The sequence below is a fragment of the Hydractinia symbiolongicarpus genome, chromosome 11, assembly GCF_029227915.1.
Source record: "Hydractinia symbiolongicarpus strain clone_291-10 chromosome 11, HSymV2.1, whole genome shotgun sequence".
In the NCBI taxonomy this organism is placed as follows: Eukaryota; Metazoa; Cnidaria; class Hydrozoa; order Anthoathecata; family Hydractiniidae; genus Hydractinia; species Hydractinia symbiolongicarpus.
In genome coordinates this window covers 13,025,699-13,269,491 of record NC_079885.1, presented here as the reverse complement: position 1 = coordinate 13,269,491, position 243,793 = coordinate 13,025,699, and the positions used below count along the sequence as shown (strand labels likewise).

At 36.2% G+C, this 243,793-nt stretch overlaps 6 protein-coding genes across 8 annotated transcripts; 3 read left to right on the top strand and 3 right to left on the bottom strand.

The window, feature by feature from the left end:
* Positions 1–2,936: 2,936 nt before the first annotated feature.
* Positions 2,937–32,587, bottom strand: LOC130613810 (RNA-binding protein NOB1-like). The gene is made up of 7 exons (XM_057435153.1): positions 32,328–32,587; positions 32,094–32,227; positions 6,746–6,814; positions 5,775–6,068; positions 5,103–5,200; positions 4,834–4,978; positions 2,937–3,229 (listed from the first exon to the last, which is right to left on the bottom strand). Exons 1-7 carry the CDS (start codon positions 32,557–32,559, stop codon positions 2,972–2,974), a joined length of 1,230 nt encoding a protein of 409 aa, XP_057291136.1. The 5' UTR covers positions 32,560–32,587; the 3' UTR covers positions 2,937–2,971.
* Positions 32,588–32,613: 26 nt separating this feature from the next.
* On the top strand, positions 32,614–134,332 carry LOC130613808 (nibrin-like). 3 transcript variants are annotated; one of them, XM_057435151.1, is made up of 19 exons: positions 32,614–32,730; positions 35,014–35,131; positions 54,959–54,995; positions 55,339–55,392; positions 59,646–59,719; positions 102,298–102,446; positions 102,649–102,737; positions 124,827–124,900; positions 126,176–126,285; positions 126,417–126,534; positions 127,164–127,354; positions 127,631–127,722; positions 128,297–128,379; positions 129,647–129,729; positions 130,243–131,209; positions 133,074–133,253; positions 133,422–133,529; positions 133,832–133,881; positions 134,011–134,332. In XM_057435151.1, the coding sequence occupies exons 3-19, from the start codon at positions 54,959–54,961 to the stop codon at positions 134,054–134,056; spliced, it is 2,505 nt and encodes an 834-aa protein (XP_057291134.1). In that variant the 5' UTR covers positions 32,614–32,730; positions 35,014–35,131; the 3' UTR covers positions 134,057–134,332. The 3 variants fall into 3 exon arrangements, with proteins under 3 accessions (XP_057291134.1, XP_057291133.1, XP_057291135.1); XM_057435150.1 differs by lacking the exons at positions 32,614–32,730; positions 35,014–35,131 and adding an exon at positions 32,777–32,938; XM_057435152.1 differs by lacking the exons at positions 32,614–32,730; positions 35,014–35,131 and adding an exon at positions 54,600–54,838.
* Positions 134,333–147,882: 13,550 nt separating this feature from the next.
* LOC130613451 (ankyrin repeat domain-containing protein SOWAHD-like) lies at positions 147,883–162,377 on the top strand. The gene is made up of 13 exons (XM_057434794.1): positions 147,883–148,163; positions 148,316–148,367; positions 150,755–150,807; positions 154,990–155,091; positions 155,427–155,438; positions 159,034–159,120; positions 159,535–159,681; positions 159,784–159,856; positions 160,064–160,144; positions 160,222–160,245; positions 160,571–160,722; positions 161,305–161,381; positions 161,811–162,377. The coding sequence occupies exons 1-13, from the start codon at positions 148,128–148,130 to the stop codon at positions 162,079–162,081; spliced, it is 1,167 nt and encodes a 388-aa protein (XP_057290777.1). The 5' UTR covers positions 147,883–148,127; the 3' UTR covers positions 162,082–162,377.
* Positions 162,378–182,301: 19,924 nt separating this feature from the next.
* Positions 182,302–185,239, bottom strand: LOC130614497 (uncharacterized). The gene is made up of 2 exons (XM_057435925.1): positions 184,785–185,239; positions 182,302–183,451 (listed from the first exon to the last, which is right to left on the bottom strand). Exons 1-2 carry the CDS (start codon positions 185,177–185,179, stop codon positions 183,355–183,357), a joined length of 492 nt encoding a protein of 163 aa, XP_057291908.1. The 5' UTR covers positions 185,180–185,239; the 3' UTR covers positions 182,302–183,354.
* LOC130613450 (uncharacterized) lies at positions 182,901–183,323 on the bottom strand. Its single transcript, XM_057434793.1, has one exon. The coding sequence runs from the start codon at positions 183,321–183,323 to the stop codon at positions 182,901–182,903; it is 423 nt and encodes a 140-aa protein (XP_057290776.1).
* A 19,213-nt stretch (positions 185,240–204,452) lies between the features above and the next one.
* Positions 204,453–210,723, top strand: LOC130614208 (regulator of microtubule dynamics protein 1-like). The gene is made up of 8 exons (XM_057435631.1): positions 204,453–204,593; positions 204,918–205,286; positions 205,394–205,483; positions 205,672–205,727; positions 206,310–206,397; positions 207,721–207,751; positions 207,833–207,966; positions 209,807–210,723. Exons 1-8 carry the CDS (start codon positions 204,513–204,515, stop codon positions 209,843–209,845), a joined length of 888 nt encoding a protein of 295 aa, XP_057291614.1. The 5' UTR covers positions 204,453–204,512; the 3' UTR covers positions 209,846–210,723.
* Positions 210,724–243,793: the final 33,070 nt, after the last annotated feature.

Genomic DNA, 243,793 nt, shown 5'->3' with positions numbered 1-243,793 from the left:
GGAAATCGGCTTATACGCGCGGAAAATACCAGACTATTCTTTTTCTTGTGACTATGGTGAGTGTTAAGTGTGGGTGCTCATTTTATTGCTTCGTTTTTGACAATTTCTGTTAAACGTGAATCTGCGTGTAAAATAACAATATGACAATATTGTTTGACATTTTGGGCAAAAATTTAAGTTTTTTACCTTTTGGGTTAAAGTTTTGCAGAAAAGGGTGGTATATACCTTAAGTGGATAAATTTTGGCGAGGATTAAATTTGGCGAATTTCGGCGAAATTCGTTAAATTAAATACCGGCCAAAATTTTGATAACTGACTATTCGCCAATATAAATACTCGCCAAATTTACCATAATTTACCATTCGCCAAATTAAATCTCCGCCAAATATTCCGTTTTGGTCATTCGCCAAATTAAATACTCGCCAAAATTTATCCACTTAAGGTATATGGCTGTCCTTTATATTGTTCGTGCTGCTTTTTTTTTATTTTTGTGGAAACTGTTGTGAAAATGGACCACATGCAATATACTAAAAAGAATTATATTTTACTGTAAGCTGTTGTGTTAGCTGATGTTTCTTTATATTTTGTGTATATAAAGTTTTGTTGGGGAACTGTATGTGATGTCAGTTTTGCTGGTAAAAAATTCCATGATTTCACATTTTTGTTCTTATTGAGTACAGTGGAATTTCTCTATCTCGAACTCGCAAGGGACCAAAAGATTTGTTCGAGATAGAGAAAGTTCGAGATAAAGAAAGGAAAATACCTTAGGCGGCCCACAAAGGGACCGAGACTTTAGTTCGAGATAGAGAGAAGTTCAAGTTAAAGGTTAGTCGAGATAGAGAGATTCCACTGTATATATTTTACAATATTTTAATCTGAAATGTAAAAGGAGAACAACTTGCAAGAAGTAAATTTAAAATCAACAAAAATCAGTTCATTTAAATCTGGAAATTAAGTCATTTCTGTACTTTATTGTCACAATTTTTTATGAGAAGAAAAAAATACGGTTTGACAAAGTTTTGCTGGAATTAATATTTGGTGATGATCAAAAATTACTGAACTTTATGAATGGAACTGTGTTGTTGTTTGTTTTTTTTACATTTTTTACAACTTTTGTAACGGAGGACCATATGCAAATATTTGTATGAGTGTATACATACTAAAAAAATTAAATTTTATACAATAAGATTTTAAACCTTTAAAGTTGTATTTTTAATATTTTGTATAAAATCTAGTGGTCCAAGACTATAATCAATATACTGAAATGACTCACTGACGTGTAAAATGTTATGGGTAAAGACAATATAAAACATGGCGAATGAACCGATTTTGGTTGGATTTGATCCTCAGAAGCCGTTCTGTTTTACATTTTGTATAAACTTTTGTAAGGAAGGACTGTATACAATTTTTACCTAAATGAGGATCTTTGTTCATTTAAAATTTTCTCCTTCTTTAAAATTCATTTAAAATTTTCTCCTGTTTGGTCATAAGACATAAATAATTTTGATTTGTTAATTGGTTGATTTTTACATTTTGTGTAAATTTTTATGCGAGAGGATGGCATGCAACTGAAATGACTGAGTTTTCTAGATTTAAACTTGTTTTCCAAACTATGGCTTCTATTATGCACATATTTGAGATTTAAAAGACGGGCGAACCCGTGGATTTTTCCACGGGCTAACGACTAGTCTCCTTAATAATAGCCGTATTTTGTCCGTGTCCGCGAGAGCCGCGTCCCGTACCGGAATCACGAAATTTTTAAAATGCGCACCAATACCAAATGCGATATATTGTTGTCCACTTTGTTGCGACGGGTAAATTTAAAGAACGGGCGAACCCGTGAATTTTTCACGGGCTAACGACTAGTCTCTTTAATAATAGCCGTATTCCATCTGTCTGTTCGTGCGTCTATTTGTATTTTTGTTACGGAAACACGAAATGCGATATATAAAGGACGGGCGGCCCCGTGGATTTTTCCACGGGTTGACGGCTTCTATATTATAATACCCGTATACGTCTGTCCTTCTGTCACGCAAAATGGTACTGAGAGTAGCGAGACGCACGCTATGCGGTTTAAAAAGAACGGCAAACCCGTGGATTTTCCACGGGCCACCGACTAGTTTAAGATATATTCATACAGGAATTGTCGTTTCAGTATAATAAATTGACTGCTTTCCAAACGAGTCCTGTGTTAGTACAAAATGAAAGTATGTAAAACAATTTATTGTCGGTGTCAAGAAGATTAACCAAAGCCTAGAGAACTTGAAATATTCAAACTTCAGAGTAGGTGTAGGGTTAAAACATTTAAAATATAAATTCGAACTTTTTTTCATTTTCTTCAGTGTGCGTTATTTCTGACGTCGTTATTATCAGTGTTGTGACTGTCGGTGTCGTAACTGTCGGTGTTGTTACTGTCAGTTTTGTGAGTGTCAGTGTTTGACTGTCGTTGTTGTAACTTTCTATCGACTAGATTTTACACCTTGCAACCTGAGTTTTTTATATATTGTGTAAGTTTTGTGTGAAAGTTTTAATGCGATTTGACATTTGACATTCTGTGATCTTTGTGTCTTGACAGGTCTTTGGTGACGTCAGCAACATTTTTAAGCCCTTATATCTCCTTAGGCGTTCGGCGGAAACATATGGTCCTATACATTATTTTGATCAGCGTTTCAACTTCTACACATTACAGGCAAAGAATAAGCTAAATTTTGCAATTTATTTTTTTGTTCTGCACTGCTTACGTCATCAAAACATCGAATACAACCGATTTTCCATTGTCCATCTTTGCCTAAGTGGGTTTTTCCACGGGCCTTATCGATTAGTTCCACACAATTCGCAAATCTACGTGTGTTTCTCCTATTAAAGTAAACATTCTAAAATCTTACTGCCAAGACGGATTTATCAGCAAACAGGATTTGTGAAATAAAAAAAAATGAGTTTCTAGCAAAAGGATTTAATCCATATAAATTTTATCATCTTTTTCTTCCAGATTTTTTCTTCTTGTTTTCGTTTGGATTTCTCGGTTGCAGGTGTTTTACGTGAAGTCCTAGCGTAAATGCACGACTATTAACGTCATTCACTGCAAACGGGTTTGAGCGGGATACATAATCCGGATCCAGAGGATTTACTTTATCTCTTCCTCTTGGTAAACGATTTTGACTTGTTTTTTGGTCTTCTGTTAACAATATTGTTTTAACTTGCCGACCTCCCTTTGGTAAAGGGATAGAAAACTAAAAGTGAAGAATTAAAATATTAGAATTTCTTGTATTTAAGTTAGAATTTCAGAACTTTTGTTTTTCCCTTCGTCGTGTAAGTGCATTAAAGGGAAGAAAAGAATGCAGAATTAATGCTTGCTAATCTGCCTCATTTTGGCGAACTTAAATTCCGCATCTTTTAACCAAGGAAGGCCAATATTTTATTCCGCATATGGCACAACTTTCGAGGTCCAATTTCGCAAAATGTATTCTCCTTTTTTTCTTTCGCAAACAATTTCTTCCCCTAAGCTCATGTGACTAGTATTTTCTTATTAATCCTGCTACATTTAATTTTTTAAACCAATGAATATACAGATCTCAGATATTAAAGGACAAAATCGTTTTGGTGATCAGGACATTTTTTCAATCCAATCACTAAAAAAATTTTTTTTACTCACGCCGAAATTTGTAAAATAAATAAAGTGGTTAGCTGGCTAGCTAAAGCTCTTTTTTTCTTTTATAGCCTGTTTTTTAAGTGTTTTTCCTATCCAGCTAGCTAGCCACTTTCTACAAATTCCCTAAATTTTCTTCATTAAGAATTTATTTAATGTGTTAGAACAATTCGTTAGTTGTCCAAAATGTTTTTTGTGAAAATATACACCTAACACATACCTTAAACTTTTTTACAACAAATTGGGGTTAAGTAGTGCATTGGAAAAGTTAATTGGCTAAACCGTAGTTGCTATTTCTTTGGACGCATTTCTGGAAAGTCCAAAAACTTGTGTAAAAAAATAAGATATATATTGGCTTTTAACTTCTTATTAGGTGGTTTTAGACCAATCTGAAGGAAATATCATAAAAAATAATAATTTTGCATTGGTTACAATTTCTGAATTTTATAATTTAGGCATTTTAAAGGAGGCTGATAGGATTTTTTTTAAAAAAAAGTATAATTTGTGACCACACCATAACTATTTTCATGCAAAACGGTTCTTTTATGATCTGGAAATTTTGATTAGAAAATTAAGCACACAAAATGGACTATTTAACATATTTTTTAGCCACACAATTGAGCTGGATCCATCGTAAATTTTATATGCCCTTCCACAAAACGTGTTCCTGAATTTTACTAATTTTACTAATTTATCTAAATTTTTGCTATCTTTTTTTTGTGTTTTTGTATATACATCCAAAATAAGTTGACTAAGAAGTGTGCAATTGTAAAGCTAAATTTTTGTCAACAGTTTGTTTTGAAATTAAACCATTTCTCTGTAAGTCTAATAAACACCTGAACTTATAAATACTTTATAACCACCCGTTACTTGTTCCTTAGTTAATTTTAGAGTGGAAAATTTAAAGTAAAAGTAACAACTTTTCCAACTTAATGAACAAGTTAAGCGTTTGATTTTTAGTCCATTTTTACTGCTGGAGGGCGTTGCAGGGCGCTGTCTGTTGGAGGAGGGGGTGGGCTTACAACGCGAACGATCGATTTAGTTTAAGTTATTTTGCGCCACTTCAAAAAAATCCTAAATCTGCCGCTGACTTGTGTGTAAGTGATATACCAACTACACTATTATTGGAGGTTGGATCGAAACTCGACCACTTTGCAACGTACGCAGTATTAAATAGGCTGAACCCACCTTAGTACCACGAATGTTGTGATTACGTTTTCTTTTCGGATAATGATATTGTTTCGTTCCATCGTCACGTATAGTTACTGATACTTTCTGCAGGGTTTTGTTACCGCATGATTGACAAAACAACTTTTCCATATCAGTTGTTTCTCTAAAAATACAAGGAATGAAAACTGATGTAGAAAATCATTTCCTTATGTACAAAGTCGTCGACGATCATTTTCTGTTGTTTTACAATATTTTTGCAGCACATTTAAATTAGGATTTTGACTTACTTGTAACAACCAAAACATTTTTGAATGTAATTTCTTGCTTGCTGAATAAGCCTTCCTTGCACAGATAGTACATGCAATCCCATTTGAATTAGCACATTCTAAAAATTTGGCATTTATCAAATTTCGCTGGGATGAGATCCACGAAACCCACAAATAATTTAAGATTGGCTTATCTGCGAAATTAAATCCCTGTGAAATATATTAATTTCCAAAGTTTAATTTGATTAAATTCACAATAAGGAAATATGCTAAGGATTTTTTCAAGCTGGTCTCATTAACTAGCTGCAAAAAAGCTAAAGAATTTCAGGACAATAAATTTGTTTGAATATGCTGACCCTGGTGGTTAATGTAAAAATATATAGGTTGGCCGTCAGTCACAGAACAAGTGCCAGGTAAAAACCTTTTAATTTTCTCCATCTAAATGTCAATACAACCCAAATGAAATACACCCAGATCAACAAGAACGTTATTAAATCCTTTGCCTTACTGACAGCAAGCATTATTCTTTTTACATGCCAAAAGGAAACTAACGGGTCAACCAACAATCAATCAAGCTATACGACAGGATAAAGCGAATTTTATAACATGCTTGACAATTTAATACACAAACTCAGTTGCAAATTATATTATAGAACACACTTTAACGCAGAAATAGCGATGTGGAAAACGAACCTGCATTGCAAAATCTGTTGTGAGACAAACACATTTAACTTTATCGTGGTCTATACTAAGCTCATCTTGAAATCCCATTTTTTGTTTAACTTTGTCAATATTACCAGATGTAATCCAGCCATCGTCGTCACCATCCTTATCGACAATATTATTACCATCCTCCTCCTCATCATCATCATTAGAGATGCTCTCATCTTTATCAACAATCTTTGCTCCACAACCTACATCTTCTTGTGTTTCTGACTGCATACTGCTCTCACATAACTCATTGAAATTTACATCTGAACATCTTGTCTAAAGCCGGAAGTAACTTAAAGTAAAACAATATTTTACATAATTAGCAATATGCAAATCATAACTGACAGTTAAGAGAACGCCCTAGAAATCAGGCAAGTTTATATTGTCCAAATAAATTTTCCAGCTTTAAATTTAAGATTTCCTTCACTTCTGGGCTATTTTTCGTAGTTTGGATCAATGTAGAAGTCTTCTATAAGGGTTATAAAAGATTTCTATATTATATATATGTCCAGCAAATTCATTCGTGTATTCTGTAAATATAAATGCACTCAGTATTGCTCTCTATTGTTAGAATATATAGCTTAAGCTCCCCAGAGTTTCTTTCAGTTACCCATGCTCTGATATCCCACTGACAAGGGCCGTAAGGGTCGAAATACCAACTTTGTATGGATTCTCACGATTCTTTTTGCCGACGACATTGTTTAGTGGATAAGAGCCTGTGGTACACCATGGGCTGCAGAGGCAAGAAGGATTCGCGAGACTCCTGCAACTTCACCCTGATATTCTGTAAATATAGATGCACTCATCATTGCTCTCTTTTGTTGGAATATCCCGACTAAAAAAGTTTTTTGATTTCCTTTGAAATTGCAGCAAAGTTATTAAATTTCCCTATTTTTCACTTGTTCCCTGATTTTAGTAGTTTCGTAATTTCGTAATTGCCATAATGGCCATACCTTTTTTTCCACATAAAATCCTGTTATTTCTTTGCCTAACTGAATCTTTGTTTTCTGAACAACTTCCATCTAAAGAGTAAAATAAAGTTATTGCATACTTATTAACAAATGGAATGTTCTTGTCTCCCGTTGCATCACAACCTTTATATAACGGCCACTAAAATAAGATTGATCGATGCTGAAGTATGTGAAATTAGTGACGGGTTAATTCTCTTCTACATTGTTTTTATATCAATACTTTCAGTTTTACTAAATTTTTAACCAATCTGTTTTTTTTATTTTTGACTTTTTTCAACTTTACTAATTTTTTTTTACTTTTTTGAAAAAATGTTCAAGTTTTTGAGAGCTAAGGTGAATAAAAATAAGCGAATCAAATAAACGAAAAAAAAAGTTACGTCTTTAACCATGAGATCAATTTGCAAGCGGTAGAAAAAAATACATTTTTCGATCCTATTTTTGTGGCGTTAGTAAACATAAAGCAATGTGTTTTTTATCACTGGAGTGGTTCTGCCCATAATCCCACTACAAACTTTCACACTTATGTAATTGTCTGATGGCGATACGGAACACAATACGGGTAGAGAATACACATGTTTTCTAAAGGTGCCAGTGGGAAAAAACAAGTGCAATTCATTGCATTTTAGACATGTAATTTCGCAAACCCAAACACATTTACATTTGTTTGCCAACATCCCAACAACTGTAACATCAAAAACCTGATCTAGACGGCCAAAACTAAAGATAGTTGTTAAAGACACTGCCTTAAACAGCCAGTAATTTTGGCTCATACAACTCTATTTTGCATAAAAAGGAACTGTTCTACAACGTTTTATATGAAGCAAAAATGGCAATTTTAAAGTATTTCATCAACTGGAGAAACATTGAGAAGCAAAGTGGATGTTTACCAAAAAAGGAAGATTCACAACAGAGGCGAAGTGAAACAAAAGTGATAACCATGGAAATAATATTTAGGAAATTGTCCGTTTATCAGCTCTTTCTCGAAATAAGCAAACTGTATCACTTGGTCAGTGCTCCAACTTGGCAGGGGTGTAGACTAAGTGATCAGGTTAAAACGCGCTAGCCACACTTTTTCCCAATTTATTGTCTAAAAAACAAGTCAAAATGAACTAACTAACCCTATTGATTTAATTTATTTCAACTAATTGAAACCTGTGGAAAAATGAACTTAGGCGGAAAAACAATAGAAAACATCCCCTCATTTGAATTTTGATGACGTCATCATTGACCCGTCAATATACAATTTTTTGCCTCAGAAACTTGTTTACCTTTGCTGCGTAAAGTTTGAAATGCCTCCTAAGAAAATGTATAGGATCACGATCTTTTGACGACCAGTTCCAAAAATAATGGGGTTTAAGTGTTTTTTTATCACATCATCAAATTTAGGAAATTTTGGTCCCAGGTGGTCCTAGTTATCGTTGCAGGAGATGATATAGATAGGGTTTTAAAGAAAGGAAAGCTTGTAGAACGGATTCACCTACAAGTGGTCCACAAATATGAGAATGGCATTTGTATCTGGTAATACGTTAGGGTTTGAAATTAAAGTTTGGACAAAAGCTGCATTTTTGGAAGATGACGAAATAGAAAGAGAAATCTTCATACTTCGTTCTGATAGGTAGCTAAATATGGCTTGAACAATGCACCTGAAATGTGGTATAAAAGGGTTGGAAAAGGAAAACAGAGTTTCTATGGCATGATGACAATGACCAACTATCCGGTATTCTGGTAACTCATGTTCATTGTTTCATATTCTGTAGAACAAAGAAATGAAAAGAATTTATCTTCAAGATCTTGAAATTCAGTCAGTTGGTGAGTGGTTCTTCTGGGTACATTGGATTAAAAATTGGCAAAACATTTTTTGTTAACCAAGAATATAGAACTTTGAAACAAATTGAGTTGTCATATTAAAGACTGCGAGACAAAGATGACCAATTGACTGAGGTAAAAAGAAATCATCGCAGTCATCAAGTATGATGAGAAAATAATAATGATGAAGAGGTCAGCTGTTGTGGGTTACAACACAAACAAAACTTGATGGTTTTTTTGACAGACTAGTCGTTAGCCCCTGGAAAATCCACGGGTTCGCCCGTCCTTTTTATACCGCATTCTGTGCTTCTCGCTATTGCGCAGCTAAGCTACCATTTTGCGTGACAGACAGACGGACGAACGGACAGACGTATACGGGCATTATAATATAGATGTTGTTTAAGTGACTATGAAAAACACCCAACTATTAGAAATATAGTACGAGCAATCCAGCTAACTTTAAAAAAATTACATCTTGATAATTCACAAAACCTAAAGATTATTGTGATGGTGATACTACAGCTGAGTTTTTTCAAGCGCAAATTGTATCTTTAAAAGGCAATGGGACATTATCCCTAGAAACATAAAGTCCTCTGGTATCAGAAATGATGGCTCTAAGTGAGTTTGCAAATGCTGGATGGTGCATTGCTTCAATAACAAAAGGTGTTTTTGATCTGAAGAAAACTCTTGAAGTCTTGTGCTTTACAGACATCAAGTTACTAAAAGAACATATTCAGAGCAATAAGATTGTGAAAGATTTACAATTGCGGGTTGACATACCAATTATTTTGTTTTGTAGTACCCTAGCAAACAATATCTTAGAGGTGTCATCATAGTGCACTGGATTACACAGGGAAAGAACTATTTTACTTATCTATAGGGGTAACAATCTGAGTCTAAGACAGAAGAGGAGAATCATATATTAAATCATGATCAAAAGATCCTATACATTTTCTTGATCAGCGTTTCAAGATCTATACGATAAAGGCAACAGGCATAAAAATTTCTGAAAAAATTTTTTTGGGTTTAACCCGGCCATTGCTGACGTCAGCAAAATTTTTAAAACCTTGTATCTCATTAACCGCTCATCAAAAGCACATGATAATATACATTTTCTTGATCAGCAATTTAAGCTCTACACAATAGAGGCAACGTAAAAACAAGGTTCTAAATTATTTTTTTTTAAGGATGAGTTGCTGACGTTATCAAAATTTAAATGACGCTTTTTTTTCGTTTTTAATCTGCACAAGTGGATATTTCCACGAGCTTTATCGACTAGTATATTTTTATTCAAACACAAACAATCAATAATAAATAATCAAATGCCGGCGAAACAACACGTTGACTTAAAAGTTGTTGAAGAATTTTTAAGAAACAAAACATATCCGAACGATAGAGCAAAGAATAAAGGGAAAAAGGCAAATTTTAGAAGAACATGCGGAAACTTTTCACTGAAGAATGGAGAGCTTTTTTACAAAGACTTAAGGAAGGTTGTTTTTGAAGAAGAGCAAAAGATAACAATTATTCATGACATTTACAAAGTAATCGGTGAAAGTGCGAGTGCGAAGACTATGGCTAGTCATCGAGACCATGAGTCAACGTATCAAAGGTTAATTGAAAGATTTTTTTGGTTTGGAATTGTGATGATTACATCAAAAATTGTAAAAATTGTCAACAGGAAACATGTATAAAAAAATTGCCCCAGAACTTCATAGTATACCAGTTCCAAGTGAAGTTATAAAACAAATTGGTATCGATATATGTAACCTAACAGACGTGGATGGATACAAACACCTCATTGTTTGTATCAACTATTTTTCTAAATGGTTGGAAGCAAAGCCTATCAAAGATAAAAGCACATCAATAGTAGCACAACATATACGAGATCATCTGTCGCCATGGCTGTGTAAAAATTCAAATCAATGATCAAGAGAAGGAGTTTGTAAATGAAGTCCTGACGACCCTACATCTGACCCAGGCACAGATCAGCAAGTTACATCTGCATACCATCCTCAAAGCAATGGTCTCTGTGAGCGTTAAAATCGGACAATAAAAGACTCTTTGATGAAAGTTCTCGAAGAAAATCCGAAAAAATGGCCTAGTATTATCGAGGGTATACTTTTTACACATAGGGTTAGTGTGCACTATTCGACAAAGTACTCGCGTTTTTCCTAATGTACAATCGAAATCCCGTTTTGCCGATAGATATTAAATATGATCTTGTCGATGACGCTGTAGACATTGATTCAGAAAATGAGCCTTTTGTCATTGCGACGTTTCAAGCTGTTCTCTACTCAACAGCTAAACTTAGAGAAGCCGCATACAATCAAGCTAGTCTGAATATAAAAAAAGCGCAAGCTAAGCAACAAAAGGACTATAATAATCGTCATCGAACACCAAAAGTCGCGTTGCCTATCCGATCAAAAGTTCTTATGCAAAATCACAAAACGTTAAGATATGAAAGGAGGAAATTTTTTTTACAAATGGATGGGACCTTACACTCTAGAAACACTTACCAAAAGTGGACTTTGTGCCCTTGTAAATAAAAGGTATTCTGCTAAAGTATAACGTAGGTTTGCTGAAACCTTTGTACTCAAACCGAGAACCCCGAAACCCTGGCAACCAAGACAATGAGGAACAAGGTACTACGATAAATCTTGATAAATTACCAGATGAAATTCTCGAAATGATTTTAATAAATGGCACAGCCTTGGACACATTTGCTTCTATTATTAATACATGTAAACGCTTCAAGTCTTTATTAGAAGGGAGAAAGGAGGATATTCTTCCGATGGTACATATTAAATTTCTAGAAAATATGTAGAAACGATCAAACAAAATTAAAGTCAACGTCAAAGAAATTTCACAGTGTTTTGGTCAATCTAGTGGTATTATTGAATGCATAAGCAAAGGCATTGGAAAAAAGAATTGGCGCTCAGCATGGTTGCTGTTGGAGAAACTAAATCACAATTGATAATTTAGCGGGCATTTTAAAAAAGGAAGACAGTTCTTCAGAGTAATATCCAAGAATCGAGTCAACAATCAGCTTTTGATGATGTAAAGGTATTTTGGCTACGTAACGATTTGTGTTTTCTGAAGCAAGAGGATCATCGCATTTTGTTGTCAAGCGATGGATGGTTAAATGACTGTATTATGGATGCAGCACAAAAATTGATATGGAAAGAAATTGGTTCAGATGATTCGTATCAATCAGTGCTTAATTCTGAAAGAAAAACTAAAAACCAGTACTATGCAGTTTTACAAGAGCATGTTCAGCTCCTTCGTGATGGATCAAATCATTGGTTTCTAAGCTTTTGCTCAAATTGGCGGGTTCAAATTTGTGACAGTCTTAGATCAAAGTTAACTCGTTCTTCAAGAAAATCAATTCAATCGCTTTACTATATGGCTAATGGTGAACAACTGATTACGTTTCTTCCCGTTCAAAAGCAACAAGATGGCTACAATTGTAGTCCATTTGCTGTTGCATATGCTGCAGAGCTCTTTGATGGTTAATCTCCTTCAGAGGCAGTATTTAAAGTCGATGAAATGCGAAAACATTTGATCAAATGTTTAGAAATTCGAAGTCTTTCTCCGTTTCCCAAAGTATCTAGTACTTGGAATATTTTTACATTTTAAATTCGTCTGTTACACAAAGCAGTATTATTTTCTTACTGCTTTTTTGATAATTTATTTATTTTTGTTCATATCTTTGTTTTATCGATTTTCTAATCTTAAACAGTTCTTCTTCTATGTTTTTCTAGAGTGTCAAGCTCTAGTTATTTTTACTTTGTTTGATACATTTTTTACACTCATACAACAAATTATTATTATTTACTTTAAAGCATAATAATGTTCATTTTTTATTTATTAAGATAGGGGAGTAAAAATTTCCTGCGGGGGGGTAATAATTTTCTGGTAAATAGATACTCCCGCGAGTAACAATATTCCAGGAAATAAGTACTGGGAGTACTTATTTCCTGGTAAATTATTACTGGGGATTAAACTTTTAGGGGAGTATATTTTTACGGTGACCCTGGATTTTTAATATGTGGGCGGGATATACGGATTGTGAGCATTTTAACCAGTTTGTAGCCCCTTTAAGTGGAAGAAGAACTTGCTGTATAACAACACAAAAAAATTTCTTGGTGCATAACTAAGTTTTTGAGCATGTATTTATTTTATCTTTTCACTATGGCAGCTAGTTATTTAATAGTTCAAAACAAGAGAACAAATTTATCCAGACATTCTTTTTAGTGAGACAAATTATTGTTCTATGGCTTTAGCCGGTAGAACTTATAAACTGGTCTTTTTGGTTCCGTTTTTACTACAGAGACTAGTGTAGCACAGAAGGATACCAGTCTAGTGTAGTGTTACGGAAATTATTAGTTTTTGAGACCCCGTTTACACGCATTTTTTCATGCCGGCATGAAACTCCTACCGGCATGAGTTCATTTCGGTGTCTTGAGGAAACCCCATTACTGATCGCATGTCAAAGCCGACATGAAATTTCATGCTGCCATGATTACATGCCCGTCCTTAAGACAGGCATAACGAAGCTGAATGACACAGAAATCAAAAGCTATATGTTCGTTTATTGAAGAAAATTTTTTTGTGCCAGTGCAATGGCCAGCATGTATTTGAGGCAGGAGCGATTTGTGTGCACCAAAAAAAATTTCATGCTGGCATGAGTTTCATGTCGAGTACGTGTAAACAGCCTCTGAGTGTTATAACAGACTACTCCGTTGCACAAGGTACAAAAACCTATCATTTTTACAAATAAATCATTTGACATTATTATTTTATATTTAGTTGGTTTCGCTAGTACCAAACTACAATGGTTGTTTTTTATCTTTTAAGTGATCTAAAATTTTAAAAAGCTAGATTTGTATTTCGTACAACAAGTTTCAACAGGCTAAAATTCGTTTTAAAAAACGAAATAAATCAAAAATGTAAGCACCTTTTATCTATGGACAATTTCAGGATCAAACAAAACGGACAACCTACTAAAATGTGCATCAAATGCCTTGATGCTCCAAGGGCTGATACTTTAGAAAAACGTCGGAAAAAATATGGTAATGGTATAGTGTGTCTCTATTGCAAAGAACCTAAATTTGACTTTGAGTATAGGATAATCGACAAAAAATGGCCAAGATTTAGCACAAATTGCATCGAGTGCCTGATTAAGAATGTGAAGAAAGCAGAGGTATCCCGACAGAAGTATTTCGACTGGGTGTATCGGGGCATACTACCATAATGGTCTTACTATATGTTGGGAAATACCCTAATTCAAAATTTTCTGTCCATCTTAAAATTTATTGATAAATAAAATGTGTATATAATAAAGAGACAAAATTAGTTTTTTTTAGAAATGCAATCAGCGCAATATACAACGCTGTATCAGCACCAGTAGCATCCACTACCAATGCTCTTACCGCTCGATTGCAGAGTGTGCGGGATACTGTTAGTGATTATTACAACAAAATAAAGGATGGAGTAAAAAAACGAATTAACTTAACACTACATAATGAAATCGAAGCTGAAGCACAGGAAGACTATCATGAGCCCGAAGACAATCAAAGAAAAAAACATTGATGAAAATGATATACAAATGTTGGAGGATGGGAATCGTATCAAGACATGGCGGTTCAGGAACCTTAACCAACCGCTTACGCGTCCTATAATGGATAAAATCACCCCTAATTTAGACATGCGCATAAATGTTTCTGTGATATTCACAAAGGTGGAGGTGGTGTATCTCTCCATCACAAAACTCAGAGCTCCAAGTCGCTACCAAGCATCGCAGAGATCGAAGCATTCATAGAGGAATGTGAAATGAAGCATCTGGATCTGGAGGATGGTGAGTTTTGGAGTAAGGCAATATTTACCACCAGTCAGAACCATCGAGGCCCCAGGAGCATATGAAGGGAAAATCATCTTTGATCATGTGCAGATCAAGATCATAAGAACGCGGATCCCTTCCAGACTGGCTGTGAAAGAAGAGATGTACATACGCTATAGATGGTAAAATGGAAAGAACAGACAATCTATGCTTCTGGAGATGTTTAGCGGTAATAAATAGGGCTAATGTAGAATGTGGAGCAGAACGCCTAACAAAGGAAGCTTTTGCATTAGCTCGAGGGTACTGTGAGGACTCCAAGCTAAAGAGTAAGGACGTGTGCCCTACAAAGCAGGTGGATCTGGAAAGTATTGCAAAGCACTTTAACATCAACATCAAAATATATGAACCTAAGACAAACAACGAGAAAGAACCATGGCTACTCGTTTATGGTCAGAAGCAGCATAAAAAAGGATTAGATGACATCACTATTAGAATGTTGAAAGGCCACTGCTTCGACATTAAAGATATCAAGGTGTTGACAAATACATTGGAATGTGAGGTATGCGGTCAACTCTTCAAAAAAGCCTGCCACCTTTCGCGGCATAAGAAAGATGAATGCAAAGGAGTCAAGACAACAATCATTTGTAAAGGAGCGAAAGTGAAACATATGCCGAGCAAGTCGGAGAAGATATTTTATGGTGAAGGTAATAGCTATGATGCATCTAAATGAATAGAATACATGTTGAGGGAAACTTGAAGACATATACATCATGCTTTATGTGGTCATGGTGGTGAACGTGTGATACGTGATGAAAAAGGAAAGGAGTGGAAAGTAGACGGTTATGATCCTACAACAAAGACCGTTTACAAGTACCACGGATGTTACTGGCACGGATGCTCGTGTCAGCCAGAATGTTATAAATAACGCTATGAACAAACGATGAAGAAGGAGGCTATGATAGAAAAACAGGGATACAACCTCATCACAGTGTGAGAACGTGAAAATTCTCCCAAGATCAACCAATATTTCAACAAAAAATTCATCCGGTATCCTCATTATATAGTGTTTGATTTCGAGGCCATCGCGTCTTCTTTGAATTCCCAGCTAAAAACATCTGATTTGACATACCTTTTGAGGCATATACCGGTAAGTTTTGGTATTCACAATAGTTTGAATGATAATCCAACGTTCGTAGAAAATGAAGATCATAAAATTTTATTGAAACTTTTTATGGAGGAGTTAGAAAGGAGACACACTCTTATCGTCGCCAAGGTGGAAATAATGTACCAGAGACCTACAGATTTCGACATGCTTCACAAAAAGACCCAGGATGCATGGAACGAATGGGTAAACCAGGTAGCTGTGATTGGGTTCAACAGTGGGAAGTATGACTTAAATATAATCAAGCAGTATTTTGTTGAGCAAATTGCTCAAGATGAAAGTGAAAAAATAAAAGTAGCCCAGAAAGACAACAATTATATGTTCGTGACAACATCTAAGTTTAGATTTCTAGACATTAAAAATTTTCTTGCTCCTGGTATGAGTTTAAAGCGATTGTTCAAGTCTCTGGAATGCAAGCTTCAAAGGCTTGTATTCCCTTACAACTGGTTAACGAGTTATGACAAGCTGATCCATGTCGGGCCTGTCGATCACGAATATTTTTATAATCAATTAAAGGGTAAAAATACGATGTCACCCAAAGAGTATGAAGAATTCTGCACAGAATTCTATAATCGAGGTTGTGACACAATGATGAACTGGTTACGTGAATACAACATGGGTGACGTTGAACCCTTCATCGAAGCAGTTGATAAAACGAGACGTCTATATTACGGAGATGATATTGACATTTTGAAAGATGCAGTTAGTATCCGGGGGATCTCGATAAGGTACATGCTGAACAAGAATCTAAAACTAAACCCTAAGGTAGAGCTCTACACTCCTGCCTGTACCTGTACGGAATGTACGAAGGACGAGGGTTATGAGCTGTTACAAATGGGTATGGTAGGAGGTCCAGCTATCGTGTTCACTCGATACCATGAGTGTGGTGTTACAGGTATTAGATCACATGTATACAAGAAACCAAAACAGTGCAAAACAATCTTGGGACTAGATGCAAACATGTTATATCCTAGCACACTGATGTATGACTTCCCCTGTGATAAAGAAAAATTGTTCAAGATTGATGAGCCTAAATCGCCGGAAAACGTTGATACACTAACACGACGAGTGCAAGCAGCTTCACGGTTTGCGTTTGCCCAAGTGGACATTGAAGTACCCTAATTGCATGATAAATTCTCGGAAATGTCACCTCTATTTGTGGTAAGGGAGATACCAGATAAAAAAATTCCGGATCATATGCAAGATTATTTAAAAGCTATGGAGCACAAGCATATTCCTGGTACACGTAAGCTCTTGGCTGTGATGAAAGCAGAAAAATCTTGTTATATACACCTGTTCTAAAATGGTACCAAGATCATGGTTTGCAAGTGACAGCGATCCCCCAATTCGTTAAGTATGGGCGAGGTAAACCATTCGCTTGGTTCCCTCAAGAGATTGCGGCTGGTTGTAGGCAAGCTGATAAAAATCCAGACAAGCGGATAACTGGAGATACAGCCAAGCTGAAGGGTAACTCGTTCTATGGGAAGATGATCGAGGATCTAGCAAGGCATGTGAATACGATGTTCATGAGTAACGAAAAGAAGGTTGATCAAGTGATGAGATCTCCATATTTCGAAGACTTGGAGCCGATAGGCGATGCATACAAGATTAGAGAAGGCAAACGCAAGTGCAGCATTGACAGAGCCTACCAATGCGGGATTGCAGTGTACCAACTAGCCAAGTTACGTATGCTTGAATTCTACTACGACTTCCTCAATAAATATGTAGATCGTAGAGAGTTCGAGTATATTTACATGGATACAGACTCTGCCTATTTTGCCATCTTTGGAGAAGAATTGCGAAATGTTGTGCGTTCTGAGCTGCTCGGGGAGTACGACAAAGATGTGAAAAACTGGCTGGTGACTGACGATCATTCAAAACGATCAGGAGGATTATTCATACCAGAATTTATCGGGTTTAGGATGATTGCTATCACCGCTAAGTGCTACTTCGTCAAAGGGAAAGAGGACGTCAAGTTTTCATGTAAAGGGATGTCAAAAAGCAAAACGAGATCACATGGCAAGGATATATGGTGTTGAAAAGACATCTACACACTGCGAAAAACATAGGTTTCCAGGTACACAGCCAGGGGGTGATCACCTATGAGCAAAGTAAGCTAGGGCTCTCAGTATTTTACGACAAACGTCGCATCCTAGAGGATGGTGTACATACAGTACCTTTGGAGTTGTAATCGCTATATCTACACTACGAAGCACAACCTGGAGTCACTCCTCATCAGTATGAAGCGGTAAATACAAGATCAAACTCATTAGCCTCATCTATTCAAAAATGTTTACAACATTTCTGAATAATCAAGGGTTTTCTGTATGATGCGCAAATGAGATGCCTGGTGATGCGTGATTTGCCAGACATGCAATACTCAAGGTATACTCAAGAATTGTGGTACCAGGCTTAGTCCTTGAGGAAGGGTAGGGATGTGCGGGCGAGAGCATGACTTACCTTGAAGCAGCCGTCTAGCCCCGGTCTGTACCACACTGTGTCATGTTGGTTGTGCCATGTCAGTTAAAAATTGTGCCAAAATGTCAGTAAAGAAAAATGTGCAGGAAAGGCCTCCGAAAGTTCACACCTAAAAAAGGTGTGTTCATTATTGCGTACACGACATTCTGTATAGAGTATCAAGAGCAAGTAGGCTAAGCCTGCAAAGCAGGACAGCACTGAAAACCATCTCAGAGATGGAATGCCAAAGGCTCTGAGTGGGATACTCGCAGAATCAAAAACCTCTGGGTTTTAAACAACAACAACAACAACAACAACAACAAACAACAATCAAAAACCCAGAGCTTCTCCTAAGGGAGTTTTGGTATTTTTCTTCAAAAATAAAACATGGATGTATATCTATGTATTGTGATAATTATACCTTATATGAATGTACTACTCTGTTTTTTACGTTTTCGATATATAATAAATAAAATGACTGAACTTGCTAAAATATTTGATGTTGTTGATACTCCTGCAGAAGCTCTGCAACAACAGGAAATACCAATCAATAGACGCCAATTATTGAAAGATGGAATCAGGGAAGGTAAAGCACATTTTTTACCAAAAAAGTGTACTGAAGGCTTCGTAGAAAAGGCACCAGACGATGTCATCGAAAAGGCATATGCCGAGTATATTCAACGAGAAATTCAGGATAAAGGGAAAAAAAACAGGCCAGGCGTTATCTGAGCATGTAGTAAACTTGTATTCAAATGCTGTAAGCAACCTGATTTGTATCGACTCTGTTCAAAAATTGAGGAAAATTATTAAAAAATCCATGACTGACCTCGGTATTGTGTTTCATGTTACATTTGGTAAATTTTTAGCTCCACTTTTGGTTTTGGCGCACATTGCAAATCATACCAAAGTGCTTAACGAAAAATATTTGAAAGCATCAGGCACTCAGCTGTCCAAGAAATATAAACGGCGAAGATCGAAAAGAAGAAAATAATGGGAAATAATCTGACAAAATTAGCTTTAGGATTACACGAATTATATGATCAAGACATTGCAGTAGTGTCGCGCTTTAAGTGTAGGAATCGATGGAATACAAGCTTTGACACATGGCTCAGTCATACTCACTCCACCTGTGGGTAGGTTCCCGCCAAATGTCTGTGAGTTGGGATTAGGTGAACAGTTTTTGAAATATGTTTATGAGAACTGAAGGAGAGCTTTGCAGAGCGCATGGTACAGCACAAAGCTATTTAAATTTTATAGAGGTACATCTTCTATAAAATGAAGATCGCGTTGCCGACGGTAAGAAACTTGCTGAATGGAACAAGAAAAAAAAGGAAAACCTGCACAAGAAAAAGGGTGAAAGTGGTCAAGTACCTGAGAGTAGTACTTCAACAAGTACCTCACCAAGTACCTCATAGTAGGCATGGTGTTTGGTATAAATTTTTTAAGCATAAAAAACAGCAGCAGCAACCTGAAAAATCATCAGAGCAGCCGCTTCCTGTTGAAAAAAAGTTCAACCCCCAAAAATAGACATTTTTTAAATGCGTTGAACCCTATAATAAATGTCAAAGTTACACCACAAGAAAAAGAGATAATCGATATGTTGTACGAGACCTTGCTAGATCTCGGTTTCACTTTTGGATATGCCCTGGCAGGGAAGAAATTTTTAGGGATCACACAACCCTCTGCAAAAATGGACACAAATGATGTGTTGAAAAGCACAATGGGTACGTGATCGTCAAGCAAAAATCGACTGGTATAATAAACAACAAGAGCTGAAGAGGCAACCCATGGAAGATTTGAAAGATCTTGATAAAGGGATGCGTGAATTCTATATCGCTACGATCGATAATGCACCCAATATTTCCAATTTTTATGTACCTTCCAAACATCAATAGGACGGTGAAATCACTTTCATTGTAGGATCCCTAGTTCTTCTGTGGTTTGCGGCGTATAAATATTTGTAATAAAAAATACACATTTTAACATGTAATAAACATGTCAAAAGTAAAGAAGTCAAAAGCAACGCGCTCTGCAAAACATATCGTCACAGAAGAAGAGGCAGAAAAATTAGGCAGTATTTACTATCAGCCTGAACATCTTTGGGTTGGAAGGAAAGCCATCAAACTACTATCTGACGAGAGTAAATTACCACGTAAAAGAGTCGTACATTGGTTGTCTCGCCAGCTCCTATGGCTATGACATATTCAGGGCCAAAAAAAGATTGATTACTCCCATTTTACAATTACAAAACCGAATGAAATGCATCAATTTTATCTATTGTATATGCCTCGTGACAAAGTTTATAGAAATGTCTATAGATATATCCTGACAGGCATTGATGTCGCTTTAAGATATAAGGTAGCGAGACCATTGCGTACGAAAAAAGACAGTGAGGTCACAGACATGCTTAAAGACATATACAAAGCAGGACCTCTGCGCTATCCTACAATTTTTGAATGTGATAACGGCTCAGAATTTAAATTTGATGTGACGAAACTTTTGGAAGGCAAAGGGGTGGAGATTAAAGGGGTGGAGATTAAACAAGCTACAACCAAGTATCATCACACCCTTACAGCATTTATTGATTCGTATAACAAATTGCTTGCGAAAAAAAATTCAAACCTCAAGATGCACAAGAGTTGGTCATTGAGGACTAAAGTAAAATATGGGTGAAAAACTTATATCCTATGGTGAAGAATTTAAATAACACCAAGACTGCAATGATTGGAATGAAGCCTTCAAAGGCCATCAGGTTGGAAGATGTACCACTTGTAAAAAGTGAAGGGTTCCCTGAGGAAAAACCTTTTCCTGAAGATGGGTTGTATTTATATTTGTTGCGGCCCGGGGAGGAACATGGTCAACCAACACTTTTTGGGGTAAGAAAACGTATAGATTAGATCGCATTGTGGCGGACCTGAATAGCCATGTGTTGTATTATTTGAAAGACGGACCTGACCATAGTTTTGTTGCAGAAGAATTAATGCTAGTACCAGAAGATGTAGCAATACCTCCAGACTATGTAAAAGGATTGTAGATTTCTTGCATTAACCTTTGATGTTGATCTTGGTTGATTGAGACCTTTTGTTGTGACTCACAAAAAGTCACACAATTATCGCCTGTGCTGCTTACACCATATCGATGTTAAACATCCCTTCAAACAGCTCTCACGTATCTTCATCAGGTAATGTGATGTGGTTGTGGTGAAAGTTGTCTGTACCAAGAACATCTTCCTTGAAACGACACCATGCATGAACAGCATTGAGATCATCACATTCTGGTTCCCTTGCTATCATATTAGGGAACTTTACTCTTAAATCGTTTAGCGTTTTTGTGAGTTTTTTGGGTTGGCATCCGATCACATAGTGGTTATGTCTGCCTGCTTTTCCATGCTTGTGAGGATCGTTTTTGTCCACTACGCATAGCACCGTGTCAATAAGAACTCGATGTGGTATGTGTCTTTGCCGTAGCTCCAAATTGTCTTGCTCAAGAATAGCAACCTGTCTATTTCTTTCATTAAGATCATCTCCAAGGAGAGCAATTGCAGCATCTTTTTCTTTATTTAGCTCCTATAATTTTTCAACACCTTTTTTTGCAAGCCACCTGGTAAATTGCGCCGCCTTCGGTTTTCTAGAATGACACACAATCTCCAAGGCGCCATCCAGTGTCACGAACAGATCGGTGGAGTTTTTTGAGCTACCACAGACGTAGTCGGCGAGTATACCCTATTTCTGCCCGCGATGCTATCATATGGTGATTAAGGCTATACTGCCTAACATTTGAAATCCCTAATAATCTCCAAAGATCGGCACTCTTGAAACGAGGTCGTAAATGCTTATCGGATAGAGTCTCAATATTTAAATTAAAGGATTCCTGGATTACAAGAGATATTTTTTTCTTGTAATCTTTTGAGCTGAAATTTTTTTTTAATCCAAGATAAAAAAAATATATGTTCCGCATTGCTATCATCTTGTAAGAAACTTCACTGCCTGCTATAGAGATAAATTTTGTTAATGATGTGAAATATGGAGAAATATCGGGCGCATCATGGTTATATCGTATAAAGGTGCATCCCAAGTCTTGCTCGATATGTTTTTCTCTTTTTACTTCGTAGTCAATATCTCAATCAATATGTCCAAATTCATCACAGCACATTGACAGCTAATCTGTACTTTGGGAAGTACATGTAGATCTTTCATCCATCGACATGATGCTGCAAACCATATCTTCACCATCAAAACCATTTATTTTTCGAATTTCTATGCCACAACGTCCCGCAATTTTAATAGTATCCTAACTTTTGCATCGCACCAAGATTTCCATAGCATCCTCAGCAAAAATGAATATATCATACCTATTTTTAAACGAAGCTGATCGGGAAAGTTCATATCTGGTTCGGCCTTTAATATTTCTGTATGTTCTTTGTATATCACGAATCCCACAATATTTACCAACTGGCTTCGTTTAAACCATGGAACCTGACAATCGTCATATATAATTTCTATGTGTGGGGCAAGCACCATAACAAGCTTTTTGGAACACATCTTTTTGTTATATCCTTAGGTCGAACAGCGGCAATAAATTGCCGACAACATAGTCATTTGCAACGGCAATCCCTCAGCAATAATTTGTCGACGCGAGAGAGTGAAGCGTCACCAATTTTGAAAGTTCTAATTTTTTAGTTAGTCTTACTTACCTTTTAAATATCAGTCTTTTTCAGGAGAGGCGTGTGATTAATCGCACGCCTGAAAAATAGAGTTTTCAAAATCAATCTATAAAATCCATTTTGTAGCGTGTGATGGCAGCCCTCAAAATAATTTTTGGACACTCGTCAAACAAAGTTTCCTGTCACATTTCGTCGGACAAAAGGTCTGATAGATTTCAGTCTTGGTCAAAAACTTTTAGTCTCAGAATTATTGAATAGTCCTGGTCCTTTTAATCCACGAGCAAGCCTATTCATAGTCATCCTGACCATCCTAGCTAATTCACCGACTCCTAACTTAGTTAAAAGAACTACGTAGACATAAATCTCTTTTGCCTGGCCCCTTCGTCGTTGGTAACCAGGTCTTACACAAGAAATCCAGCCATGCGGTTCTTAACTAATGCGAAGGTCAACACCGACGGAGCACGGATGAATCAAGTCTGCAAAACTGCACTTACATGCGGAACAGACATTTTATCATGGATTTAATTGTAGATAATTTCTTCATTTTACAAAACAATTGGAAACCATAGCAGGTCCGAATTTAATGGATTTTCTTTATGCCGCAAGTGTTATTCAAACAATTTTAAAAACAAAACCCACGTGTGGTAAAAAAAATTTTGTTAAAATGTAGCTGAACTTTTCGAATGAATTTTGAAGTTTTTATTTAAGCCACGAGGATAAAGATTTTTTGTAATTTGAAAACGAAGAATATTTTTGCCTACTGGCTAGTGATGACCTGAAAAATAAACAATAAATTTATAAAAGTGACAGTATAGTCATGCATACTATTTCGGAAATGCAGAAAAGGAAGTTAAGATTGAGAGTTTGGGGTTCACGATTCAAAACATCCCCCACACTTTTCTACCGCAAAATGAATGCGCAACAAAGATTAGCCTCAGCATTTTTTTGCCGTCGCGAAATTTCGAGGGCTGTCGAATCAGATTTTTTTGTATAGACAAATCTATACAAAGCTTAACATACTTTCACGCGTTCCTCCTCCTGGCGCCATGTTATCACAACGAGGTATCATTTTCATGTCTCAAAAAAAAGCAATAAAGAACAGGTTCTTTCAGTAAAACTGTGTTTGGTTGGGTGTACCAAGATTTGGGGACACCCTCCGAGACCAGTAATAGTGTCACCTAGCCACATTTAATACTTCTCGGGAACGAGTCGCTAAAGGGCTTTTACTCCTTCTCGTTTATTTGGCACAAGCGCTTGGTGAATTGACAACACGAGCAATCACGCCGTTTTGTGGACTAAATCGATCCATAAAACCACCATTCACTCGAGAATTTTATAGCTTCTAGGGTCTTTAACCTAATATACAAGCACGCATGTTTTGATTCGTCCAGTTGATCGTTGACATCTTTCAAATTACTCTCATTGATCATATTGGTTTCGTCATTAATAAGGTTCATATCAAGCGCTCGTGCGAGTACCACACAAACAACTGCTTTTTTTGTCTTCGAAGATTTTTTGGTAAAACTGTATAGGATTGTGTTAACAGCCACAAAGAGTGCTTCCTATGCCTCCCTGAAATTGCTAATTCAAGCAAGGGTTGTCTTTTTTTATCGAGAGATTCGTCTGCTATACAGTCATTGATAATTACAGGGTATCTTCACCGACTAGTCGCGACGATAATTTTTCTATCAATTCAAAAAGTTGATTCTTGAGATTAATAAGAAACACATAGTCATCTTGCCAAAGTGAGGATCTCTTGAGATAGGTGCTATTCCATTGTATAGTTGGGCAGAGGATAATGATATTGTGAAAATGCTTGTTGTACTCACCTTCTAGAAGGTCTAGAACACCCTGTGTTTTTCCACAACTAGTCAGGCCAGAAAATATCGCCATATGTGGATCTAAAACAATGTCTAAGCTCATTTATTTGAAAGCGATCTGCGATTAATACTCCACACTGTGGTATTTACCATTGAGAATATTTAATTGAGCGTCGCTCAGCAAATAGACATAACATTTAACATCCCCTGTTCCATCCGCCTTCTTTGTCATATGTAGAGTAATACCGTCCAACAATCTCTGTAAAGGGCCCCCGCTACCATGTAGGCTATGATCAGAAGATGAACGAAAATCTACAAAAAGTGCATATTTTTCAGTCGCGAATTTCCCTATCGTAACTGTTGAGTCATGTTTACCGAAGAGATTCACAATTTGCTCATAATGATCTTTTCTAAGCATGGCATGAGAGTAGAGTTCATTGGGTTCACCCTCAACAGTGATCAGGATTTTTTCAATATTGGGGTTGTAAAATATTTCGTTAGCACTGCTATAGGGATTAACTTTTGATGGATCTACACAGAGCAATAGGACTCATTTCAAACTTTTTGCAGGGGGGTCAATTTGAAAATTGTTACTGGTATCCTCCTTCTTCATTGCGATCACCTTGCTTCGAAGTACTCTTGAAGGGTAGTGCTAAACAACTGTACCGTGATACCATTTCACCTGTAAGCTTGTCGTGGTTTACTTTATCAAACTCTGGTGCAATATTGCTGATCTTGTGTGCAGCATCTGCCGCTTTTGCTGCCGTAGACCCTGAAGCCGCTGTACCTGCATCTTTGATAACATCTCCATATGATGCAAAATGTATCACAAATTGTAACCGATTGTGTAATCCAGGCTGGTAGAATGGTAAACCTCGGGTCAATTCAAACATTTCTCCCAGAGGGATACAGAACGTGTTTCCATACAGTACAGCCTTTTCTTCATCAGTACCCACATGATCGCTAACTTTCACCTGCAAAGCACAGATCGTACCATCCTTAGGGTTTATACCTTCTTGAATCAATTTGTTTTCAAGTTCAAATTTAGAGAGCCAGAGATCGCGATAGACAGCGAAAACTCTGTAGTCGTTGATACTTTGCACATGGTTTCCATTTAATGTAATGAGCAGGCTCTCCACCAGACTCTTGCCAATATTGCTCATGATAGTACGTTTCGTGTTTGTACCAGTTAGCTCCAGATCAAATAATAACCGAAGACTTTCTGGAAAAATGACATCATTCTGCCCCATATTGGGAACATCCACATACAAATCCTCAATCTGATTGATTGTCGATGGGACATAACTCACCTTCACACGCTGTTTTTTTGCTTTAATTGCGAACATTGTTTTAAGTTTAGCGTATGGATCGAGCGTTTTTCCAAATATGTTAGTCATACTTTATTATTACTTGTTTTTGTTTAAAATAAATGGCTGATAATCCAAATTTGAAAGGAGATTTTACACCAGAGAAAAATATTCCAGATAATCCTGATGATGTATCTTTTAGTAAACCCGAGGACCTTGCCCAGCCTGGCACCAGTTCAACGCCAACATCTGAAGAGCAAAGAAAGCAGGAGGGCACCAAGCTAAGTAGTCAGATGGAAGAGATCAAAAGATCAAAGGTCAACTCTTTCTACAAACGTCTTGGCAAAGAGTTGGGGTTACCAAATGCGAGACACTACGACGACTTTAAAATAGGAAAGAAGAAGCAACGTAAATCTAATCAACTCCTCTATGATGGGAAAAAACTAACGATAGAGGACGGTAGTTTTCGTACAATCAACATGATAAAGACGGATCTACGCATAAAGTGTCTGAAAGCCATGGATTATACTACGCCTAACAACACGACCAAGGAAGACGAAACTACGCATAACAGGAGCAAGGAAGCGGCTCAACAACTTGCTAGTGAAATAGATGATATCAAAAATGCTGAGAATATAGAAATAAGGCCAACTTCAAACAGTGAGGGGGAACTTAAAACTATTGGAAAGTAAGACGATTTTCTATGATAAGATCGCTAAGGCAGAAGCCAAGGTGAAGAGACTAGAAGAAAAAAAAAGAACAACCTGGAGTATCCAAACAACAGATAGAGATTTGAAACACGGATATTGCAAACAGCAAGGAAGACATGGAAAATCTACAGGATCAAAAAGGGGCCGTGCGGGTGGCCCATGGTTTACTATAATCCAAGATTCAAGGCCAGCTCACTGTAATTAAAAACACACTTATGAAAATTGCGAAAGACGATACACTGCTAGCTGAAAAATTAAAGATCTTGATCAAGGAGCAGGGGATCACTATAGCAAGCATTTTTTCAGCCGTAGGCTTGTTAATAAGCAACATTGTGCTGGCAGCTGCAGGAGGTGGAGCGGCAGTTGGTGCTGCAGCGGAAACTGGCGGTGGTAGTAAAAATTTTTTACAAAAACAACTAGAGACCTGGAAATTTTTTAAAATATTTGGCAGGGAAAGCAGGGGTGGCTCTTCCCAGAATTGTAGGGACGGTAGTATCCTTTTTTCGAGTGGCAGCAAAAGTTGTTGAATTTGTGGCTAAGCACCTATACATGGCAATTGCTGGTGCTGTTGAGATTGTTGTGGCCTATGTTGGGAAGAGAGGTAGATATAGTCTAATTTGTTGATCAAACACACTAGACTACATATTATGCTAACATATGTAAAGCAAAATAACACCTACCCCTGTTGAAATCAATGCAACCTTAGTATCATCGTGTTGCCCTGCTTTTACCCAGTGCTTCTCTTGCTTAGGTGGTGTTGCTGTCACAGTCTGCGTCTCTGACGTGTGACTCACCTGTGGTGCCCGATGTTTCATCGAGGTTTTGCACTAGCATTAATCTTTGGATACTGATAGAGAAATAATCCTTGCTGATCAAAATTTTGTTTGCAAAATTCACGATATTTCCAATGTGCAGGTTCATATCACTGAGTATCATATACACACCATGGGCAACACTAAAATAAACCTTGGATCTCGCATACTTCAAGACATTTTGGAATTGAGCAATTTCCTGACCCGTATCGCTAGCAGATTTGACTAAAATCAAAACGTGTTGTAGAGACCATCACTGCCGAGCAACGACCGTGAAGCCATCTAAATCTCATTTTTCACAGCAAATCGCCTGCACTTCTGATACCCCACCTGTCAATGTCACATAGCCTATGAAGATCGACCAAAGTATTATTTGTGATGGGTTAACCATTACAAATCATTATCTGCCATAGTCAACCTCGTATCCTACCACTTCACCAGTATCTCCATTGGTCACTAGGTCCCCATCATGTACTACACGTCGCAATTTTTTAGCGAGTTGTCGCAAATATTTTTCAAGATTTTTTTCATATGCAATTTCAACGCAAGGTTTGCAATAAGGACCGTGTCTGTATTGAAGCATCCTTGTATTTGATTTTCCGGGTTGCCTCAACAAGATCTTCCTTATTCAGTGTAGAATAACGAGGAACTTTCATTAATTTGGCTTCTTTTCATACTATATAAATGCAGGTGATGCAAATAAACTATAACTCAGTACTCTCATCATCCTCAGATTCAGATTCTGTAAGATAATTAGCACCATACCTTTCAACCTCTTTGTATTTACACTCTTCTAGGTAGGCTTGTACATAATAGTTGCAACCCTGTCTATAGATGCTCCCTATTTTAATGATGGCCGTATTTTCGTATGGTCCTCCTTGAGGTGGTTCCCTTTGCTTATGAAAATTTGTTCTAATTTTACCTTCCCATTCCTTGATCTTAGGATTGATATAACGGTCTTTTTTCACAATTATGTTGGTGAAGCAATAACCTCCCAAATCCTCCACTTATTTTCAGTATGTCCTCGTACTTTTCTAACCATTCAGGATAGTCACCAAGATCAAACGACATAGTGAAAGAGGAAGTCTCGGTGTATTGAGAGACACCCTGGGAGTAGCTATTTTTAGGGGTTTTTATCAGTAATGCTGATAACTCGTCTTGGTCATGATATCCAATCACAAACCTTTTATTTTTTGGTCAATCACTGTTATATATAGTGTATTCATGATAACAAGGCCAACATAAAAGTTTACCTTTCACCACAAGTTTCCTCCCACATTTGCACCTATCATATATATCAAGTATATATTCACAATGACATGACACTGTTCTTGCATCGTTTTATCAATATTCTCTTCTTCATCAACCTTACCCTTTATTTTTTCATTTTCTATTACGAGGCCTGCAACCATAATTGGCATATAGAGCCCAATAGAGATCGCAACGCCACTAAAAAATATTTTCACCATACCTTTAAATGTATTGGTACTACTCATTTATTATGTACAAATTTTTTTATCAATTACTCCCACAATTTTGAAATCTCTTGCTTCTCATCCTCCGTCATACACCAATCCCAATATCGATATGGATGCCAAGCTACACGGATTAGCTCTTTGGATAGGCTGTAAAAGTATTCCGCTTTATGCATCGATAAATTATAGTCATCGGTCCACATCTCAAACAAGTCCTCTTCATATAGCTGGCTGAATTTATTGTGAATATTTCTCATCGCCCTCTTCAAGAATTTAGCCCATTGCTTATCAAAATAGATCGCCGTGTTTGCCATTCTCTTTATTATAAATTTTTTGATAATTTTTTTTTAATTAGGGTATTTCAATTACTCTCACAATTTTGAGATATCTTGCTTTTCATCCTCTGGCATACACCAACCCCAAAATTGAGCTGGATGCCATGTTAATGGAAGTAGTTCATTTTTAATTTTAGCCTCCTGTGCTTTCCGCTGGCGATATGTAGTCTTGATCCGTGAATTGAAATTTGAGAGATGTTCAGTTTTTTTCAAAATTTGAGGCGTAATAAACCAGTCCGGAATATACGTGAGCATATAGGGATCCTTTTTAACTGCTTTGTTGCACATTTCCTGCGTTTTAAAGCAATCTGGGACATAATTTATTATGTAAGGTTCAGACATAGTGGCTTTATTACACATCTCTTGGTTTTTGAAGCAATCTGGAATCTAGGTGAGCATTCAAGAGGATTTTTCAGAGGGTTTGGTACACATCCCTTGCGTTTTTAAGTGATTTGAAACAAACGCAAGCACATAGGGATTTTCCTCAACTGCTTTGGTGCATACAGTACTGTGAAAAGGTTAGTTAACATCGTGTTCATGTAACAAGCGTGGTGCACACGAACCACGATAAAATCGTGGTCTTTATGTATAACAAACATTCAAACATTCTATCGTGGCCACCACGCTAATATTATTATTTCCATGAAGGATCGTGTGTCCCACGATTATTTTCGCGAGCTCAACGATTTTTATAACCAGTATAATTTAATTTTTTTCTTTTCAAAAAAGTCTTTTATTAAAGTTAATTTGTTTGTTTCAGGTTTTATCAGGTTAAAAAAGCATATTCGTAGTTTTTGCTTGGTGTATACTTTTTCGTCATAGACGCGATCGTATTTTTACGAAATGTCATTTATCTAGAAAAGCTAAATTTGTCTGCACGGATAGAAATGTTTTTTAAGATCGCATTTTAAAAGTTTAAAACGAATAGCGGCGACAGAAATGTTTTTTAAGATCGCATTTTAAAAGTTTATAAAAGAAAACCGGCGATAGAAATGTTTTTTAGATCGCAACTTATAAGTTTATAAACGAATAGCGCCAATAGAAATGTATTTTTAGATCGCATTTTAAAAGTTTATAAACGAAAAGCGGCGATAGAAATGTTTTCTTAGATGGCATTTTAAAAGTTTAAAAATGAAAAGCGACGATAGAAATGTTTTTTAAGATCGCATTTTAAAAGTTTAAAACGAAAAGCGAAGATAAAAATGTTTTTTACATCGCATTTTGATTCACGAACGATTAAAATCTATTATGTAGCTAGCTTTATGACAACAAATTAAAACGTGTTAATTTATTTTTTGCCATCGGTTTTTTGATTTAATTGATAAACTAACGGTCTTTGTTTTACAATAGAAATTATCTATCGTGGAAGCCACGATGTAATATTTAATTTTCGTTCGTGTAGTCCACGAAACATGATCGTGAGGTCCATGGTTGTTAAAAAAATGCGCATCTTGGACTATCGTGGTTCGTGCGTTTCATGAAATAAACACGAAGCACGATGTTAACAAACCTTTTCACAGTACTGTATTTCCGGAGTCTTGAATCGATCTGGAACATCAAAAAGGCACCAGGGTATTTCATCAACTGCTTTGGTGCACATTTGAATTCATCTGGAATATCCCGGGCATATAAGGGTTATCTTCAATAAACCTGCCGCACATTTCCTGAGTCTTGAATTGATCTGGAACATTTTTAAACCAACTCATGTCTCTTTTATTAAAATTTTATTTATCAAGAAATTTTTACACGAACAGAAAATTATTTTGCTCCACTTGCGCATGATGACGTCAGAATCTGTCGGATTTATCGGATGCCGTTGGGTTTTCCAAATTTATTTGCGCATGCACAGATGGGGTGTAGGGGGAGAGAGAGAAGTGGGGGTATTGGAGGATTTGAGGGTAGCTGCGCAGATACGTGCAGGTGGGATTTTCTAATTTATTATATACACAGTTTTACAGGGGTGTAGGGGGAGAGAAAGAGAAGTATTGAGTGACCCCCTAATCTACTGATTTTGGATGGGTCTAGACTTTTTTGGGCAGTTACAGACAAAAACCCTAAAAAAAAACCCAGAAAAACGCCCGTGGCTGCCCTCACATATACAACGTTTTCGGCGAGTTGGCACCCTCGTGCAATTCAATGGCAGAAGTAACTGATCTTTTTCTTGGAAATCGACAAAATTAGATTGCAAATTTAATTTTTTTTCCTTTGAATTGTAATAAAATTTTTTCGAATTGCTAGTCCTTGCTAGAAATTGCAGAAGAAAAGATTGTGAATTTTAGCGATAGTTGCAATCTTTAATTCCGCAATTTTTTCATCAGCAATATTATCTTGCACCGAAATTTTAGGACTATGACATTAAGGAGGGGACGCACCAGATTCTTATGTTAGCATTGAAATGATGCAAATAAATTTAGGGGAAAATGACATGAACCGTGTGGGAGAATTTAATATGTTAGTGCCCTTTTTTAGCTAGCTAGCTAAGGCGGACGTCACAAATATTTGGTGTTAGAGTCACCCAACCGACCCTAATTTTTGATCGAAATTTTTGATATACTGAGTCGAAAAAACTAAAATGGCAAAATAATATTATATTCTTGTTGTCTTCCTACAGCGATTACCGACCATTATTGTTGTGCTTCGCTTAAAAATGCGAAAAGGGTTCTGAGAACGGCGCGCGGAAACTATTTGAACGAGGTGCCAGAGTTATTATTATTAAATATCGGCGATTTAATGGTGCGCGTTAATGGTTAGATGGTTGGATATAATTTTTTTATTTTTTGAGTTATCATTTGCCGACCGACGGACTCTATTTTTGGTGCTCAAATGACTAACACCAGATATGTGGGACGTCCGCCTAACTGGGTTTTATGCTGTATAGCTAGCTACCTAGAAAACTGAAAGGTTGTGTTTTAAAATAAAAAATGTAAAGAAAATGACAACTTACTCGTTTTGATGGTTCTAATTTAACATGGGTAACATCACAAAACTCTTTTTCAAGTTGATAAGTTAATGCAATAACTCTCAAATCAACAGCTGATAAACTTTTAAAATCGCCAGTTTTCTTGGAAAATTCAGTTGCTAAAAGAAAAGTTCAAAGGTAAGATGCTTAGCTTAAGGCACAAAGCTAGCTAATTGCCATTAAAAATTGCCTAAATGTCTAAATATAAAGTTTGCTGACCAAAAAGAATTGACTCAGCGGATGGTTCTCGGAATGTTATTTCGTACGGTAGGACGGCTAGCCGCTGTCTCGTTGCAGCATCTCGGATTTCACTAATAACTTCCCTTATCGTAAAAACACCATTACAAAGGTTTTGGAGGTCCACGTTTCTTAAGAAAGCAGCAGAATCTGCTATCAAACATGGAAGTTTGTCTTTTTCATCAGCGTAGACTACCCCTTCTTTGTCAGCCATGTTTTGAAAGAGGTATATGTATTTCGCGGAACAGGAATTCAACGGAAAATTCTTGGAACTGGCGCGTGCAGCCCTCTCCTCAGCGGCTGGGTACAGACCCGTCCTGTAAACAGATTACATTCTGAGAAGAAAAGGTTACACAAACTAGATCTTTTTTACCTAAATTTAACGGTATGCATTTCTTTTCTTTTATATAAACTCATTTTATTTATAGCTATAAAGCCATAAAGTAAGACTTCCAACAGGCCACTCGCTTTATACTGTAAATGTAATATCTGAAATATGTAAAAAAAAACATATCTAAAAAGTGTATATACTACGACGGAAGCCCATTGGGGACATGTTATACTTTATATTTAGTTTACACTATGATTTTGAGGTAATTTTTCTATCCTAAGATAATTTTTCGATCTTAGATAATTTTTCAATCTTAAGATAATTTTCGATCTGCAGCTAATTTTACGATCTGCAGCTAATTTTACGATCTTAAGATAATTCTACAATCTTAAGATAATTTTACGATTTTAAGATAATTCAACGATCTGCAGATAATTTTTGTGTGTCATTTTGGCAAAAAACTTTATGTTACTCAATTCACCTTTATATATAAATCTAGGCTGATAATAGAAAATGTCAAAATTTGCTATTAAATCATAATTTATGCAGCAAATGTGAATATCTTGAGAACGAACAGAGTTTTTTAAAAAGTTTAAAAAGTCTTGTGAACCAACCTTTAAAGCTCTGTAATATAAGTCCAACATCATTTTGTACCTTGGGTTTCCTTTAAGAAAATATAAAGTTTAAAGGTTTAATAGACACGGATAAAAAAACGGGCTGTTTGCTTTTTTAGGATCACAAAACAATCTAAAAACGGTTAAACTTTTCTTAACATTTCTTTATTTTTGGAGATATTTAGTATTACATTTTTTCCACAATTTTTAACCTATAATCGTCAGTAAACTTATTATAAGCTGTGCTCTGCTTAAAGGCACGTAATCACCCTTATCGAAAAAAATTAACATATCCATTTTTTATATTTATTTCAAAGTTCAGACGGAGTTATGACTTTCCTGAAAATTTGAGGATATAAAACCTACTAGAAGTGGAAATATTGAATTTATTGGGGTTTTTTTCCAGCCGCCATATTTAATGGTCTTATTGATCTCTTATTCTCATCCAATGAGCGGGCCGTCACAAAATGTTCGTGTGAAACCGTAGGTAAATAAACGGCCTTATCTTTAAATGAGCACTGAGATGGAGTTCGATAAAATCGCCATTATGGTTGGCTCCATTCACGCTGTTCTTTTTGGCTTGTTTTTCTTTGTAAAACATGGCATCAAAAAGTGGAAAGAAATTTTGGTTCTGTTTAAAAAAGAGGCTGAGTGTAAAAACATCTGTATCACTTTCTCCGCTTAGATTTAATTTTCTTCTATTCTATTTGCCATTGTTTTTGGAGATCAGACAAAACAAAACAGAAAGAAGAAATCACAGCATTGCCTCGTGGCTATTAATTATGATAATTAATGCTTATCACGCTCTTTCTTTTTTTTATTAGCTGACTGGGATTATTGCATATTATAGGCAAAAAAACCCAACGGGGAGAATGCTCATTGTGATAGTTGAAGATTGTTGAAGCACTATCGAGATAAATAAATTTAGAGCATGAAAGGGGAAATTCTGAATATTTAGGTATTCTAATTGTGTAGATTTGATACTGTCTCCATAAGGAAACGACTAACTGTTTGAACAAAGGAAAATAATCAAAAAGTAAGACAGCTAGCGAGGCGAAGCTGTCTTCAGAAACAACAACAAGAAGTGGTCAGTGTTGCAAAGAAGTCTGATTTCAGTAAGTTAAAATGTTTAAATAATAAAGAATAACACAGAAACTTCGATTGATTTATCTGATTTATCATGTTCGGAACTTTGTTGATACATTTGTAAAAGCATTACGATGGAAACACAGCTACGGATACTCTCCCTTCTTCATTATTTTTTCTGTAATGGCATGAATCCAGCAACCATGTGATCGATTTTGCCGTGCGTTTATTATCGCATGATTCGTGCAATGAAATGCAATGGCGGTTCTGTAGGCGAAGAGAAATTGGGGTGAGTTTGTTATTTACATGAAACATGTGAACATGTTCTGGTTGTCAGTTTTCAATAAAATTTTCTGGGTAATGTTTTCTCATGTATATCTTTCAATTTTTACAATAAAATAGGCACCTCAAGAAAGTTGCCTACAGGGTGATTACGCGCCTTTAAACTTATAAAATGAAAAAGAATCATTTTCAGATTAAACATTCATCTCGACATTAAGCATGCCCTTCACCTCAGAGCTTTTATAGTTTTGTACAAGAGGTCTAAAACATTGGAATACTCTATTAAAAAAATAACACTGAAAAAGAGCTTAAAAGTTTCTAACAGAAATCTTATACTTCTGCATAATTTTTTTAGGCTGCTGTGTTTACATAATTGAGTAGTAAAAATTGATACCCAAGATGATTATGTGGCAACAGATATTTGATCTTTATCACATAGCAAAAAGTATTTTTTAAATTTGTTGGAAAAAAATGTAACTTTTTTTTATTTTTTATTTATTTCCTTATTTAAAAATAAAAAAAAATGTACCTTGGTTAAAATTCTGCTATTCTAATACGGGGTCCCCACACCTCCTAAATATTCTAAAAAATCCTAAAAAAATAAAGTCCTCCTAAATAATCCTAAAATATCCTAAAATTTTCTGAATTTTTGCGAATAATGCTAAAAATCTCCTAATTTTTTTAGAGAACAACTATTTTTGAAAGTCTCTTTGTGTAATGGATTTTTTTGTGGAATATAAGTCAGAAATATGTATATTCTGCATCAGTTATCCTATATCAAATTCTCCTAAAATCTCCTAAATTTTTGTATGTCTTTTCCCTGCTTATTGGAAAAATCTCCTAAAAACAGGTAAAATAGTCCTAAATTCTCCTAAATATCCTAATAAGGTTACTTGCAAAATGAGTGGGAACAGCCATTATTTAATAGCTATCAGATAAATCAACCAACTTTGAGTCCCAAGAGCCCAAAAGAGAGAAAAAGTCCTGTGAATTAGGTTGTGCAGTAAACTGTTTTTGATATCCACCCTCTCATTTAAAAAGGTGAAAAAATGAGTTAACAAGTCTGTTTTGCTATCAATACATATAAAAACACTCAGCAGTTGAAACTTAACAATCCTACGAAAAAGTAACGTCATTGCAAGGTTATCTTCAACACTAGGCATAATATTTTTGCAAAAGGCGTTTTTTTAATTATTTCTCAAAATGGCCAAATGGACAGTAATCTGCAGCTGGTGTGCTGCAAATGTATTATTTGGCAGGGATGTTGACCGAGTAACCAACATTTAAAAATGCTCTGAGTTGCCCTCTTCACTGAGTCTGCATAATGGAACAACCTGCTTCATGACCCAGAATTGTCCGAAAAAAACAGGAAGCGAGTCAAAAAAGAACTGTTTAAGATGTTGGATCTAACCAATTAGTTTAGGCCATAACTCCGCTGTGAACATTGACAAGTCAATTTTGACAAGTTTGGAGTGCGTGTTATGTACATAGAAACGGCTTATTTAATTGCTTGTGGTTACAGACTTTGATATTCTGCCTTCCTTTTGTAATAATTTTTTGGGGTTGTATCTTTTCATCCCTGTCCTGTCATGTCAAGAAAAGATTAAAGATGTGCTAAATACGAGGTTGATGAAAGAGGTATTTATTTGTGTATTTATCGAACTATAACATAGCACATTCGGTCGATTGGTAACTACCTATACGCTGTTCTTCTCATGTTGATCCTTCTTTTATTTGATGTTACTAATCAATTATACAAGCAGTGAAGAAAATTAGGATGTTTCTTAAAAAATATAAAACACACCAGCTTTTTTAAAATGGTTTTAACGAAAATAAAAAAAATGTGGGAAGCGTACTGATGGGTTGATTTAGCAGCCATTCACCCATTCCAGTGTGTTTATCTGGTCTTGGTTTCTGGTCATTACGTCACAAACATATATTGCATTTGTTAGCGAATTCAAAAAAAGCTGTAATAGCGGTCATTGAAGATCACTCTTGAGTATAATTACTTTATTTTTATTTTCAAATAACTCGGGAAATATTAGGAAGTAGGTGAAATAAAGTATATTTTCTTTCATTGTTTTATAATATGAACTTATTCACATTCATTTGATTTTGCATGGAAGGATCCTACTAACACAACACTACTACTACTACTACTACTTCCAATTTATTCCGTAAAGCAGGTTGAAATACAGTGTCAGCTAAAAGCTGATGTGAACCTACAACAAAATTTAAAAATTAAGTTTACAGCAGGTGGTGTGCCGCGCCCATTTTGAAAGGCACTGTGCAAATTATTTTTAGCATTTTGGTATATGGATATTATAATGGACTTATAATGGACTAGGTTTATAAGTCTGAAGTTTATCAAATAACTTGCGCCCTTCGCTATTGCCGTCCTTTGACGTCAGTGGACCTTATTTTTTTATTTTTAGGGAACGCCCACTTTTTTTTTTTAGTTTTCACTAATACTGTGATACCTGCGTTGCTGGTCAATAATTTTTATATGCTTTTCTCATTTGATTGTAAGCATTTCTCAATAAAAAATGTATAGAATCAATCTTTGAACTATGTCTCTAGTCTAACCAGATTTGCATATATATTTGACTTATTTTCAAATGTGAATAATATTTGTTACATTGGCACCTCAAAGGGTCTTAAACTAAGCCAAAATAGCTAAAATGTTTGTTTATTAAAATTAACAGTATTTTCAACATTTACAATAAAGACATAAAAATCTACTATGAAGCTATACACAACTTCAAAAAAAATGCAAGCGTCAGCAAAAAAAATTGCTGACAGTCAGCATTTGAGGCATGATTTTTAATTGTCATGTCCGTTTTATAAGTTATAACCTAATACAAGGGAAGTTATGGGGGTAGGGCATTTTTTGCCCCCCCCCCCCAGCACTACACTCAGCCCCCTATACTCTGGCCTGAATAGGGTTAAACAGACAATATTTAAAGGGCCATATTTTCAAAATGGCGGTTTTGGTAGGTAAACAAACTAAAACCGTAATAGCTGTATGTACAGTTTTGTCCCGTTTATGAGGGGAATTGATATATATTATATCATTAATAAGTTATTTAAAGAAAAAATAGAATTAAAGCTATTAGTTTTTAATATCTTACTCAAAATAAATCCTTCTTATATAAAAAAATCTTTTCTGTGAAACTTAAAAATAAAAAAAAATACAGGGCAATAGCGAGAACAGGGAAGAGAGACAGGTATCCTTTTTAGCATGCGACATGCACTAGCTCGCCCACAATTTTGTTCGCCCACAATCAAGGGCCCAGGCCGCGCAGTTAGCAAGTGTATATTTTACCGAACGCTTTGAAATCGGCATAAGGTGTATTGGAAAACGAGAGGACTGTTAAGGATTTGTTGCATTCTAAAAAATAATAATAGATAGATGCGATGGAATCTTTATAATATTACGCCAGTTTTATGTGTCTATCTGTCACTTTTGCAAAGTGGATTATATTCTTCACATTTTTATTTAAAAAAGTCTATAAAACATCACCTATGAATTTGTTCTGTAAATTGCGTAACTTTGATGTTAAAATAATGTTGACGTCAAAGGAAATTAAATTAAAAGGCCAAATAACTTGGAAACGAGGTGGTGACGTCAGTCATTTTTCACTGCGTGGGTAACTAGGGACCACCTGGGACCAATTTGGATAATTTTCCCAAACCTGGGTCCTCATATCCGTTCCTGAATGAAGGGGTTGATGACGTCTGGGGCGGATTTAGCTATGGTGTACAGGTATATATACACCAGCAAGAATTCTGCTCAAAAAATTAAGGTGTATCTCTGTGAGCCTTTTGCTCTCTGATTTTTACGCCCATTATTAAAATGAACTAGAGTTAACAGCCGCCAGCGTCCGTCGCGTATAAAACTGAATTTTGGGGCCCCGGTCCCTCGTTTTGGTTTTGTGGTCCTGTTTTTGTGTCAATTTAGCCGAATGCGGCTGTTTCAACCTGCGAAATTTTTGATATCCTAATTAGTACCAGCTTCACTATTTACACTAATTCAACTGGTGTAAGCTGCGCATTCTTCTAGGCAAAAAATATCCTGGTGTATTTCTCTTGGGTAGCCAACTGGTGCAAAATGAAAATTATACGACATGACGATCCAGGACGTATATTCAGGTGAGTGATCTGCAAACTTTCTCTTTTACAATCGCTGTGAAACAGGTCAGTGATTTTTTACTTGATTTATGTCTTCGAAGATTTGGAGCGAGATGTAAAGGTAAAGTAAAGCACCATGTTTCAACATGTATTGGAGAAGTATTAAATTTGGACGCAAGAGTTGGGAAGAAAAAGTTGGACTGAATCTCACAGACACTACTGAATGCTCACTTGGTAAAATTTCCTACAGAGTCTATTTGTAGATCTTTAAGGTAAGAAATTTTATTTGTTTGCTTGTGTATTTTTTAATAAAAATTTTAAATACAGAAATAGTTACTAGCTACCTACAATCGTTGCCAAAAGTGTTGAGACACTTTTTGAAATTTGAATCATTTCCACAATTTCACTCCCGCACCCCCCCCCCCCCCCCAGACAATGTTGCACTCAGGTTTTTTGAAGTCGGAAGTTTGCTGCTATGACTCTTTACATTGTGTAAAGGGGGAGGAGATAAAAAGAGTCGTAATTCTGTATTTATTGCCTTTTCTGCCACTAATGGTCAGTTTTTGCATTTGTCTCAACTACTTTTGGCAACGGTTGTCTGAGTTTTTAAAAATTTAAATGGAGTTTACGGCCAATGCACTGTGCTATTGCCTATCAAACTTAGGGTGTAAGGTGCTGGGGAAAAGGGCTTTCTGCACAATTTGTTTAATAAAAAAAATCCATAATGGTGACTTAGTTGTGTGAAGTTAGCCGTTTTCAGTGAAAATTGGCAAAGTATGAATTGAAACCATTCTTTTTTATTATTTTGTATCTAAAAATGCTCCTTTATCTTCTATTTCTGCACATTAGCAACTTTTTAGATATTTATTGATATGTTAAGCTTGGTTACGGACTGTTTATTGCTGCGATACATGTTGACATATTAAATGCAGCTGTACCTTGAAACATTTTTGGCGTAAAAAAGTTTGTAGCTACATAGCTAACTATCGTCTATAAATAATAGAAAAAAAATTTTTATTTAGATCTACTGAAAACGACAATGTTTTATAAAATTCTGTTTCCATTAATTGTTGGAAATGAGAGCTTTTGCTATCTACTTCGAGCTGCCGTTTCAATTGAGCTGCGTTTACATTCAAACTTCTATGCTTCACATAATGTTGACAAAAAGATTATGGAGAACTTTCCTCGTAATGAAAGAGGACTTTTTGCATCAATATTTCCTCATGATGTTGCTGATGAATTTACAGGAAATAAAAACTTGATAGGAAGTCATGTGTCATCAAGGAAGCAATTATAATCCTAAAAATCAAAGATTCTGCTCTTTAATGGATATGCTTGCTCTTGCAATAGTTATACCCTCATGATATAGATGACATCCATGAAAGTTTTGATAACGGGTTGATTACCCCAAGAACAAGTACAGAATATACAAGCGAATGAATAACCATTATGTACTTTATTCCGAGAAACTTTTGCGACTCCAAAAACTTGCTTTGGATAAATTTTCGCGAATTTGCAAATTGAAAAGTTTTCGCAAGATAAACTTTTGCGAAATCTGAAATTGGAAAGTTTTGGCAAGATAAATTTTCGCGATTTGTGATTATAAACTTATTTTTTGTTCTTATAGAAAAGGTGGCCTATGTTTCTTATGATAGAAAAAGGAAGAAGTGTTTTTAACAATGTAATTTTCTTTCTAATGGTATGTAAAAACTTCTATTTACAAATTGGAATGTGGTCATCGTCTTATTCGCCATGCAATGTGGTCATCATCTTATTCGCTAGTAACTCAGCTATAAGCATTCCGCTCCTCTTCATCAATTCTGCAAGCTGCATTTAGATCAAAGCTAATAGGGGGAGGGGGAGGGGAGGGTCTTGATCAACCAAGGGATCAATATCATGGAAAGGATCTATCGTCGGTAGCTTATTTAATCTAAGTACAATGGCGTCGTATACTCCAGCGGCTTTCAATCCATTAATGATGATACCTTTACCATCGGCTGATGTTATGTAGTTGTAAAAGGCAATCGTCCAACCAGCATGCAAAGACTTCAATGTTTCTCTTTGTGAGGGGATGTCAAGAAATAACATTTAAAACCAGCAAATTTTTTTTAAATTTTAGTGGATAAAATTTCGTGAATCCACAATTTAAAAAGTTAGTACTGAATAAACTTTTGAGAATGGCTATTTTTGAAAGTTTTGCAAGACAAAGTTTCACGAAAAAGGTCAAAAACGTGAAATTCGTGAAAGTTTCTCTAAATAAAGTAGTCAAGAATGTGTGAGGTGAGAAAAATGCCATTTGGGTTATTTGAGCCAAATCAACTTGTATATATCTCCTACCACCATGAAAAAAGACAAAATGTCAGCAACAATGAATTTAAATGGGAAAGGTTTAAGAGGTAAGAAGTAATTTATTGCTTGTGTTTTTAAACTCAACCAATAAGAAGTCAAGTGTGCATAGTGTCAGTTCTTCTACAAAAGTGACTATAATATATACAAACTACAAACATATAAATGAAAATAAACGGTCTCCTACAAGCTTGGATAAATACAAGAACAAAGGCTCATGAAACAAAGTAAAGGCTATATAATAGGTAAAAAATATCTATGTTATATAGTAAGAGTATAATCTGCTGAACGATAAAAGGCAACAACGCTGAGGAGTGTATTGAAGACTAAATCAAAAACTGCATAAAAAAGACTAAAAACGATTGAATAGCATAAGTCTAGGCAATAGTTGAAGTGCCAATCCAAAGTGAATAGGTGTGAGAAAGAGAAATAAAAATTAAGCTAAATGTGATGCATAACCTGTTGGGCAGACACGCGCTGGGCTAGGGGCATATGTAGGTAAAGATACATGGCATTGGACTTCCCAAAAGAAAGATGACATCTAAAGAAACCCCCGCTTCTAATGCAAAGGTAGCACCACCACGCCGGAATGAGTGGGTCCCATACTGAGAAGCAGGAATGCCTAACTCTAAAAGTACCTGCTTCATGTACAAGATATAAATGATTTATAAGTAAAAATGCAGAGCTTAGGGGTAGAGGAATCTCTCCAGCAAAAAGCCTGGCTATTAGGTAAGGCTGCCGTGGTAAAAGAAAATGCATGTTGGACAGCTGTAACAGGACATAATGACGAGCCTGGGATAGCCGCCAATGGAACAGCAACTGTACGCTGACCAAGTTGAATGGTTTTGCTCCATTGAACCGTTAATGTAATACCTGTAGTAGAATACACAAAGTCTGACCTAGTAAATTGGCGCTTAGGATCAAACAAGGCATCAGAATGAGGAAGTAAATGTGCCTTACGAAACAACCCAAAAAAGGCCACAAGGCAAATAGCCCAAAAGGAGGCATGGCGACTGCAATTTAAATTAAGACGAGACCGCATACAAATAAGCAATCAGGCAAAATAGGCAACTTGGGCTGTGGAGGTGTACCAAGTGTACGTTTAATTCTCTTGAGGACTGTAGATAAAATCCAGTTGTGGGAAAGCGGATTGGGAAAACCCATCTCACGATGCAAGAGCCCAACAAAATTGATATACTGACAGACAGATTGTGGTAACAAGAACCTATTAAGATAGGCTGCATATAAACACAAAAAACTATTAGAGGCGGGTACTAGTGACATTGACATGAGGTCGCAAAACTTCCTGTAGGTGGCATAATGTGTACGGTAACTACTTTTTGTGAATACAGCATAGCTAGCTTGACAAAAAAACAACATCTGACATCAATACTAGGGTAAACTGGTGCAAGCCTACACAGTAATGGAAAACTTACTCAGTAACAAAAAGTAACTGAACAATGACATGCGATCAAGGGCCGAAAACTCAAACAAGACCTTTTTATAGTATCCAACAAGAAGTTGAATGTTCCTGACAGCCAGAACAATCGCCAAAGAAAGTACGGTATTATGGGGTTCTTAGTGGTACCTTTATTAAACATGGTAACAGCAGCAGTATTGTCACAAAAAAAAAGAACTGTTTTGTCTACTAACAGTCTACTTTAGTCTACTAACAGATTTGAGTAGAACCAGTCACCTAAAATGTATGCACTGACTGATGAGCTGCATGCATCAGTTTGAAGTTTAGTAACAGGACGTTTCCCATGAAAATCACATTTCCCATTAAACTGTTGAAAGAAATCATGCCACCACACCATGTCTCTGTGGAATTCGAATGTCAGTCGACACTTCGAGGCAGAGTTAGGTAAGGATCCCATGAGGTCAAGAATGCAACGTAGGAAAGTTTGACCTCCATAGACAACTTTGCAAGCCCAGTTTAAGCGACCGGCCAACTGGTGCAGCTGCCTTTTGGAGGCCCATTTGCAATGTAAAAAAAAGGAAATAATTTCGTACAAATCATCTAACTTCTTAGGAGGCAAGGATAACGTGAGTTTCACTGTATTCAGACAAATGCCTAGAAAAATCAGACATTGACATGGAGGAACTACCTTAGGAGGACTAAGTTCAAAACCTAAAAAGAGCAAAAGAGAACATGTGCCAAATGCCAACTTACATTCAGCTTTTGACCGGCCGATGACTAGAAAGTCATCCAGATAGACAACTACAAGGGGAAAACCCCTCCTAGCCATCATCCAACGGACTGCTTGAGTGAGGCGATGGAAGATACCTGATGCACTTTTTCCCCCAAAAGGGAGTATAGTGTCAACCAAATAAGTAAAATGCTTGTGACCTCTAAAGCGCCATTTTAGATCTAATGCCGACCAATTAGCAGGGTGTACTGGGACAGATCTGTACGCATGTCGTAAGTCAACCTTAGCCATATAGTAGCCAGGACGCAACAAACGAGCAGCATCATTAAGTGTTTGGAATTTTTGCTTCTCAATGTCAATGTAAGAATTAACACCAAGACCTGGAGGCATGGAACAATCGTGAATAAGGCGGAGGTCCTCAGAGTCTGCCTTTGGAACTGCGCCAAGCGCACTAATAATGACAGGCTTAGATGGCCAAATTTTATAGTTACCTGCAGAAATTTCCTCCTTAAGAATTGTTTCCACTTTGTCAAAAGCAAGTGAGTTAACCGTAGAAAAATAATTGTGCATTTCAGCTGGTTTGAGTTCTGCATCCTTTGGAAGGAGTTGGAAACCATTGATAACACCAGATAAAAGAATTTCGTTGTGTGGGTCATCAGCCAGCTCAGTAGTCCAGAGATTATTGTTAAGTGGAGAAAAAAATTGAGATAGTCAATTGTCTCCTGGGACCCCATATGCATGACCAGCATGTAGCTTGCCACAAGCATGGGATCCGTTCTTCCTATTACAAACATGGGCAAAACGACAATCCTGTTTAGTGCAAGTCGATTGTTGGTACGGCAAATTTCCTGCCCCTCAGTAGTATGGGAACCAAAAGGAACACCCCCCTTGCCCGCTGAAGAAATTCCTCCTCTGGAAGATAAGATAAGATAATTTTATTAATCAAAAATAGCTGTCAGTTCAAATAATTAAATAAATTGGTAATATGAAGAGAAAAAACAAACAAACTATTTTTGAAGGGAGACCTTACCTAATAGCAGAAGCTAAGACGAGGATAAGGCCACCCTTGGACGAGTACAATAGACGGCACAGGACACACAAAACGGCATGAACATATATAATCACCAGATAAATGAACCGTGTGAGAACAAAGGGAAAATTTGTTACAAATTAATAAGAGGCAATAAAATACTTCTTTAGATCACTTTTAAGACCAAAGTAATCTATGGAAACAAATTTTTTAGTCATTAATGTCTATATCTTATTCCAGGATTTAATGGTGTTAAATCAATAGAATTTTTACCAAAACAAACGGTATTGACAGTAGGAAGATTGATCAAGCCAGTCTTTTCTGCACGAGTGCTCTGGGCATGGTTGAAGTCAACCGCAAAAGTATTCTAAATAGTAGCAGGCATTTTATCATGAAAGAGCTTATGCAAAAACAGAATGTTCTGACACTGGACAATATCATTGAATTTAATGAAAAATGGCATAGTAGACTAGAATAAGAACATTTTTAACTAAAGCTCCATTGGCCCTCTTGAGCTTGGCAACAGTGTTATTGATCGAGCCTTCCAGCTTAAATCAGAATCCAATAGAACACCAAGATTTTTAATAGAATCACTAGGCATAAGCCTTTTGGCATTGATGAGAAGCCTAAAGTTATAATTAAGAGGTTTATGTGCATGTTTAAATATAATGTACTCTGTCTTGCTAGCATTAAGAGAAATCTTATTAGCATTCAGCCAATGGCAGAGAAGCTTGAGGTCTAAATTCATTTGTTTGGCCAGTTGTTTCAAAGAGTCACTGCAATGCAGGAGGTTTGTATCATCAGCAAAGTGGTGTACCATAGAATAGTTAATTGCACAATTCAAGTCGTTTATATAAATTAAAAATAAAAGTTGTTCTAAAAGAGAGCCTTGAGGGACACCATGTCTGGTAAGATTATTTGCTGATCTAGCTCCATTTAAAGATACAAATTGTTGACGTCCTATTAAGTAGGACCTAAATAAAGGTTGAGTAATTTTTTTCTGAAACCAAATTGTTGCTTATACAGGACATTGTTAGCTTCAAGAAACCCATACACCCATTTATTTATAAGTTTTTCAAATATCTTATCAATGTTTGAAAGTAAGGATATAGGTCGATAATTTGTAAGTTCCAATTTGGATCCTTTTTACGAATAGGGATAACCCTGGCAGTTTTTTAATTAGAAGGAAAAATGCCTGAAGTAAAAGACAAATTTTAGAGAGTGAAACAGATAATTCAGTTTTAACAGTAGAAAAAATTTGGGCAGGAATGCTAAATGGCCCAGAAGATTTGCCAAGGTCCAAGGAAGAAATACAGTGGAGAATTTCAATATCATCAGTTGGTGAAAGAAACATTGAATTAGGAACAGAATCTTTTAAGAAGGAAGAGAAATGTTTTGATGTGAATGAGATGTCCATTCTTATATTGTCAGCAATTATGAAAAATAATTATTAAAAGAGCTAGCAGTTGTCACTGGATCAGTGACAAGTAAGTTATCAATGTTCATACAGGTTGGAGAAGCAGATGCAGAAGAACGAACAGAAATTATATTTTTACCATCTTTCCAATTGTTGCCAATATTTTTTTGGTTATCACTAAAATATTTATTGAAAAAATTACTCTTGCTCAATCTACACAGAATTACAATTTTATTGTGGTACTTTTTGAAAACAAGAGAGACTTAAAAAATGGATCTTTTTCTCTTAAAAACGTTTATGAAGAAGGTCTCTTTTAGTAATAGAGGTAAGAATACCATTAGTAATCCAAGGATTGGATTTCTTCCTACTTTTTTTATTACATGTCATTTTTAATGGAATGTATTTATCCAAAAGATTGTTGAAATTGTTGTAAAAATTATCAAACGATACATTGGGATCATCTGGGCTTGGTTGAAGTATAGCATCCCAAACCGTATATTGTAGTTCAGTGCGAAAGGCATCATGACTGAATTTTTTCCATTCACGAGCCTAAATATCATGAGATACATGAGCCGGATTGACAGCAGACAAATTTTTTAACACCAAGAACTGGGGGAAATGATCAGATATTGAATTAATAATATTACCAGACAAAGTATCCCACTTGGCAGAGTTAAAATAAATATTATCTATAATTGTGCTGGTAGATTCAGTAAATTATATGAGGCATTAAATTAAACTGGGAGGTAATATTAATATAATCAGAAACTTCTTTAACCAATTCGGACATTAGAAGGTCAATATTATAATCACCAAGGAGAAAGATTGGCTTATTTTTAGAAGACGCTTTCTCAAGAAGGGGCATTAAAAATTGGTTGTTGAACTCATCAACAGACATTGAGGGGTGTCTATAAATGCATCCTACAATCATGTTTTTATCTTTAGCCTGTATAATTTCAATGAATTTAGATTCAAGTTCACTGTTTTTGTATGCAAGAAGAAGAGGGCCCATAAGATTTTGGCGCAGAAGCAGGGACAGCCCAACTCAGCATAAGCATCACTTCATGAAGGTGGCTGTTGTCAAAACTCCATGGGTAGCCATAAGTGTACTGAAGAACCCAATATTAATCGTCATACTTCAATACAGACTCCACGATTTTTATACTATATGAAAGGTAGTCCCTAACATCAGCAGACGTAGGCAGCCTATTACAAGTTAGAAATTCATAGAAAATACGTAAATTGGCAATAAAATATTGTTCAACCGAAATAGATTCATTTTTTTTCTTCTTTTCACCAACAGACAAAACAAGCTTATTTTGATGGCCAGAGTCTGATGTAATGATTTTTTCCTCTTCCACTGGCTGCAGATGAGACACGAAATCGACAATACAGAGTGGCTTACCTTGGCCTTTGTCAGAGGTTCAGGATGGTTGATGAAACAGCTCAGAGCTTCGCTGCTCCTGTTCTCTAAAAATGGCTGCCAACCCGCGTTGTTGTTGTTGAGGTCTAGGATTATGGGTTCCAGCGCTTCCAATCAAAGTGAACATAACGTCTGGGCCAGACAACATGTTTGATTCGAAATGGTTTGGCAAAATAGATGCAGAAGGAGGAATGCGGATTTGTTGGGAACGTGAATGGCAGAAAATGCTGCTCGTAGATTCTGCAGGGAAGCTTGGCGTTCTGCTATCTGACAGCGTAGGCGGTGTTCTTCGTCAGCAATACTTCCCTAAACAGCTCTTTCCTCTGCCTCCAAGGCAGCTAGCTTGCGACGGAGTGACACAATATCGGGCGGTGGATGGCGGTTTATTTCGTCCTCCTGTTGAAGATGCTGTTGTTGTGATGGTGGTGGCGGAGTAGGATGTTGTACAGCGCGAAGAAGAAGAAATGGTACCTCTGGACTGGGACTTCTGCCTTTCGTAAGTTGTGCTCAGCTGCTGTTCATCGTTCAGTTGTGTTCTGCCAGAACAGTGACGTGAAGGTGGTCCAAAGGTATGTGTTAATATCTTTTCCCTGCAATCTTGTGATGGACATCGTAGTCCAGCTTGTCGGGAAGTTCGCTTCTCTCTTTCTAGAGCTACTGCTATTTCCTGTGGTGAAACTATAAAATCACCTTCCGCAGGAGTCCTTGGGGGAGAGATAGTGGGTGTTACTAACACAATTAGAACAAACCTCCAGAACTGTATAAATTTCATGGTAGTTAAGGAAAGGATTGTAAAGATTTCCTTGAATACTCTTGCACAGCTTTAAAACATCAGTTTGACATGTATTGTAGAATATTGAGAAGAAGAACTGAAGAGGAATGGGATGAAAAAAGCATCGCCTATATATAGGTAAAACTGCAAACCTAGTGGTCAGCAGTTCTTAGAGGTCAAGCAGTAGGAACTAACCAAAACAAATCAGCTGCAGTGCTGTGTGAGGACTTCATACTAGCTGAATTTTAACCCTCATAAAACTTATGAGGAACTTAAAAGAAGTTCTATACATTATAAGTAAACATTCAGCTTTATTTCTTAGAAATAATTAATAATGCATTAGCTGCACATATTTTTATGTTGTACCCAAATATCTTCAAAATTTTACATATTCTTGCCTTAGTGCCAGTAACAACATGTTCTTGTGAGAGATCTATATCAACGCTACGACAAGTAAAGATATATTCAAGAAACACGATGACCCAGGTAGTTTTCTACAATATAATGTTGCGTATTGAGGAGAATGTGAAATTTTTAATCTTGTCGTGTATCTTAATTTATTGAGTTATCTGCTTTGATTGTGAAACACCACATTAAGTGCATTTAATTATAATTTTGAAACTTTTCTTCAGGATCGATTTAATGGCTTGGCGTTGCTAAATATCCACAACGAGATGAAAATAAATTTAGATAACGTAATCGATATGCTGAAAATAAAATATCCAAAAAGACAATGTTTAAAGTGTAACAGTCTTGATAAAAAAAGAAATAAATCTTGTATCTTATTATCTGTTGTTTAAATGTCCCTGTATATAAATTCCCTAAAATTAATAAGGCATGACACCAAAATTTAAAAAAAAACATTTAAATTACTCAAGATGTACAAAAAACATTCCAAAATATAACCTTTGTCAGCTAAAAAACTAAAAAAACCACCTTACACCTACTTAGCAAAGGTGAGTCTGAGTGATGATTTTAACTATTTTAGCCGTTTAAGGGCGTATAAGGGCGTTGGCTTCCAGGGGGCTTACAACGCCCTCCAAACCCCCAGTTGTATAATTACCACCTTGGCGGGCAGTGAATCCTCTTCGAAGCTTTTTTACACCAGTCACAAAAAATCCTAGATTCGCCCCTGGACGTCATCAAAAATCCTTTAAACACATATCTCTGTAACCGTTTGTCAAAAGTACATGATCCTATACGTTTTCTTGATAAGCGTTTCAAAATTTGTACGATGAAAGCAACAGGTATATAAATTTCAGAAAAAATTTTTTGTGTGTTTAGGCGGGTCTTTGCTGACGTTAGCAAAATTTTTAAAACCTTATATCTCATTAACCGTTATACATTTTCTTGATCAGCAATTAAGCTCTCCACAATAGAGGCAACGTGAAAACAAGGTTCTAATTTTTTCTTTTGTGGATTGGTTGCCGACGTCATCAAAATTCAAATAAGGCTTCTTTTTGATTTTTATCCGGCCTCAGTGGATTTTTCCACGGACTAGTATATGAATATAAAAATATAGCTATGAAGGCAAAATATATGATACAATGAAAATTTTATATATGTAAAAGTTAGAAGTATAAACAATCAAATAAAGAGAAAATTTCCCTCAATATTATTAGTATTATGTTCGAAAGAATAGGTGTTTATTTTGTTACTGTGCAATGCAAGATTTGATTTAAATTAAGCCTATGAATTATCACAGAATAATGGACACATGTAAACGACTTTCCTATTCAAATATGTATAAGAAGGTTGTGCAAACATTTAAAGTATCATTAACAACTTTTCCAAACTCCAGAATTCGAATGTGAGAGGATTGTGATAACATAAGTGTGATAATGTATAGTATACAAGTTAAAATAAGACTGAAGTACAGACTTTATATCTCAGATCCTTGTCAGTCCATTAAGATCCGCTATACAAGTAGGCCATTCAGTTAAAACATTGTTGCACAGGCCAATGTACCTTCTGTAGCAATCGCTACTCTCAATCCAATAATTTTAATTGGGTATCCCACAGGAAACCGCAACCGAAGTGTTTACAACGCGAAAACTATGCGTATTAATGTTACATTATTGAACCAGCATATTCTCCTTACTGACAAAACAGACTTTCAGCTAACAAACTGTCTGTTACTGAACATGAGTCAGGGTCCTGGTTTGGCGCTTCTGTAAGGAAAAAGATAGCCTTTAATTTTTGCTAAGTGAACTTGCACCCTAACCTAAATGGATCCGATTTAGAGCTCCTAAGTATTTATAAAAGCAGTTGAACCACATGGAAAACGATATTTCAGCGGGTGTGAGGTAAGTTTCTTGATCAAAAGTGGACGTGGAATGGCAAAAATGCTTTGACATTCTTAATAGTCTGGAAATGCGACCAAAATAAGACAGATTCACATCGAGTCTTAGTTGGATGACATCTTCTAAGGCCAGATAAAACTTGTACAAACAACCTGTGTTAGTTATCTTTGTGTCAAAGCCACATGTACTATACTTTTATACTGAACCCCGAAAAGATAAACTTTAATAGTGCTAAATTTGACATGTTTTGCCAAATATGTTACAAACAATTGAAGGTAGACACAGGAGTACAGCTGCACAAAATTTCTTTAAGAAGCGAAACCAAGCCAGATATTTTGACCTGGTGTTTGTTAAAATTAATGAGTTTATATAATGCCTCAAATCTCTTTCAACAACTACATATTGATGGAGAAAGTAATGTTGGATCTGTACCGCCTTCCGTACATAGACCTTTAAAGTGTTGTACCTGTAATCGAGACAAGAGATCAGCGTAAGTGTTGTACTGGTGTCCAGAATGTTTACATTGTATTCCTCATTGTGGAAAAATAAGAGATGTACAAGGCAGACGATGTTGTGACAAATACAAGAACCAGAACAACACTCCTAAACAAAAGTAAATTATCTGTTTATAACACTATTAGCTTGACTAACTAACTTTATTAACTCAATGAAGGTGATATTTAACCATGTGCTGTTAGGTATTGGCCAAGACAAGAACACTTATATATCAGCTCGTCACTTCTTACAGGTTTCTTGTATACTGATAGAACTAGTACACTCACTGACCATACCTGGACTTTCCATCCTACAGTTTAAAGGAGAGGAACAGAATACTAAAGACAGCAGAATACCAAAACAAACATAGCTGAGTCACTGCAAAACAAATGCCATGTTTGCAGGGCAGGGAACACTGAGGTATATAATATAAACTATATATATATATACAATTCATATGTACAAAATATATTTTCCTACACTCTCCTCAACTTTCTGAAGATATCACTATAACGTAAACAAACAAATTAATTCTGCTCTGATACCCAATTGCACCTCATAGAATCTTCACCAATTGCAGTATCAATAACCACCAACCTTATCAATTTATGTTGATAACAACAATCACAATCACGCATAAATACCTGCACCCCATAGTGCCTGCACCCCATAGAATCTACCAATTTCAGGATCAACAACTACCAACCATATCAATTTACGTTGATAACACCTTCAATATGTTTGATATAGTGATTTGAATATAGTTCAATTTTAATATTTTCTTTCCAACAGTCATTTAAACTATATGTAATTTTACGTTGTAACACATATGGTATAACTTCTTAGGAGCTTGTACAGTACTGGAATCAGGACATCTAACATTGTGAGCGCATATCATGTCTCATTAAAAACATGTAACTAGCACCGATGAAAAGATAAAAATACTTGCTTTAAAACTTATTTTTAAAAGTTATGCAGCAAGAATTTTTCTTGTGTTATTTGAAAGCTATACAGCAAGAATTATTCTTGTGCTGTTTTAAAAGTTATATAGAATGTACTAGCGTTGTTTTGAAAGTTATACAGCAAGTTATACTTATGCTATTTCAGAATTTATACAGCAAGTTATTATTCTCCCACTTAAAATAATAAAAAAACAAAAGCTCTTTTGATAAAAAAGTTTAGTGTTCTTTTAATGTTTTTTGCGCAGTCTTAAAAGAAAATCTAAATTTAAGTGCAAAATCTTTTACGGAATATAGTTTAGTTGATAGTATTTATTTAAAATTCATAACAGAGGGCGGTGTTATGACAAGCGTATTCTACCTTGTTTTATTTAATCTAAAAGTGGACTGCAGTATTAGATTTTAGCAAGCGTAATTTTAAACATATATAATAATCATAACAAAGGAGGGTGTTACGACAATAATAATTTTTTTTCACGAGATGGAATAAAAATATGTTTGTTTGTTTTCATTTTTTTTTCTTTAAAACTTTTTTGGTTGATATTATTTTTTTGTTTTCGTGAAAATCGTTTGGGCCCATGGAACAACTAATTAAGTTGGAGTTGTCTTAACAAGAAGAAAGCTTATGACGACAAAAATATTTTTGATTTATGAAACAAACAATTTTATATAGTATTTAATGGCGTTACTCTCTCATGACATGATGGATCGCGACTTTCACGATGCTAAAAGATTTTACTATTGCAACGGCATTGCGAATTGTGTGCAACAAACACGTTGCGCGGTCTACGAGGTTAGGTGTCCTGATTCCAGTTTGAGATCCCTCCACAAGAGTGACACTGGCGACTAACATTTGTCTGCTAAGTTAGGTTCACTCAAAGAGCTTACTAACCACCTCGACTTTGTCAGACCAATTGGTTTAAAACCATGGACGGTGGCATTGGTGATTGACATTTTTCTACTAAGTTAGGTTCACTCAAAGAGCTTACTAACTGCCTTGACTTTGTCAAACCAATTTGTTCCAAACCATGGAAAAGTTCTCCTTGTCCATAAGATGTCCATAGAAGGCAGAACATAAAAGAAGAGAATCAGTAATTAGCATATTTCCTTCACCAGCACAATAGCAGATATGAAGCGCTTTTGTTTCTACAGTGACTGAGTGTATACTTCCCAGTCGAAACACAGCATTTTGGTATACCCAATGCATGTAATTACATGCAAAACTGCATCTGTTTCATCCCTCCCTTAACTATATAGTACCTTCCCCCTTGGACATTCTGAAAGGTTTTGAGCTTATAGTAAGCGTTTCCATCAGAGTCATATGTTAGTAATTTTTGGGGTCTGCTATTCCTTTTTGGACGTCTCTTCACTTCTGGTTTGTCTTCCGTGTCCAGCATCTTATGTGACATTCCTTCTGTCATCATCTTCCATAGTTGTCTTGTCAGAAGCATGATTATCTGATTTATCACTCTCCACTGTGCTGTCTAATTCTTCTTTACTTATGCTCTCCACTTTCTTCCTCCCCTGCTATTTGATGTCGGGTATTTTGACGTCGGGTATGTTTTCTATCTTTTTTTAGTAACATCTGCATGACATACCTTTTACAGGAATCTGGTAGATCGTCATCTGAGTCTGAAGTATCACTAGAAATAATTTCTTTCTTCGCTATCTTTCTGATTAGTTTCTTGACTGTCTTTTTTCTCATGAATTGTTCTTCTTTGGGAAATAGGTTATGTTTCATAAGAAGATTTCTGTGCAATGTTCTAATATTTCCTTTCCCATCTTCTTGCTTGACGATGTACACTGGTATGTTTGGAAAACATTCAACAACTTTTCAATAGCTTTTGTGATTGTTAGCACTTTTAGACAATAGGTTGCATGTGAGAATATTTTGTTGTTTTGTTTCACATACGATAATAATAGAAAGCAATTAAGCTTGTGTTAACAAAAGATACATGGGGTTCTTCATGTAAACATAAGGACGTTATGAGACGTAATAAAACTTCCATTACAAGTTACATTCAACCATTTCAGCGCAATATATATTTTTTAAAATATTAAGTTTTGAACCTGCCGAAATTTTATGTTAAGTAGGAAAATTTGATCTGCAAAAAAAATAAATAAAATTTAAAGTTTCAATTAACCCTCACAAAGTTTTGATATTTGCCTTAACCCTATTCGTGCTGCGGAGGCAGCCCCCCCTCCCCCCTCTTAAACTTTTTTCAATAACTTTTTATGTGTTTATAGTTACTCCTTCAAATTTTGTGACTTTTCCTAACTTTTATTTAGCTTTATTTTCCAAAAAATTTTTTTTTGAATTATGCTGAAGTGATGCGATAGCAATACTTTTTTATGTTCAGTAAAAGTCTGAAAAAAATTTTTTAACTAAAAATTGTTTTTACATGTTTTTAAAAACTTCATGTGACTTCTTAGTTTATATTGTTACCTTATTTTGTGTTTCTATTATTATTGTTACTAAATTTATCGCATTCAAAATCGTTAACAAAATTCAAAGTTAGTGCTTTTTTGCTATATGTTACCGAATTTGATGACGTCATCACCAAAAATGCTGACATCCTCAAATTGTTTTTCACTAAATTGTTTATTAATACCTGGATAACACATGTGCTAAGTTTCAAGTCCAACAGACAACAATTGTAGAAATTAAACAGGGAGGGTCAAATCAGCCCCCCAGATTTGAGGAGCCCCTTAAAGGCCCAACAGGAATCTGGTTAAATAGCGAAAATATTTTCTGTGAAATTCTAAAATATATTCTGTGAAATACTTAAATATTTTTTGCAAAATTATTTTCCTTGTCCTTGATTAGCGAAAAACTTGAAAATCACTTTTTGGGAAACGATTCGCAGCAATATATTTCGCCAATATATTTCGCCAATATTTTTGGTGGCAAAATTTGTTTTTTTATAAAAGTATTTCCCATAGGAGTGACATGTGGTGGTGAAGGTGTATGTGAGAAGGAGGTGATAAACTTTTCCATAGGAGATTTATTCAGCTTTTAAAAAATGATACTTTTATTTCCCAGGTTTAAAGATAAAGTCACTATTCTGAACTTGGGTAATGGGTGTTTTGTAAATGTAATGATAAAAGAGTGACACTGCAAATTGGCAATTAAAGATGGTTCTTCACAAGTCATGTGCGATTTTACATTTTTAATCGTGGTTAATCAATTTCAGTCGAAATGGATTGCCAAACTCTTGTTGTTTCTTGTAAAAAATTTTAAAAAATGTTGATGCATGTTTAACTATTTTTATAGATGTGGCTGCTAAAGAAATACCCTGATAATGAAAACGGTATGATATTTTGTACTGCTTCAACTTTTACACTCATTGTGAATGTTACAACATACTTAAGTGGTATTTTAAGCTTGTCACCATCTATCACTTTTTTTGTATCATCAATACAATAATTTTATTAGTTCTACTAAGAGTAGATAAGTTTATTGTGTTATGTCCATCTGTTTTAATCTCAACTTAAAAGAAATTAGAAGTGTGACTGTTTCTGTTTGGGTTTTGTTGAATTTTATTTTTGTTGTTATTTAAATAGTGATATTGATTTTCATACATTACTATTAAGAGATCGTTCTGATAGGAACATAACCAAATCATCTTTACAGCACTATTGTATTGTTTTAAGATCAATACCAGTACTACTTGATTGAAGGATGCAAGTATTTGATTGGTAGGAAAGGTAGGATTATTCTTTTTTCTTTGGTCTTTTTATACAAATTTATACAAATTGAGTATAAATTTTTATAACTTCTGCAGCTGGCACTGTATGCAGTTAAAATTATGTTAAAATGTAAATAAGGAGAATACAGATAGGTCAAATATTAAAAGTTTTAACCTTTATTTTATTGAATCATACTGCACTAACAAAAAGGACACCTAACATCGTGGACTGTGTATCATGCGTATCATGCCCACGATCCATGATGCTGTCACAATGATATAAATTTTGAGCATCCTTGTGAACATTGCGATCTTAATGACATTACTATCATGACCTTCATGATCCTTTTAACTTTGTGCATTTTTATCAAACAAATAAAAACATGAGCAGTTAGTAAAATAGATCAAGAAACAAATAATAAATTATTCAAAGTGGAAAGAATGTTTGTTATCTGTGTCATGTTGTTTACACTTTAAACTTCTAACTCTTAAAGAAGAACAAATTAAACAACTTTTCAGCCCTTAAAATTCACGTTGTAAAACTACAAAACATTGCAGTTGCTAGAAAAGTTTTAAAGACTTGTTTCTATTTATATTATTTTACAACCCTTAAAATTCACAAAGTTGATTTTACAAGTTTCAAAACTACTTTTGAAAAACCTGAATGCTTTATTCGATTTTTAATCTTTTCTTAGCATATGTCAATGTGAGCATAGGAAGCAGATAATAACAATTAAAGTATTACCTGATATAATTCTTGAAAATTAAAGAAAAAATCGATTTTAGCTTTATTATTTTTATTATCTCGCAGTCTTGCGAGATAATAAAAATGAACTCATTACATAATTATTTTTGTACAAGGGCGGTTTACACATTGTAAACAAAGTTTTTGTAGCAATTTATGAGACAAGAACAGCTTTTTTAGAAGCCTATAATGTTACGTAAAAATTATGATGTGCACATGTGATTTACGTAAATAATCATCTTTGTTAATAAAAAAAGATTATTTTCAGATGATAATGATTCGACATGATGAAAGAAAGTTTGTTTTACACCATTAAAGCAGATCTTAATTATCAAAAAGGAAAAGGAAAAAGCAAAAAAATAGCCATAGATCATTTAAAAACCGTCGAAATTGCATTGTAGAAAGCGAAAACATAGTCAACATCAAAACGCTATTATAGAAAGCAAAAACTTCAAACAGTCAAAACCAAAATGTAAAAAGCAAAAACATCACCATAGGTCGTTTATTTGAGTGGCTTCATCAGGCCATTTCTTGAATAAAACTATGCCAGAGCTACAAAAAGCACCCGTTAAAAAAATTACGAGTGCTATGGTGTGTGAAAAATCGCACTCGTAAGCAAAATTTACAAGTGCGATGTGAATATCTGCAAGTTTGATTCACACTTAACTTTTTTTTGTTTACCACAACGTTATATGTTATTTAAACTGTATAGAAATGAAGTCTTGCAAGAAATAAATGATTAAAAGAAATATAAAAGGAAAATTTTGAGTTGTACACTCTCATTGTGTATGAATAAAACAATTTTTTTTTAATATTTATTTTTGAAGGGCATAAAGATAAATATTCACGTCATACTCTTCTTGTGTTCGAACAATTATATTTGTGGGCCACCAAGAAGGTATTTTCTTCAGCCACCTGGTGGTGAAAATATAAAAATACATTTCAATTATTGCACATCTTTTTTTCTGCTGTTCAAAAAAATGTTGTGAAATTGCTTTAACTTTCTATTGCTTGCTAATGTTATGAGCTCTCTCTGAAACACAATGCTGGAGATCATTTTTCTTTTGTGTTGAATGTAATTCTAATCTATTTATATCTTTGCAATCACATCGAGCACATTGAAATGATTTGCTTCTGGTAATAGAGCAATATAGCAGGTATCATTTTTAGGTTTAATTGACATGTATTTCACAACCTAGTGCCCACAACTTAATTATTAATTCCTGTTGAAAATATTGATAAATGTTAAAATAAATAGATAAATAGTATAGATGATAATTTTCTTTTTTTTGTTCGCTACCTTTAAGTAACAGGTGGCCACTGAGAATATTAAAAATAAATATAAAATACAATTAATTAGACACACGCAACTATCTCCTCTTTATTCCCTCTATTCATTTTATCATGCACACCGTGATTGCTGAGATATAAATAGATAACAAAATTCTATAAACATTAGAAAAGATTGTTCCAAACATCGCTGTTACAGACAACCCGTGATAAATATTATGTTGTTTATTTTTATGCTAAAAAAATACATAAAAAAACAGAATTTTTACTTTAGGTTTAATAGCCCTTTTCATCATTCTATAGCATTTTAGAAAAAGAAAAAATTTACGAGTGCAATAAAAAGCACTCGTAATTTTTTTTACCAGTGTGCGGGCGAGTGCGTGTGCGATCGCACTCGTCTCAAGGAATGGCCTGCTTCATCCAACACCCTTAATCTAACATAATGTGTTCATTCATTTGCCAATTACAATGGAGGACCTTGAAGCTATCATCATTTAAACGAGTTGTTAAATTCTGATGGTGAAAAGCAACTTTGGGAAAAACAAGAAACTGGGTTAAACAAAAAAAAAGAAGGCTATATTTCACAAATATCATCTAAGAACTTATGACCAAAGACAGACAAGGGTATCAAGCAACCTCCAGATGGATGTGAGGGATTGCAAGTTTATTCTCAGCAAGATTTTTGGCCTAAGGAAGATTTAGAGGGACTAGACTAACAGAAGCATTCAAAATAGTATTGGAAAATTTTGTTACGCAAAACACTGAGAAAATGAAGAAATGTTGAATGAAATTTGACTCAAATGTTAGATACGAAATTTGACCGATCCAGCATCATCCAAAACAATTTTTTTAAACTTTTTTCCACCTAAATCAAATACATGCAACATCGAGCATTTATGATGTTGGATGAAATGTTGGATGCATTGGAGCATGCATACTTGCCACTTCAAAAATCTTCAACATGTTTTGCAACTGAGAAGTTCCACACAACAATTTAAAAAAGTTCACATTTCTAAATGATAATTATTAACCTTATGGTTTAAAGAAACCAAAAAAAATTTTCTATTTTAATTGTTCGTGTTCCTCAGTAATAACACATCATAATAGTAGAGAACATTGTATTATGAAGTAAATTTATACAAGATCCTTCGAATTTGGAACATAATTGTATATTTGGGGCATGGATCGGTATGCCAGGCAATAAGATTAAACAATAGCACGCAGGACAAATACATGTGCAGATACAAAGACAGTAATAAACCCCGGCGTATGCACTTAAATGGTACGAGAAACTCATAATGACATGTACATCTTGGCTGCACTCCATTGCAAGTGTCTCCCACGGCATATCTCATTATTCTCTTCGTCATAATGCACTTGAATGGTATGAGACACTCACAATGACATGTACATCTTGGCTGCACTCCATCATGAGTGTCTCCCATGGCATTACATCCTCATATCTCATTATTCTCTTCCTATTCTTCATTATAAATAATAATATTATAAATTAATAATAGCATACAGTAATAATATCAAGTAATAATATAATAAACAGGCAACACACATGTATCTGTCCAAATTTTCGGCTGACTTAGAAGCCCGACATCCCTAAATTGTCCCAAATTAGCACAGGCATAACGCAGGAAAATCAAAGTATCTAGGTGAGTTTCTATAGAATCCACGACGATATTTACACAAAGAAAGCAACTCAACTACAAAATGTTAAGAAAAACTATACGAAACTTATATCCCACAACTTAGGCTCGTCATTTAGGTTGGCCATGTTAGAACACCAATGCTTAAGTACCTTGTCTGAGAGATGTATATATCACCGTTAACAATCATTGGACCATCTTCCTATAATCTTAATTGTGGAATCTGGTATACCACAGGACGCTGCTGCTGATGCCCCACCAATTCTGAAGCTATGTGTATTAAGGTCAAGGGTGTCTGTGACACTAATTTTTGAAAAGGCACAAACCAACTTCCTTGTGACAAATTCTCACGTGGAGAGGACAAACCAGGGACCACAATGGGTACCTCTGTACACAAGATACTGGGAAAACGCTGTCATCTTCTCAAAAACCCTAAAAAATTTTATCCAAAATCCTAAAATCTCCTCAAATTTGACTTTATAAAAAGAGTGGCAACCCCGAAAATATATATTGATGAATTTATTTGTGACATGTTTTCATGTAGATTTGTACTGTATACAACATAAATTTTTCACTTAGACTGTGATATTATTTTGGCTGGTGATGCAAGTATAAGTCGCAAACATGCTTTTATTTGTATTGGCAAAATCACTGTAAGTTTTATTTTATTGTAATTTACTACAGTGGAGTATCCTTTTTTCTAAGGAATTTACTTGACACGGATATCTCTTTTGTATTAGCTGTATTCCGTCTGTCTGTTTGTGCGTAAGAAAAAAGTTGTGTTACGGACACACGAAATGGTTGCGTACAACTGAAACTCTTTGCTCTTTTCGCTACGCTATCATAAAATTTTATTTTTATTTTGTCTTTTGCGTTGTTTCACAAAGGTTTAATTTAAAAAATTTCTAATACAAAAGTCATGGATAATTAACTTTTATTGTTCCTTTGATGCAGTTTCTTTGTTATAAAAGTAGGTATAAAGGGCTGATCCAAGCACACAAATTCTGGTACAGTCATTTTCCACACAAAAATTCCACACATCTCGCTTACCCACACGCCCGCATCGACGCGTGGGCCATTATCCATAAAGAAGTACTTCCAAGATTAAGACTAGCAGATAAAAAGAACGGAAGGGTTTTTTTTTGTGAACTATATTAATTATACCCATCTTCTCATCCACCAACAGGAGCTCTTGCATTATCACGAATACCAGATATTTCGCTTACAGTTGAGATTGATACCCTAGACACAAGAAGATTTACATCTGATATATTAGGATCAGAACTTGTCGTATGGATAGACAGACAATCGGTGGCTTTCTATATGGATGGTGAAACCTCCATCCTCTTACCCCTTAACATTTGATTAAAAAACAAGCAGGATACTCCAACCTAATATATAAACATGAGTGCTTATTTTTTCAGCCTCTTGATAATACTCCCCTAATCTTCAATTACGCTTGTCTCTTTATCAATAATTTTAACATCAGAACATTGATGCGAATTAAAATAAAAAAGCATCTTCTGTTGCCTCCTAATATTCTTCGGTACCGCTGAATAAACTTGAGTCAATAACCACAAAGAATGGAATTTATGCCTACCACTAATACTCAAATCAAGCAACGGTTGTCTCCTCTTATCCAATCTTTCATAAGCAATAACATCGTCCACAATAAACAGAACGTCACTACCAGCCAATTCTCTACTAAAAAAGTCAATAAACTTAAATAATTTATCACCGGGTTCCATTAAAAATACACAATCATCAGTCCACAACCACTTCCTTTCCAAATAAGTCTTATTCCACCTCAAAGTCGAACACAAAACCACAATATATTCAAAATGACCCCTAAACTCCTCCTCTAATAAATCTAAAACAAGTTTAGTCTTTCCACAACCAGTTGGTCCTATAAATAGCGCTGTACAAGACTCCTTTACAAACATTTTAATACAAAACATTTGCAAATGTTCCACCCTTAATATTAATCTGTGCATCAATAAACAAAAATATACGTGCATTTAGATTACCATTAGCCTCAACAGTCTTCCTTATTCGTAGAGTAATGTCTGCCAAATTATTTTTCACACTTATACCATTTCCATGAAGTTTAATATCTTCAGAAGTTCTAAAATCTATCCACAACCCAAACTTATCCCCATAATAATCATCCATATCCATTTCTCCCACCAACATTTCCTTCTGCACATTTCCGTACTCCAACAATCGACCACTAGCAAAATGTTTTTTCGCCTCATCCCACAGATCACGACACCTAAAACCTGAACTAAACAATTGATTTGGTTGACCCGCCACTATCACACTTATCTCATTAATCTTAGGATTGTAAAATTTCTCACTATCCCTACCATAATTATCTTCATTCTCAAACAACATTAATATACCTTTCAATGATCTAGCCGGTGTATTAAAACCGAAATTCCAAACTTCATCAGACTTATTAACAATTACCATCCTATCCATCATAATCCTATTGACAATATGGCAGTATCAGCATAATTTATCCTAACCTCATTTGCCAAAGCCTCGTGATTAACAACATCATAGTCTAAAGTTATATCATTAATTTCATATGAAGCTTTCTTATCCACACTCACAATAACATTTTCATAATCATTAAACGTCAATTCGAAAGTTAATCTTTCTGATAATCCAGATTGATGAAATGGCATAGTACTCTCAAGCAACTCAAAATCCAATGGAATACAGAACGTACCCTCAAGCACCTTACTAATTCGATTCTCATTAGAATTCGTCTTCACAGCATCTTTTGCACCAACCCTCAAATTACGAAGATTTTCACTACAAATACCCTGATGAACTCTATCCTTCCTGTGTCCACTTTTCATCCACAAATCCTGCCAACACACCAACTTATCAAAATCATCAATAGACACAAGCTCATTTGATTCTATCTTAATAACAAGTTTCTTTATAATCACTCTGCCCAAATTATTAACAACGGTTGCATCATTATCCTTGCTCGTAAGTTTAATATTGAACGATAATATAGATGTACCTGGAACAACAACATCGTTATTGGATAGGTCGGGAAACCTAACCGTTAGTATTTGATTTTGTTTAATCGTACTCGGATTATTGGTATTCGATATATGCTGTTTCAAACCATTAATTCCACGCTGTCTTCTATAACTTCTAGAAGGTAGTAATTTATTCCCATACATTTTCTATTACCAAAGATTTTTTTTTCTAAAATGTAAAACCACTTCAATAGGATAGTCCATACTAATTTTATTTCCATACCCATCCACAATACTAACATCCAGGGAATAAATATTTGTCCATGACAATCTCTTATACAAAATATTCTTAGGTTCTACATTAACAACACTTCCATATCTAATAACTTTCTTGCCTGCATGCTATGTATATAAATCCTATTCAACTCTTCTGATCCAAATGACAATGACCTAAGACCATCAAACGTATCCAACGCCACAATCATTTCCATCAAATATTTCGGTATAACAACATTATCAATACTAACCTTACCACTTTGCTTATCAAAATTAATACCTCCGACAAATTCCATAAACTCACTAAACGTATAAAATCCTGCCTTCAATATTTTCTCTTTACCACCAGAGGAAACCCTCTCATCCACAAGAACAATATAACATGAAAAAATAAAACTGTCACTAACCAGACCAACCTCAATAACATCACTAAAAATATTCTGATTCAACTTACAAACCTTACTAATATCTGTAATCCTAACATACATTTACCTATCATCCCACAAATAATATCCTAAAAATGCAATTCCACCAACAACAAACACAATCTCCCCAATCTTCTGTTCTTCACTAGGGACATAATAATCAATCAACATAGGGTCCTTAAATTCCGGTAACTTAGTCTTAGTAATAAAATAATACTCTCTCATAGCACTATCGTACTCACTAAAATCATTCCTAACCTCTCTCTCCCCTCTCAAAGTTCTATTAATCATATCGATCCTCTCAGACTTCTCCTTATTAAATCTATCTCTTGCATCTCTAAGTCTCTCCAACGCTTTATCATGTCTAATTCTCTCCTTATCACTACCACCCAACATTCTGGCAATCACACCACCTCCACTAAACGCAGCAGCATTATTCACAGCCGAACCAATCATCATAGCTTGGTTCTACCTAAATCGCCATTTAGGTAGAACCAAAAATAATCCAATTACTCCACCGACAAATAAAACCAATGCCGTCTTCTCCTCATGCTCTTCACCAACATTCGATGATATACTTGCATTGGTAACATGAAGTGGATGGTGTAACACTATTACTATAATTTGGAACATGAGGACTATTAACCTCAACATTAGTCTCCCCAATCCTCATAGTAAGCCCCGCAAGCTTACTACTATAATTATAATTAATCAACATCACCAAGCCTGACCAACATATTTGATGGTAACATATTCGCTCCATAAGGCACAGGAAAGTCAACTTTACTCCTGGCATATTTCAATAAACTCTCAATCTCTCAATATCACCACCAATATCAACAGCTCTCATAATAATAACCTCAGGTTTTTGAAGATAGCTCCGTCTTGCATCCGGATTAAAAATACTCCTCCTTGCACCAACCTGACTAACAATCAACAAATAACAATATTCCCTTACACTTTCAGAAATCAATGGTAAAGCTTTTCTTGTCAAACCCCTACTTTTATCAATAATCCACCTTGAATACATATAATTTTCCAACCAATCACCATGATTATTTTTATTCCAAATCATAACCGACTCTCAGGACCATATTTCGCATTCCTATCTGCACCATACTCATCACTATTATAACCCTCCCCTGACCAATTATTATAGTATTGTGAGAAACCACTTTCACCTGGCAACTTCACCTGAAGAATATGTAATATCCTCCTGACATGATAATAAATATGAAACCTATAAACAGCCTTTAACATTCCACTACCTTTCTTCAAATGTTCGGAAACACCTAAACATGTTGAGGCACAATAAATAGCAAATCCAAGTTGAGCAGACCAAAACCATAATATTTATCACTATTTCATAATCTCAAATCCTCATTATTCTCAATAAGACCTTGATGATTTGCACGTGTAATTTCAGAAACGTAGTGTGTAAACACATTAGGAAACTTAGTATCAATAAAATCCTTCGATGTCACATAAATCCGGTGTTTATGTAAACCTCTCACCCTTAACAGATAACCACCAATTCTATAATCCCTTCCTTTCCCAATCAGATAACTTACAGCCGGTTTGTGTTTATAAATATTCATTTTCTTGTGAGATATAATATAACTATTCCTCCCACACCTGCAAAAGTCATCCATAAATGATCAGAAACGAACTTCACAACCTCTTTGGCAGCATTAAACACCCACGCAACAACAGAACCGATAAGACCAGGAAGTGCATCCAACGCTTTTTCACCAAGTTTACCCAACAACCTAGATAAAGCCCCAAACTGTTTCTTAATCCATTTACCTGCACCACCCTTAGATTTACCACCTGTATTATCACCAATGCCACCACTAACACCCTCCACAACCATCACAATAGTATTAATTGTCATACCGATAGCCGCAAGTATAGAGGTAATGGTTATCCCTTGCTCCTTAAACAAATTCCCTATCCTTTCCTTCAGTGAAACATCAGTATTCATTAACTGATTAAGCGATGGATTCATTCATCTTTACAACCTCACCGGACAGCCTACCCTGTAAAATTGATATTTCTTCTTCATGTATATTTAGTTCACCCTTAAGCCTCTCAATCCTATCTTCAACCCTTTTTCTCAACTCCGTATATTCATCACTCAACTCACCACTATCAATCAAATCCTTCTGTTTCTCATATTCCATATCCATAACATATTTCGCTGTAACATTCTTCAATGCACCCCTAATATTCTGTAAAGACTTATCGAGACCCATAATCTCCCACAGATACGTTTTAAGTTCAGGTGTCTGTCCATCCATTTCAATATTACCAACCTCTCCAACACCTTCAATAACCTTATCTGCAACACCAACCACCTAACTATTCCCCGATTCATTTATCTCATTATCATCCGGTAACTTATTCACTTTCTCCTCCATCTCTATGTCTTCGCATAAGTTTTGCCTTGACCTAATTCGCATATTGATAGCATCGACAGAAAATCCAAGAATTTCTAACCGTCTTTTACCCAGGACACGCAACAACCTTTTTGAAGACTTCAACATTCCATCTCTATTTGTCAACTCTACAGGACCCTCACCCTCAGCCTTATAAAATAGCTTTTTCCTTTCTACCTTGAAGAGATTATAATGTTTGACATCAACCAAGGAACCCACCTTATCCTCAATTATTTTATAAACTTCATCCACCTTAGTTCTATCCACTCTTGTCCCTAGTGACAAAGCAGGCGCACTCTCACTATTATCAATTATTTTAGTACCAGGATCATCAGTAAAAGAAGTTTCCTGCTCAGTCGCATCATCAGTATCTTCATCACGATCAACATTATCCACGTCACCCAAATCCTTCATATCCATTTTACTTTTACCTGGCAAATAAAAATGGGAGTTAAAGAAATTTATCCGAAAATTCCATCCGCTCCACCTAAAAAAATACAAGCCAACCACAATGCCGGTATCGTAAACGGATACTGGAGTGAATTGAGGTCAACAAAGGAGAAGCTTAAAAATAAGTATAAAAAACATTGCAGGAGGTCATCCATAGTGTGTAATTATATAACTGCGGCTGAATGTGTGAGTACTGTGTCGGGTGCAGGAGCATTAACATCGGCACTAACAGTCATTGGTTTACCAGGATCTATCGCATTTTGATTACTAGGCACCATTATTGGTCTCTCAATCCTACCAACATCAAATTTCATCAAAAGATGTGGGAAAAAAATAAACAAGTATTCGACCATGGTCGATAAACTGAACTCATCGATGGTAATAAACGAGACTCTTATATCACGGGGTTTAGATGACGGAAAGATTGGTAATGATGAGTTTAAGAAGATAAAGGACGAGTATGTTGCGATTACTAGAGAAATTAATAATATAAAATAATAAAATTTGAACCTATTGGTGATTTATCTAACCATATTTTGAAGGGGTAGGATAATGATATAAAGAAACACTTCATTCATTTTAATATTCCAAAACCAACCTTGGGTAGTGATGGAATAACACCAATAAGCATGAATGAATCATGTAATGAAGTTCGTCTCGTGTCATTGCTGTATGATTTGACCACAACTGGTTTCACGTTAACTGTTGTGTTTCGACATGATGTTCCTCTTGATTATGAGAAACTGCTACAAAAATATATCAAGGATAAATTCAAGGGGGAATGTTCTTTTTTGTTTTCTGACCGTAACTTTTCGAAAATTGTATCACAGAAGAATGGTTTGGCAATATGTTTAAGGCATGATGGCTATATTGTTTTGGAAAATAATGATATTGTTACTAAACTAAAACAGAAGACATCACGAAAAATAAAGCATATGTTCATGATGGTACAAGAACTGTGTTTACTCTTAGTAATGAAGGTGAGAAGTCTATGTATTATTTGTCCAATGAACATGTTTGTCATCTTTTATGATTCGTTTATCATCATTACAGGATAGGGCAATCTTGTTTACTGTTTCTGTATATATCTCATGTTTATAACTCCTTATAACATTCTTCTCCTGCCTGTTTTCCCCTCCTTAAACAGACATTCCTCATACGCATCACATGTTAATAGCTCCCTCACAGCCCTCGTTATCCCCTTTGCCCTTTTACCCTCAATTCCACCAACCTCAAACGCATATAATTTTGCCTTTAGTCCAACAAACCTCCTCATAACCATTCCACCACACTCATCCCTAAACTTTTCCAACACCTTTTTGTTTCTGTCGTCGTAGTTTGGATGATCTTTGTCGTAATTGGAAAAATTGAAAAGGCTTCTATCTTCCAATAAATCATGATACACATCATCTGTTTGGATTTCATAACAAAGGGAATCGGTGTCGGTGAATAGCAACTTTGCTTTGTCATTGTATTTATTCTTTATCACGTTATAATGAAAGTCATACATGATTGATTTGGATATGTCCAGGATACACGCTCCAACCTAGACAGGTTTGTTGAAAGTTAAATTTATTTGGAGTAGGTGGATAGCAACTAGGTTCTCGCTGAATATTGTCCTCTTGATGTAGTTTGGTTTTAAGCAGAGTTTCACTGTTTTTTTGTGGTTGTTCAATAGGATTATGTTTACCCGGTTTCTGATGTTTTTAATTGTTTTACCGAATACTGAGTTATTCATGAGTTTGTCTTTTTCGAACTCGTTATTAGCTTTTGTCCTTAGCTGGGTGTTTTTATCGATATATGATATCTTCCACGGTGATTGTTTGAATCGTATTCCTTGATGTATTTTTGTCAGTTTAAGCCTAGATCGATGTATTGTTTTAAACTCTTGTAGTGGAGCACGTATTTTGTTTTTGAGTGTAGGTTGAGGATTAGTTTTTCTATCTTGTTTACTGTCATTCTTTCAGGGGCGAATGTGTAATCGTTGTGAAGGTCATGTTCTTTTGGATATTCTAGATCTACCTCAAGCATGTATCCTTCTTTTTCACTTTCGTAGTTTATGTTTTGTTCATGCATTTGAATCTACCAATTGGCAGTGATTCAGACATAGCACTTCCATATAGGTTATTTGCATCTAGATACATCAGGTATTTTGATGGTTCTTCCTGGTTATAGTCTTCTTTCATGTATTTGTTGTTGGCTTTTGAGTATCTTTTTGATATCATTGATACACCTCGTCTTATTAGTTTTTCGAAGAATAGTAACATATCGACATTGGATAATAGTTCTAGTTCTATATCTGTCGATTTAAGCAGAGCGTCCCATGATAAGCCAGGTGCTGTGTAGTACCCTGATGGATCTAATTCATAGTTTTTCATACATATATCTCGGAAGTTTTTGAATACATCAACTAGTAGTAGAACCTCGGATTTTAGGTATAAATCATGATATTCACTCATGTTCGTGATGTTGAACTCCTTCCATACATTCATTGCATACTGATAATCTTCCTCGGTTATGTGTTTTCCATATAATTTACTACAAAAGTTTTTGATGGGTGGTAATGATCTCTCATTAAATCTATTAAAACTATCCTTGTAATCATACAGATAAGCACCCTTTCTCGTTATCAGATCAAGCTGCCTATTTTTATAATGTCTTGCGGTTATTTTATGTTCCATGAGATTGCTGGATAGTTTGTCCAGGGATGATGCCATGAACTTGAAACTATCTATAAATCTTAATTCTATGTATTTTTTATTGTCGACAGGTATCTTTTTTGAGATGGATATGTACTTTTTCTCATTCATTGGAATGCAGTTTATGTCTTCTTCTATTTCTCCTAGTTGGTTCATGAATAAGTGAGAGTCATATCCTTGTAGGTTATTCAAGTATACTGGTATGAATGATGATATTTTGTAATTTAGGTTACAGCTGTTATGTGCGGGACCTCTAAGCTTTCCTGTGATATGGTCGTGGTCCTTTACTCTCGGGTTGTTTACCAGCTTGTTACATATGTGACAATCTTTTGTGGTGTAGTATTCCTTCCAATCTATTTTTGAGGTGTCTGCATCTTTACATATTACACCGTCTTCGTTGGTTGCACATGATGAATGAATCGGTTGACCCTTAAATGGAACTCTTCTGTATTCTATTGGTTTCTTGCAAATGTGGCATCCTTCGTTTCAATATCTTTCCCAATCATCTTTTGTCATTTCAATCGGCTTTATGGGTTTCAGGTGGTCTTTGTATAGATTTTTTGTTAATTTTTCTAAAGTTTTGACGATTACCATTGCAGGATCTTCTCCACGATAGAGTATTGGTTCGTATTTTGTTAGGCCTTTGACGTGAATGCAAAATCCAGATAGTTTGTGAAGTTGATACTTTGTTGTGTATGAATCGTCCTTACCCACCTCTTGATTCGATTCAATTTTTTGTGTGATGGATTCAAAGTCAGCATATATCACATAGGGTACTCTCATCAACCTGTTGAAGTTGTTGAACTTTAGCTTTGAATAAGGCTTCGGCATATCGACCGTCACCATCTTATTTGTTGAACATGACTGAATGTGTTTTTTATATTTGGTTTCCACTTGAAAAGGATTCATACAACGCTTGCATATAAATTTTGCATGACTGTGATTATTTATTTGTGATGATACCAACCTTTCAAAGTTCTTTACCCAACAATAATGATTGGTTTTCTCATTGGATATTAATAGGAGGTCGATTGCTTTTTCTTGATTTGTGAGTCTTATGGGGTATATTGATCTTTCGTAACCGAACACGTTAACTTTTAGGTTCTTTTGGTCTTCAAATTTAGCTATGTCTTTGATGGCCACTGGGAAATCTATATCGTTGAAGCTGAGATCGTCAAGGTAGTTTTGATACTTTGTTTGGTTGTTGTTGTAATGCTGATAGTATTGCGTATTTAAAACATTTATTGTCATTATTTTTAACATTTATTATGGCTTTTGTTGCCTTTAGCTTTTGTGGTAGTTCAATATATGTTAATCCTCTTAGTGGTTTAAATACATCAATTTCTACATTCATGCCTATAATTCTAGACCTTATCCAGCCGGATCCATTGTTCGGGGATTCACCTAGTTTTTCCAACCTCTTGAGAATATCACGTATCAATTCCTCGAAAATCCCATCAAATCCCATCAAATCCATCAGCATGTAATTATTTTATCTTGGGTGTATGAAGATAATGATTTTTATATATGTACTCACCCGTCATTAGGTCTAATTTTTCCAATTCTATTATCACAATGAGGGCGACTGTATGTTGCTCCTTTATAAATTTACGTAAACCTCTTTTACACATCCTTACATACCGATTACATCAAAACGGTAGGTTTTTACAGCATCACCCGTTCCGCTTTCAATTAATTTAGGTTTTAAGTGTAAAAACTTACTTTAAATTTTTGATAACTTTTTTGTGATTTTTTTTATCTATTAGAAAGGGTTTGATTGCGGACCATACAATATTTATTTTGTCTGATCCAACAATTTTTTCTAATGCTGATTTAGCAGCATATTTCATTGCATCCATTTCTATAGGTTAGAAAATATTTTTTTCAATTCTAGCACAGTTTTTATTATAAAATCGATAAAGGTTATCGTGTAACCCATGAAATCAATAACCCATGTAACCCATGAAAGACCAATTCCATGCGTCGATGCTGGCATGTGGGTAAGCGAGACGCGTGGAATTTCTGTGTGGAAAATGACTGTGCCAGAATTGGTGTGCTTGGATCAGCCCTTTACACCTACTATAAGTTCACGGTCAAATTTGCGGAAAATTAACATTGCATTGTCTATTTCATTAAAGAAGTTTTAATTATTCTCGTTTTTTTTTTAAGAAATTAACAAATTTATTTGAAGGCGTTTTGTAAGTGGAGTATTTGTATGTTGACTATTTTATTTCTAATACAGTATTTATGATACCTAATATAGTATAATAAATTCTAAAAAAGTATTTATATTTACTCAGTATAAATTTGAATTTATTCCTTCGTAAAGTATACTAATTTCTTGGTGAAATTTTTTCTATTATTATTTTTGTTTTGTTTTATTTATCTTTAAAAGCTCAAGAAAATGTCAAATTTTAGAATTTTGGCTACGAACATAGCTTTTGAGCTAGCTTAGCTATTGCTATTCTTATTAAGTTTTTCATTCAGTTTGATAGCTTTTTATCCTAGCCAAAAATTATTTTTTTTATGTTTGGGTTGTGGCTATCTACCTAACTGCTTATTTACATCTGACTAAAAAGTCAAATAGTCCTATGCAGTTCGACTACACCAAAATGCTTAATCAATAATTCTTATGCTAAATGCTATAAGGTAGCTACAACTTTCATTACTGTAATGAAAACTTATTCTTCAAAATAAAATTGCTAAGTTGTTGCTAATTGTGTTTTCTTGATGGGGCTGTTTCCCGTGTTTTTCATATAAGTAAAAGTTGCAAGGTATACTTATACTTAGCGCTCAGCTAGTGTTAACGATGGACTGGCTTTTTCTAGTGTTTCTATTTAACCGAAGTTGCAAAAAAGTTTTTATTTAGAAAAGGTATTACACATATATGGATGTGTGACATTGTTTACCTTTACTAAGCGCTCAGCCAGGAATTAATTTTTTAACTTTAACCCTTAACAACAGGTTGTAAACTGTGTTTTTATATCAGCTAAAGTTGTGGAAAAGTTATTTCTTGAAAATATATTCACTGGAAATACCATAATACAGGGCTTCCAACGAGTCAGGAAATTAGGGAGAGTCAGGGAATTTTATCTGTGGTCAGGGAAAGGCAGGAAAAAAGCCCAATTTTGGGGGAAAGTCAGGCAAAAGTCAGGGAATTTTTTGTCTTTTAATTTGACTTAGACTGATAGAACTTACCGACAGGCTCTGTTAGTCATTCAGTGGAACTAACGTACTCTTGACCATTTTATGTAGTATATGGATTAAAGCTCTTGAAAGTTATGTTGCGACAAATACGGTTTTAGTTAATTTGTTTTTCTGTTTGGCTGTAGAATTTCTTGAAAAAGTCAGGGAAAATCAAGGAATTTGACCTCAAAAAGTCAGGGAAAGTCAAGAAATTTGATACCATATGTTTGGTGAAAACCCTGTAATATTGTGTGCGCTTTACTCGATTTACGACATACTGCATACCTGTACTAAAGCGCTTCACCTGAATGTGTGGTAAAGTTTACATTTCTTATTAATCCTTCCACTGGGTACCGGGTAACACAGTTACTTGTGGCTTAACCTGGCGTTTCAACGCCGAGTCCCCCAGGTAGTTAGTGTATATAAAAAATGCTTGTATATCTCCTGTAAAGTTCAAGTGAGTTCCTTTGATTGCTTACTTTTTAATTTTTCTATTTAAATTTATGCCTTTTTAAGTTGTGTGTTTGTTGAGGTCAATGAACATGGGTAAAAAAATATCAAGCGGATGCATTACTTATATGGCTTTTTTTTAGTGTTTGTAATTAGAAATTATTTTTCTGTCTTACAGACAAAACACTCTGTTATGTGAACAGTCATCAGCACTTAAAATGAATATTTTAACCCTGGTGGTCACTGTGACCACCGAGAATATAAGTCAATTTTTTCAGGGGTCAAGAGTATCAAAATTAATAATTTTGAAGAAATAATGTAACTGCCCTGGATTTTAAACACAATATAAAAGCATAGTAAAAATGGGAGTCTCCCATTTAACTTTGTAACTACTTATGGGACAAGTTGAATAATTGAAGTAATTCCAATTTTGCCAATAATACAATGTTGATACTTGCATCTGCAATGTTTTAGGTGTAAAATATCTTGTGTTACAAGGCTTAATTTGCAGTGATTTTGTGTTGTCAAAATTTATTATTTTCCCCTAATTTTAAACAAAATTAAGAAAATAACATAAGTTTTTTAAGGTTTCTTTGATAATATCTACTTTTTATCAGATTAAGTACGAAAAAATATTTTTATGAAATATAAAAAATGGCGTATAAATTAAATAAAATTTAAGTTTTTTCTCAATTTGTTTAAACACAAGTGATATAAAACTGTTTTAAATGATCTAGTTGAAGCTTAATATAAATATTGATTTTTCGCTTAGAGTTTCTGGTGCTTAAACATTTTATGCTTTGCCCTATAGCGAAGCTTTTGATAAGCAATGTGTTTTTTTCGTGGTGAAAATTTGGGAGCTTTTTTTTACTTGTGTACGATAAGTTGCTGGTCGATTTCACCAGTTGTTTTCGTATCCTGACAGTCAAATGTCAAATTTCGCCAGTCAGTGACCAGCTGTTTTTTCAAGAGGTAAAGTGTTTACTATATGAGTTTATATCCTTATAACAAAATATCTGTATAGAGCGATATTTATTATAGCCATAATAGTCACTGCTTATTTTACGCAACATATAGATTCTTAAATAAAGTGTAACGAATCGTTATTAAGTAGTAACAAACGTTGTTCCAGAATCAAAGTGAAGTTTGGCGGTTCTATTATTCCACAACGTGTTTGATTGTGATTGAGAAGTGTGTTCACTCTAAGTGTGTCGATTGAGTTTTTGTATGAATGTCAACTAAACAACAAAAAAGAAAATTTTAAAAATATTACCACTTAGTCCAGTTGGACCGCAAGAAAAGTTAAAAGAAATCATAAATAGTATAGACAAATACTCCTTTTAATAGTATTTCCTATCAACTTCCAGAAATATGGTTGCCCGCACTTCGGAAATTAAATATTTAGAAAAAGAGCAAAATAGTTCGAGACAAACATAACAGAAACCGAACTTTTAGAAATAGTAACGTAACATAAAGCGAAAATTTTCAAAAAGGATAGATTTTAATTAATCTATTGCTTCCATCTAGGTCCATATTAATTACCAGAATTGCTGTAATCTGACCGGGTGATTTTGATCCTCTAATTATCTTCTAAACTAATAAATAGCCAAAGATGATTACAATTTTTAACCGTTGCACATCGTCAATAAGAATATAGTAAATTCCAGAAAAGTGAATTGGAAAAGAAAAAAAAATTGACCCTGAGAATTGGAGTCAGTGCTGTTTTATTTTTTTTTTTGTTTCCTTTACTTATCTGAGGGCATTTAGGTGTCATCTAAGTGAAACAAGTTTAGGCAAAGGTGTCCCCTGACTCGTCCTCAGGTCATCTTGTATCTTTTCTGACGATATATCATTACCCAAACGTCAAGTTCCCAAGGCATGACCCAAATCTCTTCATGCATGAACTTCATTCTCATTTCCTATGTATATTCATAAGGTTCACTTTAATTTCTAAATTATTTATTTATCTATTACTAATTTATTTATTTATTCAATTATTTATCTCATGCACCCAGGATGTTTTATTTCTCTTTCCTCTCCATTCATGAAGGTACACTTTCACTTCCCTATAAACAGATAATCACATGAAGATTATTTGCACACAAATATGTGTTATCAAATAATCATGAGCTAGATGTGGTAAGCACAAGCTGGACCATGTATTGGCTCAGCCTGTGTTACCAAATAATATCAGATCATAAATCGGTGTGCCTCACCTTAATGATAATAACTCATAATAATATCAAGTAATTAAAAAAACTAACGGGGGGACCCTGAGTTGAAACGCCATGTTAAGCCGCAATTAACACCTGGTGGAATGATTAAGTACCGGTATGCACTATGTTGTAAATAGAGTAAAACGCACACACATTATGGTGTTTCTGTTGAATATTTTTTCCACAAAAAAACTTTCCCACAACTTTACCTGACATAAAAACACAGTTTACAACCAGGTGTTACGGGTGAAGGTTAAAAAATGAATTGTTACTCCGAGCTGAGCGCTTATTAAGGTAAACAATGTTGCCCATCCATGTAGGTGTAATACCCTTTTCTAAATAAAAACCTTTTTGCAACTACAGTTAAAGAACAGACTGCCCAGCGTTAACACTAGGCTGAGCGCTTAGTACAGGTATACTGTGCAACTTCAGCTTCAATGAAAAAAACAGGAAACAGCCGTTGTTACCCCCATCAAAATAACCCAATCCCTTAGCAATTTTATTTTGTAGAATAAAATTTCATGACTGTAATAAAAATTGTATCGACCTTATAGCATTTAGCATAAAAATTTTGATTAAGCATTTTGGTGTAGTCGAACTGCATAGGACTATTTTACTTTTTAGTCAGATGTAAATAAGCAGCTAGGTGGATAGCCACAACCCAAACATAAAAGTAAGTATTTTTGGCTAGGATAAAAAGCTATCAAACTGAATGAAAAACTTAATAAGAATAGCAGTAGCTAAGCTGGCTCAAAATCTACGTTTGTAGCCCAAATCTTAAAGTTCGTTTGTTTAAGATACATACATGGATAGAAAATGTGACAATATTTTTATCTTAACATGCAAAACATATAAAAAGCGCAATAGAAAGGTTTTAGAAAACAAAAAGGTTAAAAAACGACCTACAAACCTTCAAAATGGCCACCATTACATAGGATTGTACACCAAACACCCTGCCATCGTTACAACATTATTGCACTTAACAAGAGAACGTGTCACAAAGTGTACAGGAGTTCATAATTAAAATGACTTAGTTAAATTTTATGATTTTTAAATTTTGTTTTTCGTTTTTAATAATAACGTTTTTATGTTTAAAAAATACTAACCATGAATATTCTTTTTAATTATTGAACAAAAAACAAATGGCATGCTAAGATATAACAAAATAAAATAAATCAAACCCCTGTTTTTTCATTGAAAGATCAAAGAAGCCAACGTTTTGCGTGACAGACGGACAACGTATACTGGTATTATAATATAGATACAAAGGCCACAACACACGTCTGTCCAAATTTTTGGCTGACATTCCAAATTTTTCAGTGTGTATTGTGTAGAAATATGAGTAAACAATATATATACAGAGATACCTATAATAGATATAGACTATTTTACTGTAACTCGTAAATTTTTTCAAGATCTATATTGAAAGAAACTCTTCTAGGATTCTTTTGCTGAAATGGATAATTTTTAAATTGTCCATAATTTCTAAAAGCACTAAGACTTCAAACAAAAAATTTCATGATCAATTAACGAGCATCAAAATAGACAATAATTTCCAAAAAAAAAATATTCAGAAAAAAAGAACTCCCTGACTATAACACATAGTGTCTGTGAAATTAAAACTATTACTGCAAATTAACCCCTCTTTTAATTCTATATGGACCAATGTCCCACAAATTAGGCACGTCATTGCAGTTGGTCATGTTAGAAAACCACTTTTGTTAGCACTTTATTTGAAAGATAAATAAATCTTCGACTTTAGACCACCTTCCGATAATCTTAATGGTGGAGTCTGGGATGACACAAGACGCTGCTACAATTTTAAAGTTATATGTATTAAGATTGCGACCATATTTTATATATATTAATTTTTACAAATGTGGAGACTTATTTCCTAGTCACAAATTCCCTATTTAGAGAGAACAAAGCAAGGGCTAAGGTAAGGACCTCGGTATGAGAGGTAATGTGAGAATGCTTTATATAGCTTTGAAGTTCCACTCAAGATCTTAGTTTATCTCAGCCTGATTTCTAATTTTCACTTCCTTATAGAAATATGTAGCTGAGCACAGTGAATGAAGGGAGTATTAGAGGGATCTCGATGTACTTTTACAAGTTGGACTCATCTGGATGATTTGCATGAGAAATGGTAAATGACATATTTACTTTTTGTTAAAAGTTCATGTAACCCCAGATATCGTTTTTTAAATATTTGTTTTTCTTGGCACCTTGATGGCCGCTTCGATTTTCTTGTTCGTTAAAAATTTCAGACTAGCTCCGGTCCTTTTTAGTGACATGTGACCCTGTTACATAATATTTTAAAAGCGCTAACAAAATAATGATTTTACTCGCTATTATTAATGACTTTTATAGCCAAAACCAATTATTATACTGTCGCAACAAAGTTAAAAAAATTCAACGTACTTTCCACATCGATCTCTGTACGAATGATTTATGTTTTTTTTTAAAAAAATAGTTCAACATGATATACTAGCCGTCTAAGCAATAAAACGAAAAAATAATATATTAGAAGCACGTATGTGCATGATTTATTTTATTTCAAATTTTAAAAAATTTATTTCAACAAGCAGGTTGTAAAAATTACTGATCTATAACCTGTCGACGTAGGCAGGGTATGATGCTCAAGTTAGTATTGCCAACCTTGTTCTCAACAATCCTTGGGGATGAGATTGTCTAAGTTACTCAGAAGATGATATATTTTTTATTAAAAAATATTAAAAAATCAATAGAAAAGAATAACACTTTAAATCATACCACGATACAGAAGAAGACAGAAATTACTGTCTAATGAAAGTTTGTTTTCATGATATTCTTCCAATATGTAACGCAAACATCAATGCTGATCTGCACCTCCATGATTAGACCTTTTGAAAGCATACATTATACATTAATGTCCAACGAAACCCTCATAGTTCGCTATTTTTAGCGTCGACGAATAACTGCTGTGGCTATATTCGCACTTATTAGAATACTGTGACAGCTTCTAAATTTTTAAACTTAAAAACGTTACGATGGTACAGTCTATGTACAGCAATGCTAGAAGTCGTGTCAGGATTAACAATTCACTTAGTGATGAATTTAGTGTAAATGTTGGTGTACATCAGGGTTCTGTACTGAGTCCCTTGTTGTTTGTTCTAGTCTTAGAAAGCGCTGTCAATGGAGTTCAGAACAGGTTGTCCATGGGAGTTATTGTATGCAGATGATTTGGTTCTCATAGCAGAGTCGACGGAAGAATTGTTGAAAAGTTTGAGAGTGGAAGAAAGGACTAGAAGAGAAAGGGCTAACGGTGAACAGAGCAAAGTCTAAAGTCATGATTAGTAGCATTGCAGCCAAGTGTGACCTTGTAGTTGGAAAGTGGCCTTATGGAGTTTGCAGGAAAGGGGTTGGTAGTAACTCAATTTTTTGTCAGACTTGCAAGCATTGGGTGCATAAGAAGTGCAGTAGTATTGGTTGAAGGTTAAGAGCTGACATTCAGTTTGTATGCAAGCGTTGCAAAGGTGAGATTATAGAGAATGAAGTATTTCCAGCTTTAATGATGTACAACAGTGGCTCGTTAGAAATAGCTGAGAACTTCTGTTACTTAGGTGATATGTTGGGCAGTGAAGGGGGTGTTGGAAGAAGTGTTATTTGCAGCATAGGTTCTGCTTGGAAAAAGTTCAGAGACTTACTTCCTCTGTTGACTAGCAGAGTCTTGTCAATTTTTGGTAAAAGGTAGGTTGTATGAGGCCTGTTTAAGAAGTGTAGTTCTGTTGTACGGTAGTGAGACATGGGCAGTGAAGCAGGAAGATCTTGACCGTTTAGAAAGGAATGATATGAGAATGGTTAGGTGGATGTGTAACGCAAGTCTGAGAGACAGAAAGAGTTCAGATGAGCTAATAAGCAGGCTAAGTATCCGTAGAATTAAGATGTTATCCAGATAAGAAGGTTGAATTGGCTGGGGCACTTGGAAAGAATGGAGGAGGATAATTGGGTAAGAAAGTGTAGAGACTTGATAGTTCCTGGGGCAAAGCCCAGAGGCAGACCGAGAAAGACTTGGCAGGAGGTTATAAGGACAGACTTGACACAGAGGAAGTTGAGTTTAGACCTAACACAGTCTAGATCAGATTGGAAGAGGGTCATTAATATACCCCGTCCAGCCCATGCTAGTATGGGAAACTGACGTTAAGCCGAGAATGATGATGATGATGATAAAAAAAACAATGCTTTAGCTACCTCCTAAATAAAAAATATTATTTTTACCAGAGAAAAGCAAAGAAAAATAAAAAATAAAATAATAATAGTTAATTGCGTAAATATTAAAGTTCAATGCAGAAAAAACAGCATTATATTAAATATATTTTAGCGTTTTTTGCAATGATTTAATCAAACTACATTGGTGACCAACTGTTTTTAATAGTGCAGTTGAAGCACATGTTGAATAATCAGTAACTTTTACAACCTGCGTCTCAAATAAAAGTCCTTTGAAATAAAAATCATGCACATTTTATTTTTCGTTTGATTGTTCAGCTATGTGAGAACATATGCAGAATTATTTTTATTTTTTTTAAAAAAATAATCATACGTAGAGAACTTTCGTTTCACTTTGCCGCGAAGGTATCCATTCTGGCTATGACAGTCAGTAATAATTAAAGCGCTACTGAAATATTACGTAAGAGGGTCACATGCTGCTAAAAAAGACTGGAGCTAGAATTAAGATTTTTAACGAAGAAGAAGGTCGAAGATAATCAAGATGGCAGTCAAGCGAGAAGAAAAATAAATATTTAAAAAGCTTTATGTGGAGTTACGTGAAGTTTTAACAAAGAGTAAATATATCATTTAGCATTTCTCATGCAAATCTTTCAGATGAGTCCAACTGGTAAAAGTACCTCGGGATCCCTTTAATACATGCCACTCAACTAACAGTTGATTTTCATAGTGTGAATTCCTGGCTTAAAAAAGTCCAATACATCTCTCCGGATTCTATACAAAACCATGCAAGAGAGTGATTGTAACATTAGGAAAGTGAGTTCAAAAGAGATATTATAAGACCTTATTTTGTTTATCGATGCACAAACAATGAGGCTGAGAATGGCTAAAATTAAGAAAAAAGAAGGAACCACGCAAGGCCAATCCTATTTCGGCAATTTTGTAAATATGTCTTATAGCTTTAATGTTTCAAAATAAAATTTAGAAAAATCGGATGAATTTCTATCCATACCAAGTCATATGAGAAAACCCTAAATAAAAGGCCTAATTTTACAGAAGTAACATTAGGGCTGATGTTAAAACAAACTTAGTGACATCAAATGTGACATGGTTTGCGATTTTCGACCGTTTCATTATTATAATGGCTTTATAACGCTATTATAACGGCATTATAACGCTTCCACTTCAGCGTTAATTTAACACTTTGACCTTAAATTTACTAGCGTTAAGTGGTGATAGACAACCAGCGTTATAACGCGTTAATAACGCTTCTCGAATATGCTCCGTTTTTAGCAGCGTTATAACGCTTCTGCACTTTCGAATTCGCTTGAAAAAAATTTGATTATGAAACAATAACTTTGACTTAGCGTTCAATGAGTGTCTAATGATTATTTAAAAAGTCAACCTTAGATCAATAATCTTAGCTACTGTTTTATAATTTATTTTCTTTCGAAGCTTCGACATTATCGTCAGTATTACCTAACATGCGATTACATTGTTATAAAAAACGTTTATTTACTTCAACGTGTAATTGTTCCGTTCATGTGTAAGCTTGTTCCGAAAAATAGTAGCTACTAATGTTGTTTTTTTCATTGATAACGTTCTTGTCTAAAGGCCCTTTGGACAAATGTGATTAAAATGTGACCCGAAGCTGGCTTGTTAAATACAAAAAGTATACTAGTTCTCCTGGCTATTCTCAGCCTGATTTGTTCTTATTTTGTTCTGAACACAACCTGAGACTTCAGCCTCATTTCATATTCAAAGAATTTGTGTTTTAGTATCTTGAAAATAATTTATTATGGGCTTTTTCTGCCTCGATATATTGAATTCTATGCACTTTCTAGCCTTAAAAATAGCGGAGTGAACATAGAATGTTTTGGCTATTTGCAGTTCTTTGCCCGATTCCTGTGTGAATGGCGGAATTCTTTACGGAATTAGTAGCAAGAAGTATTTTATCGTTGTAACTGCTCCTCTGTTCCATCGCATCAGTCAGATTTTGCTGCTGCTGCACAACAGCTTCTTTTTTGTAACTTCATCATCATTACTGCTCTTTATTATAAAATTGTTGTTTTTTTGACACATGAAGCATAAATCAGTTCGTGGTTTTTGTGTTATTATGTATGGTTCAAACTCATTCCAGTACTTACAAAATAATTTGTAGGATATCACCATGTTGTCCTCACAAGCGTCTTTGTATGCGCGGTATGCAAACGCCATTGTGTGATGCGAAGGTAAGAGTGTTACTCGCTCATCCCACTGACCTGCTACACGTCCAGGAAGAGATAGGCTATACACTGATGCGTGGTTTTGAATGTACTGCCGAAAATAATTAATATGCGAAATATCCGTAGTGTTATGCAGATTTCGGTGTTTGTTGCCGTGTTCCCGAGGTGACACACTGAACTGATCGAAATGAAGTTTGATGGCCTTTGGATTGTCCTATGGCATACAAATGGCAAAATGTGTTTCTGCAAACCATCTTTCCGCTGTGCATAAATCTAGTTCACTGGGGAAAGCTCTTAAAGTTGACAATGCTCACATTAACACCAGATCTAACTCAAGCTTGCTTAGTTCAACGCAATGACTAGCGATATCCCAAAATTCACTTTTTAAAAATTGGTTGGAACAGGCTGTGCCGTTTGGTCCAAGGAGTTTTGGGAAAAGAGTGATATTGATTCCAGTCTTCTAAAAAAATACAACGCGCTTTATAATAAGTCTGCAGCTGCTGTTATTATTCATTCTATTTTTCAGCATAATCTGAGGCTTGCGCAAATTAATTCTTAAAAACAAAAAGGTGTAAACAAAGTAAAACAAACTAAGAACAAGTCAGGCTTAAAAACGATAGTCTTGTCTAACAACTAAAACGCAAAATGTTTGGATCTATAGAGATATTCTTACAATAAATTGTTGTCGCATTGACCAACCGCATATTCATCTGAAAGAGTGTAGTTTTCCGCCATTGTTGAATCACTAATCTTGTTTAAAATAAATTTTTTCGGGATTAATTTGAAGAACAGACAACCTTCTTTGCGTCAGTTTCGTTTTTTCAGTTGATAAACAACTTGTTTCCGTAAGATACGGCTTCCGTAAGATATGGTAAACCGGGGGTAAAATTATCTATTTTAACTGTATCGACCAAGAACAGCGCTGTAGCATAAATGACAAATTGACCCCATGTTTTCTCATTTGGTGGCAAACTTATTTTTTAGTAAATTTTAGCGTACAACCACGTCGTAAGAAAGTGACCCTTGATTTGCGTGTCGTGGGCAAGGGAATTAATATAAGACTAGCTGTATTAAATGAGAAATACAGTGGAAGAATCCACTGTATTTCTCATTTAATTCATGTATCATGTCCATCAAAAAGCAAACAATACAGCAGTGCGAATCCTACAATCTGCATTATTATATAAGTGACCAAAACAATTGAAGGTGTCCAACAACTGCAGTTATGTGACATTTAAATTACTTGCTCTGACCCTCTGATAATGCAAAAATTATCCAGAAAGAAGTTTACCAAAGCATTTCAAAATACCTATAAAATTTAAATCACTAAAAATGCCACATACAAAATGTCTTACAAAAAAAGCTGATCAGTATCAAACACAAATCTTTCTCAATGTATATGTTAAAATCAGTTAGTTTATTGCAAACCCTGCCAAAGGTTTACACAAAATGGGAAAAATAAACAATAAATTGTGCCTCTGCCAGAGATTTTTATTTAAGATGTAAAAAAATGGATTGCAAGGATAAATTATAATGCAACAAAACGTTTTTAAATATATTGCATATGGTCCTTTCTCACCAAACTTTAGGCAAAAGTAAAAAAAAAAACAGTTTGTAAACCCAAAATTAATTTCAAATCTTACTAGTATTCTCTTACAAAAGTTGACATCAAATATATTTTTTCGCCAATTAGTCAAATTCAAAATGCAAAAAAAAAACAACCATGATGATTCATGTTAAAACAACAACAGTCAATCTAACAGTTCGTTTTATGACAATTTTTGCACCAAATTTGCAACACAAAATACAAATTCTAAATAATACTCAAATATTTGTCTATAGAGATAGAGAAATGTATGTTCTGGCGCAGTCGCGCACGCACATCTCGCACATGCCCAGTCAAGTCCAACAAATCCATTACCATGCAGTGCTTAGCTATGCAATTCAAGGGTAAGTCCTATATAGTGCTGACGTCATCAATGCTGCAAATGAGTTAAAAAAAGTTCTAGCGCACTATGTGTTAAATAGGAATATATATATAAGACTAACCTGTAGGTTATCTTCGCAATAGTTCTTTCTGTGTATAACGCAACGCTAAATTAGTGTGATTGATTCAACTCAACACTATTGAACACCACTCTGACTAAACACAACGAATTACCAATGATACTGGTTCAACACAATTAAAACCCCACCACCAAGTGATTCTTATTAGTAATCGCCTAGATAGAAGATCAACAATCTCCCTCTATTTTCTTTCTGTTTGGCGTTCAGTTGGTTATTCGAATGTTGAGAGGAATTTATAGCGACTCCTACTCGCTTAGTACAGTGGTCTAGGGGCAAAACTGGCTTTTCACCAAAACCCTCTACTGTACTAGTCTTGGTTAAGACATCACTACATGTATCTCTCTTTCTTCGTGTGATTACTTGTGTGGAATTTAAACATAAAAATTCTAAAAGATAAAAACTCAAAAAAACTTAATTTTTGAACACAATATTCAAATTTTCATAACTCAACATTTAATTGGTCACTATTATTCTTCATGACCCCTCTGTAGCACATTCATTAAGAGTGTGCTATTTGCTCCTTGTTTTGTTAACACGTCTGCTAACTGATGTTTGGTAGAAATCCACTTCAATTCAATCTCTTTCTGATTGATACTCTGTCTAAGGGAAGCCATATCAACCCTTAACCGTTTGTCTTCCAAAGATTTTGTTGAATGGGCAGCTTCAAACAATGATTTGTTATCTGTATGACATAAGATGCCTTCTAGATTAGTATTCAACACTTCATTTATCACATTCTTCACCCATATGCATGTATCAATACCATTAACAAGAGCTAGTGTCTCAGCAGCAAGAGTGCTACGCGCAACTCTCTTAATCTTTTTAGACTGCCATGTGATAGGTGCCATAAGATTCTCAACACCTTTCAGGAAAATAAAAATTCCACTTTGAGAGCTGCCATCTTGAAGGTTCCCAAATGAAGCATCAGAATATAAGATCAGTTGTAATGGAAGCTTAAGTTTCCAAAATTTCAAGGAAATGTTGGGATCCAATTTCAACTTCTTTACCACTTTATTGGCTCTCATGACATCATCAACTACTGCACAGTTTAGTTTTGTGCTTAGCTGGCACACATCAAATGAAATGTCAGGCCTTGATTGCGATGACATCCAGTTTAGTTGCCCACATATACATCGGAAGTTTGATTGTTCTTCATGTGATAGTTGACGATGTCTGTCTGTTGTGTTTTGAATCTTGACCAGTTCCATACCTGCCACATAGTTCTTTTGGTCATAGTTAATTGAACCATTAGATTGTTGTATATTGACACCAACATATTTGAAATTGGAGTAATCTTCAGATCCAATGAGAAAAGTTTCTCTGATAGGCGAAATGACCTTCACTTGAAAATCATGGGATCCTCCCCATAGAAAATCATCAACATGTATTACAATCAGTCCTTGGCAGCAGTCATCTTGAATCCAATAAAATAATGCTTCATCAAATAAAGACATTCTCAACCCCAAGCCGATTAGCTCTTCCTTCACACGTACATACCAAGCTCTTGAAGCATCAGCAAGGCCGTATACAACTTTATTTAGTTTCCAGAGCACACCTGTTGTATTTGCTTCCTTTGGGGGCTTTATGATAACCTCTCTGTCAATCTGGTTGCCTTGAAGAAATGCCGTCTTGACATCTAAGGTGTGACATTCCCATTCATAGGTTGCTAACATCGTAAGTACAATGCGAAGACTTTCTTTTGAAAAAGTTGGGGAGTCCTTAGTCAGATTTTTGACCTCTTCTTCTTCAAAACCTCTTATGACCAAACGAGCTTTAACTGTTTTGTATCCCTCTATATTCTTTGTTGTGACCACCCATCTTGTGGATATTGGAGATTGACCCTTATCTTCTATGGTGGAGAAAACTTTGTTGTCTTCCCAATTGGCTAATTCTTTATACTTTGCATTTAGGACCTCATCTGTAACAGTTGCTTGAGTCGATAATAGTACTTCTTCAGTTTCGTTTGTCTCAACAACAGGTTGCCAGTCACTCACACATCTTTTGAAATCTAACCAATTTATTTCACCTGTGTCTTCATTTTGGACATTTAAACAGCTACCATACTGTCTGCCTTCTTTTCCTTTTCTGCTCACTTTTCCTGCTCTGCTGTGGACTAATCCCCTTGTCCATTCACTGTCGGGAGTTAGCTTGTAAATGATTTTTGTCTTCAACTTTGGTATTCCTTGGACTGCTGACGAATTGCTAACATTTCGATTGGTTGTGATTTCATTTGTTGATATCTTGTGTGTTGTTGTTTCATTCATTGAGGCACCGTCTGATGTTGTTTCTTTTGTTGTTTGTAAATTTGTTGTTTTCTCATTTTCTGGTTCTTCTGTATTGTTACTGTCAAAATCATCTGCACCAACATATTCACCAAAAACATCATCACGTTCAAGCGGAATGCAATTGTTCACTTGTGTAGTTGTCACTTCAGTACTCCTTTCCGTGTCTTGTAAAGGTTTTTGTGAATGCAAAACTTGGTCCAACTTCTGCAAGCAAACATGTGTACTCTAACATAACTTTCACCATGTTTTACAAGGACTTGCTTATTCTCCTGTCCAATTACAGTGCCTGGTCCATGCCATTTTTCACTGTCTTTTCTCTTATAAAAAACTCTATCTCCATTGATATATCGCTCATCATTGTAACACTGAACATTATGTCTCAATGCTCTTCGTATACGCTCAGAAGACTCTGCTGCTATAAAGGCTCTTCGTGATGCATGCATTACAGCAAGGTTATGGGCCACGGTTTTGCTTGAAACTGTGTCATTCATAGCTGGCAAATGATCAGTGAGGATGCAGGGATAGTCGTGATTTTTACCATAAACAAGTTGATTTGGTGAGAATCCCTTGTTGTTTGATAAAGAATTCTTTGCACTTATAGCCCAGAATAGCGCCCGATTGTGTGTACATTTTGTGTCTTCAATAATTTTTTTCAGCATTTCCTTAATCATACCATTGTGTCGTTCACATAGTCCATTTGACCAAGGACTTTCAGCTGCAGTTGTTGAAAACTCTATGTTAAACTGCTCACACATTTCTTCATACACTTTGTTAACAAATTCTCCACCATTATCAGCTAGAAACTTCCTTGGTTGACCAAATCGGGCTAACCAAATTTCAAAGATAATATCTGTTATTACATCTTTGTCTTTCGTCTTTGTCAATTTTGCTGATAAAAATCTGGTAAAAACATCTATGATATGGATAAACCATAATGATTGCGAAAGTTGCACAAGATCTAGAGCCACACACTGGTTAAATTCTGATGACATTGGTAAGCCAACAATAGGGCGCGGTCTTGGTTTTCTGTATTTGATGCACACTTCACAAGAGTTTGATACTTCATCGATGACTTTCATAACTTCACTTCGGTCATTTAAGAAGGAATTAGATGCTTTGATGAGAGATTTTAATTTTTCAGCACTTGGATGGCAAAATTGACGATGAAGTTTGATAATCTTACTTTTTCTTGATTTTGTACTTGCACAAACAAAGGCAACCTGGGGTAACAAGTGGTCATGTTTCTTTCCATCCATCTCTATTATGTTGTTGTTCAAAGGTATGCAATAATGACCTGTAGTGGTAAATTTTAAAGGATGGTGTTCTCCAAACATTGTAACCGAATCGTTGATAAAATCTAAAACTGCCTCTGCTTTTTTCATGGAAGCTTGACTCAGTAACAAAGGAATTTCGTTTGGGACAATTTCTGTCTCCAGATAAACGTCTTTTGAGCCAATAATTACAGGTAAGAACACTCTTTTCATAGAACAAACTGCTTCACTATCTCCAAATTTAAATCTTATTTGGCTGGGATGCTCTTCGGGCAATCTATCATTTTCAAGATTATCAATAAAACATTGATACCAAGTATTACCACAAACGGTCTTTGTGCAACCACAGTCTAAAACTGCACATGACAGAGTTTCGCCGACCAGAGACTGCATTTCATCTTCTCTGATTTTTGCAAAAAACGTAACCTTAGAATGACTGTCCTCTTTTCTAACATCCTCAGGTTCCTGGTTCTCATAAGAGTGTGGACAGTTTGAAGCCCAGTGATATATAGATTGGCAAATATTGCATCTTGATGGACTTCCAGATTGATCGGATGGATTCATTCTTCTATTGTTGGGTCTGGTTTTTCTTCCTGCATATCTCTGATTTGAAGCAGTTGCAGGTCTTCCTCTTCTAAACCTTGAGCGTTGATATCCCCCTCTTTGAGTGAAGTAATTTTGCTCAATTGTATCTGCACTTGCCTGAAGAACTGGTTCTATCTTTACTTCAGTATTTGTTCCTAATGAGGCCACCGTATCCCCAAATATTTTCTTTAACTGCCGTACCATTGCATCATACCGTAGTTCATTTAAAGTTGCTTTTGCTAACTGTTGCTGCTCTGGTGTAAGGTTGGCACTTTGTAGAACTCTATATGCCAACACTCCATCAGGAAGTACCATATTATGTCCTTGGATCTTATGGTATAACCGTTCAAACTCTATAAGATAGTCATTCATACTCATCTCAGGCGGTCGCTTAAATTTTTCAAAGGTTTCATAAGCTAGGTAAGCAGTTTGATTCTCATCTTTTAAATATATTTTGTCCAATCTGTTAGTAATGGCTTTTACTCCAGTTGCTGCACTTATCTGTTCAATGTCTAATTCTAGAACTGATTCTTTAGCTTTCCCTCTTAAGCCCATGAATATAGCTGGCCCTTGTTTTTCTGCCTTTAATTCTGTCAGTGCTTGCCATATTTGCACTTCTTTTTTCCAATCTTTGTAACTCGTCTCTTTGTCTAATGATGGTGGGGGGACCCAACTTTTTGACATTTCACTTTTATTCCTCTGCTACCATTTGTTAAATAGGAATATATATATAAGACTAACCTGTAGGTTATCTTCGCAATAGTTCTTTCTGTGTATAACGCAACGCTAAATTAGTGTGATTGATTCAACTCAACACTATTGAACACCACTCTGACTAAACACAACGAATTACCAATGATACTGGTTCAACACAATTAAAACCCCACCACCAAGTGATTCTTATTAGTAATCGCCTAGATAGAAGATCAACACTATGTTGGGGGAATTCCCTTTTGATGATGCCAATCAACGCATGCACAAGTGGAATAATCCCAATTTGCTCTGTAATCTTCGGACTTTGTTGAAACCTGTATATATAAATAAGTTGGTTTAAGACACAAGGCTCATGCAACAAGGCTCGTGCAACAAGGCTGCTGAAAAAGATTTCGGGGTGTTCAAATATGTGCCGGACAGGTTCAAGACTCAGGACATGCGCGGCAACATGTGAAATTCATAAGTTATCCTACAACCCTTCGGGGTTATAGAATGAAATCAAAATACTACTAATAAATGTGTATCAGCTGCCAATCAAAATTCAACATGTTTGGAAGTGCATTAGTCATGACCTTTATAACCGGCATCAGTATCTCCCTCCCACTAATGGCACTGGCATTAGTAAAAGAATCAGAGAAGGAGAAGGAGAATGAGCGGAGGATTCTTCAAGACCTAGGGGATCGTCTTGATGATTATAGAAGAAATGGATAAATGTAAGGACTGTGAAAGGGTACTTGATGAGTATGATAGATGTGCCTGCAGACGAAGGCTCATATTAAGTGGTATAATGTTGTGCTGGCAGTGCTACCATGAATATATCACATATTATCTGGGTGGCTGCATATGTACAATGACAAGCAATCCTCTGAGGTCATTTGAAATACAATAAAGAAGATGCTACAATTTGAGAATGAGCTTGTCAACCCTAAATTATTCTACTCATTTGCCACTACTTTCACAGACATCAACGATATCAACGTGGATTGTCTAACAGATAATCCACGTTGATATCCATGTTAACAGAACAGATTATCCGTCAGATCCCATTCCTGCCAATGGGGGTAAGGTAATAGGTATATTATAGGCTACCATACACAAGACCTCGTAGTAGCCCTCAGGGTAAAAACACCAAAAATCTGGTCACCACATGGCATCACCCGGTACAACCCCAATGCTGTACCAGCGATGAGTCTTGATTTTGAAGAGTACCCTGATTGGATTATGAAGTATGGTCAAATCTGATCCAAGATAGATTGATTTCTGAGCAATTGACGACAGAGCCTGTGAAAAAGGGCCGTTACGTAAACGCTAAACTCAAATACTACAAGGATGCAATCACGACTAAATTCCACGGTATGCCAGTACCCTATGATGAACCCTGCCAAGCCAGTGCCATCCTGGCTATTTCATCGGTGTATGTGCAAGGTAAAAACTACTACCCCCAGGCACATATTGCGGAATGTCGATTAAGGACTTCAAAAAAGAATGGTTGCTGAGCGAGGATTAAAAAAACATATATTTTATAGGCCCCATAGGCCTATAAAATATATATAAATTAAGGCTTATACTCAGGTGGGGACTCTAGGTAGAGCTTACATACTGCGCAGGTTAAACGTTTTTTAAAATCTCATTTTGCATTTCTTGCCTCCCCTCTTGTTTTCCCTTAGCAAATAGCTGAGCACGCTCCTGTGCATTGATGGAGTCAACAATACGGTTAAATCGTTGCCTCATCTGTTCCTTCAATAGCATATACTTTTCCTTCTCTCGAAAGATCAGGCTGTACTTGTAGTGACTGATCACCCCATTTTCTACTGCCTTTGAGATGAGATCAACAATGGAATCCAATTTCGATTCAGCCAATAGCCTTATACATTCATCTTTCTTGGATTTGACGCCAAGCCTTTTTGAAGCTTTTCTAAGGCCTGCCTGCCCTATCCCGGATGCAATCGTGAGTCCACCCATCGCTATAGCAAGGGGGACTCCTAGGCAGGAGGCCATAGCTCCTATACCAAGTCCAGACGTAATGACGCTTATGCCAAGCAGACCACGGTTGCAGAAGCGTACCCACCTGTTGTGCATTTTAAACTTCTTTGCAAGCCTGTTCCGCTCCTTGATTTCATTTCGCAGATATTGCTCTATTTCATCAATCTTTTTAAGCCTAAATACCTTGCTTTCCTCTGGCATATCGGTGCCTTGCGCAGGTGAACTTGGCAGGTTTGGATATAGCTTGGTCACATCATTTATTTATTCTATCAATAGATGCATCGTGAGGCCGGTGAACGAAACCTTCTTCTCATGATGATATTCGTCAATTAACATAAACTCGAGATGGTCCATAGAACCCTTCAGGGGAAGGTATGTTGGGGTGTCAAAACTCCAGGTCAGCATGTCCCCCCAAGCGTTTAGCTCCTTAGTGGGGAGTGAAGCCAGAACCTTAGACTTTTTGCCATCAAGTAGGCAGTCGTCTTCATCCAACTGGGGACAAACAAGGCGTAGTCTAGAATAGACATCAGTCCTGTAATATGCATTGTGGTTGCCCTCCTTCTAAAATTTACCATCAGCCGGAGCGGGTAGGCCTAAGAGCTCTATCGGTGGTAGAGTTGTTTCATCTTTGTTTTAAAAGAAAGATGAACATGTATTCGTACAACCCCAAGGCAAAGTACAAAAGTACCAGGGGGGAATGGCTACTTGGTATCATGAACTTTGAGCATCAGGGTCTGTAAGTGTCTACAGACTCGCACATTGAGTTGGTATTCCTTGAGTTTACCAAATATGCCATAAAAATCCCCACCAATCTGCTGAATGACCCTGTCAGATTGGGTTGGACAGTACAGGCCTTGGACTACTGGAATTAGATTAATTTTGCAGCTCATTGTGCAAGCACTGCATTGGGCATATCTGCCAAACACATGATGGGTTTCGTATCTCTTGTCAACTCGAGATTCAAATTCCATGTCTATTACCATATGTGCCGTATCCTAGCAAGAATGAAGGTCCCCATGCGCTATGACGATGGTTTTTCCCAGTACAAAAATCCCTACTCTACCTCTGGATATGCACAGGTCTGTCGTGAATACTGTGCAGATGCCAATGTTTTGTACAAATTCAAGGCAGTCATGTCGTCACTCACCAACGGCTGTTGGTGGCCCCAAGTTGATGGGGATTGGGCCAAATTCATCATCAAGGTCTGACGTCAGAGGATCTGATCAAGCTAAGTGAAAATATTCACGTCTACGTGGTCTTGTTACTGGGATCACAAGCAGTTGCCAAGGCATCCCTAATCGGGTCTGGTGCTGATAACTACACAGCGAGGCAAATCTTATTGCAAAAATTTGAGGCCATGGTATAGCGTCAGGAGAATGTAGGGCGTGACATTACAGAATTCCAAAAGGTTCTTCAATATGCCCGAACTCCGGTCAATTTTGCCATCATGCCAAGCGTGTACATGCTGCCTTCCGACATGAACCTGCGCATAGGCAAAATTGTAGGGTATAACAACATCCTCATAGCACCTGCCAATGTAAATGTTGGTGCCCAGGTTGACGTGAATAACAAGCCTACCGTATTTTCCGGTATATAACCCGCACATCGTATAACCCGCAGCTCAGCTTTTTGAGGGAGTTATAAACTAGCTGCTATCAGATAGCCGGCACCTTCGTATAACCCGCATAAAATTTCAAACAATGTGCTTTACTTACCCGCACCTTTTCATAACCCGCATCGTGTTAAGAAAAAAATTCAGCGTATTTTTACTTACCCTAATCATTTTATAAACATGTGCGTGTGTTCTGTTTTTTTCATGATGGAGACAAGTGGGGGGCGTTTAAACTCATGAACCCCAAACACGAGAACCGAGTGTCTGAACTAGCGACTCTCTCAGTCTTAACTTCCTTGTCTCCAATTGCTGAAATAATAATGAATTAAAATTAATTTGACAATGCTGTTTTCCTTTTATTTGTAAACATTAGTGTCAGCCAATAATAACTTTTGCTTCCTGCGATTAAACAAACAAACAAATAAAATAGCCCATGCTATTTTTTTCGCATAAAACTAAACAACATAATAATTATCACGGATTGTCGCGGGTTATATACCGGAAAATACGGTATGTTCAAGCATACTACGCCCCCTATGCATAGTACACCTCCCAAGCATACTACTCCCCCTAGGCATACTATACCCCCCAAGCATACTATACCTCCCAAGCATGCTACACCTATTACACCTCCCATACATACTCCTGATCATACTATACAGCCTATGTCATCTATACCTCCCAGGCATGCTACGCCTCCTATACATCCTCCCGAACAACCCCACAAAACCAGCACGAGGATGCCAAGGCCACATTGATCACGAGAGGGGTAGGGATCATCATTGCCTACATCTGACTTAAAAAATAGTTCATATTACACCTTTCCAACGTAGACCACGACAAACTTAACAGCGGCAGCCAAAACCATGTACCGATGCTTGGCTGCGTATTAGACAATGGTTGCCGCTAATCTTAGGAAGAACGAGACTATGGTACCCATAAGCCCGGGTAATGCAGCACCTGCCTTACCTGCCAAATACTTCAGGAATTTACCCAATCGTTCCAGCTGCTTCTCTACAAACCCCTTCCCTGCGGCACCTCCAGCGCTTCCCTCTGTAGCTACAAGGACGATGGTGCTTATCAGTAGACCAATAGCAGAGACGATACTCGCTATAGTTATACCCTGCTCTTTGAAGAGGATCTTTAGCTTTTCAAGCAAAGACGTGTCATCTCCGGCAATTTTCATCAATGTTTCCTTGATATTCTTCAGCTGGTTGTAAATATCAGAGGATAGTAAACTATGGGCATTTTGCGTGGCCTCTTTTAAATCGTTCAATTTTTCAAATTTTTCCTCAAGCTTTGCTATTTCCCTCTAAGATTAGCCCTTGTCCTTCGTCACATCGACTTTCTGCTACTCGAGTTCTTTCACCTTGCCTTGCGCCTTGTCGATCTCGCTATTGTATAGGATAATCTTGCTTTTCAAGACTTTCAAGTTACTCTTTATAGTTTGGAGTTTGAGGTTTAATCCTCACCTCTCGCGCTCGGTGAATACTTCATCAGTACCACCAAATGAAGTTTCTTCCATAAAGCTCTCCGTGGCATCTACAAATTCCTCTATCGATTCCATCGAAATAATATCATCAGCCATGTCCTTCCTCACAATGTCATCAACCTTTTGCCCAAGTGCCTGGGCCATTGCCTTACCCCTGTTGGGTGCAGTAACATAGTCGGGAAAACCCGGGGCTCGCACGAGATCTGCCTTCAATTTCTTGATCATCTCCCCCGCAGCTCGCAACCCACCCTTATCTTTTGTAAATACTGTAAAGTCTATATCGTTAAAAAAAAAGACATTTCCCTTCCAGCCTAAACTCGTCGTAAGGTATTGCAATAGGCTTCCCCAGCCTCTCCTCAAAACATTCGTAGAGCTTGTCGACATTTGATTTTAGCAGTTTTTGCCTCTGCTTTGAAAGGCCAGCCCCCATGACGCCCTGTTGTTCTCCTGACGTTAAAGGCCCAGGCGTTGCTGGAGGCTTTGGCGTTGATGGAGGAGCTTCGGGTTTATCATCCCTCCCGCCCTCATCCGGAAGATCGCGATCAAATACTGGATTAGTTGGCATTTATTTAAAGATTTCCCTTATAAAGTAAAATGAGTAACGTATTTGAAACGACACTGGACCCTTACGCAGAGACGAAACAACTCTTCGGTATGAAGGGTAGAAAACAACGTGTTCAGATATCTAGCATACCCTCTACAATCAATCAAAATGAGGACTTGTACATGGATATCCCCAACATGCGACAGGACGAGGTTATATTTCCGGGGTCCATCAAACTCCTGTTTGATTTGGAAGTGACGGCTACCAATACAAAATGCACCATCATGTCGAATATCATCAAAAGCCTGGTGCGGAACCTACGCATCACTTTGAACGGCAACGAGGTACAGAACATATCTGATTTCAACACCTATACAGTCTACAAAGACCTCTGGCTACCAAAATTTGACAGGGACAACAACCTAATTTTGGAGGGGATCAACCCCAACGACGGGACAATCCGGACCCTGCAAGTCAAGGCTACCAACCATACCGGGACAGATGAGGAAAAGGCTATTGTTGCAGTCTATGGCAAACACCTTCTGTATACCCCTTGGCACTACCCTATGAACGGATCCTGAGAAGTAAGATGGTGACCATGATAAAGGCTGATACAAGCTACAACCTACAGATTGACACTCCTGCCAAGTCCTTGAAGGGTGTCTTGCTACTCTTTGTAGATCCCGGGAAAGTGAAGGCTTATTCCGGTGTGAACTAGGTCTTTTATAACCCCAAAATTGAGAAGATATGCGTCACTGTTGAGGGAGAGCCTAACGAGTTATACTCCCATGCCATGCTTCCTAAGGACCACCTTGAACAGATCTTGAACCTCTTTGGTAGTCGTGGCTTGAATGTGACCATCAGGCAATTCTTCAAGGAGAGATATGCCTTATTTGTCGATTTCAGAGCAAGCCCGGACCATACCCTACATGGATCTGGAAGGCCTCTACAACGCCTGAGTGACGGCATCACGTTATCAGGATGCGCAGCTGAATATCTTAGATGGCCTTTATCATTCTGTGGAGTATTAGTGACCACAACTTGTGTTTGTCCCTAGAGACAAAAACGAGTTAATATGGAAGAAAACGAGAGATGCTCGAGATGTAAACACTATCTTTCTTTGGACAACTTTAGGATCAAGGGGAATGGTCAACTAACAAAAATGTGCATCAAATGCTTGAATGCTAACAAGGCGTTAAAGGTGCGCACAAGGTGCCCACATGGTAGGCTAAGATCTGAATGCAAGGACTGTAAAGGAAGTCAGATCTGCAGCAAGCATGGTAGGATAAGATCTCATTATAAGGAATGTAGGGGAAGTCAGATTTGCCACCATGAAAGACGGAGATCTCAGTGTAAAGACTGTGGGGGTGGAGGCATCTGCGACCATAAAAAACGAAGGCGGCAATGCCCCAATTCGATCCTTCTGGACATCTCGCCCATAATGTACGCAGCCAAATCTACCAAGCCCTGAAGGGAAACAAGGAGCTCAGTTCTCAGGAGCACCTAGGTTATTTTGACATATTGACAAACAGGTTTCCAAGGAACAACTACAAGCAGCCCAAGCTCAGTGGATACAAGACCAACAAGCCAAACTGGACTGGTTTGCCGAGCAAAGGGAATTATAAATAAAGGCCGGTAAAAGCCTTCATGAATTGGATGACGACATGTACAAATTCTATATAGCCTCAAGCAGGAAGGCCCCGCAATTGTCCGATTTTTACATCCCTCGAAGGAGCAACAAGACGGTGAATTGGCCTTCATCGTTGGCTCCCTGTCCTTGCTAGGCTTCGTTGCCTACAAGTATCTGTAGGAACGTTTTTGACATATAATAAAGACATGTCAAAAACCCACGTTGTTACCGATGAGGAAAAGGCGGAAAAGCTAAGCCAAATATATCATACCCCAGAACATCTCTGGACCGGACGCAAGGCTATTAAATTGCTTGCGAAGGAGAGCGGTCTATCCAAAAAGCTAGTAACCCACTGGCTTTCTCGTCAACTATTGTGGCTACGGCCTAAAAAGATCGATTATCCTCATTTTACTATTACAACACCCAATGATATGCACAAGTTTGATCTGTTGTATATGCCCCATGATAAGCTGTATGGCAATACGTACAAGTACATCCTGACAGGGATTGCGTGGCCTCGAGATACAAGGTAGCCAGGCCTCAACGTACCAAAAAAGCCAGCGAAGTCGCAGACATCATCCAAGACGCCTACAAGGCAGGACCTTTATGATACCCCAAGATTTTTCAGTGTGACAATGGTTCCGAATTCAAGTCAAACGAAACCAAGCTACTGGAGAACAATGGTGTGGAGATTAAGCGGGCTACCACCAAATATCACCATACTTTCACGGCCTTTGTAGATTCCTATAACAAGGTACTCGCAGAAGGCTCTTCAAGCCTCAAGATGCACAAGAGTTGGTCTCTGGGGAGCTTAGTACCATTTGGGTCAAGCAACTGTACACTATCGTCAAAAGTCTCAATAATACCAAGACTGCCATAATTGAGATGAAACCTAACAGGGCGATTAAACTCGAAGATGTCCCACTTGCAAAAAGTCAGCAATATCATGGGGAAAGACCCCTACCTGAGGATGGGTTGTACTTGTATTTACTACAACCAGGAGAGGAGCACGCTGACGCTAAAAGACGCGCAACTGACGCCTTTTACAGCAAACATATTTACAGGTTGGATCGTATAGTAACAGGTAGCCGTGTTTTGTACTATTTAAAAGACGGGCCTGATCGTAGCTTCGTGTCAGAAGAACTCATGCTTATTCCAGAGGACGTTCAGGTACCTCCGGAGCATATCAAGGAGTGGTAAAAGTTCTTCATGAATTCCTCTAGGGCATCCAGATCTATTTCGTCATCCTCGTCATCTTCATTCGGATCATCTTCATTAGGATCCCTTAAATAATCCAAAGGATGTAGGGTGTAGAACGGGTATCCATATACGATACCTTTGATAACATTAGGTTCATTTTCCAAATCAATATCAATCAATCGTCTATCTGGTATAGGAAAGTTGAGTATATCGCCTATTCTTGCCAAGTCAGCCAAATCCGATAACTTCAAGTTCGTATCCTTGACGATCTGGTAACAGAGTGCACCATAGTTGTTCCTATCCTTTTGAACAATATGGAGCCCTAGACGTTTAATATCATCCTCTAAATCCTTGTCAATCTCACTTCTTACAAATCTACCCCATGCTTTTTCTCCTGACGCTAATCTCTCTAAAAGTTATTCATCGGTTTTATATTCAAACCCCTCGTAGTATACTCCATCTCGATATTTAAAATTTTCCGGGCAGGTAGGGCAATAACCAGTCGCCGACCCTGCCCTGATACAGCATCGTAGCACAGGTATTTGTATATCGTAATTAAATTGATTTCGTATTATGTATGCTTTCATCTTTTGATATTTCACTGTCTTTTAACATACAGCCAAAACGGTCAAAAATTATAATTTTAGTACCCTTGTGAGTATTAAAATTAGTGCCCGCTTACGCCATATCATTATCAAACATACCCTTGAATAGATCCCGCGTATCATCGTCAGGTAACGTGAAGTGATTTAGGTAATAATTCTCAATGCCTAGGGTATCGTCTCTGAATCGGCACCAGGCATGTACGGCATTTGGATCATCGCATTCCGGTTTCCTCATGGTCATCTCGGGGTACATCTCCCCTAACGTGCTTATTCTTGTGCTGAGTTGCTTACGTTGGCATCGGATCATATAGTGCTTATGTAGGCCTTTTTTCCATGCTCGTGGGGATCGTTTTTATCAACCACACATAGCACTGTATCATATTGATGTCGGTGTGGAACATGCCTATGCCGTAGTTCCGAGTTGTCTTGTTTAAAAGCACTAAGTTGTTCATCCCTATCCTCTAGCTCATCCCCGAGTGCCATGAGTTGGTTGTCCCTATCCTCAATTTCACCACCGAGTAAGGCCAGGGCCCCATCCCTGTCCTCTAGGGCCTGGCGATGCTCTTTAATTACATCTTGTAGTTTTTGGACACCTGGCGGGGCTAGCCATTTGATGACCCCTACAACCTTTGGTTTCTTGGAACGGCGAATGATTTCCAATGCACCTTCAAGAGTGAAGAATACATCATGCCCATTTCCCCCCCTCCTCGCATACCTGATCGGGCGCATCTGGGAGATGCCTCATTAGACACTACTATTTCGAACCTGGTAGATAGGATTGTTGAAGGTATCGTTATATTTTTAACCTTTTCAATACCCAGGAAACGTCCCAAATAGGCGCGTTTAAACATAGGTTGATCCTGGTTGTTGAACAGGGTCTCGATGGCTTCTGTGTTGAACATAACTTGCAATGACATCTTTCTAATATATCAACGTGGTCATTCGAGAATCTTCCAAGTCCTAGGATGTTCCAACCTCACGTACAAGCATGCGTGCTTGGACCTCCTAAGCTCAGCTTTGATATCATCTCAATTGGATATCATGTTAGTCTTCTCATCGATTAGCTTCATATCGAACCTCTCGTGTAGATACCACAACAGGGCTTTTTTCTGTCTTCTCGAATTTTTGGGGAGAGCTGTATACGACTGCGTGAGTAGCCAAAGGCTGTGCTTGCGATGCCTACCCGAAATAGCCCCCTTTTCATGTCAAGGCTTTTATTGGCTATCATATCGTCAACCAAAAACAACGTCCCTTCGCCTGCCAACAATGAGGACAATTTTGCTATCCATTCAAAGAGTTCCCAGGGTCTATAAGGAACACGTAATCATCCTTCCAGAGCGAGGCCCTTTCTAAATAGGTGGTATTCGACCGTATAGTAGGGCATAGTATCACAATATTGTGATAGTGTCCCCTATACTCATTTTCCAGTAGGTCCAGGACACGTTGCGTTTTCCCGCAGCTTGTGGGTCCTGTGAAGATCGCCTTATGGGATCCATTCACAATGTCCAACATTTATTAATAGTTTGACCACTTCCTATCATGGATTTTAGGGTATATCGCGGCACAGATTGAACAAATCAACATGCCACCATGATTGTTCACCAAAGACCCTTGACAGGCAGGGCATAGTTGGTATTTTGGGTCTTATATTCGAGTGGTAGAGGAGTATATGTTAATTTTCCCCGTAGACATCGCAATACTTTGCGGTACCTCTTGACGAGCCGTGCCTTCTCCGGGCCCTCTCCGATGAGTTCAGCGTACTGGGGTATGATGTCGTATGCAAACAAGGTATACAAAAGCAGGTGATCTTCATCCTGTTGAAACCCCCGAATCTCCTTGTCAATATTAAGAGGGTCTACCTCGTGTTCAATATTAAGGTCCTTGCATTTGGTACGCCGCTTCCCCTTCGCTTTGTGCAGGCAACTTATACAACTCTTCGTTCGACCATTACCCCCGATCTTGAACTTGTCCGGGGTTAAAACGTGCTTGCACTTCGAACAACATTTGGCCTCCATTTACTATGAAGAGACTCGCCTTGTGTAGTGCCTTAGCAACCTCAGCAAGCGTCGGGGACTTCCCTGTTTCTATATACTTAAACGGTACCTTGTGATCAATGTTCAAATACTCGTAGTCTTCCCATGTCATACCTTCGGAAAACTGGGCCTCAATATGGCCCCTACAGGTAGCCATGAGCTTGTGTAGGGGCTGGTTGCCAGGCCGTGCCGTATGCCCCTTTGACGCTCTCTTTTTATCGAGGCACTAGATGCATGTCTTCGTTAGTTGACCATTATGCTTCATCTTGAAATTGTCGGGAGTTAAATAGTGTTTACATCTCTGGCAACTCTTAGTTCCTTCCATATTTCTATTTGCCCTTAGGGGCACTTGGAAAGAATGGAGGGGGATAAATGGGTAAGAAAGTGTAGAGACTTGATAGTTCCTGGGGCAAAGCCCAGAGGCAGACCGAGAAAGACTTGGCAGGAGGTTATAAGGACAGACTTGATACGGAGGAAGTTGAGTTTAGATCTAACACAGTCTAGATCATATTGGAAGAGGGTCATTAAAATACCCCGTCCAACCCATGCTAGCATGGAAAACGGTTGTTAAGTCGAGAATGATGATGATGATGATGATGGACAAATAGAAATTTTATTGGACGCTTATTTTGGAGCCTTCGGGACTATACTTTCGGGTAACCACCCTTTTTTTAAGGCCATTTCGCGACTTGCCCTGCCTGCTGCGAAGTACGCCACCATCTTGAGGACGTCATTCGTGTCCATCTTGGTAGATGGCCTTGTTATACTCAGGAATTTCTTACCTGCCATGGCATAGGCAAAGGTGAAACTAAGGTCCACGACGGTTTCGTAGAGCATTTCCAGGATCTCCTTTTCTTTTGGGGTTACGTTACTTGTGGTCATTTATTATTACTGCATTTTGAAAATATCGATCTGAGGCTGGGCTTTGCCGTGTTGAGGCTCTGGATGAGTAGCGGGCTTGTGGGGTTTGTTTCCAGACCTTTACCACCATATACCAACCCCTATGGCAAGCACGGCCAAAGTCCCTACACCGTACATGTATGCATTGTCCATCGACTGTACGGAACTGGCCCAGAAGAGGCTTTGATTGTAGGCTCTACAATACCCTCTTGTTGTTTCATTTCTTCCTTCCTCTTCTTCATCAGTGCTGCTAACTTGTGCCCTTGGGCCACACGCTCCGGATGCTTCACAGGTTTTGTAATGACCCTCTCTTCTTGTTTTTGTTCTTCTTCACTCACTTATTATAGTACCGTCTGAGGCTCCTTCTTAGTCTCCTCCTCCTCCTGTTTCCTCTTACCCATATGTCTCGCGTTGTGTCCAACCACCAAGATGGGTGTTAGACACCCCAATAGTGCAGTATATAAGGATACCGAGATCTGTCACAGAGTCTCGGATAATAGGGTCTTCTTCAGTATCCCTGCGCAATTCGTCAATGCTGTCGATATCCACTCTATTCCCAATCAGGTTCGCATAGAGGCCGATCACATGAGTAGTCAACGCCTTGGCCATCTTCTTACCCTTTTCGTGGAGTTCTCGCTGTACGTACTCGGCATGTACTTTCTATGGCCTATACAGGTTTCAACAAAGTCCGAAGATTACAGACCAAGTTGGGACTTTGCTCCACTTGCGCATGTGTTAATTGACGTCATCAAAAGGGAATTTCCCCTACATAGTGCGCTAGAACTTTTTAAACTCATTTGCAGCATTGATGACGTCAGCACTATATAGGACTTACCCTTCAATTCCATGGCTAAGCACTGCATGGTATTGGATTTTATGGACTTGACTGGGCATGCGCGAGATGTGCGTGCTTGACTCCGCCAGATCATACACTTCTCTGTCTCTTCTATTGCATACCGACAGTCTCCCTCAAAAGTTTAATGAAAATATAAAAGATGAGAGGTTAACGACAAAATCAAATTTGCAAAATTTACTTATTTTGGTATATATCTATTTTATATGCCCTTAAAAACAGTTAGCAACATAAATCAGTTATTTCGATTATATTGCATAAACTCTTTTCCCAAAAAAGCTTCACAAAGTTAAAAAAAAATAATGGTTGTAGGGAGTACTTCTGATTCAACAAAAATCATTTCTTTTGACTTTTTGTATGTCGTCCTTACCCATTAAATCTTACACAAAATTTCCAAAAACTACGATTTGGAACGCATCAAATTTAAATCAAGAAGGATCAGTCATTTTGGTATGTTGCACACAGTCCTCCCTGGTAAAAATGTATACAAAATATAGAAAAACACAGTTGCAAGGTGTAAAATCTAATTCTTCTTCCGTCAATGGTTCTTCCTTTAACATAGAATGTCAAAAAAAGTTTCAGTTATAACATATAAAGCAACAAAAATGAGTATATAATTGTCTTCCACAAAATGTTCACCTTAGAGTTTCACAAGCCACAGCTTGTAAATTAAAAAAACCTAAGATCAGGTATTTTGGTCTATTTCATACCATCCTGTCCTAAAGAAGTTTATATAAAATGTGAAAATTGAGCGATAAAACATAAATTTGCAAAATTCCATTATTTTAATATGCATATTGTATATGCCTTCTACAGCAAATTAATCCAAAATGTTAAAATTAATTCAAAATGTAAAAAAAGAATAAAATAGCTTACAAAGAGTATAAAATCGAAATCAACAAAGTAGCTCTTTTGGTGCAATATATATGGCTATAATCACAAAAGTTTACACTAAATGTAAAGAAAAGGTAATTCTAAAACCACAAAAGTCAGTTCTTTCAACGTGCTAATTATGTAGAGTAGAAAATACTCTAAAAGACCAGCCATTTTTTTGTAAACACATCTTCCGTTTCGTAATGCTAGAAACTTCATTTAACAGTCTGTGTACTTTTTGAATATCTAAGCCCGTTAATTTATATGTTGCATATATATTCCTATATAGGTATTTTGTCATATGGTATATATATTTATATCATACATTGTGGCGCTTATATAGTTATAACTTATATGTGATTTCTATGAAGTAACTCTCTAACTATTATGGTAAAATATTAACGTAACGCCACCCTTTAGGGGACGCATGCATGATCCGTAAGAAAGTGACTGGTAATTTTTTGTCCTTGCCCTCACCATGCGCGCCCACACACACACAAGACGTATTAGTATAGAGATAACATTTCCTGATTTCCAAAAACTCAGGTAAAAATCTTGGTAGGGTAGCCTAATCGAACAATTTTTGGTAAAAAAATGGAGCTGTGTATAAGAGCCTTTGTAGCTCTTAATACCATTACCTAGTAGTAACAAATGTGATAAGATAATAAAGTAAAAACGCAGGGTCCATAGTTTAACTCGCTTTACTTGCATAAGCTTCCTACAAAAAAAATGCCTTAGTGTGCTACTATAAATAAACATTTCGCGGATAGAGGAGAGGATTCATGATTGTGACTAGCTACACCTTGTTAATAATGAATGTTAATAACTTTGCTGGTCCTAAATTTTAGACAAGAATTTATGGCAGAAAGCTTATAGTTTGCTCTTAAAAAACGTAGTTATCATGCTCAAGACCACCCTTGTTACAAATAACATTAGCATTCCCAGCAGGGTTGTGGCCTAGTTTAAAGAATTTATTGACAGAATCACATAATGCTTTATTGGTTATTTATATTCCAGGATGACCTGTTAATGCCATCCGATGTTACAATTACAGACACTTCTAAAGTTGGTGTACAGGTAAATGGTGGAAAGATTCCTACACAAATATCTACAGCACTACATGAGGGCGATGTAGTAAGCTTTGGAAAAATGCAACTTAAATTTAAGTATGTTGCTATTAAATATTGTTGGTAATAGTTGTCAATGTTTAAAAATTAATTTTAAGCAAACTGGCAAAGTTAAAAAATATAATTTACAAATTATTTACTGTTGTGTTAACGGTGTTTGAATAAACTGAAAAGTTGATATGGTCATCCCTTGCCACTTTTCAATGTTTTCTTCATTACATGCTCTCTTTGTCTCATACAGGTTAGTTTACAAGAATCTTGTTTCAGTCATGTCATGTATTAACAGTACAGAAATGAAAGATAAAGTGAAGAGCAATACACAAAAATTAGGTATAAATTTAGAATATGTTTTCGAGTATTAATATTTTTTTCTCTCTCGTTTTTATTAAAACCCTCTTTTGTTCTTAAATAACCTCACTTTAAAATTATGAGTAAAAATTTAAAATATTTATCCAAAGAACATTAAAGGGTTTCAAGGGATTTTTACAAGTTGAACTTATATACCTGAAAGATTTGTATGAGAACTTCCCAATTGTTCATGTGACTCCAGAATTGCTTTTCATATATTTATTTCTTTTGCGGCTTGACCACCACTTCGACCTTCTTCCTCGTTAAAATGTTTCAAAATAGCTCCAGTCTTTTTTTGTGGCACGTAACCCTATTATGTAAGATTTACAGATCTGTTGGAATTAATCACTTTTATAGCCAAAAAATTAATATGCCGTCGCAACAAAGTTAAAAGGCACCTTACGAAACAATAACAGGGTATATCTATGACAGAGAGCAGTCAGAAAAATCTTAATGCGCCTGCGCAGATCAGGGTAACCCCGATAAAACTTAGTTCGCGTTCTAAAAACTTGTGGTCGGCTGTTCTTGTTTAGAGTTAAAATGTCTGAAGTAGTAGATAAAAGCTCACAGGAAAAAGGAATGTAAGTATTTTTTAAATCTTGGTCACTGCACTTGATCACTTTTTGAACAGTTTTTCTCTTCTTTGGTTATGTATTTGTATTCAAAATAGTCTTGTGTGCTTGTGGGAAACTATTTAATATCTAATCTTGCTTGTCTCCAACATTTTTGAAAGGGGACATGATTTGACTTCCTGGTGATACAGTTCTAAATATAGATCAGGATAAGCAAGGTTTTTTTCTAGCCCCACCCCAAAGGTCATTTTTTGAACACCTATGCTATGGACTACAGAACACGACAACTACTTTATAAGAGAAATTCTCACAGTCGAACTGTATATGTACAAAAAAAATATAGTGAGAAGGGGAGATGCATGGAAACAAATCGCAGATTTTATAAACTCGGTTGACGAAGTAAATTTCAAGGCAGATCAAAGATCTGTGAAAGAGTAAGATACAATCTTCCGAAAAAAAAAACTTTACAACAAAATTTAAAAGATGAGGAAAAGGCTAGTGGGATAGACCCTCTCGAGCTCACCGACACTGAGATTGCATTAAAAGAAGCAATAGAAAAATTTGCTGATTCAAGTTTGCAATCAAGCAACGATAAGGAAAATATTGAGAAAAGCAAAAAAGCTGCGAATAAGACTCAAAAGTGTAGAAACATCTGCTGACACAAAAAAAAACATCAGTTTCTGAAAGCGATGGCGAAAGTCCTAAATCATCAAAAAAAGAAGAAGTGATACCGAAACAATCATAAAACCCCAATATCTCTGCAACCGTTTGTCACAAGTATACGATCCTATACATTTTCTTGATCAGCGTTTCAAGATCTATACTTTTTTTTGGTAACATTGTAGCTCTTTGCTAAAGTCAGCAAAATTTTTAAAACCAGATATCTCTTTAGGCTTTCGTCGAAAACATATGATCCTTTACATTTTTTCATTAGCATTTTAAACTCTACATAATATTAATGTTCTCGTCAGATCAGAGAAGAGGTTATATGTAGTAGTTATCGCACAGTGCCGAGAAAAATATCTTTTATGTTCTTGTTTACATGTTTCACAAGCCTTGAGGCGAGTGAAATACACGAGATCTATAAAAACGAAAAAAATTTGACGATATTTTTTGAGAACAAGTGCAATAACTATTTTATCATATAAACCGAGCATAAATCACTGTAATTCGATATACTCAACAGATGATTGTTGTTTGAACTTCAAAAACCGTGATTGATCACAGTTTTTAAAGTTCAACAGCGAAATAATTAATTGCAAGATAATATATATGATGATCATGTCTTTTAATTCATAAAATATTTTTTAATATAAATTATGCGCGAGATGGTAATTATTTCAAAAGGAATTATTTATGTCACGCCTCAATGAATTTAATTAAAATAAATTTTAGAGTAATGTATTTATGTTGACTCAATACAAATTACATTCCAATTAAACACAAAACTCCTTCAACGCGCTATATATATATAACCTTACTAACCTAAAGTCACAGTTAAACTCAAAATATCAACTGAATAATTGAACTGAATATTTATGGTTGATTGTTCGTTTGTTTCGTAAAAAAAATTTTTTTATGAGGAGAAAGTTATTACAAATTTACCAACAAGTTCTTGTGTTTCAAGAAAGCACTAACTTTTCGAGTTATTAACCAATCAGGAACAAAATATCAGCTTTTTCACGCTATTTTAGGCGATCAAAGAAAAAATATCAGCTTTTTGCACTGTACAATTGAGAAATAAGTAAAAATTACTTTCGTTTCTTGGTAAAAGTTGTGTTCCGCCTGGGGATTCAGACCATCCTCCGCTTAAGGCCTTTATGGATGACATATTTTTAATGTCTTCAAGTGTCCCTCAAACTCAAAACTTGTTGGATCGTTGTGTAACAGCCCTTCATTGGGCTGGAATGGGCTTTAGACCTTCAAAATCATGAAGCATTGTTATAGCTAATGGAAAGGTTTTAGATCAGTCTCCTTTTTGTGTCCTGCAAGAACCAATCCCATCTATTCACGCAAACCCAGTTAAGTTTCTTGGCCAGACGATAAATTCAACATTGTCAGATTCAGCTGTTGTCCAACAGGCTATTGTTAACGCTGTAGAGCAAGTCAAACTCATAGATAAGTTTTCCCATAGAGGCATTCACAAAATGTGGTTTTTGCATCATCTTCTAATTCCCCGAATACTATGGCCTTTTTTAATTTACGAAGTTCCGATATTTCGTATTGTTTCACTAGAACAAAAGTTTTCTTTCTTCATAAGAAAGTGGCTGAGACTCAATCACTCTATTTCTAACATAAGTTTGTATTCCACTTCATCGCCATGCCCGTTACCTTTAAAAAGTCTATCCTCTGTACTAAAATCTGCTAAGATCAGCGGTCATCTTCTCCTCCGAGATTCGGCTGATCCTCTAGTCTCAGACTCTCCTCCAGACTTAAAGGCTGAACACTGGAAGGTAGATCAGACAGTAAAATCAGCAGAGAGTCAACTCGAGTTCAAGAAAATACTTGGTTTCCACCGGTTTGGTAGAGCAGGCTTCGACTGGTAAGCCATAAGAGTGTCCCAGCAATTGGCCTCTGATTGGAGATTATTGTCAGACTTAGATTCAACCTTAATAGCCTTATCTTGCTGTAACGCAACTTCGTCCGGACATACTTTTAACTTCTGCCATGACCAAAACTGTAATTATCCTTGAATTAACTTGCCCATGCGAAGAGAACATGGAGACTTGGCATGGAGTTAAGGTTGATAAATACTCGTCACTTTGTTCCGTCATGAGATTAAACAATTGGTCTGTGCATTTCTTTGCTGTTGAAGTAGAAGCTAGAGGATTTTGTTCCGAAACAGTTAGAATCTGCCTACGTCGCCTCAGCTTTTCTAACATGTCTGTGCGTTCCACTCTGAAATCTCCTACTGAGTCATCTATGCGATCGTCGTTTTACATCTGGTTATCTCGACATTCTTTGTCTTGGATTCATCCTGGTAGGGATCCACAGCATACTGCTCAATTGATACCAACTGTTTCAAAGATATCATCCAAGTCACAAGAAACTTCGACCACTAGCTTTAAGAACACGAATCCCCAGGGAGTAACAAAGAGCTCCACTACCTTGCCTGCACAAGAATCACTAGGCAGCAACAGCGGCTTGCTAAATTTGGGCAACACATGTTACATCAATTCCATCTTGCAATTTTTTTATGTGTTACCTGCAGTCGCCACAGCCATCTCTGCAAGTGATTTCAATATGCCGATAGGTAAAAGTTTTGTAAGTATTCTACGCAAACTATTCTCCTCCAAGGTTCCAGTGAACACTTCTTCATTTCTAAATGCATTAAAAGGCCATGTTTCTAATGCAAGGGGTGCTGCTTTTAATCCGTTCTCTCAGCAAGATGCCCTAGAGATTCTTGAGTATCTCATACCAGAGTTGTCCTTAGCCTCTCCTTTCTTTGGTAGATTATTCAACACTTGTGTGAAAATCTGCACTACTTGCAGCACTTGCAATAATATTAGCACCTCTGAGCAAGTAAGTCCATTTCTTCAACTGCCCTTGACATCGACTGTACAATCTTCAATAGATAACTTTTTGGAGAGCGAAGAATTGTCAGGTGTCAACTCGTACTTCTGTCACTACTGCAATAGTTACCAAACTGCAACAGTTGAAAAAGAGGTCGCAGAGTGCAGTTTTGGTTCTGCAATTAAAGCGCTTTGCCTATAACAAAGGTCTTGTGTCTAAGGTTTGTTCTCCTGTCACATCTTACCCGGGAACCGTTTCTATACCTATCACTGTAGACAGTGAAGTCTCTTGTCGCAAGCACTACAACTTAAGGACTGTAATTAACCACTCCGGAAATTTGAACAATGGCCATTACACTACTGTTGCTTATAACCAAGTGCATGGTAAGTGGTTTCATTGCAACGACAGAGCAGTGGTCCCTTGCAAACAAAGCTTGCTTAATGGTGTACAACCTTACATCCTTTTCCTTGAAGAGGTTAGGTAAATTGCAGTCAGCACCACAACTTTCGGCTTATGTCAGCAAGGGGGTTTGACTATTTTTTTTTTCTTTTTTTTCTTTTTTTTTTTTGTAGTCTTGTCTTTGGAGAGAGATAAAAGCGATAAACAAAAAAAATTACGCCAGCAAGGGGGTTTGACTGTACCAGGTCCTATCTTTGGAGAGTGACGACTCCACTTATTACCCCAGTCAAAAAGGAAAAAACAAAAAACAAAATAAAAATTATGTCAGCAAGGGGATTTGACTGCACTGGTCTTATCTTTGGAGAGTGACGACTCCACTTCTTACCCCAGTCACACAAGATTGTACAGAGTAGGACAGATGAAAAGTTATGGATGAAAGAAACTTCTAGTTCCTACTGAAGACTGTTCGCAGACCTCTTTTGAGGTGATTCAGCTAGACATTTTGGGTACCTTGGTTCAGGAATATGAGTCGAAACCCTTGTACCCTAAGTCCTGTCCTACTCTCTCTGTCTGTTTGTTTAATTTTGTGCCAATTACCTCCTTGGAGAAAGGAAGAATTGTGTTCCTTTATATGAGCATATTCTTTAGAGGAGCGAAACCTCTAGAATTTAAATTTTAAGACTTAACTGGTCGAGTTTATTATTGTGCGTGCACTTTGTAGTTTTCATTCTTTAAAATATAGCATATATTTTGTGTAAATTAGCCAATCACAGTGCGAGAAAAACTCTAACCATATGATAATAATAATTATTGAGAGCTGCAGTTAATAGAAGTGTGATGATCACCTGCACATGTGGAATGAAAGGAAAGAGTACTACAATTAACTAGTCGATAAGGCACGTGGAAAAATCCACTCAGGCAGGGTAACAATGGAAAAATCTACTTAGCCAGAAGACAAAGGAAAACATATAGGTTGTTTTAGGAGTTTTGATGACGTCACATACAAAGAATGTGCTCTAGTTTTTATGATAATGTGATCAGCCCAATTTGCAAGCATCCACAAAGATGCAAATTTTTCAGAAATTTATAATCAGTTTAAAAAATTGAATGACACGTTGATAAGTTTACTTGGAATTTATAGTTATAAGCGATACCACAAATAAAAAAAGCGAAACAGAATAAGGATAAGTTACAAAAAAATAATTTCGTTCTTTATAAACTTAAGTAGCTGCTAAAACCATGGTTATAGTGCGTGCCTATTTTTATTTTATGTTTCTAGTTTTCAATATATGGTCTTTTAAATAAAGAATGTACATTAAAATGAAGAAAGTGAATTACCTCACTGTACCCTATCCAATACCAATAAATGCAATGAAGTGGTATAGCGTGACATGCCCTGACTTTTAGTTCATGAATTATCTCCATAAAAAGAAAATGATCCACTTAAAGAAGCGGAAGGTAAGTCATGGGGCTTTGCGCTTCAACCTAAAAAAATGAGAAGTGTTTTAATTAAATTTAATTACAAAACATTATCAAAATAACACGATTCTTAAAAAAAGGCCTTTTAAGTCAGACAATATATGATATGACAAAGGTAAGGATAAAAAAATAAATCATATAACTTGATCACAAAGGTGTTTCTTATAAGAAAAACGTTTACTAAATCCAGAATTAAACTCAAGTTCAAGCAATGTGACAAACTCTGGTATTACCAAACTTTATATATATATAACCTTTAGCAGACTATAAACTTTAGCAGGCTAAAATTTCAGGTTTACTGGAAAAGAAGACAATTTGATTCACAGAAATTCCAGAGATATTTACTTTGGAAAAAAAAATTTATGACCCAGGAAGCTAAATATTACCTTTACGATCACCAAAATGTGAATAGAAGAAGGAAAATAACCGTGTTAAATAAACTATGTACAGAACGAACAAATGACTAAAAAACAAAACACACACGAAAATAAATAATTTAAATTAATGTAAGAATAAATGTTGTATTATTTGTTGTATGTAAAATTGCAATTGTTGTATTGATTGTGTGGAGTAAGTTTTCGTTGGATCTGTGTTTTCTGCGTCAGCGATTGTTTTCCTTCTTCCACATAAAATTAGGTAAATCCTGACCCCCGTGTGCTTTCCACCAATTAAAAGAATTTTTGGACAGGGAGCCAGGATGTGCATCTCTATATTTTAGATACGCTGGATATGTCAAGGCTAAAAAAAGACAAAATAAGGACATCTATATTATAACAAAAAAACCCGATATAAACACTATTAATATGTAACAACTCGCACCTTTTGAAGTTTTTAATTCTTTTCCTTTATTGTCTAGAAAAAAATAATGTTTCTGTTATGGTAACCAGAGAAAAAAAATATTAAAAAGAAAAAAATAATAAAATACAGTATACTGTGCTTGCTTGATTCTGGTGTACTTTCTAAAGAAAAAAAGTCTTAACAAAAATGGGAACTTTTAATCGCATTATTATTAGCAAATATTATAAAAAAAAGGATTACACATACCCTCTTTCCTTTCAACTTGCTCAACTTCTAAAGAAAATAAACAAACTATTAACAATAACAAATACTTATCAAAATAAAAATGTGTACTTCCTGTTTGTTTATATGCCCATGGGTGTGCTAGTGTGTGAAATGTTTGTGCTGGCTTTTATTATACTCTAAATAATAATGATCTCTATAATAATAAGGCTATAACAAAATGATATGTTTGTATAAATAAGGTCTTATCAAATACCTGGCATTTCCTCCTCAGGCGTGCTTAATAATAAGCATTCTTCCATTATTATTTATAACTGAAAGAGAATATTAACAATAAATGTAAATGTTACCATAATAGTGGTTTAGTAGCCATAGTACTATCCATGACATAGGAATTACAACATGTACGTACTGAATAAATAGTACCAACAAGACGTAAAAGTGGAAATCCGTTTGAAGATGTGCCTTCGCTTTCAGTTTATGATTAGCATATGTAATGCAACTACTATTTGACATAAAATATTTGTGTAAATGTAAGTGTTGCCTGAATTATTGAAAAGAAATGTTGAATTCAATATTTTTAAACATAAAGGAAAGTAATGCGTTTTTTTTTTTACCCTTTCAATTTCAGTTTTAGAAATAAACACCTTAACCCTATTTGGGTTTTAAGAAACCTTTGTAACTTTTTAGCTATAATAAGACAATAGCCTTATTACATGCTAAAATTGCAAAAATGCATCAAAAGCACTGTGTGTAATATTTTTTAAAACAAATTAATTAGATTTTTAAGTATTTTTTATTGTTTGGGACTTTCTATAGGTATATGCAGCCAGATTAAACTAATTTTCTTTTAAATTAATTACAGTTGTTTAAAATTAATTTTGGGTGAAAATAACAAACTTTTCTAAATATAAACAACTTATACTCAAAAATAAAGATTATACAATATGAAGAGTCTTCCCCATATCTTAAACCTTAGAAATATGAATTTAAGTACCTTTCAGGCAGTGAAAAACAAAATTTTCAAGGAGGTCTTCAGGCCATAATTTTTTTTAGTTGAAAAATGATTGCAACATTAATTATTATTTTTGCATCAAATTGCAGTAAAAATTATTCGCGAAATGTGAAATCCTAACTTTTACTGCACAAAGGAAATTATTAGAAAACTGTAGAAAATGGTGCCTTTAAGTTAACTTTGTTGTCACAAATTTTATATAAATTCTGCACAAAAAATTTCACTACTCAAACTTCAATAACCCAATAACCAAAAACATATGTAAAAGAGTAGATTAGAAATGACTTATCTCACACAATAATTTTTTAACCAATAATTTATGTTGGAATCAACTTTTAATTATTCCCCCTAATATACTGATCATTTAACGAAGTGTACCACGTGAAGGTAAGCCATAGGACTTTGCACTTAACCTAAAAGAAAAAAAGATGCATGTCTAACACAACATTTGAAAAAATGCATCTTTAGTGTACTTTTAGGATTCACAACATATTTTCGGCATGATGAAAATTTTAAAAGCCAAATAAATATCTGCAAGAAAGAGTAGTATCATCAGCTTTTTCAGGGCTGTAGCACTTTCCCCAGAACTTCCTGACTATTAAATGTGAATAGAACGTTACTTCCTCAAGACTTTTTTTGTTAAAAACCTCCCCATCTGACCCTTAGACCCTACCAAACCCTGATAATTTTTTTCTGATGTGCCTTATAAATCTACAAGGCAAGGGTGCACCGAATAGGAACATCTACCCCCATCTACAGTGCACGCTACTCTCATGTTGCACAAAAGGGCATGTCAGTATAATTACTCTAACACGTCAACCTCTTTTCACTTTGTACAACATGGCAGAAAGATATTAAGTGCAAAATATTGAATTTCTGCTAAGCATTTAATAGTTGCATCATTGTCTACTACATTATTGTATGAATTATGTAAGAATTTGATGGTAAACAATATTTTGAGTATAACATTTCCCATTAAAAAATCCTTGCTTGGATGAGGGAACAACACTTACTCTAACATCATCAAATGCTCTTGCTCTAGAAAAAGCAACATAAAATTGTCCATGAGAAAAACATGGCCTGCGCAACAATACACCAACCTTTTCAAAGGTTTGACCTTGTGCTTTGTTTATTGTCATAGCATAAGACAACCTCAGTGAAAGTTGTCTGTGACGTAAAACAAAAGGCATACCTGTATCCGAAGGTGCCAATTGTACCCTTGGAATAAGTACCCTGTCTCCAATAGCATTTCCAGTGAGAACTTCTGCATCAACACAGTTGTCGTGAAGATATCGTACAATAAGGCGAGTGCCATTACATAAACCTTTATTTATGTTTATGTTTCTTAATAACATAACAATGGCACCAGTTTTCAATTTAAGGCAATGAGGAGGCATACCTGAAGGTGTGATACTATTTAAAAATTCTACCGGATATTGATTTTGTTCCTCCTCATCATCACACACAACATTGTCTGCACTAAAATAAACCTTTTCTTCACCAGGCAACAGCGCCAACACCTTATCATTAATGATAAGTGAATCATCATTTGTGGGTGTTAATGCCACAGATGATGCCATAATTTCTGGTGAAAGATCCCTAAACAAAGTATCAACAATAAATTCATTTTGTATCACACATTGGGATGGTACTTCAATTGCACCTGGGAAAGGTTCTTGCTCCCAAACAGGTAAAACACCTTTTCCAAGTTGCAGAAGCCATGCAGCAAATTGTTGTTCTCCTGGCCTTGTTCTCATGTTTCGATGTAATCAAAATTCTTTAACCAAGTGCCATAATGGAGAACTTTTTAAACACATGTCCAAAATTTCAGTTGGTTCTCCTTTTCTGACAACAGGCAGTAACTTTGAAAAATCACCACCTAAAAGAACAACAATTTTATAATCCGTAAGAGATTTACCAAATTGCCTAAGTACAGAATTAATATCTTGAAGCAGTCTGTACTCAGCCTGCTCCTTATTCATTTGGCGAATATAATCTTCTGACATTGCATCTTTGTACCTTGTCCACAAAGTAAAAGGATCAGAAGGTTCGCAGTGAGTAAGTATCACCGCAAACAGTTGCCTCAATTGTCGAGGCATCTAAAAGTTAACAGCTCCCGCTAAAGTATTGTTCCATTCAGTATCATCTTGCAGGAGTCCACACAATAAACAGGCGTCACGAAATGTCTCAGCAACATTGCCATTGACAGTTCATAAATCTTCGAAAGAAGTTGCACTAGGTGCATGCAATAGCAACATATGTAAATAAAAAAGCTCACCTGCGCGAGTTCGTACACTATACATTCTGGATACAATTTTACCATGACCGCGTTGTCTTGGTTTCCAAACTTTGTTCTTATTGAAAACAAAATGAAGAGGAATATCTGGATACATATATTGACGAGCATCATGATTCTCTGCATTTAACACAAACCAAGCTTTTAATTTTGTAGCCTGATCTGCAGCTCTGTCCAAAGCCACTTCAGCCTGTCCTTGCTGAAAATAAACAATATGATTATTTAGCAAGTGCACTGGCAAAAAGACGCCATATTGCATCTGGTGCACTGACATACCGCGCATCTAAAAATGTCTGCACCTCAATACGTTCATTGATCTCAATGTTGGCACAATCATGACCTTATAAATATATTTATAGAGGTATTTAAAAGATCTAACAGACTTCCAAGCCTCCAAGTTTATATGTGCATTGTATTTCTTGGAAAGCCATGGATTATATGGAACAATCCAGCGATTATCTATGTCAACATTATTGACAATGATATATATACCATTATTAAGACGTCTATATAATGGATATCCGTTGACTTCAGCTACCGTAGATGCTAAAAAGTTCTTTGGAAAACTTTTTGTGCAAACACCATCTTCCATACATCTGGAATTAGGATTCAGATGTCCACATGGTCCATGAATAATGCGCGATCGAACAATTTCAAACAGCTCAGGACGTTTCTGTTGATTAGGAATTTCTGCTGAAATAACACTGTCTATGTCATCTGCATCCCTAAGTTTGTCATTGGGATCTAAATGAATTAACAAATGACAATGAGGCAAACCCCTTTTTTGAAATTCTATAACATAAACATGTGCTATAGTCTTACCTAGAACTCCCATTTCAGTAACATCTTTAAGGAGTTCATTTAGTTTCAATTTAAAAACTCGAGAAACTAAATCAGGCCGATCGTGTGCACGTTGGGCTGCAAACAAATTTTCTGTAATTTCACGCCATTTTGGATTGCATGTAAAAGTCAGAAAAAAATCAGGTTTTCCAAACTTAGCAATAACAGCCATAGCATCTTGATATTTTTGAGCTATGGCACGTGGACTTCCTTGAAAACTTAAAGGAAGAACAACAATACGACCTGGTTGAAGGCCTCGCTCTTCAGCTCATGCATTCAAATGGTCAGCTAAACCTTCATAACTATCAACACAAAGGTTGGTTTAATTTGCTCGAATATAATTTAAATTATTACCTTCAACTTTAACATAAGAATCCACACAATACTGCTGAAACAATTTCTTACCATAATGAAGCAGGCTGAAATACTCCCGAGCAGCTAAACGGTAAGTATAATACTGCAACATTGTAGTAGTGTTCCAAGTACCGGTTGCACGTACAGCAACATGGTATCCTATTATGCCAACCTGGTTCACCCCTTGGAAAAAAAAAGAGGGTACACCATTGGCTCCAAGTTTGCAGACATTGTGGAAATATTCTGTAAATCACCTCCACACGGATAGATAACAACATCCCTGTTTCCAGGAGGTGCTCCATCTTGGCCAACAAATACTGCAGCAACTTCATCATGATGTGGCAAGTTGTAGCGCCTTCGGTCGTTGCCAACTCTCATGTGCATACGCACTTCAGATGGAGCACGGTTTTGTGCTGCTACCTGATTTAATTCTTCAGCTTCAACTTCAGCCATGTACCTATAGGCAGCAGCAAACGGGCTTAATCTGTCCATGGCATCTTAAACAGTTTGTATCACATCTTCACGACAGGCATTATTTTCTTGGCATGCCATTCTCTCGTTGAGTGCCCTACCTGCTTCATAAATATAAAGTTGGTTAAAAACAGGGGTTTGTCCTTCAGGAGGGTGAAGGCCCTCAACACGATGCCATATTTGACCACAGTTACGAAAGCATGGTGGTCCCCGGCCAGGTGGGGGACGAAGGTTTGCTCCAAAAGAAGCAAATGCAACTGCACTATTATACTTACGTATATTTGCCTGAAAATTGCCTGAACAGTATCTGTATTTGTTAATAATTTCCTAAGCTGCTGAGGGTACGGAGACAAATTATTTAATGCAACTTTACCAGGGTGACAACATTTAAAACAATTCTCATTTTTAAACTTTAAAGCCTGACAATACTCACATTTTTTGTCCATAGCACCTAAGAAATATATATTAGGCAATACATTTTGACGTGCAATATTATAATACAACGTATTTCGGCAAGCACGACCAACGGCATGTTTTTGGACATTAACTTGCCTCCTATTAATAACGTGCTCGTCATTATGCATTTCTCGAGTCATGGCTTGTTTACGAGCATTTTCAGCACGTCTATTGGCAGCCTGCTCATTAGATTCTAATCGTCTAGCAGCAACATGCAGTTGAGCATCCGTAAGTTGTCTGTTGCCAGTTTGCTGAGCTGGTTCTGCATTGCGCCTAGCCGCATGTTTAACAGCATTATGCCGCCTACTATTGGCCTGATCAGTCGATTCCAATCAGCATAAAGAGGCAACACATTGAGCATTTTGCCTGCGTCTAGCTAAGGAAACATCATCATTATAAGATAAACGTGGTACTACATTTCTTTGCATTTCTTGTGACAATTCAAAATTTTAAGAAATATGTGGTCTTTGCCTCAAGATGGCACCTACTAAAACTTGATTATTTTCATGCTGTTGCAACACAAACCTACCTAGATTATTAAACAGCCTAAAACCACGAACAGTATTACTGCTGTTATTGATTCCAAATTCATTAGACATTATATATATATCCTGATTAAAACTAAATAAAACAAATTATAGGTATATACCACAATTCCTAAAATGAGAAAAAAAAATGATCTATATGTATAATTAGTAATGAAGCTAACTTGTTCAAATTTCAGAACCATAAAATAAAGAATTTCTTACTCACAGTTTCTATTTTCCAAATTATATAGATTCTGATCTGGTCTTGTATCTATACTAAAAACCATAATAGAAAGAGAAACTCTTTTAACTAAGGTAGTCTTAAAAACATATATATATATATATATATATATATATATATATATATATATATATATATATATATATATATATATATATATATATATATATATATATATATATATATATATATATATATATATATATATATATATATATATATATATATATATATATATATATATCGGGTGATGGGAGAAGGATCTCCTGAAACGTCGCCCGCTAAACTATCATGTTCAAGAAATAATAAACTTTCCACAGTAACTTGAAAGATATTTGTTAACATATCATTTGTTCTCTGCATTTTAAAAAATACCATCAACATTTTTATATTTTTATATTTGAAAACAAAGATTTATTAGCTAGCCTATTTATTAACACAACAGTGGAAGAGGAGAGAGTATTTAAAACTTTACCTGTAAATCCCCCTTTACACTTCTCATAAACTGTATTCTTTATTCTCTCACGATTTAATGCGGGGTTTTTTTTGTTAGTGGCCTTTTTCTTTCTCTTCTAACAATATTAATTTTTATTCGCTTTTTTAAGTTTTTTAAGTTCGTCTTTTGTCGCGAGAACTTAAAAAAAAAATTTTTTGTTTGTTTGTTTTTACGCCAAGGAAACTTTCTATTCGAATGCCGTCCCGTTCGAAAGTGTATATTTGAGCGAATCAACAAACTAATTATTTTCTATCACGTGGTTTCTAACGGTTGCGATACAAATGTTAACAAAACAAAAAAACTCGACAAACTTGCGCATTCGAGTGGAAAAAAATATCGTCTTTGCAAAAGTGACAGACAGACACAAGGAACTGGTGTATTATTATAGAGCCTAGTCGATAAAGCCCGTGAAAAAATCCACTGAGGCAGGATAAAAATGAAAAAGAAACGTATTTGAAAAAATAAAAAGCGTTATTTGAAAAAATAAAGAGAATAGAACCTTGTTTTTACGTTGCCTCTATTGTATAGAGCTTAAACTGCTGATCAAGAAAATGTATATGATGATCTACTTTTGATGAACGGTTAATGAGATATAACACAGTTTAAGAATTTTGCTGATGTCAGCAATGGGCAGTTAAATCTTCAAATGTTTTTTTTGAAATTAATATACCTGTTGCCTTCATCATATAGATCTTGAAACGGTGAGCAAGAAAATGTATAGGATCAAGTACTTTTGACAAACGGTTGCCGAGATATTTGGGTTTGAAGGTTTTTTGATGAAGTCATTAACCCGTCCATTCCGAAACGGATTCGGGGACCCAGGTTTGGGAAACTTACTCAAATTGGTCCTAGGTGGTCCCTAGTTACCCATGCAAGAAATGACGTCACTTATTTCCACCTGTTTCCAAGTTATTTAGCCTTAAATTTAAAAGTGCAATGCAATGGCTTCACTAATCTTAATATACCTTCCTTTAAAGTCAATATTATTTGAACGTCAAAGTTTGCTCATTTACAGAACAAGTTTATAGGCAATGTTTTATAGACTTTATCAAAGAAATTTTATCCACATTGCAAAAGTCACTGACAGACAGAACTGGCGTATTATTATATAGACTAGTCGATAAGGCCCGTGGAGAAATCCACTTAGGTAGGACAATGAAAAAATAAATGTTTTGGTTTTTTGCTAACGTCAGCAGTGCAGATACAAAAAAATGATGCAATTTAGTTTATTCGTCGCCTGTCTGTGATGTGTAGAGGTTAAAACACTGATAAAAAATAATGTAGAGGATCAATGTTTTCGACAAACACCTAAGGGGATATAAGGTTTTGAAAATTTTGCTGATAAAGAAATCCACTGAGGCAGAATAAAAATTTTGATGACGTCAGCAACCCATCCACAAAAAAAAATTAGAACTTTGTTTTCATGCTTCCTCTATTATGTAGAGCTTAAATTGCTGATCAAGAAAATGCATATGTTCGTGTGGTTTTAATGAGCGGTTATTAAGATACAAGAGTTTAAAAATTTTGCTGACGTCAGGGATGGCCTGTTAAAACCCAAAAAAATTTTTTAGAAATTTCTACACCTATTGCCTTCATCGTATAGATCTTGAAACGGCGATCAAGAAAATGTATAGGATCATGTACTTTTGAGAAACGGTTGCAGAGATTTTAGGGTTTGAAGGTTTTTTGATGAGGTCATCAACCCGTCCATTCCGAAACGGATGTTGGGACCCAGGCTTGGGAAAATTGCCCAAATTGGTCTTAGGTGGTCCCTAGATACCCACGCGGTTAAAAATCATTGACGTCACCACCTCGTTTCCAAGTTATTTGGCCTCAAAGTCTTGGGTGCATTGTAATGGCTTCTAATTTAATCAGATATTGACGTGAAAGTAGTGTTATTGACTTCGCGCCGTAACGTCAGAAAATTTAACATATTAGACATGCATTTTTCGGCGACATCAAAGCATATCAACTTTTCCTGTCACAGAGACACGGAACTGGCGTATTATTATATAGACTAGTCGAGATGACCATGAAAAATTTTACCTTGGCGGGAGAACAATAACAAAATACCCTGCGGCTTTAAGATTTCCGTCATTAGCCTGAAAGATTTTGAAATTTAAAGTAGACCTTGAAAACGGAGAATTATGGGGTAAACAAATCACGAGTATCACGATTCTTAACTATTTTTGTAACTAACCTGCAATGTTAAAATACAACTCAATAAATAAAAAATAAAAATTCGACATAGCTATATGAAGTATTCTAAAATAACAGTTAAAACCTTAACTGGATATTTTTAAAAGTGATCTGGAAAATTCTGGAAATTCCAGAATACAAGTCTTGCTATGTAGAAACTTGACGATTCCAATGTAATAACTTCTGAACGAGCGCAATTTAAATGATGAAGTAGTTCATTGTTTATTAATTCAGCAATAAATACATATTAGCATTTCAGTATTTAGGCCTTCAAAATTTCCTCTCTTGTTGAAAATTTTTTGAAAATGGTGATGGTGCATGGTTTGATAACAGCTGATCTGAAAGAGAAAGTACGTTTTAAAAATAAGAAACAAGAATACAATTTAACCATAAACTACATTAAAACCAGGTTGTTTAAATATTGTCTCTTTTTTAACCTCTCTTTGTCTCTTTGATTTAAAAAAGGAATTTAATACAAAGATACAAATCCATGCGATATCATGCACAGGTATATTTTATGAGATTTTTAAAAATCAGGTCATTTCTAAGAAATCTTAGAAAAATATTTTGTGATACTTTGGGTTGATCTCAAGAAAGATTTTCAAGCAAATTAGGCACAAGGAGAACTGATAATTAGCCAGTAACAGAATAGTTAGCCCTTTCCAATGGCGCCATAGCTTCGTGGTTATAACTCTGGCACTTTGTGCGGGAGAACGGGGTTCGATTCCCCTTGGCGGCAATTCAATATTATGCTACCATACCCCCGGACTAGGACTCCCTATCGAAGCTATGACCTTTCCTGGAAATAATGGACACGATTTGTAAAGCTAGCCATATAAAATATACAGACATTCTATTTATCTATGCAGAATAATTATATACTAGTCGATAAAGCCCGTGCAAAAATCCACAAGGCGCAGAAGAACAATGGAAATGTAGGTTGCTTTACAGTTTTTGCTGACGTCAGCAGTGCATATACAAAAAGAAAATTGGTGAATTTTAGTCATTTGTTGTCTGTAATGCGTAGAGGTTGAAACGCTGTTCAAAATAATGTATAGTATCGTATGTTTTTGACAAACGCTTAAGGAGATATAAGGGTTTAAAAATTTTGCTGACGTCAGGAAAGTCCCTACCAAAAGTTTCAAAAAAATTTCTTCACAAATTCGTACACCCGTTGCATTCATCATATAGTTCTTGAAACACTGATCAAGAAAATGTATAGGATCAAGTACTTTTGAGAAACAGTTAAAGAGATTTTGGGGTTTAAAGGTTTTTTGATGACGTCATCAATCCTTCCACTCCGAAACGGATTCCGGGACCCAAGTTTGGGAAAATTACCCAAATTGGTCCTAGGTGGTCCCTAGTTACCCACGCGGTGAAAAATCATTGACGTCACCACCTCGTTTCCAAGTTATTTGGCCTCAAAGTTTTAAGTGCACTGTAACGGCTTCGTTAAAGTAGTGTTATTGACGTCGCGCCGTAACATCAGAAATTTTAACATATTAGACATGCATTTTTCGGTTACTTCAAAGAAAATTTCGGTAAGATCAAAGGAAAATGAACATATCCGCTTTGCCTGTTACAGAGACACAGAACTGGCGTATTATTATATAGACTAGTCGATAAGGCCCGTGGAAAAATCCATTTAGGCAAATAGCCATTAAAAAAATAAGTTGCTTTAGATGTTTTGCTGACGTAAGCAATACATATACAAAAAAAATGTTCTTAAAATCTTACACAAAATGTCAAATCTAACACAAAAGAAAAAAAAGAACAGCTTGCAAGGTGCAAAATCTAGTTGATAAAAAGTTACAACAATGACACTCACAACATTGACACACCAATACTCACAAAACCAACAGTAAGAACACTAACAGTCACAACACGGATAATAACAATGTCAGAAATAACCCATCTCAAATATGTACATCTTATAAGTGATTATGTTGAAAACCCTCAGTATTTTATTCTGAAATTTCAAAAAGTTGGCCTGCAAAAGTTAGCACAAATCAACAAAAAGAAGTTCTTTACACATTTTGAATATTGTCTTTCCCTTAAAAGCTCATACAAAAATATGAAAAAGCCATAGTTTAGAAAACATTAAATGTAAATCTACAAAAATCAGTCATTTCATTTGCATACCATTCTGTCCCACAAAAATTTACACAAAATGTAAAAATCAACCAGTTAGAACACAAAACTTTTTCTTTTTTAGTGTGATGATCCATACAACCCTTTACCAACAATTCTAAACCTAAATGCCAGAAACAACGTAGATTATCGTGTGTTGATAAAGCAGATTGCGTGGCCTGAAATTAAATAAGAAAACTTTGTCTTTGTCATGAGAAAAGTTATAATTGATCATGTAAAGGTGTGGTTCTGTAGTTCAAGGCAAGCAACATTGTGACTTAAAATTTCGCTAGTCCTCTTGTATTCAGTGCTTCTTGCAAAAAAGAACGCAAGAAAAAAGACGGCTAGAGGAGAAAAAAAAGCAAAATAATATATGCTGCTGACAACTTAAAACAACACAAAATATAGCTACACACGTCTTTTTTTGTAAGAACACAATCCTCTGATTTTTCCGATAGAACAAAATAAAAAAAAGCCACAGGCTCAAAACATTGCTTATAAAACCAAAACAATTTAAATTTTGCGAAAAGATAAGAACATTCCAGAATACGAATTATCTTACAATTCTTTCTAAATTGTATACGTCTGTCCGTCCGTCCGTTTATCTGTCACGCAAAATGGTAGCTTAACTGCGATGGGCGAACCCGTGGATTTTTCCACGGGCTAACGACTATCTCTATAATAATACGCCAGTTCTGTGTCTCTGTAACAGGCAAAGTGGATGTGTTCATTTTCCTTTGATGTCGCCGTATAAAACGGTAACTATAAATAGCAATGATAAGAAAAATCTTGTGGATTTTCTATATGGGCTAGCAACTAGTGCGCTGGAATAAGTAAAAACAGCTGTTCATTTTGGGGCAACTTCGGTTAAAGGTCGTTTTGATCAGATTTGTAAGGTGTATAAGTCCCCAACCTCGTCCCCAGGGCATTTTGTATCTTTTGTATCTTTGACCCCGGAACGGTGATACGAACAAGGCCCTGGAGGAGGCCTCGTCACGTGACCCTCCAATACACAGTTTTTCTGTGTGTAATATTTAATGAAATTTGTCTCAAGTAACCAAAGTTTTATATATAACCTTGCAAAGCTAAGCGAGCTCGGCGTTTTACGTCACAGATACGCGATGCGAGCTTTTTTCATTCCTCTCATACGCAACACACAAACCGCTCCCATATATTGCCCTTGATTGTTTTCTAAATGTATAAATATACAATCATGTTATTTAGGCGGGCTGTTTACAAGCACTGGGTTGCAAAACTTGTAGCTAGAGGTAACTTGGAAATTAGTAAATGATTTGCCCACCTGACCATAGCACTTCGTTGGTTCTCTAAGGTGCAAATGTGGCTACATAATTTTCAAATGGTCCTGTCATTCTAGGTGCCTGACTGAGAGTAGATAGGCAGAAATCTAACTTCATATTAACATTTACATTTTTTATTCATTTTGGATGAACCTTAGAATTCTCATTTACTGTAAGTTCATATCTCTGTCTGCATTACACTGCTTTTATATGATGACCAAGATTTTGCTGTACAAATCCTAAAGTTGCTTTTTTATTATTTTTTTGCACAAAGTTTATTTAAACAATAGTTAACTGAAACTGAATTCGTATATGGTGGACTCACTGCTTGCAGTTAAATTGGGTGAAAAAGGCTTCAAAAAAGTATTTACTTTAGAAGTCTTTTTTGCTTTTACATCTTGTGGCCTTGACATTTTCAAAAAGCCACCCGTTACTAATAAATTCTGCTTTTTCTTTTCATAATGACATGTTTTTAAAACGCCTTACAGCTTTTTTATTTTTAACTCAACAAGCTCACATTTTATTGCACACACAGGTATACAAAAACAAGGTTTTTTTGTTTACAACATAAATAATCTAAAAATTTTATCAAAAAAATGCTGGTTTAAAAATTGAAATCGACAAGTCCACATGTGTTCTGTTTTGTCAATTCAATGTATCACTGCTTTAATAGTTTAGAAAGAATTGGTATACGACTTTACCAACAGCAAAGTATTGCTACCTTAAAAGGAAAAAATGTTTAGGGAATAAGTTTTTGAGGAAATTATTTTGGGGATTTTGGACCAAATTTATTTTTATAAAGTCCCACTTAAAGCTCATCAAAATTCTGCTGCTGTTCAAAAAACGATTTTTAATTGATATCTATTTATTGTTATTATTCTGCTTGGAAAATACTTAAAATGCCAAACTAGCTAACCGTGAACATTAATTAAGTATTCTCATAAGAAGAGCATCCAATCAAAAAAATATATCAGCAAAAACATATTATTTGCAACTATTTTTTCGTTTACTGGCATAATTTTAGGTTAAATCTTATTTGACATATTTTTGAGGTTAGAATAGCTTTTAAAATTTTCTGAACTGTATCTTAGTCAAAATTGATATGCTGTCAAAAATGCGTCTCTGAAAAGGGCTAAATTTTGAAACTGAAGTATGATGATAATAGAACTATTTTTTGGCTCAATTTCATCAAACCAATCTAAAACCATATCATACCAAATGTTAAGTCAATATTTTAATTTTTGCTGAAGTTATTGGACGCTATATATACTATATACTCGGTTTCTACACTTTTTTTGTCATTTTTCACAAGTGTTGTAATTAGTATTACAACTCTTGAAATAATATATCACAGTGGTGAGCTGTTCAATATCTACCACTATCTTCAGTACATCCTGGATTGAACCATATGTCAGATTGAGCGCTCAATCAAAGTGTGACTTAAAATTTGATTGAGTTCGATTTTCTGAAATTTCTTCATAGTGTGGTAAAAAAGACCTAGCAAAAATCAGTTTAAGTAAATCTTCCTACCTTTTCTCTTCCTCAAAATAGCTGTGTAATTTTTTTATGCCTTGTGTAAGATTATCTTTTATCAGATTGGTCTAAAAGTACTCCATAACAAGTTTCAAGTTAATAAATTTATTTTTTTACCGAAGTTATTGCACTTTGAATTTTCTTGAATTAAGCCGGGTAAATGTGCATTCAATGATAAAATGGCTCTGACAGTTAACCTACTGGGTTTTTATATTTTTTATGGTAACCAAACCATATAAAGTAATAAAACATGCCCACTAATAACAGCCTGATATAATTTAAAACGTAATGATACATTCTGTAAAAAAAACATTGATATTTTGTGCAAAATTATTTTGTCTGTAAAGGACGTTGGCGGCACTAGGTCTCTCAGCTAGTAATTTTATGTAACGTCAATCTTTGCATAAGGCGACTTGGAAACAAGTTGAGTTTCTTTTTTTTTGTTCTTATCTTGATAGTTTGCTAGGTATAGTGTGCTAGCTAGCTACTTTTCTAGTTTTATTAAACTTTCCCAGCTATTGAAATATTTCCATGTAAGCTGTATTACTTTATGATGTCTTATTTTATACTTTTATTGCTTAGTAATGCTTTTTATTAAATTTTTCACTTTGAAAAAAAACATGATATATACTGATACAGCTCCTCCGCCATTTTAATACGAACAGCTTCCTCCTGTTCGTCACAGACTCGCCGCCTCGCCAAAATGTTTTGTATGACCCAATAGTTATGTCACATATCCGCGCCAATCAGGTTTCATATCGGACCAGCCTCCTCCAGGGCCATGTTCGTATCGCCGTCCCGGGGTCAGAAAAGATACATGATGCCCTTGGGACGAGATTGAAAAGTCCCTTGAAATATAAATCATGCACATGCATTTAATTTTTCGTTTGATTGCTTAGCTAACAATCGTTCGTATAGAACTTTTTTTCACTTTGCGATGAGATGGCATCTGTTTTGGCTATAACCGGCACTAATAATTAAAGCGGACCTGTCGTAATACGTAATAGAGTTAGTTGGCACTAAAAAAAGACTGGAACTAAGTTCGTAATGACGGTTGTGGCAAGAAAAGCAAGTATTTAAAAAGCTATATCTGGAGTCATACAAAGTTTTAACAAAAAGTGGTTATATCATTTGGGAATTTCTCATACAAATCTTTAAGGTAGGTCCAGCTTGTGAAAGTACTTCAGCTTCCCTTTAAACTGCTTTATAATAATGTATTTTCACTTGACAAGGTGGTAATATCAAATCTGATTGGGCAGCTGAGGCAACTCATTTAATTATGGAGAAACTAGTCTTCACAATCAAGGTGAAAAAATACTCAATATATACATGCTTTTTTATGTGTTTAAAGTTGACATGATTATATTTCATGTGGATTTTTGTCAAATTTTTTTATTCATTCATTCATTTATCCATTTTAATCACTCTACTTTTAGTAGTCAGAATTTTTTATACTGTTTTTCTTGTCGAAGAATGGTTCTTTTACAAATTTTTCTCAATATAACAGCTGTTTGCTTTAACACATTGTTCACGTGTTTGTTTCCTGATAAAACATTTTTAAAAAGGGATACCTTATAATTCCACTTAAGCTGATTAAATGCTACAAAAACAGCAACTGCTTGCGTTAATTAAAAATATGAAACGCTGATTTTCCAAAATTTATGAAAATTAGAATAAGCACAAATACAAACAAACAAAAATATTTTATTATTAATGTAGGAAAAAAATACCATCTCGTTTAATAACTGAGGTACACAAGGTGTGTTTTTAATCTTATTTGTGCTACTCTAACACTTTATGGTTTTTGTGTTATTTTAAACCCTGTTTTTACATTGCACTAACTGTGCAAATTATTCTTTTCAATTGTTTAAAAATTTGTTTTAAGGTGGTGATTCACGATTTGATTAATCGAATTCGATTTGTCGATTTCGACAAATTTGCCAAATTGGATCGTGTATCATGCAAAAATCGTATGCTTTCGGCATGTTCAGACTTTTAAAAGTCGGATCGGTTTAACTTTTTCGATTAATCGAAAGGTTTTTAACTAATCAAATGATCAAATGTGCGTTTAGAAAATGATCAAATGATCAAATGTGCGTTTAGAAAAAAAATTTTAGTATTTTTATATGAAAAATAAACATTACTAGGGGATGTTTAAAAACATGTCTTAAAAGAAAGATTAAAAAAAATTTAACGAGGTTTTCATCACTGAATGGATGTGGAAGAAGCGCTCTGGAGCTTATTAACAGAAGAATCCAAAGAAAATTAAAATAATCTTCTTGCTCTAACCGAAATTTTTTTAATAACATATCACACACTCTAAAATTAGGTCTTTTCTTCAGCCAGGTCTTTTCGTCCACATACGACGGTTCTAACGTTTTCTTAAATTTTTTGTTGCTGAAATAATTACTGCAATAGCAGCGAGTTTAACTCTGTCTTCGCTCTCTGAAGACATTTTATCGAAAGAAAAATATCAAAATCTGTTCTCGTGTATCACCTGAAGTTTCGATTTTATTTTAATGCTCAATATAATTTCGACAAATCGAATTCGATTAATTGGGTCGTGTATTATCGGCTTTAGGTTGTTTGTGCATTAGCATGTGGGAAGTGGATTGTGACACCAAAGTTTTTAGAAGATATGTTGGATTCTTGTGATAAAAAGAAAAGAAATATGTTACCATTAGAATCAGAGTAAGACTTTCTAAAAGTGACTCTTTTTTGTTAAGTGTCGTGTTCTTACCTTTTTTCCAATCAGATTAGTAGAGGAAGATGTATACGATATGTACTTTTTCTATTGTTACTTTGCAATAATTTCGTTTTAGGTATTTGCCACCAGTAACTGAGCACACTTTAATCAACCAGGAAATACTGTTTTCACCTAATGCTAAAAGAAAAACTCTTTTTGTTGGAAAAGTTTTCATTACTATTGCAGCTAAGCAGGTAACAAACGATATCAAGCCTATTGTGGTACCGCACCTAGAAAGTGGCAATTTGCTGTTTAAAAAGTACAGTTTAATATCCCAATCTATTTTTATAATTTTTGCCTTTTGATACTGTGTATTAGCTTTTTGGTTTATTTGAATGCTAAAAAATCATTTATCAAATGCAAACGTTCTAGAGGTTATCAACTCCAAAGTAGCTTTTGAATTGTTAGAAACGCCTCTTAACATTACTCGTTTTAATGCTGTCTGTCTGTCTGTCTGTCTGTCTGTCTGTCTGTCTGTCTGTCTGTCTGTCTGTCTGTCTGTTTGTCAGGTTTCTTTAAAAGTAGGGGCTAATGGTATGTTAAGCCTTATCAAGCTCATTTTCTTTGAATTTTTCACCATGTGCAGAGCGTTAGATCACATATTGTTTAAAAAAATGGCACATATTTCTTTATTAAAAGTCTTATCGCGCTTCAAAAAATGACTAAATTCTGGACTTTGAGAAGAATAAGAAATACAACCAGAAAATATTTTATACCAATTTTATTATATTGGTCTAAAACAGTGAGCAGTGAACATTGTGCTTCCATAAGAAAAAACAATTCAGTTAGGACGACACTTTCACTTTTAACTTTTCTAATTTAGTACAAACGAATGAAAAAAGCTGTCGAGTGCGCTGGTGGTAGCATTGTATTAAAAGAAACGAGAGACTTAAAACTATTTCGCGACATGTCTTCAAATCAAACGATAGTTTTATGCTCTGAAAGTAAAGATCGAAATAATTTCCGGGAGGAACAAAAAACATGGATGAGTGAAATTATTTCGAAATTAAAAAGGTGAGATATAACTTTTATAGTGTTTTTGGTTAACTGCCTTTGCCCAATTTTTCTAATTTTAGCCACAATTAACAGCATTGCAGGACTAATTTATTAATTTCCTTTCTCATTTTCATCATTCAAACTTGACGAAATTTAACGAGAGTTTTCCCTGTCCTTGTTATTTGTTACCAAATATTTCGCTCGTTGCAATCATAAACCCAATTTACAACTGATAGCCTGTATTGGTAATTTATTCATGCCAGTTGTCTATTAATACTAAAAATTTTATTGCAGTCACCATCTTCGAACTATAAAAGAGTCAGAGATTGGTCTCGCTATCTTACATGTATCGTTAGAATCATATTGCAACCCAACGACGTCCACTTGTAAGCTATGTTCAATTTATCGTGTAATAACAAAAACAAAAAAATAAAAATGCTATACAGTTTTTGTTATTCTTGAATTTCTTTTTTTTTGGTTTCTTCTTACGATTAGAAAAAAAAATTGAGAATGTCCATCCGTGATTATCCGAATTTTGGAGTAGGGCATACGCCGAAGGCTAGAAATTTTCTTTTAAAAAAAGAGAGATTGCTAGCAAAAAAATCAAAAAAAATTTAGAGTTTTTACAAAAAATCCTTTGGCGTGTACGAAGAGTGATCAGATAATACGGCCAATAACTGCAGAGTACTGGTTTTGATATTTCAGGCATTGTTCTGGAATTTTTCATGACTGTTTTCCAATAGTTTCATTATTCATTCAAATTTGTGTGCATATTAATTTGTGTCCATTTGAAAATAAAGTGTCATATTCTTTTTAAGAATATAATTCAGCTTGCACAATCACAATACACATAATGGAAACTATGGGAAATATATTTTGATAACGGAAATTCCTACTACATAACTTGAAGCAAAAGTTGTATTTTAGATAACTTATATTTACAAATTTTTTCGATTTTAGCATCATCATTTGCTGCTACCACACACACGCAAACACTAACCGACACCATGGTAGCGACACAGTTGTCCCCATCGAATGCTTTAGTAAATTTTATTTTAGCTACGATTATTTCTATTAATATTGCTATTAAAGGGGATTCTACGAAGGGATCCTATTTTAAGCTTCAATTTAAGCTACGAAATTCGTACACCACAGTTTCAACCGCTTAAGTCATCAAAAATATTGTTCTTATACTGGCTGCTAAGAAAAAAAATTAATTAGATTTTTGTAAGAAAATCTTTTGGTTTCAAAAAAAGCAAATCATATTGTTCGGCCGATAATGTCCAATATGCGTAATCCTTCAGCCATGGTTCTGAGGTGCCTATCTGCTTTTATCAAGAAAAACTTTGTTTAGCAAGGACTTGTTCTTGGATTCGTTGTTAAAGTAATGAATTGATCGAGAGTCGAACCCATGATCTTCTGTACTTCATCACTAAGCCAACATTCGCCCAAACATCTACAGTACTATGTTTGAAGTTTTTATACCATCTGTTTCTTTTTGTGGTCGTCTTTTTTACAGAGACACCGCTAATCCCGGAAGAAATAACTCCTGGAAAAATCTGGAAAGTTGAAAAAATAGAGAAAAAACTTCTGGAAAGTAAGGGAAAGTTGCAATAATAGAGAACAACTTTGGGCAATAAGGAAAAGTTGCAAACATAGAGATAAAACTCCTAGAATAATCTGGAAAGTTGCAAAAATAAAGAGAAAAACTCCTGAAAAAAAGTTGCAAGGATGAGGTCTAGGAATTTTTTTATTTTTTTTATTCAGGTCTGGGCTTTTTTAGTCAATAAAATTCTGTTTTGTCAAAACAGTAACTGTTGGGAAAAAGTTAGTAAATTCCTGGGATTTTTGTTTAGAAAACTAATTTTATTCAAGATGATTTGCCTTTGATATGTACACGAAAAAAAATGTTGCAACTCTGCTTTTCCACTTCGTATGGTGTAAATGCCTACACGAGCCTTTTTTTAAAGAAAAAAATTTTTATTACCTATGCCTAAAATTGATCGAAAAAAGAATTGAAGAAGAAAAGTTGAAGTTGGTACTAAAATAATCTAAGAAGACTCTTACGAGGTGATCAAATCATCCTACCAATAATTCGCTATGCAATCTACCACGAAATTTATTGCCTCAAAAAGTATCAGCAAGTAAATGAATTTTTCTGGAACATTCCATTCAAAATTGTGATGGTTTTTGGCGCTATATCTTTAATTTGTGAAAAACACAAGTACAATTTTGATTTCGTGATTGGAACTCTTTGTTTTATATTCAAGATATGTAATTTATATGATGCATCCTTTCATTTGTTTTAAGAGCTTTCCAAAGAAAGAAAATTACACTAAAAGTGCCAGTACAACTTGTATGAATGAAGAGAATGACAGTATTGGCATGAAAAGGTATAGTTATTTTGTTTAATCAAATGTAGGCATGTACCGTAGAACACGAGAACAAGTTACTCAATGCGACTAAAAAAACAAAACTCCTTAAAATCTCTTATAACCTACACCTATGTGAAAATTTGGGATGTGTACAGGTGTGTCTTTGTTTAATATTAAACATACAATGAAACATAAATTGCGACATTCGATCAGGCAAACTAGGCAGTTGCGTACAAAATTTTGAAGAACTAATGAAACACCCAAGAAATTCTACTTGACACGCAACATCTGTGAGGGACATTTCACGTTAAGATTCGTGCTATTTTTATTCACATAAAAGTGTCCGTATTTCCTGAACTAGGTAAGCATGGGTAAACTACAGTACGAGAGTAAACAATGCGAATAATCAATTTAACTCCTGACGAAATTGTTACTAATTCAGAACAAAGATGTTTCAGAAAAAGGATGGAACACGGAAAATATTCATAAAATTGTCTAATATTCTAATATTTTGTTTATCTACGTTGTTAGGAAACGAATTCAACAAAATTTATGTAGTTTTGATGAAACCTCAGCTGCGTTAAAAAAGTCGAAATTAGCAAGTCTATGTTTACGGAAGCCAAATACAAATGAAAAAACGAAATCGGCATCGAAAAGAGATATTATTACAATAGATGATGACGATGACGATTTTAATTTCGGCATACAACCTTTATTAAAAGTATTCGAACATTCTAAAGCATCAAAAAAATCAGAAGACAAGGGGAAGTCGATAATAACTGAAAAAGCGAAAAAGGCAGGGGATGTGGAAATTTTGGAAGGAGAGTCGCTTGAAGGAAGTCTTCAGCATGATACTCCTAAGACACATTCAGATATGTTTTTCACTCCACAGTCTAAAAAAGCAATACCCGATACATTCCTGAGTTCTAAGATTATTTGCCGTGTATATGAAGAAGACGAGTACAATGATCCGTTCATGTTCGATATTCATGAATCATCTTGTCCAGGTAATGTTTCTTATGTTGTTGGTAATGACGGTCAAAATAGCATACCAGACGGTGTGTCAATTACACACCAAAAAGTTACAAATATCTCAAGAATTACGGATCAAAAATCCAAAAATGGATTAAATGAAAAACAAGATGAAATTCGACATCGTGGCAATGAATCGGACTGGCGGTTTAAAAAGGCTGCTTTAAGTTCACAAGAAGCTAGCAGTGAAGAAGTTTTTGTTTCTGATAGTGAAGGCAACATGGTCCAAAGAGCTTCGGTAAAAAGTAGACAGAGTGAAAATAATACCGATATGTTATGCGACAACATGGTATCAAGAGCTATTACAAAAGATAAACTAAGAGAAGAGGACAACAATGATGGAGATATGTCGTACTTACTTGACAAAAATAATGATAAGGAAAGAATGTTTATCAGTGAAGAATTTTTACCATCGGAAGATAAACAGCTTGTGCCATTGAAAGGATTCTTATCGACAGTTAACAAGGTAGGTTTAAAATCAATTTTTGTTTTCCATCTCACTGATGCGTGATGCTTGAGTTTTTGTTTTCCCTTTTACTGATGTGTTTTTGGTTTTGGTTTCCATTTAACTGATGTGTGGTGTTTTTGTTTTTTATTTTATTGATCTGTGGTGTTTCCGTGTTTGTTTGCCATTTTACTGATGTGTGGTGTTTTTGTTTTTGTTTTTCATTTTACTGATGTGTGGTGTTTTTGTTTTTCATTTTACTGATGTGTGGTGTTTTTGTTTTTCATTTTACTGATGTGTGGTGTTTTTGTTTTTCATATTACTGATGTGTAGTGTTTGTTTTTTTTTTGTTTGTTTTTCATTTTACTGATGTGTAGTGTTTTTGTTTTTCATTTTACTGATGTGTAGTGTTTTTGTTTTTTGTTTTTTTTCATTTTACTGATGTGTGGTGTTTTTGTTTTTTTTTTGTTTTTCATTTTACTGATGTGTGGTGTTTTTGTTTTTGTTTTTTATTTTACTGATGTGTGGTGTTTTTGTTTTTGTTTTTCATTTTACTGATGTGTGGTGTTTTTGTTTTTCATTTTACTGATGTGTGGTGTTTTTGTTTTTCATTTTACTGATGTGTGGTGTTTTTGTTTTTCATATTACTGATGTGTAGTGTTTGTTTTTTTTTTGTTTGTTTTTCATTTTACTGATGTGTAGTGTTTTTGTTTTTCATTTTACTGATGTGTAGTGTTTTTGTTTTTTGTTTTTTTTCATTTTACTGATGTGTGGTGTTTTTGTTTTTTTTTTGTTTTTCATTTTACTGATGTGTGGTGTTTTTGTTTTTGTTTTTTATTTTACTGATGTGTGGTGTTTTTGTTTTTGTTTTTTATTTTACTGATGTGTGGTGTTTTTGTTTTTGTTTTTCATTTTACTGATGTGTGGTGTTTTTTTTTTGTATTGTTTTTCATTTTACTGATGTGTGGTGTTTTTGTTTTTGTTTTTCATTTTACTGATGTGTGATGTTTTCGTTTTTAATTTGTTGTAACTCAATGGTAAAGATCATTATAGCTAAAATAGTTAATTAGTTTCTCAGTCTTTTTAATGTCACCACGTAATTCTGACATTTTTAATGACTTCAAGAACTTGTGACTAAAACGTACATTATTTTTTTCGTGTCGATTTTGTTTAATTTTGATTAGATTTATTTTAGCGTTTCGCTACTTTTCAATTTTTTTGCGTGCAATTATTTTCATGTATTTTAGTTTTTTCGGGAATTTTTTATACAATTGACTCTTGATAACTCAAATACTCGAACATCTCGTTAGGTTGAATAAATGTGTCCGTTCCTAACCCACAATCCTTTTCAGGCTAAAAAAATCTCTATAATTTGAATACTCAAACATCTCGGTTGGCCGAACAAATTTGTCGGCCCCTTGGACGAATTTCTCTCCATAAGTCGAACTTTCTCTTTTTATGTCAAGCTATTCCAGTAGAATTCGATCTTTTTAACTAGATTCTAAACTTTTTTATTCGAACATAAGAGCGAAATTCCCTCTCTTATATTGAAAATGGAAGGCTTGTTAGCCTGGGAGAGCTTTAAAAAGCCTTAAACAAGCTTTGTAACGAACTTTTTCCATAGCAAATAGGTAAAAAAGTATAAAGCTTCCAAATTCACCTATCAGTTTTTTTTCTCGTCTTACCAAAATTTTCGAAAACTCGAACTCTCGATAGGTCGAAGTTTATTTTAAGGTCCGGTAAAGGTTGGAGTTATCAAGAGTCCACTGTATTTTTATTTTTTTAAATTTAACCCTTATTATTTGTCTCCTTAAGGTATTGTGTAGAAAGACCGATTCAAGAAGGCAGTTGCATATTTGCTGTTGTAATACCAATGTTATTTTAGAAATCCACTGTTCTAATTCCTAAAGAGGATCCTGACTTGGACTGTACCGATAGAGATCTAGTGACTACTGAGTTTGCACCGTTAGTTATCAATACGACGAAAACAAAACAAAATTCTGTTGCGTCAAAACCCGTCTCAAACAATTCAAAGAAAGTTAAAAATTTCAAAGTGTTTAAAAAAGTAATTTCATTTGTATGATCAAGTTTAGTTTTTATCGTCATTTTAATCGTTGTTGTTATTATCGTCGTGACTGTCGTTATTGTTTTTCGTTTTATTCTCGCCGTCATCATGATTTTTTTGATATTTTTGTTTTCTGCTCTTCTTGTTATCTTTGTTTTTATTTTTCAGCAATTTTATGCCGGCAAAGGTAAAAATCGAAAGAAATATATTAAAGATTTTGTTGTATTTGAAAGCGAGAACGAAGAAAGAATAGCCATGTTCGCAGATTTTCGCCAGGTAAAAAATGGTTAATACAATTCGTTTGATACCAACCAACTAACTTGGGTTAAACAGTGACGAATCATTGCGAAAAGTTTTGAAATAAATTAGTAGTATATACATTTTCAATTTTCTTAGTTGAAACAAACTTTTTGTTTCTTTTAACGACAATTCTTAATTAGAATTAGTTGTTTTTCTGTGGACAGACTTTAAACATTGATATAAAGCACTAAAAAGAAGAGACGAAAATGCGACCTGGGGTAGAAGGGTGCGGGTACTGTTTTACACGTTTTATGAGTCCATCTACCGCCCGTTTTAAGGTCAATGATGAGGAAGAAAAAGAGTCGAGAAGCATGGACCAACTATTTCAGTAAGTTACATTAAACTATCGCTTGATGACTTTTTTGAGATTGTCCTATAACTTCGTTTTACTCATGGGTATTTGTATAGTCATTTCTCACTAGACAATGGACACATCTACGATCACATTTTTTTTTAGCTTTCAAAGAAACGAAAGAAATGGCGGGAAAAGGGCAAGACGTTGACGCCTTGTTTTCTTATGACGCTGTAACTTGATCAATGCAAAATGATACATAAACTTATATAGACAAACACAAGCACAAATTTGAAATGTGCAGAATTGTTGTCACGCTGCTGTACTGTTTTCAAAATGTAAGTTCACTGGATATAATAAAACTGTATAATTTTCGTAACGGAATAATATTCTTTAAGATGAAGTCAAACTTGTAGATATTTTGTGTTGGATAGATTAGACAAGGTCTAGCCATTTTCAGTTAAAAATCTTAAAATGTGCATAATTATACTTGACTTTCTTCATTGTGAGTTCATGTGGTGTTACCTTTATTTATTTTTATTATTCTTTTTGACAGTCGCGGAATGCCACATCGCATAAGCTCGCATAAGCAACCTGCGTAAAATATTAGGACAAACAGTCCTTGGAAATACATTTCGCAATATTACGAAATTGCTAAAATCCCCTTGTCTCAATATTTATTATAATAATTGACAATAGCATCAAGTGGTACTTATTTTGTCATCCGAGAATTATTAACAGGAAGAGAAATGCATGTAACTTTCTCGCTTTGATGAAGTAGTGTAGAAATCTCATACCCAGAAGCTTGAGCCTAAGACGGTTTTCCGACGCTAGCAGTATTCTTTGTACAACGAAACGTCTTTATAGACACCTCTATTTAACGGACATTTTTTTCTGGAACGCTTGAAATGACAACTCTCTAGCAAAAGCTTTGTTTAGAGGACACTTTATAGCGGATACCTCGTTTCAAGGTCTAAATTTACATTACCCCCTATATCTGACCTTTTTACAATAGACACGCCCAACAAAAGGTCATAAAGCTATATTTGTATTGTGTATATTTTACTTAAGACCACGTTTTACATTTTTGTCGAAGTTTTCTTTGATTTTTGTCTTTCATTTTTTAGCCAGTTTATGATCTTGATAGAGCCATTACCGACTTTCATACAACGCAGTCTGGGTACTAGTAAGGCGCTTGTAGAGACAATATTTCATAATGGTTGCGCAACAAGAAAAACAACAACATTACAACATTTGCAGAAAATGCAAAGAAATGCCATGAGTAGTGCAAGTGAAAAAATAGGAAGTTTTACCAATTTTTTAAATTGAATTTACAAGACCCTACAATAAAAATTAAAAAACAGAATCCCTTTCTGAGGATGAGGGATGGACACACCTGGATAATATTTATTTTCTGATTTTAGCTACCTAGTGTCATGCCACCCCAGAGGCACATTGTTATTAAATAAAAAGTATATACAAGTAGCTATATACATTATGTTTATGTAGCGAGCTAGCATTAAAAGCATTCCATTCCGTCAATTAAGGTGGCAGTAACCCTTTTAAAAATCGGAAATTTTTATTTTACATAATTAGTTACGAAAGATTGTTTACAGACTATATATTCATTTTTATTCTGATATAACACACTTGTCACAATTTTATGGCTAAAATACTATTATCTTTCACCAAAAATATTCAGCCTCAACAATTCCTCTTTAAAATAAAAAGTCTACGCGCTGGCGAAATTGTACAGAAAGAAATGTCGTAATTATTAAAGACAAACGTTCATAACAACAAAGATGGCGCATTATGTGGAAATTTAAGACGATCTTCATTATGCTACACTGCACGAGCTTTAACTTTCGATAGCATTTTCGTTTTACTTTAAAATTTTCAGACATGCTTGGTGAACCATGCAGCCATGATACGGTGTGCGGAAATCTTTTTATTAGTAATATTTTTCTTTTAACAGTGTGCAATGCAACAGGGGATGCTAACAAAGAATCTTTTGAAAAAAACAAGAGGCTATTGTTAAAAAAAATAAGAATGAACAAAAAAAATCTGCATACCGTTTTAACAGGGTCAACCCAAGGTTCATTTAAAATCAGAAGCTGATGAAAAATAACGAGATTGTAAGAAGTTGGAGCTCGTAGAAGCCGATTTTTTTCTTGTTTATGATACATTTTTAAATAGAAATTTCTGCTGACTCAGCAATTTTAGTTAAGTTAAAGTCATTTTATTATGTATTAAGGCCTATATTTTTAGGAAATAGTAAAAAAAAATGGTATAAATAAAACACTGAGTAAATAATTCAGCTATTTGGACAGCTAAAAAAGGTTTACTGCCACCTTAAAGGTTTATTTAATTGACGGATTTTCGTATCCGTGTTTTCTTAAGCATACAGCTAGTAAAGTATGCAAGACATTGTATGTTGATCAAATATCTTGTCACAAGAAACAGAAACCTATTTTCACTATTTTTCATAAATATATTTCTGCAAATGTTCAGGTTTCTTTTATCGAACAGAAACCTACTTTTCATAAATAAATTTTTGTAGATTTTTCTTTTATGAAATAACAAAATTTTGGAAACTATAGCAAGAAGTGATATTTTTTTGTAGCTGGAAGACCTGAAGTCTCAGTCCAGGTTAAGACTAGGTGTGACACATTTTATACTTGGTATATATTGTGTCACAAATCCAGTGAAGCGCTTATTGCAATACAGTATTAAAGGTGTAATATGTTTTTTCATAAAACTTATTGTTACTTCTGCAAAGCAAATACAGTTGTTTAGCATTTTTCATTTTGCAGAAGAAGTGGATTTTTGTGGATGTTTAAAAATTAATTTTGAGTGGCACCAGGTTGAGCGTGTAGTGCAAGTAAACCATGTTGCAGATCAAGGTGGACACAAAAAATAACTTTCTCACAACTTTGTACTTGTACGGCATAAAATTTAGATTTAATATTTGGCACTGTGCTTTAGAAGCACATTCTCACTTTCTCTGGGCTGGATAAAGTATTAGGTCCTAAACCTAGGACACATTTTATCTGTCTCACTTATTTTAATTCGAGAATCACTTTTAATCTTTTCTGTATATCTATCTTTGTCAAAATTGATATGCTGTTGAAAACAGTTTATTGGCGTCTTCAAGAATGCCTAAATTCAGGAACTCAGAAACCATGATAGTAGTGAATAATTATTTCGGCTTATAACATATAATACTAAGTTCAATTCATTATTTCAATTTTTACCAAAAGTTATAGGACTTACAGGTTCCAAAAAGCATGGTTTTTTATGCCGCTGACTCCAAAATGGCTGCAAATCGGTTTAATTTTTTATAATATTTTGATAAAAATCTTTTACTCTTTATGTGTTTTTATTTTTCTGAAAAAAAAGAAGTTGTTGCATAGCTTAGTGACAATAAGGTAAGAACAAAAAATTTACACACTCTGTTTAGACCTAAAAAATTCTCAGCGAGAAATTTGAAAAATTATAAATCGCAAAAGGTTATCTTGGAAAAAAGTTTAGATAAAGCAAAAGTAATTCTTATGAAAATTTTTCCGATGTTAGGAAGGAAATTTTTCCATATTACTCATACTTGATGAATAATTAAATTTCCTGCAAAAGATTTCAACAACGTGTAGCTATAAGGCTAAAAACCGTGATGCAATTTAAAAAAAATCTCAGCCTTGTTCTTCCAGACTTAGTCTAGCTAGCTATAGTGAAAAAGTTTAAAATTCAAACTTGACCCATTTTACTTTTACTAAGTATTAACTAATAAATGCTAGTTTAATCCTAAATCTAACTATAGGGTAGCTAAGCTATCTGTAAGAACAACATCAAACAACATCGAGGCTGTTCTCTTTTGTAAACATTCCCGGTGGTATTTCTGTATAAGTACGAAATTTATGTGCACATTTCTTGCCCATGTGAGTGTAATTAAAGTGCTTTGTACATAGATTCGAAGACTGAGTGCCATTGACTCACTCTTTACAAATGACACCACGTAACAAAGAATAAACCGCCGTATTACTATTTTCCGCAATCTGTACCGAGATTTGGTTGTGATATATACCTTTTTCAAAAAAAAAATTGTCGCAAATTCGGATACAGCCAGTCATTACACCGCCAACTCAAAACCATCACTCGGCTATTTTATTTTTGCAGAAGATGTGTGCAAAATTTATCGTCAGCTTAAATAAATACACATCCGAAAGCCTTTTATATTACAATAAAAGTTATAGCTAGCTACCTAAACTGCATTTAGCAAAAGGAAGATTATTTGAAAATTTTGTTGCAGCCACCTTATTTGGCTACTTTTATTTTTTAGCCAGAGTGAGCTACAATTCTGGTCAAAAATAATGGCAGTAAATCTTTTTTACATGTGTAGCAAGAGCAAGGTAAGTGCAAAGCCCCCTTTCCTCCAGAAAGGATTATACTCTGCTTTTTGGAGCTTATTGCCAAAATATTTTGACCGGGATTGTAGCTAACAGCAGCCACAACCAGCTGAGTGAAAATCATTTTGGTGAAGATAACGCAACAATAAATACTGTTGGACAGAATAAAAAGCTCTTATATAAAACTGAAGAAGAACCTTGCATATATAGCAATAAAAAAGTCTAGCTAGTTCGTAGGTAAAATCTTAAAATTGGTGTGTTTAAGATTTAGTTGGCTAAAAAATATAACAATATATTTATCTTAACATGTGAAAACACACAGAAAACAAATATTCCTATAGACAAAGTACTTAGCAGAGAAAAGGTCATAAGGAGACCTGCAAACGTTACTCCACTTCCAACCAAAATGGCCTTCGTAGCATGATTTCGCTATGATTTGCATGGTGAACAGTTTCCAAGTTGACTGTGATAACAAATGTAGAGAGATATTTACACTGGATAAATTACACGAGCTAAAATACAACCCGAATTAGTTTTCTTTGATGTACCGCTGTTATTTCTAAACTTTTTCAAACAAGATGAATGTGATTTTTGAAATGCTCACCTAAAATTTGATAGAATATGAAATCTTCAGATTCATAGAGCGAACAAACAACCTGTTACAACAGGTTGTTTAATTTTGTTGTAATTGATCTCTGCTTGAAACCGAGGCTTATCAGTACAAGTAGAAAGTTAAGGAGATTTTGACCGTAACATTAATACCACGAAAACAGCATTTTCACTTGTCGGATTAAGTTAAAAATTTATACACACATCAATTCAATGATGTTGAATTTGACCCTAAAGTCAAAACATCAAAATTCCAAAATTTTAAGAAATATGTTATTTGGGAAACGTTATGAACAATTTAAAAGTATGGATAAACAGATTTATCAATGGCCCCTTTTTATGTCAAATGTCCAGCTTGTCAGTCTGCATTCCAAACAAAGACACTTGTGAAATAACAAATATCGAGTGCCCGATGGTCAATAGCCACCAATGTATTTACCGCTCACCGCTAATATCATCCTAGGACTTTAATGTTAGTACAAGGCAGTGGACGTATTAGTCTCAATGACAATATTAATGTTGTCGAACTTTTCGTTAAAGTTAAAAGTCCTATAGCTTTCTAAAATTGAAAGATTTTTTTAACCCTGCATCACCTGAATTTAGGTATTTTTCGGGGACACCGATAAGTAAGTTTTGACAGCATTTCAGTTTTCACAGATGTGTATGAAGAAAACATTAAAAGCATTTTCCGTGATTGAAACAAATCAGATATAGGGTCTAAATAACACATAGCCAAATGTTTTATTCAGTTCAGAATTTTTATCAATTTTTAAAAAAAGCATTACATCTAAAAAGGCCTGGTCGCTGTAAGCGCTTTACTTGCGACATACGTGGATGTATGACACGTTTAACCTGCACTTAAGCGCTCAATCTGTCGTTTAACAAAGGGTCGCACAGTTACCTGTGGCTTAATCCGGAGTTTCGACGCCAGGTCCCCAGGCTGGTCTATATACAAAAATACTTGATTAGTATTTAGTTCACTGCTTTACGTGGCTTTTACCCCACGACATTTGCCCATAACCAATTTTAAAACCCTCAAATCTCTTATAATAATACGGAGTGTATGTGACGACCATAGTGGATATCGTCATTTTCCTTTAAAGTCGCCGAAATTTCCTTTGAAGTTGCCGAAAAAAGTATGTCTCAAATGTTAAATTTTATGACGTTACGACGCAACGTCAATAACACTACTTTAACGTCAATATCCTATATTAAATTAATGAAGCCGTTACAGTGCACTTAAAACTTTGAGGCCAAATAACTTGGAAACGAGGTGGTGACGTCAATGATTTTTCACCGGGTGAGTAGCTAGGGACCACCAGGACCAATTTGGGTAACTTTTCCAAACCTGGGTTCTCAAAACCGTTTCGGAGTGGACGGGTTGATGACGTCATCAAAAAACATTCAAACCCTAATATCTCTGCAACCGTTTGTCACAAGTACATGATCCTATACACTTTCTTGATCAGCGTTTCAAGATCTACACAATGAAGGCAGCAGGAATACAAATCTCTCAAAAAAATTTTTGTCTTTACGGGTCATTCCTGACGTCAGCAAAATTTTTAAACCCTCCTATCTCAATAACCCCTCATCAAAAGCACATGATCATATACATTTTCCTGATCAGCGCTTTAAGCTCTCCACAATAGAGGCAATGTGAAAACAAAATTCTAAGTTTTTTTTAGTTGATGAGTTGCTGACGTCATCAAAATTTTTATCCTGCCTTAGTGGATTTTTCCACGCGACTTATCGACTAGTAACTTAAATATTACTTTACCACAAGCCTAAAAATAACCTGAGCTACTCAAAATATGAAACTTAGTAGCCACCTCGTTCCCAATATATTTGAAAAATCTGAAAAACACTGGCCAGTAAGTTGATGTAATAGTTTTGGCTGCTGCGAAGGAATTTTATTAGGTGATTAGCGTCAAATTCTTTTAATTTAGATGTTATGGACAGATTAAAGCAATTTGATAAGAAATTAATGTAGGTAATAAGGATAAAATTTAACGCAATTTCAAAATATTTAAATCATGTGATCTAAAACTTTATCATTACAAACTAGTACGCAGGGTTTTTTTATTCAACAACGGATTCATTTTGAAATGTGTCTGCCTGGCTTAAAGTTCATGTGAAACGCCTTTTTTCATTTTCTTCAAATGTTGGCTAAGCGCATTTCAGCTGGAATTTGGCAATCGAAATGACGTCATTACAGCTTATCATAAATCCAATTAAACTTCAAGTGAAATTAGCAAATTATAATTGTGGTTACAGTTTAAAGTTATTCATATAAAATTCACATGATTGGAATTGACAAATTTTAAAACTTTTGCTTTTTTTTAAAGCTCGCATTGGTGAACAAGCAATTACCCGTTGCAAGAATAAAAACCGAAAATTTGTCCATTTTTATAAAACTAGTTTTTATCACAGCACAAGAAAAATCTGCATAGGTCCGACTGTGAAACAAAACCTTTGAAAGAATTTTGGAAACAAAGTTGATTGTAAGTACTGTTTTTTTTCTCAAGACCGCTTTTCGCTATATGCAGAATTGAATGGGTTGTGCTTTTAAATTTTTCGCTTTTTTCGAAGTCTATTGTTTTAAATTATTTATTTCTGATCTCTCTCTCTCTACTGACAATGCAGTTACAATGCAAATCCTTGTTTTTAACTTTGAATTCGTATTTCTTTATCTTGTTTTCGTTATTGATGGTCCAACACTTCAGCACCGACTGGTGGCCTTGTGGTACAGCGTTCGCCTCCAGTGCGGAAGGTCTTAGGTTCAAACCCCGACCAAGTCATGCCAGAGACTATAAAAGTGTAAATTGATCCTTTCTGCTTAACGTTCAGCACGAGAATAGGATTGATATCTTATGCCGTTTTTCTAGTTGAGCGTTGGTTGTGCTTGCACGCCTTCCGTAGCTCAAATAGGACCTTTAAATGCACCAGGACCTCCTTCACAGGACTCTCATTGATAACAGTTCCTATAAAAACTGAACAGGCTATCCTGGGTAAATAATAATAATAATAAATTAAGCGCTTCCACTGCAGCCAATCTACATACGCCCTCTCACTACCTCGAAGTAGACCGCAGCGCTAAAGATAATTAAGAAATTTGGAATCCATAAAAAAATATGTAACTTTTTGTAAAGAGAGCTGAGCGCTTGCCGGATATTCATGAAGTCACAATTTTGCGGACCAATATAGAAGGGGGCAAAATCTATTCGCTGACTAATCATGCAGTGATACTGATATACTACTGACTTTAACCATTAAAAGTTATGCAAGTACAAGAATAATGATATTCTCACTGGGAAGAATGCCTTCTAAAAAGTCTATTAATTTGGACTTTATAAAACCCCTAACCATCCGTAAAGTAATGCTAGTATAGTTGGTATCCCAAAAATTAATATGGCTATCACATACCAACAGCAAGATGACGTAATAAAAAGCAAAGAGAAAAATAATAGCCTTCATGAATCTAGAAAAAATATCAAAATATGAATATAATTTTAAACATCAATGTTATTGTCTCTGTTGCGGTGAGACATGTGGTTGCGCGCGACGACGTATTTTATTGTTTTATCAGTTGGAAAACCAAACCTTAATCGAAAGTTGCCCCAACTTTGTTTCCAGGACTGTTTGTAGCAAGGTTTTTTTAGAGGAAGTGGAGTTATGCTTTTTATTCTTTGGCAACAATAAATAAACGTCGTATTGAACAAAGAGGGAGATAGAGAAGGAACATTGAGGGGAAGTAAAAAGAATGTATGTTTTATTTTGATGGATTTTGAGAAACAATAACTCTGAGATGGTCATTATACAGTGTCAGTGGTTAAGTACATTTGACTTGTAATAACAACTTTAAATTCTCGCTTTTTTTAAACTACTTGCAGCCATCGAGTTGCCACAAACCAACTTTAACCCTAGTCTCCATTTGCTTCTCGTCCTGGGATCGTGCTTGCGTGGTAAATGCAAGAAGAATATGAGGAGCATGAAACTTTTATTACCAGTGAGTTTACTTGGCAAAGGACTCTCATTAACGAGAGTATTAATATGATGAGCAAATAATCATGAATAAATAAAGAAAGAAAGAAAGAAAGAAAGAAAGAAAGAAAAAAAGAAAATTTAAAAAACATAGTTACAAATATACGTACGGCCAATCGGATCTCGTCGCCATTCGAAAGAAATAATTCGAACGTTTTTTTTTGAAATGGAATTCTTTAAACACAACGTGTGTGTTCAAAAAGATGAAGAACTGCTATAGTTTGGTTGCAACACAAAAGTTTTTCTTTTCTTTTTTCGTGTCCATCATCCGTTGTGTTTGGATATTGGTTTGTATCTGTTCCCTCTTCTTAAGCAAAACACAAAAACGAAGCGTTTTTTTTGTAAGAACTTGTTTTTATGCAACTTAAGCTTCTTTCTTATCGGTATAAAAATGTCATGCAAAAATTGATAAAATTTTGGCTTTGTGACCAATATTTTTTACCAACCAAAATTGTTACCTACTTTTTTATTTTATTTCCTTCATTTTCGGCTGATTTTGGTTTTCCTCCGTACAGTGCGATACAAACTAAAATACCTAAAACATAAGAAATTGCTAGCTATATATAAGAAGGAGAATTTTTTGTACCTATTATTGTTTATTTCACATATTTATTTGAAATAGTGCTCGCTTTTCTTCAAAAATGTTGATAAAATTTGATAAATTTTGATCAGTAACTAAATTTTGTGCCGATGTTTTTTATTGGCCGGAAATGTTTATCAAAGTGTGAAGCCACTTTCATCCCCCCATTTATTATTTATCCCCCCCCCCCCCCAGTTTAGGTATAAATTCATCCTTTAAGGCTTAGGACCCAGGCCCCGTTGCACGACAATTTATATTTGCAGCGCCAAAAAATAAAAAATGTTGTGTATGGTGAAGAAAATGAAAAACTGTCAGATTTGTAATAAAAAGCATCTGAACAAAACTTGTATAATAGAGCTTTTTACTGTAACAATGCTGGTAAATATTTAGAAAAATGTCATTAAGCCAAACATCACTGCATTTAAGACGTTTTCATATTTTGTAGAAACGTAAGTTGTATACGAAGTAACGTAATAAAAAGTATTTTGTGTTCAAAAAACATTACGCAATCTGTTCAAATCATCTTAAATATGGAATACCGACAGATGCAAGCCCTTTTACCACATTGTACTTAAAAGGTTATGGTACTGATGATAACCCAAAAAGAGAAAAGCATCAAAAGAAAGAGGGTTTTTTTAATAACAAAAAATGTAAATGAAATTGACTTTGGTGTCACCCTTGATCTAACTTCTCTTAAAAATTAATCTTTGTTTATGTCTCCAATCAGCTCATTAACAGATGTTACATTTCATCACCAGCTAGTGGGACAACTCTGTTATCGTCTACTTGCTCAACCTCACCATGTCTGCTTTAGTATTAGATATTCCAATGTTATCACCAATTAATAATGCCAATATTTTATTGCCTACGTTATCGACAACATCAACAACTTCTAGCAAATTGTCATTGAATACAATTAATGCAAGAATGTTAGGGAATTGCATCCAGAATAATAAAAAAATTACAAAATTGTACACTGTATGTCCATCGTCAAAAGTTTTTCATTTTTATTGTTTTGCATGTTCGGCCGAAACATTTAACGCTCCAATATTACAAAGGTGAAAATTGCCTAAAAATTAAACAGTATCAGTATAGTCTTGCAAAATTGTTTTTTCAAGAAAACATGGTCCAATTCGTTCTCTGAGTTTAGTGGATAAAATATCAATGACTTTGATGAGGATAAGACTTGATGCGCCTGTTGCTGACTTAGCTTTCAGATTTGGAATATCGACTGGACACGGTTTTAACATTAATAGCACAGATCGTTTTATCACTGAAGATACAAATGTTGCTTCAAAATTTCATGCTGGTTTTATGGTTCTGTTTAATCAAGGTTTCAATGTTTAAGATCTGTTTATGCCCTACCAAGTAACATGTGTTCTACCCCTTTTGTTTGCTACATAAGAAAATTTACAAAATCAGAAGTATATCATGGTAAGAGAGAAGCATGAGCAAGAATACACATTAAAAGGGTTAATGGATGGTTAAAAGAATTCTAATTATTGTAAAACATATTACCAATATCAATGATCAATATGTGTAATCACATTTGGATAATTGCTGCAGCTATTGTTATTATGCAACCCCCATTAGAAAAGTAGTTCTGGCCCCAAGTGATTGCAGTGACATAAGGCTTCTTGACATATTATCAACAAAAAGGTTTTTTTTAAAGCCACAAATTTATAAAAAACGTTTATTCTAGTTATGTTTTTTACAAGCATATATATTATTTATTAATAAATGGTTATCATTTATTGCATGAAACTTTTGCAGTCATTTTATTTTGCGGTTATAGGTTGTTTCTTTTGAAAATTTAAAAACAAATTTGTATGTTACAAACAAACAGGCAGAATTAGAAAAAAAAACTTCTTTTATTTAGACACACATATCAGTTTTGAATGTCTTTGTTGTTTACTTTCCAACGATGAAGATACAGAGAGGTTAAACAATTTGGCTGCAAGCACTATCTTAATTAAATAAGCTTTAATTAGGGTCGCACTTTGTTTAGAACAGTGTTTTCACGTGGCTACCTGTGATAAATATCAATCTGTGTCTATAAAAATGGGACTAGGGATGAGGTTAGCGCGTGGTAACTTGTGGAACCCGACTGGTATGACAAAATCCAAAACCAGAATCCAACATTTTGGTTGCATATGTACTAACAACTGATGCTTGCCATCTTGGAATTAATGATGCTGCTTTGACACTTGTGCCGTACACTATATATACACGTTCTTTTTTTATAGAATCCAAGTACATTTTGGTCTAAGTTTCTTAATTATTTCATGATTTTATCAACCAAGCATATAATAAAAAATTCAAATTTGCAGTAAAGTTACTGTTCTCATTTACGACATGAGCGTCTTACTCGTATGACTTGTCGCTGTGACAATCAGATAAAGGGAGTACAAACAAGTTACAGCCTATATGACAGTTATATATTTTAGAAAGCTTTTACCGAATTATTACTTTTCTTTGTAACGTCGCTGCTACTTTTACTCCGACACTCTGGTAGTTACCGGATAAGTAATGAATTTTTTGTAGGAATTTATACAAAAAAAATTTCGTCTGACAGGTGGTTGGCGGTCAAAGAGGATTTGCTAAATTAGTATGTTGAAGTTTTCGAAAGAAAAAGATTAAACATGTTTTAGTAAAAAAAGGATGCGGCTGTTATTAATTTAAAACTCTGATAACTATCGGATGAACAGAATTTATCCCATACTTGGCTAGTATATTCATGTAAAGTCGCTGCAAACGGCAAAATCTTTTAATAATTTATTATTTCGTTGAGATAATCTATTGTAACCAGGTCTAGACTAATGCTGTGAGGAATTTTTTGTTTTGCAATTCTTAAAGTCGATTTTGTGATATAGAAGAAGTTTCTCCTCCATTAGCTGTTACTGTGATAGCAAAAAACAACCAAACTCAAACTATTGGATGTCTTCTTGATCTGGATAATGATTTGTCGTCTAGAAGACAAAACGCGAAAAAGAATGGGTTCGTGAAGTTCCATGCTATCATATGTCTATAATAATAGCAAGTAGCGAGACACACAAAATGCGGAAAATAAAGGACAGGCGATCCCGTGGATTTATCCAACGGCCACCGACTAGTCTCTATTATAATAGCGGTATTCCGTCTGTCTGTCTCAGCGCGGACCCCCTGCTGAGTTAGAAAATGATGTTACGGAAACACGAATGTCAAATGCGATATATTTTTATCCACTTTGTTGCGACGGGTAAATTGAAAGGACGGGCGAATCCGTGGATTTTTCCACGGGCTAACGACTAGTTAATAATAGCCGTCGTCTGTCTATGTGTCCACGAAAGCGGCGTCCCGTAACGGAAACACGAAATTTTTAAAAGGCGCACGAATATCAAATGCCATACATTTTTATCCACTTTGTTGCGACGGGTAAATTTAAAGGACGAGCGAACGCAATGGGCGATGTTAACGACTAGTCTCTTTAACAATAGCCGTCGTCTGTCTGTTTGTCTGTCTGTTATGGAAACACGAAATGTGATATATAAAGGACGGGCGACCCCGTGGATTTTTCCACCGATCTCTCCCGGCTAGTCCCTATAGTAATAGCCGTCGTCTGCCTGTTCGTGCGTCTGTTTGTATTTCTGTTACGGAAACACGAAATGCAATATATAAAGGACGGGCGATCCCGTGGATTTTTCCACGGGTCACCGAAAAGTGTCTCTCTAATAATAGCCGTATTCCATCTATCTATCTATCTAAAAGCCGTATTGCGGACACACGAAATATACGATATATTGTTTTTCTGCCTAATTGGGTTTTTCCACAGGCCTTACCAATATTGAAAATGACAAATTAATATAATATTATAAAGGAACGAATCTAATCTACTAAATTCTTGCTTTTATCACTGTCATGTCAATATAACGTTTGAAATACCGCAATACCCCAGCGTTGAATGTAATCGCTTACAAGAAAGTTTAGCCATTTTTTGCCTAAAAGATAAAGCATGCATGGAAATTTGTGTCGCAAAACGTTGTTCCTACTTCTCCAACCTCAAAAAAAGAGAAAAGTTCTAGGAACGAGGTTGCTAAACAAATTCTTGGCCTTATAGTTTATAATAAATTAGTTGGCAGACCTTCAACACATGTTTAAATTTCGTATGCAACATTGCAAAAGTATCGCAACACGTTAAAAATCTTCTGTGGCTGAAGAAGCAATGTGTGTCGTAAATTTGTAATTAATGAGATTAAATTGGCGAACAAAAACCTCTTATGAGAATAATTTTATCTTCTCGTTAAAATATTTTATTACAAAAAGCAACAAAATCACGTAGCCACTTACTAAACATAAAAAAGAAATGCATACGTAATGATCGCATTTCAATACGCTTGTAAATAAAATCAACAAAAGGTCTCAAATGAACAAGAAACATTGGATTTATGGCGAGTTGTATCTTTAGATAATTTTCAGCTTAATATGGATTTGACATAAAATGTTGATACGGAAATGACAAGTACACGAAAACCACATTAACATTGAGGCTATTTTGAGAGTTTTTGTGAAGTTTTTGTGTTTATTCTGTACATGCCAAAGGAGTTTTAAATATATGTAACTTGATTAAAGTACAGTATTGTTCATAGAAAAGTTTGAAGATAACAAGACGAACAATGAAAGTCGACGAAAACTTTAAGTCTGCACTTTTGGTGAGAGTTTTGCTTTTTTGGTGCTTTTTTGGTGCTTAAAAGGTTTGGCATTAAAATTAACACAAAGAGAGCTTGAGTACTGATTTTCTTTTGAAATAATTTTTTTTAATATTATACTTTTTTTTTGCCTTAAATTTTTCATTTCATTTTAGGCTAGCGTTCCGCGTAAAAGCAGAGACAGTCTGGACAGTTTATCGAGTCAAGGTAAGGTTTGGTGAATGTAGTGAAAACGAAATCTAATATACCAGTCACACAAATGCGCACAAAAATTTGTTTCGCTCTGTTAAGATCCGGTTTAATGTGTTTAAGATGTTCTAGAAGTTTGTATAAAAAGTTTGATGATGAGATGATATTGTGGTTGATCATGAAATTTCAAAGTTAAACTGTTAAATCGTTAGTTAGGAATATGTTTGCTATATCGTAATTTAGTCTTGTGTAGTCCTATGATGCTCTAGTTGTTGTTGTAAAATCATGTGTAGTAAATTTGAAAGGTTGAATATATGTACACTTCCTTCACATACCAGCTATCGCTCAAAAACGACATTTGTTGAGTTAAAAGAGAAAAAAGTATGTTTCTTGCATCTGCGTACAGTAAGTAAAGAAAAAAATGTTGAAATTTCTACCTGACAACGCACGAACGTGATTATGACCTAGTTGCTAAGTTACGTTTCAGATAACTCGAAAAAATCAGCATCAATTACTTAAGTCTGGTTTTCAATGATTGTGAAAATGTCACATAACCGTCGCACGATTATTGCACGCTTCGCATATGTTGTATAAATTGTTTTTCTATAATGCGCGCGAAACTTGTTGAAAATGGCTGCTGTAAACAAAAAAAAAAATAGGCTTGAGTCGGCTGTGTATATTTCTAAAGCTTTGAAACTTTAATGAAGGCGTAGAAAACTTAATAAGAAACTTAAACATAGATTTTGGTGTGAGAAATATTTTTAAAACGTAGTGCTTTTAGTGTATTGATACCAGAACTGAAACTACACGATAAAAAATTCTTTAACAGATAAAATGTCTTCTAACAGATTTGACCATCTTTTATCTCTCATTGCTCCTTCAATTACAAAGAAATATTGTCCCAGACAAGAACCAATATCTCAATCTGAGAGATTAATAGCACTTCGTTACCTAGCCAAAGGGGAATCGCAGCAAACACAAGCGTGTTAACTTGGAGTTGACAGAGCTACTGTATGCAAAATAGTTGAAGAAACCTGTTGTGCTATCTGGAATGTTTAAAATAGAGGGTGGCAGAGTATTTGTAAGGAATTCAATCAATAATTTTTTTCAGTGTTAGGAGTAATTAATAGAAAACATATATGTATTGAAACTTCTGTCAACTCGGGTTCGTTTTATTACAACTACAAAGGTTTCCATAGCATGGTTTTGTTAGCTATTTGCGATACATAGGGATAATGATGCTGCAATATTTAATGAAAATGCGTTTACTTTCAGTTGAAATGATTTTTATTTACCAGAAGTCTCCGAAAGTAGCCCAAGAGTACCACCAGTTCTAATTGGTGATAATACATTTGCACTCGAAACATGGCTAATAAAACATTACCCAGGCAGAAATCTTTCTTTTGAGTTTTTAATTATAAATTATGAAGAGCACGGAGGATAACTAAAAAATTGTTTGGTATGCTATCAGCTAAATAGAGGGCTTAAGGGCATTTTTCATAATTACTACTTTTCTTAATTACACATATCCATAACTATTTATGCCTAACCGATGGAGCACGCTATCTTTCTACAGGATGTTTTGACAGTGAAAGTAATTCTGGATTTATATGTCTTGCAGACTGGAGAAGAAACACAAGCCAAACAAAAAATCTTTTGTAATTGTTTCAGAGTTATGTAACGTTTGAAGAAATTCAAACCAGTAGTTAATATTGAATATATTAACACTGTTGTCTTCCTCTACTGGTTTTGTTTCGACTACACTAGAGTAAATATTGGTTGTTGTATCCCGATGTTCTATAAAAACATTCCACCATTCTAGATTAATTAATTGTAATAGAACAGCGTTCCTTCCAGAGCCTGATGGAATATTCTTTTGAGATTTCAGCCATCTGTCATAACTGGTTCTAATATTATTTATATTCTGCTTGCCTGTAAGATAAATTAAATAAGTCACCAATTGCCGCCTTCCATGTGTTTTGCTTTTTTCGTTTATCCTTAAATTCTACGTGAAATTTATTCTATAGAACTGGATATTCTTACACTACTAAGTTTTCCTTGGAGAATTGCTGTGCTACCAAAGTCGCCGCCATGTTTGAAAAACAAATAGTTTGTATTTTACCGAGCACATGTTTTGCAAAACAGTCATGTCATGGTTTCTATTGTGCGATTGACGTACAACAATCGCACAACTGTTGTAGAAATAAAAAGATTTTCAGTAGCTACAACAATTTTTGCACAAGACAAAATATGTTGCACTGCAACTCGTGCAACAATAGCACGAAAGTATTTCCATAGTGTTGCGCAACAATCGTGCGACTGTTGCACGACATTTTTACAACCATTGGAAACCTTGCTTTTATTAGTTTGGAAATACGCATTTATACGAACTTCGAAATTTTTAGATTCGAAAGATAGTAGCAGATCGTCAAAACTTGAAAGGAGAGAACCCCATCAGGTAAAGCGAATATGTTTTTGACCTTTTCACCTTGTTCTTATTCGAGTCGATTTTTATTTCGACGCGTTTAATGAGTTGGCGGTAGATATATCAGCGTTCACAAGGCTGCTTCAACATTGTTGAAGAAAAGATTTTGGATTAGCGAGTCTTTTCGTCTCTTTTTCTGAAATTTCCGTAAATAAACCAACATAAAAATAGCTGACGGAATGTTGACGTAGTTTCACGAAGTTTATATAAATGTCACAAAAGTTTTGTAAATGCAATTCAACTGAATAATTTCACATGATCACACGGTATCTAAATTTACACAATTCTGTATAAACGGGGTGTAATAAATTTAGAAGCAACCCCCTAACCCGATCACATTCCAAATTATATACAAAATAAAGGCATGACAGAGGTTGCCAATATCACGTCTATTTTTCGTCGAGATATAGACGTCCATAGCAAGAGTAACGTCTTTCTAGTCTTAAAAGCAAGTTCTAAAAATTTTGAACATTTTGATAATTCTAAAGGCTTTACAAAATGAAATAAAAAGCCATTCTAAACAATAAAATTTGTTTAACAGTAATTATGCACGCTTTTCTTTATAAGAACAATTTCATAAGAACACGAGTCTCAGACTTTGTCCAAAAATAAGAACAAAATAAGAGAACAATAATCAAGAACAACTCGAGTCTGAATTTCGTGATAAAAAAAGAACAATCCAGGATGTAAATTCGCTTGGATTCTCTCTCACGCTAAACAATAATGATATACGAAACTCGAACCGTATCAGCCTAATCTTTATAACAACAAAATGTATACAAGAATGGATTTCATAACACATGAAAAAACATCAAGACAGTCATAAATACTAAAATTATTGTTAAAGCAGTTAAAATATTTAATTCTTGTGCTCAACTTTTCCACTTTCGCACTTCACTTACTTCACTTACTTGGTCCTAATTCCTTAAAAGACTTGGTCTGGATTCATATGGATAAATTTCACAGGAAACACAGTCAACTACATGGTTTAACCTTCTTTGGTAAACAAAATGCGTAGATGCACTTGTCGATGCATTCAAATCTTTCACTGAAATTATGCATAGAAATAAATATCAGTAGGTGTATATTTTTTATCAAGAAATCTTCAAAGATATCAAAAACAATTTTTCGTAAAATGATACCAATATAATTTTTTTTATAATCGCAATTTCATAAAACAATGGCAAGTCTGAAATCCATATAATAATAGGGAGACTTTGTGTGTGTGTCTGTAACCAGCACAGTGGATGTGTTCATTTTCCTTTGATGCAGCTGAGAAGCTATGTCTTACATGTTGAATTTTCTGACATTACGGCACTCCGTTAATAAAATTAATGTAATGTCAATGCGTTAATTTAAATTAATGAATAATGCACTTAAAAATTTGAGGCTAAATGACTTGAAAACAGGGTAATGACGTCAGGGGACAACCTTGGACCAAATTAGGTTAGTTTCCCAAATTTGGGTCCCCGAATCTGTTTCGATATGAACGGGTTAATGACGTCATCCAAAAACCGTTAACCTCAATATCTCTGCAATCGTTTCACGCTCTCCACATCGGTGGCAACGTGTAAACATGTTTCTAAAATTCTTTAAATAGGTCATTGCTGGCGTCATCAAATTTTAAATGACGGTTCTTTTATATTGTTATCCTGCCTAAGTGGATTTTTTCACGGGTTTTATCGACTAGTAAATAAATAATACTCAAAGTAAAAATAGGAACAATTTCAGGCTAAGCATGTGAAAAAAATAAGAACACGAACGGTTTCCTGTTTCCTGTTAGCCAAATTTCCTAGTACTTACTTAAAATAAAAAAGTACAACCAGAAAATATTTTATTTCAAACAAAAGTACGATTATAATTTTCTTTTTTCATCTTTTTTATCTTCACTTTTATCAACACATACGGCAACACTAATTCCTCTTTTTTTGTTTGTTATTAATAAGCAACTAAAGTTTTAGACTGCTGGCACAAAAAGAAATACTCTCGATTCAGTTCTATGTATTTGTTATTCAATGACGCTAACATATCTACGGCTGTCCAACCTTCGACGAAAATCGATAGGATCTGTATTACGACATGCCTTCGTGTCGTAACTTTGTGTAGGTAACAAAAAAACGTAAGAGTGGGTCCTAGCGACAAAACTTTATCAGTCCACAATGAAACAACAATGACTATTGTTAGCAATATTATCGTCTCGTATTAGCCTCATAAATGATGTTCATTCGATGTCAAAAATTTCTTTAAAAATACTCTTTTAAAAAAAACAAGAAGCCCTGGGGGCTCTAAGAATTTCCGCGCGCTACCAAAATATTTGATGAAAACCTGCTAATTCGTTGTGTTATTGTGCCAAACATTCGAAGGGGTTTGGTGCATGAACCTCTGAAGATAAAGCACACCAGTGACATTATATCTTACAACAAACGCAAACAAAACGAAACGTGTCATAATAAACTCACATTTTAAAAGAAATTGCTAACAAAAAATACAGCCTATCATTCATGGTTGAAAGTCTTGCGATTGAAACGTTTATGGTCTTAAACGGCATTAGTTGACAAAAAATCAAAATTTTGATGTGACCATCATTTTCAGCATACTTTTTTTATTAACTGTGTCAATTTTTGTCGAAAATAAAGCAGTTTTAATTTTTGGATAAATTTTGGCCTGAAATGACATTTAGGTAAGAAGAAATCAAACTTTTGTACCATCATCATTTTCAGCATACTTTATTTGTTAACTGTGCCAGATTTAGCCGAAAATGAAGTGATTTCAATTTTTTGGACTAATTTTGGCCTAAAATGGCATTTAGGTGACAAAAATCAAAATTTTGATGTCACCATTATGTTCAGCATACTTTATTTGTTAAGTGTTCCAAATTTTGTTGAAAATAAAGTAGTTCTAATTTTTGGACCAATTTTGGCCTAAAATGACATTTAGGTGACAAAAATCAAAATTATTATGTCACCATTATGTTCAGCATACTTTTTTTGTTAATTGTGCCAAAATTTGTCAAAAATAAAGTAGTTTTAATTTTTGGACCAACTTAGGCCTAAAATGACATTTAAGGTGGCAAAAAACCAAAATTTTGATGTCACCCTCATGTTCACCATACTTTTTTTGTTAAGTGTTCCAAATTTTGTTGAAAATAAAGTAGTTCTAATTTTTGGACCAATTTTGGCCTAAAATGACATTTAGGTGACAAAAATCAAAATTATTATGTCACCATTATGTTCAGCATACTTTTTTGTTAACTGTGCCAAATTTTGTCAAAAACAAATACAAATTTTGGCCTGAAGCGTCAATACTAGACTTCCCAGTAGTTAAGGAGCTTGGGTACGAAGTGACGGACCAACGTGAAATCCCAGGGTCGATTTTTTCTCCAAAAATGCTCCGAAATAAAAAAACGACGGTTTTAAAGAATTTCCTACGCCTTCGGGCGCGGAAATTCAAAGATTTTAAAAGATTAAGATACGAGGTTTCCTATGCGGAGGAGGTCTATTAAAAAGGAGAGCAGTTGAGAGAGAACCGCAAACACGAGTTAAAAAAATTATTTTGGTTAGATAAAATATAAATAATTCACTAGATTATTCTTTAAAATGTGAAATTTATTCATTGAAGATATAAAAACTTATGACTAAACTAATTTTGAAAACTTAGAAAAAGATCATTTTTTCAAAAAAGAAAATCACGTTTGTTACACTTACTATAACTATTTCAGTGTTTTTCTTACGTCGCGTAACGTAGGAAGTGCGCCCAGTATCAGATATTGATTTTTCACTCCTGGGTAAACATTGAAATCATTGGAAAGAAAAAGCAGGATAATGTTTACACTGGCAAATATTTTACTATGGATATGTTAAGCGGTAAATTTGTTTATTTTCCGACTAAACCATGGCGACGTATCTAATGGTTGACGATGCCGTGAGAAAAATGCGAAACCGACCCATATCTACCATTAGCTTGTCGGTGAGTTGAAAAAAAAAGGCATTTTGTGAGGTTTTGCGATTTCTTAGGTAAATCATTAAAAGACAACATAAAAATATACCGAAAAAGATCTCGCCAAATAATTAATTAAACTCCAGCTCCAATGATTTAAGCTGTCACCGGCTATATTATATGAAACTTTCAAAGATACTACATTTTCTTTCTAAAAAGGTGGATGAATTAGAAAAACGATGGTGTTATGCTGCGTCAGCATGTGAGCTTGAAAACTTGAAGACTTTGTACAAAGTGGATAATGAGCTCATCAATAAGAAGGTAAAAATACGTATTTTAGTTACTGGATGAATTGCAATTAAGTTGGCAGTAACCTTTTTTTAGCTGTGCAAACAGCTGCATTATTTACCCAGTCTTTTACGTATAGAAATTTTCATAACTAACTTTAATAACTAGTTAAAAATGTATAATAGGCAAGAAAATCGACTTCTACGAACTCCAACTTTTTACAACCTTGTGATTTTTCATCAGCACTTGCGATAAACAGTGGAATCTTTTGCATTTTCTAATTCCAGCTAACAGGATATGTATATTTGACCTCTCGTATTTCATTGATTACTACTATTTTTCTTTTCGTTTTATGTTGGCTGTTTCAGGACTACTTCACTGTGAGTTTATCTTCATTTCTAATCTTCATTTCATTTCTCAGCTGCAACTTTGTACCCAAACTATTTGCATATTTATGTTTTAAACGATTCCGTTGGAGGGTCAATCAGAGGCTTTAGTGAAGCTTTGATAAGAGGGTGGAAAAGCCTATTTGCATGTAAAACTTGTAATTTAGTAAGGGAACAAAAACCTTGGAAACACGCGACATTTGGCAGGTTTTGAGAAACACGCGACATTTGGCAGGTTTTGTTAGGTACGGGAAATTTGACAGGTTTTGTCTTTACTCAAAGAAAACGCAGGAAATTTTATGCGATACCCCGATATTGACCACAGCCAAACCAAAGTAATCATCGATACTCCAGTCGTGGTAACATTTATTGCTTTCTAATTTTTGCGCATATGTTTATTATAGCGCAGTTCACGAAAAGTGCACTTATTTTGGGGCTAATACACCATTTACACCTTTCACACTAATGTTTAAATATTATTTTTGTAACATTTAACATGTAACATTTTTTTAACATAACTTATAATTTTCCCTTTTCTTTTTTATGTTCTTATTCTTCGCTGGATTCAGGGGGTGAGTGCTTTATGTAGTAAAGTTAGTTTTTATGGTATTGTATATGCTCCTTCCTCAAAAAGTTTGATCCTAGCCATTTAAGCAAAACTTTTTCTTGCTAAAACTTTCAAGAACATTCATTCATGAAAGTTTATTCAAAACAAACTGTAAAGCTATAAATTTTATGCAAGTGAAACAAAAAATACGATTTGTTGTAAAGCGCATGAAAATGTTACCGTGTGGCCCCTCGTTAAATTACTAGAATTTGCAACATTTTTATCATATTTTGCAACATTTTTGTTTTTAATTAATTAAAATCCGTTTATCCAAATCGAAACAAACCAAAATATTTGATAACATACCAGCATCAAAAGCAAGATGGTGGAAATTCAAAACGTGCGACCAAAGCAAAAGCTTTCTGATGAAGAAAAATCAAGCTTTATTAATTTTTATAAAAATCACAAAGCACTCTGGTGCTTAACGTCCATTTTCAAATAACCTTTAAAACCTTCTGAATCTTCTTCTTTTAGCTCTTTAGACAAATTATGGTAACCATCAATTTATTGGCGAAGCAACCATGGTCTTGTCTAAATAGAGCGTCTTGTTTGCCTTTTCGTTTCTACTTCTTCATCAAGAAGAAGTGCTATTGATGTTATTACCACGTTTTTTTACAACCGCCATCTTTCCTCATAGATACATGTAAATTTGTTTCATAAACTAGCACCCATGCGACACGGGCAAAAAGATGTGATTGAAACAACATTTTTTTGTAGCAATTGCATGAAAAATGTTTTCGTGTCCCCGAAGCTTAATAGTTAATTCATGAAAGTTCATTAAAAACATTAAGCTGCGGTTACCGTAAATGACTGAAAAGTCTCTTGGGGTATATCTAACCCTTTTTTTGCTGGCATAGTTAATGTAAGTCCAAATTCTATGGACTGGATAAAGCATTCCGTCCCAAACCTAAAACACGTTTTAAGTAGATCTATCTGACTTATTTCAAGCATAGGAATCCCTTTTAATGTTTTTTGCACATGTAGCTTTATTAAAATTGACATGATGTCAAAAATGGCTTATCGGCGCCTCGGCTTAGTCAGTCGAGCGTTGACTCATGCCCAATAGGTTGTGGGTTCGTTCCAGTCATTAGGCCATCTTTAAGTTTGGTGAAAATTGCAAATGTTTTTGTAGCTCAAATGGTGGGTTTAAGCACTCAGGGACCGCCTTTGTGCTCCTTCCTTGAAACAACTGACGAACAAATGTATATCCTTTGAAATTAGTGAACCAATCATATAAATATGAAGTACTAACAAGTTTACACAAATTTTCCAAAAAATATCTTTCTCCGCCATGCTTTATACTGATTACACGTTTTTTTTTTATAAGCAACTGGTTGCTACAAAAACTGAGGCTGAAATATGGTCAAAAATTAAGCAACTGCCTAGGCTGAGTTTTGGCAGAGTGGTAAGCAACTTAGGCTGAATTCTACTACACACTTAGCAACCACTTAGATCCGTCTTCCACGAGAAGAATCTGTACAAAAAATTCCGAAAACATTATCGGTTACTGACCATAACCCTCCTCTGTCCTTGATATTTACTAAATCAGAATTTTTTTCCCACATTTTCATTTGAGTGAAATAAAAAATAGTTGTAATGTTGATTTACTCTATTTGATTTTATTTTAAACTCATTGCCTGTGTCTGCTTTTTTACTTGTTCAATGAGATTCCAGGTTATATTACAGATGCATTTGTACAGATAAGCAACCATTAAGCAACTTTGAGGCTGAAATTGCAAAAAGGCCTTAGCAACCCCAGGCTGAACCCAAAAATGCAGTTGCTTATAAAAAAAAACGTGTATAGCAAATTTCCTTAAAACTTTGTATACGCTTCAGATTTTTTGGCTAGCTACGTCTTCCATAATTCATGCTCAGAAGTTGAACAGCTCAAACAAAATCAATTAGTAGACATAACTACTATGGACATATATAATTATTATGGTAGTTAGCTATAACATGCAACTGGTAAACTAATATTAGCCAACATTAAGAGAAGGTGTGGTCATGGGTCTAAAAACCACAAACCTTGTGTCTAGCTAACTAAGTTGTTGCTGTCTCATGGAAACTTTACACATACTTGTTATGACGCAAGCTCAACTTCTTAATGTTTTAATAATGATATCCATCCATTTTTACTTTACTGCGGCTGTATTTTTCTGTGGGGAAGAAAAATTTTGAGCCAAAAAACCTCTTGCTTAGGTCTTAATTTCGGATAAATCCATAAATATTTTTGTGAGGTTTTTGTCAAATATCTGCTTGGTAATTGAGACGATAATATTGATTCTGAAATGAAAGGGCTAAAAAGCAAATTTTTTTGGAATCTTTCTAATCATCTCTTTAATAATAGCCTATTCCGTCTGTCTGTCTCTGCGCGGACCCCCCGCTGAGTTAGAAAATTATGTTACGGAAACACAAATATCAAATACGATATATTTTTATCCACTTTGTTGCGACGGGTAAATTTAAAGGACGGGCGAACCCGTAGATTTTTCCACGGGCAACGACTAGTCTATATTATAATACCCGTGTGCGTCTGTCTGTAACGCAAAATAGTACCGCAAGTAGTGAGGTGCACGCAATGCGGTATAAAAAGAACGGGCAAACCCGTGGATTTTTCCACGGGCCACCGACTAGTTTTTTGTATTTATTCATTTTTATCATATTTTACTAATTGTCTTTATTTTTATGCTCTCCTCCTGATATGTCGTGTGTTCTTCATCGTAGTATGTAAGTACCGCTTAACATTTACTCTTACATTTAAAATAGATTGACCTAAAAGCGCTTTTTACCTTAAATTTTGGAGTTGTTGACTTAAATGTTTGCGCATGTGCCGAGGTTAGAATCAATAAATTCTTTATCTCCACAAGTAACTCTCAACCAAGTATTTTGAAGGGCTATAAAGAGAACCTTTTTTCGCTCAGCTATTTTAGATAAAGAAATTAAATTATGAATATCAAATTTCGCTCCTTTTTCATATTGTAGACAGCAATTCATTGGGCATCCAAAAGAAATCGTATCGATGTAATCAGGTGGCTGTACGAGCAACGTATTGACACAAATATCAGAACGGTAAGACATGGCTTTGAATCAAGACTAATTTCCACACCTAGAATGAACTTTTGTAATGATACTTAGCCCGCTTAGTTTGTTTCTTTTGCGTTCACAAACTCGTTTATCACTTTATTGATTTCGTGTATATGGTGATGAAAAAACCGTGCTAGGTTTATTGAAATTAATTTTTATTTCTCTTTTTATGTTCTTCATTTTATTGCTGACACGTTAGAATGTAAGTTTATTTTAAATCATTTATTTTGACTATCTTGATAGAACTAACAATGTCCGCCTTTTTGTTAGTTGAAATCCGTTTCTTTGTGATTCACGCTTGTAAATCTATAAACCCACTAATATCCTAAAAAATCCTTGGTTCGTGCTTCGCGAAGATTTATCGCTATTGCATATTTCAATGGATATTGTGAATAACGGCCCATCACAATTTGTGAACGGTACTGTGTACAGGCAAATCTGGAGAGAAGTGATTTGCTAGTGAATAAGTTTTTTGAGAATGTAATTATTTTTATATCTTTTATTCATGCTTTATTTTGCACCATTTCATTCACTTTGTTTCAGGGGGTAAGTTCTTTTACTTTTTTACCGTTTGTTTTTTTACTTTGCCTTTTTTGACTGTGATATTGTGGAGATGTTGTGGCTAAGATGTTCTAAACTAAACTCTAGGGTTACACACCGCTTCACGTCGCTGCAATGCACGGAAAGGAAAACATCATTCGAGATCTGGTCCAATATTATGGTAAGGGATTATTTTTTGGTAACTGCAATGCTAATTGGTTGAAAATGAAAGCGGCAATGTAAACTGACATTGCTATTATTCCCCCGAAAACTCAACTGGAAACAACTTAGTCCAAACAGATCGTAGATAATATTTCTGCTTTGAAGAATTCAAACAAAAAAGAAAGAAACAACTTTTAACAAACGGCAGAAATAAATTTTTATTTAGAAGCAGATATCAATCTCCGAGATTACAGCGGAAGAAAAGCAAGAAATTATTTAAAACATGATTCATCACAATCAATCAAAAGTAAGTTGTTAGCCAATACTTGCCCATTGCCAGAAAATATCAACTTCTTCTTCATAGTACTGTCTCCATTTTTGTAGGAATGTTAGAAGCCACCCCTTCAGGTATGCATGTTTTGTTGTTAAGTCAGTGTTTATTTTTTAAACTTGGCAAAAAGTTGTCATATAAAAATTTCAGAAATCAGCTTTTTGTTCTAAATTAGTCAGATTTTTAAAATCAAATTTAAAAAAGTTATTTCAAGATGACCACTTTTTGTGTGAAAAAAATACTGACTTTATAACTACGAGATGTATTTTGTGAAAAGGCTAAATTTATAGCAAAGTTGTCAACTGAAAATACAATATCTCCACCTTCGTTTTTACAAAACATTTGGCAGTACCTTTTTGCTTTGTTTAAATATATTTTGTTACTATAAAGATTGTTTTTTAGTTTTAGATGTTGACTTGAGTCAAAACACTACGAAGTTTACTAACCACCCACTCTCCTCTTCTAACAACGTGCCTTCCATAAAGAAAGACCTAAAGCTTGAAAATCTAAAAAAGGAGAACATAGAAGAAATTGTCAAGAAGAAGAAACGAACAGTAAGCTTTTTTTTAAAAAAGTTAGTGACAAAGTTACTGACTTTTCTGAAACAACGTAAGCTTATTGCAACAACCCGTCAGACGTTTAGTACGCTGGAACCAAAACTCATACATAGTGTGATAATTTCTACGTATATGGCATGACAGGACCTGAAAAAATTTCCAGAAGGCGGGGATCTTTATTTTCTGTTTGAACTTCGTCCCAAGACCACTTACAAGTTACACAAGATATTCTTAATGGTTTCTATCTTTTGACTCCTTCACGCCTGATTAAAGATGTGTGTCAGTAATTGCATGAAAGATGGGAAGAGAACTTGGTAAAAAACTTTTATCAGTAATCGCATGTAAGTTAAGAAGAGAGCTTGGTGAAAAACTTTTATCAGTAATCGCATGTAAGTTAAGAAGAGAACTTGGTGAAAAACTTTTATCAGTAATCGCATGTAAGTTAAGAAGAGAACTTGGTGAAAAACTTGTTTGGCAGTTTTGCTTGGAACGTTGGAAGAGCAGTGCACGTTAGTAGCTATCTGATCAGAGTTGCATCGTATTCTAGGAATTTTAAAAATTCCTCTTTTCTTTTTTTAGCTTTCCATAACGCAGTCTTTCAAACACAGAAGGAAAACCCTCATTGAAAAACGAAGTACGATTAACAGCCGGGACAGGTAGAGTTTTGTTTTTACTGTTTTGAAAAAATAAATAGCACCTTTAAATGCACACGATTCCTAGGTATCCTTTGCATGATCTCGAAAATAGATTTACCTTAAATATGATTAAAATACTGCAATGAAGTGTGTCGTGTTTGCATCACGTATTAACGAACACAACACACATAAAAGAAACCGGATCTTGATTTGGAAGACATTTTTCACTTTACGGAAATAATGTTACAGAAAGAGGACACTAAGATCTTCCTTGTGTTTATAGATAAGTTTCACGTTGCATATTTTTTTGCTAACTTAATCTTCATCAAACGCGATCACATAAAATCAAAACGTCTCCCCTGGTATTTAATTATTTTTCCCCTGATTAAACTTTTTGTAAAAAAAAGTGGAAAACCATTGGAAAGACAAATGAATATTTTCTTATTTTAGTCCGGTAAGTCCAAGAAAACAACGGTCAAGCTCAGACATCCAGAATGGAGTCGAAGAGCGAAAGAAAACTTTAGGCGATCAGCAGTATATATTACAAGAACAAACCAACATCACGCCACAGCTTAGGAGAAAGGGATCCGCGTCTGAGCATATCATTAATGGCTACGCAGGTTTCATCAACAATAATAAATACCACCGAAAGTTACCACAGTCACCGACAATTGACACACGTGTAACTGAACAACAGTGGAACATCAACACCTGGGTATGACGAACTTTTATGACTTTAATTGTAGCTACCACGTAATTTTCCTATGATAAGTCTTAAGTGGTGACGGGAAATGGCGTATAAGTCGAAATCAAATCCAAAAAAAATTATTTAGCTGCAATACAGTTATGTCTTGTAGTTTATATGAAAGAACAATCAAGTAGAAAGTCCACCTTATCATCAAATTGTAGTGGAATTATTAGAAAATAGATTTTTAGAAAGAGTGTGTGTATCTATTTTAGCTCCAAAAAATTGTAAAAATATTTATTAAATGTACATGAGGATTAAAAGAGATTTAATCACTTTTTTATCGTTTTTAAATCACACGTACGGAATAGTGTGATGTATTAGTTTAACCTTTCGTCGCGGCGGCAGCCGTGCGGGTTTTTTTTGTAAACAGTCGCTTCCGCACAACCAGTCGCCCCTTCCTTTATCGTTGACTCCACACTTACTCAGTGGCTCCACACTTTACCAGAGGCTCCACGCCTCAATATGTGCTCCACTGAAACTGTCGATCTCCACGCACATCACATATCATGTTTCGGTAGCTGATATTTTAACTACACGCCTTTTTTATAAAAATATCAAAATTCTAACTAGACCTCATTGATTTTCGTCAACGCTTCGCGAGGCTGAATCTTTAAAATTGCCTGATGGAAGATAGATATATGTACATAGATGGAGACAGCACAGAGCCCGAACGCTCCTAAGTTTGTGCCCATGCTAAAACTTCGGGAAATTTCCTTTTTTTTGAAAGCCATTGAAGATGCTTCATTTTAATCTCTGCCAATTTAATGGTCAATCTGAACAGAGATTGTGTACTCTTCGTGTGGGCAGAACATTGTGTACGGCTCTGACTAAATTGCTTGCATTTTGTTGGTCGTCCCTTGCTGGTCTGGCTAGTCGTAGTAGCTTTAGTAGCTAGGGGGCTAAATACTATTTTTTTCTAAATGTATTTTATCAGGTAAGAATTATTTTATATATAAGTGAGAAAAGTGTGCTGGCTAGCTAGCTATCTTAATTTTAGTGCCGATTTGGATCTCCTTTTGATTGTTGCTGACATTCCCCTTCTTATATAGTCGTAAAATTACTTTTACTTAGCTATCAAGCTAGCTAACTAGGTACACAAAATAGTGCTTTGATAAAAGTTCCTTTTTTTCTTAAGTCACCAGCAACAAAAAACCTTTGTCCTGCCTTGCGTATTTTTTCCCTGAGGGGCTGGACACCCAACTCCTGTACTTTTTGGAAAAAAGGGGGCTAAAATAACTTCCAAACGACAATTTGCGAGGCTACTTCTATCAGATAAAAGACATACCGTCACAGGTTTTTTTATATTTTCTGCAGAAAAGTTGTCGAAGCGTGACAAAAATTTATTGTTGCTTGCACCGAACAGTCAGGGTGAACTGATAATAAGCCTGTAACAGAATATAGTTAGTTGACGCGGGATAATAGTATAATTAGCTTTTTTGTGTTCTTCACTTTTCCATGATTTTCTTGAAATCCGAATAGTGTTGTTGTTGAATAATATGACATGCTGCTACAGTAAAATTAATATCTTTTTTGCACAATCGTTTCTTGTTCCTTTTTTCGTTTTTAATTAAAGCACAGCATTAACTAACTACATATAGAGATGGAACTGTATATATAGATGGCTTTGGGGAGATGAATAATGAAGAAAAGTGTGAAAATTTAAGTATAAAAATATCTATCGTATAATTAGCTGTATGAGCGGCTAATTATACTGTACGCACCATATATAATTACCTTATTCCATGAAATTAACAAGTCAAGAAATTAACGCGAATTAAATTAACGGTCATAAATTAACGCGGTTTATTGAAATTATTAGGCATTTAATTAACGCGGTTGAGCAAGGTTGTTTTCAAAAATGCGTTTATTTAACGCGAATTTGAGACTATGCGATATCACACGAAGCAAAAATTACGGCAACAGTCAAATCCACGGTAGTGAAGCGGTCTTCTCTCTAACAAGGGGGTTTGAAAATCGAGATAAAAGGTAAAAATTTAAAAATTTTGGAAGAACAAGTGCTTGTTAATTTTCCACTTGGATCAGAGTATAAAGATGATACAAAAGCTATTTTAAAAAAGATCGCTGAAAAGAGAACACCGTTGAGCTACTCTTCGATGTGGAGGAAATAGTAGAAAATTTGTAGAAAAAATTGTATTTTTATGTTTTTTTAGGTTTTTATGTATTATAAAAAAGGTAACAAATTAACAGTATTTTAATGAACGAGTCATGAAATTAACAGTCTTTAAATTAACACTACATTTAATTAACGGTTTTAAATTAACGCGAAATTTGAAAAACCGCGTTAATTTCATGACTCGTTTTTCATGGAATAAGGTATTCTGCAACGGCTAACTACCCTGTTACTGGCAATTGTCGGTTCTCCTTGAGTGCCTAATTGCTTGAAGAACTTTCTCGAACTCACCCAAAGTATCACAAAATATTTTTTAAGATTTCATAGAAAAGACTTGATTTTTAAAAATCTTGCGAAAAGGACTATCGATTTATCAAATCCAGCAAATTTAATAATTCTGTGTTTATCCTTTTTTATTTTAACTTGTTAAATTCAATTTGTCAATTTGAAATTTCAAAAGTTAGATATGTTCACCTTTTCAAACAAAACAATGACTAATCATTTTCTTCAAAATAAAAAATTGCAACTAATCAGGCTCTTCAAAAAGAAATTCAAATTCGAGAATAGCCCGTTCCCATAAAGCGGCTAGTTTGCAATGCATTCTGGTCATTGTAGTAAAAGAAGTTTCGTCTGGTGAGATGCAAAATGTTGTGCGTATTTAACTATGGAGATAATGATAGTCGATTTTTTCGCCGTAATAAAACAATGTTAAAGATATATCTCCACAGCTTTGCGCTATAGGGTTGGTCGCAAAAGCCAGTTTTGTTGTAGGAAGGAGGAAAACATTTACCTAGCTATGGAAAACGACGAAGATATTGCAATTTTTTTAAATGATTCAAACATGGAAACTGATCCTAGCTTTTCTCAAAGCTCTAGCACGGGGCCAAGACCTGTTTTTCGAGAAATAACAAACGAGGAGCTGGATGTAGATCAGGAATCTGGCTTCTAAGATTTTTTCTGAGTAAAGACATTTAATATTTCTTATATATATATTGTATTACATATATATATCATATACAACTAAATATTATGTACAACTAAATTTTATATCATGTAAAATCACAGATGTTTTATTCTTCTGAGCGTTCTGTTATTAGTGGTTGCACCCATATCTTGTTTAATTCTGATGCCATCGACAATTGAAAAATTGATTGAAGTATTCGATAGTTTTTTATTCGTTCAATCGCCCGTTCTACCTGAATTCTTACCGAAGCTATTCGTCTGGTTTCTAGCTCTTGTCTGCCATTCATAAATGGTGGTATGTTGAGTAATACATTTTCTGGGAGGTCATCATTAATATTGAAGCCTCGGTCTGCCATTAGGGAATCACCTGGTTCTAGTAGTTTTAAAATCCTACAATGTTGTGTTATTTTTCGATCATTTGACCTCCCAACGTATAAGTCTGAGACAAATGTAATTTGTCCACTAGGTGCTATCCCAACTAATGCTTGTAATTTGAAAAGGTGTCAGACTGGCTTTGATAAGATGTTGGCATCTCAGTAAATGTTTCTGTACAGTCATCGTGTTGTAGGATACAAGTCCTTGAAACTTTTTGGCATAGTGTATATTATGGTTTGTTTAGAGGCCCATATTGTCAGAGGTCTTAATTTTGTATGCAAAAAGTCAATCCATGTTATAAGAATACGGCTAACATTACTTGACGACATATTGAATCGCACTCCCAAGTCTTCTACAGGAAAAGCACACCGCAAGCGTACCAAAATCATAAAAAACTTTTTCTCGGGTGTTAGTGTTCTCAAACGTCCCTTTTTGATTTGATTTGAATCCTTTTTTTCATAATAGTGCTAAAACCCCAATAATTCAGAGAGCTACAGCAGGTTGTAAATATTCAACAACGACACAAAATAGGTCATATGATTCAAATCCTGTGTAAAATTTAAAATGTGCTTTATTGTGCTTAAAACGATCTAATGTAAACTTGGTTTTATTCAAAGTGTCTGATAATTCATTTATTTGATTTTGTAGTTCTTTTTCTTTTTTCGAACTTATTGACTCCAAATGTGACACCTTGCTTTTAAGCTCCTGTATCTCTTGCATTAATAGTTCTTCATTAGTAAGTTGTGGCACTTTTTCATTTTCTTGTGGTTCAGGTAGCTTTCTTTTAATACCAAGACTGTTTTTAGAATACCTAGCTTTATATACTTTTGGTTTTACAGTCTTTGGAACAACTGTTGGGATGTTATTCATGTAAGTTTTTTTCCCACCCTCAAAGTGTTCAGAACATACTCTGTGTCCATCAGTTGCTACAAAATATATATTCGTAAATATATATTAAACATATTTTTCGTAACTCAGGATTTTTTGGAATTACATAAAACGACAAGTATTTGTTTTTCTTGAATTGTTGTAGCACGATGGGACACAACAAGTGAAGCCACCAACAGGACTCTTTAACCCTGGATTCTTCGGTATGTTTATCGGACTTCTTAAGGCAAAATCAATATCAATATCTTCTGATGGTCCAGATGTATTGGAATGTTGTAAAAAATTTTGGGAAAAACTGTTTTCAGGCTGATTAAGAATAGCAAAATCATTGTTTTCTGTTTTTATGCCTTTTGCGCTAGCCATGTTTATTTTGTTTTTACTACAACTACCATAATGCATTGCGACTTCGCCTGTTTATCGGAACGGGCTATTCGAGAATTCGAATCAAAAAAGAATAATAAACAATCAAATTTGTTGAACTCAATATTAATCGATTTCGACAAAAAAAATCTGTATATATCATCCACAGGTTTTAAAATCATATATCACCTGCTTAATATTTTACTTGTTTAACAAAGATACCAAAAGCCAGCTTGAATAAATTTATATACATATATTTATATATATACTTTGTGCATCCCATGGCATTGATTTGTATCTTTTTAATAAATTTTCTCTTCAAAAAGAGGTTAAAGAGACAATAATTAAATAACCCGGTGTTAAATTAGTTTATGGTAAAACTGTATTCTTGTTTCCCATTTTTTAAACGTAATTTCTTTTTTAGATCAGCTGTTATCAAACCATTCACCTCAGCATTTTCAAATAATCTTCAACGAGAGATTAAATTTTGAAGGCCTAAAAACTGAAATATTCAAATATTCCAATATAACAAGATTTGTGTCCTTGAATTTCCATAAAGTTTGTGAATCAGTCGTGCACTGTTTGAAACAAATGTCTAGGCTCAAAGGAGGTTTCTTTAAAAATATTTCATCAATATTACGACAAAACAAGAAAACTTTTTGTTTTTCTTGTTGGTTCGATTTTTAAAAAAGTAAAAGTTGTGGAAGCCAAACTCGTTTATATCTTTATATATTCCATTTAGAACTAAATTTGTGTGGAATGACGAGAAAGACACATTGTTATTAAAAGATATTTTCTGTGTCAGCATGGACACAGTGAAGTGACAACTTAAATTCATTACCTTGATGCGCTGTTAACATGAGATCTGTCAGAAAGAGATACAAATTATTAAAAGAGAGATATAAGAAGAAAAACAGAGAAGAATTGGCAGCTTCTTGGATAAATACTGACATGTCAGAAACAGATGTGCTGCTCGAGGAAATCATAACAAGAATAAAAGACATGAAACACAAAAAAGGAAGCCCTTAGAAGATAAATCAAATCGAAAAAGACAAAGAACATCAGGTAATGAAACTGTCAGCATTTCAAAAGAAAGAATGGATAATGAAGTGCCGTGTATAAAAAATCAGAGTTGGAAAATCAGAAACAAATTCAAGCAGATGCAACAAAGGAACAAACAAATATGTTTAGTATAATGCAGACCTCAATGCAGCAAATGCAATAGCGTACTGCTTCTGTTATGCAAACACAAGCAACACAGCCACAAGCATTATATTTTCCCTCTTGGAGAAACTTGTAAAAGAGTAAAACATTTTTTAAAAAACAAACAAGACATAAAACCTTGATTTTAATATATATTTTTGAATTTTGTTTGAGTATATACAATGTTTTATCGTTTATATACCTAGTTTTATTGTTTAATGGAAAAAAATGTGTTCACATTATGACTTCCTCGCATTTGTTATTTCTTTATTGAAAATACTCTTCCAAACTATGAAGTTCCATCTTAAAAAAAAATTGTGTTATTCTGGTATAAGCATGCTCGGACATTATGCAATAAGGCACAAGCGATGTACATTTTCCTCACAGCACTTAGTCCTGTCTTTTCATTGTTTTTAAAGTTTATAAATGCAAAAAAGTTAAGAATATCTTCAAAGATCCATTCTACTGATATTCTAACTTTATTCATTGCTTTGTTGAATTCTTTTTGATTACGCGTGACATGTGCCTTTAAAGGGACCCAACAACTGGGGTCGAATAGGATAAGCTGGTTCAACATAGTCACAAAAGTTATGACCAGTTGAGTTATGATATGGTGCACAAGACTTTACAGTAACCCATATTCGATAAGAAGTGCACAATCATGCCTTCTACCTTCCATAGGCCCATGAAAGTTCGCTATAAGGCCATTAAGTGACACAATGCTTAAAATTTGATCGCATAAACTCGTTTATGACCATTGTATACAATTTATTGATTTTCTGTAGGGCGGAAAATAGGACGTACAGTGCCATCGATAAACCCCCAACAATCAATAGCTGCTCCTTTATTATGTATTACTTCAGTGTATCCACCAAGCTTACGTGGAGACAACCAATCTTGGTTGGAATTATGGAGTTTTTTGGAAAAGTTATTATAAATTCAATTTAGCGCATAGGTGCTGATGATACAAAGTTCGGGAACTGAGCGTCCAAATCTAGGAACCGTATACACGGATAGGCATATATCTTTAGAAAAATACACAACGCTTTAATTTTCTTTTAATTTTGTCCCATTTTAACATACAATATATATCTGGAATATGTAGCACTTCTGCCAGTCTGTATATATCATTTTTGTAAAACCTGAACTCCGCCATCATATATACTGCATCATTTAGGCACTTTAATTCAAATAAATCGTATGTCCCATATGGAAAGTCTAGACTCGGTGACAAATTTAAGTTATAAAGAACAACAAATTCTGTTTCATCAATGTATCCTTCGTATAGACATGGGCATTTCTCTCGCGTCTCACAAAGCAGCCATATTTGTTTACAATTTTTTGGCGCCGTTGTGAAAATAAAATCTTAAACCAAAGATCAATTTCTTGAGAACAGCGAATATTTATTTATTTATTTATATATTTTTTTAATATACTGTCGCGGAACAAACCGTCGTATTTTCTTAAGCTCGCTAATTTCTAGCACACCAGTTGTTTACACCAGAGAAAAAACACGAGAGAAGTTCTTGCCCAGCCAGATTATTATTAAAATTATTTACCCAGGATAGCTTCGTCAGTTCCTATTGGTACTGCTATCAACGAGGGTCCAAAGTGTCCTAGTGCATTTAAAATTCCCATTTGAGCTATGAAAATTGTGCAAGCATGTCAATCGCTCAACTAGACAACCGCCTAAGATATCAATCCTATTCTCATGCTGAACACTAAGCAGAAAGGATAGATCACACTTTTATAGTGTCTGGCATGACTCCAACCTCGTTCCCAGGGCATTTTGCCTTGTTGATAAAAAGCTGATAGCGGTGAAAAGGCCCTGGAACAGGCTGGTCACATGATCGCTTATAATTTATGATAATTATACCCAAAATATAATTTATGCATAGTGTCTTTCGCGGCAGTAACAACAAACATGGCAGCTGGGCTGTTGGTCTCCAGCTTTAAAAAATTGACTCAACATTAGAAAAGATTAGGGATTGTGATATTATTTATATATATAGCTAGTTATTATTATTATATGTAACATAAGACACCAGGAATAGATAGAAATTTAAGTTTTTAGTTGCATGTAAAATACAGGCAAATGTAACTACCTTTATTGATTTGTTGTGTAGCAGACCAGACATAAAGATGCAAATGTCACTAGCTTTGCTGATTTGTTGACGTTGTAGCAGATTAGGCATAAAGGTAGCTAGCTACCTTTTCGCTAAAGTAATGCAATAAGTAATAAGCCTTTTTTTTCCTTCTGTATATGAAACAGCCTACTATGTTTAAACTACTTTATGTTGAGTGTACAAAGGAATATAGTAACTATATTGTTTTTTTGTTTTAGTTTAGCTAGCTACATTGCTAAGTTAGTAGTGATAACAGTGCAAATCTTTCAATCAGGACTTGCACCCGAATAACCCGAACTGCAGAGTTGCAGGTAGCTTATCTACTTTAGGTTTTCCACAATACAGTACACATAGCTAGTCATAACATTGTAAATTACTTTAACTTAGTCAAAAATGTTTCTAAGATGTAGCTAACTCGTTCTTAAATATATATATGAGAAGAAAAAAACAGTATATATATACTTACCAAAATTCTACACAATGGGCCTCGTCAATAACAATTCCAACAACATTATCTTGATACACAGTTGACTTTAATAAATTTCTGCCTTGCTCGGAAAGTATTGCCTCTGGATGAGCGAAGAGTAGATTTATATCCCCTTCTTGCACCTTTTTTGATATATTGATTTCTTCATGAGTTTTCATTTCGGCAAACAAACTTTCATAAGAGCTTGTGGAACTATTATTGCAATGAAGTGACATTGCTGAAATACCAACACTGTTTAAAAACTGCACTTGGTCTTCTATAATTGAAGATAAAGGACACACCACAATAACGATATTCCTTGTACTTTTTTGTGGTATAACGTCAGGAAAAAGTTGAAAAATTAACGACTTTCCATAACCCGTAGGAAGGACAGCTACAACATCCCTGCCCTTTAAAAGAGCTTCAAAACATTGAACTTGTTTAGGCTTAAGGCAGTGAGAAGGAAAACCTTCGTGCAAATCAAATACAAAATCCAAACATTTCAACACATCCATCTTTTGGCTATCTCCTATCTCGCTTGTATTAATGCGTCCCTGTTAAAGCTTGAGACGAGCGTCAAATTTGCATCTCATTATCTCTGGAATTTCAAAAATGCCCAGTATATCTGGGCATTTTTGTATCACATGACCAGCCTGTTCCAGGGTCATTGTTGGCCACTCCGAAATAACGGCTCAGGGGCCACAAGACCCTGGGGACGAGGATGGCATGACTCGGCCGGGGTTTGAACCTCCCGCACTGAAAGCGAACGCTCTACAACAAGGGTAACAGTCGAATATAATATTACGGTACGCTGATCAAGGGTAATATTTCTCGGAAGAGATGAATAAAACAGTTTATATTGTATTCATCAACTGATGGATATCTTTAACCAGGGTTATTTTCTAAAGGTTTACTTGTGACAAAGTTGTAAAAAAACAGGTTTTGTTAAAAAAAAAAAAGAGAACGTTCGATTTGAATTTCATTGTTTTATTTTTAAATGCATGTACCAAGAGAAAACAAAATATCCGAACAACCATATATATCGTTTTTAAACGTTTTTGAACCAAAGTTTATTCGTCAGAGTCTGTCACACAAATTCAACGCCGTTTTGTTTGTTGCTCGTTATGCTTGTGATTGTTTAGATTAAAAACGCAGTTATTTATGTGTGCGCCATGGAACATGGATTTAAAGTTGTCAACATTCCTTGCTCTTCTTTTGGGGCGGAGTGATTCAAAATTTACTGCAATTTTATTTTTGCGTTGGTATGTATCTATATAAAATTACCCGTATACGTCTGTCTGTCTGTCACGTAAAATGGTACCGCAAGTAGCGGGACGCACACGCAATGCGGTATAAAATGAACAGGCGAACCCGTGATTTTTTTCACGGGCCACCGACTATGTAACTATATTTTAACGATTCTCCGGCAATGTTATTTGTTTACCTTTATAGCTACCATTATGGTTGCTGTGAGGTTGCAAGTTATACCGTGCTTTATTAACTGATGCTTTTATGCGCATTGTGATTGGACAAAGATATTTTTTGTTGTTGATATCTTTAAAATCGTCTGATGGAAGATAGATATATATCTAGAGACAGCACAGAGCCTGGACGCTGCTAAGTTTGTGTCCAGGCTAAAACCTCTAAAAATTTCCATATTTTCAAAAGCCAATGAAGATGCTTTATTTTAATCAATGTCAAATTAATGACCAATCTGAACAGAGATTGTGTACTCTTCGTGTGGCCAGAACATTTTGTGTACGGCCATGACTAAAAGTGCTTACATTTTGTTGGTCGCCCTTCTTGCCACTTGCTGGTCTCTGATGGTTTGGTCGTAGTAGTTTTATTGATGTAGCTGGGGAGCTAAGCACATTTTTTAAAATCGTGTATTTTATCCGGTAAGAATTATTTTTTATTAAGTGAGAAAGGTGTGCTGGCTAGCTAGCTATCTCAATTTTTGGTACTGACATACCCCTTTTAATAGTTGTGAAGTTACTTATATACTCATTATCGTATAATAACATCGTATAGAGCCAGATAGCTAGCTAGCTAGCTACACAAAATAGTGCTTTAATTAGAGTTCCTATTTTCTCAAAGAGTCAGCAACAAAAAGCGTTTGTCCTGCTTTGCGTAATTTTTCCATTACTGGACACCCGACTCACCCGACTCCTGTTCTTATGGGGGAAAAGGGGGCTAAAAAAGCTTCCAAGCAACACTTTGTGGGGCTACTTCTGTCAGATAAAAAGGTATATTAGCACAGGATTTTTTTATATTTTTTGCAGAAAAGTTGTCAAAACACGACAAAAGTTTATTGTTGCTGCACCGAACAGTCAGGGTGAACTGATGATAACCTGTAACAATATATATATATATTTAGCTGATGTAGGATAATTAGACGCTACGCATAGTATAATTAGCAGTTAAAAGCTTCCTTGTGTTCTTAACATATAACTGTTGAAGAGTCCTAGAGTATTTAATGCTCATTTTGAGCTACGCAGACTCAATTAGGGTCCTCACTCTACCAGACAACTCCCTGCAACATGCAACAGCCCTGTTTCATTCACATGGTGGGTTAACCTAGGGCTATCATAGCATTCACTCGCCCATATTGAATTGCTGCCAAGGGGAATCGAACCCCATTCTCCAGCACAAAGTGCCAGAGTTATAACCACAAGCTATGGTGCCATTAAAAATGGCTAACTATTCTGTTACTGGCTAATTATCAGTTCTCCTTGAGTGCCTAATTTTCTTGAAAATCTTTCTTGAACTCACTCAAAGTATCACAAAATATTTTTCTAAGATTTCTTAGAAAAGACTCACAAAAAGGACCATCGATTTATCAAATCCGCAAGTTTATTGTGTGTTTACCCTTTTTTGTTTCAAATTGTTGAATTCAATTCGTCAATTTAAAATTTCAGAAGTATTTTCAGAAAAATGCAACTAATCAGACTCTCCGAAAAGAAATTCAAATTTAGGAATTCGAATCAAAAAAGGATAACAAACAATTAATTTTTTTGAATTCAATAAATCGATTTCGTCAAAATAAATCCTGTATTGTCCACAGATTTCAAAATCTTGGATCGCCTGCTTAATATGTTATTTTTTTAACAAAAATATTTATATATATTTATATTATGCCTTGTGCATCACATTGCATTGATTTGTATCTTTTTAATAAATCCCCTTTTCAAATCAATGAGGCAAAGAGAGGTTAAAGAGGCAATAATTAAACAACCTAAGGAAATTTCAGTTCATGGCAAAATTGTATTCTTGTTTTTCATTTTTAAAACGTACTTTCTTTTTCAGATCAGCTGTCATCAAACCATGCACCATCAACATTTAAACAAATCTTCAACAGGAGAGTAAATTCTAAAGGCCTAAATACTGAAATATTTAAACGCTAATATGTATTTATTGCTGAATTAATTAACAATGAACTACTTCCTTCATTTAAATGGAGCTCGTTCAAAAGTTATTATGTTCGAATCGTCAAGTTTATACATCAGAAGATTTGTATTCTGAAATTTCCAGAATTTCCTGATCAGTTTTAAAAATATCCAGTTAAAGTTTAACTGTTATTTTAGAATACTTCATAGGCTATGTAAAAATTTTATTTTATTTTTTATTTACTAGATTGTATTTTAACAATGCAGGTTAGTTACAATAATAATTGAGAATTGGGATACTCGGTGATTTGTTTACCCCATAATTCTCCGTTTTCAAAGTCCGCTTCAAATTTCCAGGCTTTTGACGGAAATCTTTAAGCCGCAGGGCTTCTTGTTCTTTTTGATTTCAAATACGAGTTGAAGTATTTCTACTCACTCTCATAGAGGCGGAAAAACATTTCTAATTTCCTCTAAATTTTTTTCGATTTTTTTCGATTTCTTTCGAGCAGAATGTGGCGTAAAATTATCCCTTAAGACATTTGTTTAGCAACTTAAGTACCAGATCAAAAGTTAAGTTGCTTGTAAAAAATATGTATACTCCAAATTCATGTCAGGAAAATGAATGCTTCCAAAAAGCAAACTTAGTTTAGGAAAAATTTAGCATAGACGCCATTATATTTTGAAAACGTGTTAGGCTTTTTCGTGCAAAATTATTATGCAGAAAATTTAGCATGATCAAAATGTATGTATCCATCTTTCTGAAATTTTAGTATTTAGTAAGTGCAGATAAAATTATATCCGACTTTGGTTTAAGCCAATATACTTTTACAGGCCATTTATGTTTGTTTACAGCTGCTAGATAATATCCGCGGTCTCAAATAAAGCAGTAGCTGTCTCATAAAAAAGCGAAATTTATTTTCTGCATGATTTAGAACAGAACCTGTTTCATTTATGCGCAGCATGTAGTTTATACACACAATATATAACTATATGTGAAGCAGTTCCAACTGTGCCTCTGATATTCATTTTTGTTCACCCCATACCAAGCGTTAATTTCAACATGCTGTTTCGAACATGCAAATAAACGCTTGCGCATAAAGCATCATTTTGAGTGTTTAGTTAAACAGAACGTTAATGGAACTATAGAAAAAGTGTTTGAAATTTTGAATTCGATGTGAGTTTGTTGCTTTGCTTAAGTTTATATTGGGGTAGCATATCCTGATTGTATATAACTTGGTCATGGTAGAAGAACAATCTAATGTTTTTATCTTCGATAACCGTGCGAAGTATTTTCCTGTGTGTTATACTGTTAGTGTTTGTAACTGTTGGTGAAGCTGGATGGCTCCAAAAGCTTATATACAATGAAAAACGTTTTGCAAGGTTTACAGATTCGCATCTGAGTCGACCTTTAAATGCAACAGGTATTGGTACCGTATTCGATAGTTCAGACAGTGTACTTCAACATAATGATAGAAAAGGACACGATATGATACACCCCGAAACTATATTAAATATCGACGGCAATCCTGATAGTGAAAATAATACACCTTTACATCAAATTAGTCCGGATACTGACAAAGAAACGTTATATAGAGAAAATGCATTACTAAAACAAAAAATAGTAGATGCTGCAAATCGGCTACCCAACGAAGAAGTTGCTGAGAACCACCCTGCAATTGACGTCAGTGCGGACAACAACAATGACGATGCACCAATCTCAACTTTAACTGACGAGCCTAGTGTTTTTATAAAGGGAGCAAAAATGATCACAACAGGTGATTCATCAGACACAACTGATAGTAAAAATGAAGCGAGTGAAAAAACTGGTGCTATTCATATAAATCTTCCTCCGGCTCATATATACAAACCAACTATTATCAACCAAGTGTTAAGTGCTCCTCCCTTTTTGCAGGAGTTAAACAACCCTACAAAAAAATCTGAAGCAGAACCGCATCCCACAATATCAGAAGAACATTCAGATGGAAATTTAAAACCGGAAAAAGAAAATGTGCCGAGTCATGGTGAAAAAGGGAATATGTTGGTACACGATGAAAACAACGATGAACATCTTAAAAATGAACTAGAGGACGATGCTTTAAATAATGCATTCTTACCGTCGCTGCTTACACACAGTAATCAACTACCAGCTGCTCATGGGTTGTCAAATAAACTCTCAGATGATAAGCACCTGCATGAGTTAAACACAGAGATGCAGCTAGTGGAACCATTGCGGGATCAGACTAAAGATGATCCTTCAGGCCAAAGAAATTATGCACTAGGTAAAACCGGATTCTACAAGAAACATGAATCTGATGAGACGGGATTGCAGCTCAGAAAACCATCGTATGAAACAGCATCGCAGCAAAGTCATTCATCAACCGAAGATATCAAAGCAGCAAAACAGACGCTGTACGATCTTACGAAAAGTTTAGTTAAAAATGGAAATATTGGTAACGCGATGGTGTACATACCTCGTGGTGCTTCTGCATCATCCGAAAATCAGGAGATAAGTACGCATGTGTCGCCTTACCCAAATGAGAAAGACTATAATTCTATTCCGTTCTTTAATCAGGCCACAGATAGAAATAATGGCTTAGATAACTCACATATAGTCAATGAAATTAACGAGGAACTCAAAAATATGTATGGTCAGCACAATAATGAGAATGAGTTGAATAAGCCTGTTCAAAACATCGGTTTGAATACAGACCAAAACGTAAACTATGGTTTCAATACAGGCCAGAATAATCAGGAAATGCGATTACCTTATACATCAAACGCAGTTGGACAATTACCGTTTCAACAGCTTTCAGAATCACCATATAATAATATAAAAACAAACAATTATGGTACAGGTTTTACTGTCCCAAACGCCCTACAGCAACAGACAATTTCATACGCACTTTCACCACAGCCACCAGCAACTTACATGATACAACCTCAAGATTATTATCAGCAAACACCCTACGCACCCCCAGCTCAACCTAACAATCATGATGTAGGAACATTGCAACAAACGCCTAGCCCGTCGCTTTCACTACTTAATAATTCAACTGGACATTATAATAAAATCCGGATTTTATGTATTGGCGACTCTTTAACGTCTGGATATTATGGTGACCGACATGTTTACCACCCGTTTTCGATTCAATTATCAAAGTTGCTTAACACTAATATTGCTGACGAATTTGAGCTTATAACAAGAGGCATTGGAGGAGAAAAGGTCCATCAAATGTATGCACGTTTGCAGAAACTTTTGGTGACTGAGAAACCCTTGGATCTGGTTATTATATTAGGAGGTCTTAACGATCTTATAAAATTAGACATAAGTGTTGATATTTTTAAAGAAGTCATTTCTTTACATGAGTTGTGTCATTCATTTGGTGTTTCAACAGTAAGCATGACTATACCGGAGACGCATATGCCACTTAGTAGGCAAGTGTATGCGAATTATGATCAATTCCTAGTAGTGTGGGGAAGTTTGAATGAAAAAATTAGAAACTATTCATCAAACTGGACGATCCCATGTGACTTAGCTCGCAAATTTCCATTAGCTTCGTTGACGGAAGCTGAAAAACGAGCTTGGTGGTCAAAAGACTTCATTCATCCAACGATGGAAGGTTATAATCAAATCGGAAGAATCGTGTATGGTTGCATAGTATCGATTTTATAAGTCTTTTGTATCGTTTATATACATGCTTGTTATTCTTTGCTTGTCTTATTTTCTAATATATTTTTATGTTGAGACAGAAACAGGATTGTTAATACAAAAATAAACCAACATATTTTTATAAATATTATTTGAAATTTAGAATGTTATAAATAATGCGATGTCTAACACATTTCAAAGCAAGTGTCAATTAAGAGCTCCTTCCTATTACTTTTCATGAATGAAAATAAAAATAAATTTACGAGGTGTGCGACAGTGCATAGATAAAAATCTTCAGGCGGCATGTCTCTAAGGGGTGTATGTTGTCCTCCAAAATCTTCAAGAAAGCTACCATAAGTATCTTCGTTTACGAAAGAGAACTTTTAAAAGCTTCTATTAATAGTAACGTGAGCTGCAATTACCTCCTAACTTGAGGTGTCCAAAACATAAGGCATGTTGCTATGAAGTGGGAAACCTTGTCTCCAGGGCTTGTTAGGTCTTTAGGTTGTACCTTGAACGGAAGAAATAGGTTACTTCCTCCTCCTTACGCATTAACCACCTTTTCAGCCACAAGCCAGCTAATTTTAATAACAAAAGCAGCAGAAAAATAAATTTTGATCTCAAACAGGACAACCCAGCAAGCGCATCAAACAATGAAGGATTCGGAAAACTTCGCAATTTAAAACAAGAGGTCAACGTGGCTAAAACTTTGATTACGAATTACTTTGTTCCGAGCCTAATTTTTTGAAAACAAAGTATTTTTAGTTTTTTAACCAATTTTGGCCTAAATACTATCGAGGTGACCAATAACCAAGGTCTTGACGTGAGCATTACAGTCGGGGATCTGATTACATGCAATTTCATTGCAGAAGCTATAAAATTTTTAGCATTTCTAAGACGTTACTGATATCACTTACATTCGCTTTCGAGTGGTCAGCTAGTTTAACCTCGGGGGCTTAGACCACAGGACCTTTACAATTTCCCCAAAATGTCACTATATTTAATCCATAAGTTATAAGGATAAAACTTTGGGAACATTTTTTGTGACATATCGAGATCTCAAATTAAGCTCAGCATTATCAAAATTTATGAGGGGTTTTCCTAGCTTATTGTCTCTCTTAAAATTCCCAAAATGACACTATATTTACCTTATAAGTTACATAAATTAAATCTTATGCCAAGTATTTTTTGCCTAGACTATGGAGATAACAGAAATAGCTTAGCATACCAAAATCTACTAAGAATTCCCCCAGCTTACTGGTTATTCAGTATAGGGATACAATATGTACATTAAATTTATTTAGGGACTTTCCCAGTTGGAAATATTCGCACACAAAGTAGGTCTTCGTTGTTTATCAATAAATTTGAATGTGTTTTGATCTGTTGTGTGAAATCAAAACCTCTACGTAAAAGCAAGGAGGTTTAAAGTGAGACATTCAAGAAGAGCATTCGAAAACTTGCCTTTTATTTTCACCATAGTAAGTAGAAAAAGACTTATTTTTAATATATTTTGAACAAGAGTCACATATATCACTTGAGTGTAATAAAAGACAATTCATATGGCAGTTATACTGGTTAAATGGTGTTTCATCGAAATCCGTATTATTGCACTTCGGAATTGCATGGATCGAAAGGTCAGGTGAATATTCTGGCATCCCAGTACAAATTGTAGCTTCTTCACCACAGCAAACTAAATCTATTACATTCACATTTCTTATATGTATATCTTCTACTCTGTTTGAAGATTTCATGAGACTCTGGTAAAAAACACCCGAATACAGATACAGAAAAACCCATACTCAAGTCAATTTGAATTTCAAACTTTGGTATAACATATTGGGGATCAAACATCCTAGGGACAGTTTTGTCATTTCCAATATTAACATTCTATTGCGCCTAAGATTTGAGTTTAGGTATTCAAACATATAAGTGTTGATATGATAGATAACAGGTTTCTCTTAGTTTCACTTGATTGAGAAGTACTACAAACATGTAAGGCACAACTTTTTTTTGGCAAATCCAACTCTGGTAAAGCTCCAAATATCAATCTCTTTTCACCAGGTCCCTTTTGTGATGGAACTTAAAGAAAGTGAAAAGGAATTGTATAGTATTTCAAAAATGATTCTCTGGACAAAGTTCTACTGTATGTACAAGTATCAATATCTTCACTTTTAAAATGCTTTTACATTGTACACAATGTCGTTTTCTAACTGTTTTCTGAAGAGTTGATCGACAACTCTTGACTTCGTAATTATGTTAAGCCAGTTCTCTCTCCATTTTCCATAATCCAGGCATTGCTCAGAAACTTACATAACTTCTCTGCAAATTCTAAGAAATGGGTGTATTCATGGCACTTTCGCTACCATTTGAAGGATTCCATGCACCGATATTGTCACGTGAGTACTTCAAAACCGCAACGAAAGGATACGCGCTTTGAAGCGCCGCCCTTCCTAACCAGTCTTTTCCTACTAACTATGTTTTGACTAAAGTGCTTGTTTCCCTTGTGTGAATACATCCTGTTATAATAGATAGTTGTTTTTTAATATAGTTCGTATAAACAAAAATAAAGATTTTGAAGTATATGTTGTAAAAGTATGGTGTCAGAATGAGTGACAACAAAGAAGTATCAAGTTTATCTGATACAAGCAGAGATTATTTTTAGTTGCATATTAGCCATTTTTTTTATATTCGCAGTATAAAAAGGAGTTCAGACTTAAGAATTCGCTTGTCCATGCTAAGAGTTTGCTTGTCCATATTTTTTTAAAACACTCTTTTTGGAGAAACCCCGTATGTGTTCTTGACGTCTTATGGAAACAAATTGATTTATAACTAATAAATTTGAAAGGTCTTGGTCTCGTTTATTTAAAATGTTTTTGAGTTGCTGTGTTGGTTAGTCAAAGACGGTAATTATTGTTTTAGTTAAGTTACTGTTTGAAGGGTCAAGTTCAGGAATAATACCTTCTTTCTAATTCCTTCAAACACAGTCAGCCGATAAACACAATTTCTTTATCTGAAGCCACCTTAAAATCATAAGTTTTGTAATAATTTTAAAACCATGGAGATTCTAAATCTTGTTGAATCATAACCGTAATTTTTCTCCTGCAGTAACCGTTAATGGATTACAAAAGTATGGGATGATTTCAACTACTTTTTACCCCATGTATTAAAAGTTCTTTGATTGCAGAAGTAACAAACTTAGGGTGACAAAGACTTAACTTATATTTCGGAGCCGCAAATGGTGGAGGACGTTGTGCAAAAGTTAATTTGTAGCCTCTTTTGACCTTTCTCAATGCAGAGCCCCCTCCTTTGCAAATAATTTTTCCAAAATTCAGTATTGGCTGTTAATTTTTCCTGCCACTAAGGGATCTTTCCCATAGTTGGCGTCTGCATCCCAATCTCGTGACCCTAACAAATTGAATAACAAAATTTATAAAATTGACAGTTTGTTAATTGTTTTGTGGTACAGGTGTCGCAATTTCCTTTTTTCCAAGCTTTTTATAGCACGAGTTGACAAACTGGTCTGTTTTTCCACATATCCACCATGTACGATTATTCAGCTTTGTTGGGTTATTACTTAGGTAAGGATGGTACTTACTTTAAAAACTTTTTTTTTTTGCCCTTCAAATTTTTGTTAATAAATCATCTTTCGTATTTTGATTTTCATATTGGCTGATTTTATATATATTTTAGTCTTCAGAATCAGATGGTAATTCGTCGCTCAGGTATCCGTTAACTGCCACCCAGTTTTCCCTGTCTGAAAATGGAATCGATTTTATTTGCGTAAAAATTAGTCTCTGACCTTCTGAGAGCGCCTTTTTTTGTTTTTATTTAGATCGGTGTTGATGTTATGAACGGTGCCATTAAGTATATCCAAAACTTCTCGGCCAAAATTGAATTGTTCTTTTTTTCATTTCTTCTCTTCTGCGAAACGCGGAAATAGGGCTTATCATGAAAATGAGGTTGTGTAGAAAGGTTTTTTATTTAGTTATATTATAATGGACAGTTTAAACAGAATAAAATACCTTAGGCTTGACTGAACACAAGTATAGAAAAAGACGGCTAGCAATCAATAGATGACTTGCCAATGTTTACAAAAGTTAAAAAAGGTTTTTATGCACATGCGCAAGCATTTCTGTAGGCAGAAAATATAAATAAATCCATCCAAATAAGAAATATTCGCAAAAAATTAGTTAAGAAATTAGAAGAATATAGTTAAAATTTAATTCCAGTTCCTCTTGGATCTTAGCTATCCAAAAAAGTCTTTAATCTGCATTTATAACCATTTTACCCTGTGCGAGTTCTGCTTTTTGACCAACATAAAAGTGCGCGCATGCCCATTGTTCTCAAAATAAAATCAAAACAACTACGTCACGCGGAAAGTGGTCTATAGAAGTTTATTAATTTTTATGAAATAATAGCATGATTTTTGGTTTACCTTTTTAAATTTATTTGAAAACGGAAACGAGCCCAATATTTTACCATTTTGTATCTTAACAGAAAAAGTTTTTTCTCTACCTTTCTACTCGGTCCTACGTTAACACGAAAACTACCAAAATTTTATGGTAAAATTAATATCGATGGAAATGTGTAAGAGTTTTGCAAAACTGAAAATTAAACCAGTTTGTTAATGTGATTCTTTAATTCAGACTACATGCATTTTGACATACTATTTCGATTTGATTACAGGAAGATGTAAATAGGCTGGATACTATACTCATTTTAATAAATAATAAATGAAAGGGAAGATAAATAAACATGGGGGAGGGATTTAAAAATTAACAAACGCCTATTAGATCTTTAAACTCATAGGGTGGACGCCTATTTGTACGAGTTCTTATTTAAAAAATTTCCCTTTCCTGGAAAATTGTATTTTATTTGAGTACTTGCAAGGTTGTAAAATTAAATTAAAAACGCAATAAAAAATAAAAAAAATAAAAGTCTGTTTCATCTATGTGTATATCCATGTATGGTATATCCGACAACATATTGTGAGATACGTTCTCATATGCTATGTAATTAATAAATGGTGTGTTCATCCAAACAAGCTTCCTCTGTGTCCTAAGCAATTATTTAAGCTTTTGGTGCTTATTGGTCATTTGCGACATGTGAACCAGAATGGCAATGGCAATGACATGGAAGGGCGAATATTCCAGTTCCCAGTCCTTCCCGAAATCAAAACCTCGAGAGATAAAGCACAGATAGGTATCGATAAAAATAATAGCTTGTCACTAGCATAAATGTATTATCAGAGCAGATTATTTGTTACTTTTAACTCTGACCTAATTTTTTCATAAATACAGTGAAATATAACTCTTCCTAACTGATCATAACCACGCGGTGTTGGATGAACTTTATCATTGGTCCATAAATAATTCTTCATTGTGTCGGACAAGGATTTATAAGGAAACAACATGGCAGTATCGCAAACCAACATTACTTCAGTTTCATTCATTGCTTTTATTTTCTGATTTATGCTTATTCTTAATTTCTCAAACTCTTTACTATCTACGTAACTTAATTTCTCCTCTTTCACGTAAGCCTCTAAAATCGTCATGGCAACGGTCTTGACGCCTCTTTTATGAGCCAACGAGTGCAGAGTTTTTATGTCCTTGAATAGATCTATCTCATTGATGCAGTCGAGGTTGACCAAATCATTCACACCTCCCATTATCAAAACTAAACAAGAAGCCCTGGGGTCTCTAAGAATTTCCGCTCGCTACCAAAATATTTGATGACAACCTGCTAATTCGTTGTGTTATCGTGCCAAAGATTCGAAGAGGTTTGGTGCTTGAAGCTCTGAAGATAAAACACACAAGTGACATTACATCTTACGACAAACGCAAACAAAACAAAACGTGTCATAATAAACTCACACTATAAAAGAAATTGCGAACAAAAATTATAGCCTATCATTCATGGTTGAAAGTGGTCTTCCGATTGAAACGTTTATGGTCTTAAACGGCATTTAGTTGACAAAAAAACAAAATTTTGATGCCACCATCATGTTCAGCATACTTTCTTTATTAACTGTGCCAAATTTTGTCGAAAATAAAGTAGTTTTAATTTTTAGACCAATTTTGGCCTAAAATGACATTTAAAGTGGCCAAAAATAGAAATTTTGATGTCACCATCATGTTCAGCATACTTTTTTTCTTAACTTTGCCAAATTTTGTGGAAAATAAAGTAGTTTTAATTTTTGGACCAATTTTGGCCTAAAATGACATTTAAAGTGGCCAAAAATAGAAATTTTGATGTCACCATCATGTTCAGCATACTTTTTTTGTTAACTGTGCCAAATATTGTAGAAAATAAAGTAGTTTTAATTTTTGGACCAATTTTGGCCTAAAATGACATTTAAGGTGGCCAAAAATCGAAATTTTGATGTCACCATCATGTTCAGCATACTTTTTTTGTTAACTGTGCCAAATTTTGTGGAAAATAAAGTAGTTTGAATTTTTGGACCAATTTTGGCCTAAAATGACATTTAAAGTGGCCAAAAATAGAAGTTTTGATGTCACCATCATGTTCAGCATACTTTTTTGTTAACTGTGCCAAATATTGTAGAAAATAAAGTAGTTTTAATTTTTGGACCAATTTTGGCCTAAAATGACATTTAAGGTGGCCAAAAATCGAAATTTTGATGTCACCATCATGTTCAGCATACTTTTTTTGTTTACTGTGCCAAATTTTGTGGAAAATAAAGTAGTTTTAATTTTTGGACCAAGTTTGGCCTAAAATGACATTTAAAGTGGCCAAAAATAGAAATTTTGATGTAATCATCATGTTCAGCATACTTTTTTTGTTAACTGTGCCAAATATTGTGGAAAATAAAGTAGTTTTAATTTTGGGACCAATTTTGGCCTAAAATGACATTTAAGGTGGCCAAAAATCGAAATTTTGATGTCACCATCATGTTCAGTATACTTTTTTGTTAACTGTGCCAAATATTGTGGAAAATAAAGTAGTTTTAATTTTTGAACCAATTTTGGCCTAAAATGACATTTAGGTATCAAAAAATCAGAGGAACGTGAAATCCCAGGGTCGATTTTTTCTCAAAAAATGCTCCAAAAGAAAAAACGACGGTTTTAAAGAATTTCCTACGCCTTTGGGCGCGGAAATTCAATCATACTCAGTTTGATTCAGTTCACTCCTTAAACGTTCCATCATTTCTTCGTGAACTTTTTCGCCTCCTTTTCCACGCGTGTACACCTTGACTCGATTTCCCAAACTGTTCGTTATCATTTCTTGTAACTTCATGGTATATGGATGATAATGATGTAAAATACCATAGTAACCTTCTGTTAAGGAATCGCCGATGCAGAGGACTTTGAATTCTGTATCAAAATTATCTCCACCATCTTCATCATTATCTTCTTTATTATTTACAGCAAAAAAACTTTTAAGTGAATTTTTCCACGCCATAGCATTGATATGTGCCATATTTGTCTTTGTTACCTTTTTAATCGTATCTGTTTCGATCGTTGCTATGACGATAGAGAGAAGGTAAACATGGCATGTTAACATATTTTTTAGTTATAAATTATGTTTTTGTTAATTTTTAAACTTTCAATGTTATACCTTCATTGTGCTGTTTAAATGTGTTAGCATCTGACTCAATTTTCTGCAATTTTCAAACACATAATCTGTACAAAACTTGGTGTAACCACTTTCTGTATGGAAATTATTATTATATTATTCTATGGTTGGAATGTTTGAAAACCTACGGTTAACCGGGCTGGTCTGATTGGGCGAGCCCGGATTTTTTTTTTACGTTTATATGAGGCGAGCTGGCCTGGTTAGGCGAAGTTTGTTTATATATTTTACAGCGCGTTCTAAAGTAAATTTGAATTACAAAGATTCTTCAAAAAAATAGCGCGCAGAGCCTGTAAATTCCTCATCGTACCAATAGAATAGAGAAGCCCTCTATACGTAAAAGAAGAGCCTAAACCGAAATTTACGCAGGACCTATGCTGAAACGGAAGAACTCGGTGTACTGAGATTAAAAATTGCCATAGTTTCTGGCAGCGTTGATCAAAACATCTTTTGAAAATTATTAATCTTATATAAAACTCGTTTTAAAATACTATTTAATCTGTTAATATTCTTGTCTTTTTCACATCGAGGCCAGGCTTTGACATCAGGCAACAAATCCTGGGGAAGAGGATGGTCCATGCACTTCGTGTTTCTTACTTGTTGGAAGGCTGAAAGAAAGAATGCTTTCTACCACTACTTTTATTTCTTTATTTTTAAACCTAAGCGCAAGTAGACATTTTATAAATATTCACAAAATTAAACTTAGTTGTAATAATAGGTAGCCAATTGTAACAAAGAACTGTCTTTTCTAAATTTATTTGATAAGTATATCATAGTATGTGACGTAAACCAAAATTAAGGTAAAACTTTAATCGATTAGTTGCCATGGTTAACCGTTGCTAGGAAAAATATAACATTTTTTTGCATAATTAACCATAACCATTTTACTGAAAATATGTTTAAACTAGTCGGTAGCCCGTGGATACATCCACGGGTTCTTCGTTGTTTATTTACCGCATTTTGTGTGTCTCGCTACTGTGGTTACCATTTTGCGTGACATACAGACACACAGACGGACAGACGTATACGGGTATTATAATATAGATATGTTTGTTCACCGATCTAATTTTACATAATATCGTTTTGCTGTGTACACGAGATATTACGCTACGAGTTGTGGTGACGATTTCCGTAGGTTCTTGTATTTTAAACGTTAAATGTTCATAAAGTATGATAGAGAACTACTGGTACAGGCTGGGTAAGGACGTAGCAAAGAATCTTGTATTTCGTTTTCGTCCGATTGTGCGTTACGGAAAACCGCAGGCTAAGGCATCGTTCTCACTTTCGTCGCAATACTCTTCATCACTCTGCACTTACAGTGGAGTCGCACTATATCGAGTATGCGCCTTCTTGAATATCGCTTTCTCGAACATTCCGCTATCTAGAATTTTCCGCTATCTAGAATTTTCCGCTATCTCGAACTTTCCGCTGTCTCGAAATAATTTATAGTCCCTTGGGACAATTTACAATCTTTATCTATAGCAAAAATTAAGAGAGAACTTTTTATAAACTCGACGGTGTTGTACTCCAGTGTTTTTTGTCAAAACGGAGTCAAACCATTTCAAAAGACGACAACTTGTAAAAGAGAAGCCCGCATGTATGCCAAAGAATTGGGTTATTATAGCAATTTTCATGCAGCTAAACAGGTGAAAACGAAGGTAAAATTTGTACAAATATATCTCTCAGAAAATAATTTATTTTTTAATACTAACTTTTATGTTTTCTGTAAAACATCAATAAATTTTTTTCGACCAATTAAGTTCAAAGTACATGGAACTTGCATCCCATCATCGTCACCTAACTTTACATGTTTCCCCGTTACCAAGACATTGCAACCATATTTATCTGCTCTCAAAAAAAGTAAAAAAAACAGTTTTTCCTAGCGGAAGATGTCCAACAATTTTATTACTTTTCTTAACAAAAACGGCATATTTGTCAACCAAATTTCCTGGCTCCCTTTCTGTCGTAAAACCTTGCCAATTGTTATTCTTTTATATTTATGATATTCCTTGACATGCGAATCAACATCAAAATTTGTTGTTTTAATTATTTTCATTTTTTCATCTAGCGAGACTCCTCTGTAATTCCTTTCACATGCCGAACATAGGAACGCTGTTTCGGCGGGCGTAACCCTTTATATTAATATTCAGTCCAAGGTTCTGTTTTTTTCAAAGTTTTCTATGAGGTTAATAAATTTTTCTCATCTATATAATGATACGAAAAGTATGTGTGTCTATCTGTAACAGGCAAAGTGGATGTGTTTGATGTAGTTAATTACTACTTAATAACTTAATAAGCAAGACAAACCGTTGCACAATGTTAGGGATTAAAGACTAGCATCTTATATTAAACTAGTCGATAAGGCCGTGAAAAAATCCACTTAGGCAGAAGAATAATAGAAAAATAGGTTGTTTTAGTTGTTTTGCTAATGTCAGCAGTGCAGTTAAAAAAAGAATTGGCGAAAGTTAGTGTATTCTTTGCCTGTAATGTGTAGAGGTTGATACGCTGATCAAAATAATGTTTAGGATCATGCGTTTTCCACAAACGCCTAAGGAGATATTAGGGTTTAAAAAATTGGCTGACGTCAGCGAAGATCCGCCAAAGCATAATTTTTTTTAAAGATTTGTATACCTGTTGCCTTCATCGTAAAGATCTTGAAACGCTGATCAAGAAATGTATAGGATCATGTACTTTTGACAAACAGTTGCAAAGATATTGGGGTTTGAAGGATGTTTGATGACGTCATCAACCCGTTCATTTCAAAACGGCTTAGAGGACCCAGGTTTGGAAAACTTACCCAAATTGTGCAGTTAAAAAGGAAAAAGAAGCGTCATTTTTATTTTGATGACGTCAGCAACCCATTTACCAAAGAAAATTAAAACCTTGTAGAGATAGAGAAATGTATGTTCTGGCACAGTTGCACACGCGAACACGCGCACGCATGATCAAACACAACAAATCCTTACTATCCAACATGTACAGAGGCAAGTCCCAACATGCTGTGCTTATTCACGCATAACGAGGTAAATCATGTCTCAAATGAGTAAAATTTTTGGCACACATCAAGGTAAATTCCAGTTACATGACTGCTGACAATCAGCAAAAATCCGCTGACAATTAACGCATGCGCAACGCGACCAACTATGTCAGAAATGACTGTGCTAGTTTTGACCATCCTTGTATTTCACTGACAATCAAATTCATATACAATAAAACAATGAACAAGCACACTGTAAAAGAATTACGCGATATCGCGAAAAGCCGTTGGTTGACCGGTTACTACAAGCTACGCAAGGCCGAATTGGTTTCTTTGCTGGAAGATCAACCACAGAGACCACCTAGGAGGGTTGGACAACGAAAACCAATTAGACCCGTGACAATAATACCAACACCGGAGGCCATGGATGTATTTGAAAAACAGGAGATTTCAAAAAATCGTTCGGTCGTGAAAACCAAGATGCGAGGATGGTACAACTAGTTAGTGGACGCTGTTCCCAAGCCTATAAAAAAGGGAGTCAGGAGAACCTATGCGGCCTTTAAGCGTAAAGTTAAGAATCTCTATGATAGTGCGACTAACATCATCGCGAGACCTACGCTTCATGAGAAGTGAAAGAAGAGGCTGAAGAAGACTACCTCGAAGATATTCAAAATCTATATGATCGGCCAGGGCAAGATTTTACGCCCCGGGAACATAAGCACGTGCTGCGTAAGACATTTCGAAGTTTCCGCATTCCTGGTATAGAAAAGGCTGATGTTGACGGGTGTATAACGATGGTTAAACCAACGTGAAAACCTTGATCGAGGAGCAGGTAAGAGATATGGACTCGGCAAAGGTACAGATGTCCCTGTGGATCATGTGGAAGAAGAAAATAGTGCCGACATCGGAAGTAAAAGATAATGAGTATACCAGGGTAGATGAACCTTTTAATAGTAATATAACGGAAATTTTCCAGGGTAGCGACGTGGATGATGCACTGGATAAAATGTTTACATTAATCAAAACACACGTAAAACATCCGGCATTACCCCGGAGTGGATTTACTATTGATAGAATTCTACACCTAGATGTAGATTTCCATACAACTAACGAGGGGTTCCTCTTACATAGAGTTACCTGCATGGAGAGCCTCGAAAAAGACTATCATCAACCAAAAAAATGAGGACGAAGCATGTTTCAAGCGTGGCGTCATAGCATCCCTACACCATGCAGAGATCGGAAAGAACCCGAATCGAATATCTCAGATGCAGCGATATATTCCTCTCTACAATTGGCAGGATATAGAGTTCCCTACAACCATCAAAGACATATCCAAGTTTGAGAAGAACAACACGGACATTGCGGTGAACGTTTTGTATGTAATGAGAAAGAAGATAAACATCCTGCAGCAATCCTCGCACAACATTAAGCGTAACAGGCTGGTGAATCAGCTGCTTATCACGGATGGTAAAAAGACCCACTACACAGCTGTCAAGAGTCTATCGCGACTATTAGGTAGTGAGACCTCAAAGAACACAAAATTAATGCTTTTTTGCCTAAACTGCCTTCAAGCCTTCAACACGGTTGAATCGAGGGACAAGCATTATCACTACTGCAAGGACCACGAGGCGGTTAAAATCACGATGCCAAAAGAAGGTGAAAAATGGTTAAAATACAGGGATGGTCAGATCCAATTCAAGGTGCCCTTTGCAATATACGCGGACTTTGAAAGCACACTAATACCAGTGGAGTATGAAGATGAAAAAGCTGAACAAGCATGTACCATCTGGATGGTGTACATATTGTACATTTGCATACGGAAATGTACCAGATCCATTGTATCACGCGGTTCGTTGGTCATCTGGAAGACGAAGTGAAGCGGCTATATAAGACATTCCCGCAACAACCAATGTTGGAACTACCAAAGGTGTTTAAAAGGGAACATAGCGAGGCCACGGAATGCCACATCTGCGTGAAGCCGTTTAACAACGTGAATAACCGTTAGGTCCGGGACCATTGTCACTATACGGGGTTATATAGAGGCGCTGCGCATAACAACTGTAATCTCAAATACAAGATACCAAGCCATATACCTGTGATCTTCCATAACTTAAGTGGGTACGATGCGCATCTCTTCATCCGGGAATTGGGGGAAAAGTATAACACACAGGACATTGGTTGTATCGCTGAAAATTCTGAAAAGTACATCAGCTTCAATGTTAAAATTAAGGTACCATTTGCGGGTATGGGGTATGGTGATGGTGAGGTCTATAAGACCATAGACCTCAGATTCATCGATAGCTGTAGATTCATGGCATCAAGCCTGGATAAATTGGCAAGCAACCTTACCGACGAACAGTGCAAAAATCTCCATTGCTTTTTCAAAAAGGATGACACGTTTCAACTCATGCGCAGAAAGGGTCTCTATCCGTACGACTGCATGGATGATTGGCAGCGATTTGAAGAGTTGGAGCTACCACCAAGGAATCATTTTACAGCAAGCTAAACATGAATGGGATTAGTGACGAGGATTACGAACATGCGAGAAAAAGTATGGAATCGTATCACCCCAGAGGATGATGAGGTTACCATGGGTGACTACTATGATGTTTACCTCACCACAGACGTCCTGCTATTGGCCGACGTTTTTGAAACGTTTTAAGACGTGTGCTTGGAAAACTATAAGCTTGATCCTGCGCACTTTTACTCAGCACATGACCTGGCATGGAAGGCGGCAGTCAAGTATACCGGGATAAGGTTAGAGCTCCTCACGGATCCCAACATGCTATTGATGATGGAAAAAGGTATCCGAGGAGGTATAATTCAGGCGGTACATCCCTATGCCAAGGCAAACAACAAGTATATGGGGTGATCAGTATAACCCGGATGACGCATCCTCTTACCTGCAGTACCTAGATGCCAATAACCTATACGGATGGGCCATGTGTCAAGACCTACCAACGGATGGCTTCAAATGGACCAACGTTGAGGAATTTACTGAAAAGCGAATCGCGAAACTTGTTGAAAAGAACAAGTATGGATACTTCCTCGAGGTAGATATCGACTATCCTGAAAGGTTTCAAGACACACATAACGAGTTACCATTTTTACCTGAACGCATAGTGATCAACAAAGTCGAAAAACTGATACCAAATTTAAAAGACAAGCTTGGGTATGTAGTGCATATCAAAGCTCTCCACGAAGCTATAAAGTACGGGCTTGAGCTGAAGAAGGTGTATAGAGTCATTCAGTTTAACCAAAAGCCCTGGTTAAAAGGGTACATCGATCGAAACACGAGGTTGAGAACTGCTTCCAGGAATGACTTCGAGAAGGATTTTTACAAGTTCATGAACCTCTCAGTGTTCGGTAAGACTATGGAAAATATCCGGAAACATCGAAACATTCAGCTGGTTACCAACGAGGACAAATATATGAAGCTTGTCATGAAGCTCAACTTTAAAGGTGGAAGCCGGTTCAGTAAGCACCTCCTAGGTGTAGAGATGGGCAAGACGGAGGTCAAGATGAACAAGCCCGTATACATTGGTCAGGCGATCCTCGATTTGTCAAAGCTAATCATGTACGAATTTCATCATGATTTCATGCAGCCCAAATATGGTATCAAGTTCGTTTACCACATTCGAACAGAGGACTTTTATCTTGACATTGCGCAGGTTGTCGAGACACGTTTTGACACGAGTGCCTACAACAAGGATGATAATAGACCTCTTCCTATCGGGGAAAACAAAAAGGTCGTTGGCCTGATGAAGGACGAACTAGTAGGGAAAATTATGACGGAGTTTATAACGCCGAGAACAAAACTCTATGCCTACGAGAGTCTAACAAAAGAGGGTGGTGACAGGAAAGCAAAGGGTGTAAAGAAGTGCATTACCAAAAAGTCTATTACATTTGACGACTATTTGGAGGAAGGCGTTGATATATACAAAAGTCAGGTGTTATTTCAGAGCAAGAACCATCAAATATATACCCAAAAGGTGAACAAGTTAGCACTTAACAGGGCAGATGACAAAAGGTTCGTGCAACCAAACCAAATTACAAAACTAGCCCGTGGACATTACCGTCGGGCAGACGCCCGAGAATAAAACCATGGAAGTGTGCTTGTATATCACCGTAATACTACCTTATGCCCTGATCGCTTATGTCTTTTTCGTTATCGCCATACAATAAAGAGAATGAGTCAGCTCGCGAGTATTTTCGACGACACCTCCGCAGAATCTTTTGAACACGTTCGACAGCCTACGGATAAGCGCCAAGCCTTAAAAGAAGCCCTGCGTAAGGGCAAAGGAAATCTCTTGCCAAAAAAATGTACAGAAGGTTTTATTGATAAGGCTCCTGATGAAGCTATCGGCAAGGTACATGCTGAGTACGTTCAACGTGAGCTCCAAGAGAAGGGAGAGAAGACAGCCAAGGCGTTAACTACTCACGTAGTCAATCTGTACGCAAATTTGATTGGAAATTTCGTGAAGATCGACAGTGTCGAAGACCTCCGAAAAGACATCGAGGAAGATCCTATTTTTCGAGACGCCATGACGGACCTGGGCGTACTAGTCTATTATACAACTGGTAGATGTCTAGCTCCAATTTTAGTGGTTGGGCATACAGCCCGGCATATGAGCAAAAAAGAGGAAGAGGAGACTAAGGAAGATCATTCCTGAAGATCAGGCAGTAAAATTTCTGGTTCTAGGAGTTATAAGAAATGGGTGAAGAACAAGGACAACAAGAGCGAATCATTACAAAACCAGTGAAGCATCAGAAGAGGAAGGAAGAACTTAGACAACAAGAGGGTACTGTAGAACCTACAGTCAAAACCTCTTCTGGGACCAGTTCCGTACTGTCGGTCTACCTTTATGGTGTGGGAACGCTTGCCGTGCTTGCCATAGGGGTTGGGGTGTGGTGGTACAAGTTTGCAAACAAACCCCACAAGCCCGCGATTCATCCCGAGCCCCAACAGAGCAAAGCTTAGTCTCAAATTTCAATTTTTAAAACGCTCCAAATAAATGACAAGCAAAGCTCACATGGAAAGCAACGTAACCCCCAAGGAGAAGGAAATTTTAGATATGCTCTATGAGACTGTCGTAGATCTATCTTTCACCTTTGCCTAAAGCCTAGCAGGTGAGAAATTCTTGGGCATTTCACGCCCCTCTACCAAGATGGATACCAATGATGTCCTCGAGATGGTGGCCTATTTTGCCACAGGGAGAGCGAGTCGCGAAATGGCGGTGAAGAAGGGTTGGATTCCCGCGAGTATTGTTCCAAAGCCTAAATAAATGGACCCCATCAGAATTGATAAAGAAATTAAAAAGGCCCAACAGGAAAATTACCTACGCCTCTATACCCTGTTCACATACGACATCGTACCTCGGTACATCAAACTGTTGAAAACACCCATCAAGATGCCTTTTTTTAACCTCGCACCCTGCCCAATAAGCCAGGAAAAGGCACTAATCATCAAAGGTAACGCAAGGCATTGCGGTACCTGGATGGTTAGCTGGAGTTTAACCCTCTACCCCTCGAATAAAATACTCGAAAGACCAAGTTCTGCCCTGCCTGCCTGGGTCTTTGGTGAACAATCACGGCGGCGTGTGGATTTGATTTACCTGCGCCGCGACGTACCCAAAAGTACATAATAAAAAATGGTGTTATCAATAAAATGATGCTAGACGTCGTAAGGGACCCACATACCTGTATTTTTACAGGGCCCACAAGCTGGGGGAAGACTCAGCATGTCCTGGATTTGTTGGAAAATGAATACAGGCACCACTATTACAATATCGTTATTTTATGTCCAACAATTAGATGGAATAAGACATACCTTGAGAGAGCCTCGCTATGGAGAGACAATAACGTGTTCCTGATCGGTCCTAAGGACCAACTGTTTGAATGGACCAAAAATTGTCGTCGTTACTCGCAGGTGAAGAGAGTCTATTCATAGTTGATGGCTGTATAGCTGACGAGAGCCTCGATAAAAAAAGTCAGCAGTTACTTGAGCTTGCCTTCAGTGGTAGGCACAGGAAGCATAGTTTGTGGCTACTCACGCAGTCGTACACTGTCTTGCCTAGAAATTTGAGGAGACAGAAAAAAGCCCTGTTTTTGTGGTATCCAAACGAAAAATCTGACATGAAGCTTATTAATGAAGAGACTAATATGATATCCGATTGAGATGAGATCAGGGTTGGGTTGAAAAATCTAAACATGAGATTGGAGCACCCTAGGACTTTTAAGGTTCTCGAGTGACTTGTGGGGGAGGGGCTATAAACCCTTCACTTACCGACGTTAATTTTACTATCCGGTAGTAAAATTACAGGTGAAATCTTCTGGTTGACCCCTTGTATATTAAAATGTCTTCACAACTCGCCTTATTCAACACAGTACCTGCCGGAGCCATCGAGACTCTCTTCGATGGGCAAAATCAGCCTCTGTTCAAAAGAGCTGATCTGGGAAGGCTTTTTTGGTATTGCTGACATAGCGCGCAATTTTTAATATTTGGCTGAGGAAACTATAACAAGGCAACAAATTGTAGGAAAAAGTGAGGACGGTGCCACCCCACCCCGGTCGGGTATGCTAGGGGGAGGGAAAAATCCGCATGACGTCTTTGTCACGCTAGATTGCGCCCTAGGGATTGTTGTCAAATCAAGAAAACCCAAGGCCGTCGCTTTGACAAAATGGTTGGCTGGGAAGGGTGTGGAAAAACTACAGGAGACCATTGAGGACATGGATATAGCCGTCGCTATACTCGAGGACGATCTAGACGACCGAGACAAGCAGCTCGTGGTGCTGGGGGATGAACTCGAGGTACAGACCCAGGAAAATGGAAGGCTTCCAGAAAGACATGTACCACATGCCCAAGATCTAGGTAAAGACAACGTCATCATAATCCATCGCAAGCACAGTGCACAGGACGACGACGAGTACCATCATCTTCCCTATTACTGCACGCGTGTGCAGAGGCGTAACATCAAGACCAAGAGATGGTGGTTCAAGGACAACTACCCAAACGCAGAAGAGATTGTAGTCATCAGACAACCCCAACAGTATACACTCCTTTATTCGGTTTGAAGAGGAGGAGCATGTGGAGCGTTACAGAAACAATTTCAGGCTTATTGACCTTACTCGAGATGACCTATACGATTTGGTTGTTTCGACACTAGAAGACTAGGAGGCACTAATTTTACTATCACAGGAGTAGTAAAATTATCATTTTTGACCCGTTTGGCTTCATGCTAAAAGCTAAAAATATCATGAAATATCAAAAGATGGAGGCATACATAAAAACACAACAATTCACAAATGATTACAATATTCAAGTACCTGGGGCTGGTTATTGTCCTACCTGCCTGGAAAATTTTAGGTTTCGAGATGGACTATACTACAAGGGGTTTGAGCACCCCAATGATAAAGAGCTTTTAAACAGGGTAGCATCAGGGAAAAAAGCATGGGCAACATTTGCGAGAAGCGAGATCGACGAGGATCTAGAGGCTGATATTCAACGTCTAGGGCTGCATATTGTTGATGTTAAAGAGAACAACTATGGTGCAATCTGTTACCATGTCATCAAAGATAAGGAATTGAAGCTATGGGATTTAGCAACAATAGGCGACATACTCATGTTTGCTATAGAAGATAGACGCTTAGTCGATATTGATCTGGAAAATGAACCCAATGTTATCAAAGGTATCGTCTATGGGTATCCGTTCTATACACTACATCCTTTGGATTATCTGCGAGATCCGAATGATGAAAATTGGGCCGAGAATCTAGATAAACGCCTGAAGAACTATTACCAAGCCTTAACATCCTCTGAAGGTACCTAAACATCTTCAGGAATAAGCATCAATTCCTCCGACACGAAGCTACGATCAGGCCCGTCTTTTAAATAGTACAAAACACGACTACCCGCTACGATACGATCCAAACTGTAAGTATGTTGGCTCCAAAAGGCGTCAGTTGCGCGTCTTTTCGAATCGTCATGCCCCTCTCCTGGTTGTAGCAGGTAGAGAGAGGCCATCCTCAGGTAGGGGGGTTTCCTCAGGATATTGCTGGCGTTTCGCAAGTGGTACCTCCAGTAGTTTGATCGCCCTGCTAGGTTTCATGCCAATCATGGCAGTCTTTGTATTGTTGAGACTTTTGACGATAGTGTACAGGTGATTGACCTAAGTGCTTGACGTCTTGTTAGAAACCAACTCTTGCGCATCGTGGGGTTTAAAGAGTCTTTCCGCGAGTACTTTGTTGTAGCTCTCTACAAAGGCCGTATGTATGGTGATATTTGGTAGTAGCCCGTTTAATCTCCACCCCTTGTCCTCTAGTAGCTTTGTTACACTTGATTTGAATTCACTACCATTGTCACATTGAAAGGTTTTGGGGTATCGAAGAGGTCCTGCCTTGTAGATATCCTTCAGCATATCTGCGACCTCACTAGCCTTTTTGGTACGCAATGGCCTAGCTACCTTGTACCTTGAAGCCACGTGAATGTCTGTCAGGATGTATTTGTAGGTGTTTCCATATACCGTATCGTGGGGCATGTACAATATGTCAAACTGATGCATCTCGTTGGGTCCCGTAATGGTGAAATGGGGATAATCGATACGTTTTGGGCCTTTGATAAGCCGTAGAAAAAAGAGTTGTCTACTCAACCAATGAGTGACCTTCTTTTTGGATAGGCCAGCTTCTGAGGCGAATAATTTGATAGCTTTCCGTCCAGTCTAGAGGTGTTCCGGCATGTAGTAAATTTTATTTAATTTTTCTGTCGGTCTTGTACCCACTGTGCCTGATTGCAATTTTTCTATTGCTTCGTCGTGCCTTTTGCGTTCCGCCTCGCCATGCCCTGCAAGTTTACTGAATAGGAAATTTCTACCGCTGAACGCGAGTGCGTTAATCAGTGCCCTTCCTGCCATGATCGCAAGAGTAGCCATTTATTCTGACTGTTTGCTCTTCTTGCAGTCTTTGCACTGGGTTTGCAAATCTGACTGCCCTTAAAGTCTATGCAGCAAGCCCTCTGTCTCTCATGCTCGCAAATCTGACTACCCTTGCATTCTTTACAATAAGCCCTCACCCTTGAATGGTGGCAAATCTGACTGCCCTTGCATTCTTTACGCTGATCCCTCCGGCTACCATGGGGGCACTTGTTTTTGACACGCCGCTGTTTCTTTTTATCCAAACAAACTAGGCAAATTTTTGTCGTCTTTCCATTTTTCAACACCCTAAATTTGCCTAAGGTTAACACTTTTTTACAATTGGAGCAGCTCTTGTTTTCCATATTGATTTGTATTTGCCTCTAGGACAAATACAAATTGTGGTCACTAATACTCAACGCTGTGAAACCTACCATCTAGGATATTCAACTGAACTGCATCCTGCGAAAGGTATATGTAACAGCGGATGTCCCTGGTGCCGTCGGCTTTCTTGGTCATGTGCAGGGTAATGCTGTCTGATAAGCGCTGGAGGGGTCTTCCAGAACCATGTAGGGTATGGTCTGGGGAGGCCCGGAAATCGATAAACAAGGCGTATCGTTCGTTGAAGAATTGGCCAATCGTGACGTTAAAGTCGTGACGACCAAAAAGGCTCACGATTTGTTCGAGATGATCCTTTGGAAGCATGGTGTGCGAGTACAACTCGTTGGGTTCACCCTCAAGGGTGATTGAGATCTTCTCAATTTTGGGATTGTAGAACACCTCGTTGACACCGGAATAAGCCTTGACTTTTAAGGGGTCTACGAACAGTAGTAAGACACCCTTCAAGGACTTGGCAGGTGTATCGATTTGAAGGTTTTAGCTGGTATCAGCCTTTTTCATGGTCACCACCTTGCTACGCAGTATCCGTTCATAGGGTAGTGCTAATCTTGACATCATGGCACTCGCGAGACCCTCGTGAGTGACTTTGTCGAATTCTAGCTTGATATTAGTGATCTTATACGCGGCTTCCCGAGGCTGCCGTGCCCCCATCTTTGATAACGTCACCATGCGGCGCGAAATGAAGGACGAACTAGAGGCGGTCATATAAACCCGCTGGATAAAAGGGTAGGTCTCCGGTGAGTTTAAATATCTTGCCCAGTGGTATACAGAAGGTGTTGTCATAGGCTGCAACAATAGCCTTTTCCTCACCTGTTCCGACATGGCCAGTGGTCTTTACCTGCAGATCCCGGATGGTGCCATCATTGGGGTTGATACCCTCTAAAATCAGGTTATTGTCCCTGTCAAATTTAGGCAGCCAGAAATCCCGGTAGACTGCGAAGGTGTTAAAATCAGATATATTTTGCACCTCGTTGCCATTCAAAGTGATGCGTAAGTCCAGCACCAGGCTTTTGCCGACATTTGAAACGATGGTGCGTTTTGTATTTGCAGCCGTCACTTCCAGGTCAAATAGGAGTTTGATGGACCCTGGAGAAATAACCTTGTCCTGTCGCATGTTGGAGATATCCACGTACAAGTCCTCATTTTGATTGATCGTGGAGGGTATGTTACTTATCTGAACACGTTGTTTTTACCTTTGATACCGAAGATTTGTTTCGTTTCTGCGTAGGGGTCTAATGTAGTTCTTTTATTTAGGGGTTTTTTAAAAATAAAGATGCCGACAAATCCAGCATATGAACACGATTTTGGGGAGGAGGGTCGTCCAGATGACAGACCCGATGATCATCCATCAACGCCAGGGCCTCCATCCACGCCAAGGCCTTCAACGTCAGGAGAACATCCTCGGGGATTCTCTTCAATAGCCATGGCCAGAAAGGAAATTTGAGAATCAAAGGTAGAAGATTGTTATGCACATCTTAGTAAATATACAAGTCTAAATTTATTAGATTTTAAACTTGAAGGGAAACAACTTTATTTCAGAGGTATAAGGGTTACAAGAGTGGATGGGAGGGGGTTCCTATCCATGGCGACGTTATTAAGCGATTTGAAGGCAGAAGGCGTGCGAGACCTGGGTTTTCCCAACTATGTCACTACACCCAACAAAAAGAAAGTGGTCCAGGCACTCGGGCAAAAGGTTGATAATATTGTGAAGAAGGCCAAGACTGATGATATTATTTCGATGGATTCGTTAAACGATATCGAAAGATTTGTAGATGACACGGAGAGATTTACACAAGAAAATTCATTTGTGGGGGATGGTATCACCGAACGTGAAATAAGAGGGCTTAACCAAGCAGCACAGACTATCAAAGGCAATGTTAAACTACTGGAAAGTAAGATGATTTCGTACACAGCGAACTTAAAACGGCAGAGGCCAAGGTAAAACAATTAGAGGCACAGAAGGCCGGGGCAGATGAAGGACAACGAGCTAACCTTGAAATGGCCGTAGGAAAGGGTTTTGTAGAAAAGCAGTTCGAACGATTGGGAAAATTCATAAAATACCTGGCAGCCAAGGCAGATGCTTGGGAGGTGTAGTATGCCTAGGGGGTGGTTTGATGACCTCTCTGTATGCTTGACAATAGGTTTGTTATTCACGTCAACCTGAACCCCAACACTTACGTTTGCAGGTGCTATGAGGATGTTGTTGTTATACTCCTTAATTTTACCGATCCGCAGGTTCATATCAGAAGGTAGCATGTACACACTGGGCATGACGGCAAAATTCACCGGAGTTGTGGCATGCTGCAGCACTTTCTGAAATAGCGTTATATCTTGCCCTACATTCTCCTCCCGATGTACCATACTTTGAAGTTTTTGTAACAAGATTTGCCTTGCTGTGTAGTTGTCAGCACCGGATCCGAGTAAGGATGCCTTGGCGCCTGCTTGCGACCCAAACAACAAGACCACATAGACGCGAATACTCTCGCTTAGCTTTGTCAGACCTTCTGACGTCAGGCCCTGACTTTTCGGTATGATAAATTTTGCATAGTTCTCATCGCCTTGTGGGAGGAACCGTTGGTGAGTGATCACATAACAGCCTTGAATTTGGATCTACACCACACTCGCGACACACTTGTGCGTATCCAGAGGTTGAGTAGGGGTTTTTATATTGATGAAAACCGTCTTCATAAGGCATGGGTACCTTCATTCTTGCCAGGATACGACGCATGTGGTAATACACGTGAAACTGAAATATCGAGTTGACAAGGGGTACGGAGCCTGTCATGTGCTTAGCGGAGATACCTAAAGCCGTGGTTGCGCAATGGACCGCGAAATTCACCTGGTTGTTCCAATAGTCCAAGGCTTGTCCTGTCCAACCCACTCTGACAGGATCATTCAACAAAGTGGTTGGAACTTTTATGGCCTATTTACTAAACTCGGGGAATGCCACGGAAATGTGAGATTTTGTGGAGACATATAGGTTCTGATGCTCAAGGTTTGTGATACCGAGGGGCCATTCTCCTCTGTTTGACTTGTACTTTGCCTTGGGGTTGTACGAATACATGTTCATTCTTTTCTTCTAAGAAAGGGATAAAACAACTCTACATCACTAATATTAACAAGCCTACGATATTTGAGAACTACCTAGGACAGGATACGAGGATAGCCTTATAATCCATCAGTATTCGACCTACATGGCTGAACATTTATAGCAACAATGACTTTACGATTCGTAAAGTGGGGCCTGATAAGAGGGTTACTCGAATGGGGATTGGTCAGGCAGGTCTACGGAATGCCTAAAAAAGATTGGGTGTTAAGTCCAAGAAGCACGAAAGCATCAGACTACTTGCGGAGTCGAAATTTAATTCCATCGTTGATCTGATTTCAAAGCCTGTAGAAAATGGGGTTATCAGCAACTACGAGTTCAGTCTGATTATGCAAGAGAAGCAACGGTATATGCTGTTAAAGGAACAGATACGTCAATGCTTTAAACGTCTTGTGGACGCCAACAATGAACGTGAACGTGCTCAGCTAGTTGCGAAAGGCCGAGAAAAAGGCAGGAACGACGTTTTAAAAAAACTTCAATCTGTGCAGTATGCAAGCGCTACCTAGAGTCTCCACCTGCTTACAAGCCTTAATTTTATATATATTTTTAGGCCTTGTAGGGCCTATAAAATATATGGGTTTTTTAATCCTCACTTAGCAGCCATTCAACCATAAAGTCCTTGTACCGACATTCCACAACATGTACCTGAAGGTAGTAGTTTTTGCCCTGCATATACACCGATGAAATAGCCAGGATGGCACTGACTTAGCATGCTCATCATAGGGTACTCATAGGGTATGGAATTTAGTTGTTATCGCGTCCTTGTAGTATTTGAGTTTGGCATTGATGTAACGGTCCTTTTTCACAGGCTCCGTCGTCAAGTTCTAAGATATCAACTCGTCGATCTTGTTCCAGATTTGGCGATACTTCGCAACCCAGTCGGGGTACTCTTCAAAATCAACACTTATTGCGGGTACAGCACTGGCATTGTACCGGGTGACCCCATGCGGGGACCAGATTTTAGGTGTTTTTACCCTGAGGGCTACCACGAGGTCTCGTGTATGGTACCCCACAATGTACCGTTGATCCTTACTTCCATTTGCAGGAATGGTATCTGATACTGTTGGATAGTCCACGTTGATATCATTGATATCTGTAAAGGTAGCAGCAAAATTGTAGAAAATTTTAGGGTTGACAAGCTCATTTTCAAATTGTAGCACCTTGTTTTATTGAATTTCAAACGACTTCAGAGGATTGCTTCTTCTCGCACATACACAACTACCCCCATTCTATATGATATATTCCTGATAGCAGTATACCAAAACACAGCATTTTAGCCTTTACCACGAACCTTCGTCCGCAGGTGCATCTATCATACGCATCGAGTACGCGTTCACAGTCATTACCTTTTCCATTTATTTACTAAAAAGATGATCCTCTAGGTCTTGAATTCTTTGTTCATTCTCCTTCTTCTTCTCTGATTCTTGTACTATGGTTGTAAGATAACCTTGGTTTCAAACCAACCCCGAATCTTCTGACGCGTCTCCGGTCCGGAGCAGACCTTTCTTTGTAGTACCTTTTCAACAGCCACAGCGACATTTCATACGCGCTATCATACACCTTCCGTTCTTCCACATAAGCCAAGCAGCACGCATCTCCACAAAAGTAGCCCTTGTACACGTACTCACCGCCGTCGCTAATATGGGCAGCCATGTTTTCTTTGATATGAAAAAAACCTGATTTCATCATATGTTTTGTACTCATCTGTGGTGGGTTGTATCTCATGGGACACCTGACTTTGTCGCAAAGTTCTACAGAGCACCAATAACAGAGTACCATTTTATATATACATTCCAACAACAGCTAAGGATTTCACTTACATATTGGACACACGTTTTTAAACATATTCTGCGTTTTGAACTTGCTTGGCACAAGCCTTAGCAGACAGGCATGATATTCAACGGTTTCGTTGCACATGTCCTGCGTCTTGAATTGATCCGGAATAAACCAAAACATTTCATGGTCCTTTAGAAAAGCCTCATTGTACATGTCCTGTCTTGAACCGGTATGGTACGTGCCTGAACATATTGAAATCCTCCTCAACAGCCTCGTTACACATACTCCGTGTTTTGAACCGATCTGGTACATGCATGAGCATAAGTGGATCCTTTTCAACAGCCTTGTTGCATATATCTTGCGTTTTGATATGATCTGGTGTATTCATGAATGGCCAACTCATCTTCTCTCTGCGTACACAATTCAACCTTGAAGGGTTGTCATTATAATCACATACTACTGCGCATGCGTTGATTTTTGATGATTATTAGTAGTATGTGGGGGAAATTTACCTCCATGTGCGCTAGAACTATTTTTACTCGTTTGCCGCATTGATTTGATATGCATGAATAAACATAGCATGATGGGGACTTTACCTTGATATGCATGACTAAACATAGCATGATAGGGACTTTACCTTGATATGCATGGATAAACATAGCATGGTAAGTACTAACCCCTCTAGGTCTTGGATGGACGTCGACTTGTTGTGTTTAACTGTGGCGTGCGCGATTGCGCCAGAACATACATTTCTCTATCTCTGATGATCCGAAGAGTCAAGGTCTGGTTCAAGGTCTGGATCAAAAAAGGCCTTGAAAATTTAATGCCTGACCCAAGAAAGAGATTATTCTACTTTTCTATCACTTAAATGTGTTTTATATTGCATAGCTAGGAGGCCATTTAATAATTACGTAACACCCAATTTTTTCTTGTAACGCATCGTAAATTTCTAATACCACCCTGCACTTTTGTTACATAATACTTTAAATTTAAGACCTTGTCTATCCATTTCCATAGTACCATATTCATTTTCATAGTACCAAAAACTTTTATGCAACAAATAATCAAGCAAATCAGGTAGAACGTTAGTTCTAATATAAGATAAAAATAACTGGGTCATAAATTTAGAGCAAAAGAAGACATTTTTAATACTTTTGTGTAAGTCCTCAGGCAAGAAACAAATTCAAGATGTAGATCCAACACTAAAATAACTAAAAATATCATTCATACATAAAAATTATCTGTTACATAACAAAATAGCTCTGCCCCTCCGACCAACCCTTTAGGCGCAACGTAATTATTGAATGGGCCCTAGCTACATAAATTTATTCTTAGGTTCGCAAATTTTCAGCTGTAAATACTTTTTGTTTGTGGTGTTTCGAAACGTGGCATTGTTCTAGCTAGTTACCATATAATTTTATACTCGTTGTTAGTAGTCACATCAGTTGTTTAAAATTGGAAGATGCATTTAGCTAGTCTAACTAAAACTACACTTTTGGAAGAGCACTTTATTTTTTTAAGTAAAAAAATGAATCAAAAATAAGATTTATTTTTATTTAGTAATGGCTTATTACGTCTGCTATGTACATGCTAGCAAGCTAGCTAGCTACATGTCTTTTGGCTACATGTCTTTTGGCTACATGTCATTTTTTCGCCCTAATTTAATGACTATTAATTAAATGCAGTGTTAATTTAAACACTGTTAATTTCATGACTCTTTAATTAAAATCCTGTTAATTTGGTAACTTTTTTACAATATATAAAAGCCTAAAAAACATAAAAATACAATTTTTTTACAAACTTTCTACTATTTCCTCCTCATCGGACGATAGCTCAACCGTGTTGAGCTATCGTCCGAATTAAATGCATTTTTGAAAACAACTTTGCTCAACCGCGTTAATCAAATGCCTTTTTCAAAATAATTTCATTGAATGAACCACGTTAATTTCATGACCTTTATTTTGATTCGCGTTTTGACTCGTTAATTCTCCATGGAATAAGATATTCCGATTTCCCGGTGGTAAGAAAAATTATGCTGGGTCTCCTCGCCCACCAACCAACATTAAAGTAAGGTACAAAGTCCATTACATGAAATGAAAAATGTTTAGCCGGGCAAGATTGGTTTATATTTTGAAGTTTCAACGTGTTAAGCTTACAACTTTTTATTATCAGTTTCGAAGGGTAAGACAATACATTTAGCTATTAACTAAAAATTCATTAAAAGTCTTATCTTAACTAGCTAGAGCTTAGTCAAGCTGGCTATTAGCTATTTAGGTACATGTAGAACAGAGGAGCTAACTAGCTATGAATGAATGAATGAATGAATGAATGAAATAAACATATATTTCAGTTTACTAGGAGATAAATACATTATTGATTAAAAATTATGCCCTAGTAAACCCCGGAAACTGCTAGCTAGTTGTGAAAAACTGCAAGCTTAAACTTCTTGCATAAAAATTTTGACTTGTGAAGTAAGGACTCATAATTGGTTTCATTTACTTTTAGGTTAAGCCAATACTAAATCAACTTTATAACAGCATAGTGACACAAGCATCATTTATTTCATCAATAGCCTTGTTTAGTTCTGCTTTTGTTTTGCAAGCTGCTGCACAAGAAAGTCAGAAAAATATGTCCGAAATAACAAAAGCAGAAGAACTTTATGATCAGAATGATTTTAAAGGAGTCTATGAATATTTACTTCAATTTAAAGACAGTAATAACCCGGAATTGTTATGGCGGTTGGTGCGTGGGACCAGGGACCGTGCCGGCATGGCAGATGTGAGTAAGGAAGAAAAGAAGAAGATGATATTTGAAGCATTCGAAGTTGCAAAACAAGCATTGGAATTAGGTGATGATAACTATGCATGTCACAAGGTATATATAAAATTGAGTATGAGAATAGAAAGTTAGGTAGGCGGAGAGTTAATAGTCGGTGGGTTACGTATCTGGTGAATGTATGTATGGTATATTTAATATTTTAGTGGTATGGCATCATGCTTAGTCAAACTGGAGATTATATTGGTACTAAAAAGAAAATCGAAGATTCTCCGGTCATGAAAAAGCATTTTGAGGTAGATTTTCATTTTTATAAAGTTATAATGTTAAGTTTCAGCTATAAATTATACAGACCAATTGTAATTGAATATTTGGCTTTATCGTGCAAATCTTTGCTGATATAAGCTTTACATGTGATAGGTGTTTTATTATTGAAAAAAGTAAAACAGTCATTCGCATTGTTCATCCGTCTTATATATTTCAGAGGGCTATTGAATTATGTCCCACCGATGCAACTTCTCATCATTTAATTGGGATGTGGTAGGTTGATTATCTATTTGAGGGTGCGGTTATACCTGGAGTTTTCTTGTAGTTTCTGTCTGTCATGCTTTTTCCCCATCCAATAAATCGTGTGAGTACTGTTTCTGTATATATATAAACACGAAGTAATTTTAACACAATTACAAACAGAGTGCTCAATGTATAACAAAGCAGTTATATTTTATTTTATCTAAAGAGCATAAAACTTAAAGTAGCAAAATGAAAGTATATAGTTTTTTCTTGAAAACATAAAATGAAATATATATATCTCCCACCTCGCGCCTTGCTATCGTGTAAAGAGCGTAGTTATCCCCCCTGTTTTTGAATAATCTTTGCTTTGTGCGATATATTTCACAATTTGAAAGGGTTTTGTACTTGCAAGGGCCTAACTAAAATAAGAACATAAGAAATTCGTGATAAAAAGATAAAAAGCAAATTTTAGTTGTTAAATTTTTTGAGAAATAACCAAAACAGCATTTGAAATACACCGTGCTATATGTACCGTTGCACCCCCCTCCATTCTTCCCCCTCTTTCTAACTCAGCAATGTCACATATATTTGACTTCCTGCTTATTTCTGTAGGTGTTTCTCATTTGCTGACTTAGCATGGTATGAACGAAAGATAGCAGCAGTTGTATTCGGCTCACCTCCTGAATCAACCTATGAAGAGGTCAGTAACCAGAGGATTTTCTTGCTTCTGTTGTTGTTGTTGTTGTTGTTATAATTTTTCAGTTGTAAACCCGTGAAAAAATCCACTGGAATTCACCAGTCAATAAATTTTATGTAATTTGTCTGCCCCTGCTCTCTACTACCATCTTGGTTCACAGAAAGATTATAAGTCTATAAGATTATTATTATATTATAAGTCGAGTATTATTTAGACTAGTCGTTAGCCCGTGAAAGGATCTACAGGTTTAATTCTAATTTGCACCTACCTTAGGCTACTATTTTGAAGAAAATAGTCTTCAACCTGTGGAAAAATTCACAGGTTTTTCCGTTCTTTAATTTACCCGTCGCAACAAAGTGGATAAAATATATCGCATTTGATATTCGTGTTTCTGTAGCACATCTTTCTAACTCAGTGAGGGGGGGGGGGGGGGGGGGCGGGCGTGCAGAGGCAGACAAAATAAGGCTATTATTAAAGAGAAGAGAGCTTGGCGATCCAGTGTTGAACGCCAGGTCGAGTGCCTATTAAATACGAGAAAATTTGTAATTACTTCAATACGCATGAGCTGCCTTCCTCATCACTTGCATAAGGTTCTACTATGCTAAATAAAACAACCAACCAACCCCTGAATGTCGAGGCTGTTAACCTTTAAATTAGACCTGTCATTTTGGCTATTTGACATAACAAACTGATTCGTTAAGTGTCTTAACTCATTCAATGGAAAAGTTATTTTTGGTTGTTGATGGTATGAATGAATTTTCCTTCATTTTGTAAACTAAATCGATGAGTTGGTAAACTGAATCTCTGACTCGGAAAACCGATTCAATGACTCGATGCCCGCCTTGCTGGGTTGATAAACCATATTATGGCACTTATTTCGGTTCATATTAGTTAGGTAAAAAAAAAATTGGTTGATAAAACTATATTGTATTTTTTCTTTGTAGTTTGATGACTTCGTGTCTCCTTAGCGCGAACCTGTTTCGACCGACATTTAGACAGGCGGTGGCTATTATTATAGGGATAAAGAGAGAGAGATTTTTGCCTGTCCCTGACATTGCTATTCCGGGCATCCTTAGCACAAAAGTGACGATTCGTTTAAACCAAAATAAGGATATTATTATTGGGACTAGTCGTTAACCTGTATATTCCAGGGGTCCACCGTCCTTTAAATTCCTCGCTATTTCGAGTGTGGAATTTAAAGGACAAGCACCTCTGTTTTCTCGCAGACAGACACACAATATACCTTCTATTAATAAAGAGATTGTTGTTGTTGTTGATGTTGTTGTGGTTCTTTTTATTGTTACTATTGTTCCTGCTATAATTTAGGCTTTGTCTCACTTCAAAGAAGCAGAATCATGTAAGAAATCCTATTTTTTAAATTTCGACAAGTTCAGTTGCAATCCGTTTTGATGTTATTTTTAACTTTGCTTTTTTTTAGTGAGTCCGTCTTTTTATAGTACGAACCAATATATGATTGCATTAGTGTTACTAAAGATGGGGAAGAAATCTGAAGCAAAGGAATGGTTCCAAAAATTGTCGCAATTCAAAGTAATAAAAGAAGAAGACAAAGAGGTAGGTGTGCCTGGCAGGACAAAAACGAAAATGATATTTACTATGTTGTGGAGAATAATAATTTAAGAATAATTTTGCCAGTCCATCAATATATTTCATAAAATATAAAAGTTAATAACAAGTTTAAAAATCAGCAAAAGCTTTTCGATATATTATCATCATCGGTGCTATATACAAATGTAAAATTGTTTGTACAAGTAAATGGAATAAGAAGAGAGAGAAATCAGAAAAAACGAGTTAATCGTCATGAGAGCAATTGTGTCATGAGGATTTACGCGTTATCTTTGTAACAGTGGTAATTAAATTCCACTTAAGTTACTAAAAAGGTGTAATAAGTGCAAAGGTGAAGTTAGAAATGTTGAAGTTAGATGGGAAGAACACAATTCCCTAAATGGAAACTCTCAGCCGTCAAAACACTTACAGACCATGGACGGTGTCCACGAATTTAAATGGAAAGTTTTAGTGTCTGCACTGATTAGCAATAGAGAACGGAGAAACTTGGAAGCGTCCCTAATTGCTCTTAAAAAGCCTTCATTGAACAATAAGCTTGAGACAAAATTATTACACCTTTTTAGAAACGGAGTAACTTAAGTGGAATTTTTTTTACCACTGTTACAAAGATAACGCGTGAATCCTCATGACACAATTGCTCTCATGACGATTACCGCGTTTTTTCTGATTTCTCTCTCTTCTTATTCCATTTACTTGTACAAACAATTTTACATTTGTATATAGCACTGATGATGATAATATATCGAAAAGCTTTTGCTGATTTTTAAACTTGTTATTAACTTTTATGTTTTATGAAATATAATAAAAAGTTGTTTATCATTTTTTATAAATCTTTTTTTAAAATATGGGCAGTTATGATGTCATAAATAACTTTTGAAAAATGATGACATTACATTTTTACCTTCGCCATGAAAATTGATGAGAAGACAAGTTAAAATAAAGCAAAAGCTTTCTCGGTATAAAACCATCATCAGTGCATATAAAATGTTACTATGTTACAATTATTTTTTACAAACAAATCGATGGCTGCACGATGGGAGTTCCTTATCCGTCATTTTTGGAAATATATATTTGACGAAATTAGAGAAAGAAGTAGTTGCACCACAAAATCCGAAGTTTTACCTTAGATTCGCAGACGATGTCATCTGTAGAAGACTCACCAGATGTAATATTCGAATAGATCAACAATTATCACCCACGTATTAACTTTACGATCGAAATAAATCCTACACGTTTTCTATATACTGACTGAATAATTGTAACATAGTAACATTTTATATGCACTGATGATGGTTTTATACCAAAAAGCTTTTTCTTTATTTTAACTTGTTTGTTTTACTTTTTTAACCCAACATTTTTACCTATAATTAAAGATAAGATCATTCTTAATCTACAATACTTACGTATGTGAGGACATCATCAAGAGCATAAGTCCACACTGCTTAAAAGTTTTGATATTATGTAGATATTTTAAGTATTAATTTATGCTTACTACCTTTTACATCATAAATGATGATGTCATAAGGTCAGATGGAAATATTTGAAGCTGAATATCTTAAGAACGAAAACAGAATTTTAAAAATTTCATAAAAAAGCTTTATAAACATATTTTTATCCGCTTTACCGTACAAAAATATCATTTCAATGCAGGGGAATCCCTTTAAGAATAAACCTCCTTAATTTCCGTATTACAAGTCTTAAATAAAGCAAACTATGATATATCGCGCTTGGCCGTGTTGATTATAATGCTACGGAATGAGAAAATGCAAAAGAAGTACAATTGCTAAAAGTAGCATTACACACCTCCCACTTTTTATTCCGTTTTTAGAATGTCAAGAAAGCACAAACTCAAATGGAATGTTTGTGAAGATCGAATCAAATAAAGACAGTGAATTTTCTGCCCAATACTTCCTAGTAGTGAAATGTTGAAATTGTAATAACTTAAGGAAAGAAATTTTCGCGATAAAGATTTTCGCGAATCAAGGGCCCAAAATTTACGAATTTTGCGAAAGAAAGGTTTTACGAAACAAGGATGTAAGGAAATATTTCGAACAACAAATGTAGACATTTCTGAAAATCAGATTACTTGCTGTTATATATATTTTGTTATGATACAAAGTTAAAATAACTTTAACTTTCAAAGTTAAAATTTCAAAATAGTATGTTTCAAAACATTTTGTGAGGAAATGTCAGTTAATTTTCGCGGATGGGCATTTAAAAGTTATTTCGCGGAAAAATTTTTTCGCGACTCGGAAAATATCGGTAAATTTCGGCAGATTTTTTTCTCGCGAAAATTTCTTCCCGTAAGATATAGTATGTGGCTTGCCTGTTTATTTCATATGGCTAGCTTGTTTATTTCGTGGTGCTTGAAAACAAACAAAACAAACAAAAACTTCTGCAATTTAACTTCCTAATGAGAAAAGATTTTGTCGATGTACAGACTGGCGGGTTTTCGTAAGTCCAAATGCGTCGCTAATTTTTTTGCGTATGTAGACTTTCTCGCAAAAGCCATTGTAAGGTAGTTAACATTGTGTTTGTGGCTAGATTTTGTATAATTATTGTATCAGAATTTATAATGTATTAACCTTTGGCATGTAGCACAGACTGTGTTTGAATCTCCGATGTTGTATCCTTTGATAAATAAATAAATTTTCATTTGTATTTTTAATTTATAGGGAGAAGAACCATATTTTTATATGGAACCCAATTTGATGTTAAATAAATAAATAAATAATTCTGTTTGAATATGTGTACTGACGCGTCATGTACAACATAAATTCTTTGCATTTTAGTCCTAAGTTTTTCAAATATTTCTGAAAGATCCTGCGATAATGCATTAATACGAGGCTGCCCTAGTATCAAGAGAATGTGTTTGTTGCATACCATTCTGAGAACACTGCAACCGTTTACACAAGGCAACTACTTTAGGTTCGCAGTAGCAGGAAACGAACTTCCTAGTAGGATGATGTTACATCGCATTCATATTTGCACCCTTCGTCAGTACGACGTCTCTGATTAAGTTTTTACCAATGTTATTGTGACGTGTAGTGACTTTATATTTTTCTTATCAAACTATTTCACGTATTCTTTATAACAACGATTCCAAAAATATATTTCATCACAATCAATTTGCTTGGACAATTTATTAAAAGCCCCATCACAATATTCCGTTTAAAGATTTAATTGCAACATTTTTCGGGTAAGTTACGTCCAGAAATGAGATTTCTGGTGAGTTCAAGGCGCTTCAAATTTCTGCTACAAGTGTACATAGTTTTTCCATGCGCAGTTTTGTTTAAGGCGAACAAAGTTCTATTTTATAGCAGCGACAAAATAAATTTTAAGCGTGCGAAGAAAAATTATGGATTTCTAAATCCTAAAATCTAATAAGTTAACAACCATAATAACATATAATTAACTCTATTACACAACTAAATATAATATATCTTCCTAGTTAAATTTTTACAGAGTTTGTGTGGGGTAAAAAGAAGTAGGTTTTAAATGTACTTACCAGCAAATATATCAATAAGATCTTTAACTCAAGATAACTAAAAATGCTTTACAATACAATCATCGTACAAGTATTTTGTAATCTCCGTTAATACTTCTTAGAAATTTATAAACATCTGTCACGGTCAACAATAGTACTTTTTTCATAATTTGATTCCACAACATAGGTCTAGCTTCCATCGATGAAGTTTTTTGTGATGAAAATGGAACCAAAATTGATAAAAATACACACTGGAAACATTCGACAACAAATTGAACGAGCAATATGGTAACTTCATCTTTATTACTAATCTTTATATATTTATATTTATACAGGATGTCATTTCAGTTGGAAACTGCTTATATTCAATATCAAAACTTCTTAGACTCTGTTCAAGACTTTTTCTTATCTCTATTTATCTCAGCTGTTACATGTAAAATTGAATAACAGTAAGGACTTTTTTATGAAATATGGAACAGAACAAACCAGTCAGTTTGGTCTTAAAATCAACACTGGTATCATGAACTTTCATACAGCAGCCTTTCAGCTGCGCAGTTCGCCTATCTTTTAAGCCAACCAATCGTTCATAAAACCCTCCCTACCAAGGAGAACGTTCAAGTGCCATTTAATATAATTTATACGTAAATAATTCTTCAGCTGTTCCGACTTAAACGTTTTAAAGTTATTACTAACGAATAAACTGCAAGCCCCGCTGTTAATGAATCGTCGTAACGTAAGAAGTAATGAATCGACGCCAAGATCAGTAATATTGATCTTGGTGCGAAACTCCACATGTAAGCAATAATACGTAATAAAGGGGATCTATTTAGTCCACTCCAACAAATTCTGAATTGCGATTACATATAACAATCTGTTAAATAATGTATTTCCAGTCCAGATTAAATTTTCTTTTAAAAAACATTGTAAATAAAACATACGTCGTATAAACCAATAACGTGAACGAAAATGACTTAATGCAAGGGTAACCTCTATGATATACTGAATCGTGTCCATCAAAAAATAAAACTTATAATTTAACTTTAATTCCACGAATTCTTGCACATACTCTTAACAAACCATTGCCATCTTTGAATAAATTTTTAACCTTTTTTATATCTTTCCGAATTTCTAATAAATATTTTATCATATAAGCCGAAGTTTCTGCTTCTTTTAATTTTGGCACTTCCAAATTTAGTACATTTCAAGCGAGCTATAAATCTCAATACATACCACGTAACTCTCAACAGTTTTCCAAAAAACTGCCATGTTTCAAAAAATTATGAACAGAATTCCAGTTAGCAATTTGACCGTCACCTCATGAGAACAACTCAATTGAAGCACAGTAAGCTTGTCCCTAACCATCACAAAAAACTGTGAAGCTGTAAATGCTTGTTTTCGCACACACAACGCACATGACGACTTACGAAAACACTTTTTAGCAATTGGAGTTTTATTTTTGTATTCTTACCAAACATTTTATGTTAATATCTGATGAACTATCTGTCGAGCCTAAAGACCAAAGGATCAAAAAACATTGCACTGTTTTTCAAAATATTTCTTTTTGTTAAAGTGACCTGTTGTGCAAATTGACTATTTTAGTGAAATCAAACAAAAATATGTCAGTGTTGGTATCCCAAAAAATGGCGATACTTTTATGTAGTGAGGGATGTTTTGATATGAAGCTTCGTGTGCATATGTGTGTTAAAAGTGATTTTTTGATTTCCTTAAGTCTCAAATTATCAAAAAAAAATGGGTGGCAAAAATTTTTGTCCCATGTGACCAAGTTAGATGACGTCATCGCTTTCACATTCAGCAAAAAATAATTTCACATTTATATGTCATGCTATATAAGGTTGGAAAGAAGAGATCGAATGGATCAAACAAAATGTAAGAACCATGTCTTCAAAACGTAACGTTCGAAAGATATTACTATTCAAACTTTGTACAAATTACAGACCGGTAATTTGCTGACCCAGCACAAAAATGACTATAACTTGCTCAATAGCGAATTTTTTTGTTGAATTTTGGTATGGTATTGGGTCGCCCAAATGTCTTTCTGTTTGATCAAAATTTATTGTTTAAATCACTTCAAGGGATAATTTACAGACCAAAGCACGTTATTTATTTGTTTACTTTCTTTCTTTCAGGCAATTCCACAAAGTTAAAAAAATTGCTGAAAATAATGAGAAAAACAACTTCAGCAATGCTTGTACATTGTTTCATTCACTCATCATCACTAGAACTATATTCATCTGACTCGGATTCATCGCTTGCACCACCACTATTTTGACACGTCGTACATTTACACATGTCAGTGCACGAAAAACCATTTTTGTGACCTCAACTGGATATGTATGCAACTTGTTTTGAAATAACAAGAACTTAACTCGATGAGTGCCTACGGTGCAGGAAGTTCATCAGTCATTATGGGAGTACATTAGGGGAGTCCGACAATACATGATTTGGGGTTCAAGCGTAAAACCCCCCTTTTTATTAATACATTCCTTGACACCCCTGAAAATCTGACGGCATCCGACAAATCTAACGGCATCATGTTGAATAAGGGAAATCCCCATTATTCAAAAAAAATTTCTGTCCATCTAAAAATTTTCTTGATAAAAATTGGTTCTGTATATAATAAAGAGACAAAATGAATTGGTTCAGAAATGCAATAACCCAATTATACAACGCTGTATCGGCACCAGTAGCAGCAACTCGCGATGCTTTTACTGCTCGGTTACAGAGTGTACGATATACTGCTACCTGTTACTGATTATTATAATAGAGCAAAGGAACAACTTTCGAGAGGAACAACGCTTTATGATGAGGTCGAGCAAGAAACACAAGAGAACTACTACAAAAGGGACATGGGAAACACGACAACCTATCTCAAGAGCTATTTGAAAAGCTAAATCGTAGGCGAAATGTAAGACTATAATACATGGTGAGCTAATCCGTGTAGCTTGGCATCGCGACAGAGCAATTGACTGGGCTTTTTTTTGAGGATGAAAGAATGATCTTGAAAAGTTGTGGAAAAATATATATAATAAATTAGTACCAAACCGAAATCATCATTTGAAATATTTGAAGATATATAGTGGGAATAATTGTTATCAGTGTCTCTCAATACAGTGAGAATTCCGCCTTCACCATGTCGTTTGATCTTGGTGACTACCCTGATTGGTTAGAAAAATACGCTGAGATTTTGAAGACAGTGAAGGTTTTGGAGGGACATTACTTCACTAACATAAGTGTGAAGAAAGATCGACATAAAAATCCAAAATTAAAGGAGTGGGAAGGTAAAATTAGAACAACTTCCATAAGAAAAAGATACCCCAGGAATCTTGCAAATGCACGGCAATCATTAAATAGGCAGCATCTATAGATAAGATCGCAATTATTATGTACAAACCTACTTGGAAAAGTGTAAATATAACTCGGTTGAAAGGTATGGCGCTTGCTACCTTAGTGAATCTGAGGATGAGTAAAGGAACGACGAGAGCTTTAGTGAATAAATAGTTTATATGGTTGATAAGGAACTATATAAAAATAAATGATTACGAACGCAATTTGAAAGAAGCTAAATTGATGGAAATTCCTCGTTATTCTACAATGAGTAAAGACGATCTTGTTGAAGCAATCCGCAAAATCAAATATAGAGACGCCTTAAGTCAAGCAGATGGTCCCTATTGCAAACCATGTGCTGAAATTGCGTATGAGAAAAATCTTGGAAAATATTTACAGCAGCTAACTGAAAAAGCACGATGTATGGCACGTGATGGAGATCTAGTAAAGACAGGTGTTGTAATCGGTTGCGACATCGATTATCAACGCATGTAGTTTTATAGGAAAATATTTCTACAAAACCCTAAACATCAGATGTCTCAACTATACTTCTACCTATATTGAATAAGGCGGGGGCTTATCTAAGTACCGCTGACAGGTTGTACGTTTTTTTTTTTAACTTTCCTCTTGACCTTGTTGTCTGCCCTTTGCAACCAATTGAGCACGTCCCCGATCATTGATATTATTGACGATACGTTTAACCCGCTGTCTTATTTGCTCTTTTAACACCATATAGCGCTGTTTTTCTTGCATAATTAAGCTAAATTCATAATCACTGATCGCACCATTTTCTACCGCTTTCGAAATAAGATCAACGACAGAATTCAACTTTGATCTAGCAAGCAGACATTTTCATGTTTCTGTGATTTTACATTTAACCTCCTGTTGTTAATGCTGGAATTCCAATACCATTTTGGATTTCTTACCGTCAAACAAGAAATCGTCATTATCCAACTGAGGACAAACAAGTCTCAACCGAATGTAAACGTCAGTCTTGCAGTATCCATCATAGTCCCCTTTCATATAATATTTTCCACCAGGCGGATCAAGTAAACCCATGAGCTCTTGCAGTGCCTGTTAATAGCAACTGTATATCGATCCAACACACGGAGCCTGCAAAGTCCATTTTTCAAAACAAAAATCTTAGCCTTTACTTAAGCTTGGTTATTAATAATATCTGCCAGATCCTCGATCTTATACAAACTGTTCATGATTTCAATCCGGATAACCTTCTGGTCATGTCCCACATTTCTAATCGTGAAATCATTATTATTGAAGAGATTCCACCACGTAGGTCTAATACCGATCGATTTAAGAGCGATCCTCGTTCACTGCCCTAGGTATTCGTCAACAATCGTAGGTTTGTTGATATCAGTGATATACAATTGTTTCATGTTTCTTATAAGAAGAAACAATGAATATTTACTTATACAACTCCAAGGCAAAATATAAATCAAACAGGGGAGAATGGCTTCTAGGTATAACAAATCTTGAACACCAGGATCTGTACATATCAACAGAATCATATATTCCTGTAGTATTCTCAGAGTTTAGCAAGTATCCCCTCAAAGTTCCAACGACTCACCTTAACGATCCCATTCGAATTGGATTGGATGGGCAAGCATTGGATTACTGGAACATCCAAGTTAATTTTGGAGCTCATTGCGCGACAACAGCATTAGGCATATCTGCTAAACATATGACTGGATCTTTTGGAACTATGTTTCGCGCTGCCGCCCCCTTGTCAACTCTATCTTTTGATTTCATGTATACTAACACATGCGTCGTATATTGGGAAGACTGAAAGTGTCCATGCCTTTTGACGATGGGTTTAGTCAATACAAGAATCCTTATTCAACATCTGGATTCGCGCAAGTATGACATGAGTATGGTGCAGATCCTTACGGTCTTTATAAATTTAAAGCAGTAGGTGCTTCACTAACCAACGGTGAATGGTGGCCACAAGTTGATGGGGATTATGCAAAGTTTATTATGCCAACAAACAAGGGTCTTACATAAGAAGGTTTGACAAAACTTAGTGAAAGTGTTCGCGTCTACGTGGTCTTAATACTTTGGTCACAGGCGGAAGCAAAAGCATCCTTGCTAGGTTCTGGCGCAGACAACTATACAGTGAGGCAAATCCTATTACCAAACTTTGAAAGTATGGTGTTGAGAGAAGAAAATGCAGGGGGCGATATAACACGTTTCCAAAAAGTACTCCAATATGCTAGAACTCCTGTAAATTTTGCTGTCATGCCCAGCGTGTACATATTGCCATCAGATATGAATCTTCGTATTGGCAAAATTGAGGGGTATAATAATAATGTCTTGATTGCACCCGCAATGTCAAACATTGGGGTTCAAGGTGATCTTAACAAAATGAAGAAATCTGATCCTCATCCAGCGTAGCCTCTTGAGAAGTGGGTGCCGCAACTTCAGACCCAGGAAGCAGATCGCGAAGCTGTCCCGCAAAGCTAGATGACAGGGCTACGCAGCACGAGGATACCAAGGCTGCTTTGATTTCAACAGGGATAGCTGTTATTTTACTTTATCTATGGTTTCAAAAGTAGGGTTGCAGCAAGGCGAAGCTACCCTATTTACGATCTTTTGGAACTGCTGCCTCTCTTCCGAACGTATGCAACAATAATACTAACAGCGCCAGCAATTGCTATATACAAATGCTGCGCAACAAATTCAACAACATAGCTGCCACCTTGAAGGAGACTACTGTACCAATGATACCAGGCAATGCTGCACCTGCTTTCCCTGCCAAGTACTTTAAAAATTTACCAAGTTTTTCAAGTTGTTTTCGTAAAAATCCTTTACTACCTCCACCAGTTCCCGCTGCAGCACCAGCTGCTGCTGTTCCACCTGTCACTGCTAGTACAATGGTGGATAATAGAAAGCCTACGGCTGAAACGATGCTTGCTATAGCGATTCCTTGTTCCTTGAATAAGATCTCAAGTTTTTCAGCGAGCGATTTGTCACCCTCTCCCATTTTCATCAGCGTTTCCTTAATAGCGGTGAGTTGACCTTGAATCTTGGATGATAGTACACCATATGCCTCCTGTGCAGCTTCTTTTTCACCTTGAAGTCGTTCTAGATCTTCTTTAGCCTTTGCAATATCTGTATTCCTAATCTCTATCTGTTGTTCAGAGACCCCAGGCTGTCCTTTTTTCTCTTCAGGTCTCTTAATCCTTGGGTCTACCTTTTCAATCTCCCTATTATAATAAGTTATTTTACTTTTCAGGTGTTTTAAATTCCCCTTTATGAATTCGAGTTTAAACCCTCCTCTCTCCGTTTGGTAAAAACTTCGCCACCAAAGGAAATTTCCGCTAGAAGGCTCTTCGTTTCATCCAGAGAATTCTCTAGCCGCTGCAGTGTCAGTTCTATCTTATCAGCAGCATCCTCGATCGCCTTATCTATTTTATTCGAAAGTTGTCGAACCACTTCCCTTTTATTGGACGTACTAGTATAATTCGTGAATCCTAGGTCCCTTACAAGGCCGGGTTTCAGGTTCGTTGTTATTGCACGGACTGATCGAAATTCCCCGGTTTTTTTATTCACAAGGTCGGTTATATCTCTATTCCTAAAGATAAGCCGATCCCCTTCCACTTTAAACTCATGATATTGTCACGCATTCGGCTCCTCTAGTGTCTTCTCAAGATAGTCATAAAGAGCGTCGATCTTCGATTGTTTGACCCATCCCATCTGTTCTAGTCCCAACGCGCTCCCCTGTCTTTTTTCAGGCGTGGCAAAGCGCGTAGCTCTGCGTTGCTGCGTCAAGCTGGTGGCCGGATGGACAAGGTCCTCAGGTTTACTAAATCTAACATCCGTATCATCTGGAATATTTTCCTCAGGTGTAAAATCGTCTCCTTCATATGTTGGATTATCCATTTTATTTTAACAAAAACAACTAATAATAAAGTAGTATTAATGAGTAATATATTTAAAAAAACACTTGATCCCAATGCAGAGTTAATAACGATGTTCGCAATTAGCGCGAAAAAGCGGCATGTAAAGGTGAGTCATGTCCCATCTACGATCGATCAGAACGAGGACTTGTATGTCGACGTACCAAACATGGGACAGAATGATGTCATTTTTCCTCGGAGCCCTAAACTCTTGTTTAATTTCGAACTAACCGGTACAAATACAAAGCGTGCTATCGTTTCCAATATCAGAGTCTGATGCAGAACCTGAAAATCACACTAAATGGAAACGAGGTACAAAGTATTAACGACTACAGAGTGCTCGCTGTCTACAGAGATCTATGGCTATCTAAATTCGAACGCGAAAACAACTTCATTCAAAAAGGATGGTACAATCCGCGCCTTGCAGGTAAATGCTAGCGATCATGTGGGTAATATCGAGGAAAAAGCGATCGTTGCAGCTTACAGGAATACCTTTTGTATCCCTCTGGGAAAGATGTTTGAATTGACTAGAGACCTACCGTTCTACCAGCCTGGATTACACGACAGGTTGCAGTTTGTTCTCCATTTTGTATCGTATGCAGATGTCATCAAAGATGCAGGTACAGTGGCCTCAGGATCTACGGCAGTAAAAGCGGCAGATGCTACTTACAAGATCACCAATATTAAATTAGGGTTTTATAAAGTAAACCACGACGGCTTGCAAGTGCTATGGTGTCACGCTATAATCTCTTTGCCACGCGCTTTGGAACCATGTGGCAAAGCGCGTTGCTGCCACAAGTTCCAGCCGCTGTTTTTGCGGAGCCGCTAGGCGATAGGCGATTTTATGGATGAAAGCGCGAAAACATGCTAAGTTTTGTATAGATTCGTCCATACAAAAAATTTGGTTCGATCTGAGGATATAACAAAAAAATGTCTTCCCAAAGGTTTGTTATAGTGCTTACCCCACACGTAGAAATCATATATGACGATTGTCAGGTTCCATGGTTTAAACGAAGCCGTGTTGGTAAATGTTGTGGGATTTGTGAGATACGAACAAAATACAGAAATTTTAATATCGAAGGGCAAAGCAGATATGAACTTTCCCGATCAGCTTCGTATGGAGGCAGACAAAATGGGCATGATATATTCATTTCCGCTGAGGATGATATAGAAATCTTGATGCGATGCTAAAGTTTGGATGCTATTAAAATTGCGGAGCGTTGTGGCATAGAAATTGGAAATATGAAGCTTTTGTCCAAGGAGGAAGGCACCCTGAACGCTATCCGCACTGCTTTTGATAGTGAAGATATGGTGGTGCAGCATCATGTCGATGGATATAGGATCGACATGTACTTTCCAAAGTATAGATTAGCTGTCGAATGTGAAGAATTTGGACATAATGATAGAGATATTGACTACGAGGTAAAATAACAAAAACATATCGAGCAAGGCTTGGGATGCACCTTTATACGATATAACCCTGATGCGCCCGACTTCTCCATGTTTCACATCATTAACAAAATTTATCGCTGTATTACGCAGTGAAGTTTCCCATATGTTCTTGTAAGTCTCAACACATGAGACTTACAAGATAACAGCAACACGGAACATATATTTTTTTTCTTGGACAGTCCAAGAAAATGTTTTTTCGGATTCAAAAATTAACAAGATAAAAATGTCTCTTGTAATCCAGGAATTCAAGCGTGCTGATCTCGATCCTTAGAGATTCCAAATGTTAGACAGGATAGCCTTGATCACCATATGATAGCAACAAGGGTAGAAATAGAGGGTGTAGTCGGCGACTATACTCTTGGTAGATCAAAAAACTCCACCGATCAGTTCGTGACAATGGATGGCGCCTTGGAGATTGTGCGTCGTTCTAGCAAACCGAAGACGGCTGAAATTACCAGGTGGCTTGCGAAAAAAGGTGTTGAAAAATTACAAGATGAGGTCAAAGAGCAACACCAGCTGAACGAAGAAAAAGACACAACCATCTCTATCCTCGAGGATGATCTTGAAGACAGAAATAGACAGGTTGCTATTCTTGAGCAAGACAACTTGGAGATACGGCAAAGACACGTACCACGTGCGCAAGATCCTAGAAAAGATAACGTGATTATGATTTATCGCAAGCATGGCACGCAGGACGACAAAAAGTATCATCATCTGCTATACTATTGTGCGCATATTTAGAGAGGTGCCATCCCTAAAAAACGACGATTGATCAGCGACAACTTTCCGAACTCTGAAGAGATTGTCGTCATAGATAATCCAAACGATATGCACGCCTTTAATAGATTTGAAGAGGAAGGGCATGTGGAGAGGTATCAATGTCACTTCAGACTTATCAACCTTACTCGAGATGACTTGTATAATTTAGTTGTTCCGGCACTAGAAGACTAATATTATTGTAACTCTTATGATTTACAAGAAGTAAAAAATGGGCCTAAGTGACGCTATCGCTTATCTGTCCACACCACTACGAATGGAGAAGAAAGCGATGAAATACCGAAAAAGAAAAAATGGACGCATACGTACAACAAGAACAATTTACGTCTCACTACAATATCTCTGTGCCTGTTCTAAAATGTTGTGTCAAGGCAGGCAAAGCGCGTAGCTCGTCACTTACTGGTTATTGGCCGCAATGTTTGGAAAATTTTACCTATCGAAATGGACCATACTATGAAGGATTTGAGCATCCAACTGATGAAGAGCTTTTACGCAGAGTAGCATTAGGAGAAAAAGCATGGGCAACTTTCCCAAGACTTGATATCGACATTGGAGTTAGAGAATGATATAACACGCCTAGGGTTGCATATGGTTAGTACAGATTTGTACAAATACGGTGTTATCTGTTATGAAGTGATCAAAAATAAAGAAACAAAGCTATCGGATCTGGCAGACTTGGAAAAAATAGGCGACATCCTAGGCGTGCATATACCAGATAGGCTTCTAATGGAAATCAACCTCGATAACGAGCCAAATGTTATTAAAGGAATCGTATATGGGTACCCATTCTATACCTTACATCCTTATGATTATCTGCGAGAATAAGGAATAAAGTTTTTGTAAATCTCATGAGACTTACAAGAATGTATATGTGTCTACCATTCTTTCACATACTCAGGAGGGACTGCTACATCTTCTGGAATCTGGAAATTAATTCTTCTGCAACAAAACTACGCTCAGGCCCTTCTTTCAGACAGTACAACACGCGACTATTTAGGTCTGTCACAATACGATCCAATCTATACATCTTTTTGCTCCAAAAAGCATCCGTTACCCGTCTTTTCTGATCTCCATGCTCTTCTCCATGTTGAAGTAGATAAAGGTATAGACCATCCTCCGGTAGCGGTTTTTCATCAGGATAAGCCTCATTTTTCGCAAGTGGTACATTCTCCAACTTGATAGCTTTTGATGGTTTCATACCGATCATTGCAGTCTTGGTATTGTTGAGGCCTTTCACTGGAAGATACAAGTTTTTTTCCCATATGCTACTTTGGTCCTCAGTGACCAACTCTTGCGCATCCTGAGGCTTAAAAAGTCTCTTTGCAAGGATCTTGTTATAGGACTCTACAAAAGCTGTAAATGTATGATGATATTTTGTTGTTGCCCTAGAAATTTTCACATCTTTTTCTTCTAACAATTTTGTTACATCTGACTTAAACTCAGCTCCATTATCACATTTAAATATTGTAGGATAGCGTAGAGGTACTGCTTTATATATATCCTTGATCCTATCTGCAACTTTGGTAGTTTTTTTCGTAGGTAGAGGTCTTGTCACTTTATATCTTGAGGCTACATCGATGCCTGTTAAGATATATTTATAGACATTTCCATAAACTTTGTTGTGTGGCATATACAGCAGACCACAGTGGTGCATTTCGTAGCCATAGTAATTGCCGAAATAACCAATGTACGACTTTCTTTTTGGAAAGTCCACTCTCCTCAGCCAGTAATTTAATTGCTTTCCTTCCAACCCATAGATGTTCTATGTTGTAGTAAATGGTGTTTAGTTTTTCTGTATCTTCTTCTGTGACGATATGTTCTTTTAACATTAACATTGCATCTCAAAACGTGTGCTTTTTTTTCTTTTTTTTATATTCATATTTATGCACAACAACCCCTAAAAGAGCTAGGGACCCTACAATGAAGGTGAGTTCACCGTCTTCTGGATGTTTGGAGGGTGTGTAAAAATCTGAAAGTCTGGGAGCTTTATCGATCGTAGCAATGTAATATTCTCGCATGCCTGCATCAAGAGCCTTTAAATCCTCCCCCGCTTGTCTCTTCAGGTCTCGTTGATGGTTATACCAATCGATTTTTGCTTGCCGATCCCGTACCCACTGAGCTTGCGCAGCCTGCATTGTTCTATAGCTTTATCGTGTCTTTTTCGCTCTTCTTCACCATGTCCTGAGAGTGTACTGAATAGAAAATTTGATCCTGAGAAAGCTAGAGCGTTTATTGCTGCCCCAGCTACAAGAATGCTTGCCATGTTTGTTTATTATATTTATTATTTAGGCACAATGCTTGCCGGAATCCATCCTTTTTTGACTGCCATTTCTTGACTTGCGCGTCCTGTTGCGAAGTATCCAGTCATTTTTGAAATATCGTTCATATCCATCTTTGCAGAGGGTAATCCCTAAAAATTTCTTACCTATCAATGCGTACCCAAAGGTAAATCCAAGATCTACCAAGGTTTTATAAGCATATCAATTATTTCTTTTTCTTGTGGTGTAACGCTGGAACTACTCATTTATTATATAGGTTCAACGCATTTTAAAAATGTCTATTTCTTGAGTTTTAACTTTATTTTTTCCAAAAAGCGGAACCTTTTCCTGCCCTGATGATTTTTCAGGTTGTTGCTGCTGCTGCTGTTTTTGGAACTGTGTTGCAAAGGTTCCGCGTTGCTTAAAAAATTTATACCAAACACCAAAGCCTACTATCACTATGGTGCTAGAACTTGGTGATGTCGCGTTGCTACTTGACGAAGTACTTGACAAAGTACTTGATATTTAACTGTCTCCAGAAGAGTGCCTCAGTTGTTCTTTCCTTTTCTTCATCAGTACTGATAACTTGTGACCGTGTGCTACTCGGCCTGGATGTTTTACTGGTTTTGTAATTATACGCTGTTCTGCACCTTGTCGCTCATTTATTATTGTTAGCAACAAACATTATTTTATAGAAGATTTACCTCTATAAAATTTCAATCACACAACTCACATTATTCTTGATAAATTCGAATCATTTTTCTTATATTGATATTTCGAATTCTTTTTACCTAGCTCCAACACGCAGACATCGGCTGGAAACCTAGCCGCAGGTGGAGTGAGTACGATATTTCGATCCACATGCAAACCATGACAGAGCGCTTCTTTAAAACTTGGCGTAATTCTCAATCGAGTCAAGTATGCAAGACCTAGATCATATATTTCATGTAATCCTACAGCTACCTTTGACATTTTATTCCCCATATTTCATCTTCTTTAATTTTTTCTCTATTTTTAATTTCTTTTGGACAGTCACCTTTATCCAAAATATAAGTCTCGTTATTAGAATTTCTTGTAGTTTCTCGTCTCTCTTTAGTGTTTCTCGTCTAGTATAAACTGGAGCCAGATAAAAGCCACATTTTTCATATATATGCTACCCAAAAATCCCCATAGGTGTGTGACCATTAGTATCCACTGATAAATTTACAAGAGTTTCACATGCTGAATTTTTAATTAAATAACTAGAATTTAAATCATCGCGTTTTGGAAATTATCAACACCAGAATATTTTGATAAAAGATCTTTATTATTTACGCTATTATTTACACTAATATTTACCTCATATAGTTTATCAATGACTTTATCTGACGCTTTATTTAATCTGTCAATACTCCAGGGTGTTTTGGGTGGTAGATATTTTTAATAGATTGTTACGTAGGTACTCACGTATATCTTCTGTTTTTTGCGTATCAATTTCATTAAGAAAATCATTTAGTTTAGACATTTTATTTATTATAGGTGAAAGTTTATAAAATAAATAAAATAAATAAAAAATATTTAAATATAACGGTAAAATTATAAATATTTCAACACTCATTTTATTATTCAGAAATGTTGTAAACATCTTTGAATAGATGATATGGGGAGTGTAGATATAGCGATTACAACGCTAAAGGTACCGTGTGCACACCATCCTCTAAAACGCGACGCTGAGAGCTCTAGCTTACTCTGCTCGTAGGTGATAATCCCCTGATTGTGTACCCGGAAACCGGTGCTTTTCGCAGTGTCTATATATCCTTTCAAAGCGTTCATATATCGTTGCCATGTTATCTCGTATTTTTTTTTTGACATACCTTTACACGAAAACTTCGTGCCCTCTTTCCCTTCTACAAAATAGCATTCTGCTGTCAGAGCAACCATTCTTGTGCCGATAAACTCAGGTTTAAACAGACCTCCTGTACTCTTTGAATAATCGTTTGTCACAAGCCAGTTTTTCACATCTTTGTCGTACTCCTTGAGCAGTTCAGGACTACGTGCGCATTTCTTCTCCAGAGATGGCAAAATACGCGCTATCTGTATCCATGAAAATATATTCGAAGTCTCTATGATCTACATATTTATCAAGGAAATCGTAGTAGAACTCCAGCATACGTAACTTGGCCAACTGGTATACTGCGATTCCACATTGGTAGGTCCTGTCAATGGTCGCTTTATGCTTACCTTCCTTTATCTCGTAAGCCTCACCGATTTCTCCAAGATCTTCAAGGTGCGATGATCTCATCGCTTGATCAACCTTCTTTTCGTCTCTAGTGAACATTGTATTTACATGCCTTGCTATATCCTCGATCATCTTCCCATAAAACGAGTTACTCTTCAGCTTGCACCTATCTCCAACAATACTCTTATCTTTATCTCCATCAGCTTGCCTACGACCATCCGCAATCTCTTTAGGAAACTAATCAAATGGCTTACCTCGCTTGTACTTGAGTAGTTGGTGGAAGGCTGTCACTTCCAAACCATGATCCAGGTATTTTAGAACAGGCGTATATGGCAGTCTTCATCAACCCAAAGAGCTTACGTGTACCAGGAACTCGCTTGCGCCCTGTCGCTTCTAGGTACTTGTGCATGTGCTTCGGAATTGCTTCATCTGGTATCTCCTTTACGACAAACAGAGGCGACATCTCGGAGAATACAACTTCGCGGGCACTTCTATGTCAACTTGTGCAAACCCAAACAGCGACCCATTTTTCAACCCTTCTATCAACAGATTCAGGTTGTGGTCAGCTGTTGGCTCATCAATCTTGATCAATTTTTCCTTACCGCAAGGGAAGTCGTACATCAGTGTGCTAGGATACAACATGTTTGCATATAAACCCAAGATAGTTATACACGTTTTGGTATCCTTGTATACATGTGATCTTATACCTGTCACGCCACGCTCGTGGTATCGAGTGAAAACGATCGCTGGGTCTCCTACCATACCCGTTTGTAACAGGTCGTAAGCCTCATTCTTCGTACATTCCGTACAGGATTTCTGCACCTATTTACAATCCTGACAGGTCTTGCAGAAGCAGGAGTCTTTACATTTGTGCTTACAAGATTCACCTAGAGCGTAGAGCTCTACCTTAGTGTTTTTTAGAGTCTTGTTCACCACATAACGCATCGACACGCCTAGAATACTGACTGCATCCTTCAAGATGTCGATATCATCTCCATAATATTGACGTCTTGTCCTGTTAGCTGCTTTGATGAAGGGTTCAACTTCTGCCACATTGTACTCGTGCAACCAGTCCATCATCGTCACACAACCTCGATTGCAGAATTTTGTGCAGAAGGCTTTGTACTCTTCTGGTGATAGCATATTTTTTTCCCGTTTAATCAGCTATAGAAATCATTGTGAGCGACAGGCCCGACATGGCTCAACTTTTCGTAACTCGTTAACCATTCGTGTGGGAGTACGAGCTTTTCAAGCTTACATTCGAGAGACTTGCACCATCTATCGTAGCTCATGCCAGGAGCGAGGAAATTCATAATATTGAGGAATTTGAGCTTTGATGTTGTTACGAACATATAGTTGTTGTCCTTCTTGGCTACTTTTATCTTTTCGCTTTCGTTTGTCGCAATTTGTTCAACAAAGTATCGCTTGATCATGCTCAGATCATATTTTCCACTGTTGAAGCCTACCACCGCTACTTGCTTTACCCATTCGTTCCATGCATCCTGGGTCTTTTTTGGAAGCATGTCAAAATCTGTAGGTTTCGGGTACATTCTTTCCACTTCAGCGACGATAAGAGCGTGTCTCCTTCCTAGTTCCTCTATGAATAGTTTCACTAAAATTTTAGGATCTTCACGCTCTATTAACGTGGGGTTATCATTCAGATTATTGTGAATACCAACCCTTACCGGTACATGCCTCGAAAGGTATGTCAAGTCAGATGATTGCTGGTAATTCAAAGGTAGCAAGAGCGCTTCAAATTCAAACACAATGTAGTGAGGATACAGTCTGAATTTTTTATTGAAATATCAGTTGATCTTGGGAGGATTTTCGCATTCCCACACTGTAACGAGATTGTATCCCTGTTCAGATATTATATCCTCCTTCTTCACCGTCTGTTCGTAACGGTACGTATGAGGTTCTAGTTGATCTGCACAGGGGCATCCGTGCCATTTACATCCATGATATTCGTAGACGGTCTTCGTGATAGGCTTATAACCGTCTACTTTCCACTCCTTCCCTTCTCCATCACGTACCGCACGCTCTCCACCATGTCCGCAGAGTGCGCGGTGTATTTGTCTTCTTGTTTCCCCCAACATGTGTTCTAACCATTGAGATGCAGCGTAGCTAAAACCTTCACCGTATAATACCTTCTCAGACCTGCTCGGCATACGTTTCACCTTCTCACCTTTGCGGATGATCGTCGTCTTGACCCCTTCTCATTCATCTTTCTCATGCCGCGTGGGATTACAGGCTTTTGTGAAGAGTTGACCGCATACCTCACACTCCAACGTTTTTGTCAACACTTCGATATCTTTGATGTAGAAACAGTGGCCTTGCAACATTTCATAAGTGATGTCATCTAATCCTTCTGAACTGTGTGGCAGCAACGCGAATCTACGCGTTTTGCTACATTGTTCCAAAGCGCGTAGCATCCCAACAGGGGCTCACGCGTGCTTATGATCTTGATCCGCGCATGATGGAAGATGATTTTCCCTTCATATGCTCCTGGGGTCTCTATAGTTCTCACCGCAGGCAAGTAGGCTTTGCTCCAAAATTCACCATCCTCCAGATCCAGACGCTTCATCTTACTTGATAGTGACCTGGAGCCTTTGGTCTTTCAATATTGCGATGACCCCCCTCCACCTTTGTGAATATCACAGCTGAAACTGTAAACAATATTTACTCGCATGTCTATATGAGGGGTGATTTTATCCATGATAGCACGCGTGCGCGGTTGGTTAAGTTTCTTGTTGATTCTCCATGTCTTGACACGATTCCCGTCCTCCACCATCTGAATATCGTTTCCCTTATATTCTTCTTGTATATCCTCCGGGTTGTGGTAGTTCTCTTGTGCCTCTTGCTTGACCTCATCGTGAAGCGTTGTTCCTCTCAACAGTTGTTCCTTTGCTCTATTATAATAACCAGTAACAGGTAGCAGTATCTCGTACACTCTGTAATCGAGCGGTGAGACCATCGCGAGTTGCTGCTACTGGTGCCGATACAGCGCTGTATCGGCACCGCTAAAAATTTAAACTGCATCGCAATTACTGCATTAATTTGAATTAAGCTGTTGGCATGCATTTTCCGCCGAACTCAAAGAAAAACGAAAACATTCACTTTGCCGTCATACTTTTCATATTATTATAAAAGATATGTTGTGTGAAATTCTGCTCAAGTTTAAGAAACAAGCTTAAGAGATTTACGCTTTTGTTTCATAAGATACACGATTTTAAGAAACATAAGGCAAAAATTATGAGTACTTTTAACTGCTAACTTATAAAATATTGAAAAGATTAAAAAAATTATAAAAGAGAATCGAAATAATTCTCCTTATATGAAAATTATAACACTGTTTTTCATATTTGTTTTGTATTTGCAAGGTTTAATCATATATAACGTGCATACAAAAGAAAATTGGTTATATTATTCATGTAGGCTGGACCATCAACTAGACAGATTAAAAGCAGGGGAAGTTAGAAATTTGTGTCATTTTAAATCTTGGCAACCCTTTAAAGAAAAAAAATTAAGATAATAACTATGTGCAAAATATAATAAAAAACATATGGCTTCAGAGGTCCAAAATAAGAGAAAAAAAAAACAATTAAAGAACAGTTTGAAGCATTAAATTGAAAAAGTTAAGAACTTTTGAAGGCTTTTTTTAAGTAAAATGATTTTATAAAAAATTGGTATATTATTAAATCCCAATAGCTTTTCTTCTACACGAAACAACATAAACGTCTTTTCCATGTAACCTTGTTTGTATTTGAACGAACTTTGATCTAATGCGCTGCACTGGAATAAAATTTGCAGGTCCGCTGTTTTGATACAGGTTTTTGCACCAAGTTTTTTAATCTTTTTTGTATCCATTTCTTTTTCAGAAAGATGTCAGAGAAGCATATAAAAGGTTTGTCGAGAAAGGTCAAGAGGAATGGATTTTAGCATCTACGCAAGTTGACTTTTCAAGGAGAATTATAGTCTTGATTTATTTGTAAACAATGCATCTCATCTACACTCAATTTAATTTGGGCATATTTTAGCATGTGGATTACATATGTGAATTACATAGTTTTTTTACTCACTTTTAGTCCATTTTCAGAGGAAAATAAAAAGTTGTCTAATTTGATTGTGACATCTGTAAAAAGTTTGACGGCTGACAACATGAACAAGGACGCAAAGACGTAATAAAACTATTAAAAACTTGACAGAGGATGAAATGACCAAAAGCAATAAATCTTTTTCGGCAGGATTGCATGATTCCTGACGTCATGTCTTCTGAAGACGAATTGATAGAGGGGGACAATAAGGTTTTTATTGTCAGGAAATTAAAATGGCGGTCAAAAAGATTTAATAAAATGGTGGACAAATTGGATGACATTCATAAAGAACGTGCATCATCTCGAGCAAAGTTCAGAATGCTACCTCGACGAAATGGTGAATTTTCGACTCGTGCACCACCAAAAGTTCTACCGGAAAAATACAAGTGGATTGTAAAATCACCTGAACATTGATGTTTTATTATGATGCTTTTTTAGGTATGATTTTTATATATATATTTTAAAGGTTGTTATATTTTAAATGTCAAAGGTATTTTGTGAACTCTGAAACTGGCATACACTTCTTACAAATACACTTGATTTCAGTGCACTTAAATGTTAGAATATAATTTGTTAGGACAATCATATTGTACTATATTTTAGCTACTAATATTTATTTCCATATTGTATTATATTTAATTACCAATATATATTTATTTACATTGTACTTTATTTTAGCTACTAATTGTATTTCCGTATTGTATTAAATTTAAGTACTAATATTTATTTCCATGTATTATATTTTAACTGCTAATAATGTATTTTTTGTTCAAAATTCAAGTTTTTAATAAAATTTTTTATTTGCTCATACCCAATGCGAATATTACTAATCCTTGTATAAGTTCCATGAAAATTATATTCAAGCATTATGATTTTAGAAGGCATAGAATTTTACGAAAAGCAATTTGTGCTGTATTTTAAAAAATGGAAAAATGGCATCATCTAAAAAACATTTAAATCCAGTCTTTTTTTTCAAGAAGTAATAAATGTTCGTAAAGAAAATCATAGAACACGAAGGTTCTGCGCGTGCTGGTCATATGAAAACATCCTGTTATCGCTGTTGCTAATACTGATAACTCAAACTTTGTGACGCTCTATTTCTTAAAAACTTAATATAATCGGTCGCCATGAACATATACAAAAACTTTGTGTTTTAGCATGTCATAGGAAGTCCCGATACTTTCTCTTATCGTGCATCTGATAATACACTTAAACATTGAGTTATAGTTTTCCGAAAACCTCGAATAACTTCCTCTTTTCGTGGATTATCGTATGTTTTCAGAGGACCGAAAAGGTTGATTTTCGCGCAGTGTGATCACGTACAGATCAAGGTGTAAGTACGCGTGGACCTCTTTTGGGATGCGGCCCTCTCCCGGATTGGTTGCGAAAAAAAGGTGCATCTACGCCATGGATGGTGAAGATGCAAAAACGGACAACCTATGCTTCTGGAGATGCTTAGCTGTAAGAGATAGGGTTAACGTAAAACGAGGAAAAGAGTTTCTAACAAGGCCAGCTCTCACCTTAGCTCGAGAGTACTACGGGGACCCTAAACTTAAGCGTAAGGTCGTCAGGCCTACGAGGCTGGTGGATTTGGAGGGGGTTACCAAGCAATTCAAGGTCAACATTAGAGTCTTTGAACCAAAGACAAACTCCGAGAAGACACCATGGCGACTCGTCTATGGTCAAAAGCAATACAAAAAAGGTTTAGACGGCATCAATCTTGGTATGCTGGACGGGCACTGTTTTTACATCAAGGATTTAGACGTGCCGGCCCAACAGAAATGGGAATGTGAGGCATGCAAACAACTGCTTACCAAAAGCAACCACCTCACGCGGCATAAGAAGAACGAATGCGAGGTTATCAAGACGACGATCATTTGCAAAGGGGGGAAGGTGAAACGTATGCCGAGCAAGGCCGAGAAGGTCTTTTACGACGAAGGTTTGAGCTACGATGCCTAAAAATGGGTGGAATACATGTCAAAGGAAACTGGAAGACATATACATCATGCCCTATGTGGTCATGGTGGTGAACGCGTTATACGTGACGGTAAAAAGGAGTGGAAGGTAGACAGCTATGACCCTGTTTCAAAGACCGTTTACGAGTACAACGGTTGTAAGTGGCACGGATGCCCCTGTCAGCCTGGGAGAACCAACACAGACAAGAATCGTTACACTGCAACCCTGTCTAAGGAAAGGATGATACGGGAACAGGGGTACAACCTCGTCACGGCCTGGGAGTGTGAGAGACCACCCAAAATCAAGAGATTTTTCAAGAAGGAATTCAAGCCCTACCAACACTACATTGTGTTCGACTTTGAGGCCCTTCTCTCACCCTTAAATATCCAGCAAACCTCTGATTTAACATACCTTTCGAGACATGTTCCCGTAAGTGTTGGCATTGCCGATAGCTTCTTGAATAGCCACCCGACCTTCATCGAGCAAAAAAATCCCAAGGTCCTGGTCAAACAGTTTGTGGGGGAGCTGGGAAAGAGGCAAGCCCTCATTGTAAAGGAGGCTAAGAGAATGTACCCCAGGCCTGAAGATTTTGATATGCTCTCAAAAAAGAACCGCGAGTTGTGGGACGAGTGGGTAAAGCAAGTAGCCGTTATAGGGTTTAACAGTGGCAAGTACGAAATCAACCTGGTATTTTGTCGAAGAACTTGCGCAAGGCGATAAGACCAAGGTGGCGAAAAAAGATAACGATTACATGTTCCTCACCACCTCGAGGTTTAAATTTCTAGATATCAAAAATTTCCTTGCTCCTGGTCTAAGCTATGATGGTTGGTGCAAGTCGTTGGAATGTAAGCTCGAAAAGCTCGTGTTTCCGTATGAATGGTTGACGAGCCACGACAAGTTGAACCATGCTGGACCTGTGGCTCACGAGGACTTCCATAGCCGGCTGAGTGAGAAAAACACGCTCTCTCCTGAAGAGTACGAGACATACCGCGCTGAGTTTTACGGGCGTGGCTGTGTCACCATGATGGACTGGCTACACGAGTAAAACCTAGCCGATGTGCAGCCGTTCATTGAGGCCGTGGAAAAGACGAGGCTGCAGTATTATAAGGATGAGATAGACATTTTGAAGGATGCCGTGAGTATCCCGGGCGCTTCAATGCGCTACGTGTTGAACAAATCCCTACAGCTGTACCCCAAGTTGGAGCTATACGCTCCAGGAGACCCATGCAGGCATAAGTGCGAGGACTCCTGCTATAGCAAGACTTGTAAGGCCTGCAAAGAGGTACAAAAGGCATGTGAAAAGTGTACGACGAATGAGGCCAATACCACGAAAGGGACGTGACGGCTATCAGATCTCACGTGTACGAGGAACCCCACAAGTGCAGGACCATTCTAGGGTATGATGCAAACATGCTCTACCCCAGTACCCCGATGCAAGACTTTCCCTGAAGGAACAGCTGATTAACGTGGATAGGCCAACATCGGAAAGCAATATTAAGACACTGACGCGAGGTGTGAGAGATGGAACACTCTTTGGACTTGCGCAAGTAGATATCGAGGTACCCGAAAATCTACCTGACAAATTCAGCGAAATGGCCCCTCTTTTCGTCGTAAAAGAAATACCTGATGAAACCATTCCAGAGCACATGCATGAGTACTTGAAAAGTACGGGTCGCAAGCGTGTTCCGGGTACGCGTAAGCTCCTGGGGTTGCTAAAGGCTGAAAAGATCGTACTGTATACCCCTGTGCTAACATGGTACCTTGACCATGGGCTGAAAGTGACTGTCTTTTACCAGTTTCTCAAGTATGCTAGAGGTAGGCCCTTTCAATCGTTCCCAGAAGAGATAGCCAATGCAAGACGCCAGGCCGATAAGGACCCCGATAAACTTATTGCGGGAGATACGGCAAAGTTGAAGGGGAACAGCTTCTACGGCAAAATGATTGAAGATTTGGCGAGGCACGCAAATATTACGTTTACGAGGGATGAAAAGGAGGTTGATGCAGCCCTCCGAAGTCTATTCCTCGAGGACCTTGAAGAGATCGGGGATGCGTATGAGGTAAGAAGGGGCAAACGCAAGTGTACTATCGATAGAACCTACCAGTGTGTTATAGCGGTATATCAATTGGCCAAATTTCGCATGTTGAAATTTTACTACCATTTTCTGGATAAGTACGTGAGAGATAGAGAAATGTTCCTTCTGGCACAGGCGCACATCGCGCACATGCACACGCATGGTTAAACCCAACAAGTCCTTGATCATCCAATACCATGCGGTGTTGAGTCATGTAGTTCAAGATAAATTTCCCTGCACACTGATGATGTCATCAAAAATCAACGCATGCGCAGTAAAGATGTGAACTGTGCTAGTTTTGAGCAAGATGAAATCCTCTGACAATGAAAAATCCATACAATAAAGAATAAACACACACACTGTGAAACAATTAAGAGATATCGCGAAAAGCCGTGGGCTAGTTGGTTACTATAGGCTACGCAAGGCTGAGCTGGTTGCTTTGCTTGAGGAGTTACCACAGAGACCAGTCAGGCCTATAACACCAGAAGCTATGGACGTCTTCGAGAGACAAGAACTTTCAAAAAATCGTTCGGTTGTAGGGGATAAGATGCGTGGATGGTACAACTGGTTAGTGGACACTGTTCCCAAACCTATAAAAGAGGGAGTCAAGAAAACCTATGCGTCATTCAAGCGTAAAATTATGAATCTCTATGATAGGACAGCTAACATCATCACGAGACCTACGCTTCATAATGAAGTGGAAAAAGACGCTGAAGAAGACTACCTAGAAAATATAAAAAAATCTATATGATCAACCGGACCTTACACCTCAGGAACATAAGCACGCGTTGCATAAAACATTTAAAAGTTTTCGCATTCCTGGTATAGGAGGAGCCGACTTCGATGGGTATATAGGGATGGTGCGACCCAACATGAAAACGTTGATCGAGGACCAGGTAGCGGAAATGGGATCAGCAAAGGTACAGATGTCCCTATGGATCATATGGAAGAAGAAAATAGTACCAAACTCAGCTAACGATGAGTACATCAAGGTGAAGAAAGTCTTTAATAGCAAGATGACAGAAATCTTCCAGGGTAGCGACGTATACGACGTGCTGGATAGGATGTTTGCTGATATCAAGACACACGTGGAACATCCGGTACTACCCCAGAGTGGATTCACCATTAGTCGAATCCTACACCTTGATGTAGACTTTCATAAGCTACAACTAACGAGAGGGTCCTCGTGCATAGAACTACCAAAATGGATAGCCTCGAAAAAGGCCGTCATTAACCCAGTGAATGAAGATGAGGAATGTTTCAGGTGGGGCGTTATAGCATCCCTGCATCATACAGAGATTGGAAGGAACCCTAATTGAATATCCCAGATACAGCGCTACGTAGATCTCTACAACTGGGAGGGTATAGATTTCCCGGCAACCATCAAGGAGATAACAAAGTTGGAGTAGAACAACATGGATATTGCGGTGAATGTTTTATATGTGACAGATAAGAAAATCAACATCCTGCGGCGATCGGAACACAACATTGGACGTAACAGGCAGGTGAATCTGCTGTTTATCACAGATGGTTCGAAGACCCACTACAGAGCCGTCAAAAGTCTATCTAGACTCCTAGGCAAGGTGACCTCGATGAATAGGAATGGAATGTATTTCTGCCTAAACTGCCTACAGAATCGAGGGACAATCATTATGGTAACTGCAAGGATCATGAGGCGGTTAGGGTCACGATGCCAAAAGAGACCGAGAAATGGTTACAATATAAGGATGGTCATCAACAATTTAAGGTACCTTTTGCAATATTCGCGGATTTTGAGAGCCTAATCATCCCGGTAGAAGATGCCAGGGGGACGAAAACCAAAAAACTGAGTAAGCATGTACCGTTTGGCTGGTGTACCTATAGCACATTCGCCTATGGGGATGTACAATATCCCCTAAGAGTCTACAGAGGTGATGATTGCGTCAAGCCATTTGTGAATCATCTGGAAGATGAGGTGAAGCGGTTATACTACACATTCCCGCAACAACCAATGCTGGAACTGACAGAGGCGTTAGAAAGGGAATATGATGAAGCCACGCACTGCCACATCTGCATGAAACCCTTTACCGACGTGAATAACCGCAAAGTTCGGGACCATTGTCACTATACGGGGCTGTATAGAGGTGCTGCGCATAACAATTGTAACCTCAAGTACAAGATACCTAAACACATACCTGTAATATTCCACAACCTAAGCGGGTACGACGCGCATCTCTTCATCTGGGAAATGGGAGAGAAGTATAACACGCAGGACATTGGTTGCATTGCTGAAAATACTAAAAAGTATATCAGTTTCAATGCTGAAATCAAGGTACCACTTGCAAGTATGGGGTATGGAGATGGTGAAGTCTATAAGAAGATCGAAATCAGGTTCATCGATAGCTGTAGATTTATGGCCTCAAGCCTGGACAAATTGGCAAGCAATCTCATTGGAACAAACGCCTTCGGCATGAAATGTCAATATTGTGCGGATAACTGTCTGGAATTTCAGAGCATAGACGCCGAGTATGTGGCAAAATTTTGGTGTAAAAATTGCAGCTCGAATACCACGAAGCAATTAAACCAAGAGAAACTAAAGACAAACGTACCATCCATGGCAAAATTCATCGGCAAAGATGATGTTTTCAGGCTTATGCTTTGAAAAGGCGTATACCCGTACGAGTACATGGATGGATGGCAACGATTCGAAGAGCTTGGGCTACCACTCGAGGAGGCATTCTACAGCAAGCTGAACATGAAGGGCATATCGGACTATGAATATGCCTATGCGCAGAGGGTATGGGATTGCATCACTCCAGAGGGGGACCACATCACCATGGGCGACTATCACGATATCTATCTGAGTACTACTAGCCGACGTGTTTGAAACGTTTCGGGACGTATGCTTGACAAACTATAAGTTTGATCCCGCGCATTCTTACTCCACACCTGGCCTGGTATGGAAGGCGGCACTCAAGTTTACCGGAATTAGGTTAGAGCTCCATACGGATCCCAACATGCTTCTCATGTTTAAAAAAGGTATAAGAGGAGGTATAACCCAGGCTGTACATCGGTATGCCAAAGCTAACAACAAATATATGGGAGAGCAGTTTAACCCGGATGACGAATCCTCCTACCTACAGTATTTGGATGCTAACAACCTATCCGGATGGGCCATGCGTCAAGACCTACCAACAGATGGTTTTAAATGGATCTCCAACGTCGAGGCATTTACAGAAAGGCGAATTGCAAAACTTGTCGAAAAGAACGGGTACTTACTCGAGGTCGATATTGACTATCCTGAGAGGTTGTATGACAAACATAATGAGTTACCATTTTTACCCGAAAGCATGATGATCAACAAGGTCGAGAAACTGGTACCGAATTTGAAAAACAAGCGTGGATATGTAGTGCATATCAAAGCTCTCCATGAGGCTTTAAAGCACGGGCTTGAATTGAAGAAAGTACATAGGGTCATTCAATTTAATCAGAAGCCATGGCTTAAAGGGTATATAGATCACAATACTGATCTGAGAACAAATGCGAGGAAAGAGTTTGAGAAGGATTTCTACAAGCTCATGAACCTCTCGGTGTTCGGCAAAACTATGGAGAACATTAGGAACCACCGCAACATTCAGCTGGTCACCAACGAGGACAATTATATGAGGCTCGTCATGAAACCAAATTCAAGGGTGGAAGCCGGTTCAGTAAACACCTCCTAGGTGTAGAGATGGGCAAGACTGAGGTCAAAATGAACAAACCGGTGTATATAGGTCAAGCAATCCTGGACATGTCAAAAATGGTGATGTATGAGTTCCACTAGGAATATATGCAGCCAAAATATGGTAGTAAGCTGCAGCTCTGTTATATGGACACGGACAGCTTCGTGTACCACATTCGCACAGAAGACTTTTATCGTGACATTGCACAAGACGTTGAGACACGTTTCGATGCCAGCGCGTATAGCAAGGACGATAAAAGGCCTCTCCCCATAGGGAGAAATAAGGTCGTTGGCCTCATGAAAGACAAATTAGGAGGAAAAATCATGACGGAGTTTATAAAACTTAGGGCCAAGCTTTATGCCCACGAGAGCCTTACAAAAGAGGGCGGTGATCGCAAAGCCAAGGGCGTAAAGAGATGTGTGACTAAGAAGTCCATCACTTTCGACCACTATAGACGATGCTTGGAGGAGGCCTTGATATATACAAAAGTCAGGTGTTAATTCGGAACAAGAATCATCAAATCTACACCTATGAGGTGAATAAGCTAGCACTGAACAGGGCAGACGATAAGAGGCTTGTACAACCTGACCAAATTACAACGCTAACCAGAGGTCGCTGCCTCCAGGTGTCTGCCCGGTATTAACTAAATGGACATATGCCTACTAATCGCCGTAATACTACCCTATGCCCTGATCGCGTTTTGCTTTTTTCCGTTACCACCGTACAATAACGAGAATGAGTCAACTTGCACAAATATTTGACGAAGGCTCTGCAGAATCAACCTATGAGCATGTAGAGAAAACCATCGATAAACGCCAAGCCCTGAAGGAAGCCCTACGCAAAGGCAAGAGGCATCTCCTACCTAAAAAATGCACGGAAAGCTTTGTAGAGAAGGCTCCAGATGAGGCGATAGAAAAGGTGCATGCCAAGTATGCACAAAGAGAATTACAAGAAAAAGCCGGCCACGTGGTCAGCCTATACGCGAACCTGATTGGAAATGTCGTCGAGATTGACAGTGTCGAGGAGCTCCGAAAAGATATTGAAGAGGACCCTATTATCTGAGATGCCATAACAGATCTCGGGATCCTTGTCTACTGCACAATTGGGAGGTGTTTAGCGCCCATCCTGGTAGCAGGATACACCGCGAGGCATATGAGCAAAAAGGATGATGGCTCGGAGACTAAGGATAACAAAGATGAGCAGCGTGTGTAGTGTTATTATCAATCAGCAGAAACCTGCAGAAAAAATTGTTGAAGTAAATAAAAAGCACCCGGAAAGAGTTGCTCAGGGGCACAAGTTAGCGTCACTGATGAGGTAGAGGAAGCTTGGAATAGCTCCACCAAAGAAAGAACCCATGACCTTTAGAGAGTTCCTGAGATACTTCGAGATAGATCTAAACACTCCCGAAGCTATACTCAAAGGGAAGATCAGAGCCTATCTATCAATCTTGTAATAGAAAAGAAGTAATTTGTTATAAATCTCAGGGCTTATAACAAATGAGGCAGGAAGAAGCTAACCAAGTCATAACCAAGAAGAACGAAGGTCGTGTTGCTGCTGGCAAGAGACTTTCGGAATGGAACCGAAAGAACAAGGCCGACTTACAGAGGAACGTGGGCAAAGGTTCTTCACCAGGATATCAAGAACCTGTCGCAGGTCCTTACAAGTCAATGGACAATGTCTACATGTATGGCGTCGGCACAATTGCCGTGTTGGCGATAGGGGTGGTGGTGTGGTACAAGTTTGGTAGAAGCAAAAATGAATCTCACAAGCCCACCCCTAAGCCTCAAAAGGGCAAAGCCCAGCCACAGATCGAAATGTTCAAAATGCTATAATATAAATGACTACAAGCAACGTAACCCCAAAGGAGAAGGAGATTTTAGATATGCTATATGAAACCGTCGTAGACCTTAGTTTCACCTTTGCCTATGACATGGCAGGTAAGAAATTCTTGGGTATACAAGACCATCTACCAAGATGGACCCCAAAGATGTTCTGAAGATGGTGGCCTATTTTGCAGCAGGTAGGGCGAGTCGTGAAATGGCCGTCAAGAAAGGCTGGATTCCCGCATCCATAGTCCCCAAATCAAAATAGAGCGTCTAGTAAAACTTCTATCTCTCGTAGAGAGATAGAAATCAACATGGAGGAGAGCAAGACATGTTCAAAATATAGATCCCGAGGCTGCCGTACCCCCATCCTTGATGATGTCACTATGCGGCGCGAAATGTAGGACAAATCGAAGGCGGTCATGCAGGGCCGCTGGATAAAAGGTGAGTTCAAAAATTTTGCCTAAAGGAATACAGAAGGTGTTGCCATAGGCTGCAACAATGGCCTTTTCCTCATCTGTTCCGGTATGGCCAGTAGCCTTGACTTGCAGAGCCCGGATGGTCCCGTCGTTGTAGTTGATCCTCTCCAAAAAGAGGTTGTTGTCCCTGTCAAATTTGGGTAGCCAGAGGTCTTTGTAGACTGCGAAGGTGTTGAAATCAGATGTATTTTGAACCTTGTTGCCATTTAAAGTGATACGAAGATCCCGCACCAGGCTTTTACCGATGTTGCTGACAATGGTACGTTTCGTGTTGGTCGCCTTCACTTCCAGGTCAAACAGTAGCTTGATGCTTCCCGGGAAAATAACCTCATCCTGTCGCAAATTAGGGGTATAAATATAGGTCTTCATTCTGGTTGATTGTAGAGGGTATGTTACTAATCTGAACTCGTTGACGGCGTTCTTTGATCCTGCAGAGCTGCTTCGTCTTTGCGTATGGGTCTAATGTAGTTCCAAGTGCACTCATTTATTAGAAGGAAATCTTTAAATAAAGATGTCAATTAACCCAGTATTTATGCATGAGGATGATCAGGGGGGAAAAGATGATAAAGATGAAGATAGTACGCAATCAACGCAACAACTTCCATCAACGCCAGGGGCTTTAACGACAAAACACAGTCGGGTACACGTAAGCGTTTGGAGTTGGGGTTGGGGGAACAGGATTTAGAAACACAGGTCAACGCCCTTTATGACAAACTTATTGAGGGTTTGAAGATGACGCCATCCGAAAAAAATTATGATTATTTTAGAGTGGGTGAAGGCAAGCAACTCATATTTAGACAGATAAAAAGAGGAAAAAGTGCTTACTGATCAATATGGTAATTTAACAACGTTTAACTCTATAGAAACGTTGTTGGAAAAGGAACGTCTGAAAGCCTTAGGTTTTGACAAATATCAAACACCCAAAAAAAGGACAGCGATCCAGTCACTCGGGAACAAGGTTGATGATATTGTGAAAAAGGCCAGGGCCGATGAAAATATTGAGATGGATGAGTTAGATGATATCGATGAAGCTGTAGATGATACAGAAAGGCTTATACAAGATAATTCGTTTGTTGACCTCAATGACAGTGATATAAGAGGAATCAACCTCGAAATTCAAACCTTACAGGATAACATTAAAAAATTGAAGGGTGAGATGATTTCGTATGATCAGCAAAGAAAAGACCAAGGTGAAACAACTAAAGAAGCAGAAAGCCGGGGCAACCGAGGGACAAAGGGAGAACTTGGAGAGGAAAATCGCTGATGTTGAGGAAAAAAATTGAAAAACTAAAGGTGGAAAAAAAGGCTGTGATGAATAAACACGGCCTACTTTCCTCCCAAATTTATAGCCATCTAAAGAATATCAAGGAAATGTTGATGAAAATTGCTGGGGATGACATGTCTTTGATTGAAAAGCTGAAGTTCCTCTTCAGAGAGCAGGGACTGACTATAGTGAGTACCGTCTAGGCTGTTGGTCTACTGTTAAGCACCATCGTACTATCCGTTACAGGAGGTGCTGCCGCAGCAGGCGCAGGAGGAAGTGCCGCAACGGGTGAAGGACTTTTCCTTCATCCTTTGTAGAGAAGCAGTTGGAAAGATTAGGGAAATTCTTAAAATACCTTGCAGGTAAAGCAGGTGCTGCATTGCCCGGTATTATAGGTACTGTTGTCTTATTCTTTTTAAGGGTGGCGGCAACCATTGTCGAATATGCAGCCAAGCATTTGTACATGGCAATTGCTGATGCCGTTGGGTATACGTTGGAAAGAGGAAAAAAGCCTAATATTAGTTATTTTTTAAGCCAGATGTAGGCAATGATGAGGCTTACCCCCGTCGTGATCAACACTGTTTTGGTATCCTCGTGTTGTTCCCCCTGTAGGGTATGATCAGGAGGTGTAGTATGTTTAGGTGGTGTAGGTGGTATAGCCCGTATAGTAGGTGTAGTATGTTTGGGATGTATAGTATGTATAGGTATTTTGATAGTATGCCTAGGAGGTGGTTTGATGACCCTCTCTGTATGCTTGACAACAGGCTTGTTATTTACGTCAGCCTGGACCCCAACATTTACATTGGCAGGTGCGATCAAAATGTTATTGTTTTATCCCTTAATTTTACGTATACGTAGGTTCATGTCTGAAGCAACATGTACACGCTGGGCATGACGGCGAAGTTTACCGGAGTTCGAGCATATTGAAGCACTTTTTGAAATTGTGTGATGTCATGCCCTACATTCTCTTTCCTCCGTACCATACTTTGAAACTTTTTCAACAAGATTTGCCGTGTTGTGTAGTTGTCCGCACCAGACCCGAGTAAGGATGCCCTGACTACATAGACGCGAATACTCTCGCTTAGCTTGGTCAGACTTTCCGACGTCAAACCCTTACTTGTTGGTATGATGAATTTGGCCAAATCACCATCAACCTGAGGCCACCATGAACCGTTGGTGAGTGACGACATGACTGCTTTGAATTTGTACAGGCTATTAGGATCTGCACCGTATTCGCGACAGACTTGTGCATATCCGGATGTGGAATAGGGATTTTTGTACTGATGAAAGCCATCCTCATATGGCATGGGTACCTTCATTCTTGCCAGAATACGACGCATGTGATAGTACGCGTGAAATTTAAAGATCGAGTTGACAAGGGGTACGGAGCCCGTCATGTGCTTAGCGGCGATGTGTAATGCCGTAGTTGCGCAGTGGGTAGCAAAATTCACCTGGATATTCCAGTAGTCCAAGGCCTGTCCTGTCCAAGCCACTCTGACAGGGTCATTCAGCAAATTGGTTGGTATCTTAATGGCATACTGGGTAAACTCGGGGAATACCACGAAGATATGAGATTCTGTGGAGACATACAGGTCCTGGTGCTCCAGGTTCTTGATACCAAGAGGCCATTCTCCCCTGTTGGATTTTGTATTTTGCCTTGGGGTTGTACTAATAGACATTCATTCCTTTCATGTTGAAGAAAAGGATGAAGCAACTCTACATTACTGATATCGAAAAGGTTACGATATTAGAGGACTACCTGGGACAGGATACGAGGATAGCTCTGAAATCCATCAGTATTTGACCTACATGGCTGAACATTTATAGCAACAATGACTTCACGATTCGTAAAGTGGGACCTGATCAGAGGGTGACTCGAATGGAGATCATGAACGGTCTGTACAAGATCGAGGATTTGGCGACTATTGTCAACAACCAGGCAGAGGACAAGATTAAGCTGTTTGTCCTGAAAAATGGAGTCTGCAGGCTCCGTGTCAGTGATGGGTACAAAGTGGTGATTCATCGACAATTCCAAGAGCTCTTGAGCCTACCCTACGATCTTAGTAAAAAATACTACACGAGCGGTGACTACGATGTTGTCTACAGGACTGACGTTTACATTAGACTACGACTCGTTTGCCCTCAGTTGGATGAAGACGACTGCCTGCTAGATGGTAAAAAATCTAAAATTCTGGCCTTGGTTCCCACCAAAGAGTTAAACGCTTGGGGGGACATGCTGACCTGGAGTTTTGACACTCCGATCTATCTACTTTTGAAGGGCTCTACGGACCGTCTCGAGTTCATGCTTACAGACGAATATCATCATGATAAAAATGTATCGTTTACAGGAATTGCAATGTGTTTTCTTATAGAATAAAGGAATGATGTAACCAAGCTGTACCCAAATTTACTGAGTGCACCTGCACAAAGCGCCGACATGCTGGAGGAAAGCCGGGTATATAGACTCAAAAAGATTGAGGAAATAGAACAGTATCTACGAAGTGAGATTAAGGAGCGGGATAGGATTGCCAAGAAGTTTAAAATGCATGGGACCTGGGTACGCTTCTGTGATCATGGGCTGCAGAGTATTAGCATCATTACCTCGGGCTTTGGGATCGGGCATTAGCCTAGGGCGTCGGAGTTCCACTCTGTATTGCCATGTGCGGAATCACGATCGCCGTGGGAATAGGGAAGGCCGGTCTTCGGAAGGCCGGCAAGAGGCTTGGTGTGTAATAAAAAAAACACGAGAGTATAGGGCTACTCGCAAAAACAAAGCTGAATTCTATCATTGATCTCATCTCAAAAGCAGTAGAAAATGGGGTCATCAGCGACTATGAGTTCAGTCTGATCATGCATGAAAATCAGCGTTATGAGGTACTAAAGGAGGAAATACGACAACGTGTTAAACAGATCGTTGAATCTATCAACGAACGAGAGCGCGCTCAGCTAATTGCGAAAGGTCGGGAGAAAAGTGG

What these genes read in the sequence shown, in the direction of transcription:
- LOC130613810 (XM_057435153.1), bottom strand. Translation starts at nt 32,559, where the DNA reads ATGGCTGACAAAGAAGGGGTAGTCTACGCTGATGAAAAAGACAAACTT. An exon ending in CGCTGAGTCAATTCTTTTTG is followed by an intron (nt 32,228 to 32,327) that starts GTCAGCAAACTT and finishes CTTTTCTTTTAG; the next exon opens with CAACTGAATTTTCCAAGAAA. An exon ending in GATTTTATGTGGAAAAAAAG is followed by an intron (nt 6,069 to 6,745) that starts GTATGGCCATTA and finishes TTCCGGCTTTAG; the next exon opens with ACAAGATGTTCAGATGTAAA.
- LOC130613808 (XM_057435150.1), top strand. Translation starts at nt 32,900, where the DNA reads ATGTTATACTTTATATTTAGTTTACACTATGATTTTGAG. An exon ending in GAGCAATACACAAAAATTAG is followed by an intron (nt 102,738 to 124,826) that starts GTATAAATTTAG and finishes TCACTTGACAAG; the next exon opens with GTGGTAATATCAAATCTGAT. An exon ending in CAACCCAACGACGTCCACTT is followed by an intron (nt 127,723 to 128,296) that starts GTAAGCTATGTT and finishes TTTCGATTTTAG; the next exon opens with CATCATCATTTGCTGCTACC.
- LOC130613451 (XM_057434794.1), top strand. Translation starts at nt 148,128, where the DNA reads ATGAAAGTCGACGAAAACTTTAAGTCTGCACTTTTG. An exon ending in CATTCACTTTGTTTCAGGGG is followed by an intron (nt 159,682 to 159,783) that starts GTAAGTTCTTTT and finishes ACTAAACTCTAG; the next exon opens with GGTTACACACCGCTTCACGT. An exon ending in ACGATTAACAGCCGGGACAG is followed by an intron (nt 161,382 to 161,810) that starts GTAGAGTTTTGT and finishes TTCTTATTTTAG; the next exon opens with TCCGGTAAGTCCAAGAAAAC.
- LOC130613450 (XM_057434793.1), bottom strand. Translation starts at nt 183,323, where the DNA reads ATGGGAGGTGTGAATGATTTGGTCAACCTCGACTGCATCAATGAGATA.
- LOC130614497 (XM_057435925.1), bottom strand. Translation starts at nt 185,179, where the DNA reads ATGTTAACATGCCATGTTTACCTTCTCTCTATCGTCATAGCAACGATC. An exon ending in AGTGAACTGAATCAAACTGA is followed by an intron (nt 183,452 to 184,784) that starts GTATGATTGAAT and finishes TTTTATCTTCAG; the next exon opens with AGCTTCAAGCACCAAACCTC.
- LOC130614208 (XM_057435631.1), top strand. Translation starts at nt 204,513, where the DNA reads ATGTTTAGCCGGGCAAGATTGGTTTATATTTTGAAGTTTCAACGTGTT. An exon ending in CATCATTTAATTGGGATGTG is followed by an intron (nt 205,728 to 206,309) that starts GTAGGTTGATTA and finishes TTATTTCTGTAG; the next exon opens with GTGTTTCTCATTTGCTGACT. An exon ending in CTTCAAAGAAGCAGAATCAT is followed by an intron (nt 207,752 to 207,832) that starts GTAAGAAATCCT and finishes GCTTTTTTTTAG; the next exon opens with TGAGTCCGTCTTTTTATAGT.